This window comes from Oncorhynchus gorbuscha, linkage group LG15, assembly GCF_021184085.1.
Source record: "Oncorhynchus gorbuscha isolate QuinsamMale2020 ecotype Even-year linkage group LG15, OgorEven_v1.0, whole genome shotgun sequence".
NCBI classification, from domain to species: Eukaryota; Metazoa; Chordata; class Actinopteri; order Salmoniformes; family Salmonidae; genus Oncorhynchus; species Oncorhynchus gorbuscha.
Genome location: NC_060187.1, coordinates 45,532,479 through 45,820,836, shown reverse-complemented (window position 1 = coordinate 45,820,836; position 288,358 = coordinate 45,532,479). Strand labels below are relative to the sequence as shown.

Below are 288,358 nucleotides of genomic sequence, written 5' to 3'. Positions count from 1 at the left end.
GTGCCCTTGATCAAGGCACTTAACCTCCCACAAAGTAGAACTGCACTGTTGGTCACATTTTGTTAACATGTGGTCAACTCTCCACCTGGAGAGATCCTGGATGTGAAGGCTTGGCTTTTGATCCAACCCTGAAACAGGCAAATCTGCTAATCACGGTCCTGTGTTGAACAGTTGATGTTTAGCCTACATTGTGGTTAGACCAGGGCTGGAACAAAAGCCTGCACACCCAGTAGCTATCCTGGAGGATGGTTGCCACCCTCGATGTGAAATATTGTAACATTACAACCAAATACTTTTGTCTTTATAAAATGATTTCCTCAATCAATGAATCAGAGATCAAATGGATTAGGTAGGCTACTTCAAAGCAAGGTATCTAACTAGATTATTATTATTTTTTTAAATATAAGGCTCAAATATTAATGTTTCAGGGGAGGTCTATGCACAGCAAGTTATTTGTCAATTAGGCTATCCTTAGAATATTTGTAATTGCGACAACGTTTAACATGGCTACTGTTTAATAGAGGGGAATCCCAGTTTTCCAACGGTGCGGATTTATTTAGGCTATCTACAGTACCCGTGGAAAGGCGACAGCGACATTAATGCTTAGTTGGCTATCCGTTAACTAGCGAGATAACAAGCTACACGTTATGTTTTGAATTGACTATCTAGTTAGTCTTTTGTCTGACATTAGTTTATACCTGCAGCTGAAATGTCGCTCTCGCTTACTCCAGCAACAGCGCACACAGACACGCATTGAAGGCTATTACGATAATAGCTGATATGTAGGTTTTTAAGTGATTGATATTATTTTACAGTGTGCCTTCATGAATTGTATTAACAATGACCTTTTCATGACCTTACAAACCCTAATTTGACAATGTGGAACTGCGCATCATGCGCATTCCGGCTGGTGCATTTTCAATCTACACAATCTCGAACAGCCAGCCAATGTCACTCACAGATTTGCGGCAAATGAATTTGAACAAAACGAAAATCAGGAAATTAATTCCCACACTCAATTGCTAATCAATGTCAATCCCGCCTTCATTCCACTTTGAACAACCTTTTTTGTCTTGCTGTGTGAATCTGGGGTTGCTATAGGCTACTTTGTTTTATGGAGAAACTGGTATGCAATTCCCACAAAATTAGAAATGCCGGTAAAGCGCTGATGACAGCGCGTGCCTTAATCCAGCACTGTGTATAGCAGTGCGGGGACCAACACCGGCCAGAGATGTTGCTAACTGGTCCCTGGCCACAGATGGTGAGCTGACACCAATTTTAACTTAAATGGAAGTGGTCCTCAAGGACAAATATTTGACTATTTGAACGAACATTAGTATTCGATTATCTATGTGACATTGCTACATAGCCAACACGAATAGACCATTACTTTCCAAATGTTAATAAAACAACAGTTTTATAACAGTTTTTATGAGTGCGCACCACACAAAAGACGCACGGATAGCCTTACATATCCGTTTAACGTGTATAGCTTGTTGTTATTGTCAGTCAATCACAGCGGCGCTACAGTCAGAGGCTCCATGTGAGGTGGGAAATTTCAAATGAATGCGAAATTGAATTACAATTACGGAATGAAGTTGGCTAAATGAGAAGGATTAGGCTACAATGATCAACAAACATGTGTGCTGTAGTTTAATAGGAATGGAGTTGTTGGTGACATGGACGGGGAGCGCAGCAAAATGGCCTCATTTAGCCTTGCTACTTTAGCTAGCTGGCAACTGTAGCTAGCTGGCTTCTTTACAACGATTTGATACAGTGAAGACAGGCACTGCCAGGTGGTATGATGATAACCTATGGCAGCAACACGTTTGTCTAATTAGCTCGAGTCGCTTTGACTACTTTCTCACTCAATTCAATCCAAAGGGCATTATTGGCAAACATATGTTTACTTTGCCAAAGCAAGTGAAGTAAATAAACAAATCAGAAATGAACAGTAAACATTACACTCACAAAACGTTCTAATGTAGAGAGACATTTCAAATGTCATATTATGGCTATGTACTGTATTGTAACAATGTGCAAATAGTATGAAAAAAAAAGTATGAAAAGGAAAATTTAAAAAAACATATGGGTTGTATTAACACAGTGTTTGTTCTTCACTGGTTGCCATTTCCTTGTGGCAACAGGTCACAAATCTTGCTGCCTTGATGGCACACTGTGGTATTTCACCTAATAGGAGGAGGAGTTTATAAAAAATGTAATTTGTTTTCAAATTCTTTGTGGGTCTGTGTAATCTGAGGGAAATATTTTTCTCTAATATGGTCATACATTTGGCAGGAGTTAAGGAAGTGCAGCGCCATTTCCACCTCATTTTGTGGGCAGTGTGCACATAGGCAGACATGGCTCTCAAGAGAAGACCGACTATGGCGGCCTCTCTCAATAGCAAGGCTATGCTCACTGAGTCTGTACATATGATTTTTCTTAATTTTGGGTCAGTCACAGTGGTCAGGTATTATGCCACTGTGTACTCTCTGTTTAGAGCCAGATAGCGTTCCAATTTATTCTGTTTTTTTGGTTGATTATTTCCAGTGTGTCAAATAGTCATCTTTTTGCTTTCTCATAATTTGGTTGGGTCTAAATGGGTTTCTGTCCTGGGACTCTGAGGGGTCTGTTTGTGTTTGTGAACAGAGCCCCAGAACCAGCTGGCTGAGGACACTCTTGTATCCTCTCTCTGTAGGTGAGGGCTTTGTGGTGGAATGTGTGGGCATGGTTGTAGAATTTAACATCTCTTTGCTGGATTCTGGATTTTGATATCTAACAGTCCTAATTCTGCACTGCATTCATTGTTTGAGGTTTTGCGTTGTACGCAAAGTATATTTTAACAGAGTTCTGCATGCAGCGTCTGTGGTGGAATTATTGTAATCAAAAGGAGTGACTTTTAGATTTCTTAAAAACAATCAAACTTTATTATTTAACTACTGCAGTAATTGGAGCTGGTCGGTAATCACCCCTGGAGGTGATCACTGAGAACTCAACCAGCTGGTTTACTGCAGTAATGGAGCTGGTTGTTAATCACCGCTGGAGGTGATCACTGAGAACTTAACCAGCTGGTTTGAAGCACAGTATTTTATAGCAAAGTGCATCCTCCTTCAGTCTACATAACACACAACAGATGTATGGAATGGGGGTGACAAGGAGCCATGTCTCCCTGGTACCGTTTAGAACAGAAACATTAACTCATGCTCTGCATCGTAAATCTCCTGTCAGCGTTATCTCCCAGAGGCCCACTTTCAGTTCACACAGACACAAGAGTTATACGAACCCTCTATTCCATCGCATAAAACAACCAGTTGATGCAATAAAAGTATTATAAAAAAAGCTTGTCATTTCCACTATATGTCTCAATTGGGTGTTTGCCTCATTTTGTGAGTTCTTGGTTGGGGAGTGGATCCCAGACCTCACAACCATAGAGGGCAATGGGTTCGATAACTGATTGAAGTATTTTTAGGCAGACCCTAATTGGGATGTTGAGTTTTATGTTCCTTTTGATTGCAAAGAAGGCCCTTATTGCCCCCCCCCCCCCCACACACACACACACCTTCTGCTGAAACGAGCAGAATGCAGCGCACCAGCTCTCTCCTGAGTCACGCTAGATATCCAAATATCCCCAAAAATATGTTATTCAAATAGTGAAATAATTTCAAATGTCCAACCCTATTCCCGGGTATAAAAATAAGTTAAACACTGCCTTATCATTTGCTTCACAGTCTGACGAGTCACAGGTCGATTAGAAATCTATATAGCATCTACCGAGGGTCTCTTTAGGGATTCAAATGTAATACTGCAGACCAAGAACAATGGCAGGCACCATCATCTGACCACGGTTGTCGCGTGTAATTTAAGTCACACAAAAAAAGGAAGAGGAAGAGGAAGATATCCGAGATGAAGGGCGGATAGACGATCTAAAGTAGGTCTATGTGTTAAGTCCAAACCTTTGTATGATTTAGTCACAAATGCCATCCCATCTCCCTAATCACATTGTTACCCCAAGAAACCTAGCTCAGTGCATATGGACCGATATGCAAACATACACACACGCGCACACACACACAGTCATTAGCTGTGTTTGTGCTCCCCTGTACTCCCCTTTATATGCACTGCTGGGGTCTTCTGCTGCCGCTGCATCCGTCTCTGCTGCTGAATTCTAATGGCTTCAATCCAACTCCACATTCAAGAGGGGCTCTGAGCACCGGGTTATTTGAGCATGTATGTGCGTGTTTGCGTTTGAGAGGCACAGCGGGCTGCAGAGCAAAATGTGAAAATGAGGAGCATTCTTATGTTGATTCTGCTTTGAAAGTATTATCTCCAATAAATTACATTTGAGGAATGAATTAATTGGAAGCAAAGTGAGCTTTTCATTTCCATAATGTCTCTCGAACCCCCCCCCCCCCCCCCGGGACATATTTGGTTTCGCATACCGACTAACAACGCTGGCAACTGCACCGCCCGCAACCACAGGGCTCTCCAGAGGATGATGCGGTCAGCCCAACGCATCACCGGGGGCAAACTATCTGCCCTCCAGGACACCTACAGCACCCGATGTCACAGGAAGGCCAAAAAAGATCATCAAGGACGATAACCACCCGAGCCACTGCTTGTTCACCCTGCTTTCATCCAGAAGGCGAGGTCAGTACAGGGGCATTCAAAGTTGGGACCGAGAGACTGAAAAACAGCTTCTATCTCAAGGCAGTCAGACTGTTAAATGCTGTTTACATTTACATTTAAGTCATTTAGCAGACGCTCTTATCCAGAGCGACTTACAAATTGGTGCATTCACCTTATGACATCCAGTGGAACAACCACTTTACAATAGTGCATCTAAATATTTTAAGGGGGGGGTGAGAAGGATTACTTTATCCTATCCTAGGTATTCCTTAAAGAGGTGGGGTTTCAAGTGTCTCCGGAAGGTGGTGATTGACTCCGCTGTCCTGGCGTCGTGAGGGAGTTTGTTCCACCATTGGGGAGCCAGAGCAGCGAACAGTTTTGACTGAGCTGAGCGGGAACTGTACTTCCTCAGTGGTAGGGAGGCGAGCAGGCCAGAGGTGGATGAACGCAGTGCCCTTGTTTGGGTGTAGGGCCTGATCAGAGCCTGGAGGTACTGAGGTGCCGTTCCCCTCACAGCTCCGTAGGCAAGCACCATGGTCTTGTAGAGGATGCGAGCTTCAACTGGAAGCCAGTGGAGAGAGCGGAGGAGCGGGGTGACGTGAGAGAACTTGGGAAGGTTGAACACTAGACGGGCTGCGGCGTTCTGGATGAGTTGTAGGGGTTTAATGGCACAGGCAGGGAGCCCAGCCAACAGCGAGTTGCAGTAATCCAGACGGGAGATGACAAGTGCCTGGATTAGGACCTGCGCCGCTTCCTGTGTGAGGCAGGGTCGTACTCTGCGGATGTTGTAGAGCATGAACCTACAGGAACGGGCCACCGCCTTGATGTTAGTTGAGAACGACAGTTTGTTGTCCAGGATCACGCCAAGGTTCTTAGCGCTCTGGGAGGAGGACACAATGGAGTTGTCAACCGTGATTTCTGTTAAATGACCATCACTAGCACATTAGAGGCTGCTGCCCTATATACATAGACTTGGAGTCAGTGGCCACCTTAATAATGTTTACATATTTTGTATTACTCATCTCATATGTATATATTGTATTCTATACTATTCTAATGTATCTCAGTCTATGCTGCTCTGACATTGCTCGTCCACTATAAATATATGATTAATTCCATTCCTTTACTTGATTTATGTGTATGGTTAGATATTACTGTTTAATATTACTGCACTGTTGGAGCTAGAAACACAAGCATTTTGCTACACCCGCAATAACATCTGCTAAACACGTGTATGTGACAAAAAATGATTTGATTTGGTTAACCATTGCATGATGGTTGATCATCCAAGTTCTATAGACATTATAGTGTTAGCAATAGTATTTTCTTCACACTGGTAACAAGCATTTAGTCTCTTTTCACTAGTAACTTAAACGCTCTAGAAACCTCATCAAAGAGTAAAAACCCCTGTACATGAATGCTGGGATGGGTAACCCCACACATATAACGTAGCTGAATAAGTGGCCAATGAAGACTTGGGGGTTTATGTAACGTGGTCAGGGGGTGGGGTTGGGGGAAGAGGGCGGTGTGCCGATGGAGGGGTTTGGCCACAGCGATGGGGTGTAGTTGGCCACAAATAGATGTGTATTGTTCTTGGGTCCGTACCCAAAAACATTCTCGAGAATGTGGTTTTAACCACCAGGTTCGAGATGGCAATCCACTCCTAATTCGATCAGACGTGCACTGGATACCAGTGTGCCGCCACAATCTGCAGTACTCAAACACAGTTTACCGTAGTCAAACACAGTTTACCGTAGTCAAACACAGTTTACCGTAGTCAAACACAGTTTACCGTAGTCAAACACAGTTTACCGTAGTCAAACACAGTTTACCGTAGTCAAACACAGCTCTCGTCTGCTGCTCTTTTGGATTTGAGGCGGAGTTAATGTGTGATGGCACTAGTGAGATGACAGTTCCATTACAGGTTATTTACGAGGGCCACATGTAATAGATATGCAGATGCACAGTGCATCTCTGTCAGCAGTTGCACAATCATCTTGTAGATGGGGAGTGTGCCAAGGGTCAGGGTCTTCAAGCTGCCACCCTGAATGTAGTAGCGGGGACCCAAAGGAGAATGTGCCCCGCTGGCGGGTGAATTAAAAGTTATCCTGTTTTACTCTTGGGTACATAATTATTAAAGACTGTTATTTATTCCCATTTCATAGAAAGAAGGCTCTTTTTAACCCCCCAAAAAAGTTGGTTATACTGGCAATGAATGTTCCCTGTAATGAGATCCGTGTACTCTTCTCTATCTATTGCTGGCCATGTGTACTGGAGCTGCAGTGCTAGTGAGTGAGGACTCAGGCTAGTGAGTGTTGTTTAGCAGGCGAAGTGCGTAGCGGAGACAAGTGGTTACATCCCAAATGGCACCCTATTCCCTATTTAGTGCCCTTCTTTTGACCAGGTCCCTCTGTTCAAAAGAAGTGTACCAAATGGGGAATCGAGTGGCGTTTGGGACGCATGCAGCAGGTCACATGATGGATACGCTTACAGAGAGCCGGTACAATGCTGAGTCATGATCAATCATCTCCCACACACCTCCGCTGTCCCCGGGGACATGTGTTCCTCTAATACTGTCTGCATGTTGAATATACACCAACTTTCATCTCCATGTGCAGTCGGTGAGTGAGGGAGATTCTGAATAATAATGATCAACATCATTCTTATTGCCAGTTATACCCCAACAATCTCTCATCAAATATCCCTCAGGAGGATAGGTCTGTAATTTGTATTGGAGATGTCGTGCCAATTTGTTGCAAAGATGAACTCCCTCTTTCTTTCCGTCTCTCTGGCCACCTCTCTCTCTCTCTCTCTGATCTAATCTTTCACACTCCCTCTTTCACACACACCAAAACATGAAGATATTTCTCAGCTGGTCAGGCCTTACAAAGCGACACCCTTTCACCCAATGAATATCAGCTGTCAAGTTCTCCACTCTATGAACTGTATAACACAGTGATTGATGTAAGACTGAGGGAAGCATTATGCCCCTCCCTTTGACTGAGAAAGCACAGTTGGGGGGGGGGGGGCAGATAAGCAGCACCTAAGACCCAGCAGCCCAGGAAATGATATTAGCTCCGATCTGACCGCCACAGACCTCGCGTTCACCAGGAAGCTGCTGGTCACCATGGATACGGTCCGGCTCCTCGCCCCAGGTTGTCATTGGTCTCCTCGATGCAGACTTGGTTGTTGGCTATGAATGAGGAACAAACAACTACGGTAGCCTGTTAACATTTGCCATAATTATCCCCCAATTTAAAAGGCCAAAAGCAAGAGAAGATAAAAAATGTATTCTCTTAGTTGTTAGTAGTAGATGTTAGTTGGTTTATTATATGATTAACGTACCAACACAAGGTTCACACTGGTTCCTCAAACATCCATTAGGCAATTGTATTAGGGTCACATGGAGATCAATGCTATAAGAGATGTCCTGCAGTGAATGACAATTTTACATTCCTGTTTTTATCCCTCCATTTCATCGAATCACCAATTGCTGTTAATGGGGAGAGTCTGGATAGAACTTACACTAACTGCTTGCTTGTGTGTAGTCATTAGTGTAATGGGTGCCTGTATGGAAGGTTGATTGAAACAAAATGCTTAGCCTTTACGCTTGGGCCTTATTATTGTCAATGGGCAAAATCACCACCATTAATAACCATTAGACAGACGAGCTGATGCCGAGTCTCTGGTGTGTCCCAAATGGCTCCCTATTTAGTGCACTGCTTTTGACCCGTAGCGCTCTGGTCAAAAGTAGTGAGCTATGAAACTGGGTGCAATTTGGGATGCCTACTCTGTGTTCCTGTAAGGTCACAGCTCTCAGAACGTCTGGGTGGAATGGACTGACCCAGCACTTTAAACACAGATCTCGTTTCACACTTGGTCCTAGCATCTCTACTGATCATTACACTCTGTCCAAAAAGCACCCAAACTTCTCGGTCACATGCTTCAACAATGCCCTCCACACTACGTCCCTTCCCATGTTATTTCTATCGAAATGCTGGAATCTATACTTCTCATGTGTCACATTTTCTTCCCTCAACTCCAGTATAGTGGCACACTTTAAATACTATGAAAAGGTATTCACATTTTTTTTTAAGCAATTGGAAATCTGTATAGTATAGTTTATCTGTTCACACTGTTTTGAGAGGCCCCCACAAATGGTCTATAGCGTTTCTAACTATTAACTGCAAATCTGATTTTAACATCTATAAACCATCTATAAGTGGACTCTCCAAATAAAGTGTCACCCTAGATCTACCTCTTTCGATATCGGCCACATGCACTGTAGATTTTGTGGCCTATTATGGTTTAGTTCAGGGGAATGTCGCCTGTAAGTGGAAACCTCCAGCATGGATCCATTCCAAACCTCATCAGGACTTCTGTGCACATCTGCCATCTTCAGGGCCGTGTTTAGTGAACTATGAAATTATTATAATAGGGAATAGAAGGGACATTGGACTAGAAATCGGATGTCATCAGAGAATGTGTAGGGGAGTTTAACTCTTGATTGGACATGGTTGACCATTAGGGTTTCCCATCAACTCAATCTAAAGGTAGTTGGGCACTGGTGCATATGCATAATTTGCTTATCAATTGGTCGTGTATCGTGCAATTATCGCTGGTAAGTCCTATATCTACTCTATGGCTGCATGTTGCTTACACTGAAAGTGAAATGCTGTCCACGGCATCATTCATTGGTGGGCTCTTCAGGACCTTGGACAGCTGCCCCCACAGTCTCTTAATCACACCACCATCTCCGGTTTCAAATAAAGAGGAGGGTTGATATCTCTGTCAATGTTTGCTGTGCCTCTATTTTTGATTGAGTAGCCTGGATTAGCCTAAATCGTGCAGGTGATTGATGGAAAATCAATCATGGGAAGCCTATTTTTGTAATTAACATTACTGGCATCTCTTTAATTCATAGCTGAAAAGTACTGCATTCCCGAAATGAATTGCAATTATCTCGCAAAGCATAACTGCATATTTAGTCTCCGATGGGCATGGCACCAATACTAGCATTTATGTGGTAGCAACATTTTGAAACAACTGTGACCAGGTACATAATTTAAACAAAACCCTATGGCTACTAGTGCAGCGACTCAAATTTGCCCCTTCAATTCGTGACGATTCTTCTTTTACTTGCACCTAGGTGTCTACTTTAAGTGGCATTGCACATTCAATCTCTCTCTCTCTCTCTCTCTCCCCAACCTAACCATTCACTTATCCACACCTCATTCATTTGATTTGGATTCCCATTTACTGGATTACTGAGGGTTTTTTTTGCGCAGAGAAGACAAGGTTCTCATGCATGACAAAAGGGGTGCAATATTGTAAGTTCCATCCTTCTTTCCAAACAATAATTTGATGCGCATTCATTATTTTTTTCACTACAAGACTGAGCGGGTGCATTTCTGCCTGATCCTTCTAGCGAGTGGGCTACATAACCGCGACGATACCTCACCGGATGATAGTGGCTATTATTGTACTCTGACCTCTATTGAAATGACTATCCAGCACCAAGACTGTTGCGTCCTTCCAGAGGCACCGCGCGGGCAGGCTACTCATTGGATGAACGTCCGCCGCAATCCGTAGCCTATTCCAGTGCCCTTTTCTTCTTATCTTCTCGGAAATGCAATAACAGTTGGGGTGGCTTTTATAGTGGTAAAACTCAAGAGGAATACTGCAAGTTGAGGAAACGAACAATGTGACACGTACAGTGCCCGACAAGTAAGTATTAGCCCGTTTTGTGATGTGGGACTCAATTATCGGACGACGCGGAACGACACAACCTCGTTCAATTATTCTATCCGTTCAGGAAAACCTGAACAACATTCCTACTTGGTCAAATAAATCCAGACGTTCGATTCAGGTAGGACAGCATTGTTTATGGACGTGTCTGGGATTGCTTTTGTTTATTGACTTGACAGGTCTTTAGAATATATAGAGATTATGAAAATTATTCATGCGGCGATGGGGAGAAAATTTAACTTCAATGTGTGCCACAGGGCTGGATCAAATATTAGGTTATAATGTGGTTCTCTTGAGTCTATTCCTGCAGCTATTTGAACGTGAAATGTGCCTGTCATGGGCATCAGTAGTGGTTAATGTAGCCCGGGGCGCATAAAATCAACTGATTGTAGAATATATATGACAAGAAACTGAACCCATCACACAGGCAGCACAAATCTGATATTTTTTTCAGTAATATTTCTATATTTTTTTTTTACCAATCAGGTCTACTCTGAAAAAGATCTGATGTGAAAAGATCTGACGGGATTGGTCAAGAGACCAATTAGTGGAGAAAGATCAGAAGTGGGGTGCTAGTGTAAACAGCCCATGCAGTGCTTGACTTGGACAGAAATAGGAGCTAGTATTAATTTTGGGTGCCAGTACTGTTTATATTGAGGTGCAGGAGCTCCACAGTACTTTTGAGCTAATATTCTATAAGTGTTACAGGACCTCAAGCAGTAGAAAATGGGAGGTGCTGGTACTCCGCTCAGGTGAGCTCCTGTCCAAGTCAAACACTGATCCTATGTGTAGGCTACCATTTCCCTTTTCACCTCACACTCCACTTAACTATTTCTGTTGACCATCGTATGATGGGATAGCGTAACAGCACTGACCCTGTATTCTCTCCCCCCTAAAATGAAAAACATTTGTGTATTTTGGGGACAAATTGCTGCTTCCATGACTGTTATACTGAAGAGGAAATCTGTAATGCGCGCACACACACACACACACAGAGCCAAATGAATTGGTAATGGTCCAGATCCGGATGTTGAGCCCACTGACCCATGGGAGGGGAAAAAGACAACTCGATAAGAACACGATTGATAAGGACTCTGACTATCTTGCCATCTCTCCCTGATTCTTTCACCTCCAGCAGAGGCAATGCTGCAATAGACTGATTTCCCATGGGACTCTGCCTTGTTGTCCATACTTGGCTGACAGGATATGAGACCAAGAGACCATATCCACAACAGAGAGAGGATATGCCACGTGATACTGGTCTTACAGTGCAAGCCCAGAGGCTTCTGTTGATGGAGCTGAGAGCCCATGTCTTGAGTGAGGGTTCATTTACCTGTCTTATACGACACACTGCGTCGCTGAGCGTTTTCCGCTACGTTACCAATCAGTGTTTAAAGTTCAAGCAAGAACTTGATGCCGCAGTATTTATCCATGTAGAAACTCTGAAATTAGAAAGGTAGTGAGGCGACCAGCAATCAGATCTTAATAACGATCATGTTTGAACACTGGGATTTAAGGTAACATTCTACTCCTCATATGAGGATGAATCACTGCCACTACTCTCCAAATGTGTGACATAAGCTGTCTCTGTTCTAAAAATCATAATGTCGCTCATATCAAGAACTATCTCTTGCATTTTAAGTTTTGAGATCTCGGTGATGATTAAAAACACATACAGCACTTCAAGTGAAAAGGCAGGCGAGTTAAAATGTCTCATTCACTAGAGGAGGGCACGCTTGACACCTCGGGAGAGGGCTTCATTGACCACTCAAGCGTCTAGCTAGCTGAACTAACATGCACACTGATATGCATCACCTTTTATCAGACTCAGAAACCAAAGAGTGGAAAATCATTTATTAGTTGCTGCTTTCAGTTGTCAATTTAATGCTACATAAAAAATTAAATAACTTGATGTTATCCCCTTCTGGTTTGGTATCGGCTCTCTCCCATACTTGGCATTGAAAATATATCACCCTCTCACAATGCATTTTGGTCACGTTTCCAAGCCACCTCCTGACGGCGCCATAGATGTATTCTCTCTGAGAACATGAAGAGATGAGTGCTTTTTTCAGGGAAATGGAGGAGGGGAGCATTTCAGCTCGTTACAACTACCCTGTGATGGAAAAATATTGTTGCAGAAATTATATTTAAATGATTGAAAAGCCTAGTTTTTAACATTTGCAGGATCCAGGTGTTTCCAAGTGCAAAGTTAGAGGCGGCTCTATCAAAAGATTCATGTGATTATCTAACAGAGGAGAGAAAGAGAAACCTGGAGAGCTGAGTGGGAGCATTTGACACATCATTTGACCATGATGAAACCATGTTTCTCCACCAGTTCTTATGTAATTGGACAAAAAGTGACAATTATAACAAGGTTATAGCTGGAGGTCTGCTTGAAGGCAGAGGCGAATGGAAAGAGGACGACTGCAAATCAGTTCTGCTCTGTCTATTCAAACACTGCTACGGCATGCAAAGTGCGCCAAAGGTTTGGCCCATCTCTATAATATATAAAACCATATAGAATATTTAACGATCAATCATAGCTAGCTGTTGCAGTTCTGCATTCGGGGTGAGGAGGTAGATTTTACCCAAGGGAAAGCACTTTTGTGGGGTTTTCTGTTTGCACAGCAGCTTTTTCGGGTTGGTGAACGTACCGTGCTGCTCAGCCGAGTGCTTGGGGCGATGCGCAGTGTGAGTGGAGCAGCAGAGCATTGAAACACTGCCAAGGCGAATGAAGCCTGTGAGGCAAGAGTTGGAGGCAACCTGGAGGCAGATCCCTGGCACAGCACCTCACTGGAACCTGCATGGTTCTTGGAACAGTGCTACTGTACTTGGGAGTTGCTCTTTTCTGCTAAAATAGCACTTTGCAGGGGGTTTATCTAGGGTGACGTGACTCATCAGCTACACTCCAGTTCTGTTGCTGTTTTTACTTTGGAACATTGAAGCCTTTTCAGAAACACCTCCTACGATCTAATGCAACGTTCCTTTGTCCTTAGTCGGTTTCAAACATGCAACCTCCTGCTTTCCACATAGCTGATGTCTTGTGAGTGTTTGGGTGCAGAATAGCTGCCTATTTGTGCACTCATGGACTGTAGGTGCTGACTCCACATTCGTGGTGGTGGAGTAGAGGCGAGTTATCCACATGTAATCATATGTGATTTGAGAACGAGTGAAGCGCCATATCAGTGTAATCCACCAAACGATTCATTTGTATCAAATGCCCAGGCTGTTGGAAGGGTTGTAATGTTCTAACTTAGTCATTTTGGTTGCTACACTGTCCCCTTTTTCAGAACACTCCCTCTAGTTCATATACCTCCCCATTGTAACGCCATCTGTAACGGCGTTCGTCTGTTGAATGAAGAAAGTCGGACCGAAATGCAGCGTGTAGGTTACTCATGACTTTAATGAACAGAATAGCGGTACATGAAATAACTGAAATACAAAAACAACAGAACGGACCGTGAAACTAATTACAGCCTATCTGGTGACTACAACACAGAGACAGGAACAAACACCCACAAAATACAAAGCGAACTCAGGCTACCTAAATACGGTTCCCAATCAGAGACAACGATAAGCACCTGACTCCAATTGAGAACCGCCTCAGGCAGCCAAGCCTAACTAGACACACCCCTAATCATACACAATCCCAATGCTAATAAAACCCCAATACGAAACACAACATATAAATCCATGTCACACCCTGGCCTACCCAAACATATAACAAAAACACAAAATACAATGACCAAGGCGTGACACCATCCCACTTCTGACACCAATCGGGGAGAGTGGGGTGAGTTGAGAAATGTTTTCCATTCCGCGTCACTCCATCAAGTGAAATATAGTAATCTGTCTAACATAGATATCAACATATATTTCAGGGTGTTGTGTATCCCTGGAAATAATCAGAATTCACGTCAACATTACAGTTTTGAAAACATAGCTTGTCCAAAAAAAGTGGTCTCTTGGCACAACTTACCCCTTGTGTGAGGTAAGTTGAGCTGGGGGCAGGGTAAGTTAAGCCACCTACACATGTACTGTACTGCAGGAAATATTCCCACTATCTTTTTAAACCATGTCTATCTTTATTTCCCAAACACAATTCAACACAATCGCTTTGTCTTTGAATAATTTGAAGCATATTGTAACACAGGCGTTCTGGTCTGGTGAAACAGAAATGTAACTGTTTGGCCATAATGACCATCGTTATGTTTGGAGGAAAACGGGGAGCCTTGCAAGCCGAAGAACACCATCCCAAACGTTGGATCTTACTTGCCTACCACTTTTCCATGTTATTTCTTCTTTCACAGACTTCATGAAATGATGACCTCTTCCTAAATAGTTGGTCAAATTATACATTTTGTGTATGGTTTCAACTTGGCTCAACTTATCCCACTCTCCCCTATGCTGCAAAGCAAGGGGCTAGTTCTGGTCCCTAGATGGTACACGTGCAACCTTGGCATTGAAGTAGTTCTCACACATTAGTCATTCAATATTTTGAAGATGTGGAGCTGATTTAGCTAATTGCACACTTTTGTGTGGAGAAAATCTCGACTAGCCAGGATGTGCATTCCCATCTCATGGAACCTCATTGAGTTAAGCCCTCGAACCAGTCCTCTTCTTCGGGGCTCTTTGAGTAAACAAATGTGAATTAGGATGCTCTAAGGCGTGTGCTGAATAAGGGCTGAGCACTGCTTCACTGCTGTACTGCCTGTGCTAGGCCTGACATCTGAAGCTGTCTGCTCGGCTAGTCGGCTGTCCTTGGAGTGAGAGAGCGATAGAGACAGGCAGATGAGACATGCAGAAGAAAGTCAAAGCCAGCAGGGCAGAACAACATTTAAACCTATTCTGGGATGGTTGCCGTCATGTAATAATTGGGGCATCTCCCATCAGCATTACTGTAACATGGTCTGAGAATACCAACAAAATACTAATACAGTAGCATTGGCTATCAAAATTGTTAAAAGGTTTTAAAAACAATTTAAATAAATGCAACAGTTGGACAATGTATGAATATATTCCAATCCATTAGATAATGACAGAATTATAGCACATAAAACAGTTTATGTTCAGGGATTTTGGTGGGAAGTCAGGTATTCAATTTATAGTTAAATTGCACTTTTTTTCTTAAAATGCATTCATAAACATCTACAGTAAACTGTACATACACTACCAGTCAAAGGTTTTAGAACACCTACTCATTCAAGGGTTTTTCTTTATTTGGACTATTTTCTACATTTTAGAATAATAGTGAAGACATCAAAACTATAAAATAACACATGGAATCATGTAGTAACCAAAAAGCCACCCTTTGCCTTGATGACAGCTTTGCACACTCTTGGCATTATCTAAACCAGTGATGGAATGCTTTTCCAACAGTCTTGAAGGAGTTCCCACATATGCTGAGCACTGTTGGCTGCTTTTCCTTCACTCTGCAGTCTGACTCATCCCAAACCATCTCAATTTGGTTGAGGTCAAGGGATGCAGTACTCCATCACTCTCATTCTTAGTCAAATCGGCACATACAGCCTCAGTTGTGGCCTCATTTATAAATGTTACCTACACACAAAATATGCCCCCAAACATGTGCTCGATAGTTACCACATAAAAGTTGGCATTTATATGAACTGAATTTCACGTGAGAATGTGCTTGTCCTCCTGCAAACTTGAGACCATGCGTACACACAGTTTCTAGTGGTTGAAGAATTGCATTGCAAGAAGGCAAAGGTAGCCTCGTAGACTTGGGGAAATGGGGAATATACACCCAGTGTACAAAACATGAACATCTTTTTGCCCGCAGAATAGCCTCAATTCGAGGTATGGATTCGAGGTATGGATTCCACATGGTGTCGAAAGCGTTCCACAGGGATTCTGGCCCACTTTGACTCCAATGCTTCCCACAGCTGTGTCAAGTTGGCTGGATGTCAGTTGGGTGGTGGACCATTGTTAATACACACAGGAAACTGTTGAGCGTGAAAAACCCAGCAGCGTTGCAGTTCTTGACACAAACCGGTGCACCTGGCACCCAATACCACACCCCGTTCAAAGGCACTTCAAACGTTTTATCTTGCCCATTCACCTTCTGAATGGGACACATACACAAGCCATGTCTCCATTGTCTCAAGGCTTAAAGATCCTTCTTTAACCTGCCTCCTCTCCTTCATGTACAGTGATTAAAGTGGATTTAACAAGTGATATCAATAAGGGATCATAGCTTTCACCTGGATTAACCTGGTCAGTCTGTCATGGAAAGAGATGTTTTGTTTTGCACACTCAGTGTATGATGATTTAGTCATATAAAAAAAAGGTATCTAAATATAATAACAAGGTGCAATCATTTGTTGTTAGTGAGAAGGGTGAAAATCAAATTATTTTATGTTTCCAATTTACCATATTTATTGTATTTCCATGATCACTGTAGAATAAATTCTGACCATGATGGTTACGTCTTCGTGAAATAGCCTATAGGGATACAACATGTCTCATTTAATTGGACCCACAGTAGTTAATACAGTAGTTAATACTGTAGCTAGGTCGAAAAGGCTCCTTAACAGCTTCTACCCCCAAGCCATAAAACTGCTGAACAATTATTAAAATGGCCACCTGGACTATTTACATTAACCCACCCCCCACTTCTGCTACTCTCTTTTAATTATCTATGTATATTCCCTTTACCCCTGCCTACATGTACAAATTACCTTGACTAACCTGTATCCCCGCACATTGACCATGTATATAACCTCGTTATTGTAATTTTATTGTTACTTCAAAAAAATATATACTTTAGTTATTTAATAAATATTTTCTTAACTATATTTCTTGAAGTGCATTTGTCGGTTAAGGGCTTGTAAGTAAGCATTTTACCGTAAGGTCTACACCTAAGCTACCGGTATTTTAAAATATTTATCCAAACGATCCGAAGCGCAGTTTAACAGTACACCAGACAGTTCACGTTTTCCATTGACATTTGAAGGCTACGTTTGAATATTGTAATGCCACATTTCTCGAGTAGCCTAGACAATGTTTAATTTCTAAACATAATACATACAGTATATCATTACCATTGCAACTTTTCTGGCCATGATGAGTTCATATTACCATGCGCATCGCTTTTAATTTGGCCTGTTAGGCTATTATAATTTTTTTTTTTTTTTTGCTCAATTCATCCTAAAGGGAGCGCGTTTATAACATACCGTATAATTGAACAGGTGAACACAGTTTATATTTTGCACTGAGGTGTATAGGCTACCACTAAGTAGGTCTACTTTAGTTTGAATGTTTTCAGAGTAGACGTTTCAGAAATTCGCGGTCAGTGCAGAAAATATTTTGGTTCGGGAGAAAGTAAATGCAAAACATTGGCGAATTCAATTTGTTTACACGTCGAGAACAATTTACAATTTGCAATTGAAATCGTCAGCCACATCAAATGTCCCTGAAAAAAATGTTTATATTCTGCCAACACCTCCGAAAATATTTGATCAAGTTCCCCATTGATATTTCCTTTAGAATTACTATGTCAGTCTAATTCCAATACTTCCAAAGTACACAGCAAATAAGGGTGTTATTGTCACTATAAAAGGTGAATGATGGGCGTTATTCAGACGGAGTTATAATCCTCGTTAACGCGCGCACACTTTTACGTCAGGTCTGATTTATTAGAAGAAACGGTGCATGCAGATATTTAGTGTAGCATTTAAACAACGGTTATAAATGAGGCCCTTGAGATGAGCTTGAAATGGCCTGGGAGCGGGATGGAGATGAAAACAGATGTTCTTTCTCTACACAGAGGAACCCTGGGATTGTGGAGGACCTTCTAGACTATATCCCAATGAGATGAATCTGTACAGTAGTCATCATTCACCCAATGCTTTTATCAAGGATGGAGGGAAATCCTTCATTACACTCTGCACCTAAATGACCAGGAGAAAATCAAGTAATTGAACTGAAATGTTAACCAATGCCCCGCTACCTTTTATTTGTGGTTAGCTGCCAATTACCTTTTGTCCTGTAAACTCAGCTCAGTCAATGTATCAGATGGGTTTTTGCAGCTCCTATCTTAAGCAGTGTGTGTGCACTTGCGCATGATGCGGGAGTTTGTTTGTGTGTGTGTGTGTGTGTGTGTGTGTGTGTGTGTGTGTGTGTGTGTGTGTGTGTGTGTGTGTGTGTGTGTGTGTGTGTGTGTGTGTGTGTGTGTGTGTGTGTGTGTGTGTATCCCAAGCTGGAACCTAATCAGTTGGTAGTGTTTGCTCCCCTGTCTCCTGGTGTTTGCATTGAATCCCTGGTTTACTCGTAGACTACCAGAAAAACCTGTAACAACAGTAGTATAGCCTGCCCACCCGAAAAATACTACAGTTTACTGTAGAATACTAAAGTACTTACTATACAATTCTATAGAATACTGTATAATACTAAAGTACTTACTATACAATTCTATAGAATACTGTAGAATACTATACTATACACTGTAGTATCCTTCAATCATGTGTAGTACTTACTGTAGAATGTTGTGGTATGATGTAGAATATTACAGTAAATACTACAGCATTATCCCCCCCCCCAAAAAAAAAAAAAAACTCACTGTAATAAATACAACAGTAATGTCCAAAAAACACTACCCTTTTTTAACTGCCTATGTATAGGTTATGGGAAAAATGTGCTCTTTTAGTATTTCTCCAGTAGGTTTCCTGAAGGAGAAAGCCTCCATTTCATATGTGGAAGACCATAAAACAAAAACACCGTAGTAAATACAACAGGAATGTCCTCCAAAAAAATACATAAATACTACAGTATACGGTCTACATTAAATCGAATATACTACACTTTTTATATTTTAGTTAACTATAAATACAACAGTATACTACAGTAAATACTTCAATATTCACTGTAGTGTTTTTGCAGACTTCAGTGAGTACTACAGTAAAGTCTACAAAAACACAACAGTGAATACTATAATATTTATACCATAGTATACTATAGTATGTTTTCATGTGGGTGGTGTTACCTCATGGTCTTTACATTGACATTGACTTAATCGTTTTAAAGAATGTTAAATGAAGAGGCAGAGTGTTGAAGAGACAATGTGGTGAATAGGTTGTGTTTGAGAATGTGGTGCTGGCTTCCCTCCAGGCAAACCTTAAAACCCTATGGTTGATTTGAGGTGGAATTCTGGGGTAAAATGTAAAAATGTACAATGACGTTCTGCCAGCTAGGCCTGTTGTGAGACGACATAAAATACGCGATAGAATGAACCCTTCTTAATTGAGTCTCAGGCTCTCCCCTCTCTGTTCTCTATCCATCCAAACATACTTGAACACAAATAAGTTCAAGGGAAGATGTGCAAAGAGGACAGCCAACTGTAGCTCCTGATAACAGAATTACAGAAATTACATTAACTCTGTGACCATGAATCCCATTTGGGTTGTGTTTTTTTTTTGCGAGAGATATCAAGCTCAGGCATCCAATACAGTGGCAAGGCTTGGAGGCTTCCACAATATAATGTGCTCCCAGCGCCCACTGAGAGATTTAGGGGGATGCCACATGGTAAGTGGATTTTAGTTGGGCTCTGAAAAATTAAGCTGCTCGTTCGTAACACGTTTCAGTCAGCTGTTTGAAGTAACAATCAAGGCCTTTTTAAGAAGACAAGTCTCTGTCGCTTAGAATGGATTTGCAATGAAGACATTTATATCCCAGAGATGGATGCCAAGGTTTCTTTGCTAATGATTCAACATTGATTGAAGAATAGTATGCAGAGCATTAAGTCGATCTATGGTTATGAAAGAATTGCCTTATTTGTTGTTGAGGCTAGCTTTAATGTGCTATGGTTGGAAGACTGGTAGGCTATCTTCTGAGGACAAAGAACCACAAGGATGTAGTTATGGTGGTGGCCCAGAGAGGGGTTAGGTTTGACTGACAGTCAAAGATATGGCAATATTCCGGGGGGGGGGGGGGGGCAAAGGCAGTGAGACAGACAGAAACAGAGAGAGAGGTTGTGTGTCTGTGTGAGAGAGAGATTGTGTTTGTGTGTTTTTGTGTGTGCCTGTGTGTGCATGCATGCATGTGTGTGTGTGTGTCTGTGCTCTTTTGAGAGCGAGGTAATGTGTGAGCGAGAGAGAGAGAGAGGTAATGTATGAATGTGAGCGAGAGAGAGGTAATGTGAGTGAGAGGTAACATGTGAGAGAGTGGTAATGTATGCGTGTGTGAGAGAGAGTGGTAGTGTACAGTGCATTCGGAAAGTATTCAGATGCATTACTTTTTTTCACATTTTGTTATGTTACAGCCTTCTCTAAAATGGATTAAATAGTTTTTCCCCCTCATCAATCTACACACAATACCCCATAATGACGAAGAAAATACAGGTTTTTCTATTTTTTTTGGCAAGTTTATACAAAATAAAAACAGAAATATAACATTTACATAAGTATTTAGACCCTTGACTCAGTACTTTGTTGAAGCACCTTTGACAGCGATTACAGCCTCAAGTCTTCTTGGGTATGTCATTACAAACTTGGCACACCTGTATTTGGGGAGTTTCTCACATTCTTCTCGGCAGATCCTCTCAAACTCTGTCAGATTGAATGGGGAGTGTCACTGCACAGCTATTTTCAGGTCTCTCCAGAGATGTTCGATAGCGTTCAAGTCCGGGCTCAGAGGACATTCAGAGACTTGTTCCGAAGCCACTCCTGCGTTGTCTTGGCTGTGTGCTTAGGGTCGTTGTCCTGTTAGAAGGTGAAGATTTGCCCCCGTCTGTGCTGTGAACCCTTATCTGAGTGTATCTGAGCCGGTAGCCCAGCGTATCCGACACATGGGGCTCGGTATGTGGTAATGTGATTGTATCAGTGGAGGCTGCTGAGGGGAGGACGGCTCATACCAATGGCTGGTACAGAGCGAATGGAATGTCATCAAACATATGGAAACCATGTATAGGATACCATTCCACCTATCCACTCCAGCCATTACCCCGAGCTCGTCCTCCCCAATGAAGGTGCCACTAACCTCCTGTGGATTGTATGTGTCATGTGTCGATGCCCATGACCACTGCACTGTCCTGTGATAGTGTTCAGTGACAGTGTAGCGCCACTAGGCCTTTGTGGATCTGATGTTTTGTCACGTATTAACTGGAAGTGATGTGCTTTTCTGTATCAGGTTTTGCACGTAGGGATAAGGGAATTGGAAATACACATGACACTTGGTTTTTAGATCATTTGACCTTATAATGGCTGGAGACAAATGTGAATCCAGTCACATGGCAGCAAACTGAAGCATATCAACATATCACCTTTCCCAGCGTCAAGTTAATGAAATGCTGTGCCATCATGCAGAATTTTCAGAATGAATCAAACCACCGTTTTCTTTCGTTCGTGCATAAAGGCTCTCCAAACCTGTTTTTTTTAGGATTCATAAATACTTTCCTCAATCGAAATAATCTATCAGAGTTTTTTTAAATCTACCAATTGGTGCTGAAAAGGAGATATTTAGATGGCTTTCTTTCATTGATCATTGATATTAAGGACCTGTTCTCTCTGTGTATTCTATGTAGACAAAATTCGAACTAAAAGGTACACCGTATTTAAAGGGATGGCTTAACATAAATGTACTGAAAACCCAATTGAATGAAAACTCCACCAGAAAATATGTTGGCCAGCAAGTGTGAGTGTATTCAGTGGATACATGAAATGTATTCCCGAGTGCACAAGGTAGCCACATCTGCAGAGAGTTTACGCGACTGAATAAGGTAAGTGTGAAAGATGTCAATTCGAAATTGGAATCGAGTCAAAATGGAACACACCCCATCCACCGTCAATGTGTAAGCATGACTTGCTGAAGAAGAAAGATGGGGACATATCAGAACCTCTATTGGCTTGTTGGTTGTCTTAACCAACTCAATTCTACAGTTAGCTTCGATTTTTGCAACCTAAATGGCACCCTATTCCTTATATAGTGCACTACCTTTGGGCCCTGGTCGAAAGTACTGCACTAAAAAGGGAATAGGGTGCCATTTGGGACTCAGTCTGCAGATGTTCTCTATAAAGAGCAATAGAGACCACTGCTGTTGGTGCTCAACATTAGAATTACTCATAGTACTTATTTTAAAGGCTCGCTGGGCTTTTAACAGTATAAACACTTGATGTCATGGGAGAGATGGTGGAGGTGGGAGCAAGGGAACAGAGCTGGATGAAGAAGCAGCAGGTTGACGGGATGAAAGATGGTGTGGGCGGGAGTGGGCGGGAGGATGGTGATGGAGGTGAAGAGGATGATGGGACTCGAAGTTACAGGAGGGTGTGTGCGCGTGTGTGAATGAGCATATCAATGATGGGTGTGTGTGAAGGGCTGTTTAAGGAAGATGGGTTTGGTCAGGGTCGAGGAAACATCTCCCCAGTGTCATGGCAACAGAAACGTGTGCGTGTGTCAGCTCATCGATCTGCACACTCATAGTGGCGATAGAGGGAGAAAGATGGAGGGCTATGTTTGGCAGGGACCGAACCACAGTACCACACACACGCTAACAGTAGCGTTATTATACTCAATCTAGGTTTTATTCACTTATTATCAATAATATAGAGACCTCCAGACATACAGCATTCCAAACATGTAACCATCTCAATGTTCATATCTGTAATTGTCTCACATACGGACTAATGAACCCCTTGGCAATGTTCTTCCTCAACGGCTGCAGTGTGCATAGGCACTTATTCAATCCCAGCTTTAACACATTGGAAAGCAGTTCTAGCTCGAATACATTGAAGATGTGTTCGTGCTGGGCTGGAACAAAAACCTAAACACACTGCATCTCTCCAGGACCTGGGTACTGAGCCCTTTCCAGTTTAGATTGTTGACATAAAATGAAATGAGCATTCTTTTAATGTTACGTCATTCTGCCGATCTGAGGAAACTTGGAACGGCTCACGTAAAGTCCTTACAGCGGGCCCTTCCAGAAAAGTGTCCCCAAATGTCCTCGGCCCATTGACAGAGACGGTGTGACTTGGTGTAGAAGCCCGTTTGTGTACTGCAGTCTTATCAGTGTTTGGGCTCTTCAGGCAGTGTAAGGGGATTGAAGGCTGCGACAGGCCATGGCATTGTTTCTCTAATCTGGGCCCAGCAGTGGTGTGAGTGAGTTGTTCATCCAGCCCACTCTCTGTTTTCTGTGTGTTTGTGTGTGAGAGATTGCCTGTGTGTGTGCCTCTGTATTCGTGTGTGTGTGTGCGTGAGTGAGTGAGTGCAAACACGTGTGTTGAATCTCAAAAAGGACGCCAATGTCCCATGAAATACATGGTGAACTAGCCAGGATTAGCTCTGCAGATGACAACGATGACATAATCAGATGGAAATGATTGTTGCATACTGATGCAGTGGTTAAATGACTAAGTGGTTTCAGAATGACGACCCATACCTGTCTCCTTCATCCACCTTTATTGAGGTTGGGCAGCAATAACCTGGCGTCATGAAACTGTCTCAAATAGTCTAATATCCTTGTCTGAGGTTGTTCATCACCACTGATTTGTACCAATGCACCCCCGAGCTATAAGACTGCTAAATAGTTAACCAAATATAGCTACCCGGACTATCCGCATTGACCTCCCTCTTTTGACTCCACATACACCGCTGCTGCTGCTTATTATCTATCCTGTTGCCTCGTCACTTTACCCCTACCTATATGTACATATCTACCTCAATTACCTCGTACCCCTGCACATCGACTTGGTACTGGTACCCGGTGTTCTTTTTATTTGAAAGGAAAGAAAGTGATATGACGGCATGCATAGGAGCTAACTAAATGGGTGAATATCCTTAATAGAGTTATATTAAGGAGGCATATTAAAAAGATTACTGACATCACTTTTTTTGTTGTTGCTTCAATTAGCCAACTGTTGGACACAGACATAAAAAAAGACGTTGCATCACCGTCTGAGCGACTCATAGCTTGAAAGACTATGAGGAAAAGATGCAGGTGGACAAAAACAGACATATGACTGGGCACTTCCTGTTCCTGCCTCTGACAGGAAGTGGTTGCGCCCCACGGAGCGTAGGACCCCGGCTGTGGCGGCGCAGCTTCCACCTGCTGCCGCCTAATTACATCTCATTAGACTGACTCCCTTAATCGAATCTGCCCTGCTGCTCAAACTCAATTCTGTCTGGCTGACTGGGGGCCCACACTTCCTCTATATTGGCACTCACTGCATGCACACACACACACACACACACACACACACACACACACACACACACACACACACACACACACACACACACACACACACACACACACACACACACACACACACACACACTGGAACAGTGACCGTGTGTGGAAGTATGAGCAGTGTGTCAGACTTTGCGTGAGCTGGATTGTGCGTTTGAGAGATTCAGTGAGAGAGTGTGTGATAGGTTGTGAGATAAAATGTGTGCGCGAGTGTGTGTTCTACATGTGACAGGCTGTGAGAGAACGTGTGTGTGAGTGTGTGTCACGCTGTGTCTGTCCGATTGTGTGACATGTTGTTTATGTCACACTGTGCGTCGGAGTCTTCGATACTCCGCCTATGTCAGTGTGTGAGTACATTCATCAGCTTGTGCTCCATGCAATGCACGTCAGCGTCCGTGCAAGACTATCTTGTCTGTCAAAGTCCTCATGTTAGTCTGTGGCCCGCGAAGAGTTCATCAGACAGTGTGTTTGTGTCTGCCCACGACGGGTGTGACATATCAAGGAATCTGATTAAACAGCATGATCATTACACAGGTGCTGGGGGACAATAAAAGTCAGCTCGAAAATGTGCAGTTTTGTCACACAAAACAATGACGTAGATGTCTCAAGTTTTGAGGGAGCGTGCAATTGGCAGGCTGACTGCAGGAATGTCCACCAGAGCTGTTGCCAGAGAATTGAATGTTCATGTCTCTACCATAAGCCGCCTCCAATGTTGTTTTAGAGAATTTGGCAGTATGTCCAACCGGCCTCACAACCGCAGACCACATGTGACCATGCCAGCCCAGGACCTCCGCATTCGGCTTCTTCACCTGTGGGATTGTTTTAGGGGGGTTGGGTGCTGAGAAGTATTTCTTTCTGTAATAAAGCCTTTTTGTGTTTAAAAACTAATTCTGATTGGCTGGGCCTGGCTCCCCATTGGGTGGGCCTGGCTGTCAAGTGGGTGTGGCTATACCCTCCCAGACCTACCCATGGCTGCACCCTGGCCTAGTCATGTGAAATCCATAGATTAGGGCCTAATGAATTTATTTCAATTGACTGACTTCCTTATATGGACTGTAACCAGGGTTGGGGAGTAACGGATTACATGTAATCCAATACATGTAAGGGATTACAAAAAATACGGTAACTGTAATCCGTTACATTACAAGCAAATATATTGTAATCATATTACAGATACTTTTGAAACACTAGATGATTACTTAGAGGATTCATTTTAAATTCAGATCTTTGAAACATCTCTGTTTTCTCAATGACATTCAAATCAACATTGAAAAAAGGCGCCAGTTTAAGTTTGTGCCACATGAGCGAGTCTGACCACAAAGTCAGAGACCACTATGATGAGACACCAAATGTGTTTGATGGATCGCGGGAAAAAAGCAGGAATAGGCTTTTGTAGGCTACAGTCCAAGCTATGTCTTCCAATGGTACGACTGCTGTCGGCATCCAAAGATTATCCAATTTGAATAAATGCTTGGAGGTAAGGATGACAGCGGTGGTGTAGTCTACAGCGATACGGATGACACTTATTATTGATATCTACATAGCGCATTGATGTGAATCACACTGCTGCTCTCTCATTTAGTTACGTATTTGCGCCTTATTGATTGTGGTTGTTGTGGATGGCTGTTCACAAATCTATATATATATTTGAACCCAATAATGGTTGAATTCAAGAAGTTTAAGCTGCCTATCAATCATTGTTTTTGAAACCAATGGACAGCCAGTAAATCAAATCAAATGTATTTATATAGCCCTTAGTACATCAGCTGATATCTCAAAGTGCTGTACAGAAACCCAGCCTAAAACCCCAAACAGCAAGCAATGCAGGTGTAGAAGCACGGTGGCTAGGAAAAACTCCCTGGAAAGGCCAAAACCTAGGAAGAAACCTAGAGAGGAACCAGGCTATGTGGGGTGGCCAGTCCTCTTCTGGCTGTGCCAGGTGGAGATTATAACAGAACATGACCAAGATGTTCAAATGTTCATAAATTACCAGCATGGTCAATAATAATATTATTATTATTATTATTAAGGCAGAACAGTTGAAACTGGAGCAGCAGCACGGCCAGGTGGGCTGGGGACAGCAAGGAGTCATCATGTCAAGTAGTCCTGAGGCATGATCCTAGGGCTCAGGTCCTCCGAGAGAGAGAAAGAAAAGAGAATTAGAGAGAGCACACTTAAATTCACACAGGACACCGAATAGGACAGGAGAAGTACTCCAGATATAACAAACTGACCCTAGCCCCCCGACACATAAACTAGTGCAGCATAAATACTGGAGGCTGAGACAGGAGGGGTCAGGAGACACTGTGGCCCCATTTGAGGACACCCCCGGACAGGGCCAAACAGTAAAAAATGCTCTCTTGCAACAGCTACATAGTACAGAGCCCAGCCTATGGAATACAAGAAGGGCTTTTATTGCTCAATCTAATTCATGCTGATCATTTTTTTAAAAAATCCATAGGACTAATGTAAACATGCTCAAACTCGCACACTTTTGATGAGGGGCAATCTGTAGTTGCTACATCCATTTTTGGACTTATAAATGATATATATTAATGTAAAGATATAATTTAATTGTATTATTACATGTAGTAGAAAGTGATGGGTTAGAAGAAGCCTACATAACCAACCCATAAATCAAAATGTAACATCCATGTATGGCCCTCTACGTAAACTTTAACAGTGATTTATCCTGCAAAAGACGTTCAATTGGTAACATCCATTTTTGTGTTCTTCCCATGCCTCTTCAGGGGAAAGTCATCTAAAAGTAATTGAATGTAATCAGATGACTGAGTTTGGGTATTCCAAAAGTTGCGTTACTGATTACAATTTTGGACAGGTAACTAGTAACGGTAACATATTACATTTAGAAAGTAACCTACCCAACCTTGACTGTAACTCAATAAAATCCTTGAAGTTGCTTTTGTATTTTTGTACATTGTAGTGGCGGCAGCCTATTAAAATATTTGGAGGCGTGGCTTGTTGGGGGCGTGGCTTTGTGGCATCACATGAGGCTGATTGTCATGCCAGTTAGTTAATTTGTTATCTTCTGTTCTGTGATTCCATTCTAAGCTTGTACACTGCCAGTGCTACAGTCTTAATGATATTGACATAGATGTACGTGATACCAGAGAGCACTAAAGTTTCATTATTAATACAGGCACCATTTTGTTACAATTCTGTAATGTATTTCAGAATGTATTTTCAAATTCAATAACTACATTTTCTGATGCATTTAGCACTCATATAATATATATATATATATATATATATATATATATATATATATATATATATATATATATATATATATAATACATATATATATATTAAATACAATCTGTAATATACATTTTTAAAATACATTATTTGGCCAATTTTAAATATTCTGTGTCATAATTATTATTTTCTAAATCGCATGGGTGTGTCTGTATTTTCGTCTTTCGAAGGGCTGTGTCCCCGCATGCCTGGCTGTGCATTTCATCTTGCCTTTAAGTACTTGTGTGTGTGTGTGTCAGCTTGCAGTATGTCAGTCAGACTGTGCTAGTCTGCACTTTGCTGTGCTGCTTTATTAGCCTGTGTGTTTGATCTATGTTTGCCCCTGTGACAGTCTGTCAGGCTATTGTGTGTGCTCCTGTGTGTGTGTGTGTGTGTGTGTGTGTGTGTTCAACCTGATATCACATGGATAGGTTGATCCCTAGGTATATCTCAGCTCCTTTCATCCCTCTGATTAAAAGTCAGTGCTGCTGTGAAATGCACCCGTGAGACCAGAGAGACGGACCACTAAATCACTTTTAAAGCCCCACTCTGTATTATAGACCTGCCAGTTAGACCATGGTCATAGACACTGCATGGCTGTTGAGACATTGTCCTAATGTTTGCAATTCTAGCTTGGCTTGTGTGTGTGCGTGTTTACACACCCTTTATTTTTATTCTACATCGAGTCCCCCCTTGTTTCAGGATTGTAGTGTGAGTAATGATTGGTGTGTGATGTCTGGTTCACCATGACATTATGATAGAAATAATCTGAGTTCTTTGGACTTGAGTTTAGTGTTGGTTAAAGGAAATGACAAAGCATTACTCAAGAGTGAGAGCTCATCGTTAAGGGATGTGATTTGGTCAATTGGCTGAATTTGCCAAGATAATTCAGGAAACGTCTAGAAGAAGATAGTAATGTACAGCCTCTCGGGTCTAAACCACCTTCAGGGTATATATGTGTGCACTTGCACTTTCAAAAATTGTGTAATGATGTAAACAACAGATTTTCCCTTGGGGGGGGGGGATTACCAGCATGCTGATGCTTTTTTCCCCTCTACAGTTTTTTATTCTGTAGCTCCATCTTGTGGCAAGGATGTGTAGTTCAAGAGGAAGTGTAGCCAGGATACAGTAACATAGAGAGAAAAAAATATATGTAGTTCCAGTCAAAAGTTTGGACACACCTACTCATTCAAGGCTTTTTCTTTATTTGTACTATTTTCTACATTGTAGAATAATAGTGAAGACATCAAAACGATGAAATAACACATTTGGAATCATGTAGTAACCAATAATGTGTTAAACATTCTACAGCGATACACCATACAATCTGGTTTGCGCTTAGTGGGGCTATAATTTGTTTTTCAACAGGACAATGACCCAAAACACATCTCCAGGCTGTGTAAGGGCTATTTGATCAAGAAGGAAAGTGACAGTGCTGCATCATGTGACCTGGCCCCACAATTACCCGACCTAAACCCAATTGAGATGGTTTGGGATGAGTTGGACCTCAAAGTGAATGAAAAGCAGCCAACAAGTGCTCAGCATATGGGGGAACTCCTTCAAGACTGTTGGAAAAGCATTCCTCATGAAGCTGGTTGAGAGAATGCCAAGAGTATGCAACGCTGTCATCAAGGCAAAGGGTGGCTACTTTGAAGAATCTCAAATATAAAATATATTTGGATTTGTTTAACACTTTTTTTGGTTACTACACGATTCCATATGTTATTTCATAGTTTTGATGTCTTAACTATTATTCTACAGTGTATAAATTAGTAAAAAATTATCAAAAAAAAAAAAACCCGGAATGAGTACGTCTGTTCACACTTTTGACTGGTATTGTATGTTTTACATAGAGCATATTATATGACATGATATTCCATTCTGTCTATCTTGTTTGGTCAGAGAACGACGAGGCTGTGTATCTGTCCATCAGCGTCTCCTCCCACCTGTGACCTGGGTTTTCCTCTCCTGCCCTCCGAACACTCTTCTGATGTGAGTATCCTACTTACAGGGGTCACTCTTTCACTACTTCTTATTCTCCCCCACATATATTATTGTATCAAATTAGATGTCTTGAGCTGTCAGGTCAAACAGACATAGTTAATCGCAGTGAGAAAGTTGTCAGAAGATGACACCATATAACAGTATACTAATCATCTATGAGGAAATTGCTTTGAACATGAAAATGATTGAAGCCCTAATTGTAAGTATAGTAATTTGGATCAATGTCAGTGGTTAATCCCTCCACAACTGCGCAGTTCATTGTACTGCCCATGGTCTTCTCTCTTGCAGGTGTTAAAGCACACTTTGCTGAACGTGAGTTCCATTTTATTCACTAAAACAATATATTCATGTCCTATGTTATAGTGCTTCTGGGCCATGTTCTGTTGTCAGAAAATATTTTGAAAAGGAATGAAACCTACCTGAATATGTCCAATTTGAACACACATTCCCAGTTCCCCCTACATTGTGTCCTGTTGAAAACAACCCGGGTTTCTGTTAGCCCAGTGGCCTTGTGATGATGACGTCACTTCCTGTGCCTCCAGAGTTTGATGGAGAGCTGGTCGGATGACAGCTGGAACTGTTGTCATAACCGGAGGAATTCTCGCCACGGTGATTCTCTTGGTTATCATAGCAGTGCTCTGTTACTGTAGACTCCAGGTAGGTGTGTGTGTCTGTGTATGAGAGCTCTACTTAGACTCACTACAGTCTCTATTCACTAATTAATTGTCACAAATCACAACCTCTCTCTCTCCGCCCCTCTCCGTCAGTATTACTGCTGTAAGAAGAATGGGTCAGAAGGGGACACCGGCTCCATCACGCAGCCCCATTTTGCCTGCAATGCGTGCAGTGCACCCGGGGTGGATGGGGCGGCCGTCACCCCCCTCTTCCCAGAGCCCACTGCCCCCCACGCCTCAGGGCCTCCCCGCAACTACTGTCCCACCTGCTCGCCCTACGAATCACCCTTCTACATCCGCACCACCGATGGGATGCGCAACGGTGGCGAGCGCATCACCTACATGCCCACTCACTATGAGAACCCAGCGCTGGGTCTCGACCTGCCCTCCCTGCATGGCTCCCTGCTGAGCACCGGCCAGCATCGCGGCAACCCAGCACCGGACTTCTATACCAACACTCGCGCTATAAGTACAGAGGTGTGACCCACTTCGTATGGGGTCCTGGTGGCTCAGTTGGTTGGAGCGTGCTGCTTCCAACTCTGGTGTTGTGGGTTTGATTCTGTACACAGAATATTTGTTCATTTTCGTTTTGGATAAAAGAAACTGGTAAATTACCATATTTTTATGAGGATGGCCACTGGTAGCCACTGTCTCTCTCTGCTGACCGCTACAGAGAAGATGATGGAAAAGTAGCATTGAGAGACAACATGGAGCATTGACCACTTGATCTGGTCAAACACTTCCTGGTTCTCTCTCTCTCTCTCCCTACACTGTCAGCTAGCTTCCAGCTGGTTCTCTCTCTCTCCCTACACTGTCAGCTAGCTTCCAGCTGGATTCGGGTAGTACTGTTTTTATTTATTTAAATGGAGGTAGCTATGTTTGTTGTTGTTTAAACCCCCCTAGGCTCCTGTAATACAGAGGCAGATATCATCCCTTTGTGTTTAATTGACTAAGGGGACAAGACCAAGACCTATCCACTGTCTGGCAAGGTAGTGTGTGGGATTCCAATCTTCACTGTTTGAGGGCTATCTGTATTGTGGTTTCACCTGCACCTACTCTTTGTCATTTCCTTGTATCTGCCAATAGAGACAAATGAAAGCTAACTGCATTTGAGTGATGGTAATCAGAAGAAGATGAACAATCAAGTCTCCTAAGAGTAATGCAGAAAATACAAAGAGACAGTAACTACTTCAGAGCTTTCTCTATGCAAGCTCTTTCACAATCAAACCTGAAACGGTTGGAGAGAAAAGCCTAACAATGCAGCTGTCAATTGTATGTTTTTCTTTTTCAAAAATGTTTGTCATATGTAACTGGAACTATTGAAAGATTATTGTTTGTTGTCTTCTGTTATTGAAAGATGTATGTACTACGCCGACTTTTGAGACCATGGAATTTGATTCCATAATATTACGACTCAAATATTGCAGTTTAAAAGATAGTTTTAATGTAAAGACAGTGGCATTTTGTCAGTGGGTGATGATTTGTCCGTTTTGTCTCTGTACCCGTGTCATTGAGTTGGGCTACCACTCTTTGCTCAGAGCACTGAAGCTACTGTACGGTTCAAATTAACATATTGTATTTCTCTTTATTGACAGTGATGCAACAACTTGGAAATGTATATATTACCAAATGCATTGAAGGCATTTATAATTATTTGTTTGTCTCCTTGATTGACTGGCTGATGACTTTTGGGATTCGGCCACAATGTATTTTTAATTGGGACGTGCAAGTCTGGTATAATTTAGATGTAGTTTGTGCCATTTTTGTGTCCACACTTCAGATCCCCTGAGTGTTGATTCTATGAACTGTAAACATCCATGTCTTTACACATTTGAGTGTTTCTTTCAACTTGTGAAATAAAATATCTATGGTAATTGGTAACAAAATACAATTATTAGCCTATTTATATAATTATATGGCACTCATTTTAAACTCCTATTAAACAATATTGCTGGCCATGTGTATTATTATTTAGCCCCCGTTGGTGTCTTTTTATGTTTTGGAGTGAAAAAAACGTGTCAATTTGATTGGTTGAAACAGCAAAGCAAAAAAAGGACATTTATGATAGTGGTGAAATTAATGTAGCTATATATTTTTTTCTAAAACCGACCACATTTACTAGTTCTGCTTTGAGCAGAAATGCCCTATGCCCTATCATGCATGTGACAACAGCAATACTCATTAGATACAACAATCCCAATGTAAGCCGCCTTGGTATTAGGTCCCTACACCCGTGCAAGTATTGTACCTGTATTTTTGTCAAACATTGAATGAAGGAATAAATATTGAAAACATACTAAAAGCAGAGGAGGTTGGTGGGGAGTAGCTATGGGGGGGATGGGCTCATTCTAATGTATGGAATGGAATTAATGGAACGGAGTCAAACGTGATTTCCATATGTTTGATTCCGTTCCATAAATCCCATTCTAGGCATTTACAATGAGCTCATCCTCTTTTAGCTCCTCCCACCAGCCTCACCTGACTAGGCGGTAGATTGAAAGGGAAGCTGTTATAAAATGATTGGCCGTAAAAATTAAAAATAAACAGTTGTGTTAGGGTGTTGTTTCTGGTGTTTATTTGCTCCTTAAAAAGGGGTGAAAGTTGTGTGTCTGTTCAAAAGCTTCTTTAAATCTGGCCTTTTAAAATCCAAAACAAAGACGATGAATTAGACAATACATTTGAATTGAGAATATCTACAGAATTACATGCCCCATAAGGACACATATTCATTCTTAATTTCTGTTGGTTTAGGTAATTCATTAATGGATTTTTGGAAAATGCTTAAACAACAGGATGCTATATTTGACAATTAAAGATTTATAACTGCTTGAAATGCTTTTGTTGTCTGTATTTTGTACACACACACACACACACACACACACATTGTAATTATGGTATTGGCACTGACCCTGGAACTGGCACCCTGTATAAAGTTACATTCTCATGTACATCTAATTTCTGTTTGTGTGTTTTTGTTCATCTTTTAAAAATATTTTTTCTTGTACTACTGTTACTGCATATTTGGGAAAGAAAGCAAGAAAGACATTTCATTGTACTAGATAGTGCACATGCCAATAAAACTTCACTTAGAACACATACACATGGCCTGCTAAAAGGCAAATGGCTCAATCAAGCCCATATAGGCGACATACAACTTACCAATAGTACATTGTATTGCAGTGGTCTGAAGCATATTCCTCCCTTTTGTCTTTATATTTAGCCAAACAAAAATGTCAATGAAGGAAGTATATCCAGTGGTGACCCGTCAATCAGGGCAGGGCCACACTTTTTTTCTTTAGCAAAACCTTTTTTTTTTGGGGGGGGGTTGCCTGTTTTGCATGTGATTTTGGCATTAATACTTGTAAAATATCAGTTTGTAAACAATGTAAAAAAAAAAAAATAATAATAATAAAGTTAATAAAGCCGCATACAAACATGGTCCCTTTTTTTTTTCTTTCTTGAGTAAGGCAGCGCCAAAATGCAGGTGTTTCAGCCTAGCTCAGTGCTTTCTTTGGTGGACAGTGCATTTATATTTTCCAACGGGGCTATACATTTGGGTGAGGTTCTTTCTCGCCTTAGTAGCCTCGTTTCACCGCCAAAAATAAAGTTAAACCATCTAGTGTTCAGCTATATAACACAATGTCAAATACAGGTAGCCTAGTCAAATAATTAACATCCAATCACATTAACCGCTACTCTCTTGCAGAAAACCTTCACTCTTGCGCAGACATTTAGAAACTAAACATGACAACTTGAAAAATAAGCCACGGGAGCTTTTTGAGCGAGAATAAAGACAACTTTCAAGTAGTAAGACATGTATAAAATCAACAGATACCATTAATAAGAAGGAGCTAGAAGTGTCTTATATGGTGAGCTACTGAGTGGCTAGGACAGGCAAGCCCCATACTATTGTGGAGGATTTAATTCGTCCTGCTGCCGCGGATATGGCTGGTACAATGCTGGGGGAAAAGGCCAAATAACTGTACAGACAATGACTTCATCAAACACTGTTTCACAACACATCAGCGACATGGCAGGAGATGTTTTGAAACAATTACTGCTTCGCATACAAGCCAGTGAATTCTGTGTGTTACAGCTGGAGTCAACAGACGTGGCGGGCCTGGCACAGCTCCTGGTATATGTCCGTTACGTTTCTGGCGGATCAATTAAGCAAGACATCCTCTTCTGCAAACCACTGGAAACCAGGGCAACCTGAGATCATATTTTTAAAGTACTGGACAGCTTTGTGACATCAAATGGACTTTGGTGGTCAAGATGTGTTGGTATCTGTACTGATGATGCAAAAGCCATGACAGGGAGACAAGGTGGAGTGGTAACACGCATGCAAGCAGTTGCTCCCGACGCCACTTGGGTACAATGCAGCATCCACGGAGAGGCTCTTGCTGCCAAGGGAATGCCTGACAGCTTGAAAAACATTTTGGACACTACAGTGAAAATGGTTAACTTTGTTAATAAAGCAAGGCCCCTGAATTCTTGTTTATTTTCTGCATATGTGCAGCGACCATGTAACACTTTTACAACATACAGAAGTGTGCTGGTTATCAAGGGGCAAAGTATTGACACGTTTTTTAAAATTGAGAGACAAGCTCAAATTTTACTTTACTGACCATAATTTTCACTTCTCTGACCGCTTGCATGATGACGAGTTTCTCACACGACTGGCCTATCTGGGTGATGTTTTTTCTCGCCTGAATTATCTGAATCTAGGATTACAGGGACCCTCCGCAACTATATTCAATGTGCTGGACAACATTGAAGCTATGATTCAGAAGTTGGAGGTATTTTCTGTCTGCATTAACAAAAACAACCCACAGGTCTTTCCATCATTGTATGATTTTTTTGTGTGCAAATGAGCTCAAGCTTACGGACAATGTCAAATGTGATATAGCGAAGCACCTGTGTGAGCTGGGTGCGCAATTACGCAGGTACTATCCCAAAACGGACAACACAAACAACTGGATTTGTTATCCCTTTCATGCTCTGCCTCCAGTCCACTTACCGATAGATATCTGAACAAGAGAGCCTCATCAAAATTGCAACAAGGGGTTCTGTGAAATTTGAATTTAATCAGAAGCCACTGACAGATTTCTGGATAGGGCTGCACTCTGAGTTTCTTGCCTTGGCAAATCGCGCTGTTAAGACACTGATGCCCTTTGCAACCACCTACCTATGTGAGAGTGGATTCTTGGCCCTCACTAGCATGATGTGTGGAAAATTATTTAAGACAGACTCTCTCCAATACAACCCAACATTGCAGAGTTATTTATGATGAACAAATAAGGTTTTATATGTAAGATGGCTAATTAAAGAGCAAAATGATTGATTATTATATATTATTTATTATTTGTGACCTGGTCCTATAAGAGCTCTTTGTCACTTCCCACGAGCCGGGTTGTGACAAAAACTCACACTCATTCTAATGTTTAAACTTGTTATGGCTGCAATCCCGTTAACAGGATTAATTGTCATCAACAACCACTGAATAGCATAACGCTACATTCAATGAATATTGCTAAAAATATTTATATTCAAGAAATCACAAGTGCAATATAGGGAAACACAGTATAGTAGGTCCCGACGCAGGGGAGAGGGCCACGGATGACCGCACAGTAGTCGAGTGATCTCTGCTAGCCACTTTTTCTCCTGACAATATGGCGCAAGTAGTATGAGCGATGGCCCCTTCTCCCACACTCTAGCTAGGGTGGAGGAAATCAGGGCCAGTGGGGGGAATGCATACTGTTGGGAGGATGCGTGTCTACTCGTGCACCAACTCCCATCTATGCATTCCCTCAGGGAAAAGAACAGTGGACACTGAATATTCTCCATTGATGCATAAAGATCCACTGCTGGAATGCTGAAGTGCATCCAAACCTGATTGGCTACCTCCGGGTGAAGCTTCCATTCTCCGTATAGTGGATTCCCCCTGGAAAGTAAATCTGCCCCCAGATTCAGTACTCCCGGTACATGAGTAGCTCTCAGTGACTGGAGATGCACACTGCTCCACACAATTAGTCTGTGTGACAGTGTGTGTAAGTGAGGGGATCGCAGTCCCCCTTGTCTGTTTATGTAAGCCACAACAGTGGTATTGTCTGTTCTGACTAGAACATGATGACTCTCCAGAAATGGGAAGAATGACTTTAATGCCAGGGACACCGCAAGGAGTTCCAGGCAGTTTATGTGAGTAGAACGGAGATGGGGTCCCCACACCCCGTAGATTGTTCTGCCATCGTGGGTTGCACCCCTTGAATCGGGGCGGGGTGACAGCGAATTGTAGTCTGTACCCCCTGTCTATTGTCCCCTGTACTCAATTTGACACTGCGCATGCCCGCCAATTCTCTCTCCGCTCCAAGGGCTAACCGGGCTTTCCCCCATAGATGGTGTAGCAGCACCCTCCGTCAGGGGGAGGGTGTACGAATGTCTGCAACGCACTGTGCATGTCCATCTGGCTCGTAGCGGGAGCACACTTATGTGGCCTGTCACCACATAAAGAGTGGTAGTTCCCTCTGGTGGCGTTATAGGGAGGCACCCTGTTTGTTCACACCCTAGTATGAACATTTTTTTATGTGAACTGACATTGGGGTGTGTTTGTGAGACAAGAGGGGGGCTTTGTAGGAGCATCCATCTGAGCATTGTCTCTTCTCCTCTTTGGGCTGTACCCTGTCACCACCGACTGAAGTACCTGCCTGGGAACTTGCACCCTGGAACAGGCTCAGGATTGGCAGAGGGGATAGAACAGCGCTTGGGTGAGGCTGTTCTCCCTTCTTTGGCAATGGGGACATCGCTAGGCCATTTGCTTCTTCCTCCTGATCCCCTGGGTGTAGTTAGGTGCAGGCTGGCCCCTTGGTGCCATAGGTGGGAAGGGAGGCTTCTTAGACCAGGGGCCCTTAGGGTCCAAGGTTCTCTGCTGCCCTGGGTTCGCAGCCTGGGGGGGATGGGGTCTGGGGATCTTAAAGGGCGGGGGAGGTCAACCTGCTGCAGCCTGGGTGATGGTGCGGCGAGGTACAGGGGCGGCACTGGGTTGTGTCTTCCTGGGCAGGCAGACCCTTCATCTTTTTGTCCTCGCGCCGTTACATCTCGACGGTGGGACTGAAAAGGCCTTTAGTATATACTGGAGCATCCAGGATCTTCAGCTTCTCACTATCTCTTCTCACTTATCTACTACCTGGGATATCATTAGCCCCATTGCTCTTCCTGACGCCTGGACAGCGGCCTTGAGCAGACGCAGGATGAGTTCTGTGGCAATAAAGATCTCATCCCATAGACCCGGCTCCGGTGTGACCACTAGCTCCTTCTGTAGCTCAGCTTGGTATCCCGAAATCACAGAGGCGGTGCGGAGAGGCCTCGATGATGTGGTGACCGACCTGTAGACCTTCTCTGTCACAGACAACTGGAAGCGCTCGTACTTGGTTGGTAAGGTGGGGCCAGTCGAGGTCATGGAGAACTTCTTGCTGGGGTGTAGATGGGAAGCCACCAGTGGTTCGATGGGGGGCATGTGGGCAAGCACAATCCCTGTCATGTTAACACAGTCCAACACCGACCCACACTTGAACAGGGTTCTTGCAGGAGAAAGGTGTACTCCAGGCTCATTTAGCTTTGGGTATCCTCTTACCTTTGTAGTGGGACGTGGTGGTCTCTGCTACTGCATTGGGCCAGGGAATCACCAGTTTATTTGCAACGAGTTTACACACGTCCTGCAGATCCACACCCCTGCGTGACCGGCAGGAGGCTTGGTGGCCTGGCCTGAGGGGATGAAGGAGTCTTCATCTTCCTCCGATGATTCCGAAAGGAGGCTGTCGGAAAACCCTGTGCAGTCGTTGTCTCCACTCAGGATGCCCAGCAGGCGGGTCATGAGGTCATTGCTGGAGTCTTCCAACAGTGGGGAAATGGCATCAAGCTGGTTGCCCCAGCTTGCGCTAGCCATCGCCTCTGGTGAGCCATCGTTGACGCCGGCCCCCATGTCAGGGTCCTGTTAGCCTGCGACCAGAGGCTCTTCAGAGTGGAGAAAGCACAGTGTGGACAGGTGCCAGGGGAGTCTAATGCTTCTTGCACATGTTGCAGCCCAAGACAAGCGAAGCACACCGAGTGGGTGTCCTTGGCAGATATCTTGTTTCCACAGGAGCAGATTCGTGCAGGGAGATACTCCTCTTTTCGAGTGTCAGATGCTTTTGTCGCCATAGATTGGATGCTATGTTTTTAGTTGTCAGACAAAAACTAGCGTGGTAGGCTAGTCCGATAACCCACTAATCACTAGCTATCTCCAACCATGGCTCTCGGTGTGATAGCCGAATACCGAGGGACAGGTTATAAAAGATAGCTCGGTGTAGCTAGTAAAAACCTTTCTCGCCAAAGTAAAAAAAAAAAATAGCTAGCGTGGTGCCTAGCTTTTCCAGTGTCTATTCACTGTTTGGATACGGCTAACTTGGTTGTGAATGAGTTAACCGTGTCACAGCTGTATCCATTTCTCCATGGAATAATCTTCCTTTAGCTATGGTGAAGGAAAAGGAAAATAGACAGTCCCGAGAATAGTGCCCGGCGAGCGAGTTGTAAGCTCACGTGTGTGGACAGTTTAGCTCTTTTTGGAAAATGCAGTAGTGTCGAGGTAAACTTTCTGAAGAAAAGTGAGAAAAGGATTTTGAATGACTCAGAGACGCTGCCTTCGGCCTTTTATAAGGTAGGAGGGACACCCTTCAAAGACATGGCTGGCGTAGTGTAATAAAGGCTTCTCACTAATACGCTGGGGAGGTATCCCATAAGTGAAACACTGAAACGAATACTTGAAAGAGAAAATTCATGCCCCTTGGGTGCTGCCATAGAGTTACTTTAGAAGCGCCCATCCAAGAAGGCACAAGTTCATTGGCCACAGATAAAATGACCTCAAATCACATTTTATCTTCAGTAGCTTTGATTGGACTGATCATGTCAGCATCATACTTTCAAAATCTTAGCTAGCAGTCGTCATCATCATGACTGCACACTGCCCTAACCCACCTGGACAAGAGGAATACCTATGTGAGAATGCTGTTCATCGACTACAGCTCGGCATTCAACACCATAGTACCCTCCAAGCTCGTCATCAAGCTCGAGACCCTGGGTCTCAACCCCGCCCTGTGCAACTGGGTACTGGACTTCCTGACGGGCCGCCCCCAGGTGGTGAGGGTAGGCAACAACATCTCCTCCCTGCTGATCCTCAACACGGGGGCCCCACAAGGGTGCGTTCTGAGCCCTCTCCTGTACTCCCTGTTCACCCACGACTGCGTGGCCACGCACGCCTCCAACTCAATCATCAAGTTTGCGGACGACACAACAGTGGTAGGCTTGATTACCAACAACGACGAGACGGCCTGCAGGGAGGAGGTGAGGGCCCTCGGAGTGTGGTGTCAGGAAAATAACCTCACACTCAACGTCAACAAAACTAAGGAGATGATTGTGGACTTCAGGAAACAGCAGAGGGAACACCCCCCTATCCACATCGATGGAACAGTAGTGGAGAGGGTAGCTAGTTTTAAGTTCCTCGGCATACACATCACAGACAAACTGAATTGGTCCACTCACACTGACAGCGTCGTGAAGAAGGCGCAGCAGCGCCTATTCAACCTCAGGAGGCTGAAGAAATTCGGCTTGTCACCAAAAGCACTCACAAACTTCTACGGATGCACAATCGAGAGCATCCTGGCGGGCTGTATCACCGCCTGGTACGGCAACTGCTCCGCCCTCAACCATAAGGCTCTCCAGAGGGTAGTGAGGTCTGCACAACGCATCACCGGGGGCAAACTACCTGCCCTCCAGGACACCTACACCACCCGTTGTTACAGGAAGGCCATAAAGATCATCAAGGACATCAACCACCCGAACCACTGCCTGTTCACCCCGCTATCACCCAGAAGGCGAGGTCAATACAGGTGCATCAAAGCTGGGACCGAGAGACTGAAAAACAGCTTCTATCTCAAGGCTATCAGACTGTTAAACAGCCACCACTAACATTGATTGGCTGCTGCCAACACACTGTCATTGACACTGACCCAACTCCAGCCATTTTAATAATGGGAATTGATGGGAAATTATGTAAATATATCACTAGCCACTTTAAACAATGCTACCTTATATAATGTTACTTACCCTACATTATTCATCTCATATGCATTTACATTTACATTTAAGTCATTTAGCAGACGCTCTTATCCAGAGCGACTTACAAATTGGTGCATTCACCTTATGACATCCAGTGGAACAGTCACTTTACAATAGTGCATCTAAAACTTAAGGGGGGGTGAGAGGGATTACTTATCCTATCCTAGGTATTCCTTAAAGAGGTGGGGTTTCAGGTGTCTCCGGAAGGTGGTGATTGACTCCGCTGTCCTGGCGTCGTGAGGGAGTTTGTTCCACCATTGGGGGGCCAGGGCAGCGAACAGTTTTGACTGGGCTGAGCGGGAGCTGTACTTCCTCAGTGGTAGGGAGGCGAGCAGGCCAGAGGTGGATGAACGCAGTGCCCTTGTTTGGGTGTAGGGCCTGATCAGAGCCTGGAGGTACTGAGGTGCCGTTCCCCTCACAGCTCCGTAGGCAAGCACCATGGTCTTGTAGCGGATGCGAGCTTCAACTGGAAGCCAGTGGAGAGAACGGAGGAGCGGGGTGACGTGAGAGAACTTGGGAAGGTTGAACACCAGACGGGCTGCGGCGTTCTGGATGAGTTGAAGGGGTTTAATGGCACAGGCAGGGAGCCCAGCCAACAGCGAGTTGCAGTAATCCAGACGGGAGATGACAAGTGCCTGGATTAGGACCTGCGCCGCTTCCTGTGTGAGGCAGGGTCGTACTCTGCGGATGTTGTAGAGCATGAACCTACAGGAACGGGCCACCGCCTTGATGTTGGTTGAGAACGACAGGGTGTTGTCCAGGATCACGCCAAGGTTCTTGGCGCTCTGGGAGGAGGACACAATGGAGTTGTCAACCGTGATGGCGAGATCATGGAACGGGCAGTCCTTCCCCGGGAGGAAGAGCAGCTCCGTCTTGCCGAGGTTCAGCTTGAGGTGGTGATCCGTCATCCACACTGATATGTCTGCCAGACATGCAGAGATGCGATTCGCAACCTGGTCATCAGAAGGGGGAAAGGAGAAGATTAATTGTGTGTCGTCTGCATAGCAATGATAAGAGAGACCATGTGAGGTTATGACAGAGCCAAGTGACTTGGTGTATAGCGAGAATAGGAGAGGGCCAAGAACAGAGCCCTGGGGGACACCAGTGGTGAGAGCGCGTGGTGAGGAGACAGATTCTCGCCACGCCACCTGGTAGGAGCGACCTGTCAGGTAGGACGCAATCCAAGCGTGGGCCGCGCCGGAGATGCCCAACTCGGAGAGGGTGGAGAGGAGGATCTGATGGTTCACAGTATCGAAGGCAGCCGATAGATCTAGAAGGATGAGAGCAGAGGAGAGAGAGTTAGCTTTAGCGGTGCGGAGCGCCTCCGTGATACAGAGGAGAGCAGTCTCAGTTGAATGACTAGTCTTGAAACCTGACTGATTTGGATCAAGAAGGTCATTCAGAGAGAGATAGCGGGAGAGCTGGCCAAGGACGGCACGTTCAAGAGTTTTGGAGAGAAAAGAAAGAAGGGATACTGGTCTGTAATTGTTGACATCGGAGGGATCGAGTGTAGGTTTTTTCAGAAGGGGTGCAACTCTCGCTCTCTTGAAGACGGAAGGGACGTAGCCAGCGGTCAGGGATGAGTTGATGAGCGAGGTGAGGTAAGGGAGAAGGTCTCCGGAAATGGTCTGGAGAAGAGAGGAGGGGATAGGGTCAGTTGGTAGAGCGGGCAGGTTGTTGGGCGTAGAATGTATGCACACATGACGGCTGTCACAAGACGGCTGAGATTTCATCTGGAGAGAGAGGGGAGAAAGAGGTCAGAGCACAGGGTAGGGCAGTGTGAGCAGAACCAGCGGTGTCGTTTGACTTAGCAAACGAGGATCGGATGTCGTCGACCTTCTTTTCAAAATGGTTGACGAAGTCATCTGCAGAGAGGGAGGAGGGGGGGAGGATTCAGGAGGGAGGAGAAGGTGGCAAAGAGCTTCCTAGGGTTAGAGGCAGATGCTTGGAATTTAGCGTGGTAGAAAGTGGCTTTAGCAGCAGAGACAGAGGAGGAAAATGTAGAGAGGAGGGAGTGAAAGGATGCCAGGTCCGCAGGGAGGCGAGTTTTCCTCCATTTCCGCTCGGCTGCCCGGAGCCCTGTTCTGTGAGCTCGCAATGAGTCATCGAGCCACGGAGCGGGAGGGGAGGACCGAGCCGGCCTGGAGGATAGGGGACATAGAGAGTCAAGGGATGCAGAGAGGGAGGAGAGGAGGGTTGAGGAGGCAGAATCAGGAGATAGGTGGGAGAAGGTTTGAGCGGAGGGAAGAGATGATAGGATGGAAGAGGAGAGAGTAGCGGGGGAGAGAGAGCGAAGGTTGGGACGGCGCGATACCATCCGAGTAGGGGCAGTGTGGGAGGTGTTGGATGAGAGCGAGAGTGAAAAGGATACAAGGCAGTGGTCGGAGACTTGGAGGGGAGTTGCAATGAGGTTAGTGGAAGAACAGCATCTAGTAAAGATGAGGTCGAGCGTATTGCCTGCCTTGTGAGTAGGGGGAAGGTGAGAGGGTGAGGTCAAAAGAGGAGAGGAGTGGAAAGAAGGAGGCAGAGAGGAAAGAGTCAAAGGTAGACGTGGGGAGGTTAATGTCGCCCAGAACTGTGAGAGGTGAGCCGTCCTCAGGAAAGGAGCTTATCAAGGCATCAAGCTCATTGATGAACTCTCCGAGGGAACCTGGAGGGCGATAAATGATAAGGATGTTAAGCTTGAAAGGGCTAGTAACTGTGACAGCATGGAATTCAAAGGAGGCGATAGACAGATGGGTAAGGGGAGAAAGAGAGAATGACCACTTGGGAGAGATGAGGATCCCGGTGCCACCACCCCGCTGACCAGACGCTCTCGGGGTGTGCGAGAACACGTGGGCGGACGAAGAGAGAGCAGTAGGAGTAGCAGTGTTGTCTGTGGTGATCCATGTTTCCGTCAGTGCCAAGAAGTCGAGGGACTGGAGGGAGGCATAGGCTGAGATGAACTCTGCCTTGTTGACCGCAGATTGGCAGTTCCAGAGGCTACCGGAGACCTGGAACTCCACGTGGGTCGTGCGCGCTGGGACCACCAGAGTAGGGTGGCCGCGGCCACGCGGTGTGGAGCGTTTGTATGGTCTGTGCAGAGAGGAGAGAACAGGGATAAACAGACACATAGTTGACAGGCTACAGAAGAGGCTACGCTAATGCAAAGGAGATTGGAATGACAAGTGGACTACACGTCTCGAATGTTCAGAAAGTTAAGCTACGTAGCAAGAATCTTATTGACTAAAATGATTCAAATGATACAGTACTGCTGAAGTAGGCCAGCTGGCAGTGGGTGCGTTGTTGACACTACACTAATTAAGTCGTTCCGTTGAGTGTAATAGTTTCTGCAGTGTTGCTATTCGGGGGCTAGCTGGCTAGCTAGCAGTGTTGTTTACGTTACGTTGCGTTAAAAGAACGACAATAGCTGGCTAGCGAACCTAGAAAATCGCTCTAGACTACACAATTATCTTTGATACAAAGACGGCTATGTAGCTAGCTATGTAGCTAGCAACGATCAAACAAATCAAACCGTTGTACTGTAATGAAATGAAGTGAAAATGTGATACTACCTGTGAATGCGACCGGGATGTTGAGTCCTATACAGAAGACGTTGGCTAGCGTTGGCTAGCTAGCAGAGTCACCTACGTTAAGGACGACAAATAGCTGGCTAGCTAACCTCGGTAAATTAAGATAATCACTCTAAGACTACACACTCTAAACCTAAACAACACAATTATCTTGGATACGATGATACGAAGACAGCAAAGACAGCTATGTAGCTAGCTAACACTACACTAATCGAGTCGTTCAGTTGAGTGTAATAGTTTCTCCAGTGCAGCTAATCAGTGGACGTTAGCTAGCTGGCTAGTGAAGACTACGTTAGGACGGCGAAATACGATAATTACGCAATTATCTTTGATACAAAGACGGCTATGTAGCTAGCTGAGAAGAAATTGCTAAGATTAGACAAATCAAACCGTTGTGCTATAATGAAATATAATGAAAAAGTTATACTACCCGCGGGAGCGAAGTGCAGATGCGACCACTCGCTCCATATGTATATACTGTACTCTACATCATCGACTGCATCCTTATGTAACACATGTATCACTAGCCACTTTAACTATGCCACTTTGTTTACTTTGTCTACACACTCATCTCATATGTATATACTGTACTCGATACCATCTACTGTATGCTGCTCTGTACCATCACTCATTCATATATCCTTATGTACATGTTCCTTATCCCCTTACACTGTGTATAAGACAGTAGTTTTGGAATTGTTAGTTAGATTACTTGTTGGTTATCACTGCATTGTCGGAACTAGAGGCACAAGCATTTCGCTACACTCGCATTTAACATCTGCTAACCATGTGTATGTGACAAATACAATTTGATTTGATTTGATTTGAAGTCGACAATCTACCGGCAACTCCTTTTTAATCCTTGTCATATACAGAGAAATAATGTAGATAAATTATAGATAAAGCGTATCGGTTCTCATCGGCCATTGGATATAAACATTACACAACAAGTTGGAAATCGCAAATTCAACAATGAGTGGTTTGGAAGGAATCAGTGGCAAACTGCAAACATTGCAAAGCAATCACTAGCCTGCAATTCAGTGGAGTGGGTGTGTGGTCTCAATTCTGGGTTTACGGGTCTCTTTTACAAGTTTAAAATGCTAAACATTCAACATTGGCCATGCTGTCAATATAGTCTGATTTCTGCCGCACTCAAAACAACCGTTAACTCGGAACTGGGAAATCTGACTTCAATGACAACTGGGAACTCTGGGGAAAAAATGAGCTCCGACTGGGACAATATGTTCTGAATGGTCATCTAACTCAAAATTGTAAGTTGGGAACTTGGGCCTATTTCTAGAGCTACGACCTGAAGATCCCTGACGTCAACATGATTCAACCTTGTTTTTTTTCCAGAGTTCCCATTTGTCTTGAAAGCACCATAAATCCAAAGAATGGCCCTTTCCTAATCAAGTGAGCACAGCACAACAAGGTGAGTCCAAAAATGTATTATACGCTAATTTGATCTATTTTCCCCTCTTAATTTCACCTACTTTCTGACTTAGTGGTACACATGTAGCCTATAACCTGTTTTAGAGAAATGTAATCATTGAATATTGTAAGAGCTTTCATTAACTGCAAATATGACCCCTTTATTTATCAAAAGGTTCTGACTTGGTGTACAGGGAGAACACTAAGAATGGCCCATGTTCTGAATTCTGTCGCTGTACATTTCAAAAGTGCTAAACAAATAGTTATATTTACTTACATTTGTCCTAGCTCACACATCGTCTTAATCAAAATAATGGATTGCCTCTTATCCGCTTGTCGTCCCATTATGCCATAGTTTGTACAGCTCAATTGTCAGTAGAAACCACATTTGTTTAAGCAAGTCAGCCATATCAGCTATGCTTTTTTAAAGGCAGTAAATGAGGCTGAATTGACTGTTTTGCTGATAGCCAGGTGTAACAGTGTTAAGGTGTTGGGACTGCTGTTGGGAATAGCTTTATGTAGGCCCTAACAGTTTGTGGGCACAGTTTGTTACCGTTATAGTGCAATTAATATATTGTGGCTTTGCTAGCATGCATCCCCAACATTTTTGTTGTTTGCCCCACCGAGATTTACATGCTACTGAGTACATCACACCACCACCTTTGACCATCCGAATGAAACGGGTGCAATAAAACCAAGACTACGGGCTCGCTCTCGTGCCTTGCGCCTGGAGCAGTGACTGCGCCGTGAACGTGCATGGAACCGGTGGGCTCGCGGAGGAGCTGTACCTCACACATATGTGAAGCTAGCCACAATAGTGGAATTTGAGGTTTGCCCTCAAAATAAAAGTCACCAATTGAAAGTGATTTAAAACGGACACCAATAGAGTAAGTGGAAATGCCATATTTTGACTAGATAATGCTAAACAAGGTCGGAATACTGTTATATAAATTCAACAAAAAACAATAATTTGTTAATTTGACACCAGAAATGTAAAAATCTGTTGCAATTGCACTGTGGATGTATTACACTCCAGAATTACATTGGGAAATACTTAAATGTACTGCACAGCCTTACTAACCTATGGATGTTGCACCCATGAAATGGAGTATCAACCTACTCAGTGACACTAAAATAACCAACAGACTGACTGGAATTGTGTTCTGTGAGTGTCATTGAGTTGGCTATGCAACATCCATAGGCTAGGCTATACCTAAGCAATAAGGCCTGAGGAGGTGTGGTATATGGCCAATATACCACGGCTAAAGGGCTGTTCTTGTTGCGGAGTGCCTGGACACAGCCCTTAGCCGCAGTATATTGGCCATATATCACAAACCCGAGAGGAGCCTTATTGGTATTATAAATAGGTTAGAAACATAATTTGAGCAGTGAAACTAAACGTTTTGTCATACCCGTGGTATACAGTCTGATATACCATGGCTTTCAGCCAAATCAGAATTCAGGGCTCAAACCTCACCGTTTATAAAGCGAAACATGAATGCCTAATACTAATGTGGAAAACAGTAAGCCGGTTTTTAATTTTTAAAAAGTCACAGAAAATGAGGTCTTATCTGCACTATCTGCTATAGATTCTAAGAAATCATTAGGCGCTGACAATCTGGATCCATATCTACTCAAGTGTGTGGCACCTATTATTGCTAATGCAGTGATGCATATCTTTAATCAAACATTTGTTGGAGGCAAGATTCCTAAATCTTGGAAAACAGCTTTTGTTTCACCACTCCTCAAGGGAGGTGATGGCAGTGAATTGGAGAATTATTGGCCCATCTCTAAGCTCTCATGTTTGGCTAAAATTCTAGAGTCATTGGTGAATAGGCAACTACAATCTTTTTAAACTGTTCTAGTAATCAATATGGCTTCAGACCTAAACATAGTACTATTACAGCCACTGTACGTGTTGTAAATGATATTACTAATGCCCTAGATAATAGAAAGTACTGCACCGCCTTGTTCATAGATTTGTCTAAAGCTTTTGACACTGTAGACCGTGCGATACTTTTGGATAAGCTGTCGTCAATAGGACTCTGATTGGATGCCTGCCATTGGTTTCATGACTATCTAAAGGATAGAAGTCAGGCTGTTAGAGTCGACGGCATCCAGTCGGAGCCATTGGAGTTGGTTAAAGGGGTCCCACAAGGCTTGGTACATTACTGTTCACTCTCTACATAAACAATATCGGTGATGAGATAAGAAAGTGTCAAATTCATTCATATGCTGATGACACTCATGTACTCTATCGCTTCAACCGCTGACCAAGCATTATCACTATTGGAGACAGATTTTAAGATATTACAAGGGTCTTACAGCTGAAACTTGTTTTAAATGCAAAGAAAACACATTTTATAATTTTTAATAGGTTCAAAAAGTTGGTTAAAAATACACTTGCACTTACGAGCTTAGATGGTTCTCGAATGACTCGGGTCTCTGCATATAAATACTTAGGGATATGTTTGGATGATAAACAGTCTTTTAAAATGCATATTCACAAACTTTGTAAACAGCTAAAAATCAAGCTAGGCTTCCTCTATAGAAACAGGACATGTTTGTCCCCTACAAATAGAAGACAAATTGTGCAAGCTACTTTTATGTCTGTTATAGATTATGGGGATATTACCTACATGCATGCTACAGCATCAACACTTAAATCGCTGGATGCTACTTATCATTGCACTTAGGTTTATTATGGGTGCTAGCTACAGAACTCACCACTGTGGTTTATTTCAAAATGTGGGTTGGACTTCGTTGTCCGTGAGACGAGAACAACACGCTCTTGTGTTTGTCTATAAAGCACTTCTGAATAAACTACCGTCTTTATTTATCATCACTCATCAATATTAGAATTAGAATTCCTAAAACCGGGTCTCAAACATGGATTACACTTGAGGGCCATGTGATTTCCACAGAGTTGGGTATGGCTGCCTTTTCCTGTTACACTCCTTGCCTATGGAATAGCCTGCAGACTAAACTTAAACTTGAGACTCTTGTCCCCCTTGCCCATTTAAAATGTTTATTGGAGGATTTTTTATTTTTGTACTGCTTGTAACTGTTTCGGGTAATGCAAGTTCTTGTGCTGTTAGGGGAATAACCTGTGTGTAAATGTAATAATCTGCTGTTGCATTTTTTTGTGTTATCTGTGATAGTTTAGTTTCTTAATCATTGCTCCTAAACTGTATGTGTAAACATGTACACGCAGGGCCCAGCTGTGAAAGAGACCTCGGTCTCAGTCTGTGTTCCTTGTTGAAATAAAGGTCTAATAATAATACACCCAATGGACTGACTGGAAAGGTGATCCCTGCAATAAAAGCTAAGACGCTAATATGTGTGTAAACTCACAGTTGTGCTATGCGAGTGTCACTGAGTAGGCTGATACACCATTTAATGGGTGCAACAGCCATAGGTTAGGCTGTTCAGTGCATATACTGTAAGTGTGCCCACAATACAATTCTAAAGTCTAAAACATCCACTGTGCGATTTCAACAGATTTTGACTTGTATTGTGTCAAATGAACTAATTATTAAGTTTAATTTATGTAACATTCCGACGTTGTTTAGCATTACGCAGTCCAAATATGGCATGATTCCACTATTCGTATCTGTTTGAATCACTTTCAAATGTGGACTTTTATTTTTAAGGCAAATCGCTAATCCTTATCGTAGCTAGCGTCACACAGGTGTGCCTCACAGTGCTGGTCTTGCTGCTGCAACTTGACAGCTACTCCTCCGGAGGCGGTCACTCTAAACAAGTAAGTTTATCTACCTTCTGAAGACATTTAGCTTCGACAATTACGTGTGATGAAAATGGCAATATGATATTCTTACTGACATTTTAGTTGTGACTTTGTTTTTACTTTATTTCTTGCGCGAGTATTCACCACTTAAATTTGGTGGGTGAGCTGTTTTGAGTCATTCGCAGGCTAGCTAGCGTTAGCCAAACCATTAGCATGGCTAGCTAGTTCTTTATACCTCATTGGCTAGCACAGATAGCCAGCAGGCACGTCCTGTTGCCCAGTATGTGTGCTTTCATAAATGACGCTAGCGTTATGTTGTGACTGCCTTGATTTTACATTCACGTTGCATTATATCTTAAGTGTTAAACTGTAATTTTCGCTAATATCAAAATGTAACGTCGCTAGCTTGTAACCTCACACTTATGGCATGCTTTAATACGAAGTACTTGCTAGCTTAATGGCTAGTTTATTAGTTGAGAGGCTATCTAACTTAGTATAGACGCTAACGTTAGCTTGAGCTCCTATTGATGGTGTCTTATTCCCGGGGCGTTTGTTTAGGTCCCCCACGCTTGCTCAAAACGTTGACATGCATCGCTTAAGGTACGGGTTTGGAAACACAAGTAACGTAAATAGCTATCTTTTAAAATCTTCGAGAAATCACAAAAGGTTACTTAAATTACTACACCTTTTATAGGGTTAGTGTTCCCACACTGCCATATCTTCATGTTACTACAGCCCTTGTTTACAGGAGACCGAGCTGACCACCTGTGTTATCTATATGTGTCGAATACTCATACTAAGCTAACCGTACTATTTGTGATTGGGTATATAGTATGGATATAGTTAGTATGCCGAAAGTTCCCGGATGTCGTACTACATTCGTCAAAATACAAAGTATACAAGCAGTGGACACTATTTCTGTGCTTTTAGGGCCCATAATGCAATTCTTCAGAAAATAGGCGTGGCTTCACATCGTTTTCAGATTTGAAGAAATTCAGGAAAATATGCAGCCCAACGACAGTGAATAAGTAATTTATTGCTTTATCTAATTATGACAAATGTTTAAAAAAAAATGTTTTGCAATGTAATGACTTTTCAAATAAGTTACCTTACGCATTATGTTGGCTGACAATTTCTTAGCTACGCCCGTGTAGTAACTTAAACTCACCCCATTCCGTACAAATGTGCGCAACCGTAACATTCAAATGAGGCTACAAAGAAAACTAATGGGACTGTGTTGACTTCAATATCGGGAGTGTGAACTAGGTTTCTATTCAAGCGTTGATTGACATGGTAATGGCTCTATAAGTTGAAAAAACGGACCCTCCGTTACATCTAGACTTATCATGTCATAATGTACAGCACGCATAAAGCAACTATTTCTGTCTTACAATCTCTTTCCACCAGGTGTAGCACTTCTCTCATCCTTTAAAAACAAGAAAGGGACAGTAAGCGGGGATACCTAGTCATTTTTGCGTCATCATTGCATGCGATCATCATTCTCAAAGCCTCTGTTTACTTCCTATGATCACTTTAGCACCGCCTTAAAAACCCGATTCAAAATCGATACAAACCTTCAAATAGGTATGTAATGACACATTATATAAACTCTTTATAGTGTTTTATTTACATTTTAGAGGCGATAAGGTAATAAATTGGACAGATTGAGTGGAAAAAACCACATTTCCCACACTACATCTCTCCTTCTTACTATGACTCATTAGTTTTGTTTCCTCACCCGCCATTTTTTAAAAGACCCGACGGGGTTCCTTGCCTGCTTGAATTATGCAGTAACGGGCAGTGTTTAGGTCATGTAATTGATTCTGTTGGAAAGGGAAGAAATTGTGCTTTACAATGGTATTGACGTTACAGTTGATCTGGAAGTATTACGTTTTTGTATCGCTAAAATAAGGGCAATTGTATTCCCGTCATTCTTAGTTGAACTAAGTGGTATAGTCTTGCGTTCTCAATGGACATTCAGGTGTGTTTGTAAATTCACACGGGTTATCTACTGCGATTTCAGAGCACTCGTCTGAGAGTAGGTGTGCCAGAGCACAGAATAACTGATGTATTTATAAACACTCAACACCAGTTGAATATGGCTGGTGTCTGTAAAACGTCGGCAAAAAAACGTCATTAAATTGTTGCCAGCAGCACAATTACGGTCACCAACACTCTGCCCCGCCCCCCTTTCGGAAAAGCTGACCACGACTCCATTTTGCTGATCCCTGCCTACAGGCAGAAATTAAAACAAGAGGCTCCCACGCTGAGGTCTGTCCAACGCTGGTCAGACCAAGCTGACTCTACACTCCAAGACTGCTTCCATCACGTGGACTGGGACATGTTTCGTATTGCGTCAGATGGGAATATTGACGAATACGCTGATTCGGTGTGCGAGTTCATTAGAACGTGCGTCGAAGATGTCGTTCCCATAGCAACGATAAAAACATTCCCTAACAAGAAACCGTGGATTGATGGCAGCATTCGCGTGAAACTGAAAGCGCGAACCACTGCTTTTAATCAGGGCAAGGTGTCTGGCAACATGACTGAATACAAACAGTGCAGCTATTCCCTCCGCAAGGCTATTAAACAAGCTAAGCGTCAGTACAGAGACAAAGTGGAATCTCAATTCAATGGCTCAGACACAAGAGGCATGTGGCAGGGTCTACAGTCAATCACGGACTACAAGATGAAATCCAGCCCAGTCACGGACCAGGATGTCTTGCTCCCAGGCAGACTAAATAACTTTTTGCCCGCTTTGAGGACAATACAGTGCCACTGACACGGCCTGCAACGGAAACATGCGGTCTCTCCTTCACTGCAGCCGAGGTGAGTAAGACATTTAAACGTGTTAACCCTCGCAAGGCTGCAGGCCCAGACGGCATCCCCAGCCGCGCCCTCAGAGCATGCGCAGACCAGCTGGCCGGTGTGTTTACGGACATATTCAATCAATCCCTATACCAGTCTGCTGTTCCCACATGCTTCAAGAGGGCCACCATTGTTCCTGTTCCCAAGAAAGCTAAGGTAACTGAGCTAAACGACTACCGCCCCGTAGCACTCACTTCCGTCATCATGAAGTGCTTTGAGAGACTAGTCAAGGACCATATCACCTCCACCCTACCTGACATCCTAGACCCACTCCAATTTGCTTACCGCCCAAATAGGTCCACAGACGATGCAATCTCAACCACACTGCACACTGCCCTAACCCACCTGGACAAGAGGAATACCTATGTGAGAATGCTGTTCATCGACTACAGCTCGGCATTCAACACCATAGTACCCTCCAAGCTCGTTATCAAGCTCGAGACCCTGGGTCTCGACCCCGCCCTGTGCAACTGGGTACTGGACTTCCTGACGGGCCGCCCCCAGGTGGTGAGGGTAGGCAACAACATCTCCTCCCCGCTGATCCTCAACACGGGGCCCCACAAGGGTGCGTTCTGAGCCCTCTCCTGTACTCCCTGTTCACCCACGACTGCGTGGCCACGCACGCTCCAACTCAATCATCAAGTTTGCGGACGACACAACAGTGGTAGGCTTGATTACCAACAACGACGAGACGGCCTACAGGGAGGAGGTGAGGGCCCTCGGAGTGTGGTGTCAGGAAAATAACCTCACACTCAACGTCAACAAAACTAAGGAGATGATTGTGGACTTCAGGAAACAGCAGAGGGAACACCCCCTATCCACATCGATGGAACAGTAGTGGAGAGGGTAGCTAGTTTTAAGTTCCTCGGCATACACATCACAGACAAACTGAATTGGTCCACTCACACTGACAGCGTCGTGAAGAAGGCGCAGCAGCGCCTATTCAACCTCAGGAGGCTGAAGAAATTCGGCTTGTCACCAAAAGCACTCACAAACTTCTACAGATGCACAATCGAGAGCATCCTGGCGGGCTGTATCACCGCCTGGTACGGCAACTGCTCCGCCCTCAACCGTAAGGCTCTCCAGAGGGTAGTGAGGACTGCACAACGCATCACCGGGGGCAAACTACCTGCCCTCCAGGACACCTACACCACCCATTGTTACAGGAAGGCCATAAAGATCATCAAGGACATCAACCACCTGAACCACTGCCTGTTCACCCCGCTATCATCCAGAAGGCGAGGTCAGTACAGGGGCATTCAAAGCTGGGACCGAGAGACTGAAAAACAGCTTCTATCTCAAGGCCATCAGACTGTTAAACAGCCAACACTAACATTGAGTGGCTGCTGCCAACACACTGTCATTGACACTGACCCAACTCCAACCATTTTAATAATGGGAATTGATGGGAAATGATGTAAATATATCACTAGCCACTTTAAACAATGCTACCTTATATAATGTTACTTACCCTACATTATTCATCTCATATGCATATGTATATACTGTACTCTACATCATCGACTGCATCCTTATGTAACACATGTATCACTAGCCACTTTAACTATGCCACTTTGTTTACTTTGTCTACACACTCATCTCATATGTATATACTGTACTCGATACCATCTACTGTATGCTGCTCTGTACCATCACTCATTCATATATCCTTATGTACATGTTCCTTATCCCCTTACACTGTGTATAAGACAGTAGTTTTGGAATTGTTAGTTAGATTACTTGTTGGTTATCACTGCATTGTCGGAACTAGAAGCACAAGCATTTCGCTACACTCGCATTAACATCTGCTAACCATGTGTATGTGACAAATAAAACTGGATTTGATTTGAAAACAGCCTAACCAGCTCTGCTATGGTGAGTAAAATGGTCAGAGTGAGGTGTTCTCTCATTTGTGTCTGGAAGTTTAGTAAACCCACGTAAACTCATACATCGCCTTGGTCCGTACAATTGCCCTTATTTTAGCACCCCGAAACGTAATAATGTCAATACCATTGTAAAGCACAATTTCTCCCCTTTCCAACAGAATCAATTATATGACCCAAACGCTGCTATAATGTGTCATTACATACCTATTTGAAGGTTTGTGTCGAATTTGAATATTTTTTTTTTAGTTAGCCAGTTGGCTTGTGACTGCCTGGCAGTGTGCGCTCTGAATGCTCCGAGAGCGAAACGGTCTGAAATTACAAACGAACAATCTGAAAATGCTCTGAATTTACGAACATCAAGAGCGCACTCTGGCACTCCAGACTAAATGTAATAACACACCTGAAGTCGTAAAATGTCTAGCTAGTAATTTGCCCTGCTAACAAGCTAGCAGAGTTTGCATAGCAACAGCATTAACTTCCGGTAGACAAGTGAAAGGATACCGTTACTTTAGAGTATACTAAAATAAACTAATAGTATGTAGTATATGCTCATTAAGTATGTAGTATACAGTATGTTAGTATGGGTATTCAAACATAACTTATATCTTGCTCAGAACACCTGTGTGTAACATTAAGCATATCTGGGGAGGAAGAGTACACACAGAATATGGATCTGTGTAAATCTGGCACAGTAGCTAGCTAAGTGTATATTTTTGTATTTGTAAGGTTCTATCTCGCCGATATGAAAGATAAGGGGCATATGTTTGAAAACCGTATTGCAAGCAATGATTGCCGTTCCTAAATGTTGAAACGCAGAATCGGAATTGTAGTTTACATGCAACCGTGGGTGAAACTAACAGCCGAAAACCTCTACTGAGATACTTAGAAAACCTCCACACCTATACTTAGCTTAGTTTCACTGAAACTTCTAGACATTGATGGTAACTTTCTACATTGTCCGTCTGTTGTTTGGTAGCTAGCTCATGGGAGGAGAGTTGTCATACACAGCTGAGAATGCACTATAACCTGCAAAAACAGTCTGTAGTGTAGGGCATATAATTTTAAGATGACATTTATGAGTTCATTCAATCCGAAGATAAACTAGGCCACCGTAGGTGCTGTATTTTAGACCTGAGTTGAACTCGGGTCTGGTAACATATACCCACCTTGCAAGTAATTTGCCACCCTGTGCCTATGGTTGCTTGGCGACACTTTTCCCACATCCGAGCCTATATCCGTCAACGGTAGACGGTCCTGATTAGGATGTCGTTGTTTTCATCACAGAGCAGTGCTCATGAAATAATTAATTATATCCAAACCAAACATGGACTCCATGCTGTTCTCGCTTTGCACGCACACCGTTTTGTGTTTACATTTTACACCAGTTTGCCCTAGCTAATCAGCCTCGCAATATGGGCAGTGTGGCGTGTATGCGCGCAGACATTGACATCCATGTTTGTTTTTTATTTGGAAGGGGCAATCCAATTGTTAGCTTCTAACAATTGGATTTAGTTATTTCTTGTGCACTGCTCGCCGACGCAAACGAGGACCTCCTAATCAGAACAGTCTATAGATTACGTACATACCTTCCAATGTGGAACACATGGTGCTAAACAGGTAGTCATTTGCCTCATCCTTAACTAGAACTCTTCTCCAATATTATGAGCTAAGACAGAATGTTACTGTATAAGAACTGTACTTACTGTTGTTAACTGTATACATGAGGACGGCAAGCTCTATAGAGCTACCTCAGCACCCTGACTGTATCAGGTAGTGCAGTGCATACAACCTTATTTCACAAGTCTTAGTGACCTTATACCAGAAGAACAAATACAGTAGTGGAGTTGTTTATTCTACTTAACATGAGACATTTAGCTACTGTACTGTAGGTTCACACTTCTGCAGCACCTGATGTGTTTGCATTTTAAAGGGGTACTTCGGGATTTTGGTAATGAAGCCCTTTATCTACTTCACCCAGAGTCAGATTAACTCATCGATACCGTTTTTATATATCTGCATCCAGTATAAACAAAGTTGGAGGTAGTTTTGCAAGCCAATGCTAACTAGCATTAGCACAATGACTTGTCGTCTATGGTATCTACTAGCATGCTAGTTAGCGTTTGCGTTAACGCTAGTTAGCTACTTAATTCTAACTGCATGCAGAGACAGACAAATGGTATAAATGAGTTCGTCTGACTCTGGGGAAGTAGAAAAAGGCCTTTATTGCAAACATCTTGAAGTACCCCTTTAAATCTTAACCACATTTTGCAAAGTGCCTCTCTCACACACACACAGGCAGACAACTCAAGTTTAGGCTTAAATGACATTACTTTGGTCAAGGGTTATAGTATAAAGTCCTGAGCCAAGACTGAACAATGTTGTGCAAACCAGCTGAAAAGTTATTATTAGGGAGGTCTCAACATTATGTAGCTTAACCTACAACTAGAAATGCTACCCTAATATTCGGCTATTTTAAGTACATGGGCCTAGCAGCAGTAGTTTGCTATTCTTTGGAAGCAAAAACGCTGCTTGGAGAAAAGCTACATGCAGTGCTCAAATGCTTACTCACTCTGTCTACCCTCTTCCTTTCCTTCTGAGGTTTCTGTTTCTCACCCTGTTTTCTAGCTAGAAGATGCACTCTTAGTCAACTGGTGTCAGGCAGGCCATGCAGAAGTGACAGACCTTTGTGTTCCCCACTTCACTGCAACTTATTTCCCAGAGGCAGGAAAGTTGCTGTCACCAGTTGCTGTAACCAAGCAGCAAGCCTCGCTCTCCACAGGAACTCAGGATGATGTCATAGCCCCGGGCTGTAGGGCTTCAGACAGACTTTACCCATCCTTAGATCAAGCTGATCCTAACTGTTATAGGTCTGTTTCTATTTTGCCCTGTTTATCAAAAGTGTTGGAAGAAATTGTCAATAATCAACTGACTGGCTTTCTTGATGTCTATAGTATTCTCTTGGGTATGCAATCTGGTTTCCGCTCATGTTATGGATGTCACTTCAACTTTAAAGTTCCTCAATAATGTCACCATTGCCCTTTAGTCTAAGCAATATTGTGCTGCTATTTTTATTGACTTGGCCAAAGCTTTTGATGTTGTAGACCATTCCATTCTTGTGGGCCGACTAAGGAGTATTGGAGTCTTTGGCCTGGTTTGCTCACTACCTCTCTCAAAGAGTGCATTGTATAAAGTCAGAACATCTGCTGTCTCAGCTACTGCCTATCACCAAGGGAGTACCCCAAGGCTCGATCCTAGGCCCCACGTGCTTCTCAATTTACATCAACAACATAGCTCAGGCAGCAGGAAGCTCTCATCCATTTATACACATACATATTATTCAATCATTGCACCCACACTGCTCGCGCGCGCAACGAGCGTCTGCGTTGCCTAGCTCTAAAATAGAAGTCAGTTCTATTTTAGTGCAAGTGCATGTCCTACCTCTCCCATCTCCTCATTGGTTTATAGAAGCAGATACTCATGAACTGAGTTCGGTCGGTCTTTGTGGTAATACTATGAAAGTTAGATGCCAATTGCCATATAAAGTCCAAAGAAGAAAAAGCCTGCAAAGAGATGACTAGAAACCATTTGGTTGATCTTTTTCTGTGTGGATTAATTGTAGAGGACCTTGTGCATTTCAGCTAAAATAACAACTCAACATTTATATCCCAGGAAAAATTAGCTAGCAACAGCAAGCTAGTTAAATAGGACAAATTAGCTAGCTAAATTACCACAAATGTTTAATGCTTTTTGACCTGTCCCCAAGTTAATATAATTGGTTCAGAGTTTTCGATATTTCAACCTGCGTGATCGCATTTGGTGTGTGTGTGGGGGGGGGGGGGAGACACAAAATCAATTTGTGCACGATGGTGTCCGGTTTGGGTATGGTATTAGTGTCCAATAAGCTTTCTCTACCATTAACCTTGTTCTGAACACCTCCAAAACAAAGGTCATGGTTTGGTTAGAAGAATGCCCCTCTTCCCACAGGTGTTATTACTACCCCTGAGTGTTTAGAGCTTGAGGTAGTCACCTTGTACAAGTACTTGAGAGTATGGCTAGACGGTGCACTGTCCTTCTCTTATCAAAGCTACAGGGTAAATCTAAACTTGGTTTCCTCTATCGTAATCGCTCCTCTTTCACCCCAGCTGCCAAACTAACCCTGATTCAGATGATCATCCAACCCATTCTAGATTACGGAGACATCATTTATAGATCGGCAGGTAAGGGTGCTCTCGAGCGGCTAGATGTTCTTTACCATTCTGACATCAGATTTGCCAGCAATGCTCGTTATAGGACACATCACTGCACTCTACTCCACTGTACTCTACTACTCTACTCCTCTGTAAAATGGTCATCTCTGTATACCCGTCACAAGACCCACTGGTCGATGCTTATTTATAAAATCCTCTTAGGCCTCACTCCCTCATATCTAAGATATCTTCTGCTGCCCTCATCCTCCACATACAACACCCTTTCTGCCAGTCACATTCTGATAAAGATCCCCAAAGCACACACATCCCTGGGTCACTCCACTTTTCAGTTCGCTGCAGCTAGCGACTGGAACGAGCTGCAACAAACACTCAAACTAGACAGTTTTATCTCAATCTCTTCATTTAAAGACCCAGTCATGGACACTTACTGACAGTTGTAGCTGCTTTGTGTGATGTATTGTTGTCTCTACCTTCTTGCCCTTTGTGCTGTTGTCTCTGCCCAATAATGTTTCTACCATGTTTTGTCCTGCTACCATGTTCTCATGTTGTGTTGCCTTGCTATATTTAGGTCTCTCTTTATGTAGTGTTGTGTTGTCCCTCTTGTTGTGATGAGTGTTTTGTCCTATATTTTTAATCCCAGGCCCCCGTCCCCGCAAGAGGCCTTTTGGTATGCTGTCATTGTAAATAAGAATATGTTTTTAACTGACTTGCCTAGTTAAATAAAGGCAAAAATAAATAAATATATATATATATAACTGGATAGGGATGCAAGGCCAATGAAAAGTTGTTGCCCCACCTAAAAGGATTTAGACTTGCCTTGAATAACCTAGATGGATCAGCTCAATCGTTTTAGACGGAAGCCTAATAAAACCACCCATGGGCCAAATTCGGCCCGCTGGCCGCCAGTTAAGGAACTCTTGGGTACGGTTTTATTTTGCTCTGATAACCAAAACCGAGTGAAATGTTTAGGCTAGATGACTAATCTTTGTATAATTTGTCCCTGTACTTGCAACTATGGCTGCCTAGCTCTATTAGTCATGTGCATTTGAAGCGTGGGCTATCATTGGATGATCTAGCTTACCTAATGATCAACACCTTAGCCTAAATGGGTGTAACCGATGAAAGTTTGGGGTTTAGAGCTTCTTGTCTTATTGGGGCAGTACAAGGAGGCTGTTTCACCTGTAAGGCAGAAACTAAAGGGAAACCTCTGCCCACACAACCAGTTAGACTAGTTAAATGGCTCAAGTGTTGTCTTATGTGGTAAGGTCTATTGATGTCAATTGTTTTCACCACTCCCTAATGTAAGTATAGGTCTGGTGCTCTTAAATTAACATTCCATATCGTGCAGAAAAATATTAAGGTGTGTAGACAGGATTGCACTTACACAATTTTAAAAAAAGACAGGATTGTAAGTGAGTAGCCTTGACAGATCATGTAAAAGTGACTTACATTTACATTTAGGTCATTTAGCAGACGCTCTTATCCAGAGCGACTTACAAATTGGACTTGTTTGCTAAAGCTTCCAGGGCAAAATGTAGGACTGGTCAATGGCAGTGCCAAAACCCTTTCACTTTCTACACTTGTGCTCAGCATAACAAGGGCAACACGGTCACAGATAAGAGGCAAGCCTACAGGTTAAATTGCTTGTAACGGTTCCTAACATTCTATAAGAGTAAATCGAGTTGTCCTATCCTGTCACACTGCTGTAACAGTTGAGCACTGAATACCTACAGCATTTTGATATAGGTTAGGCCTCGTCAAATCTTTTTTTAAATCTCGGTACTTTAATTGCGTATAACTGGAAACATTCATCCTTTTACCCCTCTGCAGTTTTAATGGATGTAATTGAATGAGTGTGATGGGAGCACATGACTCTGCAGCCACAGTGTGTGTGTGTGTGTGTGTGTGCTCACTCTTTCAACAGTAAGGGTTAAGGACCCAATCGCTTCACATAGGCTAGCTTATTCCACATGTTACACTTGGTTTGGCCTAGGTGGCTACTGGCTAGCAAACTTGTTAGCAAACAAGCAACCAAGTGGCTTCACTCTACCAGGCTAATAACTCCTGGCTGTCGCTGCGTCTGCTGAATTTCAAGGTAAATATGTCTTCAGAGTAAGGTCTTTGTATTAGAACAGCACTGCTTTTCACTCAACAGGCACCGTAACAGGTCTTTGAGTTGAAAAACCAGCAAGGCCATGACTACAGTGTGAGACCATAGCTCGTAGTCTTGATAAGCTTCGTATGAGATGTAATTTTTTTATTTTTATACATTAGGCTGTGTAAGGTTTCGGTTCAGCATTTCTCTAAAAGCCTATTCCTGCCTGGTCTTTGGAATTACTGTAAAGCAAGTTAGACTTTAAATATATTTTACTCCGTCAGTGCACTGTCTCTCGGCAGCGTATTCCGATCATAACTCTTGTGGGTGATACCACTGATGCTCAGCCACAACATTGGTCACCCAAACCAGGTTTGATTTGATCTTGTCAAGATGTGAGTGTCAGGATAAACAACAAGGCTATCACAAGCTTATCCTACAAGTTTATCCTACAGCTCTTGTAAGAGCAGAAAAAAACTATGCAGTCCTCAAACAGGAGTCATCATCCTCTACATCTTCAAAACAAAGTGAAGAGCCAAGGCCTGATTTTGTTAAACTGATAACTCACTGAAGTAAGCCTTTGAGGTCAGCAAACGTTAGACCTAAGTGTAATTTGACTGCTGAATCGACAATATCTATTTCAGATATAGGGCTTTGAGGGACGGAAATGTCAGGCTTGGGTACTCTGTCAGCTTAGGCAGGATGCCCTCCACTCCAGTTTTAAATTAGGCCTTTCCCTAGGTGACTGGTGATTTGTGGGATGACTTGTCAAATTGACCCGTTCACTTTTAATATGATTCAGGGAGTCTCTCGTTTGATCTGTATTTCTAGCATCTTGGTTACTCCTGTAAGGTAATAATTGGAAATTAATTTGATAATGCTTCTTCACTAGATACTGTCATGATGTGACAAACTGAAGGTTACTCCCTTCTTAAATGCGTAATGTTAGACCTATGTAGGCTAGGCCTGGGCTATACGCTTTCTATACCATAATTACAATCCAACTGTACTGAAATGCATGTGCTGTGTTTCATTCAGGGCTGCAGCAGCAGGAGGCTGAGCAGAAGGGCACTGTGAGGCGAAGAAGCGGACAGAGGGGCAGAGCGCTTGCCCCTGGGGCTCCTGGCTAACCATGGACGACACCTCCTCTCTGGGCAAAGTGAGCGGCTCCACCGAATCCGTGGCCACCGTCACCAGCGAGGAGTTTGTGCTGGTGCAGCCGTCCGCCGGAGGATCCCCCTCGGGCTCAGAGGGCAAGCCCAGACTCAAGGTGGGCCTCTGCCACAACACTCACACACTTATCTATTCATTTGATCAGTCACACAGACAAAACATGGACACACACACACATAATTATAACAAAATTATTACTTCTATTGATTATTCCTATATAATTAATTCTACTAGAAAGCAATTGTCTCTTCTGAAAGAGAGGCTAGTTCACACACATTTTTTTATTTAATTGTTATTTAACTATGCAAGTCAGTTAAGAACAAATTCTTATCTACAATGCCGGCCTACCAAAAGGCCTCCTGCGGGGACGGGTGCCTGGGATGGAAATAAATACAATACAAATATAGGACCAAACACACATCACAACAAGAGAGACAACACTACATAAAGTGAGACCTAAGACAACAACATAGCAAGGCAGCATATGGCAGCACATGACAACACTGCATGGTAGCAACACAACATGGTAGCAGCACAAAACATGGTACAAACATTATTGGGCACAGTCAACAGCAGAAACGTCAAGAAGGTTGAGAACAATACATCACACAAAGCAGCCACAACTCTCAGTAAGAGTGTCCATTATTGAGTCTTTGAATGAAGAGATTGAGATAACTGTCCAGTTTGAGTCTTTGTTGCAGCTCGTTCCAGTTGCTAGCTGCAGCGTATTGAAAAGAGGAGCGACCCAGGGATGTTTGCTTTGGGGACCTTTAACAGAATGTGACTGGCAGAATGGGTGTTGAGGATGAGGGCTGCAGTAGATATCTCAGATAGGAGGCAGTGAGCCCTAAGTTTTTTTTATTAATAAGCATCAACCAGTGGGTCTTGCGATGGGTATACAGAGATGACCAGTTTACAGAGGAGTATACAGTGCAGTGATGTCCTAATAAGGAGCATAGGTGCCAAATCTGATGGCCGAATGGTAAAGAACATCTAGTCGCTCGAGAGCACCCTTACCTGCTGATCTATAAATGATGTCTCCGTAATCTAGAATGGGTAGGATGGACATCTGAATCAGGGTTAGTTTGGCAGCTGGGGTGAAAGAGGAACGATTACGATAGAGGAAACCAAGTCTAGATTTAACTTTAGCCTGCAGCTTTGATATGTGCTGAGAGATGGACAGGGCACTGTCAAATCAAAATCAAATCAAATGTATTTATATAGCCCTTCGTACATCAGCTGATATCTCAAAGTGCTGTACAGAAACCCAGCCTAAAACCCCAAACAGCAAGCAATGCAGGTGTAGAAGCACGGTGGCTAGGAAAAACTCTCTAGAAAGGCCAAAACCTAGAAAGAAACCTAGAGAGGAACCAGGCTAACCTAGAGAGGAACCAGGCTAACCTAGAGAGGAACCAGGCTAACCTAGAGAGGAACCAGGCTATGTGGGGTGGCCAGTCCTCTTCTGGCTGTGCCGGGTGGAGATTATAACAGAACATGGCCAAGATGTTAAAATGTTCATAAATGACCAGCATGGTCGAATAATAATAAGGCAGAACAGTTGAAACTGGAGCAGCAGCACGGCCAGGTGGACTGGGGACAGCAAGGAGTCATCATGTCAGGTAGTCCTGGGGCATGCTCCTAGGGCTCAGGTCCTCCGAGAGAGAGAAAGAAAGAGAGAATTAGAGAGAGCATATGTGGGGTGGCCAGTCCTCTTCTGGCTGTGCCGGGTGGAGATTATAACAGAACATGGCCAAGATGTTCAAATGTTCATAAATGACCAGCATGGTCGAATAATAATAAAGCAGAACAGTTGAAACTGGAGCAGCAGCACGGCCAGGTGGACTGGGGACAGCAAGGAGATATCATGTCAGGTAGTCCTGGGACATGGTCCTAGGGCTCAGGTCCTCCGAGAGAGAGAAAGAGAAGGAGAGAATTAGAGAACGCACACTTAGATTCACACAGGACACCGAATAGGACAGGAGAAGTACTCCAGATATAACAAACTGACCCTAGCCCCCCGACACATAAACTACTGCAGCATAAATACTGGAGGCTGAGACAGGAGCGGTCAGGAGACACTGTGGCCCCATCCGAGGACACCCCCGGACAGGGCCAAACAGGAAGGATATAACCCCACCCACTTTGCCAAAGCACAGCCCCCACACCACTAGAGGGATATCTTCAACCACCAACTTACCATCCTGAGACAAGGCTGAGTATAGCCCACAAAGACCTCCGCCATGGCACAACCCAAGGGGGGGGCGCCAACCCAGACAGGATGACCACATCAGTGACTCAGCCCCTGTAATAGGGTTAGAGGCAGAGAATCCCAGTAGAAAGAGGGGAACCGTCCAGGCAGAGACAGCAAGGGCGGTTCGTTGCTCCAGAGCCTTTCCGTTCACCTTCCCACTCCTGGGCCAGACTACACTCAATCATATGACCCACTGAAGAGATGAGTCTTCAGTAAAGACTTAAAGGTTGAGACCGAGTTTGCGTCTCTGACATGGGTAGGCAGACCGTTCCATAAAAATGGAGCTCTATAGGAGAAAGCCCTGCCTCCAGGTGTTTGCTTAGAAATTCTAGGGACAATTAGGAGGCCTGCGTCTTGTGACCGTAGCGTACGTGTAGGTATGTACGGCAGGACCAAATCAGAGATATAGGTAGGAGCAAGCCCATGTAATGCTTTGTAGGTTAGCAGTAAAACCTTGAAATCAGCCCCCTCTTTGACAGGAAGCCAGTGTAGAGAGGCTAGCACTGGAGTAATATGATCCAATTTTTTTTTGATTCTAGTCAGGATTCTAGCAGCCGTATTTAGCACCAACTGAAGTTTATTTAGTGCTTTATCCGGATAGCCGGACAGTAGAGCATTGCAGTAGTCTAACCTAGAAGTGACTAAAGCATGGATTAATTTTTCTGCATCATTTTTGGACCGAAAGTTTCTGATTTTTGCAATGTTACGTAGATGGAAAAAAGCTGTCCTTGAAATGGTCTTGATATCTTCTTCAAAAGAGAGATCAGGGTCCAGAGTAATGCCGAGGTCCTTCACAGTTTTATTTGAGACGACTGTACAACCATTAAGATTAATTGTCAGATTCAACAGAAGATCTTTGTTTCTTGGGACCTAGAACAAGCATCTCTGTTTTGTCAGAGTTTAAAAGTAGAACGTTTGCAGCCATCCACTTCCTTATGTCTGAAACACATGCTTCTAGCAAGGGCAATTTTGGGGCTTCACCATGTTTCATTGAAATGTACAGCTGTGTGTCATCCGCATAGCAGTGAAAGTTAACATTATGTTTTCAAATAACATCCCCAAAAGGTAAAATATATAGTGAAAACAATAGTGGTCCTAAAACGGAACCTTGAGGAACACTGAAATTCACAGTTGATTTGTCAGAGGACAAACCATTCAGAGACAAACTGATATCTTTCCGACAGATAAGATCTAAACCAGGCCAGAACTTGTCCGTGTAGACAAATTTGGGTTTCCAATCTCTCCAAAAGAATGAGGTGATCGATGGTATCAAAAGCAGCACTAAGGTCTAGGAGCACGAGGACAGATGCAGAGCCTCGGTCCGATGCCATTTAAAATGTCATTTACCACCTTCACAAGTGCCGTCTCAGTGCTATGATGGGGTCTAAAACCAGACTGAAGCATTTCGTATACATGGTTTCTCTTCAGGAAGGCAGTAAGTTGCTGCGCAACAGCCTTTTCTAAAAATTTTGAGAGGAATGGAAGATTCGATATAGGCAGATAGTTTTTAAAATATTTTCTGGGTCAAGGTTTGGCTTTTTCAAGAGAGGCTTTATTACTGCCACTTTTAGTGAGTTTGGTACACATCCGGTGGATAGAGAGCCGTTTATTATGTTCAACATAGGAGGGCCAAGCACAGGAAGCAGCCCTTTCAGTAGTTTAGTTGGAATAGGGTCCAGTATATCAGCTTGACGGTTTAGAGACCATGATTTATTTTCATCATTGTGTGAAGAGATATAGTACTAAAACACTTGAGCGTCTCTCTTGATCCTAGGTCCTGGGAGAGTTGTGCAGACTCAGGACAACTGAGCTTGGAAGGAATACGCAGATTTAAAGAAGAGTCCGTAATTTGCTTTCTAATAATCATAATCTTTTCCTCAAAGAAGTTCATGAATGTATCACTGCTAAAGTGAAAGTCATCCTCTCTTGGGGAATGCTGCTTTTTTAGTTAGCTTTGCGACAGTATCAAAAAGGAATTTCAGATTGTTCTTATTTTCCTCAATTAAGTTAGAAAAATAGGATGATCGAGCAGCAATAAGGGCTCTTCGGTACTGCACGGTCTTTCCAAGCTAGTCGGAAGACTTCCAGTTTGGTGTGGCTCCATTTCCGTTCCAATTTTCTGGAAGCTTGTTTCAGAGCTCGGGTATTTTCTGTGTACCAGGGAGCTAGTTTCTTATGAGAAATGTTTTGAGTTTTTAGGGGTGCAACTGCATCTAGGGTATTGCGCAAGGTTAAATTGAGTTCCTCAGTTAGGTGGTTAACTGATTTTTGTCCTCTGGCGTCCTTGGGTAGACAGAGGGAATCTGGAAGGACATCAAGGAATCTTTGTGTTGTCTGTGCTATAAATTTCTAGCACGACTTTTGATGTTCCTTGGTTGGGGTCTGAGCGGATTATTTGTTGCAATTGCAAACGTAATAAAATAGTGGTCTGATAGTCAAGGATTATGAGGAAAAACATTAAGATCCACAACATTTATTCCATGGGACAAAACTAGGTCCAGCGTATGACTGTGACAGTGAGTGGGTCTAGCCATATTCCCAAGTACTACCTCAAGCTCTAAACCCTCAGGGGTAGTAATAACACCTGTTGGAAGAGGGGCATTCTTCTTACCAAACCACATGACCTTTGTTTTGGAGGTGTTCAGAACATGGTTAAGGGTAGAGAAAGCTTATTGGACACTAAGAAAGCATTGTTGTAGAGCATTTAGCACAACATCCAGAGAGGGGCCAGCTGAGTACAAGACTGTATAATCTGCATATAAATGGATGAGGGAGCTTCCAACTGCCTGAGCTATGTTGTTGTACATTGAGAATAGTGTAGGGCCTAGGATTGAGCCTTGGGGTATTTCCTTGGTGACGGGCAGTGGCTGAGACGGCAGATTACACTACACAGATTTTCACCTCTCAATTCCTTCCTTTCCTCAGATGTCCTGCAATGGGAACGAACAGCTGGAGAGAGCCATGGAGGAGGTGCTGGATGACGACGTGGTGAAAGAGGAGATTAGTGGAGGAGCAGTAGCAGAGGAGAGAACAGAGGCTTTTCAGGGGTCATTGACCTCCATAGCCCCTGGTCCACAGACACGACCCCAGGGCTTTACGCTGGACCCAACACCTGCAGGTACTGTCGGCACTACACCTCTCACCCCTTAGGGCAATGAATCAGTCTGTGATCTATGGAAAAGTTAACGCATGAGCATCTCAATGTACAGAATCAGACATGCCATATCAAAATATCTATATAGATTGTTTAAAAAAAATAAAAAACGTCTCATATACACTGCTCAAAAAAATAAAGGGAACACTTAAACAACACAATGTATCTCCAAGTCAATCACACTTCTGTGAAATCAAACTGTCCACTTAGGAAGCAACACTGATTGACAATACATTTCACATGCTGTTGTGCAAATGGAATAGACAACAGGTGGAAATTATAGGCAATTAGCAAGACACCCCCAATAAAGGAGTGGTTCTGCAGGTGGTGACCACAGACCACTTCTCAGTTCCTATGCTTCCTGGCTGATGTTTTGGTCACTTTTGAATGCTGGCGGTGCTTTCACTCTAGTGGTAGCATGAGACGGAGTCTACAACCCACACAAGTGGCTCAGGTAGTGCAGCTCATCCAGGATGGTACATCAATGCGAGCTGTGGCAAGATTTGCTGTGTCTGTCAGCGTAGTGTCCAGAGCATGGAGGCGCTCAGCTAATCTTTTTAGATATTTTCTTAACTACATTGTTGGTTAAGGGCTTGTAAGTATTTCACTACGGTCTACAGCTGTACGTAAGAAATACAATTTGATTTGATTTTTGCGACTGCTCTTGAAGAAATGTCCAAGTTCTTGAAATGTTCCGGATTGACTGACCTTTGTGTCTTAAAGTAATGATGGACTGTCATTTCTCTTTGCTTATTTGAGCTGTTCTTGCCATAATATGGACTTGTTCTTTTACCAAGAATGGCTATCTTCTGTATACCACCCCTACCTTTTCACACACAACTGATTGGCTCAAACGCATTAAGAAGGAAAGAAATTCCACAAATGAACTTTTAACAAGGCACACCTGTTAATCAAAATGCATTCCAGGTGACTACCTCATGAGGCTGGTTGAGAGAATGCCAAGAGTGTGCAAAGCTGTCATCAAGGCAAAGGGTGGCTACTTTGAATAATCTCAAATATAACATATATTTAGATTTGTTTCACACTTATTTGGATACTACACGATTCCATATGTGTTACTTCATAGTTTTGTTGCCTTCACTACTATTCCACAATTTAGAAAATAAGTAAAAGGGAAAAACCTTGAATGAGTAGTTCAGTCCACATTTTGACTGGTACTGTATAGGCTTTTGCTGGCTGCTCTGGTGACCTCAATGTCGAATAACATTTTATCATAGCTACATGATTTGAAGAATAGTTTCACATGCTTTATGTGCAGTAGGTAAAATCAGTAGAAAAGATACACAATGTCATCTTATCATCAATTGTTACTGAGTAGTATCATAGTGTACTGTACTGGCCATACAGACAAGTAGAGGTCAACGTGCACTGGTACTGTGTCACAGGGCTGGCTAACCAAAACACAGCCCATCTACAGCAACAGGCTACACAATACAGTTGCATTGTTATAAGATGCATGTCGTGTATCTATTTAAGAACAAATTATCTTCTTCAGTCCAACCTGGTGGTGTGCAAGTCAGCAGTGCACTTCCAGGTGCTGCTGTTCTGTCCTCATTGTTTCACATCCTGTTGTTGAGTGAGAAAGCACAGGTTAGACATGACTTCCTCTTTCCACAAGTGGCTTCCTCAGCTACAGAGGACTAGCATTGTGGTTTGTCCTCTGTACAAAAGTACTGTTTTAGTTTTCACTGTTATTTTGTTACATTAACATTTGACATACATGGTACTTTATGACATAACAGAAATATAGTTTTTCGATATACACATTAAACATTATATTAGATGTGACAGATTGGGGGAGGAGTGGCCATATATGTAAAATCAAATTTCATTGCGTTCAATCTCTAAATATTTCGTGTTCCCAAGAAATTTGAGCTCCTGGTTGTAGATGTGTCCATAAACCAGAACACATTTATTTGTTGCTGGGATTTACTGCCCCCCTGCTGCCATGGCAGGTGCTATATCTGAGTGTTTTAAAGCCTTTTCTGTCCTCAGAGTTTGTCATTTTAGGGGATTTGAATCTGGATTAGTTATCCCTGCCCTCAGATCAATTTAACCTCTTAAATGTAGATTTACGTGTAAATAGACCTACCCAACAGTAACTGGTATTCATGTGTAATTACATGATTCTGACATGCCAAAACTTGGTATATTTGGAAAGAAGACCTCTGGTAGATTATGAGGAAATGTTCAGAAGATGGATAGGAGTTAGTTCACAAGATCAAGTACACACAAAATAACCTTTTATTTTGAAAGTCATCTTTCATTGACCAGATATAAGTGAATTATTGATGACTAGAGCTGGAAACGCATCAGATCGCTTCCACAACGTGAACTGTACCAGGAAAGAAAATGGGATTGATAGACCTAACAACAAGAAATGGGCAGATGTTTTAATAAGTGGTGTCAGGTGTGGTAACGGGATGTTGCCAAGTGTCCCTAAACCTCTCCAAAGTGGTACATGTCTGTAAATTAGGTTATCCAGTGCTCTAACTTATTTTCAATCCCTAAATGCTATTTGTTAAGTTTAAAAACACAATTTCTACCATATCAACCTTACTAAAACATTGTGGTGATGTTATGGGTTAGGTTGTTAGAGCATTGGGCCTGTAACCAAACGGTTGCTAAATTGAATCCCGAGCTGAAAAGGTAAACCTCTGTCGTTCTGACCCTGAACAAGGCAGTTAACCCACTGTTCCTAGGCCGTCATTGTAAATAAGAATTTGTTCTTAACCCCCATGCCTAGTTAAATAATGGTAAAATAAAAAAATCCAGGGTACATTCAAGTGTCGTTTCAAACTCTCCAAAGTGTCAGAATGTGGTAATTGCACTGTTTTTGCACACTGGATGTGCCTAAAAGATATATATTGTTCACTAAATAAATACATTTCTACAACACCAACTTCTCTCAAAACATTGTGTCGGTGGACATGCAGGGGATATCCATGTGTTTTTTCAACCTCCAAGGTGCCCGAACATTTAGCCTAGGCATATCCAATGTATTGGTCCCCTGTTTACAAAAAACATATAAAAGCAACACATATATATATATAATATATATAATATATTATTATATATAATATATATATATATATATATATATATATATAATATATTTATATTTATATATTATATATTATATATATATTTAAAAAAACACTCAGATATAGCACCTGTGTATGTATACACACACACACACACACACACACACACACACACACACACACACACACACACACACACACACACACACACACACACACACACACACACACACACACACACACACACACACACACACACACACACACACACTACCGTTCAAATGTTTGGGGGGCACTTAGAAATGTACAATAACATCAAATTGATCAAAGTACAGTGTAGACATTGTTAATGTTGTAAATGACTTGTTGCTGGAAATATCACATAAAAAAAAATTGAATATCTACTTAGGCGTACAGAGGCCCATTATCAGCAAACATCACTCCTGTGTTCCAATGGCACGTTGTGTTAGCTAATCCAAGTTTATCATTTTAAAAGGCAAATTGATCATTAGAAAATACTTTTGCAATCATGTTAGCACAGCTGAAAACTGTTGTACTGATTAAAGAAGCAATAAAACTGGCCTTTAGACTAGTTGAGTATCTGGGTTGTGGGTTCGATCACAGGCTCAAAATGGCCAGAAACTTAGGTATTTATTTTGAAACTTGTCAGTCTATTCTTGATCTGAGAAATGAAGGCTATTCCTTGAGAAAAATTGCCAAGAAACTGAAGATCTCATACAACGCTGTGTACTACTCCCTTAACAGAACAGCGCAAACTTGCCCTAACCAGAATAGAAAGAGGAGTGGGAGGCCCTGGTGCACAACTGAGCAAGAGGACAAGTACATTAGTGTCTAGTCTGAGAAACAGACTCCTCAGAAGTCCTCAACTGGCAGCTTCATTAAAATAGTACCCACAAAACATCAGTCTCAACGCCATCAGTGAAGAGGCAATTCCGGATGCTGGCCTTCTAGGCAGAGTTCCTCTGTCTTCTTTTGCCCATCTAAATATTTTTTTATTTTTATTGGAAAGTCTGAGATTTGGCTTTTGCTTTGTAACTGCCTAGTAGTCCAGAATCCCGGAGTCGCCTCTTCACTGTTGACTTTGAGACTGGTGTTTTGCACTATATTTCTGATCAATTTGATGTTCTTTTAATGGGATAAGAAATATGCTTTTCTATTAAAAACAAGGACATTTCTAAGTCACCCCAAAAAGTGTGCATGCATGCGTGTGTGCATACAAAAATGTCTTATCACACACAAACTTGGTTACACAATTGTCCTTCACTAAAAAAGCTGCAAAAATAGAAACAAGTGGGACTATTTATCAAATGGTGTTGGTTTTTACATTTTTACAGTTTTTACATGTAGATGATTTAGATTTCACTTTCACCTCAGCTTGTGCATCTTTGAAGCAGTTCCTCTCTGCCAGGAAACAAAAAGCAAACTGACATTTTAGACAGAAGATCTGCCATTCCCCCCCCCCCATGTTTGTGCAGTGCTTGCAGTTCTACCTTCTGTCTTTTGGCATATGTGTTGGATAGTGGCGCTCACCTTGAGTGGGGGTTCTTGTGATTGGTGTGAGGTTGCTTTGGGCCTCCAATTCAGCCATTTCCAACACCAGCTGCTCTTGGAAGGCCAACTGGAAGAGAGGGGTTTGACCTTTTTGTTTTGTCCATCTGCTTGTGGAGAATGAATGTCCACAGTGGTAAGTCTTATAACACTTCCTGATCTTGTGGAGGCTACCACCAGGTCCTATCTCAAATATCAGATAGGTCGATACCCACCATGCTGGCATTGTAGTCCTTCACAGAAACAGGAATTGGGCCATTGTTCCCTTTTCACCCTCCTTGAGACATGGTTGTTATTGAATGCCTCATGATGTGTGGTGAGAATGGTTACTAATGGTTAAAAATGTTGACTCTCTGGGCTTGTGGTCAATAACGGTAGGTTACAGGCAGACAAATAAACATGCTCATGAGCTGTGGAGTCCTGGCTTTTGGTGTGTATCAACGTATTCCGTGTTTATTTTGTTTATGCTTCACAACGCTAACCGGAATGTAGGTAGCAGCCGTCTTGAAATGAGGTCTTTGGCTCGGCCTGCCCTATTTACATTTACATTTAAGTCATTTAGCAGACGCTCTTATCCAGAGCGACTTACAAATTGGTGCATTCACCTTATGACATCCAGTGGAGCAGCCACTTTACAATAGTGCAACTAAATCTTTTAAAGGGGGGTGAGAAGGATTACTTTATCCTATCCTAGGTATTCCTTAAAGAGGTGGGGTTTCAGGTGTCTCCGGAAGGTGGTGATTGACTCCGCTGTCCTGGCGTCGTGAGGGAGTTTGTTCCACCATTGGGGGGCCAGAGCAGCGAACAGTTTTGACTGAGCTGAGCGGGAACTGTACTTCCTCAGTTGTAGGGAGGCGAGCAGGCCAGAGGTGGATGAACGCAGTGCCCTTGTTTGGGTGTAGGGCCTGATCAGAGCCTGGAGGTACTGAGGTGCCGTTCCCCTCACAGCTCCGTAGGCAAGCACCATGGGCTTGTAGCGGATGCGAGCTTCAACTGGAAGCCAGTGGAGAGAGCGGAGGAGCGGGGTGACGTAAGAGAATTTGGGAAGGTTGAACACCAGACGAGCTGCGGCGTTCTGGATGAGTTGTAGGGGTTTAATGGCACAGGCAGGGAGCCCAGCCAACAGCGAGTTGCAGTAATCCAGACGGGAGATGACAAGTGCCTGGATTAGGACCTGCGCCGCTTCCTGTGTGAGGCAGGGTCGTACTCTGCGGATGTTGTAGAGCATGAACCTACAGGAACGGGCCACCGCCTTGATGTTAGTTGAGAACGACAGGGTGTTGTCCAGGATCACGCCAAGGTTCTTAGCGCTCTGGGAGGAGGACACAATGGAGTTGTCAACCGTGATGGCGAGATCATGGAACGGGCAGTCCTTCCCCGGGAGGAAGAGCAGCTCCGTCTTGCCGAGGTTCAGCTTGAGGTGGTGATCCGTCATCCACACTGATATGTCTGCCAGACATGCAGAGATGCGATTCGCCACCTGGTCATCAGAAGGGGGAAAGGAGAAGATTAATTGTGTCTCGTCTGCATAGCAATGATAGGAGAGACCATGTGAGGTTATGACGGAGCCAAGTGACTTGGTGTATAGCGAGAATAGGAGAGGGCCTAGAACAGAGCCCTGGGGGACACCAGTGGTGAGAGCGCGTGGTGAGGAGACGCCACCTGGTAGGAGCGACCTATCAGGTAGGACGCAATCCAAGCAATCTTATACATTCGTATGCCCATATATGCTAGTAAATCACACTAAAGATTTTAAGGCACAGATCAATAGCCAAGATAATACACTTTCTGCAGAGACACTGCTTTTGCAGATAGGGGCTACCATTCTCATACCAGGCTATTTTATTCAATTCAATCTAATAGGAGTATATGCATTGAGTATATGCATTGATTTTAATCTGACTCTATTTAAATATAAACCCACGTGGCGAAATGTGAAAAACCCTGTTAACTCAACATTGATTTGAATTCTTAATAATAACCCCCATAAATGTTTGTCTAGTGAAGTATTTGCATTTGATCTCAGTGGTTCGTTCTCCTCAAGGGTCTTTACTAGAGGTCGACCGATTATGACTTTTCAATGCCGATACCGATTATTGGAGGACCAAAAAAAAGCCGATGCCGATTAATCGGCCGATTTTTATAAAGTATTTGTAATAATGACAATTACAACAATACTGAGTGAACACTTATTTTAACTTAATATAATACATCAATAAAATCAATTTAGCCTCAAATAAATAATGAAACATGTTCAATTTGGTTTAAATAATGCAAAAACAAAGTGTTGGAGAAGGAAGTAAAAGTGCAATATGTGCCATGTAAGAAAGCTAACATTTAAGTTCCTTGCTCAGAACATGAGACCATATGAAAGCTGGTGGTTCCTCTTAACAGGAGTCTTCAATATTCCCAGGTAAGAACTTTTAAGGCTGTAGTTATTATTGGAATTATAGGACTATTTCTCTCTACCATTTGTATTTCATTAATCTTTAACTATTGGATGTTCTTATAGGCACTTTAGTATTGCCAGTGTAACAGTACAGCTTCTGTCCCTCTCCTCGCTCCTCCCTGGGCTCGAACCAGGAACACAATGACAACAGCCACCCTCGAAGCTGCATTACCCATGCAGAGCAAGGGGAACAACTACTCCAAGTCTCAGAGCGAGTGACGTTTGAAACGCTATTAGCACGCACCCCGCTAACTAGCTAGCCATTTCACATCGGTTACACCAGCCTAATCTCAGGAGTTGATAGGCTTGAAGTCATAAACAGCTGCTGGCAAACACAGCGAAAGTGCTGTTTGTAGGAATGATTATGAGCCTGCTGCTGCCTACCACCTCTGTCAGACTGCTCTATCAAATCATAGACTTAGTTATAACATAATAACACACAGAAATACGAGCCTTAGGTCATTAATATGGGCAAATCCGGAAACCATCATCTCGAAAACAAGACGTTTATTCTTTCAGTGAAATACGGAACCGTAATTGAGTTGTGACAATTTCACCTGGTTAATATTGCCTGCTAACCTGGATTTCTTTTAGCTAAATATGCAGGTTTAAAAATATATATTTCTGTGTATTGATTTTAACCCACTGTTCCTAGGCCGTCATTGAAAATAAGAATGTGTTCTTAACTGACTTGCCTAGTTAAATAAAGGTGTAAAACAAAAAAAATATCTGCCAAATCAGTGTCCAAAAATACAGATTTCCGATGGTTATGATGGCTTGAAATCAGCCCTAATTCCGATTTTAATTGGTCAACCTCTAGTTTTTACATGACATGTGATTTAGCTTCTGTCTCCTGTATTCATTACCCTAGAAAAAATGATCCTCTGTGTTTATTCCTCTGGCAGATAACATACCCCCTTTAAACAATTCAGAGTCCATGATAGATCTAACCCTTGGTTTTCTTTGGAGTAATCTGAGTTTATTCAGATGAGAAATGAGGCCTGGGCCAAAGCAAGGTTAACTGACTCTAGTGGACTTGCAATATTTTAGAGATATCTGTTTCTCAATTGTCTATTTGAGAAAGCTAAATCAATTTACTTTTTAAGCTCCATCTTTTGTCATCCTTCTAAATTTTGGGAAACAGTAAACGCACTGTACAACGAACTGTACAAGTTCCTCTTCTCTGCCTAAGCAAGTTCTGTCTGACTCTGGTGTCATAACTGAGAAGAATGGGATAAGTTATGCTTTTAATCATCATTTCATCTTGGCAGGCTTTTTTATTTGAGTAAAACAGTGGTTTAATTGATCCTGGTCAGTCAATCAACTGCTTTTGTCAGCCTCTAGCTGACTGGACGGTTAACCCATCAACTTCTAGTCAATCTTTGTTTTCATTTCAACAATTTACTATCTGTGATGTGCTAGATGCCTTGCTTAAATCCACTGGGGCTGATATGCTGAATCCATTTTCTTCTGCAGCTCTCTGCCCCTCTGATTGCTGAATCATTAACCTATATTTTTATCTTGATGATTAGATCAGGTACTATCCCCAGGGTTTGGAAGGCAGCGCATGTACTCCCCTTTTAACAAAGCTTTTGACTCTTGTGACCTAAATAATTATTTGTCTATTTCTAAACTTTCTTGCCTAGCTAAAATATTAGAATCCTTGATTCATTCTCAGCGAAGAACTCTAATGTTTGAAATGTATTCTAAATATACATCAGTCAGGTTTTAGACCAGGTGAATCTGTTAATGAATGTTGTGGCTGTTGAACAAGTTGAGGAGACTAAGTAACTTGGTGTTACCTTAGATTGTAAACCGTCATGGTCAAAACATATATATTCAGTGGTTGTAAATATGGGGAAACACATCCCTCCACAAAGCAAGTCCTGCAGGCTCTAGTTTTATCTTGATTGTTGTCAAGTCATATGGTCAAGTGCTGCAAAGAAAGACCTAATAAAGCTGCAGCTGGTGCTGTTCTTCATTGTAATCAGAGGGCTAATATTAATACTACCCATGCCAGTCTCTCTTGGTTTAGAGTTGAGGAGACTGACTGGGTCACTTCTTGTTTTTATAAGAAACGTGTTGGAAATTCAATTGTTTGCTTTGCCATATTACACACAGCACTAACACACACACACTTACCCCACCAGACATGCCACCAGGGGTCTTTTCACAATCCCCAGGTCCAGAACAAATTCAAGGAAACGTACAGTATTATACAGAGCCATGAGTGCATGGAAGTCCCTTCCATCTTATAAAGCGCAAGTGAACCGCAAACCTGGTTTAAAAAAATTTAATAAACCAACTCACGGCACAACGCCTCTCCCCATGTGACCTACTTGTTGTGTGTATGTACTGACATGTACAGTGCATTTGGAAATTATTCTGACCCCTTGACTTCTTCCACATTTTGTTACGTTACAGTGTTGCTGCACAGCTCTTTTCAGGTCTCTCCAGAGATGTTTGATCAGGTTCAAGTCCGGGCTGTTGCTGGGTCCCTCAAGGAAGCCACTCCTGTGTTGTCTTGGCTGTGTGCTTAGGGTTGTTGCCCCGTTAGAAGGTGAACCTTCACCCCAGTCTGATGCCTTGAGTGCTCTGGAGTAGGATCTCTCTGTACTTTGCTCCGTTAATCTTTCTCTCAATCCTGACTAGTCTCCCAGTCCTTGCTGATGTGGAAAAACATCCCCACAGCATGTTGCTGCCACCACCATGCTTCACCATAGGGATAGTGCCAGGTTTCCTCCAGAGGTGACGCTTGGCATTCAGGCCAGAGTTCAATCTTGGCTTCATCAGACCACAGAATCTTGTTTCTCATGGTCCTTTCGGTGCCTTTTGGCAAACTCCATGCAGAACTCTGGAGCTCTGTCAGTGACCATCGGGTTCTTGGTCACCTCCCTGACCAAGGACCTTCTCCTCTGTTGCTCAGTTTGGACAGCTCTAGGAAGGGTCTCGGTAGTTCCAAATTTCTTCCATTTAAGAATGATGGAGGCCACTGTTCTTGGGGACCTTCAATGCTGTGGTAATGTTTTTGGTACCCTTCCCCACATCTGTGCCTCGACACAGTTCTGTTTCGGGGCTCTACGGACACTTCTTTCTACCTCATGGCTTGGTTTTTGCTCTGACATTCACAGTCAACTGTGGGACCTTACATAGGCAGGTATATGCCTTCTCAAATCATGTCCAATCAATTGAATTTACCACAAGTGGACTCCAATCAAGGTATAGAAACATCTGATCAATGGAAACAGGATGCACCTTCGCTCTATTTTGAGTCTCATAGCAAAGGGTCTGAGTACTTATCTAAATAAGGTATTTCTGTTTTTAAATATTATTATATTTGCAAACATTTCTAAACTTGTTTTTTGCTTTTTCTTTATGGGTTATTGTGTGTAGATTGAGGGGCAAAAATGATTTAAAACATTTTTCAATAAGGCTGTAATGTAACAACGTGGGCAAAGGGAATGGGGCTGAATACATTCCAAATGCACAGTATGTAATTAATCTGTAAAAGACACCTTGGGCTCAGTATTATCCCTGATAAAATAAAAGTGAAATACCCGGTATACACAACTATCACAACTATGACAGATCATGAGCTTTAATCCCAGCCCTCAGCCACTCTCAGCCCATCCCACCTATTTCCATAGACCACCCTCTCTTGATTTCCATTTTCCTCTGTACTACTTTAGCATTAAACTTTGCATCAAGTTACTCTTATCAAAAGCTAAATTATAATAGCATCAGGTACCATTTTATTGAGTATTTACCTAGGATTAGGCAACCCATTTATTCCACAGAGCTAACCTTGTCTATCCTATCATTCTAAGCAATAAGTAACCTTTGACCTTTTGTCTGTCTGCCCCTCAGTGGAGTCGGTGTGTCCTCCTGCAGGGCAGGGCAGTCCTCCAGTCCAGGAGGAGGACAGTGTTCAGTTCAGTAAGCTGTCCTACCTGGGCTGTACGTGGGTGAAGGCCCCTCGCAGTGAGCCCGAGGCCCTGAGAGCCATGACCACGCTGCGGGCAGAGAGTGCCATCCCAATTCCCATCACCCTCCATGTGCCCAATGTACCCGAGGGCTGCGTCAGGTCAGTCAAATAGAGACTCTACTATGTGAAGTGTGTGTATGGTCACTGTGGGTAGAGCGTAGCAACTCTGTCATGTTTTACCCTCTGTAAAACATGTGTCAGATCAGTTATCACATGCACCAATATACTGCACCACTGCAGTGTATATATGAATGTGTTCTATTTTTTGAGCTCTGGGGCATTTCTCCTGAAATAACAGACCTAAACGAAATCCTTCAAGAACATATGCTTGCAACTAGGCATGGGTGGTATCCAGATTTTCATAAAGTTATACCGTCCTTTTTTCATCCCGGGATTTATGGTATTACCAACATAGCACACAAGGGGCGCTAAAAATAAGAGGAAAGACTATTAGGCCCCTTATTACAAGAATGCTAATAAGATTTGCGCAAAGTAATAGTGAAACGTTAATGAGCGAAAACAAAACACAACTAATTGCAAAGATGGGCAAATCCCAACATAGCTAGTAGCTACCAAATGTCATTTTCGGTGAGTGTGGACATTTACAAGCAAAAGTGAATGAGAGAAATTGTGCAAATGAACAAAGTTGTGATGCATGCTATTCTGAAGGAAGAGCTTGTATACCTGGAACGGATGGGAGAAGAACAGAAGAGGAGAAAAAACACTAGTAGGAAGCACAGTTGACAAAAAGGCAACTGTACAGAACTCTTCCAGAGCTTTTTGACTGCTAGCAGGAAGCCATTCTAAGATATCTGGGGGCAAACATTTAGCAGTGAATTGCAAACAGGTTAAACTTTATCACCTCATGTGCGCTGCACAACGGAGACTCACCGACAGATATTGAACACTCCTGTGTTCTCCCGTTGTGCTATTTACAAACAAATGTGACTGGCTCCACTGTTCTGAGGAACAGTAAGCTTCATAATGGAAAATAATTTAAAACCTTTTTATTTAACTAGGCAAGTCAGTTAAGAACAAATTCTTACGTACAATGACGGCCTTCCCCGGCCAAATCCGGACGACGCTGGGCCAATTGTGCGCCGCCCTATGGGACTCCCAATCATGCAGCCTGGATTCGAACCAGGGACTGCAGTGATATGCAATGCCTTATACCGCTGCGCCACTCGGGAGCCCCAACTGGGGATCGGAAGTCAGCTTGCAGGCCCTGGGCCACCACAGACGTTGCCAGAAAGAGGAAATTAAATAATGAACCATGTGGTTATGAAATCTCTTTCTTATTGCTTTTGCCAGATGAGAAGCGCACACGTCATTTGTGGGAAATAACATGACTGATTACATCAGAGGAAATTAGTACAAAAATAAAATAAAATACACTAACGTCAATGTGTATGAGTCTTAGGGGGCTTAGGCTTAACTAAACAACTTCTAACTCCTACTGTACACACTTATGGAGAGCTCATAGATTTTGATTGTTCTAAAAACTTTATGGGGACTATCCCAGATAAAGAAAAGCAGAAGCACTCAGATCTTTGCCAAAATGTCAACCAATTGTATGTCCCTGTTAAAATCACTATATTAAGCACACTCCTTTTTCTAAGAGCTATAGTTACGATGGTTTTTGTAAGGAACAATTCAATAGGATTTGCCAGGCTTAATGACTTGAAGTCGTCTCCCATGCCTCAGGATCGTGGACCAGGCATCGGGCACGGAGATCGCTTCTTTCCCCATCTACAAGGTGCTGTTCTGCTCCCGGGGTCGCGAGGGCTCCATCGAGAGCGACTGCTTCTCCTTCACTGAGAGCTACCGTAGCTCTGAGGATTTTCAGATCCACGTCTTCTCCTGCCATATCAAGGAAGCTGTGAGTCACTATTCTATTTGTCTGGATAATCATTATTGGTACAGGGAGCAATATACAGTAATGGTGTAAACATACACCTGATTTGGAGGTAGTCAAGATGGCGACTGAGGTAGTCAGGGGAAGGTGATCCGTTTGGCATTCCCTCTCTTTACTAAAATATGCCTCTTAATAAGGAAAGAACTCGACTCTAAAGTTAAGAAATAACTGAAACATTATGTATGCAACTGCATGTTATGGCAAATACTAGATCGAGAAATAAAGACAAACAAACACGGCAATAAACACAGTGAAACAAGGCGACCATGGACCAAGTAGCTGACGACTCGACTAAAGTGAGTTTGGAGACACTAACAGAAATTCACTGGCAATAAGAAACTAATGCAGATGAAGAAAATATCCAACGATGGGTCATAAATCTATAATGTTGATGCAAACTTATTTGAAAACATTTATATTAATCAAATGAGTCTCCCAAGATACAAATAACTATATTAGAAGGGTACAGGACTAAAATACAGTTTTAAGTATGTCAGTTGACCGTGAAGGCAATCATACTACCAACTATCACTGTCTGGCGCTCAGAAGTAACGAATAATATGTACACGTTGGAATTGACTAATATTTGGAGGCTTAAAAACCGGACCTCGTAAAATATACTTAATCGAGCTAATCGGATTGATTATTTTCTGGTATCTGTTTCTATTGTGCCAAAGTGAAGAAAAAAAGGGCAAACTTAGGGGATCTGAAAAACTATGATCAGTCAATGGGAAATATCATTATACTCTTTTTGTGCAATATCAGTAGAAGTGTTAAAAATAGGGAGGTCCAGGACCCTTGTAAAACAGGGTGGGTTGCACCAACATGGATTAACTCTTAAACTGGGTTAAATCAAGTTTTATCTATTAATTTTGTTGCACCAAATTTTAAACCTAGTTTTAAATGAATCCTAGTTCAATTAAATCCTTCCTCTAATCTAAGTTTAGTTTTCACTTTAAACCTAGATAAATTTTAAGCCAGTTTCTCAAAGATTATTTTTTTAATTTTTTTAATATAGGGTGGGTTGCACCACCATGGTTTTAAATTAAACTAGGATTAGCGCCAGTCTAGGTTTTGTAAAGCTAGGTTAATAATTAATCAGAGATGTGTTGCACCACATAATCATAAATGGACTTATCCAGATTTAAAATGAACGGTTTTAAACGGCGATTAGTGACATGTTACACCCTTCGTGAGTTGAAAACAAAGTAGCTAGCCTACTTGACAATTGAAGCCACGAAGTTGCTGTTCCTTGATAAAATAATAACAAAGTAATGTTAGAACTACTGCAATTCCATCATGAAAGGTTCTCATGGGTTGGCTGATTTGAAATAAAATCCGTTATTTGCCAGTACTAGACAGAAAACGAATTAGTTAGCTACTGTAGCTAGCTAGTTCATAAACCAAGCTAGCTAGCGTTTATTATTATAATGTATGCACACATGACTGTAAGTCGCTTTGGATAAAAGCGTCTGCTAAATGGCATATATTATTATTATTGTCATTGCTTAACTTTAATTAGCCCTTTTTTGTTTGTCTGCTTGCCACCTGAACATGGCACGTCAAAGAAGTACACATTTCTCCACTTATGGAAAAAAAATATTGTCGGAGTGAAAAGACAACCTTCTATTCTAATAGACTATAAAGCACAATTCTATATTCTCTTTTTCCCTCCTCTCCCCCTCTTCCTACAGGTGAGCCGGATCCTGTACAGTTTCTCCACAGCGTTCCGCCGCTCCTCCAAGCCAGCCCCTGACGTGAGGGACTCGGCCCTGCCCCTCTCCCCCGACAGTGACCTCTTCAGCTTCACAGTCTCACTGGAGGTGCGGGAGGACGACAGCAAGGGAAACTATAGGTCAGCATGAAGCCACTAAATGTGCTTACACACACACACACACACACACACACACACACACACACACACACACACACACACACACACACACACACACACACACACACACACACACACACGCACACACTTATGCATGCTATGGGGTGAAAGCACTCACTCACTCACTCACTCACTCACTCACTCACTCACTCACTCACTCACTCACTCACTCACTCACTCACTCACTCACTCACTTTAACAGACCTTTAAGCCAACAACATACTCCTCTCCTCAGCCCAGTTCCCAAGGACCGGGACAAGTTCTACTTCAAGCTGCGGCAGGGCGTGCAGAAGAAGGTGGTGGTCATGGTCCAGCAGATGAGCAACCAAGAGCTGGGCATTGAGAGGTGAGGGGCTACTGCCTATTTGACCCTTCTGTAAGGCCTTCTGAGCTGCATACACTAGACAGCACCACTGTCCTATACTGTAGCACGCTGTTTTTGATATGCACAAGAACACACAACCCCTCTGGGTCATATTGGTAAGTACAAGAGGGAGACTGTGGTAAAGCTTGACTTAAGGAAATATTGTGCAATAGAACCCACATTTTTTATGTGTGATTTTTAGTTTGAATGTCTTTTTCATGCTGAGTCATTGGAAATGAAACAATGAAGATAAGATCAGCTAACACATAGTCATTCGAGAATTGCACAGTGAAGAACCGGAAGAGCGAGTGTCCTCATTTCACTCTATGCTAGTCTAGGATAAAGTCATTGTGATGTGAGTATGTTTACAGGTTTAGACTGTGTAGCAGTTTAGCTTCCTTGCTCGAACAGTAACAGCTTCCTTTGTGTCAGGTTGTTTTGAGTCTTCTGAAAGGCATTTAATTACTTAGTTACAGTTCATTTGGAAAGTATTCAGACCCCTTGGCTTTTTCCACATTTTGTTACATTACAGCCTTATTCTGAAATGGATTAAATTGCTTTTTTCCCCCTCCTCAATCTACACACAACACCCAAAAAATGATAAAGCAAAAACTGTTTTTGCTAATGTATTACAAATAATAAAAAACTCACATTCAGCTCTCACTGTATTTAGCAGAGGTTATAATCCAGAGTGATCTACAGGAGTGAGTGCATACATTTGTGTACATTTTCGTATTGGTCCCCCGTGGGAAACTAACCCACAACCATGGCACTGCGTGCTCTACCAACGGTGCCACACGGGACCAGGCAGACACCTTACATCCTATTTTTTAGTTTCAACTGTCTTTTTAAAAATGTTCATATCTCCTTTAAGCAGTGACGGTGTGTCATGCTGCCTACTCGTTTTGCTCAAGTGGCTTACCTAAACAAAAATTGTGTGTGTGTGTGTTGTCATGTCAGTTGCTATAAATTACATTTTATTTGTCACATGCTCCATAAAACTAACGTGTAAAACTAACAGTGGGAATGATTACTAATTGGCCCTTCCCAGTAATGCAGAAAAATTTAACAATTATAACACAAGGAATAAATTAATAATGATAATTGATAACTTTGCTTTATGCACAAGTCCATGTGCAGGGGTACGAGGTAATTGAGGTAGATATGTACACTGAACAAGAATACGAAGGCAATATGTAAATGTTTCATTAGCTGAAATAAAAGATCCCAGAAATGTTCCATACGCGCAAAAAGCTTATTTCTCTCAAATATTGTGCACACATGTTTACATCCCTTTTAGTGAGCATTTCTTTGCCAGGATAATCCATTCACCTGACAGGTGTGGCATATCAAGAGGCTGATTAAACAGCATGATCATTACACAGGTGCACCTTGTGCTAGGGACAATAAAAGGCCACTCTAAAATGTGCTGTTTTGTCACACAACACAATGCCACAGATGTCTCAAGTTTTGAGGGAGCGTGCAGTTGGCATGCTGACTGCAGGAACCAGAGCTGTTGCCAGAGAATTTGATGTTAATTTCACTACCATAAGCCACTTCCAACGTCGTTTTAGAGATTTTGGCAGAATGTCTAACTGGCCTCACAACCGCAGACCACGTATGTCATCGTGTGGGGGAGCGGTTTGCGGACGTCAACTTTGTGAACAGAGTGCCCCGTGGTGGTGGGATTATGGTAAGGGCAGACATAAGCTATGGACAACGAACACATTAGCATTTTATCGACTGCAATTTGAATGCACAGCAATACCATAATTAGATTTTGAGGCCCTTAAATAAAAATAAAAAAGCATTTTTACTATCTGTGACCAACAGATGCATATCTGTATTCCCAGTCATGTGAAATCAATTAATTAGGGCCTAATAAATTGCTTTCAATTGACTGACTACCTCATATGAACTGTAAGTCTTTGAAATGGTTGCATGTTGCGTTTTATTTCAGTATACATATAGTAGGAATAACGACTAGGCAAAATTATAGACAAATAGCAGTAACAGCAGTGCATGTAATGAGACAAACGCAGATAGTTAGTTAATCAATAGCTACTGACTAACTATTTAGCAGTCTTATGGCTTGGGGTAGAAGCTGTTCGGGGTCCTGTTGGTTCCAGACTTTAGACTCTGTATGGTATGGTGCATCGGTATGGTTTGCCATGTGGTAGCTGAGAGAACAGTCTGACTTGGGGGGCTGGAGTCTTTGACAATTTTTAGGGCCTTCCTCTGACACTGCCTGGTATAGAGGTCCTGGATTGCAGTAATGTACTGGGCTGTACGCACTACCATGCAGATGCCTTACCAAGCGGTGGTGCTGCCAGTCAAGATGCTCTCGATGGTGTAGCTGTAGAACTTCTTGAGGACCCTTGACAAATCTTTTCAGCCTCCTGAGGAGGAAGAGGCGTCGTGCCCCCTGCACATATGTGCCATGATAATTCCTTAGTGATGTGGACACTGAGTAACTTGAAGCTCTCGATCTGCTCCACTACGGCCCCGTCGACGTGGCTGGGGCGTGCTTGGCCCTCCGTTTCCTGTAGTCCACGATCAGCTCATTTGTCTTGCTGACATTGAGGGAGAGGTTCTTGTCCTGGCACCACACTGCCAGGTCTCTGACGACCTCCCTTGTAGACTGTCTCATCATCTTTGTGAAACGTTATGGTGTTGGAGTCGTGCACGGCCATGCAGTCGTGGGTGAACAGGGACTACAGGAGGGGACTAGGCATGCTCCCATGAGGGGCACCCGTGTTGAGGGTCAGCGTGGCAGATGGCATTGCCTACCCTCACCACCTGGGGGCGACCCGTCAGGAAGTCCTGGATCCAGTTGCAGAGGGAGGTGTTCAATCCCAGGGTCCTGAGCTTAGTGATGGGCTTGGAGGTTACTATGGTGCTGAATGCTGAGCTGTATTCTATGAACAGCTGTCTCACATAGGCTTTCCATTTGTCCAAGTGGGAAAGGGATGTGTGGAGTGCAGTAGAGATTGCATCGTCTGTGGATTCCGTCATGCGAGTTGGAGTGGGCCCAGGGTGTCTGGGATGATGGTGCTGATGTGAGTCGTCACCAGCGTTTCAAAGCATTTCATAGCTATATGAGTGCTACAGAAGATAGTCCTTTAGACAGGTTAACATGACATTCTTGGGCACTATGGTGGTCTGCTTGAAACATGTAGGTGTTAGACTTGGTCAGGGAGAGGTTGGAAATGTCAGTGAAGACACTTGCCAGCTGGTCAGCGCATGCTCTGAGTACTCGTCCTGTTAATCCGTCTGACCCTGAAGCCATAGTGAATCATTTTTTGGTTTAATTGAACCTTTATTTAATTAGGCAAGTCGGATAATAACACATTCTTATTTACAATGACGGCCTACACCGGCCAAACCCGGACGACGCAAACCCGGACCAGTCTATGGGACTCACAATCACGGCCGGTTGTGATGGTCTGGATTCGATCCAGGGTGTCTGTAGTGATGCTTCAAGCACTCGGGAGTCCAATAATAGTTGCTCACACGAGTAAGTCATGCCTTCTTACATCAGTAATGTCATGTGTAGGAAAGTTCTAGGTCAACCTTATGAAGGAGGGGGGAAATCAAATCTCTTCAGATGAGTATCTTTGTTCTGTGGAAGCATAATAAATGGTTTATATTCTTATGAAGTAGTGATTCTCAGTGCAACCACTTGATGGCGCACCTATCATAAGAAACAGGCACATAGTGGTCCCTGTCTCCAAGTGATATTGATATTGGCACTGCTTTGCTGTAGTTCATTTTGGATTCTTTGAATTTATAAATAGACCCATGCATATTCACCCACACCAGCATTTGACTAGAGTCTTCAGAATTGGGTCACTGTAACAAAATATACCTGTAGCTTTGCTACTGCCACGCTGATGGAGAATCTTTTTTAATTATTTGATTTTATTCAATTATGAGTCTCTCAGCAAATACCTTTTTGTATTTTATAAGGAATCCAAATTCTGCCAAAACCCAAACTTTGGGTTTTAAGAAATGATGAAAGGTGAGTTGCAGTGCCCCCTTGAGACATTGGCCCTGACCTGTGTTCCTCTCCCTCAGGTGTTTTGGGATGTTGCTGAGCCCAGGGCAGAAGGTTCGGAACAGTGACATGCATCTTCTAGACATGGTGAGCAGCAATCACGGTGGTTTCCTTTATTCACATAACCAGGTTCCAGAACAGCACTCCCATGTCTATGTACTGACCTACCACTATGAGACTAGTTATTTAGTCTTTCGTTGACTTTAGTGCACTCTTTATTGGACAGGTTAAACAGAGTTTAATTGAAAATCGATTCTTTGGCTTTTGGTTGGAATGGCTTTGCCGTTTTGAGGCCTGTTGACCGTGATTGTATGTCATTGCCCTGTTTGCCTATGTGAAGGAGTCCATGGGGAAGAGCTCGGATGGAAAGTCGTATGTGATCACGGGCACATGGAACCCCAACATGGCTGCCTTCCAGGTGCTGAATGAAGACACACCTAAAGGTGAGAACCATCCCTCAACCCTGTCACCAGCCTATCTTACTTACGCATGCCATTGTCAACCAGCATTTTCTGACTCTTTCATCAATTATAATGGACATCTGCCTAATAAAGCAGAAAACAACACAAATTGAAGCTCCTATACTATTTAGTGTTTATCTTACTATTTTCATCTGAGAAGATGGATGGCTGAGATGGCAAATTAAAGCCTAATTTCTGATTTTGACAGGGGGAAGGCACTTATTTGCTTCTTTTTTTTTTTTCTGCTATAGACCTTGCAAACAATAATGAGTTGTTAGGATTTCCTGGGACGTCACAAAATAGTCGCCTTAAGTCGTCACGATGTTGTAATGGTTCCCTGGAGCTTTTGTGTAGGTCCTGGGGACTTCCCCGAGGACGTTTTTAGGAGTTCCTTCGGATGTTGTCTAATGGTCCCCTGGAGGTTTTGTCTAGTTCCTGTCGCGTGATGTTCCCAAGGGAATGTTCTCTGGGGTCCTGTGTGTAGTTCCCTGCAAGTTCCCAGGACATCATTGAGGACCATGTCGGGACCTTTTTTAGAATGTTTTCAGGACCAGATGCGTCAGTGGGATTAACGTCCTGACATGGTCCTCAGTGAAACCCGTGAATTACATTGGTACCAGGGTAATGGGAATGTCTTAGAATGTTCCGTCAGTGGGACGAAACCCTTACGGTACCTACTGGGAATGTCACAATGTCCTCAGGACGTCCCCTGTTTGCTAGGGAAAGCCTATTAGATTAGCAACATTGTGGTTGTGCTCTAGGATTGGTTTAGAGCGCGAGCAGCGTTCAACCTCAGTGGTTAACAGGGTCAGAGACTGAGGAACGAGGATGTGGAAGACTACTGGTGCTGAGCTTTTCATTTGTGCTAATTGTAGCTAATGGCCCTGTCCATGTGGTCCCAGACTCGACCTATATAGCTAGCACCTTTTTATTTGTAATGATTTTTTTTTTTTTTACTCAACCAACACAGGACATTTCTTTTAAAGGCCTTTCAAGTGACTTAAAATTGTGGTAACATTTCTTACTTTGAACAGTCACAAAATAGGCTGCCTCTAACATTTGATACCAGCTATTCCCTAAGATGGCCTGCAAAATAAATGATATATGCCCCAAACCAAATTGGCTGTCTGAAAACATGGGTGGTTTGGACACCTTTTTCATATATCAGGTCCCAGTGTAATGCACAGTAAGACTCTGCCAAGCGCTGCAAGACCTCACCTCACTGAACTCATTATATCAAACAAATTAGCAGCGCTGCAGAGTTGCTGACTCCGAAGTCAGAAAAGTTTGACTTAAACCTATATGGCAGCTTGTCAAAGCAACCCAGCTCAGGGGAGTTAGGTAGTCTAAACTACAATGCCACGATTCCTCCACAAAGGAAACAAACCATTCACTAGTAGAAAAGGAAGTAGGTAGTTGTGATAACTGGCTTCCAGAACATGCATGTAAACATTGGATATTACTGTTTGTGTAAATAATAAACCAGAGCCAGAACATTTAGTAATTATCCGTATAGATTTGAACTGATATACTGTAGCTAATGGTTTTTGAAATGTAAAGCTATATGCAATGGAAAACTTCCCACAAAACATGAACATTATTTGTTACTTATACAAAAACCTTATTAAACCACACAGCTTACTTCATGTCAAAACTGGGAGAGAGAATACTTCTAAAAACAATGGCCCTAGCGGTCTCAACTAAACAAATCCTTCTTTGTTGTCAGCGATTTGGCACGCAGGGAAAGTAGTCCTGTGTTATCGGAAGCTTGAAGGGATGCCGTTTCCTAAAACATCTTTCTAAACCAACATGCTATGCTTGACTTTTATCATAATTGGAATCTATTTTTAGGCCATCCTTTACAAGGCAGTTTTGTAGACTTTTTTTCCCTCCCCCCTAGTTAATTACAATAATAAAACCTTCTCACTGTGAAATGGGTTATTTTCCCCTCCGTTTCATAGCTCGGCGATTGCTATCTGTGTGTTTATTTTTCTCCCAATCTGTTTTTTTCAACCCCAAAAATTGGATGTTGCAAGATCTGTTACCCCGGATGTAACTTTTTCACTTGGATGAGGCTGGTGGTACTAGAGGACAGCTTAGATTTATGCTGCACTACATTGCGATATATTACACACAGCTTGTCTCATGCTGTGACTTGGAATGCGGTTTCTTAGATTCTAAATAATTCGTAGATATTTAAAGATTCTGAGTTTCTTGGTTGCAGTTATATGACTCTAGTTTTAAATTGGTCCGCTGTCTCTTTCTCTGGGAAGGGTGAGGTAAGAGAATAGGTGTGCTGCTGTCGCTAGTTTGACAGCTGGTGGTCGTGGTGGAATCCAAGCCCTCTGAGGAGTACACGTTTGGTCTACCTAATTAAAACAGCAGGCAATATATTTTCTCTGCGTTCTATAAACATACAATTAAATCAAGCTAATAGCCTACCATTTCACTTTGTCCACTTAGTGTGTCAACCCGCAACGCCCACTTTAACCCAGACAGATACAGTATACATTCTGGAACTGCTGTTGGCACTACAAACACCCCCTCCAGTGTGTGACCTTGTCCTCTCTGTGGTGGTCTCTCTCCAGATAAGCAGGTGTACATGACCGTCGCGGTGGACCTGGTGGTGACTGAGGTGGTGGAGCCGGTGCGCTTCCTGCTGGAAACCATGGTGCGCGTCTACCCGGCCAATGAGCGCTTCTGGTACTTTAGCCGCAAGGCCTTTAGCGAGACCTTCTACCTCAAACTCAAACAGGTAAATAAATGGCCAGTTAATAATAATAAATATCCCAAATATCTCAACCTCCATCACACATGTAATAAATATCCCAACCTATACCTCATCGCACACGTAATAAATATCCCAACTTTTACATCAATACACACGTAATAAATAGCCCAACTTATACCTCATCAGGACAATACAAAAGGGGATTTTGGTTCTTTTATAGGAGGTATGTTGTATATTCTGCTTACTAGCTCTTGAAAGGCCATTTGGTGCCCAATCTGCTAGGGCATAAAGGCCATTAACCAACCTAGGCAAATTTGATTTGAAAACCGAAAAAAACGTACTGATTCTGTTAAGAAAAACACAAGTGTATGTAAATGTACATAAATAATTAGCCTACCCTGTCAAAGTGTAGGTGATTAACTTATGCGTATTGTCTACAGTCTCATGTTCAGACCTATGCTCAAATCAAATACATTTTTATTGGTCACCTACACATGGTTAGCAGATGTTAATGCGAGTGTAGCGAAATGCTTGTGCTTTTAGTTCAAACAATGCAGTAATGTCTAACAAGTAATCTAATAAATTCATAACTACTACCTTTTACACACAAATGTAAGGGGTGAATAAGAATATGTACATATAAATATATGGATGAGCGATGGCTGTGCGGGGTAGGCAAGATGCAGTAGATGGTATAGAGCATTATATATATGAGATGAGTGTTGTAGGATATGTAAACATTATTAAAGTGGTGTTATTTAAGGTGACTAGTGATACCTTTTTAAGTCCATCTAATAAAGTTGCCAGAGATTTGAGTCTGTATGTTGACAGCAGCCTTTCTATGTTAGGGATGGCTGTTTAATAACAGTCTGATGGCCTTGAGATAGAAGCTGTTTTTCAGTCTCTCCGTGCCCGCTTTGATGCACCTGTACTGACCTCGCCTTCTGGATGATAGCTGGGTGAACAGGCAGTGGCTCGGGTGGTTGTTGTCCTTGATGATCTTTTTGGCCTTCCTGTGATATCGGGTTTTGTAGTTTTGTAGGTGGCCTGGAGAGCAGGTAGTTTGCCCCCCGGTGATGCGTTGTGCAGATGTGCTCCCTCTGCTGTTTCCTGAAGTACACGATCATGTCATTTGTTTTGTTGACGTTGAGTGAGAGGTTATTTTCCTGACACCACACTCCAAGGGCACTCACCTCCTCCCTGTAGGCAGTCTTGTCGTTGTTGGTAATCAAGCCTACCACTGTTTTGTCATCTGCAAACTTGATGATTTGAGTTGGAAGCGTACATGGCCACGCAGTCATGGGTCGACAGCGAGTACAGGAGAGGGCTGCGAACACACCCTTGTGGGGCCCCAGTGTTTATGATCAGTAGGGTGGAGATGTTGTTTCCTACCATCACCACCTGGGGTGACCCGTCAGTAAGTCCAGGACCCAGTTGCACAGGGCGGGGTCGTGACCCAGGGTCTCGAGCTTAGTGACGAGTTTGGAGGGTACTATGGTGTTAAATGCCGAGCTGTAGTCAACTAACAGCATTTTTACATAGGTATTCCTTTTGTCCAGATGGTATAGGGCAGTGTGATGGCGATTGCATTGTCAGTGGTAAGAAAATTGGAGTGGGTCTAGGCTATCGGGTAGGATGGAGGTGATATGATCCTTAACCAGCCTCTCAAAGCACTTCATGATGACAGAAGTGAGTGCAAAGGGGGCGATAGTCATTTAGTTTAGTTACTTTAGCTTTCTTGGGAACAGGAACAATGGTGGCCATCTTGAATCATATGGGGACAACAGACTGGGATAGGGATTGATTGAATATGTCTGTAAACACACCAGCCAGCTGGTCTGCACATGCTCTGAGGACGTGGCTAGGGATGCCGTCTGGGCCAACATGAGGTGCATGAAAATGTAGCCAAACCTTTAATGAGACTTTTAATTAAATATATACTGTGCCTTTGGAAAATATTTTGTTACGTTACAGGCTTATTCTAAAATGGATCTAAAAAATAATCCTCAGCATCTAAACAAAATATACGATAATGACAAAGCAAAAACAGGTTTTTAGAATTGTTTTCAAATGTATTAAAAATAAAAACAGACCCTTTGCTATGAGACACGAAATTGAGCTCAGGTGCATCCTGTTTGTATTGATTATCCTTGATGTTTCTACAACTTGATTTCTGTATAGCACTTTGACATCGGCTGATGTAAAAAGGGCTTTATAAATGTGATTGATTGGAGTCCACCTGTGGTAAATTCAATTGATTGGACATGATTTTCATGTCAGAACAAAAACCAAGCCATGAGGTCGAAGGAATTGTCCGTAGAGCTCCAAGACAGAATTGTGCCACAGCACAGATCTGGGGAAGCGTAACAAAACATTTCTGCAGCATTGAAGGTGTCTCAAGAACACAGTGGCCTCCATCATTCTTAAATGGAAAAAGTTTGGAACCACCAAGACTCTTCCTAGAGCTGGCCACCCTGCCAAACTGAGCAATCGGGGGAGTAGGGTCTTGGTCTCGATGGTCACTGATGGTCAAACTCGATGGTCACTGACCGAGCTCCAGAGTTCTTCTGTGGAGATAGAACCTTCCAGAAGGAAAACCATCTTTGCAGCACTCCACCAATCAGGCCTTTATGGTAGAGTGGCCAGGTGGAAGCAACTCCTCTGTAAAAGGCACATGACAGCCCACTTTGGAGTTTTCCAAAAGGCACTTAAAGACTCTCAGACCATGAGAAACAAGGTTCAATGGTGTGATGAAACCAAGATTGAACTCTTTTGCCTGAATGCAAAGCGTCACATCTGGAGGAAACCTGGCACCATCCCTACGGTGAAGCATGGTGGTGGCAGCGTCATGCTATGGGGATGTTATTCAGGGGCAGGGACAGGGAGACTTGTCAGGATCGAGGCAAAGATGAATGGAGCAAAGTACAGAGATCCTTGATGAAAACCTGCTACAGAGTGCTCAGGACTTCAGACTTGGGCTAAGGTTCACCTTCCAACAGGACAACGACCCTAAGCACACAGCCAAGCCGACGCAATAGTGTCTTCGGGACAAGTCTCCGAATGTCCTGGAGTGGCCCAGCCAGAGCCCGGACTTCAACCTGATCGAACATCTCTGGAGAGACTTGAAAATAGCTGTGCAGCAACGCTCCCCATCCAACATGACAGAGCTTGAGGGAATCTGCAGAGAAGAATGGGAGATGCTCCCCAAATACAGGTGTGCCAAGCTTGTAGCGTCATATCCAAGAAGACTCGAGGCTGTAATCGCTGCAAAAGGTTCAACAAAGTACTGAGTAAATGTGATAGTTCCGTAATTTTTTTCTCAAAACCTGTTTTTGCTTTGTAGTTAGGGGGGTATTGTATGTAGATAGATAAAAAAGGGGTCAAAGGTCAAGGGGTCTGAATACTTTCCCGAAGGCACTGTGTATATACAGTACCAGTCAACAGTTTGGATACTCATTCAAGGCTTTCTTTATTTTGACTTTTTTCTACATTGTAGAATAAGAGTGAAGACCTCAAAACTATGAAATGGCAAATATGGAATCATGTAGTGACCAAAAAAGTGTTATACAAATCAAATTATATTTTAGATTCTTCAAAGTAGCCACCCCTTTCCTTAATGACAGTTTTGCACACTCTTGGCATTTTCTCAACCAACTTCATGTGGTAGTCACCTGGAATGCATTTCAATTAAGATTTGTGCCTTAACTTAATTTGTGGAATTAATTTCCTTCTTAATGCGTTTGTACCAATCATTTTAGTTGTGACCAGGTAAGGGTGGTATACAGAAGATAGCACTATTTGGTAAAATACCAAGTCCATATTATGTCAAGAACAGACAGCTCAAGTAATCAAAGAGAAACAACAGTCCATTATTACTTTAAGACATGAAGGTCAGTCAATGTGAACATTTCCACAACTTTGAAAGTTTCTTCAAGTGCTTTCGCAAATACTATCAAGCGATATGATGAAACTGGCTCTCATGCGGACTGCCTCAGGAAAGGAAGACCCAGAGTTACCTCCGCTGCAGAGGACAAGTTCGTTAGTTACCAGCCTCAGAAATTAGTGTTTAAATAACAGACAACAACTGTTCCGAGGAGACTGTGTAGAAGTAGTCACCCTTTTGCCGCAAGTCATGGATTTTCTTTTAGGGATGCACTACGGCCACACAAGGGGGCATCAATGGACATGACCCTCAATTCGGTTGGGATATTTGAGGCCTGCACACATCCACACCCAATCCCCCCGAACTCCTCCAATTAAAATGCACGAGAGCGACGACGTTCTCGACGCATTCAATTATCACACCCAGCACACAAGTGCATCCCCGTCCTGTCCGGTCCTTCCGCAGGTGTTTAGAAAATCAAAACAAGCCCCTAAGTCAGTAACATAAGCCCCTTGCCTCCTTGTTTGAAAGGGATTTTTCCTCTCCACTCCAGGCTTTGAATGCGTCCCAAATGGCAGCCTAGTCCCTATATAGTGCACTACTTTTGACCAGGGCCTTGGTCAAAAGAAGTGCACTATTTAGGGACTAGTTTGTAATTGTGGACCTTAGCCTTTGTTTCATTGGGAGCCCTAATACGAGGCAGCCACTCATTATCACACTGTAGTAATTAGGGCTCTGTCTGTGTGCCTCTCTATAGTTAGCTCATCAGCAGGCAGCAAAGAATGGCGGCTGCTGTAGTTAAAAGTTAATTAAAAGATAGCCATTCTAGTGTTTACACTAGATTCTAATCCCAGCCACTAGCTCCAGTATTATTTGAGTACGATTTGTATTTGTTCCGGGGGCCTCTCATTAAGGCGTTGAGGAATTAGAGGAGCCGTTGTCGTCGCCCTCTCTGAGCATATTTTGCGCCTTGGCTCACGAGGAGATAGAAAGGGTTTGGTGATTTTGTTACTGGAGGATCCTACCCAAGGTCTAAGTGGTATTATTGCGAAGCTTATTGTGACCCCCTTATTTGTACTACCTAAACCTTAATAAATGCCAATTTTCCTGTATATGTCATGTATGACTGTTGATAGCACTAGCCAGCTATGGTAATGCATTGCCCAAAAATGTGTTAGATGTATAGTCTTCAATTATGGCCCTTGTGCTAAAATGTTTGATTGGATATATATATATGGATCCACCTCTCACCGCAACTGCTGAGACCAAACAACCCCAGTAGCAACAACAGTGTTACAAAACCCCCAATGTGCAATGTAACAAAGCCCAACTTTAGAAGTGACCTGCATAGGCGAGTGAGCCCAATCTCTCTGTGCTCTGATTGCAGCAGGCTCCCTGTGAACTCTATTACCAGACACTCTGGCCAAAAGCCGTCTGGTGCGATCCTTGGCGCTCTCTGCCGCCGCTCAATTTAATTTCCTCCTGTACGTGTAATTATATTTTTCCGTGGTTCCCCTCGGGTGGTGGCAAAAGGTGAGGCTAACTTTAGACAGATTTTGTTTCTGAAAATATTTGAGGATACCCAAAGAGAGACTGTCGCAACAGCTCTCACTCTGAACATTATATTTTTTTTCAGCGTGTAGAATTGACTCGTCAATTCTGCTGCAGTAGCAATGACCTGTTTAACTTTGTTTCTTGGTGCTGTGTCAAAATGAATCCTCCCACTGTATTATTTCTGCACTGTGTGTGTGTGTGTGTGTGTGTGTGTGTGTGTGTGTGTGTGTGTGTGTGTGTGTGTGTGTGTGTGTGTGTGTGTGTGTGTGTGTGTGTGTGTGTGTGTGTGTGTGTGTGTGTGTGTGTGTGTGTGTGTGTGTGTGTGTAGGGTGGTGGGAAGGGTGGCCAGGGTGATGCCATGTTGGAGGTGGTGAGCCTGCAGAGGGAGACTGAGAGGAGCAACGGGGGACGAGGCCGTCTGGCCTCTCCGGCTGAGGAAGAGGAGCCTGAGGAAGGTATTGAACTCTCCCTCTCGCTCTCTGTTTTCATCCTCATTTCATCATCGTATCTGTCTCTCTCTTTCCATATTTGACATCCTCTCTCTTACCTCTTGCTCTTTGTATCTATCCATACATCCATATACGTTGCCCTGAAGACTAACTAAGAGTGCATTGTTGTTTTCTTGGCTAGCCTTTCAATCACCTTCCAAGGTCAACATGAGAACTTGCACACCTCTCCAGGTAAAATGCCTTGGCACATTGAATTCCATCCGCCTCGGCACGTTGAATTCCATCCGCCTCAGTCACACGGACGACATAATTGTATTACCTAATATTGCTTGATTGAAAAATACACTATGTCTACTGCCGTAATGCTGAAAAACTTGCTATGTTCAATTTCAAAGAAAAACGACCTGCGTCTCAGAGCTTACTTAGATTGCTTTTAGAAAGAGTGTGTACAAGGTGAGAGAAAAAAAGAAATAGATTGCTTTGGCACAAATAGCTTGTTGGAGGAGCATTTGTTTTATTTATATATTTCGGGCAATTGTTTCTCCTCGGTGGCGGGACACCTCATACAAATGAGATCATCTGTCCAGATATTCCCCCTGAATTGAACGTTATCAACACGTTGGCTCACTTTGCATTTTCCTGAGGCTCGCCCCCCTCCTCGTATCTGGCGGCCATGAATCAACTGTGAAGTTTAATTTAGTGTGTGTGTGTGTGTGTGTGTGTGTGTGTGTGTGTGTGTGTGTGTGTGTGTGTGTGTGTGTGTGTGTGTGTGTGTGTGTGTGTGTGTGTGTGTGTGTGTGTGTGTGTGTGTGAACCGCTGTGAGGGGGAGGTGTTGGCAGGTGTGGATGTTTGTGTGGGGGAACATTTGTGTGTGTGTGTTCGCGCTTTTGTGTCTGTGTGTTTGAGGCGTGTGTGTGTCTCAGACAGTGTGGAGTTATTTTTTTTTTGGGGTGTCGAGCGAGGCTGAGGCAAGACAGAATTCCAGAAGCTTTTGATGGGTTCTGGAGGCTCACCGGTTTCACTGGAGCACAGTCCAATCCGGTTAAGTAGGGTTGACTCATTGGTATCGGCGCACTGCTGCTGTGGGCTAAGACCACCTGGTGCCCATCTCGCCCTCCCTCCCCGGCTTGACTCAACACTACACAGCTCTGGAAGGAACACACTGCCTGCCACTGGTTTATTACCGAAAGGATTTCACTCTTCATTTTAGGAATGCTCATTCTGTGTTTTCACATTTCCACCATCCTTTTGAAAATATGAATATTGAATGAGTAAGGTTTTTTTCAATACATAAGGAGTAAGTAAACGAAAGGGTTTTACATTGCCAGTGTAACAGTATAGCTTCCGTCCCTCTCCTCGCCACTACCTGGGCTCGAACCAGGAACACAACGACAACAGCCACAGCATTACCCATCGCTCCACAAAACCGCGGCCCTTGCAGAGGGGAATAACTACTCCAAGTCTCAGAGCAAGTGACGTTTGAAACGCTATTAGCGCGCACCCCGCTAACTAGCTAGCCATTTCACATCGATTACACCAGCCATTAGGCTGATAGGCTTGAAGTCATAAACAGAGCTGTGCTTGCAAAGAGCTGCTGGCAAAAAGCACGCAAGTGCTGTTTGAATGAATGCTTACGAGCCTGCTGCTGCCTACCATCGCTCAGTCAGACTGCTCTATCAAATCATAGACTTAGTTATAACACACAGAAATACGAGCCTTAGGTCATTAATATGGTCGAATCTGGAAACTATAATTTCAGTGAAATACGGAACCGTTCTGTATTTTATCTAACGGGTGGCATCTCTAAGTCTAAATATTCTTGTTACATTGCACAACCTTCAATGTTATGTCATAATTCTGGCAAATTAGTTCGCAATGATCCAGGCGGCCCAGGCTGTTGCATATACCCTGACTCTGCATGCAATGAACGCAAGAGAAGTGACACAATTTCACCTGGTGAATATTGCCTGCTAACCATGGATTTCTTTTAGCTAAATATGCAGGTTTAAAAATATATACTTCTGTGTATTGATTTTAAGAAAGACATTTGTGTTTATGGTTAGGTACAGTCGTCCAACGATTGTGCTTTTTTCGCACATGCGCTTTTGTTAAATCATCCCCCAGCATTGCATCGATTATATGCAATGCAGGACACGCTAGATAAACTAGTAATATCATAACTAGTGATTATGATTGATAGTTTTTTATAAGATAAATGTAATGCTTGCTAGCAACTTACCTTGGCTTCTACTGCATTCGCGTAACAGGCAGTCTCCTTGTGGAGTGCAACGAGAGGCAGGTGGTTAGAGCGTTGGACTAGTTAACTGTAAGGTTGCACGATTGAATCCCTGAGCTGACAAGGTAAAAATCTGTCGTTCTGCCCCTGAACAAGGCACTTAACCCACCATTCCTAGAACATCATTGAAAATAAGAATTTCTTAACTGACTTGCCTAGTTAAATAAAGGTATAAAAGATCTGCGCCCAAAAACACAGATTTCCGATTGTTATGAAATCAGCCCTAATTAATCGGCCATTCCGATTAATCGGTCGACACAAAATGCATCCTCAGACATCTTTCTAGGGATTTAATGACTAGTGAAACTAAACAAACCCTCTTCTTATTACAGCATTCTAAGTACACAAACTAGAGCCGCCAGAAAATGTGTAGCGAGCTGGCATTTCTCCCAGTACTCTTCAATCTGGTGTGACGCCCGGCACATCACTTTCAAAGTAGCAGCACAGAACACGTTTACCAGACATAGTCATTAGTTTATGACTTAGAGAAGAAAAACCTTTTTTCACACTTATTTTGACAAGTTGACATAGTACCTCCCCCAATTTCTGCCTGTTTTATCTAGCGACTACGACCCTGTCCCAGTGTGACCCCCCACACTCGCTTCGGCAGGTGGATTCACTTGTCAGTCACAGTGGTCTCCTAGCTGCAGCCTACAGAGCGCCATCAACCACGCTTCTCAACAGCTTAGTTGCATCTCGTTTGACAGTCTGCATTTTGCACTTGGTTTCTTTCTTTTCCGCTCACTCTCCTCTCCTGCCTGAGATGTGCCTGTACCAATCCGTCGAGACTCTACTCCCCGCTACGTCAAAAGTGAATGTATGGTCCACAGAGGACTTCCAATGTGTGACTGCCCACTATGGCATGGACTTGGGCAGAAACCAGCTTGCTGTTTTACCAGAGCTAAAGAGAGGCAAGGGCGTCAGAACAGTGGATGACATAATGAATGAATTAAAGGGCATGGGAATGGTTGGCCGGCTATACCTAGAATTAGCTAAACTCATCCATATTTTTTTGTGATACCAGTGTCAGAACGACTGCCAAACCACAGAGGCTTAACAGTATGGCTATTCTTCAACCGGACAGGTGGGCAGCGCTTTACCTAAATAAAATAAAGGAATATCTTTGCACTTAAATTAGCAAAAATAAAATACACTTTTGGAATGTTTTAACCTATAAAAAGATCTCTCAGCTTTTGGAGCTTAAATAAAGACAATGTAACCCTGCTTTGCATAAAGCTTAGACAGGAAGTCTAGTGTCCAGTGACAAAAAAAAGTTTCCTGTTGAAAAGCGGTATCCCAAGTATAAATACAGTAAAGTACACACACTTCAGAAAGATCGTAGAAATGTTTAAAATGTTTAAAGAACGTAGAAATGTTTAACCATTTTATTAAACACTAATTAATGCAAGTCTTTGTGTATAGGCCCTTCTCCTTCAGTGTAGCTCACTGCCCAAGCAAAGCATCAATATAAAATAGCCTACAGGCAGTGAGCAGACCCGGTCAGCTTAAATAGACTGCCAATAAGGTAGGCGTGATTGTTACTCGTCTCTAATTGCTGCCATCTCAGCTGATGTGTCAGCCTGAGGCGGGGCACTCAGTTTCCCTTCTGAACTGGTTCCGCTTAATTTCAGAAAGAAAATGCATGTAGAAATATGTTTAACCATTTATTAAGCAATTAATAATTCAAGTCTTGACACATAGGCTCTGCTCCTTCAGGGTAGCTCACTGGCCAAGCAAAGCATCAATATAAAATAGCCTACAGGTAGTGAGAGCAGTAAGCTATACCCTTCCCCAAAACAGCAAAACCTTACACCAGCTGACTGTGTAGCTATGCTAGATATCATAACTTGACCAGCTAAAATAAACCTAGGAGGGCCTCCTGAGCGCGGCGGTCTAAGGCACTGCATCGCAGTGCTGTATCACAACCGACTGTATCACAACCGACTGAGATACTCTTTTGATATGCCTGACTGAATTTGGAATAGAAAAGACATGCGCGGTTATATAACAGAAGACATTGTACAGAGAGAAGACCATACAGTAGACTGCTGAATGGTACAGCTCAGCATACCATCACGTAGCAAAAAACCCACAGTATTACTAAAACCCGAAACCGCAGCTAAACGTTAAGCTACGTACCCACCTTATCTAAATAGCCTAATGTCATACTGAAATTGCTCAGCAGTAGCTGATGCGTCTTCAGCGTGCACAGTTGGGAGTGACCTGATGATCAAAACCTACAAATAGTCTACCTGAGTTGAAGGCTTACCGGCAGATACCATTAGACAGCCATGAACGAAGAATAAATTACCTGATAATGAGAGTGAGACCCCATAGATTACTAGAATAAACCTAAAATAAGCTCTAAGAGACCTTCCCAAAAAGAGGCAATGAATGCTTGATCACGAACACTGATCGCCACGTGGGTGTTAAGCAATCCCACCACATGCTGGGTAATCCTAGTATAAACAGCCCATCTAACATGGTTGCAGCCTTGATTAGTCATCGCACAGCTATACGGCATCAGCTCCCCCACTAAGGTCCAGGGTGATAACTTAAAATCTGAAGAGGAAAGGTTAGGATTAAGCACAAGTTAATTAATTAAATTAATTTAAAATGAGGCCTCAATCCTATAGAAAATTTGTGGGCAGAACTGAAAAAGCATGTGCTGGCAAGGAGGCATTACAACCCTGACTCAGTTACACCAGCTCTGTCAGAAGGAATGGGTCAAAATTCACCCAACGTATTGTGGGAAGCTTGTGGAAGGCTACCCAAAATGTTTGACCCTAGTTAAACAATTTAAAGGCAATGCTACGAAATACTAATTGAGTGTATATAAACTTCTGACCAACTGGGAATGTGATGAAAGAAATAAAAGTGAATAAATAATTCTCTCTACTTTTATTCTGACATTTCACATTCTTAAAATACAGTGGGGACAGCGGGACAGTTATGTACATGCATTGGACAGACAATTGTAGCGTAGGGTGTGAGATGCGACTGAAATTTCTCGGGTGAGGAGAGAGCTGGGCATGAAGCGCTGGGCATCTTGTTGTTATGACATGCATTAGCTATCTGAATTAGGCCTACAGAATTATACCTACAGAGGAGCGACTTCTATGAAGGAACTATGAATGTTGTTGAACTTCAGAGAGTTGTCTTAACCTGGGGTGGCAGGTAGCCTAGTGGTTAGAGCTTTGGGCTAGTAACTGAAAGGTTGCAAGATCAAATCCCTGAGCAGACAAGTCAAAAATCTTGTAAGCCCTTAACCAACAGTGCAGTTCAGAAGCTAAAGTAGATTATGCTTCGGAGGGGATGGTAGCCTTCACACACTTGCAAATATATGTTGCGTTTTTTTGTGGGACTGGAAAAAAAATGGCCGGAATGTAAAGTTATGTTATTAACCAGTTCCCTTGCTTTTAAAATAACTGTTCTGTTCCTTGAATGTATTTTAATGGTTTTCGTTTCTGTTCCCTGAACTGGTTCCAATTCCTGCTTTAAATCCTACCCTGTCATGTCACAGATTAAAAAAAATATCTAAAGAAATATGACCTTGATTCTCATCTTTTAAACCACAGATCATGGAAACGTGCCATTTTTGCATATGTAGACATGGTATGGCGCTGGAGATAATGAATATGAGTTTGAAAAGTGGCGGAATTGCCCTTTAACGTCGTGTGTGTGTATAGAGTGAGATTCATATTTAAAGACATAAATTAGGGTTGCTGGGACTTTTTTGAATGGGTGTAAAACAGGAGAAATAACATCACCATTTGGACTCCAAAGGTGCCCAGAACACACATTCCAATGATCCAACAATGTAAATGGAGGTGGCTTTTCTGGCTTCCTGCAAGCACAGCTTTTCCGACACTGCACTTCTCATTTTTCCCCGGGACAGCACGCTGATTCTTACTTGATGATGGGCTCTTGATTGTAAGAGGTTGGAATGGTCTTTGGACAAGTTTTGTTAGCACACCTTGTTATCCAGGGAAACCTACATTAAGTACATTTACAGCACACCGTTACAGTAAGTTTCAGCTTGAATGTGCTCTGGGTACATTTTCTGCATTCTGCTGGACCTTACTCTGCTCTGCTGGAGTGGGACCATTCCAACTGCAAAAATAATAATAGTTGCTTCTGAGTGAGATGTCTGCCCACACCTGTCTTTTGAAACTTGGTACCTCCTTGGCGTTAAGAGAGGCACTCTCCAAGGCCTGCACGGTGTCAAAAAAAAGCCTTGCCAGGGAGGAGAAGCCATTCACAGTAAAAATGTACAAGCATTTCTAAAGGTTCTGCTGTGTTCCAGCTGCCGGTGGAGGCGGCGTGAAAAGAAAGCCTTTCAGGGATTTCTAGCTGGAGGTCAGTCGCCATTGTAGACGGGACTGAAAGCTTTCCCAGTGTGTGAGGATGCTGCTGCTGCCTGCCTGCACATTTCTTGCCAGTCACACGTGTGCATACATTTTCTTGTATTATTGTAAATTACAATGTGCAGCAGTGTGACCCGGAATGTCTCCTTTTTCTCTATTTTTCAGTCAGCCCACTGATTTTTATTTTCAATGTGCTTTTTTTCATCCACACGTGCACGTTGACATGCATTCACACAGCAAACATACAAGCACATGCACACTCATGACCTTACTGAATGGGTGGCAATATACATACCCCAGCTCAAACCCTCCGCTCATGTGCTCAGCTCTGTACCTCGCCTATGAGATATAGGCTTTGTATGCAGCGAAGTCTGTTAGAAAGACCATATACTCTGAATATTCACTGAGTGTACAAAACATTTGGAACGCCTGCTCTTTCCATGACAGAGACTGACCCCAGCAATGCTCCCTGTAAGCAGCGCGTTGACGAGCAGTAGCCCCAAGGCTGCTGCGCAGCTCCTCCCGGGACTGCCATGCAGAAGAAATAACAGTCCACAGAGCGAAGCATGAGATTGAACTTCGCCTAACTTTCTAGAGCAGTGGGCACCAGCCGGATTGACTGGTCGATCTCCAAGGCATTCCTAGTCGATCGCCAAACATTTTTGTTTAAAAAAAACTACGGTAAAGCCTTGTTCCTATTTTCTTTTTAATTCTCGGGCTGTTGGCAGTAGGTGCACCTGACTTCAGCTGCCCTGCGCACCAGGCAGGTGAACTGTTGCCATTTTGAACCATTTCATGTGTCTGAAGGTACAAATTCTACCTTCCCGGTGGTCCCGGAGAGCAAATCAAGTGCAATAGCCCTACCGCTCGCAAATTGAATGGCTCAGAATACCATGTCTGCAGTAAAGTAGCAAGCATAAATGAAAGCTACAGCGAAGTTGATACTGTGAGATTTCAAAACGTTTAAAACCATGACTAGAGGGAGACTGTCAACAAATACAGCAACGAGCTGCTGTTTTTATGATTGAGTTCATGTTTAAGTTCTTACTCGGCACTATCAACACTTTGTATTCAACACTTTAAAAAGCCATAAAATGTGCTTTCTTCCTATTTCCATTCATCTCTACAACAAGCATTGCAGCAGGATAAAAGAGTGTATCCATAGGCTTGCGTTGTTATTGTTAGCGGCTTGCGTTTTTTTGAATATCAAGGAATATTTCTCTTTCCCTTTTCATATGAGTAACGACATGAATTTGTGCATAAGGCAGAAATAATGCGGTGCGACTCGAGTTTTGCCATCAGCTGGAAGATTATCCCTTTTTTTTAGTCAGTGTCAGTGGAGGAAAGGGAGAGCGGAAGGACTTTGAGAGGCAGACCCTCAGTCTGTTGCTCTCCCTCCTCTGAGACTGACCATCAGTAAAATGACCACCCAGTAAAATGAAAAGCTCACTCCACTGTGCCTCACAAGTAATACAACAATGGATCTATTACCGGGGTGATCATATTGCCTACCTAATATTTAGATATTTAATTGGAAAAAAATGTCCTGAACAACAATACATTGGCAGGCAATTGAAGCAATGATAATGTATTTGGTCTTTAGCTTACAGCACAAACCTCATTGCTACAGTACTGTTTTTAATTGGTTAATGTTGCATAGGCTTACGTTTAAAAACAAATCTGATTGGTAGATCTCGGCTTGCATTTTTTTACTCCGTGATCTTGACTCAAAAGGTTGGTGACCACTGTTCTAGAGTTTTCCCTGTTATCACTATCAATGTTTCCCTTTACTGTGGCAATTGTGATCGAATCAATGCAATATTAGCCACATTCAATGCAACATACTGAAACAAAATGAGCTATGCCAGAGTTTTTTTTTTGTAGGCAGAACGCGTCGGAGTAGGGTTTTATTGTATTGACACACACGACACAGCCCGTAATCTACACAGACTGGTGCAGCATAACTGATCAGAGCTGCAGTAGGCTTATATGAAATTGACCATTTGCCATATATGGATCTTTGACATTTACTTTGAACTGGACTGTGTTTACAGCATGAGCGGTCGTGAGTAGATGCGCTTGTTTTGATATTAACGTGAGAGCTGCATGTAGCCACGTGTGCACATTTGATTCATATCCTTTGCTAGTTAGTGAGTTATTAGCCCAATTATAGATCATTTGTAGCCAGCCATGGGGGAGTGAATTGCTTTCTACAATAGTACATAGCATATACATTTCGAGACAGCTTAAAAAAGAGTCAGGTAAAGATATTTTTTTGTTTAAAGGGGCAGTGTTGTGTTTGGAGACGGGCTTGAATAAGCTAAGTAGCTAGTAGGCAGAGGGTAGCATCATTTGTCTGATTCTCTGTAATAATGCATTTTATTTTGTAAAGTTGTTTCTTGCATCAAACAACACATTTTCAGTCACCTCCTTGTCTGAAGGACAAGTAGATAAACAGGTTAAGGTCAAGCCCTGCATGGTTTTTATTTTTATTTTTTTATTCTCATGGAATGTAGGCCTACATTGAACACTACACATTGGCTGCTACTGTAGGCTGAATGATAGAACAGTTATGTTATGGGATGTATTTTCTCCATTGTTTTTGATGATAGGCCACTCTGGTAGGCCTGCATTATGATCAAATAGCCACAGTTGCCTACTTGGCCACTGTTAAAACTGTAACTTAAAGCGGGTATAGACTCAGTGTTCACAGTAAACGCTCGCTGGAACTTGCACAGAATATTCACAATTGTCAAGTTTGCGCTCAGCAGACCAGAAATTTTCTCAGTGCCGAAAAAGTCTATAGGGAACATTGCTGACCAGGTGAAAGCTATGGTCCCTTATTGATGTCACCTGTTAAATCCACTTCAATCAGTGTAGATGAAGGGGAGGAGATAGGTTAAATAATGATTTATATCTTCAAGACAATTGAGACATGGATTGTGTGAGGGTGAATGGGCAAGATACAATTTTGAAGTGCCTTTTGAACGGGATACGGTAGTCTGTGCCAGTTTGTGTCAAGAACTGCAACGCTGCTGTGCTTTTCACGCTCAACAGTTTCCCGTGTGTATCAGGAATGGTCCACCACCCAAAGGGCGTCCAGCCAACTTCACACGACTGCTGGAAGCATTGGAGTCAACGTGGGCCATCGTACCTGTGGAACGCTTTCGACACCTTGTGGTCCATGCCCCGACGAACTAAGGTTGTTCTGAGGGCAGAAACGGGGGTGCAACTCGATATTAGGAAGGTGTTCCACATGTTTTGTGCACTCAGTGTAGTTTGTAAGATATAGGCCCTCTGTTGTCTGAGATATAGGCTTTGTTTGCAGCCAAGCCTTTGAGGAAGACAATATATTCTGTATATAGTTTGTGAGATATTGACTAGTGCATGTAGTCTGAGATACAGTGCCTATAGAAAGTCACCACCCTTGGATTTCTGAAATGTTATTGTGGCAAAGTGGGATTAAAATGTATTTAATTCTGGGCTTTTTTGTCAATCTACAAAAGAAGACTGTCAAATGAAAAATAAAATGCTAATATACCTTGATTAGTTAAGTATTCATTCCCCTGAGTCAAAACATGTTAGAAACACCTTTTGGCAGCAATTACAGCTGTGAGTTTTTTGGGGGGTAAGTCTTTAAGAGCTTTTCTCTGTCAAGGTGATGGGTATCATGGCTAGGTAGCAATTTAAGTCTTGCCATAGATTATCAATCAGATTGAAGTCAAAACTGTAACTTGGCCACTCAGTGTCTTCTTGGTAAGCAACTCCAGTGTATATTTTGCTTTGTGTTGTAGGTTACTGTCCTGCTGAATGGTGAATTGGTCTGTGCTTTGCTCCGTCACGTTTTTCATCCTGAAAACTTCCCGGTCTTTGCTGATGTTAAACATGCCCATACCTTGATGCAGCCGCTAACATGCTTGAAAATAAGGAGGCAGTTATTCAGTGACTTGTTGTTGGATTTGCCCCAAACATAGGGCTTTGCATTTAGGCCAAAAAGTGTGTTCCTTTGCAGTATTACTTTAGTGTCTCATTGCGTATTTCTATTCTATATATTTTAGGTCATTATTGTAGAGTCACTACAATGTTGTTGATCCATCCTCAGTTTTTGCTCATCACAGCCATTGAACTCTGTAGCTGTTTTCAAGTTTCCCTTCCTGTCCTGCAGCTCAGTTTAGAAGGACTTCGTCTTTGATGTGTCTGGGTGGGTTTAATACATCATCCACAGCACAATGATTAACTTGACCATGCTTAAAGATTTTTTCAATATCTCATTTGTTATTGTTAACCATCTAACAATCACTGCCCTTTATAAGGCTTTCACTGGTCTTGGTAGTTTAATCTGTGCTTGAAATTCAATACCTGTCTGGGGGACCTTTTTAAAGATGTTTTATGTATGGGGACAAAATAAGGGGGCTAGTCATTCATTCACTTTCACATTCTGTTTTTATTGTTGTTGATCAATGACCGAAAACTACAATGAAATATATTTCAATCCCACTTTGCAGCGCAACAAAATGTGAAAAAAGTTCAGGGGGGGTTGTAGACTTTCTATAGGCGCTGTCGCCACCGCATGTAGTCTGTAGGATCTGAGATAAAGCCTCTGCGTGTAGTCTGTAGGATCTGAGATAAAGCCTCTGCGTGTAGTCTGTAGGATCTGAGATAAAGCCTCTGCGTGTAGTCTGTAGGATCTGAGATAAAGCCTCTGCTTGTAGTCTGTAGGATCTGAGATAAAGCCTCTGCTTGTAGTCTGTAGGATCTGAGATAAAGCCTCTGCTTGTAGTCTGTAGGATCTGAGATAAAGCCTCTGCTTGTAGTCTGTAGGATCTGAGATAAAGCCTCTGCTTGTAGTCTGTAGGATCTGAGATAAAGCCTCTGCTTGTAGTCTGTAGGATCTGAGATAAAGCCTCTGCGTGTAGTCTGTAGGATCTGAGATAAAGCTTCTGCGTGTAGTCTGTAGGATCTCAGATAAAGCTTCTGCGTGTAGTCTGTAGGATCTGAGATAAAGCCTCTGCGTGTAGTCTGTAGGATCAGAGATAAAGCATCTGCATGTACAGTCATGGCCAAAAGTTGAGAATGACCCAAATATTAATTTTCACAAAGTCTGCTGCCTCAGTTTGTATGACGGCAATTAGCATATACTCCAGAATGTTATGAAGAGTGATCAGATGAATAGCAATTCATTGCAAAGTCCCTCTTTGCCATGCAAATGAACTGAATCCCCCCCCAAAACTTTTCCAGTGCATTTCAGCCCTGCCACAAAAGGACCAGCTTACATCATGTCAGTGATTCTCTCGTTAACACAGGTGTGAGTGTTGACGAGGACAAGGCTGGAGATCACTCTGTCATGCTGATTGAGTTTGAATAATAGACTGGAACCTTCAAAAGGAGGGTGGTGCTTGGAATCATTGTTCTTCCTCTGTCAACCATGGTTACCTGCAAGAAAACACATGTCGTCATCATTGCTTTCCACAAAAAGGGCTTCATAGACAAGGATATTGCTGCCAGTAAGTCAATAAATCATCCATTTATCGGATCATCTAGAACTTCAATTGTTGTGAAGAAGGCTTCAGGGCGCCCAAGAAAGTGCAGCAAGCGCCAGGACCGTCTCCTAAAGTTGATTCAGCTGCGGGATCGGGGCACCACCAGTACAGAGCTTGCTCAGGAATGACAGCAGGCAGGTATAAGTGCATCTTCACGCACAGTAAGGCGAAGACTTTTGGAGGATGGCCTGGTGTCAAGAAGGGCAGCAAAGATGCCACTTCTCTCCAGGAGAAACATCAGGGACAGGCTGATATTCTGCAAAAGGTACAGGTAAAACATCCTGAGACCTTTCATGTGTGGGGTTGCTTCTCAGCCAAGGGAGTGGGCTCACTCACAATTAAGCCTAAACACAGCCATGAATAAAGAATGGTACCAACATATCCTCCGAGAACAACTTCTACCCAAAAGTAACTGCTATTCATGTGTAATTACATGATTCTGACATGCATAACCTTGTTATATTTGGAAAAAAGACATTTGAGAGATTGAGGAAATTATCAGAAGATATGAGTTACATAGGTCACAAAACAAAAGATCAAGTACACACAAAATAACCTTTTATTTTGAAAGTCATCTTTCATTGACCAGATATAAGTGAATTATTGATGACTAGAGCTGGAAACACATCAGATCGCTTCCACAACGTGAACTGTACCAGGAAAGAAAATGGGATTGATAGACCTAACAACAAGAAATGGGCAGATGTTTTAGTAAGTGGTGTCAGGTGTGGTCACGGGATGTTGCCACGTGTCCCTAAACCTCTCCAAAGTGGTACATGTCTGTAAATTAGGTTATCCAGTGCTCTAACTTATTTTCAATCCCTAAACACAATTTCTACCATACATTGTGGTGGTGTTTTGGGGTATCCAGGGTACATTCAAATGTCGTTTCACCCTCTCCAAAGTGTCCGAATGTAGTAATTGCACTGTTTTTGCACACTTGATGTGTCTAACAGTTATTGTTCACTATAAAAACTACATTTATACAACACCAACCTCTCGCAAACTTTGGTGGTGTCTGGGGACATACAGGGGATATCTGTTTTTTTTTCAACCTTTCCAAAGTGCTTGGAAGTTTAGCATATCCAATGTACTGGTCCCCTGTTTACAAAAACCATATAAAAGCAAGTGTGTGTGTGTGTGTGTGTGTGCACACACTGCTCAAAAAATAAAGGGAACACTTAAACAACACAATGTAACTCCAAGTCAATCAAACTGTCCACTTGGGAAGCAACACTGATTGACAATACATTTCTCATGCTGTTGTGCAAATGGAATAGACAACAGGTGGAAATTATATGCAATTAGCAAGACACCCCCAATAAAGGAGTGGTTCTGCAGGTGGTGACCACAGACCACTTCTCAGTTCCTATGCTTCCTGGCTGATGTTTTGGTCACTTGAATGCTGGCGGTGCTTTCACTCTAGTGGTAGCATGAGACGGAGTCTACAACCCACACAGGTGGCTCAGGTAGTGCAGCTCATCCAGGATGGCACATCAATGCGAGCTGTGGCAAGAAGGTTTGCTGTGTCTGTCAGCGTAGTGTTCAGAGCATGGAGGCGCTACCAGGAGACAGACCAGTACATCAGGAGATGTGGAGGAGGCCGCAGGAGAGCAACAACCCAGCAGTAGGACCGCTACCTCCGCCTTTGTGCAAGGAGGAGCAGGAGGAGCACTGCCAGAGCCCTGCAAAATGACCTCTAGCAGGCCACAAATGTGCATGTGTCTGCTCAAACGGTCAGAAACAGACACCATGAGGGTGGTATGAGGGTCCGACGTCCACAGGTGGGGGTTGTGCTTACACCCCAACACCGTGCAGGACGTTTGGCATTTGCCAGAGAACACCAAGATTGGCAAATTCGCCACTGGTGCCCTGTGCTCTTCACAGATGAAAGCAGGTTCACACTGAGCACATGTAACAGCCGTGGAGAACGTTCTGCTGCCTGCAACATCCTCCAGCATGAGCGGTTTGGCGGTGGGTCAGTCATGGTGTAGGGTGGCATTTCTTTGGGGGCCCGCACAGCCCTCCATGTGCTCGCCAGAGGTAGCCTGACTGCCATTAGGTACCAAGATGAGATCCTCAGACCCCTTGTGAGACCATATGCTGGTGCGGTTGGCCATGGGTTCCTCCTAATGCAAGACAATGCTAGACCTCATGTGGCTGGAGTGTGTCAGCAGTTCCTGCAAGAGGAAGGCATTGATGCTATGGACTGGCCCGCCCGTTCCCCAGACCTGAATCCAATTGAGCACATCTGGGACATCATGTCTCGCTCCAGCCACCAACGCCACATTGCACCACAGACTGTCCAGGAGTTGGCGGATGCTTTAGTCTAGGTCTGGGAGGAGTTCCCTCAGGAGACCATCCGCCACCTCATCGGAGCATGCCCAGGCGTTGTGGGGAGGTCCATACGTAATTTGCAAATAAATCCATTAAAAATCCTACAATGTGATTTCCTGGATTTTTTTTCTCATTTTGTCTTTCATAGTTGAAGTGTACCTATGATGAAAATTACAGGCCTCTCTCATCTGTTTAAGTGGGAGAACTTGCACAATTGGTGGCTGACTAAATACTTTTTTGCCCCACTGTGTGTGTGTGTGTGTGTGTGTGTGTGTGTGTGTGTGTGTGTGTGTGTGTGTGTGTGTGTGTGTGTGTGTGTGTGTGTGTGTGTGTGTGTGTAACGGCGTTCGTCTGTTGAATGAAGAAAGTCTGACCGAAATGCAGCGTGTAGGTTACTCATGACTTTAATTAACAGAATAGCGGTACATGAAATAACTGAAATACAAAAACAACAGAATGGAACGTGAAACTAATTACAGCCTATCTGGTGACTACAACACTGAGATAGGAACAAACACCCACAAAATACAAAGGAACTCAGGCTGCCTAAATACGGTTCCCAATCAGAGACAACGATAAGCACCTGACTCCAATTGAGAATCGCCTCAGGCAGCCAAGCCTATACAACACCCCTAATTAGCCGCGATCCCAAATTCTACAAACCCCAATACGAAAAACAACATATAAACCCATGTCACACCCTGGCCTACCCAAACATATAACAAAAACACAAAATACAATGACCAAGGTGTGACAATGTGTGTGTGTATATGTGTGTGTGTGTATATGTGTGTGTGTGTGTGTATATGTGTATATGTGTGTGTGTGTATATGTATGTGTGTGTATATATATGTATGTATTTATATATATGTATGTATTTATATATATGTATGTATTTATATATATATTTCGTTTTTTTATATATATATTTTTATTTATATATATTTATATACAGTGCCTTGCGAAGGTATTCGGCCCCCTTGAACTTTGCAACCTTTTGCCACATTTCAGGCTTCAAACATATATAAAACTATTTTTTTGTGAAGAATCAACAACAAGTGGGACACAATCATGAAGTGGAACGACATTTATTGGATATTTCAAACTTTTTTAACAAATCAAAAACTGAAAAATTGGGCGTGCAAAATTATTCAGCCCCCTTAAGTTAATACTTTGTAGCGCCACCTTTTGCTGTGATTACAGCTGTAAGTCGCTTGGGGTATGTCTCTATCAGTTTTGCACATCGAGAGACTGACATTTTTTCCCATTCCTCCTTGCAAAACAGCTCGAGCTCAGTGAGGTTGGATGAAGAGCATTTGTGAACAGCAGTTTTCAGTTCTTTCCACAGATTCTCAATTGGATGTTTATGTTTATTTTTGAACCATTCCATTGTAGATTTTGCTTTATGTTTTGGATCATTGTCTTGTTGGAAGACAAATCTCCGTTCCAGTCTCAGGTCTTTTGCAGACTCCATCAGGTTTCTTCCAGAATGGTCCTGTATTTGGCTCCATTCATCTTCCCATCAATTTTAACCATCTTCCCTGTCCCTGCTGAAGAAAAGCAGGCCCAAACCATGATGCTGCCACCACCATGTTTGACAGTGGGGATGATGTGTTCAGGGTGATGAGCTGTGTTACTTTTACACCAAACATAACGTTTTGTATTGTTGCCAAAAAGTTCAATTTTGGTTTCATCTGACCAGAGCACCTTCTTCCACATGTTTGGTGTGTCTCCTAGGTGGCTTGTGGCAAACTTTAAACAACACTTTTTATGGATATCTTCTTGCCACTCTTCCGTAAAGGCCAGATTTGTGCAATATACGACTGTTTGTTGTCCTATGGACAGAGTCTCCCACCTCAGCTGTAGATCTCTGCAGTTCATCCAGAGTGTTCATGGGCCTCTTGGCTGCATCTCTGATCAGTCTTCTCCTTGTATGAGCTGAAAGTTTAGAGGGACGGCCAGGTCTTGGTAGATTTGCAGTGGTCTGATACTCCTTCCATTTCAATATTATCGCTTGCACAGTGCTCCTTGGGATGTTTAAAGCTTGGGAAATATTTTTGTATCCAAATCCGGCTTTATACTTCTTCACAACAGTATCTCGGACCTGCCTGGTGTGTTCCTTGTTCTTCATGATGCTCTCTGAGCTTTTAACGGACCTCTGAGACTATCACAGTGCAGGTGCATTTATACGGAGACTTGATTACACACAGGTGGATTGTATTTATCATCATTAGTCATTTAGGTCAACATTGGATCATTCAGAGATCCTCACTGAACTTCTGGAGAGAGTTTGCTGCACGGAAAGTAAAGGGGCTGAATAATTTTGCACGCCCAATTTTTCAGTTTTTTATTTGTTAAAAAAGTTTGAAATATCCAATAAATGTCGTTCCACTTCATGATTGTGCCCCACTTGTTGTTGATTCTTCACAAAAAAATACAGTTTTATATATGTTTGAAGCCTGAAATGTGGCAAAAGGTCGCAAAGTTCAAGGGGGCCGAATACTTTCGCAAGCTCACTAGCTTTAAGCACCAACTGTCAGAGCATCTTACAGATTACTGCACCTGTACATAGCCCACCTATAATTTAGCCCAAACAACTACCTCTTTCCCAACTGTATTTAATTTATTTATTTATTTTGCTCCTTTGCACCCCATTATTTTTATGTCTACTTTGCACATTCTTCCATTGCAAAACTACCATTCCAGTGTTTTACTTGCTATATTGTATTTACTTTGCCACCATGGCTTTTTTTGCCTTTACCTCCCTTCTCACCTCATTTGCTCACATTGTATATAGACTTGTTTATACTGTATTATTGACTGTATGTTTGTTTTACTCCATGTGTAACTCTGTGTCGTTGTATCTGTCGTATTGCTTTGCTTTATCTTGGCCAGGTCGCAATTGTAAATGAGAACTTGTTCTCAACTTGCCTACCTGGTTAAATAAAGGTGAAATAAATAAATAAAATAAATATATATTTATATATCTATATTTATATAAATATATTTATATTAAAAAATCTATGAACAGCATGGGATTGTCCACAAAGCATGTACCCACTGCAAAGTAAGGGGAAGTCACACCGAATTACAGTTACACTACTTTTACAAAACAACATTACCTTAAAGTTTAGGCTTGGTGTTCTTACTTTACCTGTACAGTGTCTCACATAGAATGCGTGAAGCACACACACAATGCAAACAGTAACACTTTGGAGATGAAGGTAGAGGTGAGAACCACAAATAAACAATGGTCATGAGAGTTCAGTAGCCTCTCCAAATTTACAATGAAATTTAGAAACTGAACTAATATGAAACATAAAAATATATATATTTTCTTTAACTATGCAAGTCAGTTAAGAACAAACCCGGATGATACTGCGCCAATTGTGAGCTGCCTTAGACTGTTGTGCCACTTGGGAGCCCATAGACAATAACTACTTTGGAATTATATAAAATTTAAATGACAGAGTTTAATGGCTGTGATAGGTGATAACAGGAGGAATAAACATTGTAGTTACTCCACAATACTAAAAAAAGACTGAGTGTAAAAGAGAAAGCCTTTACATAATACAAATATTCAAAAACATGTTTTGCAATAAGGCGATAAAGTAATACTGCAAAAAATGTGGCAAATAAATACACTTTTTGTCCTGAATACAAAGCATTATTTTTGGGGCAAATCCAACACATCACTGAGTACCACACTTCATATTTTCAAGCATGGTGATACTGTAGCAGCATCGTGTTATGGGTATGCTTGTCATCGGCAAAGACTAGGGAGGTTTTTTTGATCAAAAGAAATGGAATAGAGCTATGCACAGGCAAAGTCCTAGAGGAAAATCAGGTTGTCTTTCCAACAGACACTGGAAGACAAATCCTTTACATTTTTTTTCTCTCCCCAATTTCGTGGTATCCAATTGGTAGTTAGTCTTGTCTCATCGCTTCAACTCCCGTACAGACGCGGGAGAGGCGAAGGTCACGAGCCGTGCGTCCTCTGAAACACAACCCAACCAAGCCGCACTGATGGGACAAGGACATCCCTGCCGGCCAAACCCTCCCCTAACCTGGACGATGCTGGGCCAAATGTGCACCGCCCCATGTGTCTCCCATCCTCCTGCGACACAGCCTCTACTCAAACCCAGAATCTCTATTGGCACAGCTAGCACTGCGATGCAGTGCCTTAGACCGCTGCGCCACTCAGGAGGCCCGTGGCGGAAGACAAATCCACCTTTCACCAGGACAATAACCTAAAGCTCAAGGCCAAATATACACTGGAGTCGCTTACCAAGAAGACATTGAATGATCCTGACCTAGTTACAGGTTTGACTTAAATCTGCTTGAAAATCAATGGCAACACTTGAAAATGGATGTCTAGCGTTGACCAATTTGACAGATTTTGAATAATAACGAGCAATCCAGGTGTGCAAAGCGCTTCGACTTACCTGGAAAGAATCACAGCTGTATTTGTGCCAAAGGTTATTCATAGCGTTTATTGAATACTTATCTAATCAAGATATATCAGGGTTTCATTTTCCAATAATAATGCAATTTTTTTATTCCTCTTTCCAATTTGACAGAGTATTCTGTGTAGCTCGTTGACAAGAAAATTCCAATTAAATCCATTTTAATCCTACTTTGTAACACAACAAAATGTGGATAAAGTTAAGGGCGTGAATACTTTCGGAAAGGCACCGCATTATATTTTTTCCTTTGTAGCCAATCACCCTGCCCGCATGGAGCTGTCTGCTCCACAGCCACTCAATGTGTGAGACAGCCAGGTCCGCTTCAGACCTCATCGCGCTCGAGTGTGTGAGACAGACGAACGTGTGTGTGTTTTAAAACGCGTATAAGGGTACTTCTCTCAGCTGTTATTGGGAATCAGAGCTCCATCATGAGAGGAGAGCATTAGGCAGCCCAGTTTACAGCAGCCCAGGGGACTGCAGCTCTGGCTTGCTTAACACTGTACTAATGTTTGATGGCTTCCATTTCAATTTGGATTTCAAATTAGAAATGGATACATCTAACTGTTAGTTTTTAAAGATAATAGCAGTGTTCAAATGATACATTGACTCTTTGAAATGTCCGAAGTCTCTAAGGGGTGCCCCACATATCTTTTGACGGTTTTGATTGGGGCTCATTTTGATATTTCTAGTTGTTATACAGTGGCCCCACAATCCCCTAGCCCTGCTGTAATTCCAACCCTAATAATAGCATAGGCATTCAATATTGTTCACAAATCGCAAACCTCTCATAATACAAGACTGGTTGTTCCTGACGAGCCAGAGATGACAAACTGGCCTCTGATATTAAACTCCGGTCCTTGTGTCTTCGGCAGATAGTGACAGCGAGATCTCCAGTGGGACCGGTGATGTGTCCAAAGACTGCCCTGAGAAGATTCTGGAGTCCTGGGGTGGAATCCTCAACAGATGGTAAGACTCACAGGGAGTGTGGCAGTCATGATGACCACAATTGGGCAGTTTACTGAAAATGTATGGAATCATTGAGTTGAGGGATGATGATGATGATGATGATGAAGGATTGCATGCATGGGCACACTTTTTCCACAGTAGAGATGTAGCGTTCATAAACATTCATAAAGCCTTCCTATGCGTGATGATATAAGTCATAATGTATGTACCATATGGATGCTCCTTCCACTGAGATTCATCCGTCGTTGATGTACAACACTCTTTATGCGACTGTCATATACACATCATCTTCTCCCTATGCTTTGTAACTAACCGTAGGTGTATCTCACAAGAGACTATATGCAAGTCCTAACCGAAAGCTGTAGAGAACTGTTTGATTACTTGAATGAAACGCGTTCACTGTATACATTTTCCGATCATGTGAATTGGTTTGCATTATGTGTGGTCACGTTAATAACATTATTTCAAGGGGCCTCCATTTCAGTCCTCATAAAAACAGACCCAGGAACGCAACATTGATAATGGAAATCCCCGCCCATGCCTGTACTGTAGATAGCCTTTTACCCTGATAAGAATTTTGCTGCTCAATGTCTTCATATATATCAGATTCTTAACTACCTCTGTGGTGTGTGTGTCAGGCATGGGAACCTGTCTGTGCGGCCTAAGGGCCTGACGGTGCTGGTGAAGCCTGGGGTCCCTGAGGCCCTCAGGGCTGAGGTCTGGCAGCTCCTCTCGGGCTGCCAAAGTGACCAGGACCTGCTTGATAAATACCGCATCCTCATCACCAAGGTAAGGCGAGAAAGGCATGCGTGTGCACTGAGACACACGCAAGCACACTGAGACACACGCAAGCACACTGAGACACACGCAAGCACACTGAGACACACGCAAGCACACTGAGACACACGCAAGCACACACCTATTTATCGACATAATCTGACGCACAATGTTCACTGATACTAACACCACACTCACACGCTGTGCTCAGTGAATCACATGCTTAAAGACACGCACTCGCACACGATTAGTGATTCTCACATGTATTTGAATGTACTTCAGTTCTGTTGTCTGAAGTGTAAAGGTTGAGAAGTTGCCTTCAAAATGGTCGCATGTTGGCTGTAATTAAAATGTAAGTGTTGCAGAAATGAACACAAGAGTTAGGAAAATACGTGTACTGTATAACCATCATGCAAATTGTCATTTCGAGTGCAGAGACAATCCTTAAAGACATTGGTGTGAAAAACATGCTCTTCAACTTGGGGTCGTGAAAGTGTAGTAATGATTTGCATCAACGTGCCCTGCAGGGAGTCTCTCTCATACCTATTCCAGTAGGTGCCACCTTGCAGTTGTCCCTCGTTCCCCTGGAGAAACTGAAGGACTGTCACAACAGGCCAGTAAATTAGCTCCATAAAGAGCCTTCCGTTTTAGAATTGGAAAAACTTCATGGTCCACACAATTTGGAAATGTCATTGGCTTCACCATGACATGATTGACATAGAAACAGCATTGAAACATCAGAAGCACCTCATTGTCAAAGTTATTTCAGTTGAACTTGAATTTGCCCAACAATATCAGTTGAACTAGAATATGCCAGATTGTTTCGGTGCATCTTGAATTAACCGGATCATTTGAATTCAACTTGAGTTTTGCCAGATCAGTTCAGTTCAACTTGAATGTGGATGGTCTGATCCCACAGCGAGCCGAGTTGTGCCTTTAGCTAATTCTCTTATGTTTCTCTTGGAGGTATGCTGGTTTTGATGCCAAGTATGGGTGATGGCAGGAGTTTTCCCACAGTAAAATGGCAGTGCTGTTGACTCTGGCACAATTTAACTGTCCTCGTGGTTTAAATACATTTTTGGGGGGGATCTGGTTTGACAAGGGGATAGGGAAGGGACATTGGGACACTCGGATTTGAGTGTCTGACAACAAGCTGTATGGCGCTTTCAAAATCTGGGACTTTAGAAGAGGGTCAAACTCAAATGTAGGACTGCCTGAACACGACTTGAAATACAATTAAGTTGACTATTAGCTTTAGGTAAATATAGCATTTTGAATCGCTCGCTGCACAAGTACAACATGTGTCTAGTATGTGGCGGAACAGCAGTGATATAGTTTCACGTTTATTTCTTCAGCCTTCAGAGATGTACAGTAGTGGATCTCTGGCATCCTGACCTTTTTAATATGTGTGCTACTAGGCAGTAGCACAGTCATTGTGTGTGACCTCCTTTTACTACACAGACCACGGTTCTATCACCCAGTGTGGGGCGTGTGGAGACCATGTGTCAGACAGAGAGGCTAATCCTATCAGCCCCACTGTTGTCCTGGCACTAAAATGCCACAACTAATGTGAAGCATCATTCTGTGTAGTCTGTCTGACAGATACACCCACATAACCCCTAACCAGGCTTACCCACAGCCCCAATTCATTCCACCTTGACTGGTCTTTGCCTAGTCTCTTATCCAACGGCTGGTAGATCATGGCACAAAATCTATTTTGGAGCAGCCATGATTTTTACTACCGTAGAGCTAATTCCAAGGGACTAATATATTTTTTTTGCATGAGGACTTGTGAGGAGGATAAGTAGGGGACAGCCCCTCACTTTGGTGTATAAAACAATACTAATTCCTTTCAGGAGAGGGTCTTAAAATACAATGCACTCCGTGATCATTTGCCTGAAATAGAGGGATTGAAGAGAGCGGGAAAATGGATCCATAAACTAAAGGTTACCGCTTGCGCATGGGGCACTATTATTATTATTATTTTTTTATTTTTTTTTTTTTTTAATGCCGAATGAAACGCAACAGGCTTCTCCTTTGACATGTATTTATGCTGGGCTGACGTCGTCTCTTGCCTGCCGGTATAAATTTACCCTCGCCTTGCGTCTTTAACCCAAAGCCTCAGTTCTCTCTCTCTTCCGCTCTCTCTGTCTCTCTCTGTGTGTGTGTGTGTGTGTGTGTGTGTGTGTGTGTGTGTGTGTGTGTGTGTGTGTGTGTGTGTGTGTGTGTGTGTGTGTGTGTGTGTGTGTGTGTGTGTGTGTGTGTGTGTGTGTGTGCCCCCAGCCGCCTTGCCTCCCACGGAGGCAGAAAATAGCAGCAGTCCAGATGAGCTCCTAAATATACCACAACACTAGCTTACGTAAGGAAGGTTATGTGACAGAATATCTTGGTGAGCGTTCACTCAATCATTGTAATTCTTTGAGTGGGCTCCCTTCCTTATTGCATGTAATGATATTGATAGACCGGGTGGCCGGTGCTATTAATAGCCAGCTAAAATCCCAGGGGGGGGCTCGACGTCTGCGTTATTAATGGGCCGATCTCCCCTCAATGATGATTCTAATGCTGATTGAATCCCAAGGAATTGTGCCGCGGCTGGTTATGGGGGTATAAATCAGGGCACATTTCACTCTGCTTTCTGATGGTGACACTCATATCTGACAGTGACTCAGAATTGCACGTGACGCTAGACAAGACGACACTGGGTTGGGTTGTACTGCAGGAAAAGGGATTTATTGGGAGGAGAGAGGGCTGTTCTCTGCTCTTGTGTATTTTCAAGTCATTTTTTGAGGCTCACAGTGAATGTTTTTGGTAGGACGTGTACAGTATAAGAAACGTTATCCGGCAAGTTGCCGTTGACTTCGTCGAAGCTAATACTCAGGTGTCTGGGTTGCCACAGCAGACAAATCATGCCTTTTGTGCTCTTCAAGAATTCACGTTTAAATTTTTAACTTTTGTGCCCTTATTATTATTATTTTTTTAAATAAAAAATGTACTTGGCTGAATGTCATTTTAAACAAGCGTTTTCTCCGAACATCAAGGATGTTTTGGTTTGTGTGGTTTCCTGGTAGCCTAACTCCTTGATATGGTTAAGTGTCGTACCCTCTTCACTTTAACATTACATGTAGTCTGCACGCATTCACACACACTCTTCCTCGTTGTCGGTCTTCAGATTATTGCTAAATTGCAAATAACTCAGTTCCCAGTCTGTGTGGCACTTTGTTGGGAGTAGATTTTTCACAACCTTTTACTCTCCCTGTGTGATCTTTCAAAGGTGTGCTGCTGTTGAACCATGGCTTTAAAAAAAAGATTGAAAGCTATTTGGAGTCTGCTCCTCAGAAAGGCACTTACACTGTAGTGCTGCCAATTCACATTACAGTTAGAGTTCCTCTGTCGGGATCAATCAAAACCAATGACAAAAGTTGGATGGAGGTTCAAATTGGAAGTCTCGAAAAATAGTGTTGGCCTGTCTCTGAGATTGGAAGTCACCGATGTCTGTGGAAAGAAATGATTGTTTTGCCAGAATGAAGATAGATTTTTCATCTTTCTTCTGTGATTGTCAGGTATTTCACGATTCACAAAACTTAAATTGACATCATTATCAATATTTCAATTATTTGCTCACTAGGCCTATTTATATCTCAAATGTACTATGAGAACAATATTTGATAATTACTCTTTTTATTATTTCAGGGATGCACTATACTGATTTTTTTGTTTGTTTCTCTAAAGAGCCTGTATGATTGTATGAAACATGAAAAACGTATTCTGCAGCTCAAGCCACAGTTGGTACAGAAAAGACTGTCCCAAGGAGTAAAATCGCTCTCTTCAGAGGCTGTGCCTCTGTCAAGTCTCACCTGGATCCCACTAATGCATTCTCTTCCTCTTCTTCAGGCCCGCAATGAACAACAGTTCAGTCTTTCTGAAGGATATAATTAAATCTTCGATGAGGGACCTTTGTCTTTCTCAAGGTGCTTCAGCTCCATTTTTATGTCATATTTGGCCCGCACTCCAGCTAGCTCTGCAGTGGCATTTAGTGAGTCTTTGCAATCAAAGGTAGCATCAGGAGTGTAGAGTCGGATTAGAATTAATTAGACACCCACGCGTGGTTACCCACAGACAATGCTGTACAAATGTAAACCGGGGGGGGGGGGGTGAATGAGCTGCCATGGAAACACGCTTGGATTTGAGTTCATTCTACTTGTGATGCTCTTCCGTGCCCATATTCTGTTTGTCTGATTTAGACCCTCCTAATGTGATGCTCCCAGATACTGGCTTGACTTTGCTGCTCTTTGAACTCATTTATCATTTTGTTGTTACTATGGTAACAAGACATTATTCATGATTCACTTTGGCAGGCTGTATTAATTTGTCCCATTTCGGCTATCACATTGCCGCAAATTGGTTTGGAGGGTGACAGAGCTAAGCGCCTATTGATTGGTCTCCAAAAATGCTAATCCTAAAATGCTAAATAAATAAACCGTTCTCAAATTGCCTACTTCCCTGGTCAATAGACTACTTGCTAGATTAGGTTTTAAGATAATTCCATGAAGATGGAATTTTGGTGGTGTATCAATTGAAATGGTTACTGTACTCAATTGCGCCAAGAGCAGTGTTGGTAAAGTTATGGAATTTTTAAAATGGTGTTTTCTAGGTCTGGAAAAGTTTTGAGAAACACATGGAAATGTATTTAATAATTTCTGTCAATGTAGTTTATTTAGGCACAGTTTGTAAATATTTTATCAATCAGATAAAAATCTAAATATCAGCCAGGATCGGAATGACACTGGCACATCTGTAGTGCGAGACGAGCGGCCTTTGCTCAAGGAAAGGGAGACAGTCGGACATTGCAGCAGCAGGTAGGCCTAGCCTATAACATATGATAGAGATGTATTTCAACCGTCTTTCGGTTATACAAAGTTGATTTACTTTTTTTGAATGATTCATTTAAACAATAGTTTTTTGGTTTCAATCGCGTTGATTCAAAGTAATTTGTGAATTGTGAACATACATTTTAGGAATAAAGATTAGATGTAGCCTTTCTTTTGGATTAGGTGATGCGATTTCTAAACTTATTTTGTAGATACAGTGCATTCGGAAAGTATTCAGACCCCTTCCCCTTTCCCCCTTTTTTAAAATACGTTACAGCCTTATTCTTAAATGGATAAACATAAAAAAAACTCAACAATCTACACACAATACCAATAATAAAAGTGAAAAGAGGTTTTTAGATTTTTTTGCAAAATACAAAACAGATACTTTATTTACCGAAGTATTCTGACCCTTTTGCTATGAGACTCGAAATGGAGCTCAGGTGCATCCTGATCATCCTTGAGATGTTAATACAACTTAACCTGTGGTAAACTCATTTAGTTGGACATTATTTGGAAAGGCGCACATCTGTCTATATAAGGTCCAACAGTTGACAGTGCATGTCAGAGAAAAAAAAACAAGCCATGAGATCGAAGGAATTGTCCGTAGAGCTCTGAGACAGGATTGTGTCGAGGCACAGATATGGGGAAGGGTACCACAAATTGTCTGCATTATTGAAGGTCACCCAAAACAGTGGCCTCCATCATTCTTAAATGGAAGAATATTGGAAACACCATGACTCTTTCTAGAGCTGGCCGCACGGCCAAACAGCAATCGGGGGAGAAAGGCCTCGGTCAGGGAGGTGACCAAGAACCCGATGGTCACTCTGACAGAGCTCCAGAGTTCCTCTGTGGAGATTGGAGAACCTTCCAGAAGGACAACCATATCTGTAGCACTCCACCAATCAGGCCTTTATGGTAGTGGCCAGATGGCAGCCAATTCTCCGTAAAATGCACATGACCAGTCCGCTTGGAGTTTGCCAAAAGGTACTTAAAGAAAGACTCTCAGACCACGAGGAACAAGATTCTCTGGTCTGATGAAACCAAGATTGAATTCTTTGGCCTGAATGCATCTGGAGGAAACCTGGCACCATCCCAACGGTGAAGCATGGTGGTGGCAGCATCATGCTGTGGGGATGTTTTTAAGCGGCAGGGACTGGGAGTTTAATCAGGATCGAGGCAAAGATGAACGGAGCAAAGTATAGAGAGATCCTTGATGGAAACCTGCTCCAGAGCTCTCAGGACCTCAAGACTATGGCACAGGTTCACATTCCAATAGGGCAACAACACTAAGCACACAGCCAAGACAATGCAGGAGGGGCTTCGGGACAAGTCTTTGAATGTCCTTGAGTGGCCCAGCCAGAGGCCGGACTTGAACCCAATCAAACATCTCTGGAGAGACTTGAAAATAGCTGCAGTGATGCTCCCCCATCCAACCTAACAGCTTGAGAGGATCTGCAGAGAAGAATGGAAGAAATACTTATGTAAATATTTCATTTTTTTAATACATTTACAAAAATGTCTAAAATCCTGTTTTTGCTTTGTCATTATCGGTATTGTGTGTAGATTGATGAGGGAAAAATAGCAATGTAATCAATTTTAGAATAAGGCTGTAACATAACAAAGTGGAAAAAGTTAATGGGTCTGTATACTTTCCAAATGCGCTGTACTTCCAGTTGATTTGGGCATCCAATGTATGGGACATTGCGATTTAATAGATTCTAGTCAGTCTGCAAAGTAAACACTTCTAAGGTAGCTAGGATTATTATGAGTAAACTAGAAAAGTTACATTTCCTGAACATTTGTGGGCTTGCGTCAAACTCAGTCAAAATATTTGTTGCCTACCATAGCCATTTGGTCTTTGATATGTTGAATGAGCAAATTATTTTAAAAGGCCTAAAAAGTATTAGGTTTTAATGTTGCAATGGTTTTTATCAAGGTCAACCATCCTCTAGGTAGGAGAGCTAATGGGGGTGCAGGCTTTTATTCCAGTCCCCCTCTTAACAAACCACATTTTAGAAATTAGCTGCTCAACTGGGCCTTGATAAACCAGCTCTGATGTGTTTGAGCAGCCTTGTTGAAAAGTCTGCACACCCAGTAGTTCTCCAGTCTGAGGGTTGGCCACATGTGTTTTATATAGTTGCCAAACAGGTTTACTACTTGTTGGGGGGTTTAAGTGCCTTGCTCAACAACAGGAGATGGTACATGGGATCAGAGAGCCGCCTCCCAGTGTTGGTACCACATTACGGCAATTTTTTTGTTGTTGATTGCATAGACGCTGCCAATTGTTGGTAATGGAAATTGGGTTTTAAGTCATGAAATTCCATCCGACAAAATGTGTATGAACCCTGCAAGAGGCAATTCTGAATTGTTGCATGTCTCTTGCATTAGACTGTTTCAGCCTGTGCAAGTGAAATGGTTATGTAAATCTCTTTTTCATTTCACATATTCAAATAGATAATCTACACTTCTCCTTCCATCAAATTCATTTCTGGGATTCCTCTGGGTTTCAGCCCTGTCTTCTCTGTCATTGTTCCAGCCCTAGCCTACGCCTGTGTTCAGTTCCTGAGATGTCATCCCTTTCTGCATGAGAAGTGCCCTTGGGCTCAGTGAGTATCTGTCACTCACAATACCCTCCTCAGTGTCTTCAGGCCAGCTGCACTACTGGGCCACAGCCCTACACAGCCCCCCCCCCCCCCCCCCCACAATGCAGTCCCCTCAAGCACTATAGGGACTTTAATGCAACCCACCACCTTCATATACTCAACTCCTGTTCTCGCAGCCCGGTAGGCTCCATTAACAGTGCACACCATGCTTTGTCTTCACCCCCCCCGAAGAATCACTGACCTGAAAAACAAGAGATTTGATTTCTCGTCTGAGAAACGCATGCTTGGTTTTGCCGTTTGACACCAAAAAACACTATGGCGAAGAGGGGAAAGGAATGGCCGTGGCAACAATAAACTATGATTTTTTTTTTTCACGTGTCATTCATCTGGGATATAGGATGCATGTTTCAGGGTGTATGTAATTTTTTTAAATGCTCCCGCCGAACAGATCTTTTCGCTTTTCATAAGATCATTCTGTTGTATTTGTACAGGAACAGAGCTGTGCTCAGTGCTGCTGCCCCAGAAATTACAGTTTGTATTAGGGAGAAACACGCCAAAGCCCAAAACTCCTCTGGTCGTGAGTGTGAAGGCCACATCACAACAGTTCTCTGGCTGTCCTTGGGTCAGGCTGAGGCCCAAGCAAGAGCCAACTGCACAACTGGGAATCCAATGAGCTTTCCCTGACACATAATAATATAAGAGCTTGATGCAGAAAAGGTTGCATAAAACAGTAGTAAAAAAGGTAAATATAACTAAAATGTTTCTTGGGAACAGGAAAAATGGTGGCCATCATGAAGCATGTTGGGACAGCAAACTGTGATAGGGATTTTATTACATTTTTTCAACTAGGCAAGTCAGTTAAGAACAAATTCTTATTTTCAATGACAGCCTAGGAACAGTGGGTTAAGATTTGTACGTCGTCAGCTCAGGGATTTGAACTTGCAACCTTTCGGTTACAAGTCCAACGCTCTAACCACTAGGCTACCCTGCCGCCCCGAATACGTCCGTGAACACACCAGCCAGCTGCTCTGTGCATGGTCTGAGGACGCGGCTAGGGATCCCATCTGGACCGGCAGCCTTGCGAGGGTTAACATGTTTAAATGTTTTTCTCACGTTAGCCACATAGAAGGAGAGCCCACAGGCTTTGGTAGTGGGCCGTGTCATTGGCACTGTATTGTCTTCAAAGTGACAAAAGAGGTTGTTTTAATTTGTCTGGAAGCAAGACGTCGATGTCCGCAACGGGGCTGGTTTTCTTTTTGTAATCCGTGATTGACTGTAGACCCTGCAACATATGTCTCGTGTTTGAGCAGTTGAATTGCCACTCTACTTTGTCTCTATACTGACGCTTTGCATGTTTTTATTGCCTTGCGGAGGGAATAACTGCACTGTTTGTATTTGGTCATGTTTCCAGTCGCCTTGGCACGATTAAAAGCCGGTGGTTCGCGCTTTCAGTTTTACTCGAATGCTGCCATCCATTCATTGTTTCTGGTTTGGGAAGGTTTAAATAGTCACTTAGGGTACTCGGATGCACTTGCTAATACATTTGCTCACCGAGTCGGCGTATATGTCAATGTTGTTGTCTTAGGCTACCTGGAACGTATCCCAGTTCACGTGATCGAAGCAATCTTAAAGCATGGAATCCGATTGGTCAGATCAGCGTTGGATAGACCTGAGCATGGGCGTTTCCTGATGGTTTCTGCCTGTAGGATGGGAGCAAAAAAATGGAGTCATGGTCAAATTTGCTAAAGGTAGGGTGGGGGAGGGCTTTGTATGCATCATGGAAGTTAGAGTAGCAATGATCCAGAATGCTACCAGCTTGTGTCGTGTATTTGATATGCTGATAGAAGTTCGGAAGCCTTGTTTTCAGATGAGCTTTGTTAAAATCCCAAGCTACAATAAATGCAGCCTCAGGATATATGATTTCCAGTTTACATAGAGTAAACAGCATTCTCTCGCAGGTGTTCCTTTTGTCTAGGTGTGAAAGGGCAGTGTGGAGTGCAATAGAGATTGCGTCATCTGTGGATCTGTTGGGGCGGTATGTGAATTGTAGTGAGTCTAGTGTTTCTGGGATGATGTTGTGAGCCATAGCCAGCCGTTCATGGCCACAGACGTGAGTGCTATGGGGCGGTAGTCATTTAGGTCGGTTACCTTGGCGTTCTTGGGCACAGGGACTATGGTGGTCTGCTTGAAACACAGATTAGTGTCCCGCTCTAAACTTTAGCTCAGTGCAGATGTTGCTTGTAATCCATGGCTTCTGGATGGGATATGTACATGTGGACGACATCGTTGATGCACTTTATGATGAAGCTGGTGACTGATGTGGTATACTCCTCAATGCCATCAAATGAATCCCGGAACATATTCTAGTCTGTGCTATTAAGGCTGTAGCTTGTCATTATCGTCATCAGACCACTTCCGTATTGAGCGAGTCACTGGTACTTCCTGCTTGAGTTTTTTTTGTTGTAATCAGGAGGATAGAATTAGGGTCAGATTTGCTAAATGGAGGGTGAGGGAGAGATTTGTAAGTGTCTGTGTGTGGAGTATTTCTTTCTGGTTGTACATATAACATGCTGGTAGAAAACTGATTTGAAGTTTTCCTGCATTAAAGCCCCCAGCCAATAGGACCGCCGCTTCTGGGTGAGCATTCTCGTTTGCTTATGGCCTTATACAGTACTTAGTGCCTGCATCTGTTTGGGGGTAAATAGACTGCTACGAAAAATATAGATAAACTCTCTTGATAAATAGTGTGGTCTACAGCTTATGTGGTACTCTTCTTCAGGCGAGCAAAACCTCGAGACTTCCTTAATATTAGAGATCACGCACCAACTTTTGTTGACAAGTTGACACAGACCACCACCCCTCATCTTACCGGAGGTGGTTCTGTCCTGCCGATGCATGGAAAACTCAGCCAACTGTTCTCTTTCAGCCATGACTCGGTGACACGTAAGATATTATTAGTTTTTAATGTCCCGTTGGTAGGATAGTCTCAAATGGAGCTCATCCAGTTTATTCTCCAGTAATTGCTTGTTCGCCAGTAAGACTGATGGTAAAGGCGGATTATCCACTCGCCGATGAATTCTCCCCAAGCTGTTCATTGACTACAGCTCTGCTTTCAACAGCTCAGTGCCCTACAAGCTCATCCGTTAGCTAAAGTCCTTGGGACTGAACGCCTCTCTCTGTAACTGAATCCTGGACTTCCTGACGGGTCGCCCCCAGGTGGTGAGGATAGGCAACAATACATCCTCCATGCTGACCCTCGGGGGTGTGTGTTTAGTCCTCTCCTGTACTCCCTGTTCACCTATGACTGCGTGGCCACGCATAACTCCAACATAACCATTAAGTTTGCTGACGACACAACGGTGGTGGGCTTGATCACCAATGACGATGAGACAGCCTGTAGTGAGGAAGTCAAAGACCTGGCAGTGTGGCACCAGGACAACAACCTCCTGTCCCTCAACGTGGGCAAGACAACGGACCTTATCGTGGATTACAGGAAACAGAGGGCCGAACATGCCCACATTCACATCAACGGGGCTGTAGTAGAGCATGTGTCTAGAGGTTCCTCTGTGTCCACATCACTAAGGAACTATCATGGCCCACACAGTCGTATAGAGAACACGATAACGCCTCTTCCCCCTCAGGAGGAAAAGATTTGTGAACGACCCTCAGATCCTCAAAGTTCTACAGCTGCACCATTTGAGAGCATCTTGACTGGCTGTATCACTGTTTGGTATGGCAACTGCTCGGCATCCAATCGCAAGGCTCTACAGAGGGTAGTGCGTACAGCCCTGTACATCACTAGGGCCAAACTGGGGCTATGTACATCACTGGTGCACCAAAAATGGTCAAAGAATCCAGCCACCCAAGTTATAGACTGTTCTCTTTGCTACCTAGCGGCAAGCGATACCGGAACACCAAGTCTGTGACCAAAAGGCACCTGAATAGCTTCTACCCCAATGCCACAAGACTGCTGAACATTCATCAAATGGCTACATGGACAATTTAGATGTATTTTTTTATTTAACTAGGTAGGCCAGTTGAGAACAAGTTCTTATTTACACCTGCAACCTGGTCAAGATAAAGCAAAGCAGTGCGACACAAACAACAACAGAGTTACACATGGAATAAACAAGCGTACAGTCAATAACACAATAGAGAAAAATAAAGTCTATATACTGTGTGTGCAAATGGCGTGAAGTAGGCCATAGTAGCAAGTAATTACAATTTAGCAAATTAACACTGGAGTGATAGATGTGCAAGTAGAAATACTGGTGTGCAAAAGAGCAGAAAAGTAAATAAAAACAATGTGGGGATGCGGTAGGTAGATTGGATGAGCTATTTACAGATGGGCTATGTACAGCTGCAGCGATCGGATAGCTGATGTTTAAAGTTAGTGAGGGAAATATAAGTGTCCAGCTTCAGTGATTTTTTTTTTGCATTTCGTTCCAGTCATTGGCAGCAGAGAACTGTAAGGAAATGCGGCCAAAGGAGGTGTTGGCTTTGGGGATGACCAGTGAGATATACCATGCTGGAGCGTGTTGTACGGGTGGGTGTTGTTATCTTGACCAGTGAGCTGAGATAAGGCGGCAAAGACTTATAGATGACCTGGAGCAAGTGGGTCTGGCGACGAATATGTGGCAAGGGCCAGCTGATTAGAGCATACAGGTCTCAGTGGTGGGTGGTATATGGGGCTTTGGTGACAACGGATGGCACTGTGATGGACTCCATCCAGTTTGCTGAGTAGAGTGTTGGAGGCTATTTTGTAAATGACATCGCCGAAGTCGAGGATTGGTAGGATAGTCAGTTTTACTAGGGTATGTTTGGTGGCATGAGTGAAGGAGGCTTTGTTTCGGAATGGAAAGCTGATTCTAGATTTAATTTTGGATTGGAGATGTTTAATATCAGTCTGGAAGGAGAGTTTACAGTGTAGCCAGACACCTAGGAATTTGTAGTTGTCCACATATTCTAAGTCAGAACCATCCAGAGTAGTGATGTTAGTCGAGCGGGCGAGTGCGGGCAGCGAACGGTTGAAAAGCATGCATTTAAGAGTAGTTGGAGTCCATGGAAGGAGTTGTTGTATGTCATCAAAGCTCATTTGGAGTTTTGTTAACCTTTCTGGGATATGTGGGATGGTAGCGTCCCACCTCTTCAGCAGCCAGTGAAATTGCAGGGCGCCAAATTCAAAACAACAGAAATCCCATAATTAAAATTCGTCAAACATACAAGTATTTTACACCATGTTAAAGATAAACTTGTTGTAAATCCAAATCTTCAATAATTTTTCCATCCGGATAATTCCTTTGTATGTAGAAATGCAATGGAACGCAGCTAACTTTCACGGGAGTGCGCGAGACTGAGCTCATGGCACTCTGCCAGACACCTGACTCAAACAGCTCTCTTTCCCCCCTCCTTCACAGTGGAAGCCTCAAACAAGGTTCTAAAGACTGTTGACATCTAGTGGAAGCCGTAGGAAGTGCAATATGACCCCATAGACACTGTATATTCAATAGTAGAACTACAAACCTCAGATTTCCCACTTCTTGGTTGGATTTTTTTCTCAGGTTTTTGCCTGCCATATGAGTTATGTTATACTCACAGACATCATTCAAACAGTTTTAGAAACTTCAGTGTTTTCTATCCAAATTTCCAAATTATATGCATATTCTAGCTTCTGGGTCTGAGTTGCAGGCAGTTTACTCTGGGCACCTTATTCATCCAAGCTACTCAATACTGCTCCCCAGTCCCAAAGAAGTTAACACAGTGTCCAAAGAAGGGCCAGACGTATACAGAATGGTGTCGTCTGCGTAGAGGTGGATCAGGGAATTACCCGCAGGGCAGGAAGAGCAACATTGTTGATATATAAAGAGAACAGTAGGCCCGAGAATTGAACCCTGTGGTACACATTTGACACACTGAACTTGATTTGGCACTCTGAACTCTGTCTACATTACCCCCCTTTATTATTTATCTGAATTGACTCCCTTGAACTGATTATGCACACTCACTAGACTACCGACACACTCACTAGACTCTACCCACACACTACATACGCTCACACATGCATATTGACGCCACATACTTAGACACACTTTCACTTTTAACATGTGCTGCGACTTCTGTGTATTATGTTTATTTACACATTTGCACACACTGTTTATATACTTTCTTTTTTTCTATTGTATTATTATTCCATGTGTAACTCTGTGTTGTTTTTGTCGCACTGCTTTGCTTTATCTTGGCCAGGTCGCAGTTGTAAATGAGAACTTGTTCTCAACTGGCCTACCTGGTTAAATAAAGGTGAAATACAAATAAATCAATTATATATCCTGATTGCCTAGTCACGTTTAACCCTACTCACATGTAAATATTGAATTATCACAACTACCTGGTACTCCTGCACATTGACTCGGTACAGTTGCTCCTTGTATATAGCCTGGTTATTGTTTTTGTGTTACTATTTCCTTTTTTATTTAGCAAATATTTGTTGGTTCTTAACCTCTCTGGGATATGTGGGACACCTGGCCAAAAGCCAGGGAAAATGCAGAGCGCCAAATTCAAATAATTTACTATAAAAATCAAACTTTCATTAAATCACACAAAAAAGCTACGCATGTTGTGAACCCAGCCAACATGTCAGATTTCAAGAAGGCTCTTCGGCGAGAGCAAAAGATGCTATTATCTGAGGATAGCACCCCAGTAAACAAAGAGAGAGAAGCATATTTCAACCCGGCAGGCGTGACACAAAACGCAGAAATACTCCAATATGTCCCATAAACATCACAAATGGTCCTTTTGTTCGATTAATTCCGTCAATATATATCCAAAATGTCAATTTATTTGTCATGTTTGATCCAGAAAAACACCGGTTCCAATTTGCGCACGTGACTTCAAAATATCTCAAAAGTTACCTGTTAAACTTTACCAAAACATTTCAAACTACTTTTGTAATACAGCTTTAGGTATTTTTTTAACATAAATAATCGATAAAATTGAAGACGGGATGATCTGTGTTCAATACAGGAGGAAAACACACTGTAGCTAGCTTTCTGGTCACGCGCCTCAATCTAACAGTACACTTCAAGTGACCCTCGTTCAAGATGGCCGTACTTCTTCATTACACAAAGGGAAAACCTCAACCAATTTCTAAAGACTGGTGACATCCGTTGGAAGCAGTGGGAACTGCAAGAAGGTCCCTTAGAAATCTGGATTCCCAATGAAAACCCATCTACTAATAATATGCATATCTTATCTTCTGGGGATGAGTCGCAGGCAGTTGAATTTGGGCATGCATTTCATCCGGACGTGAAAATACTGCCCCCTGTCACCAAGAAGTTAACAATGCACGGATGGGAATGGGCTCATAAGTAAGCATTTCACTGTTAAATCTACACCTGTTGTATTCGTCGCATGTGACCAATAAAATTAGATTCGATTGATTTGAATTGGATATCTGTTCATGTTTAATTACTGAACCTACCTTTTACGTAGTCCTTTTGATTCCTAACATAAGGCTTCTACAAGTAAGCGGCACTGCTGAGGTCTTTTTTTGAAGATTTGAGTTCCACAATATAATATAACCAGTTGATAATACGGTTTCAGTTAATGAATCTTAAATGGCACTTGTTTTTTTATTGACTGAATATACACTGAGTGAGCAGGTTCTTAATGTTGAGTTGCACCCCCTTTTGCCCTCGGAACAGCCTCAATTTGTCAGGGCATGTACTCTACAAGGTGTTGATACACACAGGAAACTGTTGAGTGTGAAAAACCCAGCAGCGTTCTTGACACACTCAAACCAAATCATACCCCGTTCGAAGTCACTTAACTTTTGTTTTACCAATTCACCCTCTGAATGGTACACATACACAATCCATGTCTCAATTGTCTCGAGGCTTAAAAATCTTTCTTTAACCGGTCTCCCATTCATCCACACTGATTTGTGTATTTATCATGCGACATCAATAAGGGATCATAGTTTTCACCTGGATTCACCTTGTCAGTCTGTCATGGAAAGAGCAGGTGTTCCTAATTTTTTGTACACTCTATGTTGGGCAATTTAGCCATTAGGATTTGTAATCTGTAATGGTTGTAGCAAATTAAGCATTGTTGCTCATTGTTGGCATAGATAAGTACACACATTACTTTCCCATTCGAGTACTCGAAGGAAAATAAAGCATGCGAGTACATGAACAGTACAAAATGTTCAAATGCCCATCCCTAATTCTCTGCAGCCTTTGTAGAGAGCATATGGTAATTTCTCATTCAAATCTCCTTTTCATATAACGCCTATTGTGAAGCATTAGCACTGGGGTGACCTTGACTTCTTCTCCCGTTTGCCGCACTAGGTTTGTTTTTGTAATGCGTTGATATTTATACTCGTATTGAGCAGCTCGAAACTGATCTCCCCGCTCTCAGGCCCACTTACCTCCGGCTCTCTTTGACTGTTAGTCAGTGTTGGTGTGAGCTACTGTACACTATAATGGCCTGGCCCTTATTTACCCAGCCTTAACAAAGAGCCCGGACAGGGGCCTGCCCGCTTGTCCCAACACAGTAGCCATAGTGGCTGGGATCAAAAGGCTCAAAGGGGGTGGGACAGGGAAGGGGATTACTACCGTTGTTTTTACAGCCCTCCCTTTTTTTCTCTCTCTCTCTCTGCGAAATAATTATTAACGTACAGTAGCCTTCTGGCTGTGACCGTTTTTCACCTGTAGTCCAAAAGGTGAAGGACATCAGGTTATCCACTTCACCATGCCACTTTCTCGTCTGTTCTTATCTTCTTGGGAATCTCCGTGTTCAGTTTTATAGAGCTTACGCAAGTAGCTTTAAAAGTATAGCTTTCTTGTATATCCTGGTGTTTTCATTATTGTAGAGGTTAGTTGAGCCTGAACTCTGTAATGGTATACAGACCATCTACCTCTGAAACTGACCGCCTGCCTCCTCAATTCTTTTGCCGCTTGTTACACTGTCTGCCAGTGAAGGATGATCCCAACTAACTGAAATGCCTGGCAACTGTAACTAAGGGACAGGCATGGCTGGGCTTGGTCATTGGTCGGAGCGATGGACTGGGGGCAGAGAGTCAGAGGGAAAGCCATATTGGGGGAGGGAGCTAGTTAATAGAAGATGGACTGATAGATTACCCTAGTGATTTCAGATTAGTAAACTATCCAAATGTAGCTCTAAAAACAAGAGGAGAGACATTAGAGGAGCAAAAGAGAGTATTGTGGCTGGGTTGGGAAAGGACCTCAGGTGCAGCCCAAATGGGAGGGGGTAGAGAGAGGGAGAGATCGGGTGTATCAGAGGGAGGGGTAGAGCGCGGTTCAGAGGGAACGGGAGAGAGTGAGAGCGAGCATGTGTGTGTGTGCGTGCAGGGTAAAGAGAGTGAGCGGGAGAACGAGAGCGAAGGGAAAAGGAACTGTAAGCCAGTCACAGCATCTCTTTCCCACTGCACCAGTTGGTGAGGGACAGCTCCTCTCTCCAAAAGGTTTCTATTTATTTATTTCGTGCTTCACTCCAGGACTGCTTTGCTGAATGAAATTGTATTTCTGTCTCTTCGGTTATTCGTTTGGCGAAAGCTGAGTTCGGCTGGGGGAATGGAAATTAGAGGAGACGCACACAGAGGACAGCATTGAAACTGGAACTCTCTGTACTGGCGGAGTCGTTTCTCTTTTGCTGTGGCTTGGTTTTTGTAACAAGGAGCAGACGTACTGAAAGAGGAAGAAAGAGTCAAAAGTCCAGACAGCTGTGCCTCCCCTGAAAAACACCTCCAAAAAAACGTATTTGAATGGAACGGGCATGTATATGTACTAATAATATCAATAATGGAAACATGCGCTTAAGATGCGAGGCTGACGTAAAGAGCTTTCATCCTAGGCTGTAAACAAGCGGAATGCAGATTGATCCCACATCCATCTCAGCCGGCGCCCTGAACAGAATTTCTAAGGAGACACAGTCCGAGGAGCTCTGAGACATCCAGATGTCTTCTACCGGCTCCAGTATCTATTGATCCGATTGTGTGAGACTCCTGACAACTCCTACATTCTTTGCCTGAAAGATCCTCTTTTGCAACCAGCTTTTGCCTCTCATAACCTGGAGAACGAAAGTTTCAGAAAAGTGCGTGGATTGGGATTCCAGAGACCAAAGCCAGATTTGTGGCTACACACACATAACAGGATCCAGATTATTCTGCGCCTCCTTTGGCTTCTCTCTGATTGGGGAACATTGTAAAACATAATTCCCCCGGCGCTCTGTGGAATGAGAGCTGTGATATTAACCACCGCAGAGAGCCCTGTGTTTGTCTAGCGTGTCTGTGTTTTGATTCGGACAATAGCGGGGCGTACATGGGGTCCAGACACTGACCACGGGACCACTCACTACCCCAAAATAAGAGGATGTGCATACTACAAGACTGAGAAACAATTGCGGCTTGTCTAACAGCATTTTGGAACTTTAGAGAGGACTTGAGGTATGAACCAAACACAATGGCTAACGGGGATGTAATTACTCGTATGAATTTGGGGTTTTCCCAGTGGATCTTTCTCTGACAGTAAACAAGCTATCTGAAAGTCGAAATTATACCGACACGCTAAATGTTTTAATACTATTTTCTCTTATCTATAGTCTCAAAATAGGAGTCACATGCTCCCTGTCTTGTTTAATCTGCAGTAGGATCTGCACCAGAGCGCCCTGCCTGCCTGCCTGCCTCATGTTTCTCCCCCACATGCCGACTACCCTGCACCTCCTGTGCTTTTTGCCCTTGTGAGGACAACACCTGCTCTCCATCCCCAGTCTCCCAGTGGCAGCCCTCTTATGAATCAGGAGATGTGGCCGCAGACTGTTAGGGAGAGCAATGGGGATCCCTGCCGCCGGGATAAATGCCTGGCATAGCACCGGTAGACCTTTTTCTGTTTTTGGAGGGAATATCTTCTTTCGACAATTACCCCACTGCCTCTAAGCATGACTGATCGAAAAAGTAGAGCCAAGTCGGCAGTCCTGCTTTCCTATGGGCTGTATTGATTTTTGTCAGTCAGTGTTCATTTGATTGAGACCCAGCTATGTGAGAGCCGAGGTGAAAGAGCGAGAGAGGCTAGAACTCCCATTTGCTGAGGGAGGCTACAGGCAGACAGGTCTTCAGTTACAGTCCATCTGCATCGTGGTTGGCACAGCACAAACCTGACCCACCTGGACCGCGCCCAGAACAATGAACCAGTCAGCATTGACGACAGACCTGGTTCCCACTGCCAACAGCAGTCTGGTGGGCCCAGACCCCAACCACTCCTGTCCCCTGGGCTGGGGCCAGAACGAGGGCCTGGAGGCCTGTGTCTTGGAGACTGCTGTCATCGTTCTGCTCACGGTGCTCATCATTGCCGGGAACCTGACGGTGATCTTCGTGTTTCACTGCGCCCCCCTGCTACACCACTATACCACCAGCTACTTCATCCAGACTATGGCCTACGCTGACCTGCTGGTGGGCCTCAGCTGCCTGGTGCCCACCCTGTCCCTGCTGCACTACCCGGCCAGCGTCCAGGAGCCCATCACCTGCCAGGTCTTCAGCTACGTCATCTCGGTGCTCAAGAGCGTCTCAATGGCCTGTCTGGCCTGCATCAGCGTGGATCGCTACCTGGCCATCACCAAACCCCTGTCCTACAACCAGCTGGTGACGCCATGCCGGCTCCGCGGTTGCATCGCCCTCATCTGGGTCTACTCCAGCCTGGTCTTTCTGCCCTCTTTCTTTGGCTGGGGCAAGCCGGGTTACCACGGGGACATCTTTGAGTGGTGCGCCCACTCCTGGCCCACCTCGGCGCTCTTCACAGGCTTTGTGGTATGCCTACTGTACGCTCCCGCGGCCCTGGTAGTCTGCTTCACCTACTTCCACATCTTCCGCATCTGCCAGCAGCACAACCGGGAGATCAGTGAGAGGCGAGCACGCTTCCCTAGCCAGGAGATGGAGGCTGGGGAGGGTGGTGGCAGTGGCAGCGGCGGGGGGCACCACGCGGGTCAAGGGCCTGACAGGCGCTACGCCATGGTGCTATTCCGCATCACCAGCGTCTTCTACATGCTTTGGCTGCCCTACATAATCTATTTCCTGTTGGAGAGCTCCCACGTGCTGGACAGTCCCGCCCTGTCCTTTGTAACAACCTGGTTGGCCATCAGCAACAGCTTCTGCAACTGCGTCATCTACAGCCTGTCCAACAGTGTGTTCCGCCTGGGCATGCGCCGCCTCTCGCAGACACTCTGTTCCTTCAGCCACTGTGCAGCCGACGACAGGGACTTTGGCGAACCCAAGCCCAGGAAGAGGCCAAAGTCCTGCTCCATCTGAGGCGTTGGAGGATATTGTTAGAAAAGCAGCGAATTTCAAAGGTTACATCTTTACAAAGCTGACAGGGCTGTCCCAAAGAGAGAGAATTTAGGCTCAGACGGTTTGTTTTGAAGGATACCAATGACTTTTGCCACAGTCATGCCAAGCCATGATTTACAGGCAAACGTTAGATTGCTGAGAGAGGCTACGTTGTTTTAAAGGTTTACTTTCTGAACAACTAAATGGATGAGAGATTGGTACTACATTTTGGCTTTAAACCTGTGTAGTGGAGTTTCGCTGTAAACCTACTGTATGTGCATCCTTATGTAAAACCTAATTTGACCATGGTTCTCAGGCTTTGATGTTACATTTTTTTGTTCCTCGACAGTCGGGTAAAGTTCTTATAAAAATACAAAGTTAGAGGTCCTCAAAATGGATAAGCACTTTCCTCAAACATTGATGGTGACCTCATGATTTAAGCATCTCTGATTTCAAGGTAATGTGGACTAAAGTGTATTGAATTTAAATACCAATATTGGACTGCTACTATAGGTCTGTGTTCTTGTTGGGCACTCAAAGGCTGAATTAGCATAGACAACATCAACATGTAATCCTCATTTGCATTACACTCCCTTTTTAGGAGTTGACATGGGGTATGTGTGTGCAAATGGCTGACTATTCACTTACTGTACATGCTCCTGGACAATGGTGTAAATAACAGCAGATGGGCTAGTGGCCTTGACCTGTTATGACAAACAAAAGTTTTGCGGTGTTTGCAGGCCTGTTAGCAAGCAGTCAGAGTGTTCAAAGACTTTCGGTCAGTCCTAAACAGAGAGATGGGGCACTCAATTTGATGAGTTACTCAATCTCCTAAAAAAAACACACACACACTAATGATTTAGTTTTATTAGATATTTCTATATTTTCACGTGTACTATTTCTTTAAAAAAAATCTTTGTCAATGCTTCCTATAGAGTAGCTGTTTAGGAAGCAGATCAAGGGATTGGTTCTGTCCACTAATGCATACATCTCTCTCTTAATCTTTGGTTGAGTTCAGAAAAATCTGCTTCACTCTACTTAAAGATCAGCGTCATATGTATGACTCTGTTCCCTCTGCTTTTCCACGTTAAGTGCAGAGACTGTTCCCTTTTTAGGGCCTTATTGTACAAAATACAGTGGGCATGTGCAGTAAATGCACCATGAAGACTGCCTTTAGTTATGTATTATACTGTTTGATACAGCGCAGGTGAAGTCATTCCAAGTTTTTCTTGTACATTCCCAGAATGGTCCGTTTTTTTTATAGATAATGTAGAAAAATACATAAAGTGCAGATTTTCAGTGATACCCAAGACTATTGTGAAATCCCTCTCTATTCTTATGTTGTAGGCCATTTGAAGTTAGACCTGTGTTGTCAGTGTGTATTTGACTGTGTGGTAAAAACAAGCAACACGGCGAACTGAACCCTCGATATCATGACTGTTTTTTTTTTGTTCAACATTATGCTACTTAACCTGTGTAGTCATTCCCCGCTTTCCATTACAGATTGTTCTGTATATGTGCCTAAAGATATATTTTTCTGGAAAAGATATCACAGAGATTTACTTTCTGTTCCATCTATACACAGGGACACAGTTCTGGCTGCATGCCATTTGCGTTTTGTAACGTGACCTTCATTTGACTTGACTGAAGATCCATCATGCTTACATTTGCCGATACAGTAGGACCATCTCGTTTCAGCACTTTTCATGAGCTTATGATGAGGTCAGAAGCTTTAATATTTGTAGCGCGATTCATTATCATTTTAGGGGGCAAATATAATCATAGGGGTTCTGAATTCTGCCTCAAAAGACTTTAAAAAAGAAAACGTACCCTCCCCAATGGTTGCTTGATGTCTGAGATGACATCTTCACATTACTGTATTTGATTTATTTGATCTTGTGTGAGGTGCATTTTTCTTATTTTTTATCAAATGGGCCATATACAGTGGGATCTGAAAGTATTGCCACCCTTGATAAAGATGAGCAAAAAATGACTATAGAAGGAATAATTCAAATACTGAGCTATATTGGATGCGACAATGGGGGAAATATATTATTTTCTAACACTGAGATGTCCATTACAAAAAGTTGATTTAGTGGCAAATTATTTATTTTGGGGGGGATTTTGATGTGTGCTTGGGGTTATTGTGTTGATGGAAGATCCGTTTGCGGCCAAGTTTCAGCCTCCTGGCAGAGGCAATTAGGTTTTTTGCCAAAATGTCCTGGTGCCGGATAAAGTTCATGATGATTTTGACCTTAACAAGGGCCCCAGGACCAGTGAAAACAAAATAGACCCATAACATCAAATATCCACCACCTTATTTTACAGTAGGTAGTGCTGAGTGATTAGTGCTTTTTGAGGTCGGTTGTGTTCCAATTATTTTTAAAAGTCATCACAGTTTTTAAATATAATTTTTTTAGACAAATGCGCAATGCATTGTGGGTTGAATGATGTAACAAAGCAGAATAAAACAAAAAGTCCCATGATGGTAGTGACTGCCCGTTACTGCTTATCACTTATTAACCATTTTATTCAAATTACTTTAATAAAATATTTCAGTTGTGTATATTACATTTGTTTTATTTGTTGACTTTATTATTTCATTCCAAGTTATCATCTCATCTCTATAGAGCTGCTGCCTGACAAATCACTATTTTAGTAGTAATTCAAATTAAACAAGGCATACTTTTTTATGACTGCTGAATACCAACTATCAATCACTTAGATCATGTCTTTTCAGGTAGAGATACATGCATCTTTCCCTCTTGATCGCACGTTCTGTGTTCACCCCATCTCCGTGTCTGCTCCACATAGACCGGACAAATAGGCACGCACGGAATTGATTATGGTCATTGTAGTTAATTACCAAGTTTAAACTATGTAGAATATTTGCCTGTTTTGAGCAAAATGGAATTCAAATAATTGAACCGACGTTGGTCAATTAGTTGTTTAGAAAACGAAAAAGAATCCACATTTTGGTTTATCGCGCAGCATATTATTTATAGGGTTCTTTTCTGCTTATGCATTCTCATTTCGACACCAACCCACCAATGGTGTCCGAGGTCAAAGAGCAATGTTTTCATCTGACCAAAGCACTGGTTCCAATCCAACTGCCAATACCATTTAGCAAACTCCAGGTGTTTTACATTTGTTGGAGGACATGAAAATGGAGCTCTTTAGCCACACACACCAGTGGTGGGTTTGGCGTCTAAATGAGAATGCATAAGCAGAAAATAACCCCATACCTGCTGTAAAATATGGAGGTGGATCTTTGATGTTATGGGGCCACTTAGTTCTCACTGGTCCTGGGGCCCTTGTTAAGGTCAAAGACCGGAGCCAGACATTTGACAACAAATGGAACTTCCAGCAAGAAAATAACCACAGGCACACATCAAAAACCACAAAGAAATGTTTAATTGGCCTCAAAATCAACATTTTGTAATGGCCACATGGAACGACAGATACTCCCCCAAGAAAATCTTATGGAAGTTTGTTCTGAAGTGTCTGTCCCATATCTGAGATTTACCACCAGGCTACCTACTGCCCCAAAATATATAAGAAAGATCAGGAAATGTATTTAACCCCTTATTTCTGTCACTAAACAGTCTCCATATATGCTTCCTTCTGTAGCTCAGTTGGTAGAGCATGGCGCTTGTAACGCCAGGGTAGTGGGTTCGATTCCCGGGACCACCCATACGTAGAATGTATGCACACATGACTGTAAGTCGCTTTGGATAAAAGCGTCTGCTAAATGGCATATATTATTATTATATTATTAAAACAATTCTGCGTTACCGGGTGACTTTCATACGAGTCTTGTGAGGCCTAGAGCAAAACCGCCATGTAAGTGTTCATAAGAGACCGTTCCAAGGTTTTAGCCCAAACTGTTCAGATGCTACAGACAGAAGTTGGCAGGTTGGCTGTACCGACTTCAGACGAGTCCCAAGTCGCTTGTGGGGGTCGTAAACGGAGAACACCGTTGTATTCATGAGACTCATATTTCCATAGAGGGGTCATAATAGTTGTTAGGCCAAATCGTTTTGTGAGAAGACTGATTTTCAGGACGTCTCATGGTCTGACAAACACTGCTCTAGCTCTGTCACCTTTCACCGCAGATGCGGAAGTGCAACGTAGGCGGTTGCGGTGGATTGAGATGCATCCAATGCAACAAAATAATATATATGATGGATTTTTATGGGGATTTTTGTATTATACTAATTAGATTTACGAGGGGGGGTGCGGACTTAAGGGGTTAAGAAATCTACCGTCATAGAGCTGGGACGATAAACAGAAAATCACCTACATTGCCTTCCTCTTACCGAAGCATTTAGCCTACGTTGGTAATTTTCTATGATTTTTGCCACATAACGTTCCTGTAGATTGTTCTTAAACCATTCTTCTTTTTTTTTAAAAGTAGTAGCCTATGCATTATGTTGATTCCTGCAATGAAAGTACAGTATCTAGTTATCCCGGTTTTGCTGCCGGCTGCTCTCGTTCCCTCTTCGCGCTGTGTGCACGGAGGAGGCAGAGATGCATTCTGAGAAGCACAATCATTATGACCGTTGCTCAAAGTGTTGTTCTAGTTACCGAGAGGAGAGTTGCAGCATTCTGTGAGTCGATATAATGTATTTCTCACCTCCTAATATCGAGTTCACGGGACCACTTTACAACCGGAGTGGGGTGTAGTAGTTAATATGATTTGAACGCACCCGGGTAGCAGAGCCGAGCGGAGCGTGTCATTTACAGCGAATAGGCCTACGTCAATTAGCCTAGGCCTAGCACTGGAAAGTTTGTGTAGAACATTAGCCTACATTAACTGATAGATTAATCAGTTAGCCATGTAGGCTAATTGATTATTCTATCTAGCAACAATATCATAGTTAGAGTTAGCAATCTAGCTAAGTGTTTTGAGTTCCCCCTTCCTCAGGTGGCCAATATGCACAAAGATGTTGGAAAAATCCTCTGAAAAGCAAAACAAAACAAAAAATCTCATTGTGGATCCTATTTTGACAGGTTGAACATCAAAATGTCAATCATGCACGTCATGGATATGTTACCATGTACGTACCGTACCTTTTGAATCATAGGCTATCATCTCAGTTATCTTTCCTGGCCTGCTGCTAATGTAAAGTAACTGGCCATTGGAAAAAATATATATATTTGATCTATTTGTTATTGAGCAAAATAGTTACATATATCACAATATTACTTTTCGTCCATATCGCCCAGCTATAGTACCTCCCCCCAAAATAATTTAGCGTAATTTATCGCTGATTTTGTTATTGCAAAAAAAATGTATATATTTATCGTGATTATGTATGTTTTTCCATATCTCCCAGCTCTAAATCATGCCATTAAAGGAATTAACACCCAAATTGTTATTTTAGTTGACTTGGATTCTCTCTAGAATTACGCCCAGATGACTTTGTCTTCACAAATCACTTGTGGTCAAGAGAATACAACAAACATTGTGAGATATTTTGTGATATATGGTAAATCAATATTGTTGACAAGCTAAATTATATCTAGGTATTGCTTTACAGTAAACCTTGCTGATGGTTTCGTGAGAATTAATTGATTCCACACCACAGTAACACTAGTGGAATGTAGTTTCATTCTAACAAGCAAGTTATTGTACTTATTGATAATGTACCACTTTAACTTGACTTTTTGTATTTAGAAAACAGTTTGTGGTTACTGTTATACAATTATATTGACACTGCAAATAAGTGTTTCCCAATTAATTGAGTTTTCATGAAGTAAGTGTTACCCAATTAATTCAGTTTCTTTTCTGCCAGTAGTTTTTTATACCCATGAGCCACTGAATAGGCTATTCACCTTTCCATGTGTATTGTAATGACCAAACTAGTTTTGAATTTCTTTCTGATGTGAAGGAAATACAAAAGAAACTGTCCGAAAAAAACTGATTTAAAGTGCATTCCTTAGGGTGTTGTATCTTAAAGATTTGATTAATACAGTACAAAGTCTATTTATTTTATTATTTCAAAATGGATACGCTACTTGTTAAATAAGAGTATGTATAGTGTGTCTGTCGGTTTTATCCTGCTGTACATATGTGTTCAGGCAACAAACAAAAAACCACAAAACAAATCTTATGACAAAATCTCGACCAGTGATGACTCATACCTTTGTGTTAATTCAACTAGGCTGCTGTAGCTATATGAAGTAAGATGTTTTTGATTAGACGACAAATCGAGAAATTACACAGTATCTATTTTTTTATTTCTGAGATTTTGTCAAAGGCTGTGGTTTTGCTGTTGATGCCAATCCAATAAAACTGAAAAATAATGGGATAAATAAAATCCAGAAATATTGCCTCTTTGAACACTGCCTTGAGTTCTTGATGTGTATATTAACATTTTACTGGTGGTGGGTTTGACTGTACTTTTGTAAAGTGATTTTTAAAAAAGCAGGCAATGATTGAAAGGCTGATTCGCCTGGCCAGTTTCTGGGATAAAGTACCAGTCAAACGTTTGGACACCTACTCATTCCAGGGTTTTCTTAATTCTTTTTTTTTCTTCTACATTGTAGAATAATAGTGAAGACATCAAAAATATGAAATAACATGTATGGAATCATGTAGTAACCATTAAAAAAAAAAAAAATTCAAATATATTTGAGATTCTTCAAAGTAGCCACCAAGTAGCCTTGATGACAGCTCTGCACACTCTTGGCATACTCTTAACCAGCTTCATGAGGTAGTTACCTGGAATGCATTTCAATTAACAGCTGTGCCTTGTTAATTTGTGGAATTTCTTTCCTTCTTAATGCGTTCGAGCCAATCAGTTGTGTTGTGACCAGGTAGAGGTGGTATACAGAAGATATCCCTATTTGGTAAAAGACCAAATCCATACTATGGCAAGAACAGCTCAAATAAGAAAAATGAAATGACTGTCCATCATTACTTTAAGACATGAAGGTCGGTCAATCCTGAACATTTCAAGAAGTGCAGTCGCAGAAACCATCAAATGCTATGATGAAACTGGCTCTCATGAGGACCGCCACAGGAAAGGAAGACCCAGAGTTACCTCTGCTGCAGAGGATAAGTTCATTAGAGTTAACTGCACCTCAGACTGCTTCCCAAATAAATGCAGACACATCTCAACCTCAACTATTCAGAGGAGACTGTGTGAATCAGGCCTTCATGGTCGAATTGCTGCAAACCACCTCTAAAGGACACCAATAAAAAGAAGAGACTTGCTTGGGCCAAGAACCACGAGCAATGGACATTAGACCGGTGGAAATTTGTCCTTTTGGTCTGATGAGTCCAAATTTGAGATATTTGGTTCCAACCGTCGTGTCTTTATGAGACGCGAGTAAGTGAATGGGTGGTCTCTGATGTGTGGTTCCCACCGTGAAGCATGGAGGAAGAGGTGTGGTGTTGTGGGGGTGCTTTGCTGGTGACACTGGTATTTTTTACAATTCAAGGCGCACTTAACCAGCATGGCAACCACAGCATTCTACAGCGATACGCCGTCCCATCTGGTTTGGCTTAGTGGGACTATCATTTGTTTTTCATCAGGACAGTGACCCAAAACACACCTCCAGGCTGTGTAATGGCTACTTGACCAAGAAGGATAGTGAGTGAGTGCTGCATCAGATGACCGGTCTTCCACAATCACCCGACCTCAACCCAGTTGAGATGGTTGGGGATGAGCTGGACCACAGAGGGAAGAAAATGAAGCCAACAAGTGCTCAGCATATATGGGAACTCCTTCAAGACTGTTCAAGAAAGCATTCCAGCCTTATTCTAAATTGCGTTACATAGTTTTTCCCCTCTTCAATCTACACACAATACCCCTAATGACAAAGCAAAAACATGTTTTATTTTTTTGCAAATGTATTAAAAATATAATAATGCATTTTCACATTTACGTAAGTATTCAGTCTCTTTGCTCAGTACTTTGTTGAAGCACCGTTGGCAGCGATTACAGCCTCTAGTCTTCTTGGGTATGATGCTACAAACCTGGCACACCTGTATTTGGGGAGTTTCTCCCATTCTTCTCTGCAGACCCTCTCAAGCTCGGCCAGGTTGGATGGGGAGTGTTGCTACACAGCTATTTTCAGGTCTCTCCAGAAATTTTAGATCTGGTTCAAGTCCGGGCCCTGCTGGGCCACTCAAGGACTTTCAGAGACTTGTCCCGAAGCCACTCCTGCATTTTATTGGCTGTGTGCTAAGTGTCATTGTCCTGTTGGAAGGTGAACCTTTGCCCCAGTCTGTGAACCTGCTCCAGAGCGCTCAGGGCTTCATCAAGGATCTATCTGTACTTTGCACTGTTCATCTTTGCCTTGATCCTGACTAGTCTCCCAGTCCCAGTCCCTGCCACTAAAACAATATCCCCACAGCAAGATGCTGCCACAACAATGCTTCACCATAGGGATTGTGCCAGGTTTTCTCCAGATGTGAAGCTTGGCATTCAGGCCAAAGAGTTCAATCTTGGTTTCATCAGACCAGAGAATGAGTCCTTTAGGTGCCTTTTGGCAAACTCCAAGTGGGCTGTCATGTGCCTTTTTACCGAGAAGTGGCTTCCGTTTGGCCACTCTACCATAAAGGCCTGCTTGGGGGAGTGCTGCAGAAATGGTTGTCCTTCTGGAAGGTTCTCCCATCTCCACAGAGGAACATTGGAGCTCTTTCAGAGTGACCATCGGGTACTTGTTCACCTTCCTGACCAAGGCCCGTCTCCCCCAGTTGCTCTAGGAAGAGTCTTGGTGGTTCCAAACTTCTTCCATTTAAGAATTATGGAGGCCACTGGGTTCTTGGGGACCTTCAAAAACGTTTTGCTACCCATCCCCAGATCGGTGCCTCGATACAATTCTGTCTCAGAGCTACGGACAATTCCTTCGACCTTATGGCTTGGTTTTTGCTTTGACATACACTGTCAACTGTTGGACCTTATATAGACAGTTTTGTGCCTATCAAAATCATGTCCAATCAATTGAATTTAACACAGGTGGACTTCAATCAAGTTGCAGAAACATCTCAAGGATGATCAATGGAAACCGGATGCACCTGAGCTCAATTTCGAATCTCATAGCAAAGGGTCTGAATTAATATGTAAATAAGGTATTTCTACCTGTTTTTGCTTTGTATTATGGGGTATTGTGTGTAGTTTGATGAGGAAAACATTTACTTAATCCATTTTAGAATAAGGCTGTAACGTAACAAAATGTTTAAAAAGTCTAGTGGTCTGAATACTTTCCGAATGCACCGTATATCTGGTCTGTAGGGTTGTTTGTTGCCATTCAACTCCAAGGCAAACAGAGTTCATCTCTAGACCGAGGGTTAGCCGGCGTTGTAATGCACACACAGCAAGTCGTGCTCTCTATCTGGGGCTGGATTTCAAAAGGTTACTGCCTGCAAGCCTCTGAAAGGAAACGAGATATGCGCAGTTAGAGAGGAAAAATAATGTGACCTTTTTTTTACCTTCATCTAATGAGCACATCAAATGTTTGTCTGATCACAGTGGTCTTGGGACTTTCGGCGGTCATGAATAAACGATGAACCAGTTCACCCTTACAACCACTTCTCTACATTTTTCCATGGACTTTTTAGTCATTTTGTGGACGCTCTTATGCAGAGCGACTTAGTTAGTGCATCCATTTTAAGGTAGCTAGATACAACTATCACAGTGATGGTAAGTACATGTTTTCATCAAAGGCAGTTCCCGTGAGAAATGAGTGCGTGTGCAAATAAGGAAAACATTTTATGGGAGTTGGGTGCCATTGGATTCTCTATTCTCCTTAGTTGGGTAGTTAGGGAAAGTGTAGCTGCGCCATGCGGAAATCATAATCAGAAAGCTTAAGGTGAAATACTTTTGTGGCTCTTTTTTTGGTGTGCATACACCGGTTAGGTGGTGTGTATCATGCGTACACAACTGTACTTCTCGTTGAAGACCGCAGGGGGTTGACCGTAAAATACCTTTTTAATGGACAATGCGGGCTGAGGCTATGCATATACTTTGCCCTTTCCTGACATTGGAGCTAATGCACACGTGTCACTGGCGCTCACACCGTAGAGAGGCGCTCGCTATTTGGCAGCGCCTTCATTACCGCTTCACCTCCGCTGCTGCCGGCTAATATTTCACCGATGAAAGCTGGAGGCCAGATGCAATTTGTCTGGTGAAATCCATACATTCAACTCTTAAATCTCAGTCAAGTGGCTCACGCTCACTCTCTTCCCCTTGGTGTAGGACGTTTTGATTAGCCAGGCATTTGAACCAATTCAGACGGTATAGGGAAACGGTTTTCTATGGTTACGCTGGGTAACACATTTTTCTTGTTTTAAATCAGTCCCTTCTCAGACTAGTGTTGAGCATGCAGAGAGCTGTGGCAGCCATTTTGACTTGCTCTCAGATGACTGTGTAGTTGTTACTGGTGGCTTTTAGCTTTGTCCCTTTCTCTCTTTCTCTCTTTCTGACAGCCCTGCTGTGCTCGACTTTCTCTTAAATGGCAGAAAGCTGAGGAAGGAGTCTGGTGTCTCTGGGGTGCTTGGTCGGTTGATCACCTTCAATGTTCGGTGGCGCTCGCCCTCACCTGGCTCTCGACATGGCTCAGTGGGTGGCGGTTGCTTAGCTGCTGATATAGGCTTCACACACAGCCTTCAGTAAAAAAAAACTACACACCACACACACACATGGCTAAAGTTAGCAAGGTGCTGACTTGCTGGGTTGAGTTGAGGCTAACTGGGAGTGAAAGTTTAACTTGGTTATTATTCCATGGAGGGTATTCTTTTGCCTATTTGTTACACAACAGAGCACACCTTTTTAAAGCTATTTCTTCCAGGAGGTCACATTGTCACCTGACCCTGTGTTTTCCTCAACATCGATATACCCGGAAGTCTGATCTTATTAGCTCGACCTCTTGCTGTGATTTATGTTGCTCGGTTGTCTCTTCAACACATGCTGCCCCTCGCTCGCGTCAATCACATCTGTCTTTACTGTTGCGTTACACGGCTGAGGTTTGTTGTGTTAAGTCAACACATGGCCATATATCAGTGTTTCCCTTAAACCATTATTTGCCCTTTGCCTCATCCCTCCCTCTTCTGGCATATAGCTTGCTGCCAGCCTTTCATCCATATTGCATGAAGCCCGAACCAAGAAGACCCGCTGAATATTCATGGGCAAACCCTCTCTATGCCGACTGTATTATGAATTCCCTTTATTATTAATCTGTGCAGCTGCACCGCTACTGCCGAGGAGGGTCGCCTCGCCCTCCCATCAAACGCACTCCTGGTGAGCCGGCAAGGACGGTGTACTCGCGAGGATGAACACCTGCACCCCTCTGAGAGGTGAGGCGAGGCGGAGATGCCCTCGAATAAAAGATGAGCTATTCACACCCCTCGTCAGAGACAATGGGCCTTTTCCATGCCTCCCATACAGCTGTAATGGCTACTCTGCATAAGGGGTTGGGAGCATCACCCCTCACACACACACACTATACCACCACTACACACACACACACTATACCACCACCACACCCAGCCCTATGCATTTTAGATGGGGCAGCTCTGCCTCTTTTGAAAGGCTTGGAATGTGTTTAACCAAACAGGTTCTTGACCCCCCCTCCCCCAACTTTACAGGAGTGTCTTGGTGTGTGAAGGAGCAGCAGGAGTATCTAGTGGTTAACATTAGGTGACAACTGCAACGTCGGAGCCACTTCAGGGTCGTCTGTACCATCATGCCCACTTGACAAGAAGAGAAAACATCCTAACCCCAGGCACTTGTGTAGACCTGAGAGAATTGGGAAAGTGTGATCCATCTGGAAGGAATTCCACCTTACACTGGAGCTATGCTTTTACCGAATTCCTTATACATTTGCAGTCTTTTCACATCTCCGCAAAGAGCCTAGGGTTGGGATCCAAGGATTCACTTGGAATTTGGGAAGAGTGGTCACTCATCCCAGACCACTATGTTAAAAAAAACGATTGTTCACATAAAACCGTCACTGCTTCTCCACCACCGTAACCCTACGATAGCTGCAAAGTTGCGGCACATTCAGAGTTTCAGCGTGTGTGTGTGTGTGTGTGTGTGTGTGTGTGTGTGTGTGTGTGTGTGTGTGTGTGTGTGTGTGTGTGTGTGTGTGTGCGTGTGCGCGTGCGTCGTTCTTCCCTACGGCTCCAGAGCGCTGCTGACGATGGCAGATGAATGGCCTGCGGTCTGTTGACGCTAACGTACACCGACAGCTGCCCACTCGTTGCTATTAGGCTGGTCGCATGCCCGCCTCGCCAACTAGCGCCATCTGGTTATATCAGAGATATAGGGGGGGGGGGGGGGGGGTTGGCGTGAAAGCCTATGTATACTACAAGCATGTATAATGTAGTAGATGGCGATAGGTTACTGTTGTACCCAGCTGGGAGGTTTTTGAACAGTGTTTTTCAGTGGTGATACCCTGTGAAGTGGGGATATGACTGTTTGCGTGTCGCTGTCAATGGTACAAGATGGAAGAAGGTTTGAAAACTGCCTGGGAAAATGGAAAGAAACAGACCTCACGAGAAAGGAGTGTTCTCATCTTTGGTTGCTGGGTTGGACTTGAACTAGTTCCCTCTTTACTGTGTACTACGTAGCTTGTGGAAATCGACAAAAGGGGATACTATATGATAGTGGACTACTAAATGCAGTATTGTGCCTAAAGCTTAGGGAACTTTCCACTTTTCAAAAGTTGGATTCTGGCAAATAATGAATTTGGTCTCAATTGTATCATTTGTGTCTTTCTGTTTTGTCTGTAAGCTCAATTGGAGAAAATAACTTACAGAATCTCTCCCCTCTAGCACAATGCCGACTATATGGCTACCTCACTTATGAAAACCCATTTCGGCCAATGTTATTATTTGGGAACTATGCTTACTGAGGGGAGAAGGCCAATGTTACAGATATGGCTCTAATGTCCATATCTTCACATTAGAGCCAGTCAAAATGACTTTTTGGTGAACGTGCCGGGACATGATGATATTTTTAGCCTGATGAGATTTGGTTTGTGTTGGTGTGCACGTGAGTGTGTTTCAGGCTTCTGTGCCCTGCCTGACTGTAACAGCCCCCCCCCCCCCCACATCGTGCCCACACCTCCACAGGGTGGGGGGCCAACCTTTAGGGAGACGGACAGATTGGAAAAATAGAAACAGAAAAATTGAAATATGGGGGAGGAGAGGAGAGAGACATTTTGTTAACAAGGAACGTGGTGATATAGAGAGACCGAAAGAAGGACAGAGAGATGCTCAGCAGAAAAAATAAAGATCCCCGTTGATAGAGCGAGAGAGATTGGGGACAGAGAGAGAGCACATGTTTTTGTATTGCCATATTTTTTTGAATTTCTCTGTTCAAGCGCTGCTTCGTGAGGTATAGTGGTCGTTGAGTGATAGATTGACTCTGTGATTGATAGATTGCGGCAGGAGGAGAAGCTTTATTTCTTTCTCTCCCTCCTTCGTTCCCTCGTGTTTTTCACGCCAACCCAGTATGCTGCTAAGCCGCAGGTGGACTAAGCCCGGACAGACCGACTCGGCCGATAGACAGACTCTGTGTCCACCCTCACCCAAATAAGGGCATCTAGCAGAATTAAATATGAACGTGATTATTGCATGAAATAATCTATTAACAATATTTAAACACCATAAGACCAGAGAGAAACCCGCAGCCGGCCCTCATGTCCCCTTCTGTGATCCCAAAGGCAGTGTTTCACATGCTAATACGACCAGCGCGCGGCATTATGCAGTTGATTAGCGTCCTCAAGCCGGCGTCAGTATGGCCACAGTCACGGCGGTGGCATTTGCACAGTGAATAGGGAACGTGGGACGTGCTCCCTGGTAGTTTTGTCGCCCAGGTTGGCTTGAGATGAGAATTTTCCCCCAAAAGCGCTGTGTTCTGTCCTTTGTTCTCACATGACCCGCACACTTCTCTTCTCAAATACTTTTCTCTACCACACATGGAAATCATGTCCAGGTTAGCACTAGAGGACAACCAGGAAGTGGAATTAGCCATGAGCACGTGCCGAATCCGATTGCCACACCCCTATAATATTATACTCACCACACAGTCAAAACAGCTTCAAAACATACAGGCTTTCTTGCGTAGACGTGTATATTTTGTATATCTATATCTTGCGGCAGGTAGTGTTGGGCCAGCAAGCGATAGGTTGCTGGTTCGAATCCCAGAGCCGGCAACGTGGAAAAAATATCTCGTTATGCCCTTGAGCACCCCTCAGTTAACCCACAACTGCTCCCCGGGTGCTGATAATGTGGACGTCGATTAAGGCAGCCCCCTCACCTCTTTGATTCAGAGAGGGGTTCGGTTCAATGCGTGAAGACACATTTCGGGTTGAATGCATTCAGTTGTGCAACTGACAATGTACTCCCATTCCCTATACAGCATAGTCTCACCTCTCCCTCTCTCCACACAAAATGAACAGGGCACAGTGAGTCCACTGTGGTTAGAAACGGAGCAGGGTCACTGAGGTGAAGGAGAGTGTTTTATCATTGTGGTCTACCTCTCCTCTCTCAGGTGGCTATGTGTCCACTATAAGACCAGCTGGAGACTGAGGAGCAAAATGAGCTCCAGATGTTCTCCTCTCCTGCAGGAGGGAGTGAGGGAGAGAGGGGGAGGGAGGGAAGGAGAGAGAGGGGGGAGGGAGGGAAGGAGAGAGAAGGGGGGAAGGAGAGAGAAGAGGGGGAGGGAGGGAGGGAAGGAGAGAGGGGGGAGGAGAGAGAGAGGGAGAGAGGGGGCTGAAGGAGAGGGGGAGAGAGGAGGGATGGAGGGAGGGAGAGGGGGAGGGAGGGAAGGAGAGAGAGGGGTTGGGAGGGAGGGAAGGAGAGAGGGAGGGAAGGAGGGAAGGAGAGAGAGGGGGAGGGAGGGAAGGAAGGAGAGAGAGGGGGAGGGAGGGAAGGAGAGAGAGGGGTTGGGAGGGAGGGAAGGAAGGAAGGAGAGAGAGGGGTTGGGAGGGAGAGAGGGGGAGGGAAGGAGAGAGAGGGGGAAGGAGAGAGAGGGGGGAAGGAGAGAGGGGGGAAGGAAGGAGAGAGAGGGGGAGGGAGGGAAGGAGAGATAGGTGGGAAGGAGAGAGAGGGGGAGGGAGGGGGGGGAAGGAGAGAGAGGAGGGAGGGAAGGAAGGAGAGAGAGGGGGAAGGTGAGAGAGAGGGAGGGAAGGAGAGAGAGGGGGAAGGTGAGAGAGTGGGAGGGAGGGAGGGAAGGAAGGAGAGAGATTGAGGGAGGGATGGAGGCAGGGAGGGAAGGAGAGAGATTGAGGGAAGGAGAGGGAGGGAGGGAAGGAGAGAGGGAGAGTGGGAGGGGAGAGAGGGAGAGTGGGATGGAGGGAAGGAGAGAGAGAGTGGGATGGAGGGAGGGAAGGAGTAAGTGGGGGAGGGAGGGAAGGAGAGAGAGAGATGAGGAGGGAAAGAGAGAGAGAGTGGGAAGGAGAGGGAGAGAGTGGGAGGGAGGGGGAAGGGAAAGAGAGAGAGAGTGGGAAGGAGAGGGAGAGAGTGGGAGGGAGGGAGGGAGGGAAGGAAGGAGAGGGGGAGGAGAGAGAGTGGGGGGAGAGGGAGAGAGAGAGAGAGGGGGGGAGAGAGGGGGAAGGAGAGAGGGGGGGAAGGAGAGAGATGGGGGAAGGTGAGAGAGTGGGAGGGAGGGGAGGGGGATGGAGGGGGAGGAGAGAGAGAGAGAGAGGGGGAGGGAAGGAAGGAGAGAGAGGGGGAGGGAGGGAGGGAAGGAGAGAGAGGGGGAGGGAGGGAAGGAAGGAGAAAGAGGGGTTGGGAGGGAGGGAAGGAGAGAGGGGGAGGGAAGGAGAGAGAGGGGGAAGGTGAGAGAGTGGGAGGGAGGGAGGGAGGGAGGGGGAGTGAGGGGGAGGAGAGAGAGGGGGGGAGGGAAGGAAGGAGAGAGAGGGGGAGGGAGGGAAGGAGAGAGAGGGGGAAGGAGAGGGAGGGGGAAGGTGAGAGAGAGGGGGGAAGGAGAGGGAGGGGGAAGGTGAGAGAGAGGGAGGGAAGGAGAGAGAGGGGGAAGGTGAGAGAGTGGGAGGGAGGGAGGGATGGAAGGAAGGAGAGAGATTGAGGGAGGGATGGAGGCAGGGAGGGAAGGAGAGAGAGGGGGGGCTGAAGGAGAGAGAGGGGGAGGGAAGGAGAGAGGTAGAGTGGGATGGAGGGAAGGAGAGAGGGAGAGTGGGATGGAGGGAAGGAGAGAGGGAGAGTGGGATGGAGGGAAGGAGAGAGAGTGGGATGGAGGGAGGGAAGAAGTAAGTGGGGGAGGGAGGGAAGGAGAGAGAGAGTGGGAAGGAGAGTGGGAGGGAAGGAAGGAGAGAGAGAGATGGGAGTGAGAGTGGGAAGGAGGGAGGGAAGGAAGGAGAGGGGGAAGGAGAGAGAGTGGGGGGGGGGAGAGAGAGAGGGAGGGAGGGGGGAGAGAGAGGGGGGGAGGGAGGGGGGGGGGGGGGGGGGGGAAGAGAGAGGGGGAAGGAGAGAGAGTGGGAGGGAGGGAAGGAGAGAGGGGGGAGGGAGGGGGCAGGAGAGAGAGGGGGAGGGAAGGAAGGAGAGAGAGGGGGAGGGAGGGAAGGAAGGAGAGAGAGGGGGAGGGAGGGAGGGAAGGAGAGAGAGGGGGAGGGAGGGAGGGAAGGGGAGAGGGGGGAGGGAGGGAGGGAAGGAGAGAGAGGGGGAAGGTGAGAGAGGGGGGAAGGTGGGAGGGAGGGAGGGAAGGAAGGAGAGAGATTGAGGGAGGGAGGGGGGAAGGAGAGAGAGGGGGCTGAAGGAGAGAGAGGGGGAGGGAAGGAGAAAGGTAGAGTGGGATGGAGGGAAGGAGAGAGGGAGAGTGGGATGGAGGGAAGGAGAGAGGGAGAGTGGGATGGAGGGAAGGAGAGAGAGAGAGAGAGAGTGGGATGGAGGGAGGGAAGGAGTAAGAGGGGGAGGGAGGGAAGGAGAGAGAGATATGGGGAGGGAGAGTGGGAAGGAGAGGGAGAGAGTTGGAGGGAGGGAGGGAGGGAGGGAAGGAGAGAGAGAGATGGGAAGGAGAGTGAGAGGGAAGGAAGGAGGGAGGGAGGAAGGAAGGAAGGAGAGAGGGGGGGGGAGAGAGAGAGAGAGGGGGAGGGGGGAAAAGAGGGAGAGAGAGAGGGGGGAGAGGGGGGGAAGGAGAGAGGGGGAAGGAAGGAAGGAGAGAGAGGGAGGGAGGGAGGGAGGGGGAAGGAAGGAGAGAGAGAGAGGGGAAGGAGAGGGAGGGGGAGGGAGGGAGGGAAGGAGAGGGGGACGAAGGAGGGAAGGAGAGGGGGGAAGGAGGGAAGGAGAGGGGGACGAAGGAGGGAAGAAGAGGGGGAGTGAGGGAATGAGAGAGAGTGGGAGGGAGGGAGCAATGAGCAGAGGTAGGGTAGGAAAGAGGGGGGAATGAGGTAGGGAAGGACAGCGGGAGGAATGAGGAGAGGTAAGGAAGGGGTGAGCGAGGGATGGACGAATGGAGGGAGAGAATAAGCGAGTATAGGCTCCTGAGATGGAGAGGAGGGGTGAAGAAAGATTGGAATTGATATTGTGCTCATTCTGTCAGAAGCTTTAGAAGTGGGGTCTGAAGAGTTTGGTAGGTGTTTATTGAAATGGAAAGTTCTTTGGGTCATTTCAAAGAAGACACATGGCGTAATTAGTGGTGTTAATGTCTTTCATTTCAATGCCGTTGCATTGTTTTGACGAGGGCCATTGAGCACGACTGTCAAATCCTCTGTCTGATTAGTTTGGAGAAAAAATATCTGTTCCCTTTGCATTTTCATGGGACCAAGAGACGATCATCGACACCTATGATGATTGTTTTGCAATTAGTTAGGATCATGCAGCAGCTACATGTTCTACTTTGTGTGTTTGTGTGTGTATGTGCGCAAACACATGCTTGTGTGTTTGATTGTATGTGTATCATCCAGTATTTTGAGTATGTACTGGTACATTAACAAAAAATTGGAAACGTCAATAATTCAACCCATTGAATGCGACCCCACCCATCTGCGGCAGTGCGTTTCCCCTCCCTTTCTGCGGCAGTGCGTTTCCCCCAACCTATCTGCGGCAGTGCGTTTCCCCCCCCCTATCTGCGGCAGTGCGTTTCCCCGTCCTATCTGCGGCAGTGCGTTTCCCCCGCCCTATCTGCGGCAGTGCGTTTCCCCACCTATCTGCGGCAGTGCGTTTCCCCCGCCCTATCTGCGGCAGTGCGTTTCCCCGCCCTATCTGCGGCAGTGCGTTTCCCCCGCCGTATCTGCGGCAGTGCCCTATCTGCCCGTTTCCCCGTCCTATCTGCGGCAGTGCGTTTCCCCCGCCCTATCTGCGGCAGTGCGTTTCCCCGTCCTATCTGCGGCAGTGCGTTTCCCCCGTCCTATCTGCGGCAGTGCGTTTCCGCCGTCCTATCTGCGGCAGTGCGTTTCCCCGTCCTATCTGCGGCAGTGCGTTTCCCCGGCCTATCTGCGGCAGTGCGTTTCCCCGGCCTATCTGCGGCAGTGCGTTTCCCCCGTCCTATCTGCGGCAGTGCGTTTCCCCGTCCTATCTGCGGCAGTGCGTTTCCCCCGTCCTATCTGCGGCAGTGCGTTTCCTATCTGCGGCAGTGCGTTTCCCCCGTCCTATCTGCGGCAGTGCGTTTCCCCCGCCCCCTATCTGCGGCAGTGCGTTCCCCCCGCCCTATCTGCGGCAGTGCGTTTCCCCCTATCTGCGGCAGTGCGTTTCCCCGTCCTATCTGCGGCAGTGCGTTTCCCCCCCCCGTCCTATCTGCGGCAGTGCGTTTCCCCGTCCTATCTGCGGCAGTGCGTTTCCCCGCCCTATCTGCGGCAGTGCGTTTCCCCACCATATCTGCGGCAGTGCGTTTCCCCACCATATCTGCGGCAGTGCTTTTCCCCCACCCTATCTGCGGCAGTGCGTTTCCCCCGCCTATCTGCGGCAGTTCGTTTCCCCCGCCTATCTGCGGCAGTTCGTTTCCCCACCTATCTGCGGCAGTGCGTTTCCCATTTATCTGCGGCAGTGCGTTTCCCATTTATCTGCGGCAGTGCGTTTCCCATTTATCTGCGGCAGTGCGTTTCCCATTTATCTGCGGCAGTGCGTTTCCCATTTATCTGCGGCAGTGCGTTTCCCCGCCCTATCTGCGGCAGTGCGTTTCCCCGCCCTATCTGCGGCAGTGCGTTTCCCCGTCCTATCTGCGGCAGTGCGTTTCCCCGCCCTATCTGCGGCAGTGCGTTTCCCCCGCCCTATCTGCGGCAGTGCGTTTCCCCGCCCTATCTGCGGCAGTGCGTTTCCCCGCCCTATCTGCGGCAGTGCGTTTCCCCGCCCTATCTGCGGCAGTGCGCAGTGCGTTTCCCCCGCCCTATCTGCGGCAGTGCGTTCCCCGCCCTATCTGCGGCAGTGCGTTTCCCCGCCCTATCTGCGGCAGTGCGTTTCCCCGCCCTATCTGCGGCAGTGCGTTTCCCCGCCCTATCTGCGGCAGTGCGTTTCCCCGCCCTATCTGCGGCAGTGCGTTTCCCCGCCCTATCTGCGGCAGTGCGTTTCCCCCCTATCTGCGGCAGTGCGTTTCCCCGCCCTATCCCTCCCTGCGGCTATCTGCGGCAGTGCGTTTCCCCCTATCCCGCTTTTCCCCCTATCTGCGGCAGTGCGTTTCCCCCCCTATCTGCGGCAGTGCGTTTCCCCCCTATCTGCGGCAGTGCGTTTCCCCCCCTATCTGCGGCAGTGCGTTTCCCCCCTATCTATCTGCGGCAGTGCGTTTCCCCGCCCTATCTGCGGCAGTGCGTTTTCCCTATCTGCCTATCTGCGGCAGTGCGTTTCCCCGCCCTATCTGCGGCAGTGCGTTTCCCCGCCCTATCTGCGGCAGTGCGTTTCCCCGCCCTATCTGCGGCAGTGCGTTTCCCCAGCCCTATCTGCGGCAGTGCGTTTCCCCAGCCCTATCTGCGGCAGTGCGTTTCCCCGCCCTATCTGCGGTAGTGCGTTTCCTCGCCCTATCTGCGGCAGTGCGTTTCCCCCGCCCTATCTGCGGCAGTGCGTTTCCCCCGCCCTATCTGCGGCAGTGCGTTTCCCCCGCCCTATCTGCGGCAGTGCGTTTCCCCCGCCGTATCTGCGGCAGTGCGTTTCCCCCTCCCTATCTGCGGCAGTGCATTTCCCCCGTCCTATCTGCGGCAGTGCGTTTCCCCCGCCCTATCTGCGGCAGTGCGTTTTCCCTTGCATATCTGCGGCAGTGCGTTTCCCCCCCCTATCTGCGGCAGTGCGTTTCCCCAGCCCTATCTGCGGCAGTGCGTTTCCCCAGCCCTCTCTGCGGCAGTGCGTTCCCCCGCCCTATCTGCGGCATTGCTTTTCCCCAGTCCTATCTGCGGCAGTGCGTTTCCCCCTCCTATCCGCGGCAGTGCGTTTCCCCTATCTATCCGAGGCAGTGCGTTTCCCATATCTATCCGCGGCAGTGCGTTTCTCCCCCTATCCGCGGCAGTGCGTTTCCCATATCTATCTGCGGCAGTGCGTTTCCCCTCCCCTAGTAGCCAGCCAGCCTCGCGTCACCCAACTCTCTGGTCATTGTTTCCCTGTGAGAAGCTCAGCCAAGGGGATCATGTGTCCCAGGGCCCGAGATAGCCCCCAGCCATGGAATACCCAACTAATGTCATTAGGAGGCTGAACAAACAGACGGCAGTGCGTTTCCCCCGTCCTATCTGCGGCAGTGCGTTTCCCCCGTCCTATCTGCGGCAGTGCGTTTCCCCCTCCCTATCTGCGGCATTGCTTTTCCCCAGTCCTATCTGCGGCAGTGCGTTTCCTCCTCCTATCTGCGGCAGTGCGTTTCCCCACCTATCTGCGGCAGTGCGTTTCCCATTTATCTGCGGCAGTGCGTTTCCCATCCTATCTGCGGCAGTGCGTTTCCCCCAGCCCTATCTGCGGCAGTGCGTTTCCCCATCCCTATCTGCGGCAGTGCGTTTCCCCAGCCCTATCTGCGGCAGTGCGTTTCCCCATCCCTATCTGCGGCAGTGCGTTTCCCCATCCCTATCTGCGGCAGTGCGTTTCCCCAGCCCTATCTGCGGCAGTGCGTTTCCCCAGCCCTATCTGCGGCAGTGCGTTTCCCCAGGCCTATCTGCGGCAGTGCGTTTCCCCAGCCCTATCTGCGGCAGTGCGTTCCCCATCCCTATCTGCGGCAGTGCGTTTCCCCAGCCCTATCTGCGGCAGTGCGTTTCCCCAGTCCTATCTGCGGCAGTGCGTTTCCCCAGTCCTATCTGCGGCAGTGCGTTTCCCCAGTCCTATCTGCGGCAGTGCGTTTCCCCAGCCCTATCTGCGGCAGTGCGTTTCCCCAGCCCTATCTGCGGCAGTGCGTTTCCCCAGCCCTATCTGCGGCAGTGCGTTTCCCCAGCCCTATCTGCGGCAGTGCGTTTCCCCAGTCCTATCTGCGGCAGTGCGTTTCCCCAGACCTATCTGCGGCAGTGCGTTTTCCCAGACCTATCCGCGGCAGTGCGTTTCCCCCTCCTATCCGCGGCAGTGCGTTTCCCCCTCCTATCCGCGGCAGTGCGTTTCCCCTATCTATCCGCGGCAGTGCGTTTCCCATATCTATCCGCGGCAGTGCGTTTCCCCCCCTATCCGCGGCAGTGCGTTTCCCATATCTATCTGCGGCAGTGCGTTTCCCCTCCCCTAGTAGCCAGCCAGCCTCGCGTCACCCAACTCTCTGGTCATTGTTTCCCTGTGAGAAGCTCAGCCAAGGGGATCATGTGTCCCAGGGCCCGAGATAGCCCCCAGCCATGGAATACCCAACTAATGTCATTAGGAGGCTGAACAAACAGACGGCAGTGCGTTTCCCCCGTCCTATCTGCGGCAGTGCGTTTCCCCCGTCCTATCTGCGGTAGTGCGTTTCCCCCTGCCTATCTGCGGCAGTGCGTTTCCCCCGTCCTATCTGCGGCAGTGCGTTTCCCCCGTCCTATCTGCGGCAGTGCGTTTTCCCCTTGCATATCTGCGGCAGTGCGTTTTCCCCTTGCATATCTGCGGCAGTGCGTTTTCCCCTTGCATATCTGCGGCAGTGCGTTTCCCCAGCCATATCTGCGGCAGTGCGTTTCCCCACCATATCTGCGGCAGTGCGTTTCCCCACCATATCTGCGGCAGTGCGTTTCCCCACCATATCTGCGGCAGTGCGTTTCCCCCTCCTATCCGCGGCAGTGCGTTTCCCCCTCCTATCCGCGGTAGTGCGTTTCCCCTATCTATCCGCGGCAGTGCGTTTCCCATATCTATCCGCGGCAGTGCGTTTCCCCCCCTATCCGCGGCAGTGCGTTTCCCATATCTATCTGCGGCAGTGCGTTTCCCCTCCCCTAGTAGCCAGCCAGCCTCGCGTCACCCAACTCTCTGGTCATTGTTTCCCTGTGAGAAGCTCAGCCAAGGGGATCATGTGTCCCAGGGCCCGAGATAGCCCCCAGCCATGGAATACCCAACTAATGTCATTAGGAGGCTGAACAAACAGGTTATGAAGGCCTGCAGGAGGGAGAGAGGGATGGAGAAAAAGAGGAAGAGAAAGTGAACATTCAGTGGCCGCCTCCCTAAGGAGTCGACTTCGAGTTTTAGCGTCGTTTAATCAGCCAACAAGTGGCCACTTTGGAGGAGTGTGGTAACAGCCTCCCCAGGGGGTAGAGCGAGGGAGAGGGAGAGAGTGTGTGTGTGTGTGTCTAGACTTTTGTGACTAGTAGGGGAAGAGAAGAGGGAACATTCACTGCAGCCTTTGAGCACATACGAGGATGGTCTGTGTGGGTTTGTCTGCCAATGTTAATGAGTAGTACACGTGTACCTGTGTGTGTGGGCAACTGAACATGCATGTGTGTGTAAGTGGTTACGTCAATCATAATATGACAGCAGTGGCTGCACAGATTCGGTGCGTGCATGTGTAATATTCCCCTTGTTTGAACTTGGCTGGTAGGTTTCACGACCCGATGCTTGTATAGAGATCATATGACGCTTGCCAAGTCAATCCCTCGGGCACTGTTTACTACAGTATATTGTGTCTGTGTCCTTTTATTTTAAACATAACACTTCATTTGAGCGCACCGCTTTTTGTCTCTGTGCGTGTGTGAAGTTGGGCCTACGTGTGTTTCACATGAACTCCGTGCTCCACAACATGTGCTCACACGCACCTGAAACGGGGGATACGCGTGGTTGTGTGTCCACCCGCCTTCACGCACAATTCACATGCGTTCTGACTCAATAATTTTAAGGTAGCAAACTACTCCAGTTTGAGCACGTAACCCACTTTCTCACAATTCGCTTGTGTGCCAGCTACTGCTCACATCAGGGCGGACGACCAAGTCGGCTTCGGTTTGGCCACGTCTGGGACTGTGCAATGAGCAAAACAGACGAGTACAGGACAAGATGAACGGAGCCCGCCTTATGTCCCAAGTGGTGCCCTATTCCCTATATTGTGCACTACGTGTCACCAGAGCCCTGACCAAAGGCAGTGCACTCTACAGGGAACAGGGTTCCGTTTGAGACGCGACCTGTGTTTTTCAGGAACTCATTTCACACCTAATGACACCCAGCACAGAAAGGAGGTCACTGAAGTATAGGGAGAGGCACCAGACCATGATCTCCACTGCTCTATCTCCACAATTATACCAAATGCTTGTGTGTGTGCGTTTGAGAGAGCCTCCATCTATCTAGCCACCGAAGCCCACTCCTCCTGGAGCTGGACCAGGGAGGTGGATTGTTATTGCAGATTGCCTTTTGAAGTAGGTGTTTGTCATTGAATGTGTTGGTCAGTTTGAATTATGGTCCACTATATTAGCTGATTGGTGTTTGGATGCGCATTAGGTTGTGATTGAGATCTAGTTTGGTTTTTATGGGGGGGGGGGTGCAAACTCTCCCAATTCAGCATCCAGTGTCTTCGATTAAATGTATTAGAATTTTTTAAAGTAACCAATTGATTCCCTTCTGAAATTATGTGTTTGTGACATACTGTGCTTGCAGGCGTGTGTGTACTGTCTTTTTGTGTGTGTCGTGTTTACATGTTTACATACACATTTCTATGTTGGTTTCTGTTCCCATATGCCTGCCTACTGTATGTGTGTATAAGGGAGAATTTACATATTTCTGCGTTTCGTCTCTAGTGTCTCCCTACCGCAGCCCAAGACTTCATTGAAGTAGCGTAGCTATGGCAACGTGGAGCCACACTGCAAGGGAAGAGGTTTATGTGAAGTTTAAAAATAGGGAGTAATTAATATGGGTATTTGTGCCGCTCAGAAATAGCTGTGTTATTCATTCATGTATGCATATTTGGAGGATGTTTGACTGCTATGCGCAAATAAATAGAACTCTGACCAAGTTACAGTGGAGTGTAGAGAGTGGTCCACATAATGGCAATTTAAATGACACTATTATGGCAATAAAGAAGAATTGCCACTTGCCATTTTAGAACACATCATAAGGGTTGTGGATGTTGACTGGTCCCATCAGAGCCAGTCTCTTCCTGAACTTTGTCCCCGAAACACCCTCTACAGGTTGAGTACACTCACAGGAAATTGTGTTGTACAAACACTTCTATGGAAACAATACCTATCTACACAAATCCATCTAGAGAAACGATATGTATGCTATATATGTGCAAAAGTATATGGACAATCCTCTAAGTTAGTGGATTCAGAGATTTAAGCCACACCCGTTGCTGATGGGTGTATAACAGTGGTTCTTAACCTGGGTTCGATCGAACCCCAGGGATTCGGTGAGTCAGTCTCAGGGGTTCGGTGGAGGTCAAGACACACATCCGACTCATATGATTCGTGATGACAACCCCGCTTGGCCATCATTGGCTGCAGGTGATCACGCTACATCGCTTGGCCTATCTGTGCTTCTGGGAATTTGGTGCGCTCAGTAGTCGACTTGTGACTGTCGTGATGGTACGTCTTGTGATTTCTTTCTTAATATTTGAATCCCTTCATACTTACTATGTCGAGCAAAAAAAGAAAGTGGTCGGACGAATATGTACAATATGGATTCACATGTATAACGGAACGTGATGGGAGTCAGCGTCCTAACTGCTTGATTTGCAATGCTAAGTTGAGCAATTCTAGTCTAGCACCGGCAAAACTAAGAGAACACTTCCTTAAGCTGCGTGGAGATGGAAAATACAAGAACACAACGCTCGCTGAATTCAAGGTGAAGAGACAGATTCGATGAGAAGGCTAATCTGCCTGTTCTCGGCTTTGTACCCATCAACAAACCGATCCTCACAGCATTGCACAAAGTTGCTTACCTGATCGCAAAACAGGGCAAACCACACACCGCTACAAGACCATGGTGCTTGCCTACGGAGCTGTGAGGGGAACGGCACCTCAGTACCTCCAGGCTCTGATCAGGCCCTACACCCAAACAAGGGCACTGCGTTCATCCACCTCTGGCCTGCTCGCCTCCCTACCACTGAGGAAGTACAGCTCCCGCTCAGCCCAGTCAAAACTGTTCGCTGCCCTGGCCCCCCAATGGTGGAACAAACTCCCTCACGACGCCAGGTCAGCGGAGTCAATCACCACCTTCCGGAGACACCTGAAACCCCACCTCTTTAAGGAATACCTAGGATAGGTTAAGTAATCCCTCTCACCCCACCCCCCCTAAGTTTTAGATGCACTATTGTAAGTGACTGTCCCACTGGATGTCATAAGGTGATTGCACCAATTTGTAAGTCGCTCTGGATAAGAGCGTCTGCTAAATGACTTAAATGTAAATGTAAATGTAAAGATGGCGAATATCATGCTGGGAAAAGAGGCTGAAGTTAATTTATCCCAAATTCCTCTTTCAAATGACACAATCAGCGACAGAATAGAGGACATGAGCAAAGACATCTTGGCTCAAGTAGTTGCAGATCTGATTTCAAGCTCGGCAAAATTCAGCCTTCAACTCGATGAGACCAGACGTTTCCAATCTAAGCCAATTTACTGTATTCGTGCGCTATGTGAAAGACGACGTGATAAAGGAAGATTTTTTAAATTTTGTAAGCCTCTTACAACAACAACTAAGGCAGCTGATGTGAAGAAACTTGTGGATGACTTCTTCAAAGACAACAATCTTTCGTGGGATATGGTTTCTGCAGTTTGTTCGGACGGAGCTCCAGTCATGCTGGGAAGAAAGTCTGGTTTTGGTGCACTAGTCAAAGCCGATGCACCACACATCATTGTTATGCATTGTATTCTGCACAGGCATGCGTTGGCAACAAAAACCTTGCCTCCAAAACTGGCAGGAGTATTAAAAATTGTAGTGGGATGCGTGAACTATGTGCGAACTAGTGCTCTGAGGCACCGCATTTTCATTGCGCTGTGTAAAGAAATGGGCTCTGAATTCGAGGTACTTCTGTACCATTCTAACGTTTGGTGGTTATCCCAGGGACAGGTGCAGAGTCGTGATTTTGCCGTGCGTGTGGAATTAGCCCTGTTTTTGCAAGAGCACCAACATTGTCATGCAGATTGCTTCAAAAATTCTGAGTTCATTCTCATTTTAGCATACATGGCTGATATCTTCGCAGCTCTCAATCATCTCAATCAAAAGATGCAGGGCGGTGGAGTCAACATCATCGAAGCGGAGGAAAACCTGAAGGCTTTTGTAAAAAAAGCTACCGTTATGGAAACGACGAACAGAGAACAATAACTTCGCAAACTTTCCCCTGCTGGACGACTGTGTAAGTAAGATCGAAGATGTATCTGAAATCGGAGACATTTCTGTACCTTCGGAACTGAAGCAAGCAATTGCCAGGCACTTAGATGAGCTTGCAAAGTCTCTCGACGGATACTTCCCTACAAGAGAGTCATATCCAGCATGGGTGAGACAGCCGTTCACATTTAGTGTTGAGACAACAGATGTCAATGATGAATACCTCGATGAAATCATTGAAATTCAGCAGAGCCACGTTCAACAGCAACTCTTCAGAACAACAACGCTTTCAACGTTTTGGTGTCAACAAATGGTAACGTACCCTGTTATTGCTAAGCAAGCTCTGGAGATTTTCACACCGTTTGTTACAACATATCTTTGCGAGCAATCCTTTTCGAGGATGCTGGACTTAAAAATGAAGAAAAGGAACATACATTGTTGCGAAAATGACATGAGATTGGCATTTGCCAAGGTGAAGCCGCGCATTTCTGTACTGGTCTCTGAAAGGCAACAGCAGAAGTTACATTGATTTGCAGCAAATATTCATTATTATGTTTTTGTTTTTGTGTGAAAATCATGTTTTGATAATTTTTTTCTTTGAACACAGTGACGTTGATGCACGGTTCATTTTGTGCACCAGTAAACTATGTTTTGAATTTGAAAACATCATGTTTTATTTTTCCAATTAAGAAGGGTTCGGTGAATGTGCATAATGAAACTGGTGGGGTTCAGTACCTCCAACAAGGTTAACAACCACTGGTGTATAAAGTTGAGCACGCAGCCATGCAATCTCCATAAACAAACATTGGCAGTAGAATGGCGTGGCTGAAGAGCTCACAAGCTCCCCGAATGGGACCGCAGAGTGCTAAAGTGCATAAAAATGGTTTGTCCTCGGTTGCAACACTCACTACCGAGTTCCAAACTGCCTCTGGAAGCAACGTCAGCACAATAACTGTTTGTTGGGAGCTTCATGAAATGGGTTTTCATGGCCAAGCAGCCACACACAAGCCTAAGATCACCACGCGCAATGCCAAGCATTGGCTGGAGTTGTGTGAAGCTCGCCGCCATTGGACTCTGGAGCAGTAGAAACGCATTTTCTGAAGTAATGAATCACGCTTCACCATCTGGCAGTCCGACGGACAAATGCCAGGGGAACGCTACCTGCCACAATGCATAGTGCCAACTGTAACGTTTGGTGGAGGAGGACTAATGATCTGGGGTGGTTTTTCATGGTTTGGACTAGGCCCCTTAGTTCCAGTGAAGGGAAATCTTAACGCAATAGCATACAACATTCTAGACGATTCTGTGCTTCCAACTTTGTGGCAAAAGTTTGGGGAATGCCCTTTCCTGTTTCAACATGACAATGCCCCTGTGCACAAAGCGAGGTCCATATAGAAATGGTTTGTCAAGATCGGTGTGGAAGAACACCTTTTGGATGAATTGGAACGCCGACTGCGGGCAAGGCCTAATCCCCCAATATCAGTACCCGACCTCACTTAATGCTCTTATGGCTGAATGGAAGCAAGTCCCCGCAGCAAGTCCCCGCAGCAATGTTCCAACATCTAGTGGAAAGCCTTCCCAGAAGAGTGGAGGATGTTATAGCAGCAAAGGGGGACAAACTATATTAATACCCATACGTTTGTAACGGGATGTTAGACGAGCAGGTGTCCACCTACCTTTGGTCATGTAGTGTTTCTCTCCTACACTGCTGCTCAGTCTGTTAGGAAGTGAAACAAAATGGCAATGGCTATGGATTCAATCAATTTTTTTGATTTGTCTGGATCTACCGAAGGAGCCGGTAGCTATTCCCTGTGGACACAGCTACTTTATGGGCTGTATTAATGACTTCTGGATTCACGATGATCATTGGGTTGTCAACAGCTGCCCCCTGTGCAAGAAATGCTTTATCCCAAGGCCTGTACTGAGCAAAAACACTGCTGGCACAATTAGTGGAGAAATTGAAGACGGGACCCCAAGTTGTTCTTCGCAGTCACTTGAACTCTGTGCCCAGGCAGTGGTGGATGTGACTGCGAGAGGATATTTGCTGAGCTGATACGCTCTGTTGAGAGAAGACGCTCTGAGGGGGAAGGAGCTGATCAGAGCCCAAGGGGGAAAAAATATATTTTAAAGCTGCGTTTTAAAGCTGCGTTTTATTCGGGCTGCAGTGCGACTGAAGTAGTAGGTGGTTGGGCTGAGGAGGAGAGATGTTGAGCTGGAACAGCTCTCATACACAGGGGGTCACATCGATCTCCTCCAGAATGTCCAGACTCTCTGTGTCCCTTCGGGATCTGAGGCCTTACCCAGCATCACTGTCATCCAACAAGTCTCCTTTTGAGGTTAGGAATAAAAGAGCAACTGGAGAATGTATTGGAAGGAGGGAATGGCCATGGTAACTTGAAGGGTTCAGCTCAAATTGGAGCCCAACGCAGCACATTTCCAGTACATTTCCATCTGTTTCTATCTGAGGGGGGATACAAAAGTGACTGGCCATGCAGAAAGTTTTACCTACTACCATGTGCTCTGTAGATATGGTCTGTATGTAGTCTTTGACTGGGAGGTAGAGTGGAGTGGGAAAGGGCCTTGTAAATATACTGATCAAAAATATAAACACAACAGAAACCATCTCAGTGAAGTTTATCTGCGTGCTCGTCATCGTCACCAGAGTCTTGACCTGGCTGCAGTTCGCCATTGTAACCGACTTCAGTGGCCAAATGATGCTAACCTTCGATGGTCACTGGCACGCCGGAGAAGTGTGCTCTTGCTCAACACGGAAAGTCCGTGTTGCCCAGCAACAGCCCCAAAACATCACTGCTCTAGAGGAGATCTGCATGGAGGAATGGGCCAAAATACCAGCAACAGTGTGTGAAAACCTTGTGAAGACTTACAGAAAACATTTGACCTCTGTCATTGCCAACAAAGGGTATATAACAAAGTATTGAGATAAACTTTTGTTATTGATTAAATACTTATTTTCCACCATAATTTGCAAATAAATTAATTAAAAATCCTACAATGTGATTTTTTTTCTATTTTGTTTTTCAAATTTTTTCTGTCATAGTTGAAGTGAACCTATGATGCAAATTACAGGCCTCATCTTTTTAAGTGAGAGAACATGCACAATTGGTGGCTGACTAAATACTTTTTTTGCCCCACTATGTCGTGTTGTAAGTGCTGTAAGTAATGATTTAAGATTATTATACTTTGGCACAGTAGGGTCTCCTTCGGTCTTCCTTGTCGAGTGTGCTTTGAAACCTTCACCTTGTGTTGTGTGCCTGTACTGGAGCATGGCGGAGTACACTGTGTTCTCATGTTGGCTTTCACAGCCGGGTCAGAGAGGTGAACTGAGACACTGACACCAGATGCTCACACACACACACACGCACACACACACACACTCTAATAAACCCATCCAACCTCGCAGCTTTACCCCCAGCTCACCAGAGTGCTGTCCACCTCGCTCAATTAGCTTGCCCCCCAGACTGTCCCTCGCCAGGGAAAGCTCAGCCCAAGCCCTGATGGGGAGGAAAGAAAGAACACAATCCATGTCCTCCGGTATAAACACAAATATAGAAATGTCAGGAGCCGGGGGATGCACTTTATCCTGTACCCTGTACCAACAGGCTGGCCCCACTCCTATCCTGCTCCAGCACCCTGCTTCACTTTGCAGAGTTGGTGCCAAGTGCACTCCACTTGGAATAAGCCTACAGTCCCGGACAAATTAGAATGCATCGCCACTCATTGGCCACTAAAACCACAATGACAACACTGCAACAGATGAGTTTGCAATCTGTCAAGACGGCCAGCTGTTGTACCCCCTGAGGGACGCCCCCCCCCCCAAAAGAATCCTAGCCTCGACAAAAGGACAAAGGTCGCCGAGGGACTTGATTTTTAATTAACTGACTGCCATTGTCTGAATATTAGCGGAATATATTACGGTGGCCTGGGGATGACAAATGAGAAATGGTGGTGATCCAGGTGTCTGGAGCGATGTTACGTGTTGGCGCATGGTTTATAGCGGCTGGGGCACTCCAAGCAGTGAAGAAAGCGATCTCTCTCTTTCTCGCGCAATGCTAGTATTGACTAAGTTCGAAGCGTTTGCGTGTGTGAGGTCTTTTGACGCGCTGTGTGTTTTCTCCCGACGACACACTTAATAACAAGCCGTCAGCATGATCACACGCAGCGCCACACATGCATAATGCATAAACGAAATGAATCTGTCTACACTGGCAAGGCTTAAAAATGCACCCGACCCCACCTCTCCTTCCTTCCCTCCCTCCCCTCTTCCTCTTCTCTCACCTTTTTATTTGGTTGCTCTTCCTCAAGGTTGGACTGTGTGATCAGGCTAAGAATGCAGCTGTTTTTACATTTCAATTATGGGCTGCTTTGAAGTGCTAGATTTCACCCAGGGGAGAAATGGGCCAGATAATATCCCTTGTCAATCATCTGGCTCTACTCTTCTCTCTCAGCCTCCGTCTCTCTCACCCTGCCTGCCCTGAGCACAGCGGCAGCCTCCCTCAGTCTCTCTATGCTGCAGGTCTCCTCCAGAGGTTTGGCCAGAGGTAAATGCCTACCATAGTATTCAGTATCACATTGTCCTTGGATATTTTCCATTTGACAGTGTGATTAACCATAACTGTATTGCCAGCCTTTAAAGCGGGGAAAGAAAATGGGACACCTTTGTTTTACACCGTTGACGCACAACCCCTAAAGGGACAGTTGATGAACTGAAAAGTGGGGAGTGAATAAGGGAGAATGAGAGAACATAGATACACACTTAACGTGATCGAACGTTTTAACTCGTCGTCGTGCCATCTCATTGGGACGGTAATAAGCATGACGGTACCTCATGACTTCCCACAACCAGTTATGGATCAATGTCTGCTTTATATCCAGCCCCTCCGTCACGACCATGACCGAGAAGTGTCCTCTCCTTGGAAGGGTGCCGAGGTTTAGTCCTCAGACAGACATGCTCTCTGACACGGCGTGCTGCCTGTTCATCTGAGCCGCTGCACTACACCGCCCTCGCTCTCTCCCCTCGGGGGGGAGGGAGATGAGCGCTTTGGCATCTCCAGTGATCTGGGTCACGGCGCGGCAGGGTGGCCTGCTGGTGACGGCGCTGATCCCCTCAGCCTGGGATGAAGATGGGTGAAGGCATGCCCCGTCTTTCTGCCTCAGTCACACACGTCGACCAGGCTCCAAGAGACTCCCGGGCAATGTTCCATCCCATGCACCGTTAGGCTACAACGCTACTGAGAACTTTCTGGAAAGTTCTAGAAACGAGCTTAGTTAAATGGAACATGCGTTGGGCGGAGAAGACCTTACCCCGCACACATCAGCGGTCTGTCCGGCCATTTCGTTCCAAAGTGTTTACCGATGCGCAGGGCAAGCTAGTCACGCTTGCTCATTGAAACTTGTGCACGGGTCTGATAACCAGACCCACACTAACCAGGTGACATCCTAGGAACTAATGGATTAATTCTCGCTGCGTCTAATGTGCAATGCATTAGGGGGAGCTGTCTCATATGCACAATGCAGCTAGCTGTCTGGCTTACTGTTGCTCTCTCTCCGAGTCGCTAGGCAGGAGGCTAGCAGCGCTTGTCAGCCGGGATCTCTTGCCACGCTGATTGGACTGGCTGTCACGTCGGGCTTAATGGGCTCTGACGGCTTGCTCTCCTATCTGAGCCTCCACACACATCCCAGCAGTCCCGGCTCTTGGGGTTTAGAGGCATCGCTGCCTCCCAGCAGTGGATCTGAAACCCTTATTACATAAACATTGTTTATGTAATAAGGGCTCGACCCAGGTTCTGACTGCTCTGCTTGGAAGTACGCTTTACTGAGAGCGGTCCTGTTTGGCCATATGTAAGCATGTCCATGGTTAAGCGATTCTCGTTGCCTTCTCCACTGACGCGAACATGTTTACTCTCTGATGAGTAACCTTTTTCATAGTTTGACAAATTTGACATATTTGCATAAAACCCATCCCGACCAACTCATATGGGCCTTTCTATAACGTTGATTTCCATTCCCTCTGGAACCCTCAACCGTTGCACATTTTTGTTGTTGTATTTCAGTACTAGCATATCTTGGCTCAATAGAACGTCATCGTGCAACGACCGGAACGTTTATCAAGATTGGGCTTTAAACTAGACAAGAGGATAGCAACACAGACCTCTGTCCCATATGTGGCATAATTATCCCCAACCACAATAGCCTGTGTGGAACCTTCCAGCAGTGCTCGAAGTGATCCCCCGGTGTGCCACAGAGGTGAGCCGGCCTCAGATCAATGGGCTTGAAGGTCATCGGTTTTATCTTTCTCTTGTGACCAGGGGAAATCTGACAGGGGCCAGCGGTGGCTTGTTAACCGGGTCTCGGCCAGCCAAACAGCAGGGCTTGAGCCATCAACCCATAGAGCAAACTGAGAGGGCTAGCATCGGATTAGCCGTAGCAATTGCGCCAGTGGAAAAAACAGTGTCTTCTGTTTGCACGAGGCAGGTTTCTTTCACAGATGTTTGTCACTAAATGACCATTTAGAGCCCCCCTGCTCCCTAAGCTTATTTATGAAGCTTGTTTGTCAGGAACCATGGGGTTTACGATGCTGCGCACAGATGAGATTAATTTTCATACACACAGAAGGAGAGAAGAGGAGTAATTGAGTAAGCGATGGACTAAAAGAGAGCGCTGGAGAGATGTTGGGGGGCAGATCAAGGTCTCAGTCGTTGTATAATTAACTAGTGACTGCGCCAGGATCGCAGCTTCGATTACTGTCCTTCCCAGACACACAACACAACCCAGCCATCCTCAGGGCAGCATTTGGCTCGTATTTATTTAACGCATCTTAATCGTGTTTTAGTTGAGCATAATTCCCTGCCTTTATCTTGCGGCGAACACATTGTTCACACACTATAATATCAGCATCGCCTTTTTACTGGTGCTAACCTCAATTTATCCTGCTGCTGTAGTACCCAATTCCCCGGCGCATCTAGCATGAGACGCTAGCGGCACTTGAGGTTTGCACCCGACTGACTTACCACCGGCTCTGGTTACAGAGTGAGCTTGTCGGGGAATGAGGCGATGGGGTGTGGAGGTGTTAGCTGCGAGGCAGAGGGCGGTGCTTGACTTGGCAAAATCAGCACTTTTTATTTCGGGGTGGTAAATGGGTTACCTGCCTGTGTTGCTCGGTGAGGCTGAGTAATGCCTTGTCTTGCCAACAGGCCCCCGAGCTGCAATTAGAAGAGCTCTTCCTCTCTCTCTTTCTCTTTTTTTGTTTCTGTCTCCTTTTCTGTCACTGTCTACCCCCCACTCCAGACAGTTACTCCAAAGGGACTAGCAAGACAGCATGAGTCTCACTCCCTCTCTCTCACACACACACACCACTCTGATCTTATCCTGCCTCCGTTAATGATTTTTAAATTCCTGCATATTTATTATGTCATGTAGCGTAACGTGGTTCGTTGGGCTTCCGACCTTGTGTGAAACTGTTATGACGAGTGGGTGGAAGGGGGTGTTAGTGTGTGTGTCTGTGTCTCGAGAAACCTGAATGTTCTCTTTATGATAAGATTGTGTGGGGGAGGGGATGTCTTCGAGCCCCTGGTAAATCTAGGTCACCCATAGTGCCACAAAGTGTTCCTACCATAACCATCCAGTACAGTATCCAGTGCGAGTGTGACGGAAGCGGATCGGTAGCACCACCACCTGCGTTCTACTGTACCTTTCCGCCGACCCACGGATCATTTAGACAAAGGCCCGACTCCAAGCCCTTTGAATCGACTGATGAAATAAGTCCTGCACTAAGCAGCTTCAGGAAAATGGCCCCCTCTTTTGAAGTGATGAGGAACACACACGTGCACACCAATGATGCATATAAACTCTGGATTGCTGATGCTATGTATTAGCCGGTGAGAGGCTTTGAAGCCACCGGTCGGCCATCTTGGCACTCCCCAGTAGGAGCAGTCCTCCATTGGAATGAATGGGATCCTGCAGTATTTCAAGGACAACATGACATATTTTAGTATTTTTATTATAGTGGGGACAGTAATATTAGAACTTTCCAGAAATTGTATTTGAAAGAATTTTCTAAATATATGTTTTCATTTCTTATTTTTTATCTTTAGCTCACGTAATACCATTTTAAAAGTAAGCCGTTTTTATTTAACCTTTTATTTAACTAGGCAAGTCAGTTAAGACTTGCCTAGTTCATTATATTAAGGGATCTGTAATTGAATACTTGTGGCTAAAATAAATATATACATTAATAAATGCATATTTAGAGCTTCCCAAAAATGTTGACAATGGTGAGGGAATGCCAAGATGGAGGCGTGCTGCCTTCAAAACATTGGCCCCCTGTCAGTGGTCTAGTGTGCGTGTATAAATCCTTGGTGCACACAATCGTGCATGCTCTCATGTGAGCGTGCACATATACATACATAATATATGCCCACACATCTCACATGTATATTGTACGCAGGCAAGCACGCATTGCCAATATCATTTGACCAATGCACAAGTGTGCACGCACCCGAATCCAGCCTCACCACATCCTGACGGCTATCCCTTTTATCGCTCCCTTTCTTCGAGTGCAGGGATGACAAGCCAGTGGCACGGATGCAGAGACACCAAGGACTTTGTATCGGAGGGGGTAGCTCATCTGAAGAGTGACTCAGAGAGAGGAGACCTACTGTAGCCTTATTTACTGCCATTAGTTGACTAATGACGCTTTTAATTTGTAGTGACATGCGCCGTTAATTTAATCAAACTGTTTACAACTGGCCCTGTCAACGAGATTCCTCCAGACCCAGATTGATGTTGTCATGGTGCTGCACTTTGTTTAATTATTGGCCTGCTAAAATAGTGGCGTGGGAGGGTGGGTTGTTGAGCGGCAGAGTGCTTGTATGTTTCATGTGCATGCGAGTACATGTGCATGCTAGTATCTACGCTATTATTACGCTCATATTATTATCATCTCTTTGGTGTTTGAGCTTGTAATGAAAGCATATCAAATGTTTAGTTCCAACCTACCCATAATGCATTGTCATACCTCCCCCTCCTCGTGTCCAATCTCGTTAAAGCGTTACAGGTTGTTGTGTGCCAGGCTGGCAGCGACAGTCAAGCCCTTCAACTGTCTGTTGTTGTTTGCTTCCTGAAATGAAATGAATCAGTTGCCCCCTAAACTGTTCTTAGCGTATTGGCCCGATATATGGAGAAAGCTACTAGCTACACACATCCAATTAGCATTAGCTGTGCAGAAACAGCTGAAACACAGCAGTGTCCTAACCCAGTACTCCTTGAGCAACACTTTACTTAAAGCCTGCAGGTATCATACAATACTTTAGAACTTGGCATAAACATGTTATAATGTATTATAAGGCTTCATTAGGCTGTATTCTGATTCTCCGTCTGGGGTTATGGGCAATATCTACCTAATGTGAGCTGAATTTAATTTTAGCCTGTGTGTTGGTGATGCCAGGCTGTGCCCAGTCCTATTGGGTTGAGACAGTTTCTCTGTTGTTTTTTCCCCTGATGAGGGGGGTGAAGACCGAATGTTCCCCTGTGGCACCGCTGCTGACAACCGTTTGACATTTGATCTTTTGGCCTGCTGTGACTCCATTGGCTCTTAAAGGCTCAATATAGTCACTGCAAATCATGGCCCAGAGTCTTATGAAATCCAACCCTGCTATGACTGGGCCTCTGAGAATTGTCTGAAATATCGTTCTTTTCCCACTGGAAGAAGGAATTATTGAATTAATGTATTTAGCTGAACACTTAGTGAGACACAAAAGGAAACTCAAGGGTATGTTAATATAAAATTGCTCTTTAATCAGATCTTTTGGGGAAATTGTACCTCATCCTGGAAATGCTGGAGACCGGCTTTGATTGAAAAAGACCCCAATTCCCCACTTCTAACAAAGAGCTAAAGAGAGAGGGGGAGAGGGAGATCAAGCCCAAATAAATACGCTTTCTGTTGGAGATGGAGAACGAGGGAATCGACAAAACGCGCAGTCAGCAGTGCCTTCCTCCACTTCACTTTAACTCCATTACACACAATTGAGTGTCATTTACTTCAGTGCGTTTGTTGCAGGTTGGCATTTATTGAGATGACTCATATACTGGAGGCAGCTCTGCAGAGTGGTCACTAGCTGGCACAGCCACGAAGTCATGAAATCTGATTTTAAACCTTAACCATACTGCTAACCCTAATGCCTTGCCCTAACCTTAAATGAACACCAAAAATCTCAACCCATAAAAATGAATTTGTACGATATTGACTTTGCAGCTAGCCCATCTAGCAGAAACCGCTCCGTTCTGCCTCCGGGGCAAGACTCATGACAATGAACGTCAATCTGCACATTTGTTTTGACTCGCGCGCCTCTCAAACCTGCAAAGGCTGGCCTGTCTGGCAGTCTGTCTTCTATGGTACACAAGTGAGCTACAGAGAGGGCGAATGAGAACGACAGTGTATTTTCCTCGTTCTTTCTCGCGCACTCTGTCACACGCACGTGTATAAGCGCACAGTCCATCTCACACACACACAGGCACAGCAGTCAGAGCCGTCAGGGTGCCGGGGCCTGTTTTATCTGCAGCTCACAGTGGGTAGTGTGAAAATGCCAGGCCGCCAGTCATCCTGGAGGAAGTGCTGCGCTGCAGATTAGAAGCCCAAGCTGCAGCAGCTGAGTGGAATGGGACACCACCGGGCGACGCTCACACAGCAAACGTTCTGAAAACCAGAAAATATCATTATCTCTCTCTTTCTCCTCCTTGGTCCGCTCCCTCTCTCTCGTTCTCTCTTGCTCGCTCAGGTTGTTCCTCAGGGGATGTTTTCCTTGTGCGTACTGTAGATATTTGAATAACACACGCAATATGGTTGATTTCAGATCAATTGTGTCCAATAGTCAAAGTTCCTCTCTTTGACTATGATTCTGGTTGTCTCTACTGAATGACTGGAACAGCTCGCTAGTCTGTTGAAGCTGATCTGCTTTGACACCAATGGAAGCCGTACCTTTCTTCGTACATGCGAATGTGTGGTGCACGTGCATCTGTGTAAAGCGGTTTGTGGGGTCACACCGAGTTCTATTTCTTATGTGGTAGGTGAATGTAGCCTTAAGCGTATAAAGGCATAAAACAGTCCTTGTGTTGTGTGTTGCAGGACTCTGCCCAGGACGGTGTGATCACCAGAGACATCCACCGGACGTTCCCCGCTCACGACTACTTCAAAGACACTGATGGAGACGGGCAGGATTCCCTTTACAAGATCTGTAAGGTACGGATGGATGGCACTCTTAAAAAATGTTTTAAAAAATATTTGTTTGTGGGTCTTTTCTGTGTTTTGTTGTTTTCTTAGGGTTTGGTAGTGAAGAGGAGACAGGAAAGATATGAGTATGAGTCAGGCCAGTGGGTGGGGATACCTGTTTCGATGTTTCTGTACCACTAAATCTATCCAGGATCACTCGCCAGAGCACCTAACAGCTTACCTTGTATGTTAAACTTGGATACGAATAAATAAGTACACAGACCCAGACCTGGGTTCAAATACTATTGAAAATCATTGCAAATACTTAATCTGTGCTTGATTGAGCTTGACTTGCTTAATGGACCAATAGAAAAGTCCCCAAACTGCAAACCCCATTCATCCAGCACTCCAAGCAGGCTAGATCTTACTTTCAATGTATTTGAAAGATTTCAAATACTATTTGAACCCAGGTCTGCGCAGAACTATAAATTATAAACTGACATGTACAAGCAAACACAAACCACACAATACTGTGCACACCAAGTTGCCATAGTAAAACCTATTGGGACGCACAGATGCGGTAGCGGACTTTGTGACTTGCTTTTAGAGTTCGGAAACAAGCTACACAAATCCAATGTATGTTTTTACGAGTCCAGAATGAAGCTACGTGTGTCCCACATATCGTTTTTCAGACAACACAGAAGCATGCTGTGGAGCAAATGTTGAGTGTCAGAAAGCCTCATCATCCTCTGTTACCATCTAGGCCAGTTGAGTGCCAGGCTCTCATTTGTATGCAAATACATGTAGATTGCCTCTTGATAAGGTTGGCTACATCCTGAAGAGACACACTTTTGTCTCCCATTTTCTTCCTAAAGTGTTTTATTTTAGGTGAGTTCAATGTACCTGTGATGTCCTTGTGAAGGATTGGGGTCAGGGTGAGTATGGGAAGAAAAAAAAACAGCTGCAGGCTGTTCTACAGCCCCTCCCCATGTCCCAAAAAATATAATTCATTACGATCTAAAAGGCTAAAACTGATCGTAGATCAGCACGTTTTATGAGTACAGGCCCAGGTATAGAGGAAACAACAGGGTGACAATGTGAACATTAGGTCAAATTCTCCAGCATTCTCTCATCACGTGATTGGTTGTACCCACTGTTCCTAGGCCATCATTGTATATAAGAATTTGTTCTGAACTGACTTGCCTAATTAAATAAAATAAAAAAATTGGTCCGACTGTCAAATAGGGATGTTGTCTATCACGGCCACCCCCATCCGAATGGGGACACTCCATCAAACTTTTCTCTATCCCGAGACAGCCTGGCGAGGTATAGCTCCGGGGGTGGCAGTTAAGCGTTGCGGTTAAGAGCGCTGGGCCAGTAACCGAAAGGTTGCTGGTTCGAATCCTCAAGCTTACAAGGTGAACAATCTGTTGGTGTGCCCTTGAGCAAGGCTCTAAGCTATAATTGCTCCTCTAAGTCGATCTGGATAAGGTTGTCTGCTAATGACTAAAATGTAATTAAACTTTCATGTGAATTCTTTGCCAAACAGAAAACCAATTGAATTGGTGAAAAGCCCATATTTCATTTTCATATTAAAAGCAATGGAGGGCGATTCAAGATACCCTTGTAAAGCTTGTTACAGCAAGCAAGATGCATGGAAATGTCAATTTCAATCCATTTTGTTAAGGTTAGCCGTTAACGCCAAGGTTAGCCGTTAACGCCAATAATTATGCCACTACATGGCATGAATGGTCATGATGACAACTGACGGCAACCCTTTATACAATACGAGCGGTGTTCTAACTTTAGATAGGTATGGTTGCTCAACTTCAATTTTCGTGCAAGGCTCCAATTGACATCAATGAATGCTTATCTCAATTCTGAATCGGGCCCTTTGATGGTACGAGTCACAAGCCAGGTAGTTACGTAGCAGCTTTTGTATTCCATTATGTCACGCTTAGGACATGGTTATGTAGACCCCGTAGGACAGAGGGTTCGAGTGAAGTCAAATGTATGCACTAGTAGGGCAGAAGAATCAAATAGTAGTGCACTATTTTGTAGAATAGAGTGTTATGAGATGTAACCTAAGTACATATTGTCGTCTTTCCCTACAGTAAAAGACGACAATAGATTTTAGGAGGGTGTTACGCCAACTGCTTACCGACTGCTGTTCTTTTAAGAAGACTTGTGCAGGGATCTCTCTCTCTCCCTCTGTTGTTAAATCTGCCCTTTGAAAACAGGGCTTTGCGTAGCTTTCCATCTCTTGATTGGCACAGCCAGATTAAAGTCGCTCAGGCAAAGACAGTCCCGAAAGGGTTTCAGCAAGAAACGGGAGGGCCGAGGCAGTCTCCTCAGGAAATATGCTTTCTATGCTGTTCATCTCCCAACTCAACATGTACTATCAGTGCGACAGCTGGTTATACTATATAGTCTAGGCCAGAGATTTTTGAACTGGGTCCTGCAGGGGGTCTGATTTTGTTTATAAAAAAAATATATATATTATTTATTATTATTAATATCGCTAGCTGCCACATAATACGATTTTGGATAACATTTTTATGTTGCTTTCTCTGTGTCCAGTAAGTTAGAGGTAGTTTCACGAGCCAATGCTAACTAGTGTTAGCGCAATGACTGGAAGTCTGAAGGAACAGTTGGCATGCTAGCTGTTCCTGTTCATCTGACTGGGGGGGGGGGGGGATAAGACTTGCCAAAATCTAACTATCCGGTTAATATGGCTGAAATTACAGTCAATGGAGATTATTATAGGTATTTTGTCTGTATATAAAATTTTTAGGTGGGCCGTCTAAATATGAATTTGAGATGGGAGAACAGTTTCACTATCAACTTAAATGACCAAAACCAGATAGAAAGCATGCAGAAAATATATATTTAAATATATACAGTGCATTCGGAAAGTATTCAGACCCCTTGACTTTTTCCACATTTTGTTACGTTACAGCCTTACTCTCAAAGATTAAATAAATCATGTTCCTCATCAATACCCCATAATGACAAAGGGAAAACAGTTTTTTAGAAATGTTTGCAAATGTAAAAAAAAAAAAAAAAAAGTACCTTATTTATTCAGATCTGTTGCTATGAGACTCGAAATTGAGCTCAGGTGCCTCCTGTTTCCATTGATCTTTATTTTATTTAATTTATTAACCAGGTAGGTCAGTTGAGAACAAGTTCTCATTTACAACTGCGACCTGGATAAGATAAAGATAAAGCAAAGCAGTGCAACAAAAACAACACAGTTACACATGGGATAAACAATCGCACAGTCAATAACACAAAATAAAAATATGTATTCAGTGTGTGCAAATGAAGTAAGGAGGTAAGGCAATAAATAGGCCAGTAGTGGCAAAGTAATTACAATTTAGCAATTTGCACTGGAGTGATATCATCCTTGAGATGTTTTTACAACTTGATTGGAGTCCACCTGTGGCAAATTAAATTGATTGGACCTGATTTGGAATGGCACACCTGTCTATAGAAGGTCCTATAGTTGACAGTGTATGTCGGAGCAAAAATCAAGCCATGAGGTCAAAGGGATTGTCCGTAGAACTCCAAGACAGGATTGTGACGAGGCACAGATCTGTGGAAGGGTACCAAAAAATGTCTGCAGCATTGAAGGTCCCCAAGAACACAGTGCCCTCCATTATTCTTAAATGGAAGTAGTTTGGAACCACCAAGACTCTTCCTAGAGCTGGCTGCCCAGTCAAAATGAGCAATCCTGGGGGAAGGGCCTTGCTCAGGGAGGTGACCAAGAACGCGATGCTCACTCTGACAAAGCTCCAGAGTTCCTCTGTGGAGATGGGAGAACCTTCCAGAAGGACAACCATCTCTGCAGCACTCCACCAATCAGGCCTTTATAGTGGAGTGGCCAGACAGAAGCCACTCCTCAGTAAAAGGACCCTGACAGTTTGCTTGGAGTTTGCCAAAAGGCGCCTTAAGGACTCTGACCATGAGAAACAAGATTCTCTGGTCTGATGAAACCAAGATTGAACATCTGGAGGAAACTTGGCACCATCCCTTTGGTGAAGCATGGTGGTGGCAGCATCATGCTGTGGTGATTTTTCAGTGGGTGAGAGACTCATCAGGATCAAGGGAAAGATGAACAGAGCAAAGTACAGAGCGATCCTAGATGAAAACCTGCTCCAGTGCCTTCCGGACCTCAGGCTGGGGCGACGGTTCACCTTCCAACAGGACAATGACCCTAAGCACACAGTCAATACAATGCAGGAGTGGCTTCTAGACACGTTTCTGAATGTCCTTGAGTGGCCCAGCCAGAGCCGGGACTTGAACACGGTCGAACATCTCTGGACAAACCTGAAAATAGCTGTGCAGCGACGCTCCCCATCCAACCTGACAGAGCTTGAGAGGGTCTGCAGAGAAGAATGGGACTCCCCAAATACAGGTGTGCCAAGCTTGTAGCAACATACCCAAGAAGGCTTGAGTCTGTAATCGCTGCCAAATGTGCTAAAACAGAGTACTGAGTAAAGGGTCTGAATACTTGTAAATGTGATATTTCAATTTCCTTTTTTATTAATTTGCAAATTCTTTAAAAAAAAAAGTTTTTGCTTTGTCATATTTTATTTGATCCATTTTAGAATAAGGGTGTAACGTAACAAAATGTGGAAAAAGTCAACACTTCCCGAATGCACTGTATATATATATTTTTAAAATAATATCTTTGAGAATTAACAATCAAATAAAAGCTAGGCAGCCGGGGAGAATCACACACTGTGATTGCTGGAAATTAGCTTCAAAACGGCAACATTTTCTCTCATCCTAATGGAAAAATGTATATTGCAGAAAAGTAGCTTTACAACAGCAACATTCTCTCTATGTCGCCAACATATAGTACCATTACCTTTCTAATAGACTACAGTTCCTTCAGAAACTATTCACACCCCTTGACTTGTTTCACATTGGTTGTGAAACAAATGTTCAGGTGTAAAAATGTCATATAAGTTGCATGAACTCTCTGTGCAATAATAGTGTTTAACATGATTTTTTTGAAGGACTACCTCATCTCTGCACCCCACTCATACAATTATCTGTAAGTTCCCTCAGTCTAGCAGTGAATTTCAAACACAGATTGAACCACAAAGACCAGGGATGTTTTCCAATGCCTCACAAAGAAGGGCACGTATTGGTAGATGGGTAAAAAGAAAATAAAGCAGATATTGAATATCCCTTTGAGCATGGTGATGAATATTAATTACACTTTGGATGATGTATATATACACCCAGTCACTACAAAGATACAGGCATCCTTAATAACTCAGTTTCCGGAGTGGAAGGAAACCGCTCAGAGATTTCACCATGAGGCCAATTGTTACTTTAAAACAGTTAGTTTAATTTCTGTGATAGGAGATAACTGAGGATCAACAACATTGTAATTACTCCACAATACTAACATAGTTGACAGAGTGAAAAGAAAGCATGTACAGAATAAAAATATTCCAAAACATGCATCCTGTGTCAAAGAAATTAAATATAAAGACTTATGTTTGGGGCAAATCCAATACATCACTGAGTACCACTCTTTATATTTTCACGCATGGTGGTGGCTGCATCATGTTATGAGTATGCTTGTCATCGGCAAGGACTAGGGAGTTTAAGAATGAAAACAAACGGAATAGAGCTAAGCACAGTTAAAGTCCTAGAGGAAAACTGGGTTCAGTCTGCCTCTGACACTGGGAGACACATTCACCTTTCAGCAGGACAATAACCTAAAACACATGTCCAAATATACAGTGGAGTTGCTTAACGTGACCATTTTCCTGAGTGGCCTAGTTACAGTTTTGAATTAAATCGGCTTGAAAATCTATGGCAAGACTTGAAAAGGGCTGTCTAGCAATGATCGACAACCAACTTGACATAGCTTGAATATTTTTTTAAAGAATGTTTCTTGATATTGTACAATCCAGCTGTGCAAGGCTCTTAGACTTACTCAGAAATACTCACAGCTGTTATCGCTGTCAAAGGTGATTCTAACATGTATTAACTCATGGGGTGGAATACTTATGAAATCCAGATATATTAGTGTTTATTTTTCATGTTTTGTTTTACACATTTTTGAATTTTTCGTACACTTTGACATTCGAGTAATTTGTGTAAATCGTTGGCAAAAAATTACAATTAAATATGTTTTAATCCCACGTTATAACACAACAAAATGTGGAAGAAGTCGAGGGGTGTGAATACTTTTTGAAGGCACAGTATGTTACTTTACACTTCTTCTTCCAATGAACTGTGGGGAGGTCAAAATAATGGCAATGTCTACCAAATCTATTCATTTGAAAATGTTGATTATTTCTATCGGTGTAGTTGAATGGGAGGTGGCAGGTTAAAGAAGGATTTTTAATCATCGAGAAAATTGAGACATGGATTGTGTATGTGTGGCATTCAGAGGGTGAATGGGCAAGACAAAAGATTTAAGTGCCTTTGAACGAGATATGGTAGTAGGTGGCAGGCGCACCGGTTTGTGTCAAGAACTGCAATGCTTCTGGGTTTTTCACATTTCCCGTGTGTATGAAAAATGGTCCACCACCCAAAGGACAGCCAGCCAACTTGACACAACATGTTAACAATTAGAGTCAACATGGGCCAGCATCCCTGTGGAACGCTTTCGACGCCTTGTAGAGTCCATGCCCCGACAAATTGAGGCTGTTCTCAGGGCAAAGGAGGGGGGTGCAACTCAATATTATTAAGGCGTTCTTAATGTTTCGTATACTCTGTTTTTGTCTAGAACTGTGAAACTGCACAGGTTGAGCAAGTTGAAAACACAAACAACAAACGGAACACCTTAACATGTCAAAAGGACTTTCTCTCTGAAACACTGAAATGCCTGTTGAATGCCAGAGATTTGGGAATTGACAGTAAACATTTAGTGTCACATTTTTACAAATAACTTGTTCAGTATGTTACATGCATGCTATACAAAGGTTTCTTGTTCATTGTTTGATATGAAGTACCTATTGCCTAACATTGTCCCCTCTCCGCTCTGTGTTCCAGGCCTATTCAGTCTACGATGAGGAGATTGGCTACTGTCAGGGACAGTCCTTCCTGGCTGCTGTACTACTACTGCATGTATGTGGGGGATCAAATGTCAATACAATGTCTATGGAACCACAGAGACGAGTTGAGACTGAAGTCTACCCAAACAGTTCCAACAAAAATCTACAAAGACACATTTTTTTTTAAAGTGTTGAATTGGCTCTGTGAAAATATTGCACTTATCCTGAGTGCACTTATTAACAGCCTGTATTAGGACTGATAGTGAGAACAATGGACAGGGAATGAAGGAAAGTTTTGGTTGAGCAGAGGGAGGAGTGAATAGATAAACAACAGGCTAGTAAATCTGACAGGAGGATGACTGGAAAAAAGAGAGAGGGGTGAAGGAGAGACGACGTGAGAGAGAGGGAGGTGGGAAGGAGGGGGAGAGAGAAAGAGATGGATTGAGAAATGTGGAGAGGGACAAGTGCAGAGAGGATGAGTAATAAAGAAGAAATGGAGGGAGAGGAGGAGGGGGGGGATCCCCTTTGGGAGGCAGGGGAAGTGTCAGGAATATTAATGGCTGCGCCTGTCTCAGCCCAGGACACACACACTGTCACCCAGATTAAATACCCACTGCTCTGTGTGGGTGGGTGTATTTCTCTCACGCACATTCTCTCTTTTGCTCTCACTCTCACACATTGAAGAGGGGGGTGGACATAATCACACCCCGTGTATTTCACACTGACACTCCCACCTTCTGGCTTTTTTTTCAAACCCACCAGATTCTCACCTTGCTTCTCTTACTCACACACCTCATCCTCCTTTCTGTTTAAGTCCCTCTCTCACTCTCCTCTTTTGCTCCAACCGTCTCCCAACTATTCCCAAGTGGGACAAAGAATGTTTGGAGGAAACGTCCCTCTTTAATCCACAGACAGACAACACTTTCAAGTGACAATAAATTCCACCAAGAATTTATCCTACTTATGTTTGTGGCAGTGCATTGTTTATTGAGAAAAGCCATAGAGATTAAGTGTCGACATTATATTTATCTTAACTACAGTTTGGACATGCCTACTCATTCCAGGGTTTTTATTTATTTTTTACTTTTTTTCTACATTGTAATCACCTAAAACATGTTCAACAAATCTAAATATATTTTATATTTGAGATTCTTCAAAGTAGCCACCCTTTGCCTTGATGACAGCTTTGCACACTCTTGGCATTCTCTCAACCAGCTTCATGAGGTAGTCACCAGGAATGCATTTAAATTAACAGGTGTCCATATTATGACAAGAACAGCTCAAATAAGCAAAGAGAAACAACAGTCCATCATTACTTTAAGACATGAAGGTCAGTCAATCATGAACATTTCAAGAACTTTGACATTTCTTGAAGTGTAGTCGCAAAAACCATCAAGCGCTATGATGAAACTGGCTCTCATGAGGACGGCCACAGGAAAGGAAGACCCAGATTTACCTTTGTTGCAGAGGATACATTAATTCGACTTACCAGCCTCAGAAATCGCAGTCCAAATAAATGCTTCAGTGTTCAAGTAACAGACACATCTCAACATTGACTGTTCAGAGGAGAATGCGTGAATCAAATTGCTGCAAAGATACCACTACTAAAGGACACCAATAAGAAGAAGAGACTTGCTTGGGCCACAACATGAGCAATGGACATTAAACCGGTGGACATCTGTCGTTTGGTCTGATGAGTCCAAATTTGCGATTTGGGGTTCCACCCGCCGTGTCTTTGTGGGACGCAGAGTAGATGAACGGATGATCTCTGCATGTGTGGTTCCCATCGTGAAGCATGGAAGAGTAGATGTGATGGTGTGGGGGTGCTTTGCTGGTGCTTTGCTAGTGACACTGTCAGTGAATTATGTGGAATTCAAGGCACACTTAACCAGCATGGCTACCACAGCATTCTGCAACGATACGCCATCCCATCTGGTATGCGCTTAGTGGGACTATCATTTGTTTTTAACAGGATGATGACCCAAAACACTCCTCCAGGCTGTGTAAGGGCTACTGAGTGATGGAGTGCTGCATCAGATGACCTGGCTTCCATAATCACCCGAACTCAACCCCAATTGAGATGGTTTGGGATGAGTTGGACCACAAGAGTGAAGGAAAAATAGCCAACAAGTGCTCAGCATATGTGGGAACTCCTTCAAGACTGTTGGAAAATAATTCCAGGTGAAGCTGGTTGAGAGAATGCCAAGAGTGTGCAAAGCTGTCAAGGCAAAGGGTGGCTACTTTGAAGAATATAAAATAGAACATATTTTGATTTAACACTTTTTGGTTACTACATGATTCCATATGTGTTATTTCATAGTATTGATGTCTTAACTATTATTCTACAAAGTTGATTTTTTTTTTTTTAAATAAAGAAAAGACCTTGAATGAGTGGGTGTGTCCAAACTTTTGACTGGCACTGTATACCACCTCTTCTTGTTTTACGTTGACATTTCTAAAATCAAATAAGTCAAGGAATAGAAGGAAACAACTTGACCTCCCGTTTCTTACACATCTTCCGTCATCCCGCTTTTCATATTCTAGCTAACCCTCCTCTGGTTCTGTTTGCCCTGTGTCTGTAGATGCCTGAGGAGCAGGCATTCTGTGTGCTGGTGAAGATCATGTATGAGTACGGCCTGAGGGAGCTCTACAAGAAGAACTTTGAGGACCTGCACTGCAAGTTCTACCAGCTAGAACGACTGCTTCAGGTTAGCATTCTTATCTTAGTGTGTGTGTATGTGCGCACGTCATCAGCACAGTGATGTAAAGTACTTAAGTAAAAAAATACTTTAAAGTACTACTTAAGTAGTTTTATGGGGTATCTGTACTTAAAAATAAATTGTTGGACTACTTTTACTTTTGCTTCCCTACATTCCTAAAGAAAATAAAGTACTTTTTTACTCCATACATTTTGACACCCATGTCAGAGAGTAGGAGTGTTTCACTGGCTATCCGTAAATAAATAAAAATAAACACAAAAATGGTGCAGTCTGGTTTGCTTATTATAAGGAATTTGAAATTATTTATACTTTTACTACTTATATTTTAGCAAATACATTTACTTTTGATACTTCAGTATATTTAAAACCAAATACTTTTATTAAAGTACTATTTTACTAGGTGACCTTCACTTTTATTTGAGTAAGTTCGATGCACCTTATTAGGAACACTGACTGACTCTATTCTTGTAAGTGCATTGAATTGGAGTTTAATTTGGTACTGAAATCCACTTTAGCCTCCTAAGTAGGCTTTTTTCAGCACCAAGCTGCACTGGGTTAGTATTGACAAGCACCCAAGGCTAAGGAGTATGAGCATTGATCGCTAAGGGTTGGCATACAGATGGAAGGAAGCCAGTGTTCACAGTAAAGAGTGTCTGCATCCAACTATTTAGGGCAGGGGTAGCTAACCCTGTTCCTGGAGTGCTGCAGGTACTGCAGGATTTTGTTCCAACTAGACACTACACCTGACCAACTGAGCTAACTGATCAGTTCAGTGGTTTGCCTAAATTCAACACACCTGGTCTTCCAGGTCAATTAAAAAAAAACGAAGTGCCCGCGGCCCCTCCAGGGCCAGGGTTGCCTACCCCTGATATTGTGAATCGTGTGTCATTTGGGACATACTCACAGTTTCCTCCAACCCTGCTCTTCTTACATTTCCTTGTTACATTTCCACCCAAGATTTTCACACTGGGCTGGGTTTTGAAGTGTTATTGGCTTTGTGTTTGAGTTGATGAAGGAGTGTTTGGTCCACGAATCTGCACGATTGCACATACATACACACACACACAAACACGCGAACACACGCAGAAGCTGACAAACACACACTTAGCATGATTAGCATGCTAAATGTTTCTGATCAGTGATAGATAAGTAAACAAATAGTTGCACCGCCACTTATTTGCCCAACCAGAGACAAATTAACCAATTATACAGAGATTCAGTGAAACAAAATCACTTTGATTGATTATCTGACAAGTCACAATCTTTTGGTCGGGGAGCAGGCCAAGACTACTATGCGAGTGAAGAGTAAAATAATCGACTACTACGCTACATAACATGCTAGCTAAATGTTCTGATTAGTCCTGCTAATAGATTAACAAACTAGACTAATGATGATGAATACGCACCTCAACTTAGCTAGCTAACATTTTCCCTGTCTAATTGTAACCAAATATCTAAATGGAGATTCAGTGAACACAAAAATCTGACATTGATTTATCAAGACAAGTCCCCATGCTGTCCCAATCCAAACGGTGCTGAAATTATCATCTCGTTGACCACACATGGCTATTATTGCTTAGAATGTATGGTTGGAGGACTTTGGGAGTTCCGTTAAGCAACCATTTGAAAATATGTCTTAAAATGTGTTAGCCTATTATTGCAATGTTTTTGTCCTTCAGCAGTATTTATTCCCACAGTAATTCTTTATAGGTCCATCCAGTTCATTCTTTATGGGTCCATCCAGGTCATTCTTTATAGGTCCAGCCAGTTCATTTTTTTATGGTTCCATCCAGTTCATTCTTTATGGGTCCATTCAGTTCATTCTTTATGGGTCCATCCAGGTCATTCTTTATGGGTCCATTCAGTTCATTCTTTATGGGTCCATTCAGTTAATTCTTTATGGGTCCATCCAGTTCATTCTTTATGGGTCCATTCAGTTCATTATTTATGGGTCCATTCAGTTCATTCTTTATGGGTCCATCCAGTTCATTCTTTATGGGTCCATCCAGGTCATTCTTTATGGGTTCATCCAGGTCATTATTTACGGGTCCATCCAGGTCATTCTTTACGGGTCCATCCAGGTCATTCTTTACGGGTCCATCCAGGTCATTCTTTACAGGTCCATCCAGGCCATTCTTTACGGGTCCATCCAGGTCATTCTTTACGGGTCCATCCAGGTCATTCTTTACGGGTCCATCCAGATCATTCTTTACGGGTCCATCCAGATCATTCTTTACGGGTCCATCCAGGTCATTCTTTACGGGTCCATCCAGGTCATTCTTTACGGGTCCATCCAGGTCATTCTTTACGGGTCCATCCAGGTCATTCTTTACGGGTCCATCCAGGTCATTCTTTACGGGTCCATCCAGGTCATTCTTTACGGGTCCATCCAGGTCATTCTTTACGGATCCATCCAGGTCATTCCTTACGGGTCCATCCAGGCCATTCTTTATGGATCTATCTAGTTGTGCTTAAGAAAACGTGCATGCATAGTGATGGACCGTGGACTTTGCGACATGGTGGGAGAAGTGACATGCCTCGCAAAGTTTAGAACTGCCATGAGGACTGTAACAGCCTAGTAACAGGCGCTGCCTAGGAAACATCATAATGCAGCATCAAATCAGGTTTAAAATCTGATCCCAAAGTCAGACGTAGCTACGCTCGGCATGGCATTTAAGACCAACTTTATCTCTCTCGCTCTCTCTCTCTCTCTCTGCTCTTCTGTCTTCTCTCTCTCTCTTCTCTCTCTCTCTCGCTCGCTCGCTCTCTTCTGTCTTCTCTCTCATTGATTGATTGACTGACATATAGTACTTTTTCCTCTCTATATGTTATATACTCTTACTTACACTTTTGCCCTCAGAACAGCCTCAATATGTCGGGGCATTTACTCTACAAGGTGTCAAAAGCGTTCCACAGGGATGCTGGCCCATGTTGACCACAATGCTTCCAACAGTTTTTTTTGTTTCAAATTGACTGGATGTCCTTTGGGTGGTGGACCATTCTAGATATACACGGGAAACTGTTGAGTGTGAAAAACCCAGTAGCGTTGCAGTTCTTGACACAAATCGATGTGCCTGGCACCTACTATCATACCCCGTTCAAAAGCGCTTAAATCTTTTTTCTTGCACATTCACCCTCTGAATGGCACATATACACAATCCATGTCTCAATTGTCTCAAGGCTTTAAAAGAAATCCTTTAACCCGTCTCCTCCCCTTCATCTACACTGATTCAGCAAGTGACATCAATAAGGGATCGTAGCATTCACCTGGTCAGTCTGTCATGCTCTTAATGTTTTGTACACTCTGTACTGTGCAATGAACTCTCCCCTTGTCCTATCTCTAGGAGCAGCTCCCAGACCTGTGGTCCCACTTCCAGGAGCTGAGCCTGGAGGCCCACATGTATGCGTCTCAGTGGTTCCTCACACTCTTCACCGCCAAGTTCCCCCTCTGCATGGTCTTCCACATCACCGACCTGCTACTGTGTGAGGTAAGAAGTTTGACAACGTTGACCCAACACTGAAGGTCATTTTAGCACTACTCCTAACGCCAACACTTACCCAATACTGGTCATACTCCTAGTCCTGACTTCAACACTGGCTATTACCTTAACCCTACTGTTAACCCCAACACTGGGCCTCACCCTAACCCAAGCTGCTGTTGGTAAGCACTGAACTTACCCTTATTCTCCCCCTTCCATCGACCACCCTGGGCTCTAAACAACTCTAAACAACTCTTCACTATTCACCCGCCTTTTTCTTACCTCCTTAAAGCCAATGTCTCCTCTGGAGCAACAATGAGAAGTGAGAACACCATTCTAGCACGATAAACCCCATCAAAATATCCAGAGGCTCTTCAAGATAGTAGTATACTCTCTGCCTGCTTCTCTTCTCAGCCCTTCTGTAGGCCTGGTACCACAGTAGAGAAGGGATGCTGTGACCTTTCTCTCTTTCTCTGTGATTGTCTCACTTCTCCTCCTCCCTTTTTCATCACCCTCGCTCTCTCTCTCTCTGTGATTCTCTCTTTTTCCCGTTCTCCTCCTCTCTCCTTTCTTCCTTCTCTCCCACCCTCTCTCGGCCCCCGGGCAGAACAATTAATAGTTTCCTTGGCGTTTCTCAGCCATTGAGCCGTGTGATGAGTATCTGCTTCTCTCTCCTCTCAGCCTCCCTCTAATATTTCTCTCTCCATCTCCATATCTCTTGTCTCTTTATTTCTATATGTTTTTCTCTAAAGTGGTGTCCCTTTCTTATTGTTTATGGCTTTACCCCTGCCTCGGTCTGATTTCTTTGTTGTCATTGTCACTTTTAACTCCTCTTTCCCTCGCTCTCTCTCTCTCTCTCTCTCTCTCTCTCTCTCTCTCTCTCTCGCTCTCTCTCTCTCTCGCTCTCTCTCTCCTTTGATTGTGTGCTCCTGTGTTGTCTTCCCTTTCATTTGTCCACACCTCTCTCTCTCTCACTCTCTATGTATCTGTGCCTGTGTGTGTGGTGCTAGTTGTTTGTTTGTGTGTGTGCAAGTGCGCCTGACTGTGTGTTTCTCCTCTATGTTAAAACCTCTCACACTTGCTGACTCAGTTTGACTCCAGCTCAGTTTGGCACACTGCATGTGAGACTGTATTCTCACACACACTCACTCCACACACACACTCACTCAGTCCACAAACCACACTCCCTCCCTCTATCTCTCTCTCTCTGACTCCCTGACACCCCAGCGCCACCTAGAGCCTTTTGAGAAAGAAAGTGAGAGATGGAAGGGGAGGGGAAGAGAGGGAGAAAGAGAGGCCCTTTCCTCAGTTATTTATAGAGCCGGGGAGATATTTTTAGCCCAGTGTTGCCATGTGAACGGGGTGTCGGAGCAATGGAGACAGGTGTTCCCATGCGGAGCTGACTTCAGCATCCACTCGCTCTCATCCTCTCTCACCCCCCCTCTCTCTTTCTGTTTCGCTAGCTCTGCCTCACTCCTCTTTTTCACCAGCTCTCTCCCTCTTTCTCACACTGTCACACTCTTGCTTTCTCCTTCTGTCTTTCTCTATCTGTTAGTCTGTGACTCTTGTCCCTTACTCCTTCTTACAATTTATCTCTCTCCCCCTCTCCCTCTGTCTCTCTGTCTCTGTGTGTGTCATTCATTAATTCGTCCATCTGCTTGTCACTCTGTGGCCATGATGCAGCCCCACCTGTCTGTGAGAGGGACTGTCTTGTTTCACTTCAAGAGTTTCCATGAACATAAGTGTAATGTTACCATAACATTTCCTCTTTATCGCCAGAGGGCAGTCTAGCGTGTAGACATACAGACTATATAATGTCACGGATTTAATGTACGACGTCAGAGAGATGGGTTGATAGCAACACACATGCATTCCACTGGCACAAGTATCATTACGTCACTGTTTTTCAGTGTGTTTCTTCCCCGCCGAAGCTCCTAACACGAAAGCTGCGCGGCAGTTTCATAACTCTTTATTAGAAGGAGTCTTTGATGTTGAAGATCAGTTGAACCTTTATTAAGTCTATGACAAGAAAACCTGAACATTTGCTGGTTTATTGGCATGACGTTTTAAAGGGTAAAGCCGTTGATATGAAGACAGTTGATGAGATGACCCTTGATCCATGCCTTTTCTTACACCGGTGTGTGACAGATGTGTTTGGGTGACGGCCCGAGCTCTTTCTCTCTCACTCTGTGTGTGTGTAGAGAATATGTTCTGTGACAATCAACAATATAATCATCTTCTTCCCTTTCCCAGGGCCTGAACATCATCTTCAACGTGGCGCTGGCTCTTCTCAAGGTGTGATTGACTTCCTTTACTTTGGTTCATTTACTGGGGTTCCAGTCAATTCCTTCGATTTTAAAACTTTTTTTTATTTAAATGACAGACAAATCCTGTAATGGTATTGTACGAAGCACACACAATTCCGAGACCTAGACCTGGGCTTGTATTCACAAAGTCTCCGGAGTCGGTGTTTTGAGTCAGGGCTCAAAACTGCGACCAAAACACTGGCATTTGCGACCAATGTTCCCAGTAATTTGCACTGAGCAAAGTTTACGTCTTGTGAGCGGAAACTTGAACGTTGTGAGAATTTTGTGTAACTTCCGGCACGTGTTTACGTTGAATAGCGAGGCTGTACCCTTACAGTTTTAAACAGTAGCCAATAGGCTATTTGAGCATAAAGTAGGCCTGCCAACAAAACCAATGGAGAAATCCAATAACATTTTCACATGGAAAAATAGCTTTTGATTTCTATGAAATAGCCTATAGTAGCCTATATGTGGTGTTCCATGCAGGCCTACATTGCATACAGAGAAGTAGACAATGTTACCTCTCTGCCAATTGGCTTATGTGCATATTCAAGCCTGTTTCAATATTCAACACTGCCCCTTTAATTAAGACATACGCTTTTTTTACCTGACTGGATTTTAAAAGAACGCTTGAAATGTAGCCTACACGTTTTGTGCTCTTGTATGAAGCAGTAACTCTCCATGTCTGACCTGTACTCATCGAGAACTGGGCTAATAACTCGCTAACTAGCAAAGAATATCAACAAATGAAAGACCGCTCGTGGGCTACCACCGCCAATATAATTCTACTCCATTGCGGTCTGGCTCTGCCTACAACAAAATTATTACAGACTCAATCTTGCAAAGGTTGCATTGAAAAGGGGTTGATATAGTCTTGATTCGGTCACAGAAAAAAACGTTGATCTATATGGTGCAAACTAATGGGGCGAACTCTGTGAAGTTCAATCTCTGGCGTCTATGTGCAACATAGCATTACTTCTGCGCGGCAGTCCTGTAGGAAGTGCGCGACCGTGAGCAGCTTAGAGGGATCATTGTTTGCGACACTTTGACTTGGCAGCGGGACACAATTTTTTTTTATTGGTCGCTAGGTTCCCAGTGAAAAGAATGTAGCTGGTCACATTGGTTTTGTTTCACAATTGTTTGACAATTATTATTTTTTAATAATCAAGATGTATTCAAACAGCATTGGGTATGCAGACCAGGTATTCAAAATGCAGACCAGGTATTCAAAATGTTTAGTCCGAAGTCTTGGTTGAATCTTTGGGATGCACAATTTAGTCATCATGTGCTATTTGAATGAACAGTTCTCAAGGCTTTCCCCATAAAAACTTCACAATTAAATGTTGACTGCAAAGTAGGCATACCTGGCAGAATGAAATCAAGATGATTTCTATCAATTGTGGGGCATTACATTTACATTACATTTAAGTCATTTAGCAGACGCTCTTATCCAGAGCGACTTACAAATTGGTGCATTCACCTTATGACATCCAGTGGAACAGTCACTTTACAATAGTGCATCTAAATCTTAAAGGGGGGGAGGGAATACTTATCCTATCCTGTACATGTAGCCTACATTGTACAGTACAAAAACACTGCTAGCCAAACAACGGTCTCTTGCTAGGTACACAATTAAATTAAAGGTCAACAACACCCACCATTTTTTAACAATGTTTATTGTTTCCAGACCTCAAAAGTGGACTCCTTGATTTGGTTTAAGCATTGCTGTGGCCTTAAGCATTTGATATGGCCCTACAACTGGCTGTTCAAAATCGCTAACAAAAATACCCTTTTTGAGATTGCGCAAAGGTTCTTCTCCCCTCCAAACAATCAATAATGATATTGACAAATTAAAATGTAATTATTTGTATATGGAGGGAAGGTCATTATAGGCTACTTGCTCAGCCCGCAAATTAAAGATAACATTTAAATGATGCATGCATCATCCACTTTCAAAGGCCATTATTATTTTAATTCGGGCAAGTAGCTTTCAATTGGCACTGTGTGTGTGTGTGTGTGTGTGTGTGTGTGTGTGTGTGTGTGTGTGTGTGTGTGTGTGTGTGTGTGTGTGTGTGTGTGTGTGTGTGTGTGTGTGTGTGTGTGTGTGTGTGTGTGTGTGTGTAAGATGCTTAGTCATTATTAGCCTTGTTCTGTATGGAATGTAGGTACGTTATGGGACACAGGTCAGGTCATAATCAATGCGGTCAAATGATGTAATACACTGCTGCTACTGTATCTATCCTGTTGCCTAGTCACTCTATGCCTACCTATATGTACATGTCTACCTCTTGTACCCCTGCACTTCTACACGGTACTGGTACCCCCTGTATATAGCCACGTTATCGTTACTCATTGTGTATTTATTCCGTGTTATTATTCCTCTATTTTTCTCTCTGCATTGTTGGGAAGGGCCTGTACGTAAGCATTTCAAAACTGAATCTACACCTGTTTACCAAGCATGTGACAAATACAATTTTATTGGATGTAAGATCAGTTTTGCCTTTTAGATCTCAATGAATGAGATTATATGGACAGGGGGACCTTTTTGGTTATTTTTATTTTTTCCACCTTTATTTAACCAGGTAGGCCAGTTGAAAACAAGTTCTCATTTACAACTGCGACCTGGCCAAGGTAAAGCAAAGCAGTGCGCCTGAAACAACAACACCGAGTTACACATGGAATAAACAAGCGTACAGTCAATAACAATAACCAGTGAGCTATACCTGCTGGAGCGCGTGCTACGGGTGGGTGTTGTTATCGTGACCGGTGAGCTGAGATAAGGCGGAGCTTTACCTAGCATAGACTTATAGATGACCTGGAGCCAGTGGGTCTGGCGACGAATATGTAGCGAGGGCCAGCCGACTAAAGCATACAGGTCGCAGTGGTGGGTGGTATAAGGGGCTTTGGTAACAAAACGGATGGCACTGTGATAGACTACATCCAATATGTTGAGTAGAGTATTGGAAGCTATTTTGTAAATGACATCGTCGATGTTCGGTAGGATAGTCAGTTGTATGAGGGTATGTTTGGCGGCATGAGTGAAGGAGGCTTTGTTGCGAAATAGAAAGCCGATTCTAGATTAGATTTTGGATTGGAGATGTTTGATATGAGTCTGGAAGGAGAGTTTACAGTCTAGCCAGACACCTAGGAATTTGTAGTTGTCCACGTATTCTAGGTCAGAACAGTCCAGAGTAGTGATGCTCGTCGGGCGGGCGGGTGCAGGCAGCGAACGCTTGGAGCAGTTGGAGGCCACGGAAGGACAGTTGTATGGCATTGAAGCTCGTTTGGAGGTTAGTTAACACAGTGTCGAAAAAAGGCCTGATCCTACCTCAGCACTCTGAGAAGATTTTTGACCTCCAAGATTGACACTGTGCTAAGATTCATATGGGGCAGCAGGTAGCCTAGTGGTTAGAGCGTTGGGCCAGCAAGGTTTCTAGATCGAATCCCTGAGCTGACAAGGTAAAGATCTGTTGTTCTGCCCCAGAACAAGGCAGTTAACCCACTGTTCCTAGGCCATCATTGTAAATTTTACACTCCAGATACGGATCCACAACCACTCTCTTATTGCATGGAAGGAGTGACTGCTATGCCTTTTCACTGAAACACTTATCTGCAATGTTGAGTACAGAGTAAATGCTATGTCAGTCAGTATATGATGTAATTGGCTAGAATATGGAGGAATATGGTGTGAGAAAGTGGAATAGTTTGCATATGTCTCCCTCTGCAGTCCATAGATTGTACTGCAGGGTGGAGATGACAATGTAGACGATGCATTCGAGAGAATATTCAGACCCCTGGACGTTTTCCACTATTTTTTTGCCTTATTCTAAAATTGACTAAATCAAATATTTTCCTCATCAATCTACACACAATACCCCATAATGACAAAGCGGTCCTTCTGTAGCTCAGTTGGTAGAGCATGGCGCTTGTAACGCCAGGGTAGTGGGTTCGATCCCCGGGACCACCCATACGTAGAATGTATGCACACATGACTGTAAGTCGCTTTGGATAAAAGCGTCTGCTAAATGGCATATATAAAGCAAAAACAGGTTTTTAGAAATCCCTTGATTATCCTTGATGTTTCCACAACTTGATTTGAGGTCACCTGTGGTAAATTCAATTGATTGGACATGATTGGAAAATACACACACCTGTCTACATAAGGTCCCACATTTGACAGTGCATGTCGGAGCAAACACCAAGTTTCTCAATACTTATGTAAAACGGTTTTTGCTTTGTCTTTATGGGGTATTGTGTGTAGATTGAGAAAAACAAACAATTCAATACATTTTACAATATGGCTGTGAAATGTGGAAAAAGTCAAGCGGTCTGAATATTTCTTGTATGCACTGTACATTATTCATATATTTCACAAACATGGTACTTTTATACACAGTATTACGTGACAGAAATGTTGTTTGATATACACATTGCACATTAAAAGGTACTCAGACTTATACGATATACAGTTGAAGTCTGCCAAATACATTTAAACGCAGTTTTTCACAATTCCTGACATTTAATCCTAGTAAAAATGCCCTGTCTTAGGTCAGTTAGGATCACTACTTTATTTTAAGAATGTGAAATGTCAGAATAATAGTGGAGAGTGATTTATTTCAGCTTTTATTTCTTTCATCACATTCCCAGTGGGTCAGATGTTTACATACACTCCGTTAGTATTTGATAGCATTGCCTTTAAATTGTTTAACTTGGGTCAAACATTTCTGGTAGCCTTCCACAAGCTTCCCACAGTAATTTGGGTGAATTTTGGCCCATTCCTCCTGACAGAGCTGGTGTAACAGAGTCAGATTTGTAGGCCTCCTTGCTCGTACACGCTTTTTCAGTTCTGCCCCAAACTATAGGCTTGAGGTCAGGGCTTTGTGATGGCCACTCCAAAACCTTGACTTTGTTGTCCTTAAGCCATTTTGCAGTATGCTTGGGGTCATTGTCCATTTGGAAGACCCATTTGTGACCAAGCTTTAACTTCCTGACTGATGTCTTGAGATGTTGCTTCAATAAATCCACAATTTTCCTGCCTCATGATGTCATCTATTTTGTGAAGTGCACCAGTCCCTCTTGCAGCAAAGCACCCCCACAACATGATGCTTCCACCCCCATGCTTCACGGTTGGGATGGTGTTCTTCGGTTTGCAAGCCTCCCCCTTTTCCTCCAAACATAACGGTGGTCATTATGGCCAAACAGTTCTATTTTTGTTTCATCAGACCAGAGGACATTTCTCCAAAAATACGATCTTTGTCCCCATGTGCGGTTGCAAACTCTATTCTTGCTTTTTTTGTGGCGGTTTTGGAGCAGTGGCTTCTTCCTTGCTGAGCTGCCTTTCAGGTTATGTCGATATAGGATTAGTTTTACTGTGGATATCGATATTTTTGTACCTGTTTCCTCCAGCATCTTCACAGGGTATTTTGCTGTTCTCGGATTGATTTGCACTTTCCACTGCAAAGAACGTTCATCTCTAGGAGACAGAACGCATCTCCTTCCTGAGCGGTATGACAGCTGCGTGGTCCCATGGTGTTTATACTTGCGCACTATTGTTTGTTCAGATGAACGTGGTACCTTTAAGCATTTGGAAATTGCTCCCAAGGATGAACCAGACTTGTGGAGGTCTACAAATGTTTTTCCTGAGGTCTTGGCTGATTTCTTTTGATTTCCCCATGATGTCAAGCCAAGAGGCACTGAGTTTGAAGGTAGGCCTTGAAATACATCCACAGGTACACCTCCAATTGACTCAAATTATGTAAATTAGCCTATCAGAAACTTCTAAAGCCATGACATAATTTTCTGGAATTTTCCAAGCTATTTTAAGGCACACCCAACTTAGTCTATATAAACTTCTGAATCACTGGTATTGTGATACAGTGAATTATAAGTGAAATAATCTGTCTGTAAACAATTGTTGGAAAAAGTAGTTGTCATGCACAATGTAGATGTCCTAACCGACTTGCCAAAACTATAGTTTGTTAACAAGAAATTTGTGGAGTGGTTGAAAAACAAGTTTTAATGACTCCAACCTAAGTGTATGTAAACTTCCAACTTCAACTGTACATGATGTTTTGGGTCCTGTCTATCTTTTAATCCCAGCTACTCACAGCCCATCCCACATATCTCCACCTATTAAATAGTACAATTGCGCAAGGGGGGATGGCTGACGTTTTATTGGCTCCTAACCAACTGTGCTGTTTTTTTTGTATTTTTTTTACATTGTTTAACTTATTTTGTACATAATGTTGCTGCTACCATCTTTTTGACCGAAAAGAGCTTCTGGATATCCGAACAACGATTACTCACCTCGAACTGGACGGATATTTTTTCTTTAATAAGTCCGACGCAAATGATATACTGCTCCTCCAAGACCAGGCCCAAATCCCGACAGAAATACAGCAGGCGGAGATCGGGGTGCCTTGTGAGAATTTGTCGGCGAGTGTATAACCTGCCTCTACCATCCGTTCTATTGGCCAACTTGCAATCACTGGAAAATAAACTGGATGATCTCCATTCAAGGCTATCCTACCAACAGGACATTAAAAACTGTAATATCTTATGTTTCACCAAGTCGTGGCTGAACGACGACACAGATAACATACAGTTGGCTTGGTTTTCCATGCATCGGCAGGACAGAACATCTATGTCTGGTAAGACGAGAAGTGTGTGTCTATTTGTCAATAACAGCTGTTGCACGATGTCTAATATTAAGGAAGTCTCATGGTATTGCTCGCCTGAGGTAGAGTACCTCATAATAGGCTGTAGACCACACTATCTACCAAGAGAGTTTTCATCTATATTTTTAGTAACCGTATATTTACCACCAAAACTGATGCTGGTACTAAGATCGCACTCAACAAGCTGTATAAGGCCATAAGCAAACAAATAAATGCTCATCCAGAAGTGACACTCCTAGTGGCCGGGAACTTTAACCAATTTACCGCATTTCTACAAGCATAACACATGTGCAACCATAGGAGACATCGAAACTAGACCACCTTTACTCCACACACAGAGACACGTACAAAGATCTCCCTCTCCCTACATTTGACAAATCTGACCATAATTCAATCCTCCTGATTCCTGCTTACAAGCAAAAACTAAAGCAGGAAGTACCAGTGACTCGCTCATTATGGAAGTGGTCTGATGACATTGATGCTACACTACAGGACTGTTTTTCTAGCACAGACTGGAATACGTTCTGGGATTCATCCAATTGCATTGAGGAGTATACCACCTCTGTCACCGGCTTCATCAATAAGTGCATTGACGACGTCTTCCCCACAGGCAATATCCACACTGAGCTAAAGGCTAGAGCTGCCGCTTTCAAGGAGCGGGACACCAATCCGGACGCTTATAAGAAATCCCGCTATGCCTCAGACAAACCTTCAAACAGGCAAAGCGTCAACACTAAGATTGAATCCTTCTACTCTGGCTCTGATGCTCGTCGGATGTGGCAGGGCTTGCAAACTACGGTCTGCAAAGGGAAACCCAGCCACTAGTCTGCCCAGTGACGCGAGCCTACTAGACGAGCCAAAATCCCTTTTTTTATGCTCGCTTCGAGGCATGCATCACTCAAGCATGCATGAGAGCACCAGCTGTTCCGGATGACTATGTGATTACACTCTGAGGCCGATGTGAGCAAGACCTTTAAACAGGTCGTCGACATTCACAAGGCTGCGGGGCCAGACAGATTACCAGGACGGGTACTCAGAGCATGCGTGGGCCAACTGGCAAGTGTCTTCACTGGCATTTTCAACCTCTCCCTGACCAAGTCTGTAATACCTACATGTTTCAAGCAGACCACCATAGTCCCTATGCCCAAGAAAGCGAAGGTAACCTGCCTAAATGACTACCGACTCGTAGCACTCACGTTGGTAGCCATGAGGTGCTTTGAAAGGCTGGTCATGACTCATGTCAACACCATCAACCCAGAAACCCTCAACCCACTCCAATTCGCATACCGCCCCAACAGATCCACCGATGACGCTATCTCAATCGCACTCCCCTCTGCCCTTTCCCACTTGGACAAAAGGAACACCTATGTGAGAATGCTGTTCATTGACCACAGCTCAGCGTTCAACTCCATAGCACCCACAAAGCTCATCACTAAGCTAAGGACCATGGGACTTAACACCCCTCTCCTCTGAAACTGGATCCTGGACTTCCTGATGGGCCACCCCCAGGTGGTAAAGGTAGGCAACAACACATCTGCCACGCAGATCCTCAACATGAGGGCCCTCAGGGTTGCGTGCTTAGTCCCCGCCTGTACTCCCTGTTCACCCACGACTGCTTGGTCAAGCACGACTCCAACACCATTACGGTTCCTGACGACACAACAGTGAGATGAGACAGCCTATAGTGAGGAGGTCAGAGACCTGGCAGTGTGGTGCCAGGACAACAATCTCTCCCTCAACGTGATCAAAACAAAGGAGCTGATCGTGAACTACTGGAAAAGGGGGCAGAGAATTTCAAAATCCTTGATATCCACATCACCAACAAACTGTTATGGTCCAAGCACACCAAGACAGAGGGCACGACAACACAATTAATCCCCCCCCCCCGATGTAACAACAAATCAGGATATTGAATGATGCGCTAGATCGGCTAAATACTATATCGTTAGCAGATCCGTTTATGATGGTATCACTCTACTTGTTTTGATGCCCCCACGAGTGTTTGGATAGGAATGGCATTGCCGAGCTATCCGTATCATGCCGGCATCTTAAGGAGGTCACATTGATTTCAATTGGCAATATTTCACTGAGACTTAGGCCAAGTTGATGCTGCATAATGTTGTTCTAGAAACAAGGAGCATGTCAGGATGCATGGTGCTGCGTTTCTCCTCTGTTTCAACACCGTAGTGCAAGGGCATCGCAAAGAACGATCTCCCCTGTGTATCAGAGTACTGCAAATGCTGTGCTATTTCTGCCGAATGCAGGTTGCCTTTATGTTGACAACAAAAAACGACACTCAATTGGTTGGACATTGTTCCGTGTTTTTTAAGATGGACTATGTAAATGATTTTGGAACGTACAATGGTCTCAATATGAAAACCTTGCAATTAAACCTGCAAATAAAGCTAGAGTGGCTTGTTTGAATTCTATTTATTTTTTTAGCTTGTCATGATTGCACTGCGAATGTGACTTTCCCATGTGATTCCGTTGAATCACTCAAGAGGGGAAATGGGTTTCAGTGAGGATAACAGTCTGGTCCACAGAAACCTACTGTATCCTTCTCTTCACACTACATCACACCCCCGGGTGGAAATGGAAATTAAGAGAGGGAGGGAGTGATGGAGAGGTGGATGTCTTTGCTATTAATGATGGCAATAAAAGAGAGCGAGGGAGAGAGTGATAAAGAGGAAAATACATCAGAAGAGAGAGAGGGAGATGAAAGAGAAAGTGCTTTGTGGGAAGAAACCATGTCTGACGTGAACTAGCAGCTACTGGGAGGGCTATGGTCATAGCTCCTTCTGTTTGAGCTTATACACTCCCTACAGTCTCTCCTCTGGGATGATACCCCTATTACAGTCTGTTTGATTTTTACAAAGCCTCCGGCAACAACAGAGTAGTGGTTTCATGCCAATAACGTGTGTGTGTGTGTGTGTGTGTGTGTGTGTGTGTGTGTGTGTGTGTGTGTGTGTGTGTGTGTGTGTGTGTGTGTGTGTGTGTGTGTGTGTGTGTGTGTGTGTGTGTGTGTGTGTGTGTGTGTGTGTGTGTGTGTGTGTGTGTGTGTGTGTGTGTGTGTGTGTGTGAGAGATTGTATATGAAAAAGGGAGATACCATGAGGATAGCGATAAAAGTGTATGAGGGCGTCGGTAGAGGAAAGGGGTTCCACTGCCTCTTTTCTATTGGTCAGGTATGACAGCATTCTCCCCAATGAGTCCCCCACTCCCCCCCTTCCTCTCTCTCTCTCTCTCTCTCTCTCTCTCTCTCTCTCTCTCTCTCTCTCTCTCTCTCTCTCTCTCTCTGTCCCCCCTCCCTCTGTGCACTTGCCCTCCCCTGCCTGTCTGCCGTAGTCCATTTGGAGCGCACAGCAGCGGCAGTAGCATCTGTTAGCGGTTAGCCATTAACAGCAGTGCTGAAAAGGGGGAGGCCCTGTTACATTTGTTTTCAGGGATGTCTACCACGAACGCATCAACCCACGGACACCCTCTCTCACTCCCCTTCCCCCCCTGTCCTCCTTCATTCTCTACTCCCCCTCGTCTTCTAGCACCTCTCCGCCTCAGTGTTTCGGTCACATGCTCCCTGTCTCTCTCCCTCCGTGTTTTGCGCGCATGCTTAGCCGTCCGCCCGCCCAGCCCCAGACCAGACTTCTGCATTGGAGCAGCACGAGCAGCAGGGTTAGCCATTAGCTGTTAGCATTGCAGGCCTTTTAGGTGGTGCATGCTATAGGAGGGAGGAGGGAGCACTAGCGTGGTTTGCTTCTCCACCTGCCTCGCCTCTCCGTGACCCGACCTGTGGCTCCAGGGGTCCCCTTCGCTCCTGTTAGGCTTTGGACACAGCAAATGGACCCTCCTGTTCTGCAAAGGTCCTGGAAGGAAACCTTTACTTTGACCGGAAGGTATTCTACTCTGGCTGTGTTTTGTTAGGAAAGTCTACTCTGCTGGAATTCTTAGGTGAAGGAGTCCCTTTTTTTGAAGCCTTGCTGTTTCTGCGAACAGAGGGCAAGGACTGTTTCAGTGCTCCTCTGTGGAAGTGAAGGATTTCCTGAAGAAGAGAGACCCAACACAGGCTTGTGTGCCCAGTGTCCTGCTTAAGCTCACTGCCAGAGCCATCCTCTCTCCTCTGCCTCTCCCTGATCTAATGTGATCTCCAGCACCATGTCTGTTTCCTCTCTGACTCTTGAGTCACTATGAGGACCATTCAGCTGTGCACAAACGCGGCTCCCAAGACGTCACATTCGGGACGGAAGCAGCCTCTGCCTAAGGCTGTGTGACTGATAGAAACACATTTAAACATAACAAGATTTAGTCTCTTCCTCTGCTTCCGAAGTGTTTTACATCAGAAAGGACTGCTCGGGTGTAAAGGGACAACATCATTTGGAAGGGATTTTTAAAGATGGATTTTTTTTTTCTGAAGCAAACTCAATCCATCTACTTTGCCTGCTGTGGCCTGTATGTATTTATCGTTACCCCAGGACTGGCGATTTAAAAGTACCCCGCTTTCTTTGATGTCTTCTCTTGTTTATGCGAAGTCCTGGGCATAGGGGCTTGGTTGTGAGAGAGGGATTCTCTTCTCTTTGAAGGAGGAGAGTGGAGGATAATAAGTGGAAGACTCATCCCCTGTCGTCAGTTTAAACCGACTAACCGCGTGCCGTCTGTTTTGCTGCTAGGCAACGGCATACCCATTTTTAGAATTTCTGGGGGAAAAAGCAGTGTGAAACAGGATCGGTATCTATTCAGAACTGTGCCTGTGTAATATTTCTTTGGCTATATCACAGTGATAGCACCCCATATCTACGTTATGCTGGATGCTCTGGTCAGTTGTGAGGCAGGGACTATAGTGTTATCAGGCCTAGTGGCTGTGTCTGATCTCTGACAGTGGTGCTTACTGAATGGACACGATGAACCCAACAAACTTACTGATTCTCTATGCTGCTCAAACCCGCTGGATCCTCTCTACCTTTTGAAAATAATTATGTTTATGGTCTATTTTTGCCGAGTTTTGTATTATTATTATTGGGGATGACAGTCTATTGAGAGAAGCTCCCACCCAACACGTCGCTGTGTCTCACTGCCTGGAACGATCAACCTATTATTTTCCCCTAAAGGTCACCGCTGTCATTTGTAAAGTTTGCATTGCTAGACAGCCAAAGAAAAACATATTTGCTGGACTCTGACCTCAAGTTTTTGCCCGGGGTGACTGACCCTGATACGAACCTGTCCCCGGCTACGTCTACGCTTTCGGACTGCACGCTGGAGTCGCCCTTCACCCTGGCCACCCTGGCCCCAGAGCGGGATCCTCCCTCCCCCTCTCGCTCTCCACCCTCCTCTCCCTCCATTTCCCCCACCACCCCACCCTCACCCTCGGTGATGACGCCAGCGGTGCGGAAGGGCAGCTGGGGGGCAGAGGAAGGGGGTTCAGCAGAGGAGAAGGCTGGGGAGACGGACTCTGTCTGTAAGGTGATGGGGCTCCTGGGGATGGGCCACCGCCTCTTTGTTCCCCGACTACTGGCGGTGAGACTGGGGCAGGGAGTGAGACGGGATAGGTGGGTGGTGGGTGGGTGGACAATCTTACCCTGCCGAGGGCTACTGCAGGCGTAAACCTTCTTCTCAGTGCAGTTATGTTTCAAAATGCTTTTGTAATGTATTTATGTTGAATTGCGTATATTGTTGAATAGCTTGGGCTGTGTGAGTCTAATTTTGGATGATCATTATGACAATGCATCGGAATGCCAACGGGTGGCGCTATTAGTTATTGCCATCATAGTCAACCTGTTCTAACTCTCAGTTGGCATGTGACACTAACAGATATGTTGTATCGAAGTAGTATTATTGCAAAATACTACTATTACAGACAGAGTTTGACATTACAGTGTCATGCTTTCAGACCTTCTGGTGTCAAGGGAGCTAAAAAGGCGACTTCCACGCTTTCTGTAACAGTCTTGCTAATATGAGCGCTCTAGTTGAGATTTACTAAGCGCTTGTTCTGGGTGCAAAACAAAAAATGCGGCAACATCATACTATACCGTAATGTCTTATTCCTTCTTCAAGGCTCCCGAGTGGCGCAGCGGTCTAAGGCACTGCATTTCAGTGCTAGAGGCGTCACTACAGACCCTGGTTCGATTCCAGGTTGTATCACAGGCGGCCGTGATCGGGAGTCCCATAGGGCGGCGCACAATTGGCACAGCGTTGACCGGGTTAGGGTTTGACCGGGGTAGGCCGTCATTGTAAATAAAGAATTTGTGACTTGCCTGACTTGCCTAGTTAACTAAAAAATAAAAGCCTTTGCTTTACCTTTTCAATACCCTCTATAATAGACGCGTGCAAAGTTTGGGCCAAACACCAAGCAGATTTAAAGTAATGGATACTATATATACCCTGTTCTATTGGCTGAGCTTCTCTTCTTGTCTTTTCCCCACAGACGTCTAAGGATGATTTGCTCCAGGCTGATTTCGAGGGAGCACTGAAGTTCTTCAGGGTACAGCTGCCGAAGCGCTACCGGGCTGCGGAGAACGCACGCAGGCTCATGGAACAGGCCTGTAGCATCAAGGTAGGAACAATTTATTCGGTTTTCCGTTCCCCTGCAATGCACACACTGCACCGACCACTGGTCCAAAATTGAGCTCTGCTCAGAAGCTTATGTGTCCGACTGGGCGAAATCCGGTTTTTATTTCCATAGATGTGGAATTGTTCAGCCTAGTTGACTAGGCCAGTCTGACTACTCAGCCAGGTTTGCTATCAGAGCCGAACAGATGACGGTTCCTTGTGAACTTTTTTTCCTTTATTGGTCTCTCAATATCTTCTATATCACGGGGCACACCACATCTGTCTGTCTGTCTGTGTGTGGTTTTAAATGTAAACTGTACCTACATCCTCCCACACGGAGAATATAATGAGGTCTGTGGTATTTGGGGAATGTGCTGAGGTCAGGAGGAGGCCCCAGTGGCCCAAGGCTACCTGCCTGCACACAGAGATGACAGGCTCAAGACAACCACACACACAAAACACGCATGCATATTGACGCCACACATACATACATTCACATTCCTTCACACTCTTCACATACACTGCTGCTACTCTGTTTATTATCTATGCATAGTCACTCTATCCCTACCAGTACCGGTGTACCACCTGTATGTAGCCTCGTTATTGTTATTTTGTGTTACTATTTTTCCATTAGTTTATTTGGCAAATGTTTCTTACTTTTTCAAGCTCTACATTGTTGCCTAAGGGCTCGTATGTAAGCATTTCACGGTAAGGTCTACACCCATTGTATTCGGCGCATGTGACAAGTAATATGTGATTTTTGATTTACGCAGCAGCTCCCGTTAGTGTGTGTGCTCGCTTCGCAACTGTGTATAGGTGGCAAACCAGAAGGCAAGGGCATGTATACTCTCACAGGAAGGAAGAAGAGCCAAATGGAAGAGCCAATTCTCTCCATCTCCACCCATCCTGTATATATATCCTCTCTCCCACCCCCCTCTCTCCTGTGTATTTCTAACCACAGGATATCCTGAGTGTAGACACTCTGCATGCGCTATTATGCAATTATTTTGTTGCACAAGCTTATCTCTGAAAGATCCAGGAAGAAAGTGATCTGCCAAATGTTCTGCTTTCAACTCAAATGTTTGAGTCATATTACGTCGCCTTCTCACATACTAGACATCATGTAAAACACACGTACCGCAGGAGGCTGCTGAGAGGAGGACGACTCAAAACGGTGGCTGGAATGGAGTGAATGGTATCAAACGCATGGAAACCACGTATTTTGAGGAGTTCAATTACCGTTCCATTTATTTCCGTTCCAGCCATTACTATGAGCCCGTTCTCCTACACCGTCATGCGAGTCCAGAGGATGGTTTGAGACAGACAGGCTCTAGGACCATGAGAGAGAGTCTGGGAGAGAGCTAGAGCAAGAAGGCGGGCCTTAAAATGACAGACATGCACAAGGTGAGCTGGACAGGTGAGTCAGCTGGAGTAGCAGAAGGAAATGGAGGACAACTCCTTAATCTCTTTTGGTTTTGATTCGGGCCAGACAGTCTGTCTCTGCTCTTTTTCGACCAGCATCAGTGTTTGATTCTGGATGAACTGTGCAACGAGAGACTTTACCTGGCTCGGCCTACTCCTGTGTTCTGTGACTCTGTCTTCCTCACACACACACACACACACACACACACACACACACACACACACACACACACACACACACACACACACACACACACACACACACACACACACACACACACACTGCAAGACTGAAGACCCAACGTGAAGCCAGCCTACACTCTGAGCTTGCAAGGCTGTTTGTTTTGGTTTAGCTTCGGCCATTTGAACCAAAGAGGAAGATATCAAATCGACTAGCTGCTCAAAGACATTCTCGACTGTGATTGCGGTGGGCCGTCAAGTCTCTTGGGAGCTAAAACGTGTAATAGGACCCTCTGATTGACTGGCTGTTAGGACTGATCTGGAATCTGCTTCGGAATACAGGGGACTTTCCAAGACTCTGGGGCATGAATGAATTGCCTGATCAAAACGCATCCAGCGAGAGATAATTAACTTACTGTGTGTGTGTGTGTGTGTGTGTGTGTGTGTGTGTGTGTGTGTGTGTGTGTGTGTGTGTGTGTGTGTGTGTGTGTGTGTGTGTGTGTGTGTGTGTGTGTGTGTGTGTGTGTGTGTGTGTGTGTGTGAGAGACGAGCCACAGCAGTAGCCCTCTCATCCTGGGATTTCAATTCCTCCCTTCATTTTCCTCTGAGGTGACATTGTGCCTGAGGTGTTTTGACAGAGAAGAGGCTCCAGAATTATCCACTCTATTTTTGCATCTTGTCCTTTTTGAACATGTTTTTTTCCAAACCTATTTCATATTTTTGTGGAACGAGAAAAGATTCTGGGGAAGGTGTGTGTGTGTCTGTCCTGTGCCCGTGTGTGCGTTCACTGCTCTCAGGAGACAAGCTCATGGAGTGAGTGTGAGAGAGAGAGAGATAATTTTATTACAGAATTTGGTGTCATTAGAAGCAGTGTCTCCCGGCGACCACAACCGTCATACCCTGTTAACGGAACTGCACTTCATCAAGCTCTGCGTTGAATCAGCTGACACACCTCATTAATATGTCCAAAAAAAGGAAAGCTAGCTTGCCTGTTCACTTTACTTTGTCCTTTCATTTTTTTGTTGATGTCTAAAGCGGATCAACTTGACTGCTAAGCAGCTTAGGAGTCAAGTTGATCACCTGCTAGTTGGGGAGTGAAGCATTCTACAAGTACCAACCCCACAGGATTATGGGGTGGAATTTGAATTTCACAGCCCTAAACACTCCCAAGGACAACGTTGAGGAAACTTCAAGACAGTTCCAGGACAAAAAAGAAGACATAAAAAGGTCTTGAAAGGCCTAGCATTAGAAGTCCATTCAAAACCCACTGAAGGCGCTTGATTTGATTGATTAATCTAGTTGCGGTTATTACATTTCTTCTGCCTGCTTTCAAAATTCCTCTGGGAGAAAGTTTCAGGTTCAGCTGTTTCACCAGTGGAAGAAGTGACGAGAGAGAGGGGAAGAGAAGGAGCGGTTACTCAGAATGCTACTCCCTTGAGAGAAGGAAGGAGGAGAACGTGGACAGTGCCTTTCCACACCAGGGAGATCTCCTGAAAGTTAGCTAGGCAAAGCCCCAGGAGGATCTGAAGTGAACAGTTGGGTCCTGAGGAGCCAGGCTGCAGGCAATGTAGCCTCAACTTTGGAAGTTTAAAAAAAAATTATAGCCACCAAATGAGCTATTTTTTTCTTCATAATTTCTTCTTCTTTTTTTCTTTTTTTTCCCCGTTTTTTTTTTGGAGGACACAAACTCTGTGTGATGTGTGCAGACTGCAGTGGCACTTAACACGTTGATTCATTGTGGTCGGTCAGGACAGTTCCAACACTTTCTCAGACACATTCGCTAAAACATAGAGTTTAAGTGTGTGTGTGTAGTTGAGTAGGAGTGCGACAAAACCAGAATATCTTACCAAGACCGAAGGGAGGTGAAAATAATATCCTGAGCGCAACCTGAGAGGAGCGGATCGCAGGACAAACAAATGGAGGAAAGGAAGAAAGAAGGAAGAGAAATAGCAGCCTGGCGGTTCTGAGGAAGAGGTGGGTGAACGAAAGACACACTAGCATCCTCTTAACACGCTTGAGAACACCAAGCGAGAAAAACCGAGAGACTGACGTGTGTTGTTATGCAGGGATCCTCCCTCACTCTCTCCTACCTCACTCCATGCCGCCCTCCTTTAGGGGTGTGGCTTGTACCCTGAGGGACAGTGAAAGAGGCCAGTCACTCCTCAAGCTCTTTGACTGACCTGTTGCCTCTACTGCTCTCCTCCACCCCTCCACTCCTCGCCTTCTTTCCCCCACCCGTGGAGCTGACTACTATCCTGTGTCAAGATGATGGAAGAGATCTCGATCACAGTGGCGTATGATGCCCATGTCATCAACCAGATCTATGAGGAGGATATCCTGGTTAGCCTGGTGGCCCACTCCAAGCCTCGCAAACCTGTGGTAGGTGTAAGTCTAGGTTAAGTCTGAGTCACTCCTCAGTCCTGGCTACTTCTACCAGCCTCAACTGTCTTCACTTCTGACTGCACTTTGACTGCCTAAGAACCGCTGAAACACTGCTTGTTTGTGCAACAGCAAGAACACTTTGTATCATTTTTCAGCTGGCTTGTAGGATACAGTGTAGATTGTAGTGTGTGTCAGTCAGTCAGTCAAAATCTGGTGCCGGACAAGTGACCTGGAAGATTTTATTTTATCTGACATTTGAGATATTTCCCGGTCATCCATATTTTGTTTAAAAAACAAAAAAATTGAACCTTTATTTAACTAGGCAAGTCAGTTAAGAACAAATTCTTATTTTCAATGACGGCCTAGGAACAGTGGGTTAACTGCCTGTTCAGGGGCAGAACGACAGACTTGTACCTTCTGGTTACTAGTCCAACGCTCTAACCACTAGGCTACCCTGCCACCCCTGCATTGGGTGCGTAATCCATTAGGGCGTCCGCCATCGCAATCAATAAACGAGGGACTATGGACAAATGAGACACATTTACGTGTCCTTAGAAACAGCCTGTAACAAATGACAAAAACACCTTTCCTTGTGTATCGATGTGTAGCGTATGAAAAACTTTATAGCCTAATGTTTTGTTGGTTTTTAATTTGCTAAAATATAAATTGTGCACCGCATGGTTCAGTTGTCAGGGATTTGAGCACTAAATGCATCAGGACATTGCATGCATACAGTATAGGCCTATAGGCTTAGGAGCCCACTGTATGATATTAATATTTTAACAAGTGTATATAAAGTAAGAGAAGCTTAGGGCTAGCCCCAGGGAGAGCATAATAGAAATATGCCTTTGGCATGCTACGACACCAACATACATTTCTTTGTATGATAGGCTACTGTGTCTGCTATAGAGAGATAGGCGTACAGGAGGCTAAATAGTTAATTTTCGATGCTAATATTTTTTTGTAAAGCTAAGCATTCTTTTTTGTGGACTATAGGAGGAGCTCTGGTAGGCCTAAAACGTTCTTCCTCACCTCAAGTTCAAATGTCGGATTCAGTTGGAACGCCAGTGCGCACAGCCTTTATATCATAGGCCTGCAGAGTTATAGGCTTATAGCCACACCACACCAAACCTTCACAAACATTTATGAACTTTTGGGTAATATCAAAAGTAAGTCTAGCCATTGGGGAAATGCAAACATGATATTATATATTGCGGCAGACAACATTACAGTTGGTACTTAATTTGGCCAAAGAAAATGGCTCAACAGAATGAAACAAAACACTTGTGAACTGGTTTAAATATTCCCAAAAATGTTGATTAAGTTATATTGCAGCAATTACCACTCAAGGCTAGTTTCTACCGTATCTAACACATGACAGCGATAGGATGAGGACATTTATTTAACTTAAACTAAATACAGAGCACACAAAGATCAAACTTAATTTAGCCAATGAAAATGACTCAACAGAATTAATCACACCAGGTTTTGCATATTTAAAGAACTGGTTTAGATTAATATATAGGCTAACAATGACATACAATAATAAGAATAATGATAAAAACAAATGTTTCTAAATGCGAAAGAATTTGTAACTGAAAGTTCCAAAATTGCATCCTACATGAATAGCAAGTTTAACAGTAGCCTGCATTTGGCCGCGCCAATGTTCTTCTCATCTTAATCCATTACAGTAGTAAGAATTGTCCATACAAAGGACAACCCCTTTTTAGGCTTTTCACTATAGGCATACTTTCAAACTTTTGTTTTACTTCAATTAAAAAGGCCTCCATTTTCGCAATCAACAGTAGCCAAGGCTCCACTCGCTCTCTCGCTCTTGCCTTAGCAGCCGGCGCATGCACGTACAACAGCGCACAAGGAGGGAGAGAATGGTACTGAAGCGCAAAATCTGGGTGTATGATAGGTAGCCTTGGACAATTTGGCCAGCTACAATTTTATTTATCGGCTCTTAATTTATTTTATCGGCCAAAAGCCAGAAATTACCAGCTAACGGAAACCCTGGTATGAGTTGATGCACTGAAATGCAGTTTGAATTTGCATTGTAATTGTAGATATACACTGAGTATATAAAACATTAAGAACACCTGCTCTTTCCATGACATAGATTGACCAGGTGAATCCAGGTGAAATCTATGATCCCTTATTGACAGGTTAAAAAAAGATTGCTACGCCTTGAGACAAATGAGACATGGATTGTGTGTGTGCCATTCAGAGAGTGAATTGGCAAGACAAAATATTTAAGCGCCTTTGAATGGGTTATGGTACTAGGTGCCAGGCGCAGCTGGATTTTTCACGCTCAACAGTATTCCGTGTGTATAAAGAATGGTACACCACCGAAAGGACATCTAGCCAACTTCCCACAACTGCTGGAAGCATTGGAGTCAACATGGGCCAGCATCCCAGTGGAACCTTCATGCTTGACGAATTGAGGCTGTTCTGAGGGCAAAGGGGGGTGCAATTCAATTTTAGGTGTTCCTAGTGTTTGGTATACTCAGTGTATTTCAGTGGTTTAGTGTGTACTGCTAGTAGTCTTTTCCCTCTCTCCAGTCAGCTAAATTTCAGGATGCTAACCAAATTACAATTGTCAGATTGTTTCAATTAAAAAGTTATTTTCAGACTCAAAGGAGACCTTATTCTTCACTCAGCATGTCAAATCAAATTGTATTGGTCACGTACACATGGTTAGCAGATGTTAATGCTTGTGCTTCTAGTTCCGACAGCGCAGTAATCTGACAATTCCCCAAAAACAAATGTGAAGGGGTGAATGAGAATATGTACATATAAATATATGGATGAGCGATTGCCGAGCGGCATAGGCAAGGTGCAATAGATGGTATGCAATACAGTATATACTTATGAGTAATGTAAGATATGTAAACATTATTTAAAGTGGATAGTGATCCATTTATTATTTAATTTTACCTTTATTTAACTTGGCAAGTCAGTTAAGAACAAATTTGCCTTGTTCAGGGGTAGAACGACAGATTTTTACCTTGTCAGCTCGCGGATTCGATCTTGCAACCTTTCGGTTACTAGTCCAACGTTCTAACGACTAGGCTACCTGCCGCCCCCATTAAAGTGGCCAGTGATTGGGTCTTAATGTAGGTAGCAGCCTCTCTGAGTTAGTGATTGCTGTTTAACAGCCTGATGGCCTTCACCACCTGGAGGCGGCCCGCATTGTCTGTCGACCTGTTGGGGCGGTATGCAAACTGAAGTGGGTCTAGGGTGGCCGGTGAGGTGGAGGTGATATGATCCTTGAAAAGTCTTTCAAAGCACTTGTTGATGACAGAAGTGGGTGCTTCAGAAAGTATTCACACCCCTTGACTTTTTACACATTTTGTTGTGTTACTTACAGAATTTTAAATGGATTCAATCGAGATTTTGTGTCACTGATCTACACACACTACCCCATAATGTCAACGTGGAATTAGGTTTTTAGGAATGTTTAGAAATCAAAAAATGAAAAGCTGAAATGTCTTGAGTCAACAACTATTTTGTATTGGTAAGCCTAAATCATTGAAAATGTGCTTAACAAGTCACATAAGTTGCATGTACTCACTCTGTGTGCAATTAATAGTATTTAACATGATTTTAGATGACTTCATCGTCAATGTACCCCCACACATACAATTATTTGTCATGACTAGCTGTCGATTTCAAGCACAGACTCAACCACAAAGACAGGTTATCCAATGCCTTGCAATAAAGGGCACCTATTGGTAGATGGGTAAAAATACATTTTTAAAAAGCAGATGTTGAATATCCCTTTTGAGAATGGTGCTGTTATTAAATACACTTTGGATGGTGTACAAATATGCCCAGTTACTACAAAGATACAGGAACCCTTCCTAACCGCTCAGGGATTTCACCATGAGGCCAATGGTGACTTTAAAACAGTTTAATTTATGTGATCGGCGATAACTCTGGATGGATCAACAACATTGTACTCCACGATACTAACATAAATGACCGAGTGAAAAGAAGGAAGTCTGTCCGTAATACAAATATTCCAAAGCATGCATCCTGTTTGCAATAAGGCACTAAAGTAATACTGCAAAACATTGGCAAATAAATTAACTTTTTGTCCTCAATACAAAGCATTATATTTGGGGCAAACACAACACATCACTGAGTACCACTCTTTGTATTTTCAAGCATTATGGTGGCTGCATCGTGTTATGGGTATGCTTGTCATCGGCAAGGAGCAGGCAGTGTTGTATTATAAATGAAACCGGATAAAGCTAAGCACAGGCAAAATCCCAGAGGAAAACTTTGTTCAGTCTGCTTTCCAACAGAGTCTGGGAGACAAATTCACCTTTCAGCAGGACAGAAAACACAAGGCCAAATATGTGATGGAGTTGCTTACCAAGACTACATTGAATGTTTCCCAAGTGGCCTAGTCTTGAAAATAGATGTCAAGACTTGAAAATGGCTGTCTAGCAATGATCAACAACCAATATTATACAATCCAGGTGTGCAAAGCTCTTAGAGACTTACTCAGAAAGGCTCACAGCTGTAATCACTGCCAAAGTTGATTCATAACATGTATTGAATATTGAATATTTATCTAATTAAGATATTTTTTTTTATTTTCTATACATTTAAAATACATTTTAGAATTATTCTTCCACTTTGACATTAAAGTATTTTGTGTATGACAAACATGACAAATCTATTTAAATCTGACTTTGTAACACAACAAAATGTGGAAAACGTTAAGGGGTAGGAATACTTTGAAGTCACTTGCTAGCTTGCTAGCGTTACTAGCTAGCCGCTAGTGTTACTAGCTAGCCACTAGCTTACTAGCATTACTAGCCAGCACTACCAGCTAGCCACTAGGCTACTACTGGCTCTGCTAGCAGGTGCTAAAGCACAAGCAACAGTGGTTGTTTGGATGTAGGGATTTTTGGCATTAACATTATATAACAAAATTATCAAAACTAAATTAGCTTATTTTGTCAATGTATTTTTTTTAAATTACATTTTGTTACCCCTTTTCCTTCCCAATTTCGTAGTATCCAATTAGTAGTTAGTCATGTCCCATCGCTGCAACTCCTGTATGGACTCGGGAGAGGCGAAGGTTGAGAGCCGTGCGTCCTCCCGAAACCCTAACCCTAACCCTAACCCTAACCCGGACAACGCTGGGTCAATTGCGCGCCCCCCATGGGTCTCCCGGTCACGGCCGGCTGATACAGAGCCTGGACTCAAACCAGGACCTCTAGCGGCACAGCTAGAACTGCGATGCAGTGCCTTAGACCACTGCGCCACTTGGAAGGCCCTACTTTTCCAACTTCGACACACTATGATATGAACACACTAACATAACGCCCTGGACCAGAGCCAATGCGTCGACTGGTATGTGCGTAGCACACTGACGCTCTGTAACACATTGAAAGGTTGCTCGTGCACATTCCAACTGAGATGCAAAAATCCCAAAATCACATGTGCTTTGCAATTTGCTGACCAGGGCTTCATCAACTAATTTGCAGCTGGATGGTTCTTGCTGTCACTGCCTCCAATATATTTAGCTTGGCATCATTTTGAATTGGAAATATTTAATGTATGGGATATTATAGCCTCGGGATTATATTTTGTATGGCATATTTTAACATTAGGAGTATATTTTATCATTGGGAATATAATCATTCCTTGTAAATACGTTTTGTATGGCTAGACAGAAAGCTACTTCAGAGATGGCGAAATTAATCTGGGTGATGTTTGAATTATCTATAGTCAGCAACATTAGAGGGTTATTTTAACTGTGTTTTTTGGGGTCTGAAGTTGTCATCATGGAAAAAGTGAGGGTGAAATAGTGTTGTCTTCTGCCACTTTCAAGGCTGTCTGTGGTCAGATATGACTGAGTGAGAGAGGGAATACATGAGTGTGAGAGCAAATGACGGGTGAGAGAGGGTTTTTGTTGTTGAGAAGGTTCCATATGTTGCTATGTGTCATCTAATAATCCCATGGCAAATATGTAAGAGGGGAACTGAAGCTTTTAGTATCATTTTGTTTTTTGGCTAGTACTCTTCAAGTAATTTCTGCAAGGAACTTCACACACCCCCCTCAAGAGACAGTTGGGCTACTCATAGTCACTGTTGCTATAGCGAAGTGAGAACGGCATCAGCAATAACAGGAATACATTTCTAGAAATCAAATAAATACCTAAATATTAATGTGATAATCTAAAAAGCATTTTGCGTGTGTAGAACATCTGGACAAGCCTCTGTGTGGCATATTCTTTTTATTTTTTATATATTTTTTATATTTAAGCGCTGTCCTTTCATCAATAGCTGGTTCTACATCTCTTTCTCTCGCTCTTTCTCCTATTCATATTGTTTTCAGATAATGTCTCCCTTTTCTCTCCTCTCTCTCCGTGATGGTCTCCATCTTATCTTTGCAGGGCGTCACACCTGAACAATGCTGATGTGCTGTCTTATCAACCACATACATTCAGTACCCATTTTAAGCTAACAAATACAACATAGAACCGGTTTGCCTGCTTAGATCTTTCTGTGGATTCCTTTCTTGTTTCTTACCTGTCTGTCAGGTAATGGGCCATAATATATTATATGATAACTGGTGTGTGAGTTAATCACTCAGAACAAACTCAGGACGATAACAATGTCTTTATTAGGGAATAGGATAGCAATAGGGTGTAATGCTATGTTGTGTAACTGAGCACTTGAGAACTGCTTGACAACTCCAGTCACTGAGTAGCTATGGTAAACTCGTGCAACCCCTACTCTCGCTATATCCGTCTCTCGAATTCTCTCTTGCCCCCCCTCCATCACTCTCTCTCTCTCGCAACTGTACTTGCCATTTCTCTTTTGCTCATCCTTCTTTTTTGTCTCTCTCTTTCTCAGCCAGAGAGCTCCTATCTCTTCCTCTTGTCTGTCTGCTCTCTATCTCAGACAGAGAGCTCCCATTTCTCCCTCCCTCTCTCACTCTTTTTTTCTCCTTTCCTTTTCTCCAATCTTTGGCAGTCTCAGCCGGTGAGCTGTGCCCCCCCCCCCCCCTTCTCTAGGGGCATCTGGTGGCCGTATCCATGAACAAAGTCCCTCCCCTCTGTGACTCTTTACTCCCCAGACCTGTAATCCACATCCTAGCAGCAGCTACCATGGAAACGCCAAGGGCTGAGCAACCCTAGTCCCTGCACTCCAGCAGGAAGAATACCATCTCCTTAGGCACGGGCCTGGCTGGCAGAGACCAAAGGTGTCGCCATGTTCTCTTGTATACACTGTGCAGGTGTATAATGTATCCTACCTTTAAAATAAAAAAACAGTGTTCAGGTGTTGCAATTAGGATGAGGGCAGTTACTGTTTCTTCTTTTTGAAGTAATGTGTTCATAATACTTCTGTTACTGTGTTGTTCATATCCTTTGTTGCTTGTGCTTCTGCTGGGAAATAGAGGCTGAAGTGCTGCATGGAGTACGAGGGTCATTAGGTATCCCTCAAATGAACAGGTGTACACAATAAATGTGTGCTGCACGGAGTAGGAGGGTCATTGGGTATGCCTCAGAGGGTAACCGCACGAATGAGACGCAGACGGCAGCCATTTTGTGCCAAGGCTGAAGACGCCTTAGAGTTGATAAAATTCCCTAGAAAAAGCAGCGGATAGGGAGGGGTGCATTGAATTGATTCCGTTCGAAAGAAGAATGTTTCAACTGGGCCCACTGTTCTGTTCCATGTTGAAACGGGGAAAAAAAGAATACAAATGAAGCAAATCTAGTTTGGTGTTCTGTTGGTCCCTGGATCAGCAGATCACCCTGCTCACTGTAACCACAGCTCTGCGTTGTATCCATTCGGGGAGACACGGAACTGTACCCCGTTTGAATTCCTTTCAAATACACCCTTGCTTCCTTTGTTCCTTGAAGGAATTGGACGGCAGCAAGTCATTTAATGCAAACGAATCCTTTATATATGCCGTCACTTACAGATCAGTGATTTAGCCTACCTCGGGTAAGGGAGAAAATTATTCATTATTATTGTAACAGAACCCGGGCTCTACACCTTATTCTTTAGCCTTGTTAGTGTCACCATCTTGTGGTCGAAGACGTTACACTTTAAACACTTCAATAAAGTTTCTTCAATTCAGCTCTTCGTTTGAGTTCGAGACAACCCCATCCACCAACACTGCTTTTCCCTCTCCGCCTCTCCCGTCACCCCTTCCAGGTGCCCACCAAGAAGCTGAAGAAGTTTGAGAAGGAGTACCAGACCCTGAGAGACAGCCAGCTGCAGCAGGAGGACCCCGTCGACCGCTACCAGGTAAGAAACAGACTGCTCCGTTATCTTAACTACTGCTCCAGGATCAGTTTACTCTTACCTCCCATTCTGACCCTGTATGAGTGGGGGGCCTCACTTCTAGTTTCTCCCTGTTCAGCCACTACAATTACCCCGGTGTTTCCCATAGCTATTAGTGTTACTTCAGAGCCCCCCCCCCCTTACTGTAACTGTATACTCCCTAAAGAATTGGATCTCAAAAAACGGTTTGTTTGTAGGTATAGATGACGCTTCGGGAAGTCTTTGGTATCCTACCTAAAGAAACAACATCTAGGGGAAACGCTGATATCCTTCCCTGTAGACCCCAGTCCCACCCACTTTCTCTCTCCCCCCTCCCCCTCTCTCCCTCCAGTCTCGGCTCAGGTCTGTGTAGAACACTGCGCTGATCGTGGCAGACTCCGCGAGGTGTACCCAGACTCAGTGGAGAGAGACTTTTGTTATGAGTGGAGGCCATAGACTTGTGCTGGTCAAAGATGAGGAAAAGAAAAGATATGTCTCAGGGCTTTCCTTTGTTCATAAGGCCGATTCTGAGTAAAGAAACCGAATCGCCTGCGAACCTCGTCTAGTTGTAAAGTGAAATTGACTGTGATGTGTGAATGAAACTGACGTCTCATTGTTTGTCAGGACAACCTGTAGAGTTGTGTCCATGTGGGATTGATTTTAGTATTACTGTTCATGTGAGAGAGAGAAAAAACGGACATTGATGTTATAATTAGGCCGTGGCTGTTACAACCGGGCTTGGATGTGTTTTTGACCAGGCTAATGTTTTGTACATGTGCTGTGCAAAACCCATACCCCCAATGGCCTGCTGCCCTGGACAATTCGAACGGGCCAACGTCACAAAGTTTGTCACAAGGGCTGAATGTGGCAGATACATGACAATTATAGGCATATCTGTTCTGTTTTGTTTGTGCTTTTTTTGTTTTCATTTTCGGTAAAGCTTTGAATATTATTTCATGTTTTTAGTACTTCATGTGTGCTTTTTGAGTGTTATTCTTCACCATTTAAAGATGTATTTATTGAACCTTTATTTATACAGATTTGTCTAATTGACATAAGAATCTATTTTGAAAGAGAGACCTGTTCATTTATTTTGAGTGTGTGAACCGATGGGCTTGCCCTGTAGTTGTCATGTCTCTGTCATGTAGGCTAGATTCCGTTTCACCTCTCCTTCAGCCCCTTATTCATATTTTTCACCAACTCTGCGACGTTCACCCGTACGAAAGGACAGCAGGGCATTTCGGCAAGGGGTTTGTGTAGCACAAATGCAGAAAGTTACGCCGCCATTACAATTATTACTGACAAACGTTTGAAACGTTTTAAAGTTCATTGTTGTTTGGGACCATGTTCCTAAGTGCTTTTTATTTTTCTGAAGTTTTTATATAGTATTTTTTTTTAACGATACCTTACAGTTGAATTTTGTTGTACCTACTGCAAGACTCACGTTGTGTTTACGTTCATGCTATTCTGAATGTGATGCCTAAAGCACAGAGTTTTTATTTGTTCTGACCTGACACAAAATACAATAAAGTTTATTTTGTAAAGAAAACATGTTGGATGAGATGCTAAGCCGTCTTTCCAGAGAGCCTGAGTCACATGAGTTTGAGCATCCTCGTCCCTCATAACGAAAGACATGTAATGAAAGCAATTAGGATCCGTTTTAAGCCTGCCGCTGTGTTAGATGAAATGAGGCCACTGATCCGTTTGAAAATGTACCCTTTCCTTCCCTCCCTGAAGACAACCAATTCAACCATGTCAGATCAGAGATGACCTCAAAGAAAGAATAAGTAAGGAATGCGTTTGAAAAGTATTTGGACAGACCCCAACTGTTCACTTCAGTCCTCGTCCCCTTCTCCCACCCCTAAACACATCAGCCTCTGTGAAACACAGGGACCGGATACAGGGAAGGGTGTGGTGGAGGGAAGTGAGAGGAGGAGACAGAGACCAGTGGGGGAGGGGTGTTTTGCAAGATGGTGTGGAATGAACTAACTGACCTGTGAGTGTGAGAGAGAGAAAGAACTGACCCGTGAGTGTGTGTGTGTGAGTGTGTGTGTCTGTGTTGCTGTAGTATTTGTTCCCAGCATCATCATTGTTGTGACTCTGGATAGACCACAGTAAGAGGAGAAAGGTAAGCAGACTCCCAAGTCTGAGTTTATGCAGCTTAGCTCAGTCTCCTGTCTGCTTACTGCCTGTTGTCGGGCTTCCTGTGCGCAAACGGTGCAGCGTTCTTGTTTCAGCCAAGATGCGTCAAATCGTGAAGGGCGTGAACAGGATGGGGTTGGGTCAGGTGACTCAGCTTGGTCTCCATGACAACAGAAACATCTCCATCATTGTCATGTGAGACCACTTAGAGGCTGACAATCAAACATGATGGTCCTGGTCATAAGATCCTTTTTTATGGGCAACAATTACTTTCTGTGCCTGCCTGCCTGCCTGCCTGCGTGTGAGCCTGCCTGTTATATTTGAAATGGCGTTGAATGTATGCCAGTTTGTTGCATCGGATAACTGGTTATACGGTTTGCTTGGTTATTGTATATCGATGTTTGTTGGTCCTTCTCAGTTCTATTTGAAGGACCGTTGAACAAGCCTTCGTTCAAACACTGAAGCGTCGGGGGGAAATGGCACTAAACCTAGTCAACCAGTACAACAGGGATGCGGTTGTTACTGTACAATAAGGGGCAGGAAGTTCAAATGAAGGTCATAACGTTAGCTGTGTACTGTGTGTGTATGTGTGTGTGTGCTTGCTTGCTGTGTGTGTAGCAAATTAACTGTCGTTACATTTGCAGAAAGAACAGGTTGTTGTGTAAGTGTTTCTCCACATACTGTGCATAGTCTTATTGTGTGTGTGTGTGTTTGTGTGTGTTGCCCACAGAGAGAGAACCGTCGTCTACAGGAGGCCAGCATGCGTCTGGAGCAGGAGAACGATGACCTGGCCCACGAGCTGGTCACCAGTAAGATCGCCCTGCGTACCGACCTGGACCAGGTGGAGGACAAGGCAGACGTGCTGAACAAGGAGCTGCTCTGCACCAAACAGCGCCTGGTGGAGACGGAGGAGGAGAAGAGGAGGCAGGCGGAGGAAACCGCACAGGTAATATAGCACACAGGTTGCCAGATCTGTCTCTGTTTAAGCCAGCGGTATCACAACAGCATGGTCATATTTTCATGATGACAATGGGGAAAGTAACTTTGGCTGTAGCACAAACAGATCCGGCAACCAGGCTAAACGAAGATTGAATACAATTAAATTGCTAAGGTTCCCGGAAATCTTGCACCCCTTGATAAGCCACCAAGTGTACAGACTGTTGTTCCAGCTTCAGCGCTACTCATCAGGACAACCATTTGGCTGTATTTGGTGTGTTTAAAAACCCTGCAGCTCCCCAGCGCCATCTCTCGGTGACCACTGCTGGAGGCTTCCTGTGAAACCTGCAGGCCTTTTTCCTTCTCCCAGGTCTTAATTGCGGTGATAAGGATGATCAATGTTACGGTTGATTTTCTTTCTTCTTCTACAGATATAAATCGACATGCTCTTTCGCATAGACATTTAAATCAGTTATGATACCGCCGTTACCATTTTCCTGAGGTATAAACGATAAGAGGCACTTCACGCAAAGGTTACTCTCGTTTGTCTTGGTTTATGTCACATTGTCTCCCAATGTCAGTGTCCGGTGTCTGCAGAACGTAAAGTAGCAAAGTGCCTTCTTGCCCTGTCTGTCCAGATCAAAGAGGTGTTCAGGAGAGAGCTGGAGAAAGCTGAGTCGGAGATCAAGAAGACCACGGTCATCATCACTGAATACAAACAGGTAGGATCCGGAGTCACGCCGGAGAGGCGAGCGTCGCGTGTAGCCGTCATTCTAACTCCGTCGCCTTCACTTTTTTCGACCCAGATACAATACAATGAATCCTAATCCTACAGTGTCCCAAAAGTCCCATTCAATCTTAATTGAGATAAAAAATGGTCTGTATTTGATGGTGTTCCGGTGTATCTCAAAGGTCAATGAAGGTGTCCAGTGAATGTGTAAATGCTTTGTAAACAACAAGTAAAGCCCTCAAAGTCAACTCTTGTCCTCAAAGCCAGTTAGTTCCACAGTTTAAAAAAAGTGTTCCCCACTAATCAAGGACTGTTCGTGATCAGATAGAACAGAAAAGCAGCAGGCTCCAGACCTTGTAGGGTAAGAGTTGAATAACCCTGCAGTAAAGGTTGTCCTCCTGTGTGTGTCCCCAGATCTGTTCTCAGCTCAGCACCCGGCTGGAGAAGCAGCACGCTGCCACCAAGGAGGAGCTGGACATCATCAAGGTAGTAATGATGCAGGGCAATGATGCACACAGTATGTGTTATGTGACACCATATTATTTCTGATATTTTAGTTGTATATCTCCTGTGTTTTTGTTGTACCTTGTTATTTTTTTTTAGAAGCTATGCCGTTATCTGTGTTATTGGTGTGCTGTACTTTTGTGATCGATGGTTTTATTGAGCTGCTGCCTTGGTCATGTCTCTGACCTTAACAATGGGCTTCCTGGGGGTTGGGAAATAAATACAAAAGTGGAAATAAAAAGAAATGATTGTGATATGACAAACAGCGGTAGGCATTATGACAGCAATGCGTAACTGTACGTGTTGCTTCCGGTACGTGCGTGCTCCTCCTCTCTCCCAACAGAGTAAGGTGATGGCGTGTGAGCGCTGCAGGGAGGTGTTCAGTAAAGAAGGTCCTCTGCAGATACCCCCTCCCAGCAGAGACAACAGGGACAGTGAGCTGGATGAGGAGAAGGACTCCCTGAAGTCCCAGCTCAGAGAACTGGAGCTAGAGCTGGCCCAGACCAAACTACAGCTAGTGGAGGCCAAGTGCAAGATGCAGGTCAGATTCTATGCAGGCAGCAGCACTGCGGTATCTCACTCAATGCAGGGTCATTCCGTGTCCTTCCAGCAAGTCATGACACCCACCACTTCTCAGATTGTTCTGAAATCGTTTCTGTAGTTAGAAAAACCGATGAGATAAGCATTTCTGAAGCATTATTGTGTTGCGAAATCATTTGATCTCTGAGAAATTAAGCTAATTGATTGCACCCAAATTGGCATTTTTTATTTATTTTATTTGTAGGATTCATATAATCTTCTCTGTCTGACAGAGATCAGATTATATTTCAACGGAATAATGTTTCAGGAATGCTTATCTCACCTGTTTCTAACTAGAGAAACGAGTTCAGGACAATCTGGGTGTCGAAGTCCTCTTTCTTGTGCTTTTTTGAGGTGGAACGACTCTGTAGTGCAATAAAGTAGTATATATACACGCCTTCTGACAGTTGGTCCGAAGCCATTGGATATGCGTGTTCTATTTTCTATCCCTTTTGACTATTCATGATGTATTATGGTGGCTGACTCATGCTTGCTGTGATGACTAATATTCAGGCTTGCTGTGATGACTAATATTCAGGCTTGCTGTGATGACTAATATTCAGGCTTGCTGTGATGACTATTCATGAGTAATATGCTGACCGTTTTATTCCTTTATTCTGTCCACCCTCAGGAGTTGGAGCACCAAAGGGGCATCCTGATGAACGAGATCCAAGCGGCCAAAAACTCCTGGTTCAGCAAGACCCTGGGCTCCCTGAAAAGCTCCGGGGGCAGCGCCTCCCAGTCCCAGCCCCCCTCTTCCCCCAAAGAGGGGCCCCCGTAATCCCCTACAGAGACCAACCTGTCTGGGGGGGGGTCGTCTACTACAGTATATGCACAGGAGAACTTATGAACACTAGCTAAATAACACCTGAGACAATGCAGTATTTAGTTTCCGGGGAGGGGGAGGGATTGCCACAGAACAAAGTTCGTCCTTTACACATCTTCCTCTCTCTCAAGCCACGCCCAGCCACCCTCAGTCACTTCTTCAATTCAGCTTTGGTGAGACTTGACTGTGTCAGGTGTCATCCTTCGTGGTGTGTGAAACCAAGATGGAGAATGACTGATAAATCTAGTGGGTTGTCATTTACACTGTAGGCCGGGGCTCGGCTCAGAATTCTCTTCAGCAAAATGGGGTCTTTGAAATGAGAGGATTGCAGGATGCTATAGGAACTCTGTAGGTCCTTCGCAGCGCCATTGTGGACATTCACTACAGCAACGCCACCTAGTGGTTATGTATCGCTACTGCTGAGTATAGCTTATCAGCAGGATATGTGGCTGACTGATATGCTGAGAACAAACCTAAATGCTTTGGCAGCCTTGACCCCGACTTGCAAGGATTGCGCAGCAGTTACCGGCAGTAGTTTACCGTCTTCATTTTAGGAATATATATTCACTGCTTAAACAAAGGAAACTACTTATACAAGCATCTTCTGCATAACATATCTTTACAGCATTCCAAAAGGGGACACTGCATTCAGAATCTAAAAACAAAATCTTGTTTGTTCTTTATAGTAATATTACATAAACTATGTTGTCCTATAAATATGTATAACTAATTATTGATCATTTTTAATCTTGTACAGTTCTAAAACAAAAAAGGAAGACGTGCTCTGTACATTAATTGTTTTGTTTTTTTACTGTTTAGAATTTGAATGTCGTCTTTGTAGATGTTGACATAACTAAGCACAGTGTGTAAAGGTCTGAGTCAGGTGCATCTCTGTTCACCCAGAAGTCAAATCCTAGGTAAACTGCGTGACTAACGTCTGTTGTCCATGCGTTTTGGAAATGGAGCGATCCCGGCAAGAACGAGGTCTCCATCCTCGCTTAAGGAAACTCTCGGGCCAAAGAGTTTTATCCGAAAGACCGGAGGTAACCTAACTAATGTGATGGCTACAGTACGGTTTAGGAATGACCCGTCCCATCTCTTCTTTTGGCAGCAGTAATCTGACTCTACCTTGCTGCTTTAACAGGACCCAACAGCTACTTTACAAAGCCGGACACTCACCTAACCAGGTCCTGTGAATTGGGGCAGTATATTGTACTACAGACACGGTTTCCTATTGCATATGAAACGTCATGACGATCCAATTAAATCGCACAATAGTATTTCACACCTCTGATGATCATTTTTTATGATGAGGTGAACAACATTCCAAAACGTCTGTCCAAGCCAAGGTCCCCATGTGGTTAACTAATATGTTGGAAACTCTCTCAATAGCAAAGCCCATGCATGTGGTTTAGCATATGTTGGAAAGACTTTCTCAATAGCAATGCCCATGTGGTTTAGCATATGTTGAAAATACTTTCTCAATAGCAATGCCCATGTGGTTTAGCATATGTTGGAAAGACTTTCTCAATAGCATTGCCCATGTGGTTTAGCATATGTTGGAAAGACTTTCTCAATAGCATTGCCCATGTGGTTTAGCATATGTTGGAAAGACTTTCTCAATAGCATTGCCCATGTGGTTTAGCATATGTTGGAAAGACTTTCTCAATAGCAATGCCCGGTCGTTACACTCAGTTTCTAGAGCCATATAAATGGCCGTTTTTTGCTGTCTCATATCACTGCTCTGTGTATACCTGTATGAATTCACACACTTGTATGTGTGTCCAGCACCGACTAGTTCCGGTTGAAATGGTTTGCTTCCTTTTTTTCGACGAAGCAGTGACTTTTTATTTTTTTCTTAAGCCCAGATCCATGTAAACGAAAGAATCGGAAGAAAGCCGTCTCAATATATTATACTCTGAAAGGATCGTCACCTGTGCCATAATGACATACCTGCCCGCCATTTTAAGAGCAGAATGCTACTACAGAGGGATCCGGGTCACGTCCCATTTGTCTTAACCCGCTTCCTTTCCTCACCTCCATTCCTTCGTGAACACGGATCTGAAAAACTTTGACGGTTGATTGAATGTAATATGATGCTGTCCAGGCGTTTCGCCTATTAGTGGTTACAATGGAAAGGTAGAGACATAAGGAAGCCAGTTAAGAGTCATTTAGGACACAGCCATGTTTTTCGATGTGTTACGTGACGGATTTCAAGGCGCTTTAGCCAGTGTCATATTAAGTTTAACGAGGTCCCGGCCTCTGTATGTTATGTGCACTAACATTAATATGGTAAACACTATTTTAAATGTTAATTTTGTTATTCAGAGAACAAATCTACTTTCTTTTGTTATAATTCCTATTTTTTCTGTTGTTGAGAAGACAGTGGGCAAATTATAATCCAACTACAACGATGCAAAAAAAATAACTTCAGATTCACAATATTGTACAGTAAACTACACTTCAACCGTTGTTCTGCTTTAGTTTCCAACATGTTGGAGTTGTCCCTCCATTTTCCTCGTCATTCCCACGTGAATCAGTGACATGCTCGAACTCTAATGGTATTTTCTGTACTGTAATCGTCTGACGTACATCAATAAAATTCCATTCTCTGTCCACCAATTTTCATTATTCTTTCATTGTTTCGTTTCATGGTTTTTCTTTTATCTCCAGTTCAAACAAAATAACAAAGCGGAGACCCAGTCACATGTTTTGCTAAACAGCTGAGGTAGTTTTAACCATATTTTGAGGAAGTAGTTTTTTTCAAATTACATTGTTCACAAAGAATGGAGTAAAAATGTGCATATTTCGGGCTTTGATTGGGTACGACCGTTGAACTAATAAGCTCATGAGATGTTTCTATATATTCTTCATGAATCAATGTGTCTACACCGAGTGTACAAAACATTATGAACACCTGCACTTTCCATGACATAGCTGTCACCTGGTCAGTCTATGGTCCCTTATTGAGGTCACTTGTTAAATCCACTTCAATCAGTGTAGATGAATGGGAGGAGACAGGTTAAGGCTTGAGACATGGATTGTGTATGTGAGCCATTCAGAGGGTGAATGGGCCATACAGAAGATGCCTTTGAATGGGGTATGGTAGTACAATAGGATTTGTGTCAAGAACTGCAACGCTGCTGGGTTATTCACACTCAACAGTTTCCCGTCTGTATGAAGAATGGGCTGCAACTCAATATTAGGAAGGTATTCTTAATGTTTTGTACACTCAAACATGAATGATATACACTAAGTCCAAAAATCTATGAGCCAACGGCAGATTGCCTCTTTAATCAAATCAAACGTGTGGAGGAGATTCTCATATCAGCAGCTTGTTATAAAACTGATGTAACCCTCCCAATGCAATATTGGACTTGAAAATCAATGTTTTATTCCTTTTATATCAGCACACAGCAACTACCATCTTTAAAATATATTTCTGTAGAATACAATAATCAAATCCAATTCATTTAGATTATTTTGATATGATGAAACATACAAAAGGTATAGAAGTGTACACCTCCACTACACTCCCCCTCTGACTGATGTTAAATCATCTCATGTTTTCTTAAATATGTCATCTTCCCCCAAAATATTAAAAGGTAGGGTACATTTAATTTTAGAAATGAAAAATGGGAAACTGAGAAACAGCAAAACAAACACAACTGTTAACTACATCCCCACCAATCCCCAAATAAAGCATTTGTAAGCAATAATAATTATCAGTAAAATATCCATACTTTATACATCATTTCATAGGTGTAAATGTATGGTTTATACATGTGTTAACATGTCAGCAATATAATCCAATTTGGCAATGAAAGCGAGTGAGAATACATGTTAGCAGGTGAAGGTTGGCTCTTAAATTAGAAATGGACTATTTTAATGACACACTTCCATTTGATCAGTTATTTGAGTTCCATCGAGAAAACATTCACCTCGCAGGTTTTTACCTGGCACTGACAATATCATTCTAATGTTGTAGAAAGAGACTGCTTCGCCTGATACAGTACCTCAACTCATCTAATCATTTCTTTACAGATTTTGCTTTACTGGGTTGGAAGCCCCTGTACAAAAAAAGGAGGTAGAGAGACTGGTAGCTCCAGTGAGGTTGTTGAGATGATTACCATGTATGTTCCTTCATCAGATAACTACCACAGAATGAGGTTTTACAACCCCTGTTTGGGTAAACAACTGAATGAGAAAATTGGTTTCAGCCTCAAATTAATCTCCACTGTTCAGCCATATATATATTTCCAAAGGAATAAAAGTGCAATTTGACTTAGATAGTAAACGACTAGCAGTGTGAATGCTTTTTTGCGAACTATATAGATTAATCTGATAATATACAGTGCAAACATTGGATCATTACAATTAATGCAAAATACACCGTAACTATATTCATAAGCTCACAAATACAATACCTTTACTACCTGAATGCTATGCAAGAAAGGGAGGGTTATGTACAGTATATATATATCCATGTATTTGCATATGAAGTCAGTAGATTCCAACATTGAATAGTAGAAAGGTGTAGAGTATACAAAGTATGAAATCAAGTTGTCTTTTCAAGTGGCATTTGAAGAACAATAAGTCTCGTTCAGAGAGGCCTTAAAGTAGAGAAGTTTACAGCAAGTCGGCAACAGTTGAAACCAAAGTCAAAAGCTCATTTGCACATTCGTTACGAGTCTCCAAACTCGTTGCGCACAGCAAGGGAAAAAAATAAATATCAAGTTATGTATAGCACTAGTCTTTTGTCCCGGATCAAAACGGATATGAGGCGAGATCTGAACAAAGACATCCGTTCCTCCATCCTTCCTCCTCCGTGTTGTCATCTACCATCTCACACTACAGCAACAACGGCCATCAGCTATCTTAGAACAACGGTCGGAGGTCCTAGGTGAGTGTCGCCACCCTCTTTCTCTTTGGTACCTGCCACTCACTAACACTGGGTCGTTTTACTGCCAGACTCCACCCCCATGGTGAATCCATTGCCAAGGCTCTTGGGGCTTGGGGGACTGGTCTGGACTGGGGAGGAGGTCTCCCGCTTGATGGAGGCGGAATCCATCGAGGAGCAGCTCTTCTTGGGCACCCTGGGCCGTACCACCGCCGTCTTGGGGATGACCGACATCTGTCTCTGTCCATCAATTCCCCTTAGTGGGGGCCTGGTGGGCAGACAGGTGGGGGAGGAAGCCCCAGACAGTAGAGGAGGGATGGGTCTGGGATTGCGTGGCGGCAGGGGCGGAGGGCACTGGTCCTCCTCATCCTGGGTCAGGGTGGTGTCTGTGCCCTGGTTGGCCTGGCCCTCCTGGGGGTCCTGATCCTGGGGAGGGTCCTGCTGCATGCTGCCCTGCCTGGAGGTGGTCTTGTCAGATCCGGGAATATCGCAGCTGTCCGTGCGCCGCCGGGAGCCCTCGTGCATGCGGCTTGTGGCCACCACGGCCTTCATGATAGCCTGCAATCAGAGAAACATGGCACACCACTGTCAGTCACCAAGCCTGCCACGAGCCATCTTATTGCAATGTAAGAAAGACAATTCCTTGAGGCATAGATCCCAATTAAGACAGTGGTAGAGCCACAAGCTTACATTTCCAGAGACAATCAGAGCAACGTCCAACCATTCAATGTTGGACGTTGTTTGTTGTTGCCCATTGTCGTTTGACATGGTAAATAACTTTTTTATTTTTCCCTTCAAATGAATGGAACAGCTGGAGCGAGATCTACATTAGCTTTTAAGCTAATTGATGCGTTGTCATTTTTTTAGCATAGGTTTGTCAATGATGATTCTAGCAGTGCTTTCGCTTCCATTTTTAAAGAATGCGCGTTTACTTGATTCTACATTGCCTTATTTGGGACCCAAAATGAATCCCATTGCTCACCTTGAGTTTGCGCCGGGCGTTGAACTCCTGTAGCTTCCTTTGAGTGGTGTCCATGTGGGAGAAGCGGGCAGCCTTGCCCAGTACCCAGGGGTGCTCCAGAGCCTCCTTCACCGTCAGCCTCTTGTGATGGTCCTGCACTATCAGCTTACTGACCTAAGGGGGGGACAGGCAATGGGACAGGTTGTTATTAAACATAATTCAAAACCAAAAAATGAATATGCATAACCATGCTAATATAGAGTATAACAAGATTTGCTTGAATCTGGCCCTGAGCAAGTTTCTTTTTTTTTTTTACAGAGAAACTGGGGATATTATTTTTAATTGGGAGTTTGATTTTTTTTTATTAATCAAAGTGAAATAGTTGTGAAATATTAAACAGAATATAGTGTAGGGGTCGGCAAACACATGACCCGAGGGATGTTTTTTTGGTGAGAAATTATTTTAATAAAATATTTTTTGAGGCTTAGTTGTTGTCAATTTGCACTGTACAAATTATTAGAATTATGTTTCGGCCCCCAACCATCCGCTCTGATCAAAATTGTCCCTCGGCTGAATCTATTTGCCTACCCCTGAGAATGGGTGTAACGCAACATATGCTCAGCAGTAATCCATTTTCTGCCATATGGGGTTTTCCTCTGGCCCTGATGAAGCCCGAGACAAATTGCATTCTCCTAAAATAAAGGGTAACATACATTTTCCTAAATTTAACAAACCAATATATTGTATTTGTCAAACCAGTTGTGTAAAACATGTATTAAGGGCCTGCAATCAAATAAAAAGAACAGACGTTGTACATTTACAGTATTTACATAATTCAATCATTAACAAATAAAAAAAGAAAGCAGAAACAGCCACACTGTTATTCATAATAAAAGCCTCTGGAGTGCAATGCTTCGCATCGGAACTCACCAAGTCCTTAGCGTTGAGGGAGACCTCATCCCACCAGGGGGAGACAAACTCATAGTCGCAGTTGAGGATCCGGCTGTACATATACTGGTCTCCCCTCGGATCGAAGAAGGGTTCAAACCCACACAACCTAAGTGGAAAGGCAACATTTCCCTCTGATTATTTGTTTCGCCACTTTCACTACTTGTTTTAAAGACATTCGTTTTAAAGACCTTAGACCCCGCTCTAATAGACTTGCAACGGTGTACTACCTCAGAAATCCATATGACACGAGGAAAGGGTGAGATTAGCTGCAATACTGTAATGAGAGGACTTCAAATTGCCAGCTACCCACTCTGAGTACATGCAGATCTTGGGACGGATTTTGACATGGTTTTTTTTAACTCACAAGATGTACAGGATGACTCCCACTGACCACATGTCCACTTCAGGACCATAGGCATTGCCTCGGAGGATCTCTGGAGCTGCAGGGGAGAGAGTGAGGTATGGAGGGCCAGCTGTCAGCTCCCACACAGGACACTTCTTTTTGACTCATATCAGTCTCTCAAACACTATGTACTATCAATGTTATTTCTGTTGATGCTGTACTCTATAATATCCATTCAAGCATGCACTACAGTATATCTGTAAATAAAACTTAAACACAATATATATATATTTATATATATTTTTGTTTTGTGGTTGAGGATGATTTATTTGACTGATAGCGATCCCACAATGTATGAAATATATCTACAGTGCTTTCAGGAAATATTCATACCCCTTGAATTCTACTTTTTGTCCTTTTACAACCTGAATTCAAAATGGAGTAAATCATTTTTCTTTCTCACACACCTATCTGCACACAATACCCCATAAGTGAAAACATGTTTTTAGACATTTTGCAAATTTCGTGGAAATGAAATACGGAAATATCTCATTTACGTAAGTATTCACACCCCTAAGTAAATACATTGTACCTTAGGCAGTGATTACAGTCTTTCTGGTTAAGTCTCTAAGAGCTTTGCACACCTGGATGTTTTTTGCCCATCTACCAATAGGTGCTTTTCTGATTTTAGCAGAAAAGCCTGCAGTTTGAACAAGGCTTTAGAGACTTACCCAAAAAGACTCAGCTGTAATCGCTGCCACAGGTGATTCTAACATGTATTCACTCAGGGGGTTGAATACTTATTTAATAAACAAAAAATTACAATTAAATCAACTTTAATCTTTCACTTTAACAAAATGTGGAAAAAGCCAAGGGGTGTGAATACTTTAAGGCACTGTATATACTATTGTAATGAAACAGGCAGGGAGTGTAGCGCGAACCTTCTGGTCCGAAGCCCTGTGCCATCGACTTGTCCCACGAAGGTATGCCTAAATAACTACCGCCCCGTAGCACTCACGTCTGTAGCCATGAAATGCTTTGAAAGGCTGGTCATGGCTCATATCAACACCATAATACCAGAATCCCTGGTCCCACTCCAATTCACATACCGCCCCAACATATCCACAGATGACGGAATCTCTATTTCACTCAACACTACCCTAGCCCACCTGGACAAAAGGAACACCTACATGAGAATGCTGTTCATTGGCAACAGCTCAGTGTTCAGCACCATAGTGCCCTCCAAGCTCATCACTAAGCTAAGGGTCCTGGGACTAAACACCTCCTTCTGCAACTGGATCCTATACTTCCTGACGGGCCGCCTGCAGGTGGTGAGGATATATCCGCCACGCTGACCCTCAACACGGGGCCCGTAAGGGGTGTGTGCTTAGTCCCCTCTTGTACTCCCTGTTCACCCACGACTGTGTGGCCACGCACAACTTAAACCCCATCATTAAGTTTGCCAATAACACGACGGTGGTAGGCCTGATCACCAACAACAACGAAGGAGAAGGTGACCAACTGTATTCTCATTAGGATAACTGTTAATCCATAACTCACCGCAGTATCCTGGTGTGCCACACACCGTCTTCATGGTCACTTGTTCATCTATTATCTTCGAGAGGCCAAAGTCAGCTGTGAAGATCGGATAAGGGTTTAGTCTCATTGGCCATATTTTATTGTGTATCATTCATGCCACAGTATGCCACAGAGGAATAGTTGATCTTTACAAGACCACTCACTACTTGTGAATTATGGGCAGGAGTTACAAAAGAAAACAAAGTAACACATGCCATATCACAGGATATGTCTGGTCCTGTGTGGCTCAGCTGGTCGAGCATGGTGCTTGCAACGTCAGGATTTAGGGTTCGATTCCCGCTGTGGCCACCCATACAAAACAATGTATGCGTGCACTACCGGAAGTCACTTTGGATAAAAGTGTCTGCTAAATGTCATATACACTGTGTTTTTATTATTATATTAATGTCCAGATCCCAGACCAGGTCATATTCCTGCAAGAACTCCTACCAGTAATATTTTCTCATCTGAATATGAGAATAATTAAATAAATAAAACATTTGGCATTTTGATATTTTGACCAAACTGCAAACGGTGGCACTCCCCGTCAGTGCCACCACCTAGTTGGTTACCTATCTTAAGCCGGGCGTCCAAGGAGAGGTCAGCGTAGAGAAGGTTTTCCGGTTTCAGGTCACGATGCACCACCCCATTCTCATGCAAATACTGTGACACAAAACACAAAAGAACAAAACAGTTGCAACCGTAGTTGAATCCACTGACTGTAAATCGCCCTGAATAAGAACGCCTGTTTAAATGACCAAAAATGTCAAATGAAGTGCGTCGCTGGGAGCATGTGTCGATAATGAAAAGATTGAGAGAAAGGGAGTGCTGCGCTCAGATCAGCATCATCCATTCAAATCTTTCCTTAACATTATAATTATTTCACAATACCGATGAGGGATCGGCACCTAGCGAGATATTACCACCTACGGCTGCAAATATTCAAGTGACTTATTGACGCTTTCCTGAACCAGTGTTTGTACATTAGAGACCTCTCTGACGCCGAGGAAGCTCAGATTCAAACTCCCATTCACCCAGAAGTGGCACCACAGAACCCAGTGGCTTGGTGGGGGGAAAAACTATTCTGGGGCCCGTAGTTTTTCCTGATCGTGTAATCTAACCTGGTAAAACTCTAGACCTTATACGGTATGATGTGATTCATCTGTTGTAAAAAAGGATGCAGAGTGATATAGAGATAAGGAAGGATTAAATACACAATGAATAACAATAACTTGGCGAGATACAGGGGGGTACCAGTACCAAGCTGAAGTGCAGGGGTATGAGGTAATTGAGGTAGATATGTATAAAGTGACTAAACAACAGGATACAGTGGGGCAAAAAAGTATTTAGTCAGCCACCAATTGTGCAAGTTCTCCCACTTAAAAAGATGAGAGGCCTGTAATTTCATCATAGGTACACTTCAACTATGACATACAAAATTAGAAAAAATCTCATTTTCACTTCTCATTTTGTCTGTCATAGTTGAAGTGTACCTATGATGAAAATTACAGGCCTCTCTCATCTTGTAGATAATAAACCGTAGTGTATGTGATGGGTGAAAAGAGCTGATGCAAAAAAATGGTTTACGCAGATAGTCTGGGTAGCTATTTGTTTAACACTTAAACTAACTATTTAGCAGTCTTTAGGCTTGGGGATAAAAGGTGCTCAGGGTCCTGTTGGTTCCAGACTTGGTGCATCGGTACGCTTGGGGTTTTTCCTTGGCTCATCGTGCTCTAGCGACTCCTTGTGGCGGGCCCGGGCACCTGCAGTCTGACCTCGGTCGTCAAACGGTGTTTCCATGTTGGCGCGGCTGGCTTCTGGATTAAGCGGGCGGGTGTTAATTAGCGCGGTTTGGCGGGTCATGTTTTGGAGGACGGACGACTTGACCTTCGCCTCCCGAGCCCTTTGGGCAGTTGCTGCAATGAGAAATCGAAATTGGAAGGAATAAATAAATAAAAATAGGCCTATAGCCTACTGTTATATTTGCATTCAACTTGGTTTTTATTTAAAGTATATTTTTATATGTCGCTTGTTTGTATCAATTGCAAAGACACTGGCAACTTTGTATTTATAGTCATATTTTGTTCTGAAGTTGTCAGCGTCACAGAAAGATTGATAAACCATGTGATTCTATGTTTAGCGGAGATCTTCTGTGTATGAAGTTACGTGGGAGGGTATAAAAAAGCATCTAACGACACACTTAGCTGTTCAATATGTGGTCTGAGGCAGGCGTTCGATTTTCAAGTGCAACGTTAATAACGATGGTTTCGGGAAACTGCTCTAAGATTTAAACGATGCTCCTACGAAGGTTCTAACAATGAACGTAGCCTTAAGATGCTTTTGGGAAACCGGGCCCTGTACTGTTGTCAAACCTGACCCGGGCCCTGTACTGTTGTCAAACCTGACCTGGGCCCTGTACTGTTGTCAAACCTGACCTGGGCCCTGTACTGTTGTCAAACCTGACCTGGGCCCTGTACTGTTGTCAAACCTGACCCGGGTTCTGTACTGTTGTCAAACCTGACCTGGGCCCTGTACTGTTGTCAAACCTGACCTGGGCCCTGTACTGTTGTCAAACCTGACCTGGGCCCTGTACTGTTGTCAAACCTGACCTGGGCCATGTACTGTTGTCAAACCTGACCTGGGCCCTGTTTCCCAAAAGCATCTTATGGCTACGTTTTTGTTGTTGTTGTTGTAATTATCTCTTTATTTAAATGTCCCTTTTTCTTCTTTGATCAGGGTTTACACAGACAACAAAAGAAGCACACCACACAGACAGAGTACAGGGAGTTAAGTAAAAATACAGTAAAACAAATATCATACAATTCAAAGACAGCAGTATCATTTATATGGGCCATTTATGGGCGGTGTTCTACATAATGGAGACCATGTTTTCCAGAACTTTTCAGTCCTCTGGTGCAGGTCAAAAGTGAGTTTTTCTGGGGGAAGAATAGCAGAAGCCTGGAGAGTGGCCACATCCTTGCAGATGGTATTTCTGGTGTGGAACTCAACAGCAAAATTCATTTTGGGGCTAAATAGACATTCAGATTCAGGCTCAAATACAATGTCACAGTCAAAATAAAGTAGGTTTAGGTTTGGTGAAAGAGCAAATTTATTATCTATGATCTTCTGAATGAACCTCATTCCAATAAGACTGGATTCTATTACAGTCCCAAAATACGTGCATATAGGTGCCAGGAGCTTGTTGACAGTTGAAACATAAATGTGATGCATTCTGTGAAAGTCGAACATGTCTAAGTTCATCGTTTATCAAATCAAAAAAAAAAAAAATTGTCACATACACATGGTTAGCAGATGTTAATGCGAGTGTAGTGAAATGCTTGTGCTTCTAGTTCCGACAATGCAGTAATAACCAACAAGTAATCTAACTAACAATTCCAAAACTACTGTCTTATACACACAAGTGTAAGGGGATAAAGAATATGTACATAAAGATATATGACTGAGTGATGGTACAGAGCGGCATAGCCAAGATACAGTAGATGGTATCGAGTACAGTATATACAAATGAGATGAGTATGTAAACAAAGTGACATAGTTAAAGTGGCTAGTGATACATGTATTACATAAGGATGCAGTAGATGATATAGAGTACAGTATATACAAATGAGATGAGTATGTAAACAAAGTGGCATAGTTAAAGTGGCTAGTGATACATGTATTACATAAAGATGCAGTAGATGATATAGAGTACAGTATATACGTATACATATGAGATGAATAATGTAGGGTATGTAAACATTATATTAGGTAGCATTGTTTAAAGTGGCTAGTGATATATTTTACATAATTTCCCATCAATTCCCATTATTAAAGTGGCTGGAGTTGAGTCAGTGTGTTGGCAGCAGCCACTCAATGTTAGTGGTGGCTGTTTAACAGTCTGATGGCCTTGAGATAGAAGCTGTTTTTCAGTCTCTCGGTCGCAGCTTTGATGCACCTGTACTGACCTCGCCTTCTGGATGATAGCGGGGTGAACAGGAAGTGGCTCGGGTGGTTGTTGTCCTTGATGATCTTTATGGCCTTCCTGTGACATCGGATGGTGTAGGTGTCCTGGAGGGCAGGTAGTTTGCCCCCGATGATGCGTTGTGCAGACCTCACTACCTTCTGGAGAGCCTTACGATTGTGGGCGGAGCAGTTGCCGTACCAGGCGGTGATACAGCCCGCCAGGATGCTCTCGATTGTGCATATGTAGAGGTTTGTGAGTGCTTTTGGTGACAAGCCGAATTTCTTCAGCCTCCTGAGGTTGAAGAGGTGCTGCTGCGCCTTCTTCACGATGCTGTCTGTGTGGGTGGACCAATTCAGTTTGTCTGTGATGTGTATGCAGAGGAACTTGAAACTTGCTACCCTCTCCACTACTGTTCCTTCGATGTGGATAGGGGGGTGTTTCCTCTGCTGTTTCCTGAAGTCCACAATCATCTCCTTAGTTTTGTTGACGTTGAGTGTGAGGTTATTTTCCTGACACCGCACTCCGAGGGCCCTCACCTCCTCCCTGTAGGCCGTCTCGTCGTTGTTGGTAATCAAGCCTACCACTGTTGTGTCGTCTGCAAACTTGATGATTGAGTTGGAGGTGTGCGTGGCCACGCAGTAGTAGGTGAACAGGGAGTACAGGAAAGGGCTCAGAACGCACCCTTGTGGGGCCCCAGTGTTGAGGATCAGCGGGGTGAAGATGTTGTTGCCTACGCTCACCACCTGGGGGCGGCCCATCAGGAAGTCCAGTACCCAGTTGCACAGGGCGGGGTCAAGACCCAGGGTCTCGAGCTTGATGACGAGCTTGGAGGGTACTATGGTGTTAAATGCCGAGCTGTAGTCGATGAACAGCATTCTCACATAGGTATTCCTCTTGTCCAGATGGGTTAGGGCAGTGTGCAGTGTGGTTGAGATTGCATCGTCTGTGGACCTATTTGGGCGGTAAGCAAATTGGAGTGGGTCTAGGGTGTCAGGTAGGGTGGAGGTGATATGGTCCTTGACTAGTCTCTCAAAGCACTTCATGATGACGGAAGTGAGTGCTTGGTAGTCGTTTAGCTCAGTTACCTTAGCTTTCTTGGGAACAGGAACAATGGTGGCCCTCTTGAAGCATGTGGGAACAGCAGACTGGGATAGGGATTGGTTGAATATGTCCGTAAACACACCAGCCAGCTGGTCTGCGCATGCTCTGAGGGCGCGGCTGGGGATGCCGCCTGGGCCTGCAGCCTTGCGAGGGTTAACACGTTTAAACGTTTTACTCACCTCGGCTGCAGTGAAGGAGAGGCCGCATGTTTTGGTTGCAGGCCGTGTCAGTGGCACTGTATTGTCCTCAAAGCGGGCAATAAAGTTATTTAGTCTGCCTCGGACCAAGACATCCTGGTCCGTAACGGGCTGGTTTTCTTTTTGTAATCTGTGATTGACTGTAGACCCTGCCACATACCTCGTGTCTGAGCTGTTGAATTCTACTTTGTCTCTATACTGACGCTTAGCTTGTTTGATTGCCTTGCGGAGGGAATAGCTACACTGTTTGTATTCGGTCATGTTACCGGTCACCTTGCCCTGATTAAAAGCAGTGGTTCGCGCTTTCAGTTTCGCCATCAATCCACGGTTTCTGGTTTGGGAATGTTTTAATCGTTACTAATCGTTACTATGGGAACGACATCTTCAACACACGTTCTAATGAATCAGCGTATTCGTCAATGTTGTTGTCTGACGCAATACGAAACATATCCCAGTCCACGTGATGGAAGCAGTCTTGGAGTGTGGAATCAGATTGGTCGGACCAGCGTTGAACAGACCTCAGCGTGGGAGCTTCTTGTTTTAGTTTCTGTCTGTAGGCAGGGATCAACTAAATGGAGTCGTGGTCAGCTTTTCTGAAAGGAGGGCGGGGCAGGGCCTTATATGCGTCGCGGAAGTTAGAATAGCAGTTATCCAAGGTTTTGCCAGCCCTGGTTGCGCAATCGATACGCTGATACAATTTAGGGAGTCTTGTTTTCAGATTAGCCTTCAGATTAGCCTTACAATGAATGCAGCCTCAGGATGTATGGATTCCAGTTTGCAGAGTCAAATAAAGTTCGTTCAGAGCCATCGATGTGTCTGCTTGGGGGGGGAATATATACGGCTGTGATTATAATCGAAGAGAATTCCCTTGGTAGATAATGCGGTTGACATTTGATTGTGAGGAATTCTAAATCAGGTGAACAGAAGGACTTGAGTTCCTGTATGCTTTTGTGACCACACCACGTCTCGTTAGCCATAAGGCATACGCCCCTCTTCTTACCAGAAAGATGTTTGTTTCTGTCGGCGCGATGCGTGGAGAAACCAGCTGGCTGCACCGACTCCGATAGCGTCTCTCCAGTGAGCCATGTTTCCGTGAAGCAAATAACGTTACAGTCTCTGATGTCCCTCTGGAATGCTACCCTTGCTCGGATTTCATCAACCTTGTTGTCAAGAGACTGGACATTGGCGAGAAGTACACTGGGGAGTGGTGCACGATGTGCCCGTCTCCGGAGTCTGACCAGAAGACCGCTACGTTTCCCTCTTTTACGAAGTCGTTTCTTTGGGTCGCCGGCTGGGATCCATTCCGTTGTCCTGGGTGAAAGGCAGAACACAGGATCCGCTTCGCGAAAATCATATTCTTGGTCATACTGATGGTGAGTTGACACTGCTCTTATATTCAGTAGTTCTTCTCGACTGTATGTAATGAAACCTAAGATGACCTGGGGTACTGATGTAAGAAATAACACGCAATAACACATTTTTATTGGATAAGTATTAGAATAAGCCGCCTCAATATTTGCAGCCACAGGTGGTCATTACTTTCTAGGAGCTGATCCGTCGTCAGTATTGTGAAATATTTTCAATGTTGAAGGTACGATTTAACTGGAGAAAGCTGATCCGAGAGCAGCGCTCCCTTTCTTTCGATCCTGTCAATATCGACACATGCTCCAACGATGCACTTTGCGACCCTTCTCTCTGCATGGTGTTTTGGGAAAACGCTTGCTACATCTTCTGCTGTTATAGGAAAGATACATCGTTAAAACACTTGTAAGCCTAAGTTTCATCTCTATTGGGAAACCGGGCCCTGATCAGTTCAAATGCAAGCCGGTGTGGCACTTGTTTCAAAATGAGTTTGGAATGAGTTTTGAGTTTTGAGTTTGGAATGAGTTTTGAGTTTAGTTTATATTTTTGTCTTTCAAAATGGGGTCCTTCCCACCTTTTCTGTCATGCTTTACAATATGTGAGATCCTAAGCGGTCACCATCTCTGACCCTCCCCCATGGTACAGGCCAGCAGAGCTCAGGGACATTGATTACTGTTTGACCGAGCCAAGCCTGGACTGATTGTAAATCAATAGTAATCATCTGACAGAAATATGCTACTGGATCAATAAATACTCAAGGATACAACATGATTTATCTCTGAATGAGTCACAATTCAATAGTGTTTAGGGTTGGAGCCAAAGCCTGTCCCCACACCGGTCCTTTACAAATTAAGATTGGACAGCCTTGCCTTATAAATGTTATTGCTATAGCCCTACCCAGCAGCATACTACTCTGCATCCAGCTGCTGGCTTGTCTCTGAAGCTACACAGGGTTGATCCTGGTCAGTCCCTGGATGGGAGACCAGATGCTGCTGGAAGTGGTGTTGGAGGTCCAGTAGTCATTCTCTCCTCTGGTCTAAGGAGATCCCAGGGCAGTGAAGGGGATATTGCCCCACATAGGTTTTTTTCTCTTTCGGGATGGGATGTTACAACTGGTATCCTGACTCTCTGTGGTCACTAAAGATCCCATGACACTTAGCGTAAGAGTAGGGGTGTAAACCCCGATGTCCTGGATAAATTCCCAATCTGGACTTCTTACCATCACCTTCCACCTAATCATGCCCTGCTTCCAATTTGCTCATTCCTCGCCCCTGTAACTCTTCCCCAGGTCGTTGCTGTAAAATAGAATTTGTTCTCAGTTATCTTACCTGGTAAAATAAAGGTCAGTAAATAAATGATACAATACCTGCCTATGTATTGTCATAGCCCTAGTAATCAAGGGCACCCCAACCCAGAAGCTGCCACAGTTGTGTAGCTGGATGTTGAGTTCTGTCACCTTTAGATACGCAGTCAGTGGTAGTCAAGTACATTTTGTCCATCTGAAGCACACTTTTACCACGAGAACAAATCAGTTCATGTTAACGTCAATGATCACAACTGTGTGGACTAGATGACAGATCTGTACAGGCGTTGACACTTGAAGAACAGAGAAAATGTCAGAGAGCAGAATGTCAGAGGCAGCAGAGCAGCCGAAAAATAATTTGGGATGTTGGCAGTGATGCCCTTTACAGTGTATATACAGTACTTCCCCAGAGTCAGGTGAACTCATGGATACCATTCTTATCACTGTGAGACCTGAGGGACACAGCCCAATCAGGGCTTCACTTGGCAGGATTAATTGAAACTCTAAATGTGCAGCCCCTGATCTAATATTGAATTAACAGACGGGGCCCGTTGCTGCAGTAGCTCAGAGGCTCTCTGACTGCTCTCACCATCCTATTCCTCAAGAGTCAAGAGAGTTCCGACTCTGACTACCGGATCGGTTGCAGTGTTGTAAGGTTACCATGAAAGCATCAAGTGAAAATAAAAGGAAACATTGCCCTTAAATGGTGGAACTATGAAAATAATGTGTTCAAGAGGTAGTGGTTAGAGCGTTGGACTAGTAACTGAAAGGTTGTAAGATCGAATCCCCGAGCTGACAAGGTACAAATCTGTCGCTCTGCCCCTGAACAGGCAGTTAACCCGCTGTTCCCAGGCCGTCATTGAAAATAAGAATTTGTTCTTAACTGACTTGCCTGGTTAAATAAAGGTTAAAAAAAGGCAATAAACTACTTATCTGGTAGAAAAAGGCCTATTTCACTTCCTCAAAATCCCCAGAATGAATCTAAGACAACAAGAAATCTGTAATTAATTTTGTCCAAGGATGTTTAATTTTACACATCACTAAGGTGTTTGGGGCAGTATTTCTCATGTTCCAAAAAATTGCGATGGGTTGTATTACATTATGTAAACAATGTGACCAAGCGGCGCAGATTACTGTTTGATTTGAGAAGGGTGCTCCTCCCTCACCACTTTTGCCCGTTCACGCCATAGCCCGGTAATCTTAATCAAACTCCCTCATTGTTTGGAGAGAGCCTAGCATTGTTTTATCTCATACTCCACACTGCTTTGGTGGAAATGTTCATAGAGCCAATTCAACAGCTCAGACACGAGAGGTATGTGGCAGGGTCTACAGTGAATCACGGACTACAAAAGGAAAACCAGCCCCGTCACGGACCATGATGTCTTGCTCCCAGACAAACTAAACAACTTCTTTGCTCGCTTTGAGGACAATACAGTGCCACCGACACGGCCTGCTACCAAAACCTGTGGGCTCTCCTTCACTTCAGCCAGCGTGAGTAAAATATTTAAACGTGTTAACCCTCGCAAGGCTGCCGACCCAGATGGCATCCCTAGCCGCGTCCTCAGAGCATGCGCAGACCAGCTGGCTGGTGTGTTTACGGACATATTCAATCAATCCTTATCCCAGTCTGCTGTTCCCATATGCTTCAAGAGGGTGACCATTGTTCCTGTTCCCAAGAAAGCTAAGATAACTGAGCTAAATGACTATCGAGCTGTAGCACTCATTTCCGTCATCATGAAGTGCTTTGAGAGACAAGTCAAGGACCATATCAACTCCACCCTACCTGACATCTTAGACCCACTCCAATTTGCTTACCTCCCCGATAGGTCCACAGACGACGCAATCACACTGCCCTAACCCATCTGGCCAAGAGGAATACCTATGTAAGAATGCTGTTCATCGACTACAGCTCAGCATTTAACACCATAGTACCCTCCAAACTCGTCATTAAGCTCGAGATCCTGGGTCTCGACCCCGCTTTGTGCAACTGGGTCCTGGATTCCTGACAGGCCGCCCCCAAGTGGTGAGGATATGAAACAACATCTCCACCCAGCTGATCCTCAACACTGGGGCCCCACAAGGGTGCATTCTCAGCCCTCTCCTGCAGTCCCTGTTCACCCATGACTGCGTGGCCATGCACACCTCCAACTCAATCATCAAGTTTGCAGATGACACTACAGCGGTAGGCTTGATTACCAACAACGACGAGCCTACAGGGAGGAGGTGAGGGCCCTCGGAGTGTGGTGTCAGGAAAATAACCTCACACTCAATGTCAACAAAACAAAGGAGATTATCGTGGACTTCAGGAAACAGCAGAGGGAGCAGACCCCTATCCACAACGACAGGACAGTAGTGAAGGTGGAAAGTTTTTAAGTTCCTCGGCGTACACACCACGGACAAACTGAAATGGTCCACCCACACAGACAGCGTGGTGAAGAAGCAGTGCCTCTTCAATCTCAGGAGGCTGAAGAAATTTGGCTTGTCACCAAAAACACTCACAAACAGCATCCTGTCGGGCTGTATCACCGCCTGGTACAGCAACTGCTCCGCCCACAACCGTGAGGCTCTCCAGAGGGTAGTGAGGTCTGCACAACGCATCACCGGAGGCAAATTATCTGCCCTCCAGGACACCTACACCACCCGATGTTACAGGAAGGCCATAAAGATCATCAAGGACAACAACCACCCAAGCCACTGCCTGTTCACCCCGCTATCATCCAGAAGGCGAGGTCAGTACAGGTGCACCAAAGCAGGAACTGAGAGACTGAAACAGCTTCTATCTCAAGGCCATCAGACTGTTAAACAGCCATCACTAACATTGAGTGCTAGCCACTTTAATAATTAAAAATTGGATGTAATAAATGTATCACTAGCCACTTTAAACAATGCCACTTTATATAATGTTTACATACCCTACATTACTCACCTCATATGTATATACTGTACTCTATACCATCTACTGCATCTTGCCGTTCGGCCATCGCTCATCCATATATTTGTATGTACATATTCTTATTCATTCCTTTACACGTGTATAATGTAGTTGTTGCGAAATTGTTAGATAACTTGTTAGATATTACTGCATGGTCGGAACTAGAAGCACAAGCATATCGCTACACTCGCATTAACATCTGCTAACCATGTGTATGTGACCAATAACATCTGCTAACCATGTGTATGTGACCAATAACATCTGCTAACCATGTGTATGTGACCAATAACATCTGCTAACCATGTGTATGTGACCAATAACATCTGCTAACCATGTGTATGTGACCAATAACATCTGCTAACCATGTGTATGTGACCAATAACATCTGCTAACCATGTGTATGTGACCAATAACATCTGCTAACCATGTGTATGTGACCAATAACATCTGCTAACCATGTGTATGTGACCAATAACATCTGCTAACCATATTATGTGTATGTGACCAATAACATCTGCTAACCATGTGTATGTGACCAATAACATCTGCTAACCATGTGTATGTGACCAATAACATCTGCTAACCATATTATGTGTATGTGACCAATAACATTTGATTTGTTTCCATTGGACCTTTAATATTTTTGTTGGATTATTAACAGGGTTGAGTAGGTTACTTTCTAAATGTAATCTGTTACTAGTTATCTGTCCAAAATTATAATCAGTAATGTAATTTTTGGATTACCTAAACTCAGTAACATAATCTGATTACATTCAGTTCATTTTTGATTACTTTCCCCCTTAAAAGGCATTAGACTTATTAGCAGCAGTTGCAAAGGGCACATTTTTCACTGGTTGTCCAATGGTTTAAAGAACAGTGATTGATAGGCAGCTTAAACTTCTTGAATTCAACCATTGTTGGGTTGAAATACACATTTAGATTTGTGAACCACCATCTACAACAACCACAATCCGTAAGGCGCAAATAGCTAAATGAGAGAGCAGCAGTGTTATTCACATCAATGCGCGATGTAGATATCAATAATAAGTGTCATCCGTATCACTGTAGACTACACCCCTGCTGTAACGTACTTCCTCCTCTTCGACTGCCCACCCCAACTCACGCCCTGACCATACTAAAACAAAGTGTCATGTTTGTCATTTATTGTCATGTCTTGTCCCTGTGCTCCCCATGCTATTCGTTTCCCTCTGCTGGTCTTGTTTGGTTCTATCCTTCTCTCTCCCCCTCCCTCTCTCACTCTCTCGCTCTCTCTTCTCTCTGTCGTTCCGTTCCTGCTCCCAGCTGTTCCTATTCCCCTAATCATCATTTAGTCTTCCCACACCTGTTCCCGATCCTTTCCCCTGATTAGACTCCCTATTTATTCCTTTGTGATCCGTTCCTGTTCCGTCGGTTCCTTGTATTGTATTCACCATGCTGTGATTGCGTTTCGCCCTGTCCTGTCGTGATTTTTTGCCGTGATTGTGTATCACCCTGTCCTGTCGTGTTTTGTGCCTTCATCAGACGCTGCGTGTGAGCAGGTGTCTCAGTCGACTACGGCCTGCGCCTAAGCGACCTGCAGTCTGTGGCCGCTTCTCCAGTTGTTTTCCCTCTACAAATCTAGAGGATGTCAGTTATTCCGTTTTGAACATTATTAAACTCTGTTTCTGTTAAGTTTTTGGGTCCTCTTTTACCTGCATGACAGAAGGAACCGACCAAGGAATGGACCAGCGATTCAGACGCTCGTTACACTGCCGTCGAGTTCCAAGGAGCCATGCTCGGCAGACACGAGCAGGAATTGTCTGCTGCTCGCCATGCCGTGGAGAACCTGGCCGCTCAGGTTTCCGACCTCTCTGGACAGTTCCAGAGTCTACGTCTCGTGCCACCTGTTACTCCCTGGCCTGCCGAGCCTCCAGAACCCAGGGTTAATAACCCACCTTGCTACTCCGGGCAGCCCACTGAGTGCCGCTCCTTTCTCACGCAGTGTGAGATTGTGTTCTCTCTCCAACCCCACACATACTCTAGAGAGAGAGCTCGGGTTGCTTACGTCATTTCACTCCTTACTGGCCGGGCTCGAGAATGGGGCACAGCTATCTGGGAGGCAAGGGCTGATTGCTCTAACAGATTCCAGAACTTTAAAGAGGAGATGATTCGGGTTTTTGACCGTTCAGTTTTTGGTGAGGAGGCTTCTAGGGCCCTGGCTTCCTTATGCCAAGGTGAACGGTCCATAACGGATTATTCCATTGAGTTTCGCACTCTTGCTGCCTCTAGTGAGTGGAACGAGCCGGCGCTGCTCGCTCGTTTTCTGGAGGGACTCCACGCAGCGGTTAAGGATGAGATTCTCTCCCGGGAGGTTCCTTCAGATGTGGACTCTTTGATTGCTCTCGCCATCCGCATAGAACGACGGGTAGATCTTCGTCACCGGGCTCGTGGAAGAGAGCTCGCATCAACGGTGTTTCCCTGCTCCGCATCGCAACCATCTCCCTCCTCTGGCTTTGAGACTGAGCCCATGCAGCTGGGAGGGATTCGCATCTCGAATAAGGAGAGGGAACAGAGGATCACCAACCGCCTGTGCCTCTATTGCGGAGTTGCTGGACATTTTGTTATTTCATGTCCAGTAAGAGGCCAGAGCCCATCAGTAAGCGGAGGGCTACTGGTGAGCGCTACTACTCAGGTCCCTTCATCTAGATCTTGTACTACTATGTCGGTCCATCTACGCTGGACCGGTTCGGGTGCTACATGCAGTGCTTTGATTGACTCTGGGGCTGAGGGTTGTTTCATGGACGAAGCATGGGCTCGGAAACATAACATTCCTTTCAGACCGTTAGACAGGCCTACGCCCATGTTTGCCTTAGATGGTAGTCATCTTCCCAGTATCAAATTTGAGACACTACCTTTAACTCTCACAGTATCTGGTAACCACAGTGAGACTATGTCTTTTTGATTTTCCGTTCACCGTTTACACCTGTTGTTTTGGGTCACCCCTGGCTTGTATGTCATAATCCTTCTATTAATTGGTCTAGTAATTCTATCCTATCCTGGAACGTTTCTTGTCATGTGAAGTGTTTAATGTCTGCCATCCCTCCCATTTCTTCTGTCCCTACTTCTCAGGAGGAACCTGGCGATTTGACAGGAGTGCCGGAGGAATATCATGATCTGCGCACGGTCTTCAGTCGGTCCCGAGCCAACTCCCTTCCTCCTCACCGGTCGTATGATTGTAGTATTGATCTCCTTCCGGGGACCACTCCTCCTCGAGGTAGACTATACTCTCTGTCGGCTCCCGAACGTAAGGCTCTCGAGGATTATTTGTCTGTGTCTCTTGACGCCGGTACCATAGTGCCTTCTTCCTCTCCGGCCGGGGCGGGGTTCTTTTTGTTAAGAAGAAGGACGGTACTCTGCGCCCCTGCGTGGATTGTGTCGTCTGGTTATCGAGGGCTGAATGACATAACGGTTAAGAATCGTTATCCGCTTCCCCTTATGTCATCAGCCTTCGAGATTCTGCAGGGAGCCAGGTGCTTTACTAAGTTGGACCTTCGTAACGCTTACCATCTCGTGCGCATCAGAGAGGGGGACGAGTGGAAAACGGCGTTTAATACTCCGTTAGGGCATTTTGAGTACCGGGTTCTGCCGTTCGGTCTCGCCAATGCGCCAGCTGTTTTTCAGGCATTAGTTAATGATGTTCTGAGAGACATGCTGAACATTTTTGTTTTTGTCTATCTTGACGATATCCTGATTTTTTCTCCGTCACTCGAGATTCATGTTCAGCACGTTCGACGTGTTCTACAGCGCCTTTTAGAGAATTGTCTCTACGTAAAGGCTGAGAAGTGCTCTTTTCATGTCTCCTCCGTTACTTTTCTCGGTTCCGTTATTTCCGCTGAAGGCATTCAGATGGATTCCGCTAAGGTCCAAGCTGTCAGTGATTGGCCCGTTCCAAGGTCACGTGTCGAGTTGCAGCGCTTTTAGGTTTCGCTAATTTCTATCGGCGTTTCATTCGTAATTTCGGTCAAGTTGCTGCCCCTCTCACAGCTCTTACTTCTGTCAAGACGTGTTTTAAGTGGTCCGGTTCCGCCCAGGGAGCTTTTGATCTTCTAAAAGAACGTTTTACGTCCGCTCCTATCCTCGTTACTCCTGACGTCACTAGACAATTCATTGTCGAGGTTGACGCTTCAGAGGTAGGCGTGGGAGCCATTCTATCCCAGCGCTTCCAGTCTGACGATAAGGTTCATCCTTGCGCTTATTTTTCTCATCGCCTGTCGCCATCTGAGCGCAACTATGATGTGGGTAACCGTGAACTGCTCGCCATCCGCTTAGCCCTAGGCGAATGGCGACAGTGGTTGGAGGGGGCGACCGTTCCTTTTGTCGTTTGGACAGACCATAAGAACCTTGAGTACATCCGTTCTGCCAAACGACTTAATGCCCGTCAAGCTCGTTGGGCGTTGTTTTTCGCTCGTTTGAGTTTGTGATTTCTTACCGTCCGGGTAGCAAGAACACCAAGCCTGATGCCTTATCCCGTCTGTTTAGTTCTTCTGTGGCTTCTACTGATCCCGAGGGGATTCTTCCTTATGGGCGTGTTGTCGGGTTAACAGTCTGGGGAATTGAAAGACAGGTTAAGCAAGCACTCACGCACACTGCGTCGCCGCGCGCTTGTCCTAGTAACCTCCTTTTCGTTCCTGTTTCCACTCGTCTGGCTGTTCTTCAGTGGGCTCACTCTGCCAAGTTAGCGGGTCATCCCGGTGTTCGAGGCACTCTTGCGTCTATTCGCCAGCGCTTTTGGTGGCCGACTCAGGAGCGTGACACGCGCCGTTTCGTGGCTGCCTGTTCGGACTGCGCGCAGACTAAGTCGGGTAACTCTCCTCCTGCCGGTCGTCTCAGACCGCTCCCCATTCCTTCTCGACCATGGTCTCACATTGCCTTAGACTTCATTACCGGTCTGCCTTTGTCTGCGGGGAAGACTGTGATTCTGACGGTTGTCGATAGGTTCTCTAAGGCGGCACATTTCATTCCCCTCGCTAAACTTCCTTCCGCTAAGGAGACGGCACAAATCATTATTGAGAATGTATTCAGAATTCATGGCCTCCCGTTAGACGCCGTTTCAGACAGAGGTCCGCAATTCACGTCACAGTTTTGGAGGGAGTTCTGTCGTTTGATTGGTGCGTCCGTCAGTCTCTCTTCCGGGTTTCATCCCCAGTCTAACGGTCAAGCAGAGAGGGCCAATCAGACGATTGGTCGCATACTACGCAGCCTTTCTTTCAGAAACCCTGCGTCTTGGGCAGAACAGCTCCCCTGGGCAGAATACGCTCACAAGTCGCTTCCTTCGTCTGCTACCGGGTTATCTCCGTTTCAGAGTAGTCTGGGTTACCAGCCTCCTCTGTTCTCATCCCAGCTTGCCGAGTCCAGCGTTCCCTCCGCTCAAGCGTTTGTCCAACGTTGTGAGCGCACCTGGAGGAGGGTGAGGTCTGCACTTTGCCGTTACAGGGCACAGACGGTGAGAGCCGCCAATAAACGCAGGATTAAGAGTCCAAGGTATTGTTGCGGCCAGAGAGTGTGGCTTTCCACTCGCAACCTTCCTCTTACGACAGCTTCTCGTAAGTTGACTCCAGCGGTTCATTGGTCCGTTCCGTGTCTCCCAGGTCGTCAATCCTGTCGCTGTGCGACTGCTTCTTCCGCGACATCTTCGTCGCGTCCATCCTGTCTTCCATGTCTCCTGTGTTAAGCCCTTTCTTCGCACCCCCGTTCGTCTTCCCTCCCCCTCCCGTCCTTGTCGAGAGCGCACCTATTTACAAGGTACATAAAATTATGGACATGCGTTCTCGGGGACGGGGTCACCAATACCTAGTGGATTGGGAGGGTTACGGTCCTGAGGAGAGGAGTTGGGTTCCGTCTCGGGACGTGCTGGACCGTTCGCTCATCGATGATTTCCTCCGTTGCCGCCAGGATTCCTCCTCGAGTGCGCCAGGAGGCGCTCGGTGAGTGGGGGTACTGTCATGTTTGTCATTTATTGTCATGTCTTGTCCCTGTGCTCCCCATGCTATTCGTTTCCCTCTGCTGGTCTTGTTTGGTTCTATCCTTCTCTCTCCCCCTCCCTCTCTCACTCTCTCGCTCTCTCTTCTCTCTGTCGTTCCGTTCCTGCTCCCAGCTGTTCCTATTCCCTAATCATCATTTAGTCTTCCCACACCTGTTCCCGATCCTTTCCCCTGATTAGACTCCCTATTTATTCCTTTGTGATCCGTTCCTGTTCCGTCGGTTCCTTGTATTGTATTCACCATGCTGTGATTGCGTTTCGCCCTGTCCTGTCGTGTTTTTTGCCGTGATTGTGTATCACCCTGTCCTGTCGTGTTTTGTGCCTTCATCAGACGCTGCGTGTGAGCAGGTGTCTCAGTCGACTACGGCCTGCGCCTACCCGAAGCGACCTGCAGTCTGTGGCCGCTTCTCCAGTTGTTTTCCCCTCTACAAATCTAGAGGATGTCAGTTATTCCGTTTTGAACATTATTAAACTCTGTTTCTGTTAAGTCGCTTTTGGGTCCTCTTTTACCTGCATGACACAAAGAATAAAAATAACAGAACTATGGTCAGAACGTGACAACTGCTGTCATCCTTACCTCCAAGCATTTATTCAAGTTGGATAATCTTTGGATGCCGACAGCAGTCGTACCATTGGAAGACACAGCTTGGACTGTAGCGTAAAAAAAAACTATTTAGCAAACTTCTTTTCTGAATTTGAAGTAATCTAGTTTTTCAAAAGTATCTGTAATCCGATTACAATATTTTTGCTGGTAACATAACGGATTACAGTTACCATTTTACTTTGTTAATCCCTTACATGTAATCCGTTACTCCCCAACCCTGATTATTATTCATTCATTTATTGACTTGAATTATTTTCCATTGGATTACACATTTCGTTGGACTTGCACTTCAGGTAGGACTAAGGTTGTCCGTTATTTAGATGTAGCTCTCTGCAGTGCTTGACCCTGACAGGTCTCTTCATTTGTTGATGATTGAATTAGACTTTAGTTCCTTATGTTGAACCCCCATAACAGAGGCAGACCTCTGTCACACTTGTGTGTAAAGAGAAGATGGACAGCAAAGTACTCCTTATGTCATTTTTGAGGTATCTGTACTTTACTATTTATATTATTGACAACTTTTACTTCTACTTTACTACATTCCTTAAGAAAATGTCCTTTTTACTCCACACATTTTCCCTGACACCCAAAAGTACTTGTAAAATGTTGAATGCTTAGCAGGACAGGAAAATATTCCATTCACTCACTTATAAAGAGAGTATCCCTGGTCATCCCTACTGCCTCTGATCTGGCGGACTCACTAAACACACACGCTTCGTTTGTAAATTATGTCTGATTGTTGGAGCGCGCCCCTGGCTATCTGTGAATTTAAAAAAAACAATACAATTGTGTCGTCTGGTTTGCTTCATATAAGGAATTTGAAATGGTTTATACTTTTACTTTTGATACTTAACTATAATTGAGCAATTACATGTACTTTTAAAACCAAATACTTTCAGACTTTTACTCAAGTAGTATTTTACTGGGTGACTTTCATTTTCTATTAAGGTATCTTTATTCTTACTCAAGTATGACAATTGGGTACTTTTTCCACCGCTGGTCTCAACATGATTGTAATAAGGTCTGGACCTCTCTACTAACCTATGCCACTGGGCCTCATCAGCCACACACAGAGGCCCTGGGAGGAGACATATAATGACCTAGTCAAAATATAGCCCTGTTTCCACCGTGAGTCCCGGGGCGGCTAACAACACCCACGCGGCGCCATGCTCTCGTCATTATTGCACACTTCCCTTCCCGGCTGTGAACGCCCAGACTCATTCCGGCAAATTAACCAGCGAAGTCTCCGAGAAAGCCTGTGGTTAAGCCCCAAGTTTGCCATCAGCTACTGTAGCTAGAATGGGCAGTAAGTGCCCAGCCTGACTACTATTAGTTCTAATGGAAAACTCTTCACTCCCCTGTCAGGCTGGCTATTGATGGGCCTCCACGCAGAACCTTTTGAACCCAGCTCCCCTGAGATGTTCTGGCTCTCTGTCTGCCTGGGAGAAAGGTTGTAAATTACAATCTGTGCTGCTGTGCACTAGCCGGGCTGGGATGGCTGGGGAGGGCCCAAAGTGTACGAATGAGTCATGGCGGTGTCGATGGTTTATTAAATTTGTGTACCGGGGCTTTTGAAAGATGTCGTTTTTTAATGAGATGACAAAAAAAAACAGAGTGGGAGCAGGCTGCTTAGATACAGAATGCACAGAAAGATGGGGGGTTCTCTATGGTGATTAGTTTCACACAGACTTGAGGATAAATTATGTAGAGAAATTTGTTGGCTCATTTTGAAAGGTGTGAGGGGAAAATGCTGTGGTTAGTCAGGGCTGGTTCTACTCCCCCACCGCACGGGCAAAACCTTTTAGATGCCCCCCGTCTTGACGTAGGAGAGAAAAACGGACGTTCTAAAGCCAATTTCGTGCAATTCTACCCATTTTTACATGACTTATGCCATGATTTCTGAGTGAGAGTGACAGAATCAATGGGGGGCCCCCTGGAGGTCAGGGCCCCTGGGCACACGCACTGAGTGACTGGCGGTATTACTACAAGTTTAGATAGCTGGCTCGTCTATTTTCCAATCTAAAAATTGTTAGCTGACATGGCTAATTGAATGACTATCAATGACTGACATAAGAGAAAAATAGCTGATGCACAAACAAAATTCGAACTTGCACCTTCTACTTGTATTCTACTATTCTAACTCTCAACAGTAAGTTGAGACCCCAACTTAGTTCTCACTTATGTCACTTATACCTGCATGGTTTCATAGAGTATTGATTAAATTGGCCTATTTCATTGGCCTATTACTGAAAAACGTATGAAATGAAAATTGATTTATAGCCGGTAATTAAAAAGTGCTGGGCCTCTATCTCTGCTTGCGATCATTAAAAATGCCCCTGCATAGGTGTTTACGACTCAAAACCTATTAACGGTGCTCCATGACCCCACAGAATGCCCTATGCACGGAGGCTATATGCCAAATAAAGAAATCATGTAATTACACAATAAGAAGCAATAAACTGTATTGATTCTGTGCAGCTACACCGTAAGATTGTTTCGTGGCAGGTATGATGTATACATGCGGTAGCATACACACTCAGCAATCATAAATGTCAACATCCTGAAAGTTAAAAGTAGCCCTTATCTCTGTCATGCACACACACACACTCATAAACACCTGATGCACCGACGCCCACTCCCCCCAGATTCAAAGCCCGGAGCGAGCACACATGGATAAGATGTATCCCACCACACAGCCACCAGTGTTAAGCATGCTTTAGAAATAGAGGTGCGAACGTTAAAACTTCAACGGAATTGGGATTGTTAATGTTAAGAAAAAATCCCTTACCCAAAAACAGTGTTATTCACAGAGAGTTGTTCTTCAACCTCAGGAGGCTGAAGAAATTTGGCTTGTCACCAAAAACACTCACAAACTTCTACAGATGCACAATCTAGAGCATCCTGTCGGGCTGTATCACCGCCTGGTACGGCAACTGCTCCGCCCACAACCGTAAGGCTCTCCAGAGGGTAGTGAGGTCTGCACAACGCATCACCGGGGGCAAACTCCCTGCCCTCCAGGACACCTACACCACCCGATGTCACAGGAAGAGCATAAAGATCATCAAGGACAACAACCACCCGAGCCACTGCCTGTTCACCCCGCTATCATCCAGAAGGCGAGGTCAGTACAGGTGCATCAAAGCTGGGACCGAGAGACTGAAAAACAGCTTCTATCTCAAGGCCATCAGACTGTTAAACAGCCACCACTAACATTGAGTGGCTGCTGCCAACACACTGACTCAACTCCAGCCACTTTAATAATGGGAATTGATGGGAAATGATGTCAAATATATCACTAGCCACTTTAAACAATACTACCTAATATAATGTTTACATACCCTACATTATTCATCTAATATGTATACGTATATACTGTACTCTATATCATCTACTGCATCTTTATGTAATACATGTATCACTAGCCACTTTAACTATGCCACTTTGTTTACATACTCATCTCATATGTATATACTGTACTCAATACCATCTACTGTATCTTGCCTATGCCGCTCTGTACCATCACTCATTCATATATCTTTATGTACATATTCTTTATCCCCTTACACTTGTGTGTCTATAAGGTAGTAGTTTTTGGAATTGTTAGCTAGGTTACTTGTTGGTTATTACTGCATTGTCGGAACTAGAAGCACAAGCATTTCGCTACACTCGCATTAACATCTGCTAACCATGTGTATGTGACAAATAACATTTGATTTGATTTGATTTAGGAGGTACTTCACGTGTGAGATAAGTCAGATGTGTGAAGAAAAATCTATTCACGATGAGAAAAAAAATGTGTAGAAGCCTTTGAACTTGGTACTACAATGTTCTATCTGCAATCCAATCACACAATGCTGGGTTGTCAATCAAAATGCTGGGTTGTCAATCAAATATTTTTGATGTACTTTTTGAGTCATGAAAGCGGAAGACATCGCAAAGCAGTTCTGAGATCTGAGACTTGCAAAATACTCTCTCTCAAAACCATACATTTGCAGACATTGGGGGCTTAGTCCAAAGCCAGCATGGGGGATAAAAGTAAACAACTGTTTTTAATAGTAATTTCACAGGCTTTTTCACCTCACCTGCAAATGATTTGTAAACCATGTTTGACTTTTTCACTCTCTGTATTTCAGTTCTTATATTTTGTGCAAATAATGTTCTCTTTCAATGTGCCCTCTTCTGTTGCTGTCTCAGTGTCTTGTTTGTTACTGTCTCCTATGTCTATCCTTCTGTTATGGCCTGTTCTGTTCTTCTGGTGTCTCTTCATATCATATTCTTCTGTTGCTGTCTCAGTGTCTTGTTTGTTACTGTCTCCTATGTTTATCCTCTTCTGTTATGGCCTGTTCTGTTCTTCTGGTGTCTCTCCATCATATCATATTCTTTTATTGCTGTCTATGTGTCTTGTCTGGTTTCACTCTCCATCATTTCCTCTTCTTTTGCTGTTTCTGTGTCGTGTCTAGTGTGCCGCTCGTTTTTCAATCCAAAACGGTCAAGGGGATACTGGGGTAGCTGAACTTGTTTTGGGCCTGTGTCTGGGTCACCTAAATCATCCTTTTCCCTACCATTTGCCCCTGGCTACTGCTGTTGTAAGTGTTCCACTGGACTGCTGTTCTCATCTGTCCTCCTTTGCTCATCTGAAAGCTAGCAAGGTAGGGGTGCAACGTGTCATTAGTTAGTTTTAAAGGGTGACTACACGTCTTGATTTGGCCTCGTTTCAGATTTGGTTCATTAACAAAGGCTAGCGGCCATGGCTGAAATTAAACGCGAGCTGGTTTCGGGGTTGTGATTTGATGCGGGTGTGTGTGTTCGCAGGTGGGAGGAGTTAGCCAAACTTTTTCACCAATTAGCTTCAGCTGGCTGGTGTGCGACCTGACTTTGACTTTGGATAGCCCATCTCTGGGGCTAGTTAGGGACCGTCAATAAATTACACAATGTAAATTGGACAATATTTTCATGTTGCACACCTCTCAGTTTTGTCATTAAATGCTTTTAATATTTGTATATGAATTTCTACAATTTATAGTTGGTTTCAGGTTTTTCAGTTACCGTATACTGACACGACCAGGGCAAGTAATCTGTAAGGAAAAAATGTGAAGTGTCTACGTAACAGTGCAACACAACTCCAAACAAGATAGATAAGAAGAAGCTACATAGCCCCTAGAATATATGAATATAAAGAGACATGAGCACACAAAAAATGTACCTGTACAATGGAATAAGTTATCCGACCTCTATTTCATTTGGTCACTTCTACCAGGTCATTTGAGATGTTGAGATATCCTCAAAGGTTATGTAATCTTAAGGGCCTATGTATTTTTCACTGTTTTGTTCACCTTCAGTCGAACCACAAAGCTGGCCATCTTTCCCCCGTCTCTTCATGGCTGCTGCCCTTCCCTTCTAAGTTCAAGTTAGATTATTCGTCACATACACATGATATACATGGAGTGCACAGTGCAATGAAATGCATACTTGCAGGGTCACCTTTCGACAATGCAACAACAGAAAAAGTCATTAGCTAAGTGAATGAAAAGAGTAATAAAAATAAAAGCTCAATGAAATAATTTCACGAAGTGAATAAATGGCTGTTTAAAAAAAAAATAGTTACATAGCCTATATGGAAATAACAGACATGAGCTATGCATGTTTACCTGTAGAATGGAATACGGCCTGTATGATTATTTTACTTTGTCAGTTCTACCACTTTAAACAGGGTTAAATATAATGTTGTCGTAAAGTTCCGCTTCAGGCCACACTATCAGAAGTCCCAAAACATTATCTTTGGTCTGAGCTCGACACGCTAGCTACAGACACGAAACCCATCAAATACACTTGCTGGAAATAAACACTTTGTCTTAATATCATGGCTTGTATCGACATTCTCCAGTATCGACTGGGAATAATGATGAGTCAGAAAGTTACAGAGGCATAAATAGCATAACCCCCCCCCCCTTCCATGTTATTGTAATGATGAGAGGTTAGCATGTCTTGGGGGTATGATATTTGTGCATCTGTAACTTTCTCACTTATCATTATTCACCTGTTGCATACCGTTTTGTTTGTTTGAACAATAGCAGGAGAAAAAGACCACCAAATTAAGTTTCATCAACTGCCAAAGGACCAGGCTAAACGACCCTCATGATTTCAGACTATACGCCACGATAATGATGGAAAGCTGTGGGCTCCGGTTACTTGATACATCTATGTGTTCGAAGCACTTCAACACCGGTAAGTCGCTAGCTAACACTTGTTTGTATCTAACTAGCTATGTGTATTGTCTGTGTAAACCTGGAAATTCCACAAAGTAGGTGGAAATATCGCCATAGGCTACTTTGGGCCATTTGGTAGGGCTATCTCCCCAGCTGGTCTACAGCAAGTTGAAAGCACATACAGTGGCTTTGGAAAGTTATTCAGACCCCTTGACCTTTTCACATTTTGTTAGGTCACTGTATAGGCAAGCAAACAGGATTAAACTTTTCCAAGTATCTAGACCGTTCAAAGGGCAGGCGAAGACGGGAAGTAGTTACGCGACATATCTAACACTAGCGAATTAGATCGAGATGAACTTCTCTCGCTAGCCAGTCAGCTAACCGGCGAAAACGCTAAGGGTTAACAAACAGTGACTTAAGTATAATGTGGCAGCTTTACTGTCAGTGTTAGCAGGTCGGGTAACAAATTGGAGTGGCAGAATAAATATCATGCAAATCGTTTGTTGTTGTGACTGCCAAGTGTGTTAATAACGACACGTGAAGCTGCTGAAAACGTTTCTTGAAACGACAAAAAAGCGTCACTAGTTATTTTGGGATGACACCAAAGTTAGGCTAATTACATGGGAGTAACGGGAGTACCCTACTCCGGGGCGTGGCCACATTAAGCCACGCCTCGCTGTGTGTATCTACAAGGCGAGCTCTGTTGTCGAGTAGAAAGAACGTCATTGCCCCCTAGTGGTCATATGCAATAGGATGCAGTAGGACCATATTTTGCATTGCGAATTCATATGGAACGATAAGAAAAATGCATACAATTCTAAACGGGGTAAACCGATAGATCAATTGCTGTTTACAATTTTTTGAATTCTCCACTTGTCACATCCTTATTTAGAAAACAATAGCAGTGGCCATATGGGCATCACAGCAGCGGCTTGATCACACAGGCACGCACTCGCTAGCACTGTTACATAACAGGCAGCCCACATTCCTGCTGCCTGCTGCCTCTCTTGGTCAGAAGATTAAGAGGCTGTTAAAAAGAATTGCTATGGCTCTCTGAGAGGATTATTTCACACTTTCAGCTCACCAAAAACACATTCGCACGGATACACACACACACACACACACACACACACACACACACACACACACACACACACACACACACACACACACACACACACACACACACACACACACACACACACACACACACACACACACACACACACACACACACACACACACACACAGTCACTCAAACACAAGTACGTTCACACACACACATCCGTCATTCCTCTAGCTGAGACCAATGCCACATCTGACCCACATCTACCACGTGTGTGTGTGTGTGTGTGTGTGTGTGTGTGTGTGTGTGTGTGTGTGTGTGTGTGTGTGTGTGTGTGTGTGTGTGTGTGTGTGTGTGTGTGTGTGTGTGTGTGTGTGTGTGTGTGTGTGTGTGTGTGTGTGTCCAGCCAAGCCTTTAGCTGCTTGTATTCTGGGATTACAATACATTTTGTATTTCTAAATAAAGGCTCTCACACTAATCTTCTGGTTAACATTCATTGGTGCCATTGCCAAGTCTTAAACCCCAAAACAATGTTTAGTGGCATTTTTCCACTGACAAAATAATCATGCTCTATTTTTGGGAGATATCATTCTGCCTGCAACAGAGCGCAGTGACTGACTGCACATACTAGCTCACTGGAAATATGAAATAGGAAGTATATTGAACTTTATGCTAAAATGCATGCGATTAGACTTTAGAAGTGTGTGCAGTGACTGGACACAGATAAGACCAAACCTGAAACAAATGGAATATTAAGCCTAAAAGTACATGCATTTCCCTATGCAAAGTACGGATAAGAGACCTGTCTCAACTGAACAAGCCTCATCAAAATGACAACACTGAAAAGTCTCTCAGCTCCATGTTGACCTGTTTTCTATTGAAGCTACTGCAGATCAAATCAAATTGCATTTGTCACGTGCGCCGAATACAACAACCTCACAGTGAAATGCTTACTTTTACAAGCCCTTATTAACCAACAATGCAGTTTTAAGAAAAATAAGTGTTAAGATGATTGCTACCATAGTGAAAGACACAACATATTGCAGCAACAGCGTCTCTACTCTGCATAGAGGGGGGTGCTGTGCATCTCAGAATTCTTATCAAATTCCAAAGCATTTGGTGAAATAAGGCACATTTCTACTCAATAGCCCATCAGTGTCCATTCAATCACATATCTTACCGCCACTGCCTCCAGAATCTGCTTGATGACATGGGCAGCATCTCTCTCACTGTAGTAGCCTCTCTCCACAATCCTAAAAGGGCAGAAAGAGCCTAACGGTCAAACACTGTTCAAACGTTACACAGAGTTCAAATACCCCACTTTGGAAGAGAGCGGGCCCTCAACTCTGTAGTGAGGGAAAATAATAGGGCCGGGACGATACCAGTACCGCGATACTCGTTAGTATCGTGGCAAGGAAACAAAACACGAAGCGCGTTGAATGTATTTAGGAAAACAGCCCAAATGTTGGGAACAAACATCATTATGTTGTCATCCAGAGTCACATGTATTTATTTTCCAAGCTACAGCACACAGTGTTTTACAAACACTAGGTTTTTAAAGGACCAAATAGTGTGCTTTGTGTTTTCATTTTTGCCATGGAAGAAATATTGCGATACTGGTATTGTCACAGACCCGATAATAGGTACTTGTTACTGTCAAACATTCATAAGCCTATAAGATGATAGGAGGATAACGAGTTTAACAGACAATTTAATTTGGCTATTATACAAAAACAATTAAAAAATAGAGATGATTGATTATTCATGATGAGTTTTACAGATGGGTGGGGTATTTGCTCAAACCACAGTGTTCTAATCGGTTTCCTGGCAACAGTGCTGGTGAGGGCCATTACAAACATAATTTTATATTCCTTTTATGCTCTACATCTCAATAACGCCTGTGTCATAAATTGCTGCTAATGACAAAGCAGGCAAATGGAACAGGGGGACTGGGTGAGGCCACTGACTCCACCTCTGGCCTCGCCGAAGTGAAACCAATTTCAGCAGGGATATAGGGTTGAGACTGGGATCGTAAGGGTGGTATATTTTGGGCTTAAGCACCTGTCAAAGAGTTCCCCTCCAGTCACCAGCTCCAAGATGAGGGCGATGTCTGTCTCTGTCTCAAAGATTTCCTTCAGGCGGATCTGAGGTCCAAAAGCCACAGGTAGAAGGGAAGACAAGATTGAGAACTCGTCAAAAATGTTGACAAAAGACATAATAAAAAAACATTCATGTTACTAAGATCCCCATTAATGTTCCTTTAATTCACATTCTTAAACATTATTATTTTATTTTTTAACAATACAACATATCAAAAACATTGGAGTTGCTAGTATCCTACAAGTCACCACTATTGTTCATGTCCATCATGGCCTGAGAAAAGATAACATTTTAACGTTTATAAGCGGCGTATTGGATCAAATAAAGTGACCGCTTACAATATTCGGGTGGGAAAGTCGCAGCAGGACACCAATTTCAGTCCGCACTATTTTTTTGTCGATCTGAAATGGGAAGAACGAGAATGAGAGCCCCCATTACGATCCTGTCAGTGTAACTATAAAATGGCCGATGGACTCACAGTCTTCTTGAGGACCTTTGCAGCATAGGGCTTCTGTGTCTTCTTCTCCTCCGTGCGAAACACCACTGACGTGGCCCCCCTAGGAAGAAGGTCAATCGGTCAACGTCGACGGCTACGATTTATATGGTTTCTATGGGGCAATGATTCAGCATTGTACCTCAAGTTCTACTCATGATCTGCTTATGAATCATAAGTAAGTACAATGTCATTTGCTCATCAAACGTAACACTCAAAAGCTGACATCCACCTCAAGCACTACAATAACAACTCCACGGTGAACCATACGATGCAGCATCCATCTACATGCTTATTGCTAACACTGATAAATCAAACAGTTGTGGAGGAAAACATGCAGGAAAAGAAAGCATTTCAAAGCCATGGCACGATTTACATGAGAGGGCAGAGGGTAGCACTAAGTACGAGCTGAAACCGCGAGTAATCTGTTACTATGTGACTGGGCTGTCTCGTGTTGTCTGTTGCTTTTAAATCGACTTGGGAATCTAGAGATAATGCCCTGGCCCAGCGTGTGTCTTTATTAGTTCGAACTAGGGAAAGCAGTAGCAGCAGAAGACACAGCAGCAGCTGAGCTGTGGGTTGCCTAGGACAACTGGAGCACCACATGTATATTGCTTCACTTGAACAGTCTATATGACCTCACACATACAGATGGTTATGTGTTCTGGTGCTCTATCTATATGATATACGTTCATCAGTAGAGTCCCACTGTTTCATATCTGTATTTTGGTATATCTCAACATTGAAAAGTGTAAAAAAAAAAATATCAATGTGTGTTCAAATTCAGTTGAGCCGTTGAAGAAATAGAGGCCTTTGTAGCAATAGTATTTTCTCGGGATTTACTAATCCGCTTCGATACCAGTATACCATACGCTACTCTCTCCTCTTCCATCCTATCATCTCTTCCCTCTGCTCAAACCTTCTCCAACCTATCTCCTGATTCTGCCTCCTCAACCCTCCTCTCCTCCCTTTCTGCATCCTTTGACTCTCTATGTCCCCTATCTTCCAGGCCGGCTCGGTCCTCCCCTCCCGCTCCGTGGCTTGACGACTCAATGCGAGCTCACAGAACAGGGCTCCGGAAGGCCGAGCGGAAATGGAGGAAAACTCGCCTCCCTGCGGACCTGGCATCCTTTCACTCCCTCCTCTCTACATTTTCCTCCTCTGTCTCTGCTGCTAAAGCCACTTTCTACCACTCTAAATTCCAAGCATCTGCCTCTAACCCTAGGAAGCTCTTTGCCACATTCTCCTCCCTCCTGAATCCTCCTCCCCCTCCCCCCTCCTCCCCTCTCTGCAGATGACTTCGTCAACCATTTTGAAAAGAAGATCGACGACATCCGATCCTCGTTTGCTAAGTCAAACAACACCGCTGGTTGTGCTCACACTGCCCTACCCTGTGCTCTGACCTCTTTCTCCCCTCTCTCTCCAGATGAAATCTCGCGTCTTGTGACGGCCGGCCGCCCAACAACCTGCCCGCTCGACCCTATCCCCTCCTCTCTTCTCCAGACCATTTCCGGAGACCTTCTCCCTTACCTCACCTCGCTCATCAACTTATCCCTGACCGCTGGCTACGTCCCTTCCGTCTTCAAGAGAGCGAGAGTTGCACCCCTTCTGAAAAAACCTACACTCGATCCCTCCGATGTCAACAACTACAGACCAGTATCCCTTCTTTCTTTTCTCTCCAAAACTCTTGAACGTGCCGTCCTTGGTCAGCTCTCCCGCTATCTCTCTCAGAATGACCTTCTTGATCCAAATCAGTCAGGTTTCAAGACTAGTCATTCAACTGAGACTGCTCTTCTCTGTATCACGGAGGCGCTCCGCACCGCTAAAGCTAACTCTCTCTCCTCTGCTCTCATCCTTCTAGACCTATCGGCTGCCTTCGATACTGTGAACCATCAGATCCTCCTCTCCACCCTCTCCGAGTTGGGCATCTCCGGCGCGGCCCACGCTTGGATTGCGTCCTACCTGACAGGTCGCTCCTACCAGGTGGCGTGGCGAGAATCTGTCTCCTCACCACGCGCTCTCACCACTGGTGTCCCCCAGGGCTCTGTTCTAGGCCCTCTCCTATTCTCGCTATACACCAAGTCACTTGGCTCTGTCATAACCTCACATGGTCTCTCCTATCATTGCTATGCAGACGACACACAATTAATCTTCTCCTTTCCCCCTTCTGATGACCAGGTGGCGAATCGCATCTCTGCATGTCTGGCAGACATATCAGTGTGGATGACGGATCACCACCTCAAGCTGAACTTCGGCAAGACGGAGCTGCTCTTCCTCCCGGGGAAGGACTGCCCGTTCCATGATCTCGCCATCACGGTTGACAACTCCATTGTGTCCTCCTCCCAGAGCGCTAAGAACCTTGGCGTGATCCTGGACAACAAACTGTCGTTCTCAACTAACATCAAGGCGGTGGCCCGTTCCTGTAGGTTCATGCTCTACAACATCCGCAGAGTACGACCCTGCCTCACACAGGAAGCGGCGCAGGTCCTAATCCAGGCACTTGTCATCTCCCGTCTGGATTACTGCAACTCGCTGTTGGCTGGGCTCCCTGCCTGTGCCATTAAACCCCTACAACTCATCCAGAACGCCGCAGCCCGTCTAGTGTTCAACCTTCCCAAGTTCTCTCACGTCACCCCGCTCCTCCGCTCTCTCCACTGGCTTCCAGTTGAAGCTCGCATCCGCTACAAGACCATGGTGCTTGCCTACGGAGCTGTGAGGGGAACGGCACCTCAGTACCTCCAGGCTCTGATCAGGCCCTACACCCAAATAAGGGCACTGCGTTCATCCACCTCTGGCCTGCTCGCCTCCCTACCACTGAGGAAGTACAGTTCCCGCTCAGCTCAGTCAAAACTGTTCGCTGCTCTGGCTCCCCAATGGTGGAACAAACTCCCTCATGACGCCAGGACAGCGGAGTCAATCACCACCTTCCGGAGACACCTGAAACCCCACCTCTTTAAGGAATACCTAGGATAGGATAAAGTAATCCTTCTCACCCCCTCCCCCCTTAAAATATTTAGATGCACTATTGTAAAGTGGTTGTTCCACTGGATGTCATAAGGTGAATGCACCAATTTGTAAGTCGCTCTGGATAAGAGCGTCTGCTAAATGACTTAAATGTAAATGTAAATGTACCATCATCAAGTGAGCTATCAATATGTACATGTGTACAATCATTACTATTCAATACCGCCAGCATAACTGGTATTTTGGTCAATTAGAATCGGATGTGGATTGTGTAAAACTGTACTAGGTCGTTATTAAGAGGGCGGTCAGGATAAAACCACACAGTGGAATAAGGAGGGAGTACTGGCAGCAGCCAGCAGCTATCTAATCTGGGACTTCCCCTCAGTAGTATCCCTATGGGGGCACTCGGCATTTGCCCTGCTTAGGAAATGATTCCGTTTCTCCAGCAGTCCTGCTACTGCTAATACAATCCAGGCATAATCATCCCCCAGCCCTCTCGACACCACTCTCATAGCTGTAGGGTCTCCTTGGTAACCAGGACAACTCTCCTTGAAAAGTAGACCCCTAACAACTGTGCACACCCTTACATGGGGAGGCTGGGGGAAGCTGAGAGTAAGCTGTGTATGTTTACGTGCATGAAGCAAGTACCAGTGGCTGAACTGGCCTACTGTTTACGATCGATCTGCCGACTGCAGATGGATCCTCAAATGTCGATCACAGATGATTCATTCAGTAATCGTCCGTATCGGAGTCAATATGCGCTGTTGGTGTTCAATTGTTACTGCTAATTCTAGCAAACGGTGGCCCTACTTTAAGTAATAACCATATCATTTGATTTGGATCTGGTGTTATGGGTTTGAGTCCTGTAAAGGGACGTGCGGACAGCTTTCTGAACACTTGGTATACAGTTTGTTATACCGCTGACAGTGAGATCTCTCTCTTGCTGTCTCGCACGGAACTCCCGAAGGGACAAAATGGGTGCCTGGCCATTATACATGCAGTTGCGGGTGAGGAGAAGAGAACTGTTACATACATTTAAGTGTGGCGTGAAATAAGGTTTCATATAAAGGCACAGGCGCATTGGTGCTGCATATGGAAATATGACACCTGATTCACATTATATGGCCAACCCTAACTGCACTGTGCCGTTTCAGATATTCTCTCACACTGTCCCAGCAACTACGGCGGATGTGTAACCAGGCCAGCCCAGTACAGCTCTGCTTGGCATAGATTATTTTTCCCCCTTTAGTGTGAATTAGCAATTACAGTGAGCCTGTGTTTTGAGTCAGAACCATGGACATGGTGGGATTATCGTTGTTTACGCCTGCTGACGAATGGCTTCATCAAAGGCATGAATACCCAGAAGGGCTCCAATTGCCACTCCATCTGTCAGTCAGACCCCCAAACTTCCACAGACCACTGACACCCACTCCAAGTGACAAATATTGACATGTTGACATTGTCAATCTGGATGTGATGTAAGAGTGTACTTAAGCCAGACTCGTGTGGATGGAGGGGAGGGGAGGGGTCAGAGGTAGTGGGAGATTCCATATAGAGCCTCTGAAAAATGGTCCGTAACACCTGTTTCCTCCATACTTGCACTAATCCCTTCCCGTTTCACTGTTGTCCAGTGCTAAGCCACGTGTTGCTCCCATTACAATGAGAGGTCATATCCATAGCAAACACAGTGGGCTGTTTTACCCCTCTGACAGAGTGAAGATCATGTTTTGACACATGTTAATTGTGTCTTGGCATCAATGTTAGTAGGCTACTTATGAGGTGAGATGATGGGAGAGAAATTGTCACTTGTTAACAGGAGGAGCTGTCCATGGTGCTGAACTATGCATATGCAATTGATACCTCGTTCTGAACTGGTCTAAAATATGTGTTCTGTCTGTCCTGTCAGAGAATCAAACCTAATCCATGTGTAATACACAGTAGATAAATAGTGAAATTGTAAACATGGTAATTCAAAATGTACACTCTAGCTATAGCCATAACCTAATGAAACCTTGGATGAAATTCCACTGATATGTTTTTCTGCAGTACATGAACCAGAAGCAAGCCCTTTTGATAGTCATGAAGGTCATGATGCTGGTGGTATTTACTGCATGCATTGGAGTCAATAATGGCACAGACTACAGTACTCTACCTTCCCAGTTCTGGACCCATGGTGTAAAATTCATCCATGGAGACATCTCGGCGCGAGCCATCGACCCAGTATTCCACCGGGGTGGCACCGGAGCGTGAGGTTGGCATGTTGATGTTGGCCAATCACACAACACACAGGATTCCTGAGGAGCTCAAAGCCCAAACTCACACTTTTAAGATTAAAACGTAATTCTCCGTTTAAATAGAAGGAAGAGAAGGCATTAGTCCCGTGTTGTTGAGTTGTAGTTGGTTAACTACTCTCACCGTTATATTAAATCAAAGATCAAAGATAATCCGGATGTTTACGTTTCCAGTAAAGCTGCGAAATATATAGTTAGCTCCGATATCAAAATCCTGCAGGCTTCGCTTTACATCTCACCCTTAGTCACTATGCTATATACCACATTACAGCCATTATTATTCTATTATTGCAATATATCGACACAATTTCATTCGCGCATTCATAGCTATCCTTTACTCGAAGTTTACTGTGCCATATCCAAATGTGTCGCAGCTTCCATCAGGCCTCCCTGTGTGAGTGCCCGAATCCATACACCTAGTAGCCTAGGCTTTGATCTTCTGCAGCACAATCCCACCCACGACAGCTCACTAATTAAAACATCACTATATCATGCTACGACCCAACCTCAATTGTCCATGATACCAGTAGCGTCTGAGGTTCGTGATAAAGAATATTCCATGGTCCGAGGTAGAAAGCTTTATGGTACTAATTAAATCATGATCCGTCAATATGTTTATGTAGTTGCTGTCTTACAATTTGGCAAAATATAGATTTCGTCTCGCGGCTGACGCAGGCTGTACTATTGGTCTTTATGATCTGCTCGCTATACAATATTTGGTATTTCTTTCATCCTCGGTTTGGGTTGGGTAGGTGGTGGCGGTTAGGCTGGTGTTTTCGGTGGGGGGGGGGTCTGTAATCTCAGCTCCACGCCCTCCACAGATTTCTTCCAATCAGTTGCATTTTCACCACAATCACAATCTGCGCTGCAATTGGAAGTCAAAACAGTCAATCAAAACCATGTTATTACGCGTGTATCCCACCTCACCTGTAAAAGCCCTGGTCCACATATGGCATTGTATGGGGTATATGCAACCTTACATTTCAACAAGCAGACCATGCTGAAAATACTCGACTGATTTTGGATGTCAACAACGCTGGCAATGTCTTTTAATTAACTGATGTGTGGAGGGAACCCCATATCTAATATTTGGCTTCATTATCTTTACTAGAAAGGGGTGAAATGATAGAATAATAGTCTGAATGTTTCATGTGATAATCATGTTCTGCTGTGTACTGTATGCATGCTGAGTTCAGCGGCATCAACTCGGTGGTTATTATAGGTCGTTATTAATATGGTGTAGAGCGTTTGATTTGACTGCTGGGGGGAAAGGATAACTCCAGCTCCGCTAAAACCATTTGACAACTACTTGCTGTTTTCGAGGGGAATTGCTGAATGCATTTTATAACTATTTGGTTTAAATATCATCACCTGTTTAAGTGCATAGTCAGAAAGACACATTAACGAGTATTCCACATTTAACTCTATCTTCAGAGTTATACAGCAAGTATCGGCATGCTTTTCATGATCAATAAACATACTAGAAATAAGCAATGACGCACGACGGGTATGCAGGGTTTGAGAGTAACGGATTACATAAACGGTAACAGTAATCCGATACATTACCAGCAAAACTATTGTAATGAGATTACAGATACTTTTGAAAAACGACATGATTACTTCGAGGATTACTTTTAAATTCAGAAAGGAGGTTTGCGAAAAAAATATTTGACCCTTCTCACTTTTTTCTCAATGACATTCAATTCAACATTGAAAAAGGGCGCACATACATGTTCCACCTGAGCGAGTCTGACCCGAAGTCAGAGACCACTATGATGAGACACCAAATGGGTTTGATGGATCGCGGGAAAAGAGCAGGAATAGGCTTTTGTAGGCTACAGTCCAAGCTATGTCTTCGAATGTTACGAATCACACTGCTGCTTTCTCAGTTAGCTATTTGCGCCTTACGGATTGTGGTTGTTGTGGACGGCTGTTCACAAATCTAAATGTGTATTTGAACCCAATAATTGTTTAATTCAAGAAATTTAAACTGCCTATCAATCATTGTTTTTGAAACCAGTGGACAGTCAGCAAGTGAAAAATACTCTCTTGCCACAGCTGCCCAGTGCGGATCCCAGGCTATGGAATAGAAGTGGGGCTTTTATTGCTAAATGTTTATTGCAAACTTTTGAAAGACTTAAACGGGCAATCTGTAGTTGCTACATCCATTTTTAGACTTATTGTTGGAATTATATATACACTACCGTTCAAAAGTTTGGGGTCACTTAGAAATGTCCTTGTTTTTGAAAGAAAAGCAAATTTTTCTGTCCATTCAAATAACACCAAATTGATCAGAAATAACGGTGTCGACATTGTAAATGTTGTAAATTACTATTGTAGCTGGAAACGGCCGCCCATTATCAGCAACCATCACTCCTGTGCTCCAATGGCACGTTGTGTTAGCTAATCCAAGTTTATAATTTTAAAAGGTTAATTGATCATTAGAAAACCCTTTTGCAATTATGTTAGCAGATCTGAAAATTGTTGTCCAGATTAAAGAGGCAATAAAACTGGCCTTTAGATTAGTTGAGTATCTGGAGCATCAGCATTTATGGGTTCGATTAAGGAGGGAGCAGAAGGTGGAAAAGAGACTTGGAATTAAGCAGCAGACACAGAAGAAGAGAAGGTAGAGAGGAGGAAGTGGCAGGATGATGGGTCCTCCAGGAGTTTAGTTTCCCTCCATTTTCACTCAGCTTCCCGCAGCCCTGTTCTCTGAACACGCAGTGAGTCATTGGCCGTGTCCGAAATCTGGCTACATACTTAAACTGCATACTGTGTACTAATCTTACTACAAACTATTTGAAACATACTATTTAGTAAAAACGTTTGCAGTTAGCAACAAATATCAACATACTACTCATCCATACTAAGAAGGTGTCATGAAATGTGCAATCATGCTTGCTCCCCGCTATTCATGAATTCTGGTAGGGCGCATCCCCTATTCTGATATTCAGCTGTTGTCGAACACATGTGGTTGTGAAAAACTATTATCTTCCTCAATAGTGTGCAGGGGGGAATTCTACTAGATGAAAAGCTGAAATGAGTATGACATCCTGGCATTTAAAGTATAGTAGATTTTCAAAATTTCACATACTATGAGACGTTATTTTTTTACATACTCAAAACGACCTACTATTTAGGGCGCAAGTATGGGTATTTGGACACGCCACTCATCCACTGTGCAGGAATGGCGGGTTCGGCTGGCCAGGAGGAAAGGGGACAGTGGGAGTCAAATGAGGCAGAAAGGGAAGAGAGTAGGGTCGAAGAGGCAGAGTTAGGAGACAGGAGTGAGAAGGATTTAGCAGAAGGACGGGATGATAGGATAGAAGAGGAGAGAGTAGTGGGAGAGAGAGAGAGCCAAGAGCGCGACGGCACATGACCATCTGGGTAGCGGCTGAGTGGGTAGGGTTGCTGGACAGTTGCTATCAGCTGTTCAGATGTTTCTTCGCCAGCACACATCTCCAAGCCCGGGAGCTTCCGGTTGTTTGAAGCAGCAGAAGCATGTGCAGATATGCTACCACATTGAGACTCTTCGGACTAAAATGTAGCATTAAATCCTCTGAGCATCCTGCGGGGAGACAGAAGGGAATAATGGGCTCATTTGTGAATAGAGACTAAAAAATTATAATAATTAAAAATAATTTTGTGAGGAGTACTATTAATGTACTCTCTTTATAAATACGTTTTATTTAAATATTATAATATGATGCCAAATACTTTGTATAACGACTTTGTCAGTGTGCTTTGGACCTCAATCAAAGACCAAAGAAATGTGACTCCACAATCTGCAATTGGCGTACTTTCCAGGAAGTAATGCTGACCTCCCTTTTGAAAGTTGAACTCACTTTTGATAAAATGGCCTTCAAAGATTTTGTGATTGTTTTCACACTTGCCCATCAGAATCCTATAGCAACCATGTATTTAGAAAAAGGGGTTATTGAGTTGTAGATTCTGTGATGGTTGCAGTCCTCAAAGAGGAGGTTGCATTCAATCTAATTAATCAGATCAATGTATTTACTGCACACGAGGGTGGGGTACTGCTTAGTACAGTACCTTCAGAAAGTACTCACACCTTTTGACTTTTTAATTTTTTTGTGTTACAAAGTGGGATTAAAATGGATTTAATTGTCATTTTTTGTCAATGGTCTACACAAAATGCTGAAGTGGAAGAAGTATTTCTACATTTGTAAAAAAAAATATTAAAAAATGAATGAAAAATAAAACATTAAATCTTGATTCAATAAGTATTGAAGCCCCTGAGTGAATACATGTTAGAATCACCTTTGTTAGAATCAAGCTCTGTCAACCATTTTAAGGTCTTGCCACAGATTTTCAAGCAGACTAAAGTCAGAACTGTAACTCAGACACTCAGGAACATTTACTGTCTTCTTGGTAAGCAACTGCAGTGCAGATTTGGCCGTGTGTTTTAGGTTATTGTCCTGCTGAAAAGGTGAATTCATCTCCGAGTGTCTGGTGGAAAGCAGAGTAAGGACTTCCTCCAGGATGTTACCTGTGCTTCGCTCCATTCTGTTTCTTTTTTTATCCTGAAAAACTTCTCAGTCCTTAACGATTACAAACATACCCATAAAATGCTGCTGCCAACTCTATGCTTGAAAATATGGAGAGTGGTACTCAGTAATGTGTTGTATTGGATTTGCCCCAAACATAACACTTTGTATCCAGGCGAAAAAGGTTAATTGCTTTGCCACATTTTTTGAATTATTACTTTTGTGCCTTGTTGCAAACAGGACACATGTTTTGGAATAGTTTTATTCTGTAAATGGCTTCCTTCATTTCTCTCTGTCAATTGGGTTGTATGGTTCACCAATCAGCAGGGCCTTGATGGGCTCGTCAACAGTAACAATGGATGGTGTGGGACCATCAAGCGACATCCTAAATTATGTAGGGATGTCCCCAGAACTAGCTGGGAACTAGACAAAAATCTCCAGGGGACTATGACAGATGTTTTAAACGTCATTGGACACAGGACGGTTCTTGTAACATTCCCATGAAACGTGTCTAGAACATTAATGTCTTATATTCTGAGAACATGACAACCACGTTCTATGTTTGGTGTGACGTTGATGGAATATTCTCCTAACCCTCAGAAAAATGGACAACATTAATATTGCATATTCTGAGAATGTTAACCGTATTCTGGGTAAGTTCTGTTTGACATTGAGGGAATCTTCTCCTAACTCTAACACCAACACATGCTAAATAGGTTCTCAGGAGGTTTCGCTAACATACATAGAATGTTCCCATAACTAACTGATAACTGGACACTCAAACATCAGGGGAACATTACGGGTAGACATTGCAAAAACATTCTCTCTCCCTGGAATTGTTGTAACTTGCATTATTATCCTGTTTGAAATTCAGTCTTACCTTTTTATGCCATGAGCACCCTCATTGCCAAAACTTTGCAGCATAATTTTTCATTCCATTCAGAGTTTTTTTCTATGTTGTTCAGACTGTATTATCACCTCTGAGGTTCCTGGCTGTAACGGTCGTCGTATAAAGAAGAAGGTGAGGACCAAGGTGCAGCATGGTATATGTCCATATTTATTAAAAGGAACACGGAAATAACAAAATCCCAAAGAGAAACGACCGAAAACAGTTCTGGCTGGTGCAGACACACAACAGAAAACAGAAAATAATCACCCACGAAACACTATAGAAAAAAGTATACTTAAATATGGCTCTCAATCAGGGACAACGATTGACAGCTGCCTCTGATTGAGAACCATACCAGGCCAAACACAGAAATAGCAAATCATAGAAAAACTAACATAGACAACCCACCCAACTCACGCCCTGACCATACTAAAACAAAGACATAACAAAAGAACTAAGGTCAGAACATGACAGTACCCCCCTACCCCCCAAAGGTGTGGACTCCGGCTGCTAAACCTGAACCTATAGGGGAGGGTCTGGGTGGGTGTTTGTCCACGGTGGCGGCTCTGGCGTGGGACGTGGACCCCACTCCACCATAGTCCTTGTTTGCCTCTTAGCCCGCTTCCGTGGCCTCTTAAGAGCGGCGTCCCTCGCCGCCGACCTCGGACTGGGGACCAAAGCCACGGGTCCCAAATGGACGGGAGATTCCGGCAGCACCGGACGGGAGGGAGATTCCGGCAGCACCGGACAGGCAGGAGACTCCGGCAGCTCCGGAGTGAATGGTGATTCCGGCAGCGCCGGCGTGACAGGCGATTCCGGCAGCTCCTGGCTGACTGTGGGCTCCGGCAGCGCAGGACAGACGGGAGACTCTGGCAGCGCAGGACAGACGGGAGACTCTGGCAGCGCAGGACAGACGGGAGACTCTGGCAGCGCAGGACAGACGGGAGACTCTGGCAGCGCAGGACAGACGGGAGACTCTGGCAGCGCAGGACAGACGGGAGACTCTGGCAGCGCAGGACAGACGGGAGACTCTGGCAGCGCAGGACAGACGGGAGACTCTGGCAGCGCAGGACAGATGGGAGACTCTGGCAGCTCAGGACAGACGGGAGACTCTGGCAGCGCTGGGCATGAGGAAGATTCTGGCAGCTCAGGACAGGAGGAAGACTCTGGCAGATCCGGACTGGAGGAAGAATCTGGCAGCTCAGGACAGGAGGAAGACTCTGGCAGATCCGGACTGGAGGGAGACTCCGGCAGCTCCGGACTGGAGGGAGACTCTGGCAGATCCGGACTGGAGGGAGACTCTGGCACGGGGCTGTGCTGGCTAACCGGGGACACCATCCGTAAGGCTGGTGCCATGTACCCCGGCCTGAGTAGACGCACTGGAGACCAGATGCGCTGAGCCGGCTTCATGGCACCTGGCTCGATGCCCACTCTAGCCTGGCCGATACGAGGCACTGCTATGTATATCGCACCGAGCTATGCCTGTTCACCGGGGACACACCGTGCGCCTCACGGCATAACATGGTGCCTGCCCGGTCCCTGTCTCTCCACGGCAAGCAGGGTGAGTTGGCGCAGGTCTCCTACCTGACTTCGCTCCACTCCTGCTTGGTCCTTTGGTGGTGGGTGATTCTGTAACGATTCTCGTCCTCCTCTTCCGAGGAGGAGTAGTAATAAGGAGGACCAGCGTGGTAAGTGTTAATTATATTTATTTGTAACTCAGAACACTAAATTATTAAACAACAAAGAGAACGAAATGAAACCGAAACAGTCCTGTACGGTGCATACATAAAACACAGAACAGAAAATAAACACACACGCAACACAGGTGGAAAAAGGCTACCTAAAGTATGATTCTCAATCAGAGGCAGGTGTCGTTAGTTGTCTCTGATTGAGAATCATACCAGGCCAAACTCAAAACACAGCATAGAAAAATGAACATAGACAACCCACCCAACTCACGCCCTGACCATACTAAAACAAAGACATAAGGTCAGAACGTGACACTGGCTGAAATGTGATGGATTAGACATTGGGTTGTCACTCTTCATTCACAGGCTGGGTGTAGGTGACTATGTTCTATTTTTATTTCTGACTCTGGAGAGAAAATCATGGAAACGTTCATGTGACTTTTGTTTTGCAAATGGTAATTTCCAAAGTTAAAGGACAGGTATATTTTTGGGGACATTAAGGCATAGATATATTTTTCCAACCCCTTTCCATCATAAAAATGAGGCATAAGTAATGGCTTTGATTTCTGGTCAAACAAATAGAAAAGGGGTCTTAAAAAACATTTACTAGAAAGTCTTAAAAAGTATTGGTCATTTTTATCTTAAAGGACCCATGAGCACCAACATAACATCTGCTAAACATGTGTATGTGACCAATACTGTAAGGGTTTTCCTGTGGTGAAGTAGAGGAGGACCAAAACGCAGCGTGGTTATATTGATTCATGTTTAATAAAAACAGATAAACATGAACACTACAAAACAATGAACGTGGAAAACCAAAAACAGCCCTATCTGGTGCAAAACACAGAGACAGGAACAGTCACCCACAAACACACAGTGAAACCCAGGCGACCTAAGTATGATTCTCAATCAGAGACAACTAATGACACCTGCCTCTGATTGAGAACCATACTAGGCCAAAACATAGAAATACCCAAATCATAGAAAAACAAACATAGACTGCCCACACAACTCACGCCCTGACCATACTAAATAATGACAAAACAAAGGAAATAAAGGTCAGAACGTGACAAATACGATTTGATATGAAGTTCAGAGTAGCATGTCAAATTAGGTGTCAAATCAAAGCCATATTTTTGCTAAATTAATCACAGTGCTATTGTTTCCGCAAAGCCCAGGAAGCAACAGCGAAATAAGACGACAACAACCAGGTAGGAACTTTTACACATTTTGTTACATTACAGCCTTCTAAAATTGATTTAAAATTTTTTTTATTCATCAATCTACACAAAATAACCCATAATGACAAAGCAAAAACAGTTTTTTTTGGCAACTATATAAAAAAAGAAGGAACTATTACATTTACACAAGTATTCAGACCCTTTACTGATGCACCATTGGCAGCGATTACAGCCTTGAGTCTTCTTGGGTATGACGCTAAAAGCTAGACACACCTGTATTTGGAGAGTTTCTCCCATTCTTCTCTGCAGATCCTCTCACAGCAGAGGGAACACCCCCCTATCCACATCGATGGGACAGTAGTGGAGAGGGTAGTAAGTTTTAAGTTCCTCGGCGTACACATCACAGACAAACTGAATTGGTCCACCCACACAGACAGCATCGTGAAGAAGGCGCAGCAGCGCCTCTTCAACCTCAGGAGGCTAAAGAAATTCAGCTTGTCACCAAAAACACAAACTTCTACAGATGCACAATCTAGAGCATCCTGTCGGGCTGTATCACCGCCTGGTACGGCAACTGATCCGCCCACAACCGTAAGGCTCTCCAGAGGGTAGTGAGGTCTGCACAACGCATCACCGGGGGCAAACTCCCTGCCCTCCAGGACACCTACACTACCCGATGTCACAGGAAGGCCATAAAGATCATCAAGGACAACAACCACCCGAGCCACTGCCTGTTCACCCCGCTATCATCTAGAAGGCGAGGTCAGTACAGGTGCATCAAAGCTGGGACCGAGAGACTGAAAAACAGCTTCTATCTCAAGGCCATCAGACTGTTAAACAGCCACCACTAACATTGAGTGGCTGCTGCCAACACACTGACTCAACTCCAGCCACTTTAATGATGGGAATTGATGTAAAATATATCACTAGCCACTTTAAACAATGCTACTTAATATAATGTTTACATACTCTACATTATTCATATCATATGTATACGTATATACTGTACTCCATATCATCTACTGCATCTTTATGTAATACATGTATCACTAGCCACTTTAAACTATGCCACTTTGTTTACATACTCATCTCATATGTATATACTGTACTCGATACCATCTACTGCATCTTGCTTATGCCGCTCTGTACCATCACTCATTCATATATCTTTATGTACATATTCTTTATCCCTTCACACTTGTGTGTATTATGTAGTAGTTTTGGAATTGTTAGTTAGATTACTCGTTGGTTATTACTGCATTGTCGGAACTAGAAGCGCAAGCATTTCGCTACACTCGCACTAACATCTGCATGTGACAAATACATTTGATTTGATTTGAATGGGGAGTGTCACTGCACAGCTATTTTGAAGTCTCTTCAGAGATGTTCAATAGTGTTCATGTCCGTGCTCTGGCTGGGCCACTCAAGGACATTCAGAGACTTGTCCCAAAGCCACTCCTGTATTGTCTTGGCTGTGTGCTTAGGGTCATTGTCCAGTCTGATGTCCTGAGTGCTCTGGAGCAGGTTTTCATCAAGGATCTCTCGGTACTTTGCTCCATTCATCTTTCCCTTGATCATGTAATGTCTACCAGTCCCTTCCGCTGAAAAACATCCCCACAGCATGATGCTGCCACCACCCTGCTTCACATTGGGAATGGTGCCAGATTTCCTCCAAATGTGACACTTGGCACTCACTGGTCACCCTCAAAGCCAGTTCCTCCTTTGGTCGTCTTTCCTTCCAGTTATCTGCTGCCAATGACTGGAACGAACTGCAAAAAATATCTGAAGCTGGAGACTCATATCTCCCTCACTAGCTTTAAGCACCAGCTGTCAGGGCAGCTCACAGATCACTGCACCTGTACATAGCCCATCTGTAAACAGCCCATCTATCTATCTACCTACCTCGTCCCCATACAGTATTTATTAATTTATCTTGCTCCTTTGAACCCCAGTATCTCTACTTGCACATTCATCTTCTGCACATCTACCATTCCAATGTTTAATTGCTATATTGTAATTACTGTGCCACCATGGCCTATTTATTGCCTTAACTCCCTTATCTTACCTCATTTGCACTCACTTTATATAGACTTTTTGTTTTCTTTTGTTCTACTGTATTATTGACTATGTTTTGTTCATTCCATGTGTAACTCTGTGTTGTTGTATGTGTCGAATTGCTATGCTTTATCTTGGCCAGGTTGCAGTTACAAATGAGAACTTGTTCTCAACTAGCCTACCTGGTTAAATCAAAATAAATAAAACATTTCAGGCCAAAGAGTTCAATCTTGGTTTCATCAGACCAGAGAATCTTGTTTCTCATGGTTTTAGAGTCTTTTTGCAAACTCTTTAAGGGCTCTCATATGCATTTAAGTGAGTAGTGGTAGCTGTTTGACTCCATCTCAGCACATTCCGACTCTGGGTCTCGAGCTAGACTCGAGTATCGTGCTTTTCTATTCTCACGGATGGTGTCTATTGTTGATGTTGCCCTTCCAGTGTTGAGTGCTAGCCACTCACCTGGACAAATCTCACAGCCTAAGTTGGTCGCTTCGGGTGTCCCCATCAGGCCAATGGACCCTCTGCTATTGTCAGGTGGCTCCCATGGCCTGAGTTGTATCCCGCACAGTGATCACCACAGACGCATCCCCCCCAAGGGTGGGGTGCGCTGTACAAAGGCTAATTGATTCGGGGGATATGGACACTGGTGCAGAGCACACTGCATATTAATCACCCGGAGCTCCTAACGGTGTATATGGTGCTAAAGCCCTTCCCCCTGCTTTTGTTGGGCCGGTTTGTGCTGGTCAGAACCGACAATATGTCAGTGGTGGCGTGCATCAACAGATGACTTGTCTCTTTCCTGCCTAACTTTTTCTCGCTCCCTATTGCTGGTGAGCACTGGGCACATGCTCTCGCTTTGGGGCGACTCATGTCCTCGGTTGCCTCAACTCGGGTGCAGATCTTTTATCCAGGTGGGACCCTCTCTCTCAGAAGTGGAGGCCACACCCCTGGGTTGTCTCCCAGGTATGGGACATTTTCGGGCAGGGCTAACAGATCTTTACACATCGTGAGAAAACACGCATTGTAGTCTATTTTTCGTGATGAGTGACCCGAGTGCCCCATTGGGAATGGACACTCTGGCGCCCCCCAGTGGACTCTCGTTTATGATTTATGGTTCTGATTCCGCCCACGTTGGAAAGGGTGCGCCGGGAGAGCTAAACCCTGATTCTTATTCTCAGGTTCACGGAGATAATTTTGCCTCGGCTAAATGTGTTAGGGACCTTCACTCGTTATCCGTTACACCCTTCCTCTACTCAGTTCGCCCCTGGTGACTCTAAGGTAACATTGTGTCCAAATGCAGCCTTCTCCCCAAAAATCATGGCTATGCCCTACAGGTCCTTTAGCTTTTGGGCTATTTCCCTTTTTGCCTCCTCCTTTTGCTTTTGAGGAGCAACAGAGGTTACATGCCCTGTGTCCGGTGCAAGTTTGATGCACGTCCATTGAACGCTGGGATATCTGGTTACGTGAGCAGCTTTGTGTCTGTTTTGCTGAGCCAGCTTGCTGCAGGGCATGCTCTAAGCCTATGTCTTTAGTTTTGAAAATAGTCCGATCTTTCTGTTGCAACCATTACTTAATAACCTCTTACTGCAGCCCGAACTCATACTATCTTTCATACCTTTGCTCATCTCTCAGTGGTTCCTGGCTGAAATTAGGTGGATTGTACATTGACTTCTCACTCTTCGATGAAAGCAGGCTGGATGTGGGTGTCTCTGCTCTGAGCTTCAGGACGCTGAAGAAAACAGGGAGACAGATCTCGTTATAATTTCAAGAAATGTACAACCATTAACTAAGCTTGTGGATTGCCCATACAATAAGTGTATAACCTTTCAAGCTGCAATGTAATTTGGCAACTCGTATTATCATTGTATAATTGTACAATCTTTAATGATTATTTCAGCCAAATGGCAGCCCTACCATATTTTAGACGCTGTGGTCCCTTCCCCTCTCTCCCCTGTGAGATTGTTTAAGAGGCAGTTCTCCCCTCCTCTCTCTACCCACAATGACTTGTTTTAGAGGCAGTCGTCACTTTTAACGACACTTTTAATGTTCTGATAATGTTCTACATTTCAGCTGCTACCACTAATACTAATGTTCTGATAATGTTCTGCATGTCAGCTGCTACCACTAATACTAATGTTCTGATAATGTTCTTCATGTCAGATTCTACCACTACTACTAATGTTCTGATAATGTTCTACATTTCAGCTGCTACCACTAATACTAATGTTCTGATAATGTTCTGCCTGTCAGCTGCTACCACTACTACTAATGCTCTGCCTGTCAGCTGCTACCACTACTACTAATGCTCTGCATGTCAGCTGCTACCACTACTACTAATGTTCTGATAATGTTCTACATTTCAGCTGCTACCACTAATACTAATGTTCTGATAATGTTCTGCCTGTCAGCTGCTACCACTACTACTAATGCTCTGCATGTCAGCTGCTACCACTACTACTAATGTTCTGATAATGTTCTACATTTCAGCTGCTACCACTAATACTAATGTTCTGATAATGTTCTGCATGTCAGCTGCTACCACTACTACTAATGTTCTGCATGTCAGCTGCTACCACTAATACTAATGTTCTGATAATGTTCTTCATGTCAGATTCTACCACTACTACTAATGTTCTGATAATGTTCTGTATGTCAGCTGCTACCACTACAACTAATGTTCTGATAATGTTCTGCATGTCAGCTGCTACCACTACTACTAATGTTCTGATAATGTTTTACATTTAAGCTGCTACCACTACTACTAATGTTCTGCATGTCATCTGCTACCACTACTACTAATGTTCTGATAATGTTCTACATTTCAGCTGCTACCACTACCACTAATGTTCTGATAATGTTCTGCGTGTCAGCTGCTACCACTACTACTAATGTTCTGATAATGTTCTGCCTGTCAACTGCTACCACTACTACTAATGTTCTGCATGTCAGCTGCTACCACTACTACTAATGTTCTGATAATGTTCTACATTTCAGCTGCTACCACTAATACTAATGTTCTGATAATGTTCTGCATGTCAGCTGCTACCACTACTACTAATGTTCTGATAATGTTTTACATTTAAGCTGCTACCACTACTACTAATGTTCTGCATGTCAGCTGCTACCACTACTACTAATGTTCTGCATGTCAGCTGCTAACACTACAACTAATGTTCTGATAATGTTCTGCATGTCAGCTGCTACCACTACTACTAATGTTCTGATAATGTTCTGCATGTCATCTGCTACCACTACTACTAATGTTCTGCATGTCAGCTGCTACCACTACTACTAATGTTCTGATAATGTTCTGCGTGTCAGCTGCTACCACTCCTACTAATGTTCTGATAATGTTCTGCCTGTCAGCTGCTACCACTACTACTAATGTTCTGATAATGTTCTGCATGTCATCTGCTACCACTACTACTAATGTTCTGCATGTCAGCTGCTACCACTACTACTAATGTTCTGATAATGTTCTACATTTCAGCTGCTACCACTACTACTAATGTTCTGCCTGTCAGCTGCTACCACTACTACTAATGTTCTGATAATGTTCTGCGTGTCAGCTGCTACCACTAATACTAATGTTCTGATAATGTTCTGCCTGTCAGCTGCTACCACTACTACTAATGTTCTGATAATGTTCTGCATGTCATCTGCTACCACTACTACTAATGTTCTGCATGTCAGCTGCTACCACTACTACTAATGTTCTGATAATGTTCTACATTTCAGCTGCTACCACTACTACTAATGTTCTGATAATGTTCTGCGTGTCAGCTGCTACCACTAATACTAATGTGGTCCTTCTGTAGCTCAGTTGGTAGAGCATGGCGCTTGTAACGCCAGGGTAGTGGGTTCGATCCCCGGGACCACCCATACGTAGAATGTATGCACACATGACTGTAAGTCGCTTTGGATAAAAGCGTCTGCTAAATGGCATATATTATTATTATTAACGAGAACCGGGAACAAAGATAACGTTCAATGTCTTCGGTCTACGAGTCAATTACGAAGTAGATAAAAGATTATGCAGAACATTTATAATAACATCTTGTAATGATGACATCAATAACGGTCTTATAAGAAGTGCATTTCAAATTAGTGTGTGTTCAGGCCTTTAGAGGGGTACAGTCGAGGAGCTTCCGTTTTTCTGAAAACTGAATCCAAGATTATGCACAAATTCCCTCAATTATAAAAACTTGAAAAACCTGTCTTACGGAAACTAAGTTAAACGGAAACTAGACACTATGTTGGATGTTTTTCCAGTCTCCCTACATAATTATGAGTAATGAGAGGGTGTTTCAGACATAATTATGCAGTATAGCTGTATTTAAAAAAGATTGCGCTGGGAGAGTTCAACCAATGATGTCATTGATTAATTGAGTCTGTTGTCTGATCTACAAATGAAAGTTTTGTAGCAATTATTGTGGCCTTTGTGTTTTGCAGATTGCACGATCACATGAGCAGATATGGTTGTCCTTGTTCAATAGAACCATTGGACTTGTCTCAATGATGTTCTTATCACCCAGGACATTGCAGGATATCTAGGTTGACACATTTCCCCTGGCATTGTAAAGAGATACAGCCTAACGGGAGGCATACTTCCTTGCTCCCACCCTCGATGTCAGGCTTTTCAAAACGGGGGCGGTACAAGTTTACAGGTTCACTGTCTATCCGAGATTGCTAAATGATTAGCTACAATGGCTGCTTCTGATGTTTCCTCCTTTTAGATGTTCCTTTTGTTAGAGTTGCGTAAATTTGAATCTGGTATCAGGATAAATATAACAATGAGTCACCGATTGTATACTATGTATTTTTTATTAGCTAAGCAATAAATGGCAAATGCAACTTTCGTATATACGGGCTCACTGTAATACCACGCAGGGCAGAACAGAGAACTGACAAGATGTATGTAAAACAGTTGTTCTTATACTGTGATAGACATTGTCCCAACCCGTCTGTTGGCCTATCACAGTAGAGGCTGAGCGTGGTTTAGACTTGCTCAGCCTATCGCAGGCGCTCAGGCGGGTCCCTGACTCTTGGCGCTTCATGGAGTCCTCCCTCCGTCGATGTATAGATTCTTACTGTTCTGGTATCGCAGCCTAGTTAGAACAGTTGCTCAGTTCCTGCTATTGTGTTGTTCAGTATTTTTCCATCTCAGTTAAACCTCGTGATGACCACCCCTCCCTATCACAACTTTGTAAGATACAGCTAGTCACACCATGTGCTCAATGTTGTTACATACAAACACAAGGACAAAGCATCTGCTGGGCTGTTATCTACAATTTTGCAACATGCAGGTCACACCATGTTACTCAGTTCTTGTCACACACACAAACAAGCAAGTAGATGTAGCAAGCAGTTTTTAAATCTCATGATGATGCTCAAGTGCACAAATGCGGATACTTCACACAGCCAACATCAGATAATATTTAATCATATATATATATATATATGGTAATGGCTATAATGTAAAACACAGAATCCCACACTTTACATAGGAACATACAGCCCTATTTATTTGAGCTGGAATACACTGAAGAGGAGTTGAGACGAAGAGAAAAACATTTTGCGAGATCAGAAAGCAGCAGGGGCAGCCTAGACCAGCTGGACCAGGACTCAGGAGGGTAAAATGACAAACGACTCAATTGTTTTCCTGTCGGTAACTAGCTAGTAATATAATCACTCTTTCAACCAAGGCAGTGTTTTTCAGTACAGTACAATTTGGTGATCAATTCAGCCATAGCGGGGCTTGCTAGAACCACTACAAGCCAAAGTTTTGTGTTGTTTGCTCCACCTAAAATGTACTGCAGTCTAACGTTACAGCTAGCTACTGCAGACGCTCTTATCCAGAGCGACTTACAAATTGGTGCATTCACCTTATGACATCCAGTGGAACAACCACTTTACAATAGTGCATCTAAATATTTTAAGGGGGGGAGGGGGGTGAGAAGGATTACTTTATCCTATCCTAGGTATTCCTTAAAGAGGTGGGGTTTCAGGTGTCTCCGGAAGGTGGTGATTGACTCCGCTGTCCTGGCGTCGTGAGGGAGTTTGTTCCACCATTGGGGAGCCAGAGCAGCGAACAGTTTTGACTGAGCTGAGCGGGAACTGTACTTCCTCAGTGGTAGGGAGGCGAGCAGGCCAGAGGTGGATGAACGCAGTGCCCTTATTTGGGTGTAGGGCCTGATCAGAGCCTGGAGGTACTGAGGTGCCATTCCCCCTCACAGCTCCGTAGGCAAGCACCATGGTCTTGTAGCGGATGCGAGCTTCAACTGGAAGCCAGTGGAGAGAGCGGAGGAGCGGGGTGACGTGAGAGAACTTGGGAAGGTTGAACACTAGACGGGCTGCGGCGTTCTGGATGAGTTGTAGGGGTTTAATGGCACAGGCAGGGAGCCCAGCCAACAGCGAGTTGCAGTAATCCAGACGGGAGATGACAATTCCCTTTGTAGAACTGTAGTAGTTATTGTAAGCATTAGTATTATATTTTTTATTCTACTGTATATATGTCATACATTGCGCCATGACTGTTTCTGCATACTGCTGTGTAAACTCACCTCGGTCTCCAGAGCAAATCAACTTGGTCTTGAATACAAGTCATGGCCACTTATTTGCTATATTGACAGACTATTGACAGACTAATTTACTTGCCAACACATTTGATTAAATGATACACCAACTCCCTGCCTAATGTCTTTTATCCAAATACATTTCGTGAATATCACAATAAATTGATGCAGTTGGAATCATTTAGTCACTTGTCAGTACACTTGAAAACAAAATATGATATAAAACACCAGTATACACATCTACAATAGCTAGCAATATCTATACCACAATGCAGTTATGAGCATACTAGGCATTCTATATTATAAGACAACATCAGTCTAACTGAATATGAATGTTGGGTTGGTTGAATGTTTCAAGCAATCTGAGGGCATAAGCATCCGGATTGGTGTCCCTCTCCTTGAAAGCGGCAGCTCTAGCCTTTAGCTCGGGGGGGATGTTGCCCTGTAATTCAATACGAAAGGTCACTGTGGGGACGAGGCCGTTGATTCATTTATTGATGAAGCCGGTGACTGACTTGGTATACTCCTCAATGCCATTGGAGGAATCCCGGAACATATTCCAGCCTGTGCTAGTAAAACAGTCCTGTAGCATAGTATCCGCATTATCTGACCACTTCTGTATTGAGCGAGTCACTGGTACTTCCTGCTTTAGTTTTTGCTGGTAAGCAACAATGTTGTATTCTGCACATGTGACATAACATTTGATTTGATTGTAGTTTAAGCTTCAGCTGCTGTCCTTTAGCTACTGTAGGTCTACCCATCAATTCAATATGGTTATTTGTATAATTCACTGATATTGTTAATATAGACCTACTGCAAAATTCACCAAAGCTCCGTCTTCCCTGGCTGTCTGACCCTGCTGGGACCCCCGTGACCATCTGATCCCGCTAAGACATGATGAGCATTGTGTTGTGTTCTGACTGCACTAGTTCGCAACGGAAATCATTGTGGCACGGTATGAGTTTTTCATGCTGCGGGCGGGAGTGGGCAGTCAGACAGACTGCTTTGGGATGAAAATATTTTGTTGTCCCACAGATGATTTGGAAACGTCCTCTTTCTGCTTTGTATGCGTTAGCCTACCTATTGTATTAAAAGCACATATTTGTCACATTAGTCACATATTTGTCACATTAGTCATATTTGTCACATGAGAATTCAAGTGCGCCTAGTATGTGTGGTCTCTTTGAAATAGAGTTGGATGCCTACATGGTTGGAGAATCAAGTGGCAGTTAACTTGAATATGAAAGGTACTTAAATGATTAGACTGTAGTTTACTACAGTGTCTGTAAATAAATATTGATAATGAAAAGAAGTGGAAGTGCTTAACCAAATAAATAAAGGTAAAAACATTTTATTTTTTTTATCAAACCAACGTGAGTCGAAGTGCAATCAAAAAAAAAGTATTATCATTGAAAAACAATAGGTTGGACTACTATGTTGAACAAGCGTTGTGCCTTTTCATTGTCAATAAATATTGATTATCCATTTATTTGTATCTGCCTGCAAATCCTCCTCCTAAACGGTAGGATAAATCCTATAGGCCTAAGAAAAACGTAAGCAAGTGGCGCTGTCATCATTCTTACTGTTTCCTGTTCAGTAGCTACACCTGCGAGATCAGGTGCGTGTGTGGTCTCAATTAAATAGAGTAGGCTATAGCCTATGTTTGGGCGGAGAAGCACAGGGCAGTTCATCTTTCCAGAGAAATGTACTTCCTAATTAGGCCTATGATTAGGCTATAGTTTACTACATTGCCTAGATAATAGGCCTAAATATTGATCACCTATATTTCTCAGTCTGAAAAACTTCCCTCTCCTAAAAGGTAGGCTCTAAAAATAGCTCAAGAGAAAATTCAAGTCTCTTCAACTCTGCTCTCTTCAAACTACATCTATCATATTGGCTGATAGATCTGTCACGCCCTGATCTGTTTCACCTGTCCTTGTGCTTGTCTCTACCACCCTCCAGGTGTCACCCATCTTCCCCCATTATCCCCTGTGTATTTATACCTGTGTTTTCTGTCTGTCTGTTGCCAGTTCGTCTTGTTTGTTCAAGTCTACCAGTGGTTGGTTTCAGCTCCTGTTTGGCCCTAGTCTTGCTTTTCCCCCCTCCTCTTCCTGGAATTTGACCTTTGCATGTCCTGACCCTGTACCTACCTGTCTCTTACCCTGAGCCTGCCGTCCTGTAACTTTGCTCCACCTCTGGATTTACCGACCTCTGCCTAACCTGAGCCTGCCTGCCGTCTTGTACCTTGGCCTGTGCTCTGGATTTATCGACCCCTGCCTGCCTTGACCTGTCGTTTGCCTGCCCCTGTTACAATAAGCATTGTTACTTCACACAGTCTGCTCTTGGGTCTTACCTTGATTCCTGATAATATCACACTAATACAATTTTATTTTATTTGTCACATGTGCTGAATACAACAGGTGCTCTAGATCTTACAGTGAAATGCTTGCTTACAAGCCCGTAACCAAGAATGCCGTGCCGTTTTAAGAAAAAAAAAAGAAAAAAAAGTTACAAATAATTAAAGAGCAGCAGTAAAATAACAATAGCGAGGCTATATACAGGGGGTACCAGTACCGAGTCCATGTGCGGTTAGTTGAGATAATATTATTAATAATAAATAAATCATAACATAATTATTATTATTATTATTATTATTATTATTATTATAATATGTACATGTAGGTAGAGTAGAGTGGCCACTATTTTGACAGATACAGGCATGGCATGAATATAGCATGTCTTCCTCTCCAGATAAGGGGCTAAATCCATGCACAAATCTAACAGAACATTTATTGGGAGACGATAGCGATTTATAAGCCATGGATCATCATGCACAAAAAAAGTCATTTGAGAAAAATCTCAAACTCTCTCCCTTCTAAAAGCACGGTTTTCAATGTCTTCCTTTAATTTATAATTCCAAACAAATTGTTCATAAAGCTAATGCAAAGTTCCAAAGTAAGGTTCTATAAATAACTACTTATGCAGACAACGTGGTTGTTAAAACTACTACTTACGCAGACAACGTGGTTGTTAAAATTACGACTTACGCAGCCAACGTGGTTGTCTGCTTAAGTCATACTTAAGATCAAAATCGATAGTAAATCTGTTTTATAAATGAGGCCCCAGACCTACGACTGTTGTGTCATCGGCAAACTTAATGATGGTGTTGGAGTCATGCCTGACCATGCAGTCATGAGTGAACAGGGAGTACAGGAGGGGACTGAGCACGCACCCCTGAGGGGCCCCCGTGTTGAGGAACAGCGTGGTGGATGTATTGTTACCTACCCTTACCACCTGGGGGTGGCACGTCAGGAAGTCCAGTTGCAGAGGGAGGTGTTTAGTCCCAGGGTCCTTAGATTAGTGATGCGTTTTGAAGGTACTATGGTGTTGAAGCTGCAGTCAATGAATAGCATTCTCACATAGGTGTTCCTTTTGTCTAGGTGTGAAATGGCAGTGTGGAGTGCAATAGAGATCGTATCATCTGTGGATCTGTTGGGGCGGTATGCGAATTAGAGCGGGGTCTAGGGTTTCTGGGATAAAGCACTTCATGGCTACAAACGTGAGTGCTATGGGTTGGTAGTCATTTAGGCAGGTTACCTTTGTGTTTTTGGACACAGGGACTATGGTGGTCTGCGTGAAACATGTTGGTATTACAGACTTCGACAGGGAGAGGTTGAAAATATCAGTGAAGACAAATGCCAGTTGGTCAGCGCATGCTCGGAGTACAATTCCTGGTAATTCGTCTGGTCCTGATTTCTTATAAGCTTCTGTGTTAAAGTCACGCTCTTTGAAAGCGGCAGCTCTACCCATTAACTCAGTGCGGATGTTGCCTGTAATCCATGGCTTCTGGTTGGGGTATGTGCGTAAGGCCATTGTGCGGACGATGTCATAGATGCACTTATTGATGAAGCCAGTGACTGATGTGTACTCCTCAATGCCATCGGAAGAATCGTGGAACATATTCCAGTCTGTGCTAGAAAACTGTCCTGTAGCTTAGCATCTACTTCATCTGACCACTTTCTTATTGACCGAGTCACTGGTGCTTCCTGCTTTAGTTTTAGTTTGTAAAGGAATCAGGAGGATAAGGTTATGGTCAGATTTGCCAAATGGAGGGCGAGGGAGAGCTTTGTACGCGTCTCTGTGTGTTGAGTAAAGGTGGTCTAGAATTGTTTTCCCTATGGTTGGACATTTAACACGCTGATAGAAATTAGGCAAACTGATTTAAGTTTCTCTGCATTAAAGTCCCCGGTCAGGAGGAGTGCGGCCTCTGGATGAACATTTTCCTGTTTGCTTATGGCAGAATACAGCTCATTCAATGCGATTTTAGTGCCAGCCTCGGTCTGTGGTGGTATGTAGACAGCTACAAAAAATACAGATGAAAACTCTTGGTAGATAGTGTGGTCTACAGCTTATCATGAGATACTCTACCTCACGCGAGCAAAACCCTGAGACTTCCTTAGATATTGTGCACCAGCTATTGTTTACAAATATGCATAGGCTGCTGTTCTGTCCTGCCGATCGAGTGTATAACCCGCCAGCTGTATGTTCTTAATGTCGTTGTTCAACCATGACTCTGTGAACCATAAGATATTACAGCTTTCAATGTCCCATTGGTAGGCTATATGTGCTTTCAGTACGTCCCATTTATTTTCCAGCTATTGAACGTTAGTTAGGAAAACGGAAGGCAAGGGCAGATTAGCCACTCGTTGTCTGATCCTCACAAGGGATCATGATCTTTTTCCGTGAAACCTACATTTGGGCCTGGTCTGGAGTCCGAAGTATATCCCTCCCATCTGACTCATTGAAGAACTCCTCTTCCAATTTGAATTTGAGATGAGTAAACCCAGTTCTGATGCCCAGAAGCTCTTTTCGGTCATAAGAGACAGTAGCAGCAACATTGTGTACAAAACAAGTTACAAACAACGCGAAAAAACAAACAAAATAGCATGGTTGGTTAAGAGCCGATAAGACGGCCTTAAGCTCCGGCACCACCTTGCTTCTTACTACTGTTTACTTTGTAATTCAGCTACTTTATAAGCTACTTCATAACATATCATTTGTTTGGCAAATCTGTAACATATTGTCCGAATTACAATTCATAACATATCATACAAATTGTAATTTGCACCATATCATACGAAATGAATGATGGACATCCACAAATGAAAACATATCATACGAAATGTAACATATCATACTAATTGGAGTGTTCGCAGATTTACGTTTAGTATGTTACGTCTGCCCCTGAGTCCAGGTTGACACCTCAGATTAAACATGTTCTTCAGCTGTAGTTGCACCTGACTGTGCCTCTGCTACCTTGCACTTCAAAACAAAAAGTTGCCTTTCGATTTCAAGACCTTGCTGCTCCAGCTTCAAGAGGTGGGGCTGTTCAAGGAACAAGGTTACAGTCACAAGACTGTGCATGTCCCTCGCTGCTTGAGTTTGGAAACAAATTAACAAAATGGTGTAATGTATTTTAACAGTAAATTGATGTCAATGGTACACATTCAACAGTCAACTTGTTGTGGAACTGATATTGCGTATCTGTTATATTCCCATTTCGAGTAAAAGTTGACCGTGTTTTGAAATGTGAGGCAAGCTTGAGAAATTCCGCTCTTGTTCAGAATCGATTCACATAACTTTAGAAACTGAGAAATACCTGTAGAATCAAAATCAACCATGGCCACTAGATGCCAGCAAATACCAAGGGAATGGTTCATCGTTGAAAAGGTACGTAGAATGTGTACCTTTTTAAAGAAAGAAACCCTCTTAATTTGTTGATATTACAGCAGTCCCAAGACATACAATTAATTTATTTCCTTGCCATCACTATTGTTTAAAAATGTTAAACCCTGTCCCCTTTCTTGATGGACAGGCCATCCCACCACTTAAATTTACAGTTATGTCCTGTAATAATGTTATTTATAAATGTGGATTCCTTCAAATCCCTTCTCTCTGACCGGTGCATCAAAACACCTCTTCCTCGACATCAACTTGAAACAGGGCAAATATACTCTTTCCATTTTGAAAATGGGAAAATGAACTGAAATACGTAAGTGTACGGTATGAATCAAAGCATTCAGACATCCAGAACATCCAAATGGACTTCCAAACACATGTGTTCCTGAAAACATGTTTGGAAAATGTCTCCCCCCACGGTTTGACAGCTGATTTCGATTTAGTAGGCTACGGTGAGCCTTAAAAGTGTTCCACAAGGAGAGAGGGGGAGGGCCAGCCATGTTCCCCATTATCTCCCCACCACACTCTCCTTCTCTCACTTACCAATATGTTATACTTAACAGGATTTTACTGCTTCATAAAGCCGGGCCTGAAAAATATTGATACCTCTAATTGACTCCAATGTATTAGAGAGGCGCACACCCGATTCGACTCTCACAGGCTTACAGGAACTATCTAGTGCAATTATCCATCTGGTCCGGATTCTGTGAATCAAATGACTGCATTTTTCAGACCACTGTAAGCCCCTGAAATTGCACCAGCTAATTTGACATAATAAGGGGCAGGCCTATTAAGTGCCAGTCTGCTTACATGGGGTCATCACGGCTATACAGAGCTATTTTCTGGCCCCAGACAATAGTGTCATGGCTATTTTCTCCTATTTTTGCCTGTGACAGCAAAATGTCTCTATGTCTGTGTGGGTTAGGGACAGTGAGGATTTTTTATGAATTCTTACATTTGTTCCTACATCCTACATCTTGGAATTTTTGTTACATTTACTTGCATTTTCGAGGACTCAATTGTATGTTTTTATCCAAATGATCATAGGATTCCTTCCATTGATCAACCTTGGGATATGCTTTTTTCCCAACGTCATATTAAAGCCGTTTGAAACATACCTGGTAAGAGCGATTTGAATAATATTCAGATTTAAAGTGCCAGCAAAAAATGTTTTAAAAAACTCAAATCAGCTAGTTTTATAAAGTGTAAATTCGAAGTTCCTTGATAATAATTACATTGACCTCTAGCCTGTGTTACACAACCCCACCATCATTTAGGGGAGACTGTATATTTTAGATTTATTCATAAGCTGTCACAGCTATAGAATTCTACACAAGGAATAAATCCTATATTTATACGTGAATCCTACCCCTCTCATAAGCATTGCATACAAATAGCTAATGTCAGTTTGTCACATGTTTACATGCAATATGCCGTGACTTACATTTTTCCTCCCGACTTATGCATAAATGCCCTACTTAGGCAAATTGTTTTCTTGTGTAGTTCTTGTGTACATTTTGTTGTGGGAGAGCAGTTACTCCTAAATTTCAGGAACAGATTATGGTTTTCATCCAAGATGAGCCATCCAGCAAAACAGAATGGACAAGCAACAAGAAAAACATTGAGGTCCATAAAGATCTGTGTGTGTGTGTGTGTGCACGTGTGTGTCTGTGTATTCACGTGTGTGCATGTGTGTGTCTATGTGTGCACGTGTGTGTCTGTGTATTCACGTGTGTGCATGTGTGTGTCTATGTGTGCACGTGTGTGTTTACACGTGTGTGCGTGTGTGTGCATGGGCTAGCATACCTCTCTTCTCCTACAGATGATTAAGGCTGAACTAAAGGAAACGCTTGGCTGTGGACATATTTTGATTCATTGTTGATTTTTACAGTGACTGCCCCAAATATAAACAGGTAATGACACCCAACACACAACACCAGTGGATCCTGTGTGCCAACCAGAGGGCACATTCGTCCCCCTTTTGACACTAATGGTTGACTGAACAAGTAACTGGAGGAAAATGAGCTTGTATTTGTTTTCTGAGCAACACACAATAGGGCAATTATCGAATGAATTATCAAAACGTTTAGAAGACCAGTAATTCTACTGTGTAGAGGTTAAGTGGTGTGGCAGACAAAATATTGCACCGAGGCTTCCAGGCCTCTTGGGGCATTGAACCTAGACTGAAGCTCTATGATGCACTTAACATGGGGACAAGAATATACAGTTGAATTTGGAAGATTACATACACCTTAGCCAAATACATTTCAACTCAGTTTTTCACAATTCCTGACATTTAATCCTAGTAAAAAATGCCCTGTCTTAGGTAAGTTAGGATCACCACTTTATTTTAAGAATGTTTAATATCAGAATAATAGTATTTATTTCAGCTTTTATTTCTTTCATCACATTCCCACTTTCATCACATTCCCAGTTGGTTCAGAAGTTTACATACACTCAATTAGTATTTGGTAGCTTTGCCTTTAAATTGTTAAACTTGGGTCAAACGTTTCGGGTAGCCTTCAACAAGCTTCCCACAATAAGTTGGGTGAATTTTGGCCCATTCCTCCTGACAGAGCTGGTGTAACTAAATCAGGTTTCTACCTATTTTGTGAAGTGCACCAGTCCCTCCTGCAGCAAAGCATGATGCTGCCACCCCTGTGCTTGACGGTTGGGATGGTGTTCTTCAGCTTGCAAGCCTCCCCCTTTTTCCTCCAAACATAATGATGGTAATTTTCTTTCATCAGACCAAAGGACATTTCTCCAAAAAGTACGATCTTTGTCCCCATGTGCAGTTGCAAACCGTAGTAATCTGTCTTTTTTATGGCACTTATGGAGCAGTGATTTATTCCTTGCTGAGCGGCCTTTCAACTTATGTTGATATAGGACTCGTTTTACTGTGGATATCGGTACTTTTGTACCTGTTTCCTCCAGCATCTTCACAAGGTTGATTTGCACTTTTCGCACCAAAGTACGTTCATCTCTAGGAGACGGAACGCGTCTCCCTCCTGAGCGGTAGGACGGCTACGTGGTCCCATGGTGTTTATACTTGTGTACTATTGTTTGTACAGATGAATGTGGTACCTTCAGCCGTTTGGAAATTGCTCCCAAGGATGAACCAGACAAGTAAAGGTCTACAAAAAAATATTCTGAGGTCTTGGCTGATTTCTTTTGATTTTCCCATGATGTCAAGCAAAGAGGCACTGAGTGTGAAGGTAGGCCTTGAAATACATCCACAGGTACACCTCCCACTGACTCAAATGATGTCAATTAGCCTATCAGAAGCTTCTAAAGCCATGACATCACTTTCTGGAATTTTACAAGCTGTCACGCCCTGACCGTAGAGAGCCTTTTAATGTCTCTATTTGGTTTGGTCTGGGTGTGATTTGGGGCGGGAATTCTATGTTTTGTGTTTCTATGTTCCCGGGTATCGTTCTCAATCAGGGACAGCTGTCTATCGCTGTCTCTGATTGGGAACCATATTTAGGTAGCCCTTTTCCCTCCTTTCTGTGTGGGAAGTTGTCTTTGTTTGTTGGCACTATAGCCTTAAGCTTCACGGTTGTTTTTGTATTGTTTATTGTTTTTGTCGGCGTCATCCTAAATAAAAAAGGAATATGTACGCTCACCACACTGCACCATGGTCCAGTTCTTTCGACAGCCGTGACAGAACTTCCCACCACAAATGGACCAAGCAGCGTGGTAAGGAGGAATGGACATGGGAGGACATTTTGAATGGCAAGGGATCCTGGACGTGGGAGGAGATCCTGGCCGGGAAGGATGGCCTGCCCTGGGAGCAGGTAGAAGCAGAGAGGAAGGCGAAGGCAGCAGCTAAGGCAGAGCGGCAGGGTTATGAGGGAACACTGCTAGCAAGGAAGCCCGAGAGGCAG

The 288,358-nt window shown here is 43.9% G+C and overlaps 4 protein-coding genes and 1 non-coding gene across 12 annotated transcripts; 4 read left to right on the top strand and 1 right to left on the bottom strand.

The window, feature by feature from the left end:
- Positions 1–1,140: 1,140 nt before the first annotated feature.
- LOC123997455 (protein FAM163A-like) lies at positions 1,141–32,463 on the top strand. 3 transcript variants are annotated; one of them, XM_046301713.1, is made up of 5 exons: positions 1,141–1,261; positions 29,732–29,821; positions 30,122–30,145; positions 30,376–30,490; positions 30,601–32,463. In XM_046301713.1, the coding sequence occupies exons 4-5, from the start codon at positions 30,398–30,400 to the stop codon at positions 30,988–30,990; spliced, it is 483 nt and encodes a 160-aa protein (XP_046157669.1). In that variant the 5' UTR covers positions 1,141–1,261; positions 29,732–29,821; positions 30,122–30,145; positions 30,376–30,397; the 3' UTR covers positions 30,991–32,463. The 3 variants fall into 3 exon arrangements, with proteins under 3 accessions (XP_046157669.1, XP_046157671.1, XP_046157670.1); XM_046301715.1 differs by having other exon boundaries at positions 30,286–30,490; XM_046301714.1 differs by lacking the exon at positions 1,141–1,261 and adding an exon at positions 9,967–10,353.
- Positions 19,024–19,076, top strand: LOC123998366. Its single transcript, XR_006832264.1, has one exon. It is a non-coding gene; the product is annotated as a U7 small nuclear RNA (small nuclear RNA).
- A 16,861-nt stretch (positions 32,464–49,324) lies between the features above and the next one.
- Positions 49,325–223,119, top strand: LOC123997378 (rab GTPase-activating protein 1-like). 6 transcript variants are annotated; one of them, XM_046301540.1, is made up of 25 exons: positions 49,325–49,422; positions 61,503–61,734; positions 66,814–67,006; positions 77,993–78,209; positions 79,815–79,989; positions 81,720–81,880; positions 82,155–82,265; positions 86,361–86,427; positions 86,681–86,783; positions 89,390–89,556; positions 95,310–95,424; positions 115,298–115,391; positions 116,030–116,180; positions 173,677–173,790; positions 180,784–180,858; positions 183,368–183,493; positions 186,850–186,993; positions 189,238–189,279; positions 202,379–202,507; positions 214,677–214,769; positions 217,657–217,872; positions 218,501–218,584; positions 219,007–219,078; positions 219,440–219,637; positions 220,307–223,119. In XM_046301540.1, the coding sequence occupies exons 2-25, from the start codon at positions 61,597–61,599 to the stop codon at positions 220,454–220,456; spliced, it is 3,135 nt and encodes a 1,044-aa protein (XP_046157496.1). In that variant the 5' UTR covers positions 49,325–49,422; positions 61,503–61,596; the 3' UTR covers positions 220,457–223,119. The 6 variants fall into 6 exon arrangements, with proteins under 6 accessions (XP_046157496.1, XP_046157495.1, XP_046157497.1 ...); XM_046301539.1 differs by having other exon boundaries at positions 95,298–95,424; XM_046301541.1 differs by lacking the exons at positions 217,657–217,872; positions 218,501–218,584; positions 219,007–219,078; positions 219,440–219,637; positions 220,307–223,119 and adding an exon at positions 215,137–215,261 and having other exon boundaries at positions 95,298–95,424.
- On the top strand, positions 132,985–139,580 carry LOC123997380 (G-protein coupled receptor 52-like). Its single transcript, XM_046301545.1, has one exon. The coding sequence runs from the start codon at positions 134,840–134,842 to the stop codon at positions 135,956–135,958; it is 1,119 nt and encodes a 372-aa protein (XP_046157501.1). The 5' UTR covers positions 132,985–134,839; the 3' UTR covers positions 135,959–139,580.
- Positions 223,120–223,951: 832 nt separating the features above from the next.
- On the bottom strand, positions 223,952–262,584 carry LOC123996827 (calcium/calmodulin-dependent protein kinase type IV-like). Its single transcript, XM_046300575.1, has 11 exons — positions 261,698–262,584; positions 256,567–256,645; positions 256,427–256,489; positions 256,050–256,132; positions 255,169–255,241; positions 229,807–229,897; positions 229,217–229,291; positions 227,678–227,753; positions 227,293–227,419; positions 226,384–226,536; positions 223,952–225,959 (listed from the first exon to the last, which is right to left on the bottom strand). Exons 1-11 carry the CDS (start codon positions 261,802–261,804, stop codon positions 225,447–225,449), a joined length of 1,440 nt encoding a protein of 479 aa, XP_046156531.1. The 5' UTR covers positions 261,805–262,584; the 3' UTR covers positions 223,952–225,446.
- Positions 262,585–288,358: the final 25,774 nt, after the last annotated feature.

Excerpts from the sequence above, each read along its gene's own strand:
- LOC123997455 (XM_046301713.1), top strand. The coding sequence starts at position 30,398 with ATGACAGCTGGAACTGTTGTCATAACCGGAGGAATTCTCGCCACGGTG. Across the intron at positions 30,491-30,600 it reads TCTGTTACTGTAGACTCCAG|TATTACTGCTGTAAGAAGAA; the intron begins GTAGGTGTGTGT and ends CCTCTCCGTCAG.
- LOC123997378 (XM_046301539.1), top strand. The coding sequence starts at position 61,597 with ATGGACGACACCTCCTCTCTGGGCAAAGTGAGCGGCTCCACCGAATCC. Across the intron at positions 82,266-86,360 it reads CAAGAGCTGGGCATTGAGAG|GTGTTTTGGGATGTTGCTGA; the intron begins GTGAGGGGCTAC and ends CCTCTCCCTCAG. Across the intron at positions 116,181-173,676 it reads ACCGCATCCTCATCACCAAG|GACTCTGCCCAGGACGGTGT; the intron begins GTAAGGCGAGAA and ends TGTGTGTTGCAG.
- LOC123997380 (XM_046301545.1), top strand. The coding sequence starts at position 134,840 with ATGAACCAGTCAGCATTGACGACAGACCTGGTTCCCACTGCCAACAGC.
- LOC123996827 (XM_046300575.1), bottom strand. The coding sequence starts at position 261,804 with ATGCCAACCTCACGCTCCGGTGCCACCCCGGTGGAATACTGGGTCGAT. Across the intron at positions 256,490-256,566 it reads CAAAGGTCCTCAAGAAGACT|ATCGACAAAAAAATAGTGCG; the intron begins GTGAGTCCATCG and ends TTCCCATTTCAG. Across the intron at positions 227,420-227,677 it reads GGAGTCATCCTGTACATCTT|GTTGTGTGGGTTTGAACCCT; the intron begins GTGAGTTAAAAA and ends CTTTCCACTTAG.